The sequence below is a fragment of the Urocitellus parryii genome, chromosome 15, assembly GCF_045843805.1.
Source record: "Urocitellus parryii isolate mUroPar1 chromosome 15, mUroPar1.hap1, whole genome shotgun sequence".
Classification (NCBI taxonomy): domain Eukaryota; kingdom Metazoa; phylum Chordata; class Mammalia; order Rodentia; family Sciuridae; genus Urocitellus; species Urocitellus parryii.
In genome coordinates this window covers 14,859,282-15,127,938 of record NC_135545.1, presented here as the reverse complement: position 1 = coordinate 15,127,938, position 268,657 = coordinate 14,859,282, and the positions used below count along the sequence as shown (strand labels likewise).

General features: G+C 46.8%; 4 protein-coding genes, 1 long non-coding RNA gene, 3 other non-coding genes and 2 pseudogenes across 9 annotated transcripts; 4 read left to right on the top strand and 6 right to left on the bottom strand.

Moving 5' to 3' along the window:
* Window positions 1-2,582: 2,582 nt before the first annotated feature.
* LOC144250529 (U6 spliceosomal RNA) lies at window positions 2,583-2,689 on the bottom strand. The gene has a single exon (XR_013342503.1). It is a non-coding gene; the product is annotated as a U6 spliceosomal RNA (small nuclear RNA).
* A 39,805-nt stretch (window positions 2,690-42,494) lies between these two features.
* Window positions 42,495-46,233, top strand: LOC144250519 (uncharacterized). Its single transcript, XR_013342500.1, has 3 exons — window positions 42,495-42,684; window positions 44,135-44,372; window positions 45,787-46,233. It is a non-coding gene; the product is annotated as an uncharacterized LOC144250519 (long non-coding RNA).
* A 2,829-nt stretch (window positions 46,234-49,062) lies between these two features.
* Window positions 49,063-165,781, bottom strand: LOC113197936 (sulfotransferase 2A6-like; annotated as a pseudogene).
* LOC144250429 (NACHT, LRR and PYD domains-containing protein 4-like) lies at window positions 70,880-85,618 on the bottom strand. The gene is made up of 9 exons (XM_077793255.1): window positions 85,339-85,618; window positions 81,968-83,531; window positions 80,591-80,752; window positions 80,032-80,199; window positions 77,271-77,438; window positions 76,420-76,590; window positions 73,400-73,570; window positions 72,110-72,280; window positions 70,880-70,985 (listed from the first exon to the last, which is right to left on the bottom strand). The coding sequence occupies exons 1-9, from the start codon at window positions 85,616-85,618 to the stop codon at window positions 70,880-70,882; spliced, it is 2,961 nt and encodes a 986-aa protein (XP_077649381.1).
* Window positions 134,265-145,066, bottom strand: LOC144250428 (NACHT, LRR and PYD domains-containing protein 4-like). Its single transcript, XM_077793254.1, has 11 exons — window positions 144,787-145,066; window positions 142,982-143,105; window positions 142,815-142,922; window positions 141,969-142,770; window positions 141,546-141,835; window positions 140,900-141,122; window positions 140,693-140,814; window positions 137,792-137,962; window positions 136,570-136,740; window positions 135,437-135,538; window positions 134,265-134,349 (listed from the first exon to the last, which is right to left on the bottom strand). Exons 1-11 carry the CDS (start codon window positions 145,064-145,066, stop codon window positions 134,265-134,267), a joined length of 2,478 nt encoding a protein of 825 aa, XP_077649380.1.
* A 19,874-nt stretch (window positions 165,782-185,655) lies between the features above and the next one.
* LOC113199247 (uncharacterized) lies at window positions 185,656-225,402 on the top strand. 2 transcript variants are annotated; one of them, XM_077792851.1, is made up of 6 exons: window positions 185,656-185,694; window positions 188,608-188,682; window positions 200,507-200,593; window positions 201,866-201,998; window positions 203,539-203,634; window positions 221,535-225,402. In XM_077792851.1, exons 3-6 carry the CDS (start codon window positions 200,585-200,587, stop codon window positions 223,241-223,243), a joined length of 1,947 nt encoding a protein of 648 aa, XP_077648977.1. In that variant the 5' UTR covers window positions 185,656-185,694; window positions 188,608-188,682; window positions 200,507-200,584; the 3' UTR covers window positions 223,244-225,402. The 2 variants fall into 2 exon arrangements, with proteins under 2 accessions (XP_077648977.1, XP_077648978.1); XM_077792852.1 differs by lacking the exons at window positions 185,656-185,694; window positions 188,608-188,682; window positions 200,507-200,593; window positions 201,866-201,998; window positions 203,539-203,634 and having other exon boundaries at window positions 221,636-221,795; window positions 222,352-225,402.
* LOC113199246 (protein phosphatase inhibitor 2-like) lies at window positions 210,523-211,185 on the top strand (annotated as a pseudogene).
* Window positions 214,238-214,310, bottom strand: Trnaa-ugc (transfer RNA alanine (anticodon UGC)). The gene has a single exon. It is a non-coding gene; the product is annotated as a tRNA-Ala (tRNA).
* On the bottom strand, window positions 215,094-215,200 carry LOC113199281 (U6 spliceosomal RNA). The gene has a single exon (XR_003302946.2). It is a non-coding gene; the product is annotated as a U6 spliceosomal RNA (small nuclear RNA).
* A 15,315-nt stretch (window positions 225,403-240,717) lies between the features above and the next one.
* LOC144250315 (uncharacterized) lies at window positions 240,718-255,230 on the top strand. The gene is made up of 5 exons (XM_077792853.1): window positions 240,718-241,010; window positions 244,821-244,935; window positions 246,660-246,768; window positions 249,005-249,100; window positions 253,035-255,230. Exons 2-5 carry the CDS (start codon window positions 244,927-244,929, stop codon window positions 254,471-254,473), a joined length of 1,653 nt encoding a protein of 550 aa, XP_077648979.1. The 5' UTR covers window positions 240,718-241,010; window positions 244,821-244,926; the 3' UTR covers window positions 254,474-255,230.
* The last annotated feature ends 13,427 nt before the right edge of the window (window positions 255,231-268,657 follow it).

Sequence of the window (268,657 nt, the reverse complement as noted above, 5' to 3'; positions counted from 1 at the left end):
ATGGTTATTTTATTTCTGACTAGGATTTACTGACATTAAATAACTCCGATATAATTCTGGATCATCCTACATTATTATCTTTTAACTTAGCAACTAGGAAAGTGTTCAGTGAGAGATTTATGATGACAATGAAAAGTCAATAAAATCATAAGTTGAAAGAAACCAAGAATTGAAAAGTGTTGTCAGAACCTAATATATATAAATCTAAATAGCTACAAAGTATTAATTCTACCAAAACAGGAAGTTGGAACACGATATAGCCATTAAAAACTATTTTAGAGGAATAAGATTGATCAAATTATGTTATATGCATGTATACATATGGCATAATGAATTCTATTATTATGTATAATACATTAATAAAAAAATTTAGAACTTCTTATGGTAACATTTACCGTAAAGACAGAAGATTGATGGCATTTCTTAGTTTTAGTCATACCTTGTATCTTCATGACAACCTCTGCCTTCAGTTCAAGTGTTTAGTATATTTACACTTACTGTAATTTTTTTTTGGTGGGAGGCAGTTGCTGAGAATTGAACCCAAGGGCACTCTGACACTGAACTACACCCCCACCATTTTTATTTTTATTTTGAAATGGGATTTTGCTAAGTTGCTAAGCCTAGCCTTGAACTTTCGATCCTCTAGCCTTGACTTTCTGAGTATTTGAGATTATGGGTGCTTATCCCCCCCCCATTTTGTCTTTTTTTTTTTTTTAACATCTGTTCATTGTTCCTCTGGTTCTTCCTTTGTTTCTTTTGAATTAAATATTTAAAATTTCACTTTAACTTGCTTTTTGGCTATACTTTTTGCATATTTTTAGTGATCTTTGTGTATTAAAATATATATTAAGGGGCTAGGGATGTGGCTTAAGTGGTAGCGTGATCGCCTGGCATGCGTGCAGCCCGGGTTTGATCCTCAGCACCACATACAAATAAAGATCTTGTGTCCGCCGAAAACTAAAAAATAAATATTAAAAAAAATTCTCTCTCTCTCTCTTTTTAAAAAAATATATATTAACTATTCACAGTCCACTTAGAATTAATATTGCACATAAAATATAAGAACCTTGCAACTTTGTGAGTCCATTTACATTTGTCAATTATAACTATATATATTTAAAACTATAACACGTTTATGGACATGTAATATGTTGCACATATTTAAATTAAGTGTAACTTTGATGGTACATTTTGAAATGTTGTGTGCCCATGAAGCCATCACCACAATCAAGATGAACAAATCCATTATTCCTAAAAGACTTTGTTTTTTTTTCTATTATTAGTTGTTCAAAACATCACAAAGCTCTTGACATATCATATTTCATACATTTGACTCAAGCAGATTATGAACTCCCATTTTTACCCCATATACAGATTGCAGAATCACATCGGTTACACATCCACTTTTTTATATACTGCCATACTAGTGTCTGTTGTATTCTGCTGCCTTTCCTATCCTCTACTATCCCCCCTCCCCTCCCCTCCCCTCTCCTCCCATCTTCTCTCTCTACCCCATCTACTGTAATTGATTTCTGTCTCTTGTTTTTTTCCCCTTTCCCCTCACTTTCTCTTATATGTAATTTTGTATAACAATGAGGGTCTCCTTCCTTTACCATGCAATATCCCTTCTCTCTCTCTTTCCCTCCCCCCTCTCCACCCTGTTTAATGGTGATCTTCTTCTCATGCTCTTCCTCCCTATTCTGTTCTTAGTTGCTCTCCTTATATCAAAGATGACATTTGGCATTTGTTTTTTAGGGATTGGCTAGCTTCACTTAGCATATCTGCTCTAATGCCATCCATTTCCCTGCAAATTCCATGATTTTGTCATTTTTTAGTGCTGTATAATACTCCATTGTGTATAAATGCCACATTTTTTTGTCTATTCATCTATTGAAGGGCATCTGGGTTGGTTCCACAATCTAGCTATTGTGAATTGTGCTGCTATGAACATCAATGTGGCAGTATCCCTGTAGTATGCTCTTTTAAGGTCTTCAGGGAATAGTCCGAGAAGGGCAATAGCTGGGTCAAATGGTGGTTCCATTCCCAGCTTTCCCAGGAATCTCCATACTGCTTTCCAAATTGACCACACCAATTTGCAGTCCCACCAGCAATGTACAAGTGTACATTGTCAATTTTTATAAGCAGTTATAGTATAAGTGGAAAGTAATTGAATTTTGTAATATTTGGATTATACTGATGAACTTCTAGATCATTGTTGATCAAATGTTCTACTCAGACTTTGGATTGTATTGATGATTTGGTTTCTTTATTTCATGCCATTTTACTAAATGAATATAAAATTAATAACCCTGATTAAGAAATCCTTTATGTGTGTTAAAGTTCATTAGAAAATAGAGGTAAGTATGGAGCTGGGGTTGTGGTTCAGTGGTGGAGCACTTGCCCAGTATGTGTGAGGCACTAGGTTCGATCCTCAGCACCACATAAAAATAAATAAAATAAAAGTATTGTGTCCAACTACAACTAAAAAATATTTTTTTAAAAAAGAAAGAAAATAATTTTAAAAAAGAAAAAAAGAAGTAAAATATTTTTATGATGGTTTATTTTTATGATGGCTTATGTATAAAAATACGGAATGCTTCATGAATTTGTGTGTCACCCTTGCTCAGGGGCCATGCTAATCTTTTATGTATCATTCCAATTTTAGTATATGTGTTGCCAAAGTGAGCACAAGTAAAATATTTTTTAAAAATTAAAATCTCAAATCCCTACAACTTGTAATGCCTTAGTACATAGAAACATAGATATTCTTGTTTTTCTTTTGACCAAAGTTTCACTGTTTTCTCAACTATTTTATAATCTGTCTTTGTCACTGATTTTTCTATTTCTCTTTCTAATGTATTTTAATTTTACTGCATCTTCAAAACCCAAACTGTCCTTGCATTACCCCTTTTGGCCCAGTTTAGTTTGTTCAAATCAGCATCCCAATGCAAGATTGTTTATTTCACCTGGTTACTGCAGTGACAAAATTCTCCTTAATCTAACACATTCCCTTTATGACACAGACATTTTGAAGTGACAAAACCACTTATATTTTGACATTTGTTATCTTCTGAATGTATCTGGGTATTGTTGTATGGAATAATTTATGTTTTTCTCTATTCTTTACATTCATGTAAACTGGGAAGTATTTTTATTCTTAGGGGAATTTACATTAAAGTATTTGTTGCTGAGGTACATAATTGGTAATGCATATTCTGTCAAAAGACAAATCAGTGGTACAATCCAGTATATGTTATTAGGATAACAATTGGGTTCCTCCATTGATGTTATCTTTTTCCTGTGATTACTGAAGTCTCCCTGATTTTGTTGGGTGTAACAGTAGAATTCAGTTCTGTCGCAGCTATTCTCACTCTTTATACTTATCTTTTTTTTTTTCTACTTTGTGTTTTTTGGTACCAGGGATTGAACTCAGGCACTTAACCACTGAGCTACATTCCCAGCTCATTCTTTCTTTCTTTTTTTAATATTTATTTATTTTTTGTTGTAGTAGGACACAATACCTTTATTTTACTCATTTATTTTTATGTGGTACTGAGGATTGAACCCAGGGCCTCGCACAGGCTAGGTGAGCGCTCTACTGCAAGACCCTGCGCTCTTAGCAAGACCCTGTCTCAGAATGAAAAATTCAAAGAGCTGGGGATGTGGCCCAGTGGCAAAGTGTCCCTGGGTTCAGTCCTCAGCACACACATAGAAAAGAAGTCTTGGGGTATAAGGGGGGGTCCGGCGGAACGTTGGAGGGAGAGACCACACAAGAGACTTTACTCCATGCAATTGGCAAAAGGGGATTTATTGGGGATCCATTCCAGCGCGCTGGGACTCTGTGCCCACTCAAGAAGGGAGCGCAGCTCAGAGCCCCGAGCTGAGGTTCAAGCAGAGCTTAAGTACACTTTTTGGGGAGGGCGGGAGGCTTTGCATACATCAGAACAAATCATCATGAGGCGCGGGGAAATTGAACAACAACTCTGAGACGTGATTGGCACATTCATTGGTGGGAACAGATTGGGCGGGGGTTGATTGGTCATTCGTAAGCGGGTTACACATTCAAACTGATTGGTCCAGGCCCTGTGAGGAACTGCACAGGGCCCTAGGCTAAATGGCCAGTAGGGTGTTGTCTTAACTGTCTCAGGAATCTGGGTGTAACAGAGGAACTTAATAATACCTAATCTTTTACATTCAAGCTTTCCAGCTTAGAAACTTTACCCTTTCAGGGGGAAGAAAGAATCTGGACAACTTGCACTACCTCAGACATCCTGTGATGCTAGAGTCATCAAGACAGTGTGATTCTGTGTACGGATTTTAAAAAATCTGGTCTGGTCTGAGAAGGCGCTTCAGAAACTTTATGCTCAATTGAATTTTTTTTCTCTTTTTACTTGAGATTTAACCCAGGCACTTAACCACTAAGCCTCATCCCCAGTCCTTTTCTTATTTTAAGAGAGGCTTTCACTAAGATGCTAAGGCTGGCCTCAAATTTTTGATCCTCCTGCTTCAGCCTCCCAAGTCACTGGGATGACAATATGGGCCACCCGACCCAGCTTGGCACCTTCTTTTTTTCTGCTTTTGCCAGGACAGGTACCTGTTTTATCCTCCACTGGATTCCCAGTGCCTGGGACAGCCCAGACACATGGTAAAGGCTCAGCCAACGTGAATGGAAGGTATGCAGGCAGCAGGCAGAGACACAGGTCTGGGGGCTCAGAAGTTTCGAGACCTGGTTTTGCCACACATCCCTTATGTGACCCTGGGAACCGACATGCCACAGTCTTGGCTGGGCACAGAATCACGAGCCACTCACAGCTTTGTAGATTCAAACAGCAATTCTTTATTCCCGAACTCACACCGGCCTCTACAAACACGTTCTGGGGAAATCCCCGTTCTGCCCGCCGCACAATTCACGTCCCAAATATACTTTCTCAATTCCAGGAGAACTCAACGGAACTCAGGCAGCAGGAATGCCCTACTCCCAGCAGGAATAACCTTAAGCCTCGAACTTCCCTAAACCCAGATTGTCTTAAACCGGGAACTCCTTAAACCCAAATTATCTTAACCAGATACTTCCTCAAACCTGCAGGATACACCTTAAACCTGGATCCACCCTGGTCCTTGAGCGGGGTCACCTTTCTCAAAGACACATGCAATGACACAGCAAATTTAACATGGGGTACGCTGGCAAGGAAATTTCAATGTGTCATTCCTACTTGGCAATGGCCCTCAGCACCGACAGACCTCTCAACCCCTCTCCTCACTTGAGAAATGGGCCTCTGCGCCTGGGAGATTGTGGAGGTTGTTCTAAAAGCCCTGTTGCTTGGAGGTCTGGACAGCCCAGGCCCAGGGGCAGTGGCCAGCTCAGCTCTGTGTCTGCCACTGGCCTGCTCAGTGGGGCTCCTTTGTAAGAGGGGATGACACGGGGACCCACATGGTGGGAAGCTTCCACTGGACTCTTGCTCCCTGAGATCTTGTTCCGGAGGCCCTCAGTGCAGTGTCTGAGCCGCCGGGAGTCCGCACAGCACCTTAGGGTCTGAGTTGCCTGGCCCTGGGTGGGCTGTTCCCCAGGAGGCTCCACTCCCCAGCAGTAGAATGGCCTCGTCTTCAGGGACGGAGGTTGTGGCTCAGTGGTAGAGAGCTGGGTTCCATCCTCAGCACCGCAGAAAAGTAAACACACAAAATGAAGATATTGCATCCATCTATAACTAGAATATATTTTTAAAATAAACAAAATAAAGGTATTGTGTCCATCTGCAACTAAAAAAAAATTTTTTTAAAAATGACATCATCTTCAAACCCACATAAATACAGTCATCTCCTACCCCCTACCCGGCAAAGGCACCAAAAACATCTATTGGAGAAAAGATAGGCTCTTCAACACATGGTGCTGGGAGAGTTGGAAATCCATATGCAGCAAAATGAAATTAAACCCCCATCTCTCACCTCGCACAAAACTCTACTCAAAGTGGATCAAGGACCTAGGAATTAAACCAGAGACCCTGCAACTAATACAAGAAAAAGTAGGCCCTAATCTACATCATATTGGATTAGGCCCCGACTTCCTTAACAAGACCCCTAAAGCACAAGAAATGAAAATAAGACTCAATAAATGGGATGGATTCAAATTGAGAAGCTTCTTCTCAGCAAAAGAAACAATCAATGAGGTGAACAGAGAGCCTACGGAATGGGAAAAATTTTTACCACATGCAAATCAGAGCACTAATCTCTAGGATATATATATATATATATATATATATATATATCTCAAAAAACTTAACACCAAAAATTAAATAACCTGGGCTGGGGCTGTAGCTCAGTGGCAGAGTGCTTTCCTACCTTGCCTACTTTGCACTAGGTTCAAATCTCAGCATCACATAAAAATTAACAAATAAAATAAAGGCATTCTAACCATATACAACTACAAAAAAATTAAAAAACAAATAGCCCAATCAATAACAGACACTTCTCAGAAGAGGATATACAATCAATCAACAAGTACGTGAAAAAGTGCTCAACATCTCTAGCAATAGAAAAATGCAAATCAAAACTACTGTAAGATTTCATCTCACTCCAGTCAGAATGACAGTTATTAAGAATCCAGACAACACTAAATTTTGGTGAAGATATGGGGAAAAGGCACACTCATACATTGCTGGTGGGACTGCAAATTGGTGCAACCAATCTGGAGAGTGGTGTGGAGATTCCTTAAAAAACCTGGAATGGGGCTGGGGATGTGGCTCAAGTGGTAACGCGCTTGCCTGGCATGCGCGCGACCCGGGTTCGATCCTCAGCACCACATACAGACAAAGATGCTGTGTCCGCCAAATACTGAAAAATAAATATTAAAGTTCTCTCTCTCTCCCTCTTTCTCACTCTCTCACTCTTTCTTTAAAAAAAAAAAAAAAAAAAAACCTGGAATGGAACCACCATTTGACCCAGCTATCCCACTCCTGGGTTCATACCCAAAGGACTTAAAAACAGCATACTACAGGGACACAGCCACATCAATGTTTACAGCAGCACAATCCACAATAGCTAAACTGTGGAAGCAACCTAGATGCCCTTCACTAGATGAAAAGATAAAGAAGCTGTGGTACTTATACACAATGGAATATTACTCAGCATTAAAAGAGAATAAAATCATGGCATCTCCAGGTAAGTGCATGGAGTTGGAGAATATCATACCAACTAAAGTAAGCTAATCCCCAAAAACCAAAGGCCAAATGTTCTCTCTGATAAGTGGATGCTGATTTGTAATAGGGGTGGGGGGAGCATGGGAGGAATGGAGGAAATTTGGATAGAGCAAAGGGGAGGGAGAGAGCCGCGGGAAGGGGGTAGGAAAGATGGTGGAATGAGATGGACATCCTGACCCCAAGTACACATATGAAGACACGAATGGTGTGGCTCTACATTGTGTACAACCAGTCAAGTGAGAATTGGGATCTATGTGTGTACTGTGAACTGAACTGCATTCTCCTGTCAGGTATAACAAATTAGAACTAATTAATTGATTAATTTTAAAAATTAAAAAAAAGAATGGGTTCATCTTCAGATGCAGCTCATTCCCCAGATGGAAGAGCAGAGAAGGAGGGCGGGAGAGCAGCTGCTCAAGTGGGAACTGAGGCCATGGAGCACGGAGCACCAGGAGCTCAGGGAACCAGTCCCAGACCTCACAGGTTGGTGTCCTGGGCAGGGACTCAGATGCCCCTTGCTCCACCCTTGGGAAACGTGAAACATCGTTGCCTTGACTTTTAACCAGGTTGCAGAAAACCTAAGAAGGCATTTCAAAAGTGATTATAGCTGGCCGCTGTGGTGCACACCTGTCAACCCAGCAGATCAGGAGGCTGAGGCAGGAGATCACAGGTTCAAAGACAGCCTCAGCAACTTAGCGAGGCCCTAAGCAACTCAGTGAGAACCTGTCTCTAAATAAAATATAACAAAGGGCTGGGGAACGGGCTTAGTGGTTAAGCTCCTTGGGGTTCAGTCCACAGCGCCAAAAAAATAGCCAAAGTGACAATTGCAAGCAGTCTATCAACTGTTTTCCTCACCAGGAAAACTAAAATGTCACCTTGAGGTGCTGGAGGTGTAGCTCCACGGTAGGTCACGTTTTTAGCAAGCTTGATCCTCAGCACCAAAAAGTAAAAATTCAAGAAAGCTCACAATATGTCCATGTTCTCCCTGGATGGCTAAAAGAAAGACTGACAGTGCCATGTGTTGACAGGGACGTGCGCAATAGAACTCTCACACACTGCCGGGCAGTGCACAGGACTCGATTCCTTCGCTCTAGATTCCACAGAAACTGGGTTAGCAGTATTTTCAAAGGCTGGATGCCTACTACACCACCCGTGCTTCCATTCCTCAGGACACACTCACAGAAACACACCCCAACCACGAAGATGAGAACAGAAGCTGGGACTAGGGCTCAGCAGTACAGCGCTCGTGTAGCACGTGCGAATCCCTGGGTTTGATCCTCAGCACCACATCTGAATATAATATATATATTCTTTCTTTTTTAAAAAAGATGAGAACAATACTGTTCTTTTCCTTGGGATTGAACCCTGTGGCATTCATTCTATCATTGAATTACATACCCACCCTTTTTATTTTGAGGCAGTGTCTCACTAAATTGCTGAGGCTAACCTTGAACTCACAATTCTCCTGCCTCAGCCTCTCTGGTCGCTGGGATTACAGACGTGAGCCACCATGCCTACCTACATGGCGTATTTTTGTTTAATATTGTATTTTTCCATTATAGGTGGACACAATGTCTTGATTTTACTTTATGTGGTGCTGAGGATCGAACCCAGTGCCTCACGCATGCTAAGCGAATGCTCTACCTCTGAGCCACAACCTAAGCCCCATGGCGTATTGTTTAATGAAAATAAACGTGTTTTCCAGATGAAGTGGGTTGGTGAGGGGCCTGGCATTGCTCATAGTCTTGCCCACCCCTTCCATGTGGCGCTGGCTCTGTTCATGACCTCTCACACAGCTTCTGGAAAATTCCACTGTGACGTGGGATGGAATGAAGCCAAAGGGGAATATATTGTTTTAGCATTATCATTCTTTTTTTGTCCTTTTTTGCACTGGAGATTGAACCCAGCGTTGCTTAACCACCAAGCCACATCCCCAGCCTTTTTTATTTTGAGATAAGCGGGTCTCTCTGAACTGCTTAGGGCCTTTCTAAGTTGCTGAGGCTAGTCTCAAACTTGCGATCCTCATGCCTCAGCCTCCAAATCACTGAGATTACAGGTGTGGGCCACCAGGCCTGGCACGTTTCAGCATTATTATGAAACTAGTCTTGGCCTTACAAGACCCCTGTGAAAGTCTCAGTGGTTCCCAGGGGACTCTGAGGATGGAGTTTAAGAACTTGGGACTGGGGTTGTGGCTCAGCAGTGAAGCAGTCACCTAGCATGTGTGAGGCCCTGGGTTACAACCTCAGCAGCACATAAAAATAAATAAAAGGTATTGTGTCCAACTACAACTAAAAAAAAAAAAAATAAATATATATAAAGGAACAGCTGTTTTGCTGGGTGCAGTGATGCACACATGTAATCCTAGTGGCTTGGGAGGATGAGGCAGGAGGATCAAGTTCAAAGGCAGCCTCAGCAACAGGGAGGCCCTACACAACTGAGGGAGACCCTGTCTCTAAACAAAACACAAACTAGGGCTGGGGATGGGGCTCAGTGGTCAGGTGCCCCTGAGTTCAATCCCTGGGACTTCCCTCCCCCCCCCCCAAAAAAAGGCTGTTTTTAAAATGTAGAAGGAAAAAAAGAAGAGGGGTTTTTGCCACGTGAGGAAGAATCCTAACAACCAGCAAAAGACGGCAGATGTATTAGTTTTGAAGTGCATACAGGGGGAAGAGAGGAGGAAAACATGGTCCAATTCCATCCACACCAAGTAAAAGCACCCCCATTCCAGGCCTATGGTGTGGAAGCCCGGACAGTGGGGTGGGGGCAGCCAGTGCCTCGCGGTCCTCCCTGGGTGCTGGAGACTGGGAATGTGGCTCTGTGGACGGACAGTCGTCAGGAGGTATTTTCTGCATACATATACAGGAAGGGAAGGCAGAATCTGAGACATGGACATGAGGAAGTGGGGACAGAGCGTGACATGCCCTTGGCCCAGTTCTAGGGACATTAACTGTGTTGTGACAGACCCTAGTGAAGTCACATGCAGGGTTCCCATAAGAAGGAGTTCTTGAGGACACAAAGGTGGGAAGGGTAACCAACCAGTTTTGGGGGGCTGTCCTGGTTTTAGCACTCAAGTCCCGGGTCCCAGGGAAACCAGAAAGTTGAACACATTAATTGGGGACAGAGCATGGACCAAACTTGGTAGCATGTCAATGGAACCTTTGTGGGTAAGAGGTGCCCTGACCCAGGGGTGAGCGGCAGAGGTGAAGGCCATCAACTCCTGTCTAGGAGGAGGACGAGAGACCCCGCCACTCAGGAAGCCTGGTTTGCTTCTCCAGCTGCCTGAGCTGCCGTGTGCAGTGGCACAGGCCTGTAACCCCAGGGGCCCAGGAGCCTGAGGCCCAAGGGTCGCGAGTTCAAAGCCAGCCTCTGCAACTTAGTGGGTCCGAAGCAACTTAAGGAGACCCTGTTAGGAGCCACAGCAAAAATATTGATACAGGCACCTTTGGGTTTAGTGACTGCCAGCCAGCAATTCACATTCATATGGTAATTGGACTCATGCTGTTTACCTGGGCCCGTTTCAGGACTCAGGTTACTCATGTCACTCTTGTAATGGGAGAGTTCCCATTGGTTGGGAAAGGATGGTAGGAGGGTGTTCCGGGGGAAGTGGAGGCCCCCCCGGCTCAGGTAGAACACACGTGGTGGACCCACTTGTTAGGGGACGCACACGGCCTCTCACTAAATAAAACTTTGTCTCAGTTTGACTGGCTTGTGTTTTTGTGCCCAACCGGGTTGCAAGATTGCAAGCCGGCGTGCACTGACAGCCCAGCAGGGAATCGCTCAGCAGGGGTGCGGCAGGCAGTGCTCGGCGGCAGCAGCGGAGCTCAGCTAGCCCGCTCGACCTGCGGCCAGCGAGCAGCCTGCGGCAAGACCCTGTCTCAAAATAAAAATTAAAAGGCTGGGGTGGCTCAGGGGTAGAGCAACACAGAAACCTTCCCTCAATCGCTGCTTTCTATGACCAGAGTCCAAATAAAATTTCCTCTAAAACAAGGGGACTCCACAGCCCTCCCCATTGTTTGTTTCTTTGTGCTTAAACACGAAGCCGCATCCCCTGCCCTTTCTGTTGGTTGGTTGGTTGGTTTTTGAGACAGGGCCTCACCAGGTGGCTTACAGCCCTGCTCACTTGCTGAGCCTGGCTGAGAACCCCCCTGTTCAGCCTCCCAGAGCCACTGAGGTCTAGGCGGGCCACCAGGACCGCCCCTCCTCCCCAGGTCCTAAAATGCAGCCAATGAGAAACTAAAGAGCCTTAGTGGACATCAGTTATATCTACCTCTGTTTACCTGTGATCCCAGCTACTCAGGACGCTGAGGCAGGAGGATCGAAAGTTTGAAGCCAGCCTCAGCAACGGAGCAAGATCCCTCTCAAAAATAAATTAAAAAATACAACAAAATAAAAAGAACCAGGGCTGTGGCAGGAGCCCCTGGATTCAGTCTCCAACACCCACATCCAGGGGCAGGGGCACAGCTGGGTGGTTAGTGGTTGCCCAGCATGTGTCCACCCTGTGTTCAACCCCCAGCCCAGAAAGAGAAAGAAATTAAACTGAGGAACTAATTTTTAAAAAATATTTTAAGGGCTGGGGATGTGGCTCTGCTGTAGAGCACTCAGCTCCCACCTGTGAGACCCTGGGTTCGCTCCTCAGCACCTCATAAAAGTAAATAAATAAATCGGCAAAATAAAGAGATCGTGTCCGTGTATAACTATAAATAAATAAATATTTAAAAATGTACTTAAAATGTGGTTTTAGTTCTGTGTTAATTTTCGAGACTGAGGGGTTGAGACACATCCCCAGCCCTTTTCATTTTTTATTTTGAAATATTTTGAAACAGGGTCTCGCTAAATTGCTTAGGGCTTCCCTAAATTGTTGAGGTTGACCTTGAATTTGCAATCCTCCTGCCACAGCCTCCTTGTTGTGCTCGAATTCGGGACCCCCAAAAGACCACCAGAGACGAAGATCCATGTAAGCAGCAAAGAGGTGTTTATTGCTAGCTAGCTCGGTCCTCCACGCGCACACACAGCAACTGGTGACGCTGAGAGGCCCGGGCCCAGGGTTTGCAGCAGTTTTATACATTTTTTGGAGAAGGCAGGGACTTCACATACATCATAGCATCTCTTAGCAAATCATCACACTCCGCGGGAAAATCAAATAACAACTCTAAAACATGATTAGCACATTCACTGGCGGGAACAAGTTGGGTAAGGGTGATTGGTCAGTACAAAAGGGGTATTCATTTGAACTGATTGGCTTAAGCCAAGAGGGGTGTTCGTGCTGAATTACTTGGTTTCTCTGATTGGCTTAAGCCAAGAGGGGTGTTCGTGCTGAACTACAGGGTTTCTCAACACCATAAACTACTGGGAGGGTCATCTGGCATCCCAGGTATTTCCCTGTCTCATGCTGATTGGTGGCTGCTAGGGGATTGCTATGGGTCCCCACCTAGCCTGACTGAGTCAGGGACATCTGGCACAGCAGATCTCTCCTGTTATTTGTAGATAAACAACTTAGCAGGGTGGCCTAGTGCCTAGGAGCTCCTGTGCCTAGGAGCACTCTGTGGGTCTTTCCAAGGACAAAGGTCATGTCCCTTCCTTGTGAAGCCAGATTTAAAGTTAGGTAGTCAGTGTAGTTAGGTAAATCGGGTCTAATACTGAGTGAAATCTAAAATGGAGGCCATGCTGGGAATGACTCAGGGAAAACAGGACAACTCATGGAATGTTAATGAAGTCCCAAAAAGGCCCTAGGCCAAAGTCCACCTGGAAGAAGTATTAATGAATAGCCCCCAGCAGATTTGGAGATAGCCCATCACCAAGAAGTGATAATGAAGTCCTTCCTGCTCAGACTACTTCTTTGGCCCACCTGTGTCCACCCCTCGGTCCTTCCAACCTACATTCCATCACTGAAAGAACTATAAAAAGGGGAGACAACTGCACTTCCACGGATTCCACCTTCTGGGTCCCCTTCTTCCTCCGGGAGAAGTCTTTTCTTCTGTCCTTTAATAAATTTCTAATCTCTACTCTGGCCTTGCCTCGGCGTGCTTCTTTGGTGTTATTCTTCAGCATCGGGGAGCAAGAACTCGTCACCGGTCAACAGCGGTAACACTTGGACAGGCTTTGCTCTGAGATAGAGGCTGGTTTTTCATCCTGAGTCACTGGGATTATAGGCAGGTGGCACTACACCAGCCACTAGTTGTTTTGGTGGGTGGGGAAGGGTACAGAGGATTGAACCCCAGGTGCACTTACCCACTGGACCACATCCCCAGCCCTTTGAATATTTTATTTGGAGTCAGTCTCGCTACATTGCTGAGACTGGCTCTGAACTTGTGATCCTCCTGCCTCAGCCTCTTGAGCTGCTGGGATTACAAGTGTGTGCCACCGCCCCCTGCCCGCCATGAATTTTGTGTTACTTTGGACAACCCAAAGCTGCAAGATTCTTCCTGCCACAGGCACATGCCAGGGTTCTGCATAGATTCCCAGTAGTAAACCCCTTCCAGAACGTTCCGGGGAACGCCCGGATCATCTCCTCCAAGGGCTCAGGTCAGACACCCTCCTGATAAACTTTTCCCCACTTCCAAAAATTAATTGACGTGCTGGCACCTTCCTAGCCTTTAAATGCTCCCAAGCCCTGGAACAGTGTTGCTTCCCTGCCACTTCCCTGTCCCCGCTGCCTCCCGCAGGCTCGCTTCCTCTGCCGTCCCCTAGTGGTCGCGGTTCTCCCCAGAGCCAGTTCTCTGACCCTGTCATGGTCCCATTTAGCCAGGCCAGCCGGGGCAGGGCAAAAGGCCATCTGATTGGCAGGGAGGGAGAGGGGAGGGGAGGGGAGGGGAGGGGGAGTGGGAGGGGAAGAGACCAGCTGCAGATGGGGGGGGCGGCTCCCTGGTGCAAGGAAACCTCCTACTGGTCACTGACCCTGAGGGTGGGTGTGCACAGAGAAGTCTGCACAACCTGGCTCCCACCTCCAGGTTGACCTTGTCCCCTGTTCCCCGCCCCCAGGCTCAGCAGTGGGCCTCTCCCCCAAGACTGGATGCACTGGAAGCCCTGGGATCTCCCAGATTCCAGGAACCTCAAGCTTCCAGAACTTATGGTTAAGACGCCTCAGGGCGAGAGAACAGGCTTCATCAGTCCCTCCAAATACTCAAATAGGCAGGAAAACCGGGCGCCATGGAGCAGGCTCATAATCCCAGCAGCTTGGGAGGCTGAGGCAGGAGGATTGCAAATTCAGAGCCAGCCTCAACAATTTAGGGGGACCCTAAGCAACTTAGTGAGACCCTGTCTCCAAATAAAATATTGAAAATAGGGCTGGGGATGTGGCTCAGACTTAAAGGTGGAAAGCTGTTCAGAGAACCATCACTGGGTGGGACTTCTGTTCTGAGCAGACCTTGTAGGTCACCTCTGAGCCCCAGGGGGGCCCAGATTAGATCAGAGGCTAAAACCTTTGTGCAGCCCAGCCCCAGCGGCTGGCAGGACAGATGATTTTACCCTCTTGTGCAGTGATTGTGTGATTTTTTTTTTTGAGAGAGAGAGAGAGAGAGAGAATTTTTTAATATTTATTTTTTAGTTTTCGGTGGACACAACATCTTTGTTTTGTATGTGGTGCTGAGGATCGAACCCCGGTCACACGCATGCCAGGCTAGCATGCTACCGCTTGAGCCACATCTCCAGCCCTGTGTGATTCTTTGAGCACTGCTCACCTTCCTCCTTGACCTTAAGTTCTATGAGGAAGGCGCTGCTGTTTACTCTCTGGTTGGACGTCCCTGAGCCTCTGCTCCTGGGGAAATGCATGGTCAATCATCAACAGAGTGAGCCTGTGACCCTAGCAGCTGGGGAGGCTGAGGCAGGAGGATGGCAAACTGGAAGCCAGCCTCAGCCATTTAGCCAGGCCTTCACTCAGAATTAAAAAGGACTGGGAATATAGCACCCTGGTAGGGGTTCCCTGGGTTCAAGACACTGTACCAAAAAAAACAAAAGTAAATCAACACATTGCCTGGGTCTCTAAGTTCCTGGGTAAAGAGCCCTCTGTCCTACATCCCTGGGTTCTGTCCTTGGTGCTCACAGCAAGCAGCAGTAGCACAGAGCCAGGAAGGAAGAACCCAGACTCCCTCCTCCCAGCACCTCACAGTTTCACACTTGCAAATAGTAGGTGCCACTGTTAAGTGGCATTCAGGACCCCCAAAAGACCACCAGAGACCAAGATCATTGTAAGCAGCAAAGAGGTGTTTATTGCGAGCTGGCTCCGTCCTCCATGCACACACAGCAACTGGTGATTTGAACTGATTGGTTTAAACCACAAGGTGAGTAGTGCTGAACTACTACTGAACTACTCCCAACATGTTATCAACCACCATAAACTACTGGGAGGGTCATCTGGCATCCCAGGTATTTCCCTGTTTCATTCTGATTGGGGGTTGCTATGGGTCCCCACCTAGCCTGACTAACTCAGGGACACCTGGTGCCACAGATCTCTCCTCTTATTTGTAGATAAACAACTCAGTAGGGTGCGTATGTACCCAGGAGTGCTCTGTGGGTCTTTCCAAGGACAAAGGTCATGTTCCTTCCTTGGACAGGCTTTGCTCTGAGGTAGAGGCTGGTTTTTCAACAACAGGGAGTGAGTGGGGTCCTCCTCAGCAGAGGCAGACATCTACTTAGGAAAGCAAGGAACACACGTTCAGGGGAGAATGTGGGCCATCAAGAGAGAGAGAGAGACACACACACAGCCAGGTACAGTGGCACACGCCTGTAATTCCAGAAGCTTGGGAGGCTGAGGCAAGAGGATCGCAAGTTCGAGGCCACCTCTGCAATTTAGCAAGATCCTGTCTCGAAAGAAAAAGGTCTGGTTCCTCAGGATCCTTGGGCTGATATGGTCTCTACTGTCTCAGCAGAGATCCTTGGGAGTCCCTTAAATTGCAGGTCATTTAAAATGGCTTATGTCTCTTTACTTGATCTATTTATTGGTGGGCTCGTGGACAGTGCCCAAGGTAATTTTCATAAGTGGGTGATTTTACAATAACTCTAAGGGTTACAGAGTTCCCAGAAATTGGCCAGTGATGTTAGACCAGGACGCAAGAAAAGACCACTGACTCCAATTAAAATCAAATTAAAGCAAGCTTATTATTTTGACCGGCCGGGCTGCCTTTCCCTCCCAAAACGGGGGGAACAAAACAGCCCCGAGGCTTCTTTGTGGCCCAGTTTTGTAGCCCAATAAGTTACACAAAGGGGGGGGGGTCACAGATAACAACATTCTGAAGAGCATAACACAAGTTTACATTTTTGCTGGCCCCGGCATCAGAATTTATGGAGATCTTAGAGACTCAGAGAGGGTCGTTATCTGGCCAGGGAGGGCCAGAATTTATGAGGCGTCACTAAGGTTTAGGAAAGGGTTGTTATATGGTCAGGGAAAACCGGACCTGGGTGAGTTCAGGGCACGGGCAGACATTCCAATCAGCTTTACAACATCAACTAATGGCCAGGCCATACAGACATCCTGATATTTTTACAGAAAACAGAAATGAATCCTTCATAACTTGTGACAAGCTGGCTTCTAATCTAATGAGATAACTAGGCTAGGTATATCAGTGACAGGCCTAAGGCAGGCAGCACCTCAGATTAAAATGACATTTCCTTGTCCTTCCCGTCTACCTATTTTTCCCACTTATCTCCAAAGCAAAACCAAAAGCAATCGTATCACTCCTATGCTCACAAAAGCATCTTTTCTTCTATTGGGGATTGAACCCAGGGGCACTAAATAACTGGACACATCTGTTAGGGTCCGGCGGAGCATCGGAGGGAGAGACCACACAAGAGACTTACTCCATACAATTGGCAAAAGGGGATTTATTGGGGATCCATTCCAGCGCGCTGGGGCCCCCGTGCCCACTCAAGAAGGAAGAGCAGCCCGGAGCCCCAAGCTGAGGTCAAGCAGAGCTTAAGTACACTTTCTGGAGAGGGCGGTGGGCTTTGCATACATCAGAACAAATCATCATGAGGCGCGGGAAAATTGAACAACAACTCTGAGACATGATTGGCACATTCATTGGCGGGAACAGGTCGGGCGGGGGTGATTGGTCATTCCTAAGTGGGTTACACATTCAAACTGATTGGTTCGGGCCCTGTGACGAACTGCACAGGGCCCTAGGCTAAATGGCCAGTAGGGCATTGTTTTAACTATCTCAGGAATCTGGGTGTAACAGAGGAAATTAATAATACCTAATCTTTTACATTCAAGCTTTCCAGCTTAGAAACTTTACCCTTTCACATCCCCAGTGCCCCCTCCTTTTTTAAAATTTGATTTAGAGACAGGGTCTCATGGAGTTGCTTAGGACCTCACTAAGTTGCTGAGGCTGGTTTCAAACCTGCGATCCTCCTGCTCCAGCCTCCCAAACCTCTGGGATTTCAGGTGTGCACCACCACACTGGGTTCATAGCAGCATTATGCATAAGACCAAAGGGTAGGGAAACCCCTGTGTTCACCCAGAGATGAATGGGGGTTCTGGTGTGGCTCAGTGGTCCTGAGCGCTTTCCTGGCAGGTCCAGGGCCCTGGGCTCTGTCCCCAGCGCCATCAAAAAAGTGCTGGGGAAGGGTGTGGAACAGACTTGACCTGGGCTGCCCTGCCCAGTGGCAGGCCTGTAATCCCAGCTCTGGAGGCTGAGGCAGGAGGATTTTGGAGTTCAAAGGCAGCCTCAGCAAAAGCGAGGCACTAAGCAACTCAGTGAGACCCCGTCTCTAAATAAAACACAAATTAGGGCTGGGGATGGGCTCAGTGGGCGAGTGCCCCTGGGTTCAATCCCCAGGACCAAAAAGAGAGAGAAAAAAGGCTTCACCTGAACTGCTGGGGAGAAGGTGCAGGAGTGATCACTTATGCACACAGAACCTTGGTGATGTCAACCAAGATGAAAATCAGCCAAGTCTAAAAGAATGGAAATTGCATTCCCTGGGGGCTAATTGGGATTGCAGTCTGGGAAACACGGAAGCTGCCTGGATGGCCCAGAGGCATTTTTACCCCACTGCACCTGGCTTGTCTTTGAGGTCAGGCTGCCTGGGCCAGGAGTCCCTCTTCAGGTGTGCAGACTGAAGCCAGGCCTATCTGTGCCTGGCCAGTGACCCCAGGTGACCTCCAACCTCATTAAAATAAAATGCAGATATTCCTCCCCCTTATTGCTTTCCCTCCCCCTTTGGCTACATCCTGCCCCCCTTCCCAGGGTGAGGGCTGATGACATGTTCATCTCCCACTCTCTTTTTTTTTTTTTTTTAAGAGAGAGTGAGAGAGGAGAGAGAGAGAGAGAATTTTTAATATTTATTTTGTAGTTCTCGGCGGACACAACATCTTTGTTGGGCCGCACGCATGCCAGGCGAGCGCGCTACCGCTTGAGCCACATCCCCAGCCCTCCCACTCTCAGACTAGAAAGAAACACCCTTTCACTGATCAATCAGTGCGGGATCTTGCCCTTGGCTCTGAAAGAAAACCCAGCACACCCCGCCCCCCAGTCACCCAACACTGTCTCCAAAGGGTCCTGGGGATCCTGCAGAGAGCTAGGCCCCGAGGGGTTCTTGGCAGGGAAGGTAGGACAGAATCTCAGCACACACCAGGCAAAGGCAGAGAGTGAGGTTTATCTGGGAAGTTCAGGTTCATCCAAGGGAGGATGGGGGCAATCTCAAAAGGGTCGCCTTTGGATAAAACAAGGAATGGGCTCTCAGGGGAGAAGGTGGGCCACCTCCAGGGAGAGGGGGCAGCCTGGGTGTGGGTGTTCATATTTGCAGAGGCCAGTGCCAGGGGCTGGACTGAGGTGGAGGTGGGGTGGGGCTGCACAATTTTATACTGGTTTCCCTGAGTTTCACCTGCCCTCAGGTTCCAGGGGGAGGAAAGGGCTGGTCACTCAGGAGCTATAATGGCTCCTGGATGCTTCCTGCATTTCAATGTCTTTGGGGTGTTTCCTTTAAGATGCATCAGCTCTCTGGGTATCCCAAATCCCTATCTCCTTGGGCTCAAAATCAGAGACTGAAGCTGTTTGACAGCAATGCAGGAGACTCTGGGGTTCAAGTTGCAGGCCAAGCTCAGCAATTTAGCAAGGCCCTAAGCAATTTAGAGAGACCCTGTCTCAAAGTAAAAAATAGGAAGGGGTGAGGATGTGGCTCAGTGGTAAAGCACCCCTGCGTTCAGGGCCCTGTAGCAAAAGAAAAAGAGAAAAAGGGTTAGTTTCTTCCTTCTGGCAACATTTCTGCCAACGTGGTTCTTACCTGTTTTGCTCCAGCAGATTCCAGCCAGAGGACCTCCCTCCATCCACTGGCATCTGGAAATGGGGCCAGGAGGAAGGATTTGAAGGAATGCCTCCCCCAGCAGCTATTGCAAATGGTCTCTGACTCTCTGTGTTGCCGAGGGCCAGTCCTTGTCCCATGTCAATCCAATAACGAGGACCCTTTGGAGAAAAAGGAAAAGAAGGTTTATTGCTTTGGGAGCAAAGAAACACAGGGGACACTCCTGTCCCAGAGGCTGGGATTCTGCCCATCCACAGGGACAGGGGGCTTTTTAAGAGGTGACTCAAAGGCTCCATTCCAGGGGCTCCCTGTTGGAGCTGGGATTCACCTGTCAATGTGAGAGAGAGGCATTTCTGAGACCTTTCCCCAAAGTCTGCATTACTGGGTTCCTGTGGTGGGTGTGTGCTCAGAGAGAGATAAATGAGCCTCAAATGGAGAAGAAAGGTGATCCTCTTTCCCTGAGATTAGGGAGGGGAGAGATTAGGGAGGGGTGAGATTAGGGAGGAGCAGGGAGAGAGGAAGAGACAGAAACAGTCCATTTCAAAAAAACAGTTGCCAGGGCAGAGCAGCCAGGGCTGTATTGAAAGCATGAGGTGGAGCACTGGAGTACACAGGTGTCACCTCTTTTCTAAGAGTGTTTACCAAATGGGAGCAGTGTTCGGCTTCACAAGGTGTCTGAGACAGAAAAAAAAAAATGCTGGCTCCAATTTAGACACAGCCTTAGTTAGCGTCCACAGCCTGAAAATCATTTTACTATCCCCTTATTTATAGACATGAATTAATTTAATTGTCTCGATAGATATTTCTAACAAATGCTATGATGAATGTCAAAATGCATTCATTCCTGTTCACAGGAGGAAAGCATTCTTCCCTGACAAATTTCTGACAATAAAACTATTCAGTTAGAGGGGATGATGCACGTTTTATCCTCCCACAAATGCCAGCAAGTCAATCTCCAAAAATATGAACAGTACAAAAGCCAGGTGACAGTGCACACCTGTCATCCCAGCAGCTCAGGAGGCTGAGGCAAGAGGACTGCAGCTTGAGGCCAGGCTCAGCAACTTTGAGACCCCATATGGAAACGAAAATATAAGAGGGGCTAGGAAATCTTTAAAAATACAAAAGCCATGCACAGTGGTGCACGCCTGTCATCCCAGCAACTCAGGGGGCCCAGGCAGGAGTATCACAAGTTCAAAGCCAGCCTCAGCAATTTAGGGAGGCCCTAAGAAACTCAGTGAGACCCTGTCTCTAAATAAAAAATAAAAACATCTGGGGATGTGGTTCAGTGGTCAAGCAACCTGCATTCAATCCCTGGTACCAAAAATAAAATAAAACAAAAACCAAACAGGTTGGTCTTGTTTTTCTTGATTTGATGGGTTTGGTTTACACTTGGTTTGGGATTCTGCATGTGCGCCAAGTGTGTGTGTGTGTGTGTGTGTGTGTGTGTGTGTGTGTGTGTTTGGGTGCCTTGCTGGGGACAGAATCCAGGATTTCCCAGATGTTAACAAGTGCTCATGAGCTACATCCCCAGTTCATATTGTATTATTTCATTTTTTTTAGGAGACAGTTTTGCTAAATTGCCCTTGGTGACCTTGAACTCCTGACCCTCCCGCCTCTGACTCAAGTAGCTGGTGCTCTGTACCACTGCAGAGGCCAGAGGAGCCATCTATTTTTGGGAGGGGTGATACTGAGGATTGAACCCCGGGGTGCTCAACCTCTGGGCAACATCCCCAGCCCTTTTGTGTTTCTTATTTGGAGACCGGGTTTCCCTGAGTTGCAAAGGGTCTTGCAGAGCTGCTGAGGCTGGCTTTGAGCTCACAGTCCTCCAGCCTCAGCCTCCTGACTTCCAGAGATTACAGGCATGCCGCTGCACCTGGCCACAGTGTCCATCTTTGAGGGCCAGGACTTTGTTTTCATGGTCACCACTTTGTTCCCAGCAGGTACCTGAAGTGTGGAAAGGGGTGAGGCGAGGAGCAGTGGCAGTCTCTGTGCTGGGACTGAAGTGGGGACTCCAGCAGCTAGGCAGACACTCCACCTGGGTGGTGTCTCCAGCCTTGGGTGGGGCTTATGGCCGGCAGGACACTGAGCAGCAGTATTAGGTAAGGAGACAGACCTGTCCTAAGAATCTGTAAACGTTTCATGTCATTTTGAACTTGGCTGAGTTATTTTGAGGTCCCTGGTCTGTGACCCCCGTCAACAGTCCCCTTCATCCGAGGCCAGGAGGGACAAGGCCCGCCAGCATGGTGATGAACCCAGCCTAATTCCCTCCTAGATTGGGAGCCACCTCGTCACAAAAGTTAATTTCTCTTTTACTATAAATCACTGCGATTTCTAAACTTGCTTGGAATGCCTGCCCGTGCCTCCAACTCACCATGCCTGGCTTCCCCTGACCAGATAACACCCCCTCTGAAACCTCAGCTGTGCCTCATAAATTCTGACATTGGATCCCAATTCACTCCCTAAGTGCTGAACCCTGAGACCATTAACCTACTGCCTGCCTTTGGGTTATGCTTGTCAGAATCCTGTTCTCTGTAAGTTCTCAAGACACCCCCTTTGCGACTTGTAGTGCTGTAAAGCTGTGCTCCTAGACAGCTGGGGGGCTGTTCTCTCACCACAGGTTTCTGGAGAGATAGTCCTGGATGGTTGGAATCACAAGCTTGCTTTAATTTATTTTAAATTGGAGTTGGGGGGTCTTTCCGTGGTGGTTTAAGGATGGCTGGATCAAACCCAGGGGTCTCTTCAGAACCCTGAAGCCCGCTTACTCCACCCCCAGGAGACCTCGGCAGCCCTCCCTGGGTGCACCCCTGAGCCTCCAGCCCCAGGGCAGAGCAGCCCAAGCCAAGGTCTCAGACTAGGCCTGCAGCCTGCAACTTGGAGAGTGGAGTGTGTCCTTGGGGGACCTGGGAGTGGGCTCAGGTAGGTGGGGTGGTGGACCAATTCCTTGGCCCTAAAGAGATGGGGCTCTGGCCTGGGCGGGACGGAGGACACCCCTGGAAGTGGCTGGTGAGGGGCTGAGGCTGTGTGGGTGGGTCCTGTGGTTCCTGCACAGCAAGCCTCAGCCAGGAAACCCCTCCCAGGGCGGGGCCAGGGGGCGGGGGAGGTGGGGCTGGGCCAGCCTGCAGGTGGGCTATTTAAGCCCGGGGTCTTGAGGGTTTGGTCCCACTCCTCTGAACAGAGCCTTCGCAGCCATGGGAGACACGGAATTAGAGGTCGCTGTCCTGGAAGAGATGGAAAGAGAGATCGCTATCTGGGATGAGATAGAAGAAGAGGTTGCTGCCGAGTATCTGTTGGAAGTATGGACTGATGAGATGAATGACTTGAAACCAGTGGAGCGCTTGGATACCATCGAAAAATTTCGCGATTGGCTGGGTGAGCTTGTTGGAGGGCCGTGAGGGGCCTGTGCTGGGAGGGCTGTCTCTGAAGGGGGGTCCAAGGGTGAGTTCCTGGAGTAGGGGGCTCTGTTTGGGACGAGCGGTTTTCTTGGCAAAAAGAACTCCAACACGCACCATTCACAGCCCAGGCTTCCTAAATGAAGGCTCATTATGGGAGGAACCTGCAGGGAGTTTGAGACAGACTCTAATTACCTTCAGACCAGCTTCACCTAGCTCCAGCCTCCAGCTACCTATTAGAGGAGGGAGGTTTATTGAAGAGAGAGAGAGAGAGAGAGGGGGGGGGGGGAGGGGGAGAGAGGGAGAGAGAGGGAGAAGAGAGGGAGAGGGAGAGATCACCCAGGGATCAAAACTCTGAAGAAAACTCCCATCCAATGAAGATTAAGGGGGCAGTGTCCCAAGGTCAGGGGCGAAGATTGGGTCTTTGGGGTACAAGTCCTGAGAAGGGTGGGGAAAGCTCTGGACACAAGATGTGCCTAAGCGCCTCCCTCCCACCAGGGAGGTGACTCAAATCACGCGCCAGGATGGCCTCCCACAAGAAGGAAGAATGGGGCCAGTCTCAAGCGGGAGACGCCCTTTGGGGGTTCCCAGCTCTTTTTACAGGAAACTTGGTAGCAGGGTTTGGTGACTATAATCCCTGGCAAGAGCCTCCTGGTTTCTGAGGCTGAGGGCAGTTTACCAAGGCTCTGTGACCTGGCTGGGGAGGGGGTGGTCTGGGGCTGAGTGCTGTCAGGCCATGAGTCAAAGCCCAGAGTGCATTTCCCTTTGGTCTCAGTGGTCTCAGACCACTTTTTGCGGAGGCTGGCTCTGAACTCCATCCTCTTGCCTCAGCCTTCAGAGCCCCTGGGACTACAGGCGAGGGCCCCACACCCGGCTCAGATGTGGACTCTGAGGGGAAGATGTGCATTGGTGCCTGAGCAGAGCTTGGGGCCCAGTGGCCCCTGAAAGTGCCTTCAGCCCTGGGATCGGGAGTGCAGAGGCTGGGGAGGGCAGAGCAGGCGGGAGGCCAGGCTCAGTGCTCCTGGGTGAGGGCCCTTCTTGGCCTGTCCCCCTGGGCCGAGGGTCCTGAGAGCACAGCAGCCTTTTCCAGGCCCATCTCAAAGCTGGCGAGGGCCAGGGCTGGGCTGGAAGGCGGAAGCCAGGTCTGACCCTGGGGCTGGTCCAGGTGTCACTTCCTGTGCCGCCCAGCTTGCCAGCTGAGTCCCTGTGGCCCAGGGGAGGGCAGTGTCAATGGGGGGTGGCTGGGGATGGCCTGTGGGGCTTCTCTGATTTTCTTCTTTCTCTCAGGGCCAGAGCAATTGGTTGGGACTGCGCTGATCTTCAAAAGGCAGCAGGTGTGGGAGCTGGAGAAGCACTACTCGATGGACCCCTTTCCATCCCACAGTACCCTGGTGGCCCTGGCCTCCCGCCTCGGCGCAGAGGAGCAACAAGTACAGGTGGGACTCGGGCTCCACACCCCTACCTTGCCCTGGCAGGGGAGGGCCTGCCCTGTGGCTGGGCCACATCCCTCCCTCCCTCTGCAGAAGCCTGGGGCACACAGGGGCTCAAGCTACCCTGGGTCCTCCTGGGCTCTGGCTGGACCCCAAGCTCAGCTTCTGCCTTCTGTGCTGCACAACTTTGATCAGCCCAGACGGCTGCCTGGTGCCCTTCCAGGACCCAGACCCCAGCACCCTCTAAACCCGAGGAGCCCCTGGCAGAGTCCCCCCATCCCTGGGCTCTGGATCCTCTCCCTCTGGGTTTTTCCCCCTGGCCTTTCACCTCCAGAGCCCGAGGGACTTCTCTGTTTTGGTTCTCTTTTTGCAGAGCTGGGGACAGATCCAAGGGCCTTGGCTCCCGGTGTCAGACCAGCTCCCCACTACCATGCTGGCACCCCGCCCCTTATTGGATGACCCAGGGTGGCCTTGAGCCCACCATCCTGTTTCAGCCGCCCAAATGTCAGGATTAGAGGCACAGGCCCTGGGCCCAGCGCCCCCACCCACATGCACCTTCCCACCTGGGGCCCAGGCAGGTGTGAGAGTCCCTCTACATCTTTCCCTGTCTCCTTGTCTCCCCAGGATTGGTTTCTGATTAAGCAGTATTTTAGAAGCCGGCCCCCCGAGTTCTCAGACAAGTGCTTTGTACACTCAGAAATGGAGAGCCATCAGTCCCCCTTGTTTTGCATGTTCTGTTCATGTCCATCTCCCAACGGTGACCAGCAGAGTGTCCAGAGTGTCCCGGAAGAAGCCCTTCCCAAGCACCCCTGGTCCCTGTTGGTATATGGCAAGTAAGCCACCTTGAAGAGCCTTGCACATGACCTTCCAGACGTCCTTCAAGAGGAAGACAAATGAGATCCAAGAGATTTCTGAGCGGGTGGGGGTTCTGCACCTGCCCCATCCCACAGGTCCTCCCTCTGGCCACTCTCCATCTCTCGTCACCCCTACCTGTTTGAGTCACCGGGAGTGTGTCTGGGTCTCTGGGAGTGGAATGGGTGTTCCTGGGTGCACCTCCTTCCCTTCACGCTTCCCCGCACCCTGCAGGAGGTGAGGCTCTGACCACCTGCTGGCTTGTGTCCTAACCACGTTGTCCCTCATGAAGAAAGTCCCATAATAAAGGTTTTTCCCATTCGTGTGTGTTTGCATTTGTAGGATCTGGCTTTTGCAGTTACCTGTTGGAACCCTCTTGAGTGCTTTCTACCAGTGAGTTAGTTCTCTAGGGATTTACTGGAAATCTCTAGAGGCTGACAGGACTGAGAAGCCTGGTTTTTCAAGTGGCCGTGGACATTGTCCTGCGGACATTGTGGCAGTCAGCAGTGGGGCTTTGGGAGATGCTCGGCTTCCTCCTTTGGAAGTGCCCCAGTCTTTGTTTTGGGGTGGGGATTGAAGCCAGGGTGTTCTGTCACTAAGCTGCCTCCCCAGCCCTTATGTTTTTGACACAGAGTGTCCCCAGGTTAAATAGAACCTCACTAAGTTGTTGAGGCTGGCCTCAAAAGGTGTTCCCGCCTCAGCCTCCAGAATCTCTGCCTGGCTGCTGTAGGGACTTTCCCTCCTGATGCGATGGTTTATGGAGAAGCTCATTCAGGATAAGTCAAAGGCCCACTCACGCGTGGGTCAGTGTCTAGTTATTGGGCCCGTGGTCTCTCTCATTGCATCAATGTGCTCCCTTTCTGTCTTCACCTCTCCCTTCCCCTTCTGTCCCCATGTGGCCACCCTGGTCCTCAAGTGTCCCCACAGCTGGTTCAATGACCCAGTTCTGGTCCCATTTAGCAAATGCTCCTATCTTCTTAGGCCAGGCCAGCCTCAGCACAACACAGGAGAATTAGTGGGGATCTGGAGGGATGTGACAGGCTGGGGCTGGAAGTGGGGGCAGGGACGTGGTGCCAGGACCCTGAGGGGAATGCACAAAATACCGAGACCTCCCCCCCAGGAGCCTTGAGGGACAGAGGGGAGAACAGGTTCTCAAAACCCGGGTGGGCTTTCCCCTCCAGCCTGTCACCTCCCATGTGACAGTGGGTGTCCCCTGTGCTCTGATGTCTGCAAAAAAAGGTCCTTTGAGGTCCACAGCCTTTAATCCCTTTGCCTGTGGGAGCCTTAGTGTGAGCGCCCTCCACTGTGGACCGGTGGCCCAGCTGGAGAGCCAGCCCCCAGCCCCACCAGCCAGAGTCCTGCAGAGCCCACGTGCTTCCTGGACCCTTTGGAGAAGGACACAGCCCGACAGCCATGAGATTTTAGGTAACAACTGCTCCTTCTCCATGCCTGTGGGGAGCAGGAGAGAAGAGAATAAGACAGGCAGAAATGAAGCAGAAGAGGCGGAGAAGGGAATTAAGACACAGGGACACCAGAGTGTAATAGGAAACAGCACAGAAAAAGAGCCAAGCCAGGCAAAGAGAGGAGAGGGAGGCCGCACACGGGGTGACCAGATCTCAATTATGTGGCCACATGAGGCGAGGAAGGCAACAGGGAAGGGAACGGAGGGCACTGGGTTAGGACAAGAGCCGCATAGACAACTGCACCCTCGGCCGGGCCCACGCCCAGAGCACTGAAGGAAGCCCTGTGGCTCCTGGAACCTGAACACCTTCCACACCCACGAAGCCATTTCCGGCTGCAATCTGGTGCACAGGCCTCCTGGGAGCTCAAAATGTCAAGCGAGCTGTGCTTCTAACAGGCCATGGCATTCCCAAGAGAGGGCGGTGGGCTTAGCATACATCAGAACAAATCATCATGAGGCGCGGGAAAATTGAACAACAACCCTGAGTCAGGATTAGTGCATACATTGGCGGGAACAGATTGGACAGGGGTGATTGGTGCTCCTAAGTGGGGTACACATTCAAACTGATTGGTTTAGGTCCTGCAATGCCTACGTGCCAAGCAACTCGGAACCCTTAGCTATTAAACAACCAGAAAGTCAGTGGAAATATTTACTGGGCAGTTCCAGCATTGTCCTAACAGCTACAGGGATTACAGGTTTTGGGGGTAGCAGAGGAACTCTAACAATACCTAGTCTTTTACTTTTTAACCCAGGCCTTGCCATTTAGAGACCTTACAATGCCCGGTCTTTTACACTTTAACTCAGACTTTTGCAGCTTAGAATCAGCTTAGAAATTTTACCTTTACATTCCCCACTCCTTTTTCTGACTACTTTTAATCTTAAAAGTACCGAATCATGATTATTGGGGAGTTTTATCTTTCATCTCTGTCGGTGGAGCATATTGCTGCCTGATTACCCTGAGTTGTCCTGCGTTTCCTGGAATCAATTTCAGCATGGCCTCCCTCCATTTTAGATGTCACTCGGTATTAGATCCCGATTTATCTAACTACACTGACTACCTAACTTTAAGCCTGGCTTCATTCCCCCCTCTAATTTGGGAACTCCTTACTGCTGTGAGGAAGGGGGACGAAGAGAATCTTTCTGGCTTCTTCAGGCTGAAAAGGGACGGCGTGGGGCAAGCAGTTTGGAGTCCCCCTTAAAAATCGGGTCTATCAAGGGGTCCATGCTAAAAGTCCAATTGAGAAGTAATAGGCTGGAGGACCATTTGAGTGATAGGTGGTCTATAAGAGAAACAAGAACTCATTAGTACTGGAACCATATTGATGCAGCAATGAATGCCACAGCACAGGAATATGCCAATGAGTATAATGGCCAAGACAAAGATTAACAATGTTTTTCCATCAGGCAGTACCAGGAACTAGGAGCTAAGATATTGTTTCCACGACAAAGTTGCTGAGGACATGGCTTCCATCTGAGCATGTAAATCTTTAAGGATATTTGTCATATTGCCAGAAATGTCAGGGATGTAAACACAACAACTAACATTTAGGGTTACAGATGTCCTTTTCCTTAAGATATAGTCTAATAATTTAATGCCATCTGATCCTGCAAAATCCTTTTACTAGTATGACCTTTGTGTCTAATAGAGAAATCTTTAATTCTGCTACTTAGGGCTGGATAACTATATTAGCAAACATCAAGCCTACCTGCGTTGGTTAGGAATATCTGTGGGCCTCAAACTAAAACTACTCTAGCAGTCCCTTTGACAGTTATCAGACATTTTTATCTAAGAATTTCTTTTGTAGCCTCCAGTCTACTTGTTTATGGAAGTTGCATTTAACTATTATTATCATTTAAGATGTCCAGGAACAGCTGTGCTTTGGCTTTGACTGTCTTTGCTAAGTGTTTAAGATGAAGCAAGTCAAACTGACTTTTGTTTCTACCTATTGTTAACAGTCAGCTGAGTCTCCTGGGAGTTCTCGGGAACTTCACAGCAGCTTCTCAGTTCTGCTAGTGCCATTTGTGCTGAGGGCCATTACCAAGTAGGTATTGACGCATCGTAATCCTTGCCAGTGTACCCCATGTTAAATGGACTTGCCTTGGAAATTTGCTGCGACCTTGCTTGTGTGTTTGAGAAAGATGACCCTGCTCAAGGTGATCGAGGGTGGATCCAGGTTTGAGGAAGTATCCTGCAGGTTTGAGGAAGTATCCCGGTCCTTGGTCTTAGGGTGTTCCCGGTTTAAGGCGTTTCCCTGTTTAAGAATATGGGTTTTAGGGAAGTTGAGGTTGAAGATTATTGCTGCTGGGATTAGGGTGTTCCTGTTGCTTGTTCCCGTTGAGTTCTCGTGAGATAAAAATGGGATTTGGAAAAAGCCTCGTGGAGTAGGATTTGGGATCCGACATATTGGAGACTGCCCCTGAACGTGTGTGGAGGCTGGTGTGAGATCGGGAATAAAGAATTGCTGTTTGAACCTACAAAGCTGTGTGGTGGCTCGTGATTCTGTGCCAAGCCGAGACATTGGCACTTGGCATTCGGCACATTTGCGCTAGGATGGGTCCAGGCCTTGCTTGACCATATGGCTTCCCTCAGAAGCATCAGGGATGTCTCCCTTCTCTGATGACCCTCCTCTTCACAGCAGATGCACTGATTGGCCTTCTGCCCTCCACTGGTCTCATTAATCTCCCTGCTCGGGAAGTTATGTGGCCTAGAGTTGCAGAGCCCTTTGAAAAAGTTCCCTATTCCCTGATTCAGACTGACTCAGAGGGCAAGAGCCAAGTTTTTAATTTTAAAACTTAATCTTAAACATCTAGCAAATAAGTCAACAGCCTTATATTAAGGGTACTGGGCTGTAGTACCTATCTCTCTATCCTGTAGGTGATAACTCCTTGTAACACATTATCTTAAATTAACCCAGGTCGTGAGCTCTTAAAGCAGTACCTCTTTAAAACATCAACAGGCAATCCTTAGTCCATCTAAAAGCAAACTACAAAACAAAACTAACTAGGGTAAAAACATATTTAGTTCATGTAATAGCTACCTTGAATTCTGGCAGAGTTCTACATTATAATCCCCTGTTTGAGATCCTGGCAATCGTGACAAAAACCAACTTTTGGACACATCCTTAAATGCACTGAAATCTGGTCTATTTTTTTATAGTCTCTCCCACTTGTAGTGAGATGGGACATAGAGCCTTATCTCAAGTAAGGCGGGGTTCTTCATAAATCTTAAGTACTATTGATCTTTGTTTTTTTTTTAGACATCATTTTACAAAGTTTACATAAACTGTTGCTCAAGTTTACATGGACATTAGCTAACACAATATAATATCACATCTAAAACATGAATTAAGGGAAGGCTGAAAGCTTTTAAGCTCTTGTAGGAGAGTAGCAAGGTACTTCTGTGTTTTACAATAAAGCCTTTACCCAGATTAGGTTCAAAGCCAGTCTTAGAAACAGCCAGGCGCCAAGCAACTCAGTGAGACCCTGTGCCTAAATGGAATACAAAATAGGGCTGGGGACGTGGCTCCTGGTTGTTGGGCGCCCCTGAGAGTTTAATCCCAAACCAAAACAAACAAACAAAAAATGTTTCTCTCCTTTTGGCCTCATCTTCCCAATTGTTAAAAACTTAGAGAGCTGTATCTAAAAGTCACTGCTGAGGAGACTCAAGGCCCTTTTCTAACTCTCTGAGTCTCTTGTAGATGTCAGGGGCAGACCCACTGATAAAGTCAAATGGAGAAAGAGACTGCCGAAGGACTGTTCACGTCCAAATTTGTATATTTGGTGACAACCTGAGTTAAGTGGGGCCAAAAATAAAGTGAGATTTTTATCAGGTCCCTGGGTGATTTCCTTTCTCTCTTTCCAATTAACTTGGGGGTGAGAATTTTTTGTCATTCCTTCAAGGTCTAATGACACCACCCCCCCAACCCCCCACCCCATCTTGGAGGCTGATAAGTCCAATCAGGTCCGACTGCTGGGATGCTGGGATAGCATCATCTGCTGCTGGATGGATACCAGGGGTTTGGGCCACTTAGGAGGTCGGCATGATCTCTGGCGGTCTGCCAAATGCAGGCACGGTCACCATGGGTCAGGGTGGATGTTAACATACAGTATTTACCTGCCCAAGTCAGGGCAGGCCTGAGTCAGATGGGCAAACTCTTTCCAGGTGTGTTCTCTATATGGGACATGTCTGTCATGGAGAAGGGAACATGGACCAGGACCATACCTTCAGCCCTGCCACCTCCCAGAGAGGGAACCTGTGTTTCCTTGGGAGATTTTTAGACCCTGTACGGGTAGGGGATGGCAGGGAAGAGGGTGAACTTGTGTGCGGGAGGTGGATCTGATGGGGGGGGGATGGGGGGTCAGCTGTGGGAGCAGTGGGGCTGGGGGCGGGGAATTTGGGGGGCAGATGAACCCCCCAGGATCTGTAAGGAGGGGGTTCATCTGCTATTTCTGGGACTGTAAATGAGAAAGAAAACTGTGAGTCCCTAAAGAATTAATTGCAAAGTGGGACAAGGTTTGTATCATGAGGCCTTTGAGGAATATAGTGAGGCCTAGGACCTCACACCATCTGCCAAAACCAAGGTTTTAAAATTTTCATAGAATTTCTCGATCAAAGGCTCCATATTGGGGCCATTTGTGCAGATTATCTAGTATATGTCGTGGCCCAACTTGAGTGCTGAGCTAGATGAAGTGTTTGAGTTTCAGGACAGTTTGGGAGTAAAGGGTCTGAAAATTACGAATGAGACAACCCAAAGGGGGGTCCCGTGGAACTGACTGCGGACTCCCATGTTGGGAGGCGTGACTGGGGTCTGATCCCATTGAAACCCAAGGGTCTCCTGGATTCTTTCTGACACCGAGTTGGACACGGTCCCACCAGGAAATGGGGGAATGTCTTCACCCTAACTTCACTGGTGGGGGGGACGCCGGAGTTCTGGTGGGCCCAAAGGCGGGGTCTCGAGCCTGGTACCAATCTGTGGAGACCAGACAGATGGACGGATGGAGTCTTACCTCTCTGGAGAATCTAAAGTCCCATGTTGGATTGCAGGGACAAAATGGCAAAGGGGTCTCTGATCGGGAGGTCTGCAGGGCATGGGGAAGGGGCGAGTGGGGGGAGGTGGCCAGGGTTATGGGGAGGGGGTCAGAAAGAGGAAGCCTGCAGCACCAGTGAAGGGTTCCCTACAAATCCCTGCGCCTTCCATCCGCTGAGCATAGGCCGCCAAACCAGCCCGGGGTCGTGGTGGGTTACGGGTCAGGGACCAGCAGCCAAAGTGGACTCAGAGGGTATGGAGGGTCCCTTTCTGTCGGGTGGGGCATGCACAGTCAGTTTAGGGATACAGCCATAGCTGCCCGAGGAGCCGTGGCTGGGGGCGGTCCCCCGACCTCAGAGATACTGAGAAGTGCCAGACAAATCAACGGTCACGGCCCAGGCCTCATCCGCTGCTGAGCTGAACTGTGGGGAAAGCGAACAGGCTTTAGGGTGTGGGAAGGGCACATTGTACTCCTCCCTGCTTTTCCCAGTTGGTGGAGGAACCCAAAGTGTAAGCCCACAGGGACGCCCCCAGACCTCAACATTCAGGGAAGCCCTCTCCTCCTGTGCAGACTGGAGGTTGCTGAGGGCCATTGCCAAGTAGGAATGACGCATCGAAATTTCCTTGCCAGCGTACCCCATGTTAAATGGAAATTTGCTGTGACATTGCATGTGTCTTTGAGAAAGGTGACCCTGCTCAAGGACCAGGGTGGATCCAGGTTTAAGGTGTATCCTGCAGGTTTTAGGAAGTATCCCGGTTTAGGATAATTTGGGTTTAAGACAATCTGGGTTTAGAGGGCGGTTCCAGGTTTAAGGTTATTCCTGCTGGGAATAGGGCGAATCCTGCTGCCTGAGTTCCCCTTGAGTTCTCATGGAATTCAGAAAGTATTTGGGACATGAATTGTGCTGCGGCAGAACTTGGGTTTCCCCAGAACGTGTTTGTACAGGGCCGGTGTGAGTTCGGGAATAAAGAGTTGCTGTTTGAATATACAAGGTGTGTGGTGGCTCGTGATCTTGTGCCCAGCCAAGACTGCGGCAGGAGGTGAAAATGGCTGTCGGTTACAGAGAGAATGTCAGGTTTTGAGGGTGGTTTGATCATGGGAATCTGCGGACGTGCCACTGAAAGAGTCAGGGGCCAGTTGTGTAGGTTCAGACTTGCCCTCGCTCGGGAGGGCAGGTGTAAAAAGGTAGGAACTCATGGGTACTTGGGGAGAAGGGAGCCCAGATCCTGAGGGATGAGTCCTTGAGTTTTGCTCATTTTTCTTCTTTCTCTAGGATTCCTTGTCTCCATATTTACTGTGCTTTCATTTAGGAGTACTTTTGCACATTGGGGCAGGGACTCCTGCGAGGACGCTGCCGTGTCGGGGGCCATCTGCTGCTTCTTCTGTTCCACGTTCACTCTCCTCTCCTTTGGGGCTCTCATAACAAGGGTTAGGCCCTGTCATCCTCCCTGTCTGGTCCTCTCTGCTTTTTGTCACCTTGGGTGACTTCTCATGACCCGTCTTCCAGAGCACGACTCACCTGCCTCAGCTGAGGGTCACACTGCCTGGGTTTCCTGGGGCTGCCAGAACACAGTGCCACCAACTAAGTGGCTCAGACCAGGGAGGTTGGTGTCTCAGTCCCGGGGGCCCGGCTTCCAGAGTGGAGATGTGGGCAGGGTTCCTTCCTTCGGAGGCCTGTGCAGGAGGTCCCGCTGTCTCCACTAACTTCTGCTCCTTGACCTGCTTGGGCTTCTCAGTGGCATTCTGGGTCTGAATGTGCCCCTTGGGGAAAAGACGCCCACCTGTGTGGCTTAGGGGCCCACCACACTGCAGAACGACCTCACCTGAAGTCGGTTCCTCCACCGTGGCCCTGTTTCCAACCCAGTTCACCCTCTGTGGTTCTGAGGGTAAGGGCGCCCACCTCTGACGTCTGCAGGGGGTCACAGCCAGCCCTGAGGACACGCCTGCTGTAGTCTACATGCTATTGCAGGGTGTCAGGGAAAGAGTCTGGAGACTTGGTGGGGGGGGGGGGGAGGTAGAAGCCTGTATGTGTCTGGGAGGGCATTTAAAATGTGACTGTGGCAATCTGAGCTGAATCTGAACCCCCCGTAAAGAGGGCCCCCTCCCGGAGCAGGAGGCCCTGCACCAGGAATGCAGTCTTTTGCAAGAGGTCCACCTCTGATCCTGACGCTCACTCCACATCAGGAAAAGTCCAGCCCGAGGCTCTCCCACAGCCTGGGAGGGCAGGCCCGTGCCTGCTGCGACTGCCACCGTCTTTGTGTGGCAGCTGGTTGTGACAGAAGGCTGTCTGTCTGCCCGGGGAAGCTTCTCTAATGCTAACCCTGGGGGCACTGCAGGGCTCCCTCCGGGCACCACCAGAGCTGGGTCACAGGCAATGCGTGTGGACAGGAAGGCCAGCGCAGGCTGGTGTCCGAGTCACCACTGCTTTCAGGCCCACGTCAGTGAGGAGAGGACAGGACGCAGTTGGGGGGTCCCCAGCCCTCACCCAGGACCAGCTCGAGGCTGAGCAAGGCCCTTTCCTTGTGAGTAACTCGGGGCCACCCTGACGTTGCCCTCAGGCTGTCTGATTCCTGGTCCTTCCTGGTCCCCGTCTCTGAGCATCTTCCTCTCCGGCCTGGACGAGATGGCAGAGTCCTTCATTTCTGCTTTCCGCCTCATGGGTACTTGGATGAACTCAAGAAGAACGAGTTCATGAAGTTTAAGGAGCTGCTCCAGCAGGAGACTGTGCAATGCGGCCTCCAGCCGATACCCTGGGTGCTCTTGTGGAAGGCCAATCCCCGTGAACTGGCGAGCTTGATGGAGGAATGCTATGGGGAACAGCCAGCATGGGATGTGGCCCTCTGTATCTTCCCCAAGACCCACAGGAAGGACCTCTGTGACAAGGCCTCGAGGGAGAGCGCAGGTGAGTGGTGGGCTCCTTGGGAGAGTGCAGGGGGCTCGCGCAGGGTCTCCAGGGGGAGCCATGGAGGGGAGAGCTGCCCAGGCTTGGGGAGCAGCCTCATCCCCACCTCAGGCGCAGAGAGGGCTGGTGGGCGTGGTCACCGGAACCCCACCCACAGCTGGAACTGTCCTGGGCCCAGCTCCCCCCAGCAGAGGGCTGTGTCTGGATGCAGACTGCAGCAGTTGACAGCTGCTGCACCCTGCACCTGGATTCGAGGTTACCAGGTCAGGTGGGTCAGGTGTGGTCGGGGCCTTTTGGAAAGGCCCTGAGATGCGGGTACCCCCCAGGTTTGAGTTGATGCCCTGGGGGTGACTCCATTCATCAGGTAGAGGTGCAAGCAGAACATCTGTGACCCCTGGGCTGCACAGCCCTGGAGGGCCAAGGTGGTGTTGTGCATGGTCCTTTGCCTGGTCGTTCGGGGGTCTCTGGAGTCTGCTGCGAGGTGCCCGGATGGGGCTCTTCACGCTGGTCCTGCACGGGTGTCCCCGAGGTCCTGGCCTCTTGGCCAGCTGCCTTCCTCAGCTCCGGCTTTCCGGCTCTGCCTGTTTAATAGTGGTTTCCGCCACAGGTGGTCTCCCCGCCTCCCCCAGGACCCCCATTGCGCCCTCAGGATAAGGCTCTGTGCTTCTGTGACCTTGGTCCTTCAGGGAGCGACCTTGGTCCTTCCCTGACCTTGGTCCTTCCCTGACCTTGGTCCTTCAGGGAGCGACCTTGGTCTTGGCTGCTTTCCTCTGTGGAGTCCTTTGGATCTCTCTCTTCCTAACCTGAGAGCTGGCCCAGCCATCCCTGCTAAATTCCTTGGCCTTCATTTGTGCACTTCCCGCGTTCCTACAGCCCTCTGTGCCCTTTCAACCTCACCTGTCTACCACCTAGTGGCAGGGTCCCCTCTGATGTCACTCAGCACCCCAGCCTTCCTGTGTCACCAGAGCCTGTGGAAAATGCAGAGCAGGACCCAGCCTGGGCTCAGCCTGAAGGGATTCTAGAAGGCTCAGTCCTTTTTTAAATTTTTTGTAAGATCAATGAGAATTTACATATTTACATTGCTATTTGCTTGTCCTGGTACAGGAAGTCCTGAAAGGAGGCAATGGAACTGGAAGGAGGCAGGTGGGCACCAGCAAGGATTTTTTTTTTTTTTAATATTTATTTTTTAGTTCTCGGCGGACACAACATCTTTGTTTGTATGTGGTGCTGAGGATCCAACCCGGGCCGCAAGCATGCCAGGCGAGCACACTACTGCTTGAGCCACATCCCCAGCCCCGAAGACTCAGCCCTTTTGTTGTTTGGCTTTTGATTGGGCACCACAGCCCAGAGGTAGGGCCTGTCCCCACACAGACCTCCTGCTTCCGCATGGGGAGGCCCCTCCCTGGTTTGATGTGCATTCCACTCTCTTCACTTGGAAGCCAGCAGGGCTTTGAGTTCCTTGCTCTCCTGGCAGAGATGAATAGGTGTGGTGTGGTGTGTGTGTGTGTGTGTGTGTGTGTGTGTGTGTGTGTGTAGCTGGCCTGGCAGGCCTTTGACCCTTGGGGCTGTCTGGTTGGTGGTTTAGGCTGTGGCCACAGCCTGCAGGCCCTGAGGACATTGTTTCCCATAGGAGAGATTCGGGTTGAAGCCTTCAGGTTGTGCGGGGGTGAAACTCTGATGTGCTGTGTTTTTCTCTTGCTCTTGCTGACCAGCAAATGCCTATCGAGCTCACATACAGAAGAAGTTCATCAGCATGTGGTCCAGGGGCGCCTTCACTGAGATCCCTGGCTGCTTTGACCAGAGATTGACCCGTGAAGACCATGAAAGTCTGGAAGAGTATTTCACTCCAAGGGTACCCAGGAGGCGTCACACAGTCGTCCTCCTTGGAATACCAAGAATATGGAAAAACGAGGTTCCTGATGAAGCTGATGCTGGCCTGGTCAGACAGTACTCTCTATCGGGACAAATTCTCTTTCATTTTCTACTTATGCTGCCGAGAACTGAAGCAGCTGACGGCGACCAGCCTGGCCGGGCTCATCTCCAGAGAAAGGCCCGATGACTCTGTCCCCTTGGCGGACATCGTGGCCCAACCAGAGAGGATCCTGTTCATCATCCACAGCTTAGAGGAGCTGCAGTGCACCCTGACAGAGCCAGAGTCAGAGCTGTGCGAGACTGGAGGGAGGAGCGTTCAGTGAAGATGGTCCTGAGCAGCCTGCAGAGGAGGAAGATTCTCCCAGAGTCGGCCCTGCTCCTGGCTGCCATACCCGGGCGCCCAGAAGGTCTGGAGAACAAACTGGACCACCCAAACATGCAAGAGCTCAAGTGCTTCCAGGACAGCCATGTGAAGCAGTACTTCTGCTGCTCCTTTGAAGACAGGGGCCAAGCCATGACAGCCTTGAGCTTGGTGCAAAACAATGAGCATCTCTTCACCATGTGCCACGTCCCCCTCCTCTGCTGGTTGGTGTGCACCTCTCTGAAACAGGAGGTGGAGCGTGGGAGCGACCTGGCAGCCACCTGCTGCAGGTCCACCTCTGTGTTCCTCTCTTTCATGTTTCTAGCGTTCACACCCAAGGGCGCTATTCTGCCCAGCCAGCAGGGCCAAGGCCTGCTGAAGGCGCTGTGTTCCCTGGCCGCGGAGGGCATGTGGACAGACACGTGGGTGTTTGGCGAAGAGGAGCTTGGGAGGAACGGGATAGCGGACACTGACACCCCCACCTTGCTGGACCTCAGGCTCTTCCGGAAGCACAGCGAGTCGGGGAGCTCCTACTCCTTCATCCACATGCACATGCAGGAGTTCTGTGCGGCCATGTTCTACCTGCTGGGCAGGCCCCGCGACCACCCCAGCCGGGCCATGAGGCCCATAGAGGCACTGCTGCTCACGTACTTCAGGAAAGACGGAGCAAGCTGGGTGTTCGTGGGCTGCTTCCTGTTTGGCCACGTACATGAAAGTGAGCAGCAGAGGCTGGATGCCCTTCTTGGGATGCAGAAGTCGCGGGAGTTGGCGCCCCAGCTCCTGGGATGTCTGAGGATCCTGGTGGAGATCGAGGATCCTGGTGGAGATTGAGGATCCTGAAGAGCAGGTGGAGTTCCTGCTGCTCTTCTATGCCCTGTTCGAGGTGCAGAGTGACGCCTTTGCCAGCCACGTGATGAGCAGCCTCCACGAGGCCCACTTCCCCCTTCGGGAGAGGCCAGACTTGGCGGTTGCTGCCTACTGCCTAAAATACTGCTCCAGCTTGAGGGAGCTCACTGTCTCAGTCCCAGAAATCTTTCCGGAAGAGGGGGGACCAGTCCCCATGTGAGTCCCTGCCGTCACTTTCTTTCCACCCTTTTTCAGAGTCTGTGTGTGTGCTCACAGGGTGTTGGTGACGGGGCGTTTCACGTGGATTGGGGTCACTGCCTGCCTTTTCTGTCCAGAAAGCTTCAGACTAGCCCTAAACTCAACTTTACATGTATTTTTTTTTTTTTATTAAATTCAAAAATAGTTAGTTGTTGGGGCTGGGCTGGTGAGGTACTAGGTGTGATCCTTAGCAACACATAAAAAAAATAAAATAAAATAAAACAATGGTATTATCCATCTAGAACCCAAAGAAAGAATACATGTGGACACATTCCCCTAATTGTACTTATCTCATTTTGACTTGGTGCTGAGCATCCAGCCCTGAGCCTCCCAGGTGCAGGGCAGCGCTCCACCGCTGAGCCCCAGCCCGTGGGTCCCTTCTCCCTAGTCTTTCCAAGGTGCTCGTGGATGGGGCACGTGTGCTCTCAGTGCACGGCAGCTCTCCTGGGGAGCCCGTGGCCTCGTCCTCGAGCCTGGCCTTTCCTAGCTACACGGGTCTCCTCACCAAAGCAGCAACAAGGACTGTACCGAGGAAGGAGGCCGACCTCCCTGGGGCGTGTTCCCTTCCCTTCCCTTCCAGGCCCTCGGCAGGCTTCACCTTTGGGTCACTCCCTGGGACCAGGCTCCAGATCCCTTTTCTCCCTTCTGCAGACTAGTGCTGTTGTGTTCTGAAACTCCTGGTTGACTGGGTCAGCCACCAGGTGGATCCTCAAACTGTGGTGCTGCAGGGAGGAAACAGGACATACAGGTCACATCAGCCCACCAAGATGGCAGGGTCGGGATGGGGCCAGGGCCAAGTTGGAGGCCAGGAGATCTGGCTGGAGGCTGGCTCTGGCCTCCTGCCTCCTCTTTCCTCTAAGCAGCCTCCACTGGTAACAAGGGAGGTCTCCCACCCCAGGACCTAGGTGGCCTGGGTGGGCTATGGCCTTGCTGTGGGGCTGTCCTGAGCTGGAGGATGCTCAGAGGCGTCCCTGGCCCTGCCCTGGTGTCAGGAGCCCCGGCCCTTGGGCAGTACAGGCCTGAAAGGCTACAGCGTGGCCAAGGTCCTGGGCGAGAAGTGACCCCAGGAGGAGAGCTGACCTCGTTCTCCCCCTCTTGGGGGTCCAAGCAGCTGACACTGTGCTCAGAGGCTGTGACTGCCTTGAGGTGACCTTGTGGAGAACCTCTCATCTCTCCTGTTACAGGTTGAGCCGTACTCTCCTCTGGTGGCTCCAGATCTGCTCTGTGCTCACCGCCAATGAGCACGTCCAGAAACTCCGGGTGGTGGACAGCATCTTCGGCAGGTGGACGCTACTGATCCTGTGTTGTCAGCTGCGACAGTCCACGTGCCCCATGCAGAGGCTCGAGTGAGTTCAAGATGGGCCTGGGGCATGGAGACTGCTGACCTCCCTGCCAGCCTGAGGTAGAGGTTGGACCCCAGGGAGGTGTCTCAGCCCAGCGCCCTGCTGCCCGGGAAGCTCTCCCTTGGTGGTCGGCCTGTGCGTGCATTGTGGGTCCCAGAGGCACCCTGGGCTCTGCTTCCTCTAGAAGAAACGAAGACCCCATGGCTTCCTCTAGTTCTGCCAACCACACCGTCTCCAAACATGGCCTTTGGGGGTAAACCCACCCAGGCCATTGGGTCGTGGAAGTGGCTGATGGGTCATTTATGGCGCAGGAGTGACCACAGGCAGGCGTTCACGCTGCGCTGCCGGAGATGGGTGGATCAGAATCATCCAGAGTCACCTTTGCTTTTGCAGGACAAGTAAAGTTTCCTTTTCCTGTGAGACCGGGATTTTCTTTGAGGTGTTCACCAGTAACCCAAACCTGCAACACCTGAGCATGACCTGCATCCAGCTCACCCAAGATGATGTCTCGCTCCTCTGCAGTGCCTTGAGCAACCCGGTGTGCAACCTTCAGGAGCTGCTGTGAGTGCTGCCCGCCAGCCTCGGGGTGGACTCCAGAGAGGACTGGGCTGCTTTCACGTGGGCATCTCTGTCCTATTTCCTGTCCCTTGGGTACAGAGGTCTGGTCTCCAGAAATAGAGACCAGGATAGGGAAGTTTCTAAATATATACAGGCACTTTGCAAAACCTCAGTTCAGCTTTGGCAGAGTCTGGTGCAGAATGTAACCCAGGAGAAATGCTTCCGGTGTTGGTGGCTCAGTTTGGGGAGAGAGGGACACTGGAACATTTAGGGCAGGACCCCCTAAGGCCTGAAAAGTGGAAATTTCCCTCAATGGACAAGAAACCTTTGGTTGCATTCTCCTATCCCATGGGATTGGTCTACAACCCCAGGTAACCTTTTGGACAAATCTCCAATATTGTTGGTGGAAAGAGTCTAACTCAGGAGTGGACCACATGATTTCATTCTGAGGTTTCAAGTTGGGAAGACTGTGGTGTTAGAGGCCTGGTAGTGCTCACCTCTGGTGATGGTCAGAGGCAGGAGAGGCTGGATAGTGACCAGGGGGGCCTGGAGGCCGGTCATGTCACCTGGAATTCCTGGGGAGGGTTTCTTGGCCAGCCCCTGGCCTCTCTCCTGGAAACAGTGTGCTCTCTGTTCTGCTTCAAGCATTTTTAATCAGATAAGGACTCATCCTCTTTGCTCTCTGGTGCCCACAACTTCAGGTCCTATTTTTTTTTTTTTTTTTGGTCTGGGGAAGGAGCCCAGGGGCACTTAACCTCAGAGCCACGCCCCCAGGTGTTAGGGCCTCAATAAGCTGCTGAGGGTGGCTCTGAATTCGAGGTCCTCCGACCTCAGCCTCCCTAGCCGCTGTGATTCTGGCATTGGGGGGGGCCCTCACCGTGCCCAGTGATGTTCACACACTTCCGACAGCTCTTTCTCTGCTCTTTTTCTGGGCAACTCCTCTTGAGAGCATGAAGACCCAGATCCCTTTGCCGATCGAGCTTGGTCGGGGTACAATACGCACCCCCAAACCCCGTGCTTTGAAGAGTGAATCTAGAGGTCTTAGCAGAGGCTCAGGGGTGTGCAGCCGTGACAACCTTCTGATTCTGGAAGGTCTGCGGGACCTGGGAGGAGACCCTACCCACGAGTCCATGCCCGTCCTCTGGTGTCCATCCCCGGGACCCACGGACGTGCTTCAGGGTTGATGGATCTTCATGTTCTGCACGTCTTGTTTCCGTCGACTCACGGCCTGGGATCCTTCAGGAACAGCTTGAGTCCCTGAGCGCAAGGTTGCCACGCTGCCCTCCCGTGTTGCCCCGTCAGTGCCTCAGTCCTTTCCTGGCTGAGACCGAGTCCCCTGCCGGGACCTGCTGCCTAGTTTCTGGTCTGCCCTGGACAGTGGTGAGATTGCTCTCGCCTTTGGCTGTCCTGCTGTTGCCATGGCCAGCCCTGGGGGCGTGACGCCCTCCCATGCTGTCCTGCTTTCTCCTGGGCGTCTGTGTGTCTCCTTAGAGGGACGTCCACCCTCACCTGAGCATTCGCTTTTGGAGCGAGTGGTCTCTGTTGCGCAGTCCAGAGGGTTCCTCTGCGTTGTGGGTGCAGGCTTCGAGATGTGAGAGCCGTCTGGTTGGCACACAGGCCCGCTCTGTACGGTCTCGGGGACCACCTCTTGTTTCTGTGCTCTCCTGTGTGTTTTGTGTAGCCCGGGAGAGACCATCACCTAACCCAAGGTCTCAGATCATTTTCTGAACTTTTTCATTGTTAGGAAGTTTGGTCTAATGGGTTCTCCTTGTTGATGGGCTTTTCATTTTAGGTGGCGCTGAGATTCAAACCCAGAACCTCACACATGATAGGCAAAGGCTCTACCCCTGAGCTGCAACCCCAGCCCTATCATTTAGACTCTGAGGTTTCAATCTGTGATCCATTTTGAATTCATTTGGAGGTAGGGTATGATGTGGGCCAAATCCTATTGTTTTCACTTCTTGAAAATATCTTCAAGCCACAGGCATCTTTAGACCCAGGAGCTGCTGCAGAATCACCCTGGGGAAATGTCAGGGCTGCGGTCAGAGGCTTGGCGGTCACACCTGCATTGACGTGCACCTGTGTAGGCTGTGAATATGTCTATTCTGTCATCCAGGGGCTTAGTGCATGTGTGTGCCCACGCGCAGGGACAGCCCCTGAGATGGGAGTCACAAATACAGGCAGAGACCCCAGCTCAGGCTCAACTTTTCCATGGGATGCTATCTAGGAGACGTCACCTATGCTGGGGAGGAGGGTCGCACTCTCCCTGAGCAACGCCAACCCCACCCTAGTGGGGCAGTAGTTGGAAAGGGGACGTGCTGGGGACAGCATCCTGAGTCCTCCAGGAAGACTGCCTGGTGTGGTGGGAGGCACAGGCTGGGGAGCAGGAGGGGCCTCGCAGGACACGGATCCTGTGTGGGGCTGCCCTGGGGTCGGGGAAGTGACTTGGTGGGTCAGCACAGAGTGACTGAGTCTGGGCCGAGCTGTGCAGACGGGGGCTGGGGGTGATGACAGGATTCCCCAGGAGGCTCCGTGAAGGACAGGCCCTGGCAGGACTAGCACCAGGGGCCAGTCCAGGCAGGGAAGCCTAGAGCATGTGGTGTCCCCTCCCTGCAGGCTTCAGGACTCGGGCCTCTCCGCTCCGGATTGCAAGGCCTTGGCCTTGATGCTGGCGAAAAACAGGAAGCTGACGCTGCTGGACCTCAGTGATAACAAGCTGGCTGAGGGTGTGCCCACATCGTGCGCAGCCTTGCGCCACCCAGACTGCACCCTGCAGACGCTGGTGTAAGTGGACTGGGGTGGGCAAGGGGCACGCAGGATCCCTGGTCGCTGCACTCTGTCCACCAGCTGAGACCGCAGCAGGGCTTCAGGGCACCAGCTGAGGATCCTCGGCTTCAACAAAGAAAAAGCACACATGGATCCTAAAAAGAAGAAAGAAATCATCTTTGGGTGAAACAAGGTCTTTATATTCATATTTCAATGATAAAAGTATTTTCCTAAGTAAAAAAGATTTTTATATTGTTATCTAAACAGATGATGTAAACAGAATGATTAAAAAAGAGATTATATATACTAAACTGAGTATAATTAATTTAAGGGTATTTCAGGCTATTTTCCTAATTTAACTATTCTAATGTGAGCTAAGATTTTGTCCATATTTTAACATGATCAGCATCTATTAAAATGTAAGTTTATTTCTTTAAAGAAAGATCCTTATTGCCTAATAATTCTTACTGTTTAAGACAAAGATTAATTTTGGTAAATAAATTCACATTGTTGATTAAACATTAAGTATATTGAACTTCTAACTTAAATCTCGATTTTAACAATTGTCCTTAGAGACTAAAATTGATTGATTCTAAGACACTGAGATACTAATTTTTACATATTTTGTTAGATAATTATAAAAACCCCCAACATTTTATTAAGACTAAGTTTCTCTAGATTAAAATTATATATTAATTTTAAACAATAAAGGTTACAAACTTTAAAAAATTCATTGATATTATATAAGTTCTCTGACTAGATCTATTGTCCATAAAAAATATAGTAAGATTTATACACTGCTCCCTACACAAAAAATAACCTTAATCATATTTTTAAAGGCAATTAAGAGATACCTATTTAAAGGATAATATTCTAAAATATAGAGATTTTGAGACCTTCTCTCAAAAAGATTGAGGATTCTTTCTAAATTGTTAGGATGGATCGACTAGTCTATATTAAAAATTTTTAATAATCAATAAATGGTAAATCTATTCTTAGTCATTTAAATACTTGTACTATTATCTGTAACTTAAACTAATAATACTATGACTTATGCCAAGCCTTTACTCAATTTTATTGAATAAGATAAAGGGGGAACAGGATCCCGGAGAGACACTAGATTTTACAAAATACTTTAAAAGTTTTTTCTTAAATTGTAATATTGAGAGTCTTAATGTTACTGAACATGATTCAGTAAATTTAATCAGATATCAAAGGAGAGTTTCAACCAGTCATCATGATAATGACTGAGAAACCTGGCACAGGAAGGTCAATTTCCAGCTACAGAGTTTGTAGCCATGCAGCTTCACGAGCTTGTCAGGTAAATAAAAACTATGAAAAGACTTATATGGACCCATTTCCCAGGTCCACTTTTAATGTGTCTTGCAGTGTGGACTGGAAAGTCCACCCATGAAACTAGATTAATTGTCCTGACTGTAATGGTCAGTTATACCTGTATGTTGATTCTATGGTAAAGAGACTGTCTGGAAATATCTTTTGAGAAAAAGACAGCATTGAAAAAACGGATTGTTCCGCATCCGTATGGATGGTGGTTATGGACCAGATGTGAGTAACACCAATCATGGGTCTGTATGAGGGATCTCTCTTCATCTGTCTCTCTCAGCTTTGTCTCTATATTACAGTTTGTCTGTCTATGGCCTGTCTCCTTCCTTCCTGAACGCATCCCCACCAGCCCAGTGCTGTGAGCTGGGCCCTCCATGGAGAAGAAACCTGAGTTGGCTGATCCCAGGGTAAATGCTGGCGTGGAGGCCACGGGGGCATTATCTATCAAGGAAACAGAGAGCCCTCTTGGGGACGATGCCATGCACACTCCACATCACCCTGTTTGGCCCCGGAGGATGGCTGGTTAGCCAGTGACAGGTAAGATTCCTCAAGGGAGGGACAACCTAAGACAGGCACAGTGGCAGAGGGGCCATTAGGAGAAAATTTGGGGGCCAACAGAGGTGAGGCAAAGAACCTCACCCCGCCACTGGTGCAAAGGCCTAATTCTTCTCCCTTTCTGAGAGAGGTCTCCTGCCCCATGGCTGCTTTGCTCCCCACACCCAGCTCAGATCAGAACCCTAGTGACAGAGACTAGTCAACAGTGACTGCCTGCTCACCACAGCAGGAGACAAATGCAGCTACAGGAATGGGCCATGTCTGGATGCTTTTCTCTTTCTTGGTTCTCATTTTTTTTCTATGCTTTTCCTTTCTTTTCTCATCAGGGTTCTCCTTTGACAATAAATTTAATAAAAGAGGAGAAAATGTTAGAATAGCCTTCAATTGCAACTAACAGCTAGGAGCATATAGAGTTTCCTCACAGTATGGTTACACTAGGCAGAAGATGATTGACTTATGGATATTATCTTGCTAATGTAGACTGACAGGCACGCCCCACTCAAACCCTGTAACAGTTGTGTACATTCCAAAAAGAAACTGAGCTGCTGAACATTGACTTGAGGTTTGTCACCAGTCAGTTGTCACCAGCTCCCGTGACTGAGGTAGCCAAATAGCCAAGCAACAAATTGACCACACAGAAACTTATGCTAGACAGCAGATAAAAAACCCAAGCCAGCCAATTATGCTGGACTTTAGTGACTAAGACTACATTTACCTTTATGGATAATTGTTGGAAAGATTATTAAGATAGATTTTTCCAAGGGTATTTGTATTACTGACAGACCTAATTAACTCCTTAAATAAGAGAGTAAAGAGAAAAAAATGATAAATATCCCGTAGCCTATAAAAATACAACTTATTGCCTCATTAATTATTGCCAGCTAATATTTCAAAACTATAATATGCTGAAGTTAATATTCAGGCTTTGAAACAGGTATATGTCTATTAACCAGACCTAGACAAACTGCTGGTCTCATAATCCCTAAAGTAACTACTTTAAATATTATTTCTTGCTTATTCAATTTCGGCCTTTGTGGCTATGTGTTAAAACTTACAATGTATGGATTTTCTTAATGTTTGACTTAAATTACATCCAACTTCCTTCATGGTCAGATAAGTGCTGATGGAAGGATGAGAACTAAGTAATGATGTTCTAGAAGACAATGTAATGAATAATGTGAGTGAGCCCTTTGCTCTATGGTTTATGGAGAGGCCTAAATGCCATGGCAATGAAAATGTCTGTTACTGTGGCCAAACGCAATGCCTCCCAATAAAATTGGGAAAAGATTAAAAATCTTCTGATGAGTGTTTGGCAAGGTAATAATAATCCAGATTATTCTGTTGACTGTCATGAAGATAATGTTTTCTACTAATTCTTTTTGTGTTTCAATAACAGATTGTGATGACCTTGGACCAAGAGCCAAGTGACTGAAAGAAAATTTCCCACATTCATTTTTTTTTTATATTAAGAAAGGGGGAATATGTGGGAGGCCAACCTTATGGGTGACTGAGTTACACTCCCCAGCTGGGTGCTGAGGCGCTCAGTCACAGAAATGGGTGTGTCTTGCTACAGCCCCATGGGTGAAGCTATGCTCACCTGTTCCTTTGTAATATAAACCGTTGCCCTGTTTAGGAGAGAATCTTCCATGGAAGTGCCTTGTGTGTGTCCCCTCCTCTTACTGTGCCCTTGGGTGTGGCCCACCCAGGTGTCAGTCAACCTGCTGACAGTGGACATCATGAAGATAGACTCAGCCCCTGAAACCTGACCCCTTGCCTCATTTGAATAGCTTCCCTCAATAAAAGAGGTCAGTGCGTGCTCTTGCTCTCTCTGTTTCTGCGGACCCTTAAGGTCAGAGGAGCCGTCACAGCAACCCCAAAGAAAAAGATATTTGTGTCTCTTGTGTGGTTATTTCGTGCAGCCCAGTTAGCCCAGTTTAACTAGAGTGACCCCTGAGCCTTTTAGTCGCAAGAACAGAAACCTGGCACCCTTTCACCACTGAGTGAACCTCCTCCTCCTCCAACTGACCAAATGAGGGTGAGGGCGTAACACCGCCACCCTCTTTATCATGGCCACAATGTGACTGATGGTGTTCCAAGAAAGAGAAGGGGCATCTGCAGATGTGGAGAGCCACCCAGAGAGCTGCCCAGTAGGCCCAGATGTGGACCCACCACAGGACAAATGCCTCAGGAAGGCTTCTCCGAGCTCATGGCACACCGTGCGTGACACCACAATGACCCCTCAGCGTTTCGTGCAAGCCCAGCCAAAACAAGGTCCCCCACAAATTCCCCAACTCTCCTGGCCCACGTGAATGACCTGATGACTGACAGGGAGAGCCGGGGGTTGATCCCAGGGCTTGCAGGTCCCCATTCCACACATGCGCTCTGAAGTATTGAAAACGCCGTGCACATCGGAGTCCACACCTTTCTCAGCCCTTCTTCCTCTGGACTCAGCCTCACCAGCCTCTCGGCCTCACCAGCGTCCAGGCCACACATGCAGACAGCCAGCAGCACCCAGCCCAACCCATGCCTCGTGGCCTCCGATGGCCCGCAGGGGACATGCACCTGGGCGAGCCTCACCTCCGAGTTTATACTCTGTCTTTCTGCGCCTCCTCCTCTGGGCACTCTCACCCCTACCCTGCCACATTTTCTTCCTTGTCCTGAATCTCAGGGTGCTTAAAATCAGGAACCACCCATGTGAGGCTATTCTAGAGCTGCATCCTGAAGGCTGGTCCCTGGAGCAGCACTGTCACCCTGGGTGGGGAGGGATGCTAAAAATGCAGAGCCTCAGCCCCTCCTGGCACCTGCTGAACCTGGGTAGAGCAGCCTGGGTTCAGCAAGCCCTCCAGGGGGTCTGTTGTTGGCTTAAGTTGGAAACCACTGTTTTAGAGGGTGCTACAACGTCCACGTTCTTTCCTATCATTTTCTCCCTCGATGATTTCTACTTTTTAAAAATGAGAGCCTACACCTGTAATCCCAGCGGCTCAGGAGGCTGAGGCAGGAGGATCACGAGTTCAAAGCCAGTCTCAGCAACTCAGTGAGACCCTGTCTCTAAAGAAAATCCAAAATAGGGCTGGGGATGTGCCTCAGTGGTCGAGTGCCCCTGAGTTCAGTCCCCGGTACCCCACCCCCCAAATGTTGTGTTGGGTGTTATAATTGTACACAGCAGGGGGTCCATCCTAACATGTTTGGACCTGCATACATGGGATCCAGCACCCCCCTTCCCTTCCCTTCCCTTCCCCATTCCCTCCTCCCTGGGTCCCTCCTCAATCTCTCTCCTTTGCTCTACTCCTTTCCCTTCCATTCCCAAGATATTCCTTTTTTAAAATTCCTGTTTTGTTCTCTTTAGCTTTTGCATATAAAGGAAAACCCCACCCTTGACTCCTGGCCTGGCTGTTTCTCTGGGTGCTGTCCTTCTGTTCCTTCTGTTCACCAGCACATGCCATTCTTTCTCTCTTCTTAGGGCTGAGTAAAACTCCACTGTTCTGGTGTAGATAGGAGGTGACCCCCAGAGGCTGGTGTGTGAGGCAGTGCGAGAGTGTCCAGCCTTTGCGTGACCAGACGTCATCCTCTGATGGGATTTCCTCTTCCTCTTCTTGCCCTCTGCCATGATGTCTGCCTCCCCTCTGGCCCAGAGGAACAGAACCAGCCATCTATGGACCGAGACTTCTGAAACTGCGAACCTGAAATAAACCCCCCCCCCATATTTTTGTCAGGATCGCGTTTTCTTTCCCACTCATCTGCTGACAGACTCCCGGGCTGTTCCCAACTCGGCTGTTGGGCGTGGAACACTGTAGCGTGTTGGACAAATGCCAAGGAGTGGGCTCCCTGGTCGGTTCCATTCCTAGTGCTTTGAGGAATCTCCTTAGCACCAGGTACTCTGCGGGGTGCCAGCCCTTATTTCTCAACATTGGGATCCTGGATGTAGTCAATGTTCAGCCTTAACTCCTGACAGACCCCTAGATGAGACGACTTGCTCACACCCTCACAACACACCTACGGGACAAGCATGACCCCTCAGACCCCAAGCCTTCAGTGTGGACACCTAAGACACGAGAATGACCTTGTAAGGGAAAAGCCATCACCATTTAACAGCAGAAAACACATTTGACAGCATTGTAAGATTTCTAGTTTTCCCATAGCCTTCTGGACATTTGTAATATCACAAAAATTTTTTCAAAACCCGAGTGTGCCAGGAGGTGAATAGGGAACCTGGTACCTTTGAACAAGCAGGTGGTTAAAGAAGCAAAGAACTGTGAAGGCAAAACGAAAGAGAATGCACAAAGAAAAAGAAATGGAGGTGACCTTGGCAGCCAGGGCCATTTTCAAGGGGAAACGCGGCAGCCACAAGGAGGGTGTGGGTCTATAGGGTTTCAGCAGAGTCAGGTCTTTGGGGGGAGGTAGCTACACTTGGTGGGCTTTGGGTGGGCAGGGGGATGTGGGCTGAGTCACAGCAGGAGGGAGTCCTTGAGCAACCAGAGGAAGGATGATAGATAAGGGACATTGTGACGGTTCAGAGTCCCCAGTTTCCTTTTTCCCTAGAGGGGCTATAAGTTTCCACCTCTTTAATTTGATAACTCGAGCCATAGGATTTATGCCATGAACCCCCATGAGGTACAGGTGCAGGGACAGGAGATCAAGCAGGGAACCAGGTGAGATCCGGAAGTTTCAGACATTATTCCCAGGGGAACAGCCCCCCAGGAAAACCTTTCATCTTCTCCTCGTACAGCTTATCAAAGGCTTTGGCTTGGGCCACTGTGAAGTGATGATTCCAGTCCCCACAGGAGCCTGGCAAACACGAAGCTGAGACTCAGATGAGAGCTACCCACAGGTCGGACCCCGGCACATCTCCTTGATGTGTCTTGCCATCACCTGGGAAGGACACTGGGCTAACAGCAGAGTGTCCAGGGCTCACCGGGGAGCCGCCACACCATCACACCCTTTCATACTCTACCCACCTGGAAATGATTTCCTGCCTGCCCTCTCGTCTCTCCTGGCCCAGCCCATACACTCTGCACCCTTAATGATGGCGGCCACATCTTCTGATACGTCTGGAACCTATCTGCTTCTCACTACTGCCATTTCCACCACCTGTGGCCAAGCCAATGGCATTTCTGACCTGGATGACCGCAGTAGATTGTGAGAGGTCCCTGGGCTCTGACTGCTCGCCTTTACAAGTTCTCCCCAGCACGGCAGCCACTGGGATCTCTCCCCAGATCCAGGGATCCAGCCCCTTCCTGCTCCGTCTCTCCCAACCTGGGTGTGACTCTAGGTGAGGGATCCCTTGTTGTTCCCTTCGCCGTCCCTTGTGACTCTCCACTTGCCTTTCACCTGGTTCTCTGGATCAGCCTCAAACGTGACAGGCTTCCCCCCACCTCAGCCGCATGTCTCCTCCCTCCTCCCTTGGGCTCTCTGATAGACCCAACCTGATTTTCTCTCAAAATTGGGAGCCATCTCGCCACAAAGCCATGAAAAGCTAATTTCGGCTTTACTGTAAGTTACTGCAAATTCTGAACCTGCTTGGAATGCCTGCCCGTGCCTTGAACTCACCCCTGCCTGGCTCTCTGACCAGAGAGCAGCCCTCTCTGAAACTTTAGTGACTCCTCACAAATCTTGGCCTTCCCTGGCCAGACAACGACCCTCTCTGAGGCTCTAATGGTCCTCATAAATTCTGATGTTGGGGCCAGCAAAAAAAAAAAAAAAAAATGTGAACAACCATTCGTGTGATGCTGTCGAGTTCTGTTATCTGTAACCCCCGTTTGTGTAACTCTCTGGGCTATGAAGCTGGGCTGCAGGAAAGCCGCAGCTGCTGTCTTGTTCCCGCGGTTTTGGGTGGGAGAGGCAGCCCGGCCGGTCAAGATAATAAGCTTGCTTTAATTTGATTTTAATTGGAGTCAGTGGTCTTTTCTGGCGTCCTGGTCTAACATTTTGGAGTTCCCCTGTGAGATGACCCTGCCCGGCCAGACCACAAGAGCAGACTGCTGGAAATCCTGAAGCCGGCCTCCACTCCAGGGCTCCGGGCTGGAGAGCCACTCTAGGGGGTGCGCACCTTGAGATGTTTCAAGGCCTCGGAGTGGGCCTTCGTCCCTGGAGCACTGCAGTGAACTGCCGCACTAAACTCTCAGCAAGCACCTGGGGGAGGAGGCCTCCATAGGTAAGTGGCGCCTTTATAACATCTGGTATCCGGTTAAGGGAGACCTCTTCTGAGGACAGAGAGGTGGCCTGGCGAGGCTCACATATACTCCTGTCCGGACAGTAACGAGAAATCGTTCTGTCTTCTGTTCTGTTCTGTAGAAAATTCCTCTGGAAGGGTAGAGAGGTGCTGACGGGCACGCACGCGCTCCTACCCCGGAGCTTTAGCAAGACTTGCATTGCTCCTCTGTTTATCTGTTTCGGCTCCGGGTTTCTGATTTCTTGTGTTTTGTTCTGTGTTCTATATGTTTTCTGTTTGTTTGTTTGTTTGTATTTGTGCCTTTTGTTGTGTGACTTCTGTGGTAGAAACTTAAGGATATTGGACATGAAAATGGGTAATAAAGCAAGTCAGCCTGACACCACTTTGGACTGCGATGAACTTTACCCCCCTTTGTTAAGCAGGAGGAGAGAAGCCCCTAGCTGGCTGCTTGAAGCACCTCCAGTGCAGAGGGCAGTGCCTGCTGGGGACCTAAGAACTGAGTATCTCCCAGGTTAACAAGTGAGACTCCTTTAAAACCCCTTGTCCCTCCAGATCAAGAGAGTCATAACCTTTGGGCAGAGTCCCCTGTGTTTCTCCTTTGTTAGCAAAGCAATAAACCTCCCTTTTTCTTTTTCTCAAAACCCTGTCCTCATTGTTAAATTGGCATTAATTTTTCTTCACGTTCAGGAACCAAACTTTCAGTTACAAATTTTGATACCCCACCTCACCCCCCGGAACTTTTTGAGAGCTGACTACTGAAATGTTAGGAGATGGAGCACGCCTGGGGTGGAACCGAACCAGAGGAATTAATCCTGTAAGTAAAAGGAGGGACTGAGGGACTCCCAGCAGCTGCAGATGCCCTGTTGCTTTGGGGAATTCTCTCCTTCCTTCCCTGTACTGTAAGGATTATGCCACCTCTGTCTTCTTAAAAAGAGAAAAAGAAAAAGGGGACACTGAATGCAGTAAAGTCGCCACCGAGACCCTTGATTTACATTTCAGGTTGCCCCTCTGTGAAAACATCTGGTCCCCTTGTGGGGACATCTATGGTGCCACTGGTGTAGGAGATTTTTCTCTTATCTGCCCTGTTTTAAACGTTTCTGTCTGTCAGCCATAGTCTGGAGCTCCTTTCTGTCTGTCCTATGTCTTTGTTTCTGGCCCCTTAAGACATGTGCAATAGTGTGTTGATATTATAAATTGTTTCTTGGGAATGATCTTGGCTGAATGTGTGTCTAAAAGATGATGTTTTATTGCAACAATCTGGTATCTGAATGGGTTTTTGAAGCATTGCACAATCTTGCAGTTAAAAGTTGGGTTTAGGGAATTGTTTAATTTATTATTTCAGATGATTATGCCAGAGAACTTAAATACTTAGGATGGAAAACTAAAGAACTCTACTTCCAAGTTGGCAAGTAACTTCCCAATCATTCAGTTTTTTTCCACCAATTTTGACTTGGGTAGCCTGGGAAAATGTCACTGTGGGTACCAGTGCATTAATTTGGACAAGGATAGTAAATCATAGTATGGTATCTGTTGACAAAACAAGTTGTAAAGATATAAAATTTTGTGAATTGTATCTTAAACTTGTATCACAATTTTCAACATCTGAACCTGAAATTTATGACTTATGGTTAAAATGCCTTAGGCCTGAGGAGTCTGCTCAGAATAGCAGTTTTTCCCTGCTCCTTCAGACCTCAGCCAGGACTTATGTTGAAATGCAAATGAAAGAAGCCTGCAAGCTCAGTAGGAGACTGATCTGAGGCCTAAAAGAAAAAAAAAAAAAAAAAAGTAAATTGTATGGCATTTACTAATTACTAGCCAGTCATTTTTTCTAGGACTCTTGTTTTTTTTCTTAGATTCTAAATTTTTTTTTGAGCTCATGATTTTGATCCTGCAGACCTAGGTTCATGTTTTTTGATCAGTTCTATCTTTGACCAACTGTGGAGTTTTTGAAAGATTGCAATGGAGATTTCCCCTGTGAAAAGCTACATGGCCTTTTCTATTGTTATGTTCAATTTGATTTTAATTGGAGTCAGTGATCTTTTCTTGAGTCCTGTTCTAACACTCTCCCAGCAGAGACTCACATCTGGTCATCTCATCTGTCGCCTCATTCAAGTCTGGACTCCAATGCAACCTTCCAAGTGAGGTTTCTCATCACCAGTTTAGAGACGTTCGCCTCCATACTTATTTACTCACAGCAGTGACCAAGATGGACCTGCTCTGCGTGTGGCTCCTGTGTGCATAGTGTATGGATTTCTAACCTATCAGGAAATCAACATTCTTAAAAAATTGTCTAAGGCTTCGTGTTTCAAAGAGTGACAGACATAGTGTATATACTTAATAAATAATGACTGAAGGGATTTATGGAAAAACAAGAAGTTTTTCAATATGGCCATTTTACAGGTGAGAAAAGAAAGTCCTGGGTGGGCTGCCCAGCGAGAAAGCGATACACGCAGAAATGACGTCCCCCATGTTGATGGGGGAGTCATGAGCACAGCATTATTTTACGTATCCCATAAGTTAATTTTGAAATGGTAGGGCAACATGTTAGTTAAATTACTGTGACCTTTAGACTGCATACTAGTCTATTAATTGATATAGATTATATAAATACAAATAGCATAACTCAACTTGAATAAATATAAGTAATAGAGCAGATTGTCCGGTATGTAACTGGTATCCTGTAGATGTTCCTCTCCTGTTCATGATTATCTTCATGGTTAGAATAGTTTCTCTTTTTTTAGTGGTCAATGGACTTTATTGTATTTATTCATATGTGGTGCTGAGAATGGAACCCAGTGCCCCGCACGTGCTAGGCAAGCGCTCTACCACGAGCCCCAGCTCCAGCCTTAGGAGAGTTTTTGTGGATTTTCTCTGCTCATGTGTTGCCCAGAACATGACTGGCTACTGATGATCCAGAAAGAGGTCCTCCTTCCTAGAATTTTGGTAAATTTAGTATGTATGGCTTCCCACCCTGAAGCATCAGACCCCGAGGACTTCACCACAAGGTGATGGCTGGGCGTGACTCCACCCTGGCTTGTACCTGTGAACGCTTTTCCACGCTAGACCTTGGGAGGAAACAGGGTGAAGGAAAGTTCCAGACCACAGGTGCTGCACACAGCCGGCGCTTATCTCAGTGCTGCAAACAGAACCTTCCAGGAAAGCTCTGATCCAGGAGGGAAGTTGGACATCAGCGGGGGGAGCCCCTGCGCGTGGTGGTGAGGCTCCTGCTTGCTGGACGCAGGGCGCCTGCTGATCCTGGAGCAGGATGAGGAGTGGGCTGCTGGGGTCGGCTGCTCGGGGTCTGCTCACTGGTGGTTGGACGACTCTGCGGGTTACTTTTCCTTTGTCTCACTGTGCTGGTCAGTCAGAGGAGAACCCCGTATTTCTCTTCCTGTGCCCGACGTGTCTGACTCCTGCTAATTGGAAATCCTGCGTATCCTGCAGGCATCCATTTCTGTTTTTCCTCAATCCTCAGCTGTCAGAAGTCTTACTCCAAATTCTTGGGCGAGGGCTGCCATACCCACACCACCGACGGGGTGGCCGGCAGCCATACCTACACCACCGACGGGGAGGCCGGCAGGGTGGGGTGCTCCTCAAGGAGTGGAGGCTGGAAGTCTGGACGAAGGTTCTGGAAGCTTCCTTCTGAGGGTTTCTGGGAGGATCCGTTCCAGGCCTTTCTTCTTGGTGGGGAGATGGTCGTCTTCTTCCTGGGTCTTCAGATTGACCTCCTTCCATGTCTCTGTCCAAATGTCCTCTTCTGAACGCACGAGTCACAGTGGACCGTGGCCCAGTGTAATGGCCTCGTTTTGACCCAGACACCTGGGAAAGGCCCTGTCTCCAGAGGCAACCGCGTTCTGAGGCCCTGGGGGCCGGGGCCACCGCTGACTGTGATGTGACAATGGTGTGATGTTTTCAGGAAAGCCCACCGAGCTCAGGGTCTCCATCGTGTTTACTCTTCTGTGTTAACGACTTGATGATTTTGATATTCTGGCCAAGGGACGTTTGGATGTTATAATGCGGTGGGTAAAGTGTCTCTACCCATGTTGGTGACTGCACTTTAAACTAAATTAACAAGTCGACATATGTTTTTATTGATGTCTTTCTGTTGATTTAGCAAAAAATTATTGTAAAGTGCCTATTCTGTGATGTGTAATAACCAGAGACAGGAATGTGCAGAAATACCCAATAATACAATGGTTCCAGGGTCGATAGTAATAACTAGAGATAATAATAACCACGATTGCCTGGGGAAAATGCGACAGCTGAGGTGTGGAAGTGTCCACCCGAGCCAGAGGGTGGTGACCTTGGCCACTGGGAGGCACCCTGGGTGGAGCCAGGAGGATGTGGATCTGGTGGGAGGGACTGGGCCATGGGGCAGGCCCTGAGGGCCACATGGGTTTCTGCGGCTCCAGTCTCCTTCTCGGTCCACCCAGACCACCAGGAGCGGAGCAGCCCCCAGCCCCAAACAAACCCTTGCTCCTGGAACGTCATCTCAGGTCCTTGGTGGCCCATGCCAAGCTGACTAATGGGACAATGACGGCTCCTGTCTACCAGGGTATCAGCACCAGGGGAGGTTCTCCGGGGCTGGGCTTGGGATTGTGGTAGGTGTGGGAGGTCCGGGAGGGCAGCAGCTCTCTCTGCTGTCACAGTGGCCCGCCCAGGCAGGACCATCTCCAATGCTGCCTGCCCCTCCCAGGCCCTCTCAGCTTCCCCCAAGCGCCTGGGCACCAGGAGTCAGGGTTGGTGGTGCAGTCCCCTCTCGTGAGTGCGCATGGCCTCCAGTCCTCTGGCATTCCCAGATCAGAGCCCTTCCTTTTACCTTTTCTTGTGACTGTGAGACCGGTGTTCATGTGCTCCTCAGGAAGGACAGCAAAGTTGGACATCTTTTTTCGTTTCATGACTTGGAAGGAGCTGTTCTTGAGGACGGAGTCCAGTTCTTCTGGATTTAACTGATTTCCCAGGAACTGACAGATCCTGTCTATGGTGCTTCTTAGGTTCTAAGAGGAATAAACCCCGTGTGAGGATGTGAAAGAGCGAGACAAAAGCGAGAAGGAGAGGAGGGGCGGTAGAATGAGGAGACAGAGAAGCAGGAAGAAAGAGAGGACTATGATCCGGAAGTGAGCAAGGACCAGGTGGAGTGGGTCAGCCTGAGGTCCCAGAGATTCTGGAGGCTGAGGCTGGAGGATCACAGGTTAGAGGCCAGGCACACCTTGAAAAAATCCTATGCAACTCAGTGAGATCCTGTCTCAAAATAAAATATAAAAAAGGGCTAGGGATGTGGCTCAGGGTTTAAGTGCCCCTGGGTTCAATCCTCAGTACCCCACAACCCTACCAAAAAGAAATCCTTCAAAAAACAGAAGTGAGGGCTGGGGTTGTGGCTCAGAGGTAGAGCGCTCGCCTAACATGCATGAGGCACTGGGTTCCATCCTCAGCACCAAATGAAAGTAAAATAAAGACATTGTGTCCACCTGTAACTAAAAATAATAAATATTATAAAAGAGAAACACACGTGAGAAAGGATTGAGTTAGATATAAGAAAAAAAAAAAGGAAAGAGGCCAAGAACAGCGGGCATGAGGGACGTGTACGAGGTGAGGTGAGGAGAGGACAGACGTGGGTTTCCTTTTTTTAAAAATTTTTTTATTTTGACACCTCCAAGACAGGGCCTGGGGTTTCTTCTCTATTTTTAGCAGTTTTATTGGAACACAGCTTTGTATATTTATGTGTTCATCGTGCTACTGGGGACAGAACCCAGGGGTGCTTTAGCAGTCGGCTGCATCCCATTTATATTTTCATTTATTTTTTTCAGTTTTGAGACAGTGTCTTGCCAAGTTGCTGAGGCTGGCCTTGAACTTGTGATCCTCCTGCCTTGGCCTCCTGAGTCACTGGGATCACAGGTGTGCACAATGACACCTGGCTTGAGGAAACGGATTTTTATAATAAGAAATGATTTGCATGGGATGGAAGACCTTCTTCTCAGGACTACCGTGCTTTTATTATCATTTTTACTCCATGGGTCCCAGTTACCATCTAGCAAGAAGGTGCGTAGCTGTGGCAGTGACTCACAAGTTCTCTCTGAGTTGGGGGAGAAGTGCAGGGGGGCGGGGGCTTGCTCTGGAGCTGTGGCAGAGGCCTCTGAGCTCGGCCAAGGCTTCCTGGCCCAGAAGGCCCTGCAGCAGGCCCTGTGGCAGGCAGGGGTGTCTCAGGCCCAGGGGAACACCTGTGTCTCTGCCTCCTCCCTCTTTTGTCTGTTTCCACTAAAGGTCAAGTTCTTTTCCAATGGTCCAGTCGCTATTAGGGTTGTATTTTTTCATACTTTCTTTAAAAATTCCAAAAAATCAGAAAATTTTGAAATTTCGAATTCACATTAATCCCATTCATAATTAATTGACTCCCACAGAGCAACTGCACGAATCTACGATGTCCCTACGACGTGCCACGACCAGACCCAGGGCACTGGCATGTCTACGCCTCAGACTAGGTCACCAGTCCGTGCTGGGTGCCTTCAACTTCCTATTAGCTGTTTGGAAAGGCCTGAGCCCTCGTTGCCCCCATGTTGTCCCCTGGGCTGCGGAACAGCAGGCTCTGATTCTGCTCTCCAAGGAGCCCCAGTCCCTCCTTTCCAGTTTTGAGCACCCCGTGGTACCATTGGCACGTCTAGTTCTGGGCATGTCCAATGCTTATTAACACTGAGCTCCGTCTCTGTCCTGTCTCAGGCAGCAGAGATGACGGACAGTTGGACAGCTGGACACACCTCAGGGAGGAAACCGTTCCTACCCGCCCCTCTCAACACTAGGTCCTCAGCAGCATTGTACGTCATGCTCCCAGGAAAACCTGAACCCCATGGGGTGCAGGCCAGGCACAGGAGGGCCCTGTGGATGGTGCAAGAGGAAGTGAACTGGAAGACGTGGGGAGGGAGCACGGAGCTTGGGGAGGTTCAAGCAGGGAGCTTGGGGAGGTTCAAGCAGAGCAGGGCGATGGAGGCCCAGGGCTCATCTCAGTCTTTGTGACCCCTGAGAGGCTCTGCATTGACAGGGAACTTGGAGGGGAGAAACTGAGGACCAGGGATGTCAGGGGGAGCGAAGATGTTGGGGCGCAGGCAGGCACTGGCTATAATGGGGTTCACCTTCTGCAGATCCTCATAACTCAGCAGCAGGACGTTCTCCCTGTTTCTCACGGAAATCCAGCCACGAATGTGCTCGAACCATGATCCCTAGGGAACTGCGGGGCGGGTATGGGGGTGCAGGTCACACACTCCAGGAGAGCAGAGAAGCTACACTCCTCCCCACCCCCCCAGCCCCTGCCAGGCTGGTTAGGATACAGCTGACAGATGACACGCCTATGTACTTACAGCGCCCAGGGGTTCCTCTTCTCACCATGGTCACCACTCCCTCTACGTCTACCTTCCTCAGTGGCTCTGACAAAGATTAGCCTCAGGGAGGTCTCTAACAGTGGGATTAGCTCTCAGGTCTCCACTGCCCTACACACACACACACACACACACACATGCACACACATGCATGCACACAGGCACACACACATGCACACACACGCATGAACACACATGCATTGACACACAGGCACACATGGACACCCGCGCATGAACACACATGCACGCACACACACATGCACGCACATGCACGCACACACCGGCACACACGAACACACGCATAAACCCACATGCATGCACACACACGGGCACCCACGCACATGCACACACACATGCATGCACGCACGCACGTGTGCGCACACACAGGCACACACTCACATGCATGCACACACAGGCACACACACATGCACACATATGTATGAACACACATGCATGCACACATTCACATGCACACACGGACATGCACACACACACGCACATGCACACACATGCCAGCACACACATATGCATGCACACAGTGAAATGTTGGGATTCAGATGCTTGGCCTAGTCTTCACCTTGCACGCCCATCGTTGGTCATCGCTGGTGGCCAGACAGCCTCGTGGCTTGTGCCACGGGAAGGACCATGCACAAGAGACAAAGCCATCTCTCCTCCAGGACCAGACAGAGCTTGGGAGGGTAGCTCTCTCCAGGAGCATCCTGATTCCTCCTGAGGGCAGGGCCTCTCCAATTGTCACCTCTGACAGATTCCTGCCCCTCCCAATGTTGTCACCCTGGTGCTAAGCTCATGACACATGGCCACTGGGGGACATTTCAGCCATATCCAAACCATAGTGTTCTGCCCTGGGCCCCAAGGCATGCCTGTCCACCCCACAGGCCTGAAGTCCCAACTGTCCAGCACGCTCAAGAGTTCAACTTCAAGGCTTCATCTTAGACTCAGGCCAATGTCTTCCAGGTGTGAACTCCATTTCCCTGCTTCTGGGGTCCCTGGCTTGCTTCCTGTGGCTCCTGTGGTGACAGAGGTCACAGAATGACAGGAGCAGACCCCTGGGGCCTCTCTCAGCAGTGGAGGTGGGGTCTAGAATTTGGTGGCAACAGAAAAGAAGATTTTTCAGGGCCACAGAGCATCTCTCCCTTCTTCTGGTGGCACCCAGGAGGAAGGAACAGTGTCATCCTGCCCCAGAGGCCACCAAATTGGAAATCGAGTGGGTAAATCTGCATAAATATGGGGTAGACGCTTGAGTGGTTTTACTATATTTACTTTGAGCTCCCGGTTGGTGCTATGTTCTGAAAATGGATTGATGCCCCAAACTCAGACAGGAGTCTAATCCTGGAAGTTGAACTCAGGGTATTAAGAGGGACAAGGGCAGCTGGCCATGTACAAAGGTGTGGCCCTGGGAAGTGATCTGTTTAGGTCACTAGAGTCATGGGTCGTGATGGATCCCTGTGGCTTTTCAACCCCCCCTTCTTCATTTGTGTGGTACTGGGGACTGAACCCCGGGTCACTCTACCACTAAGCTTCACCCCAGTCCTTTTTATTGAGACAGGGTCTGGCTAAGTTGCTGAGGCTGGCCTCTAACTGGGGATCCTCCTGCCTCGTCCTCCCAGGTAGCTGGGATTACAGACATGCACCACAGTGCCCAGCCTCTTATGGCTTTGTAAGGAGGGGAAGAGAGAGCACACAGAGATCCAGGAGCACTCTCCTCAGGATGAGAGGCAGCCAGGGGCCCCTCACCAGTGCCTGTGCCATGCTCTTTGGATATTGTACTTCTGGAACTGGGAGCCCACATAAACCCTTTTCGTTTTAAAGTAGTCTGCCTTGGGGATTTTGATACAGTCCTGAAAAGCTGACTGATACAACTGGATAAACAAGAAAGAGGCCTGTGCAGGAGTTCAAGGGAGAGGGGGCAAGGGTGGGGTTGCAGGTGATGGCGTCATCACCCACCACCACGGATTCCATTTTGTAAGATTCCTGGGGGCCTCTGAAGCACAATCCAGGCTTTTCTAGACACCAGTGGCAGGATCAAATACAGCACTATTGTGAGGGGCTTTCTGCTCAGCCCTGAGGTCCACCATGTGGCTTCACTGCCCCCTTCTGAAGGGGAGGCTGGCGAGGCAGAAAGGAGGCCTGAAGCCTTCAGCGGGGGGCCGCGCTGCTCAGACAGCACTCCATGCTGAGGACGGGGGATGGAGGTGTAAGGAGAAGGTCAAGTGTGCAGTGTGTGGCAGGTGACTGCAGTGTGGCATGCAGGTGAAGCCCAGCGGGGAGGCCACCAGGATCCAGGTGAGGAGCAGCAGGGTGGCTGTGGAAGGGATGGCTAGTGGATACTGCTATTTAACAAGGGCGACGAGACACCTGCCACGGGACAAGAGCCGTCCCAACACCTGGGGACAACCATGAGCTCTGGAGGTGCTGGCCTTGTAGTGTGAGGCTCAGGGATAAGGGACTAAATAGGCGCCTGTTGGTGACAAGGACCAAGGAAGGGAGCAAATAGATATGAGTGGAGCTGGGGGTGGATGTTGCCTTAATAGGAAGGAAGGATCCCCGACTGGGGACACCACAGGGCTCCATCGAGGTTCTGGGACTTGGTTACGAGTTAGATAAGGGAAGGTGGCCAGAGGTGTGAGGCACGGGTGGCCAAGAGACGACACTGTGTGGTCAGGGTGGGGCTGGGCCTCACAGGACGCCGGTTCTGCTGCCTGATCAGGAAGAATGGGAGGCGGTGAGTTCAGGGTGTGGGGAAGATGTGCTCAGGGATGGACACAGGGGCTTCGGTGCCTGTGGAGTTCCTGGTGGACACACAGCCTTAGGTGCCTGTGGCGCCCCCTGGTGGACACACAGCCTTAGGTGCCTGTGGCGCCCCCTGGTGGACACACGGTCTTAGGTGCCTGTGGCGCTCCCTGGTGGCCACATGGGCTTCGGTGCCTGTGGCGCCCCCTAGGGAGCTGTCTTTGGGCTGCGGAAGCTTGCGAGGCCCTCACAGTGGAATGTGGGCTTTTCCCACAGCGTGGAGAGAAACTGCAAAACTGAAAGCACCAAACCTCTGCTCCCAGAGAGCACAGGGCTCCCAAAGCCACTCAGACTTTTTTTCTTAGTACCAGGGATTGAACCTGGGGTGCCTAATCACTGGGCCACACCCCCAGCCCCGTTTTTAATATTTTAAAATTCTGAGACAGCGTCTCACTAAGTTAGCCTCACGGAGTTGCTTAGGGCCTGAGTTGGTGAGGCTGGCCTTGAACTTGCAATCCTCCTGCCTCAGCCTCCTGAGCCACTGCCATCACAGGTGTGTGCTACTTCTCCCGGATTACTCAGAAAAATGTGAAGCAGAAAGGAAAAGAGGAGAAAGGGAGCTTTGAAAAGAAAGTCTTTCCCAAAAAAGACGTTTGGTGGAAGGTCAGGATTTTGTTTTTCAGAAAGAAAAGGACAAGCTGACTTTCAGAAAGTCCCAAATCAGGGAGAGCTGAGAGAAGAGCGTGAGCAGGGGGTCAGTGCCGGGAACTCAGGGAGGAGGACAGCCAGGCGGTTCCCCACCGGCAGCGGGAGGGCTGTGCTGTGCTGGCGTGCGGCAGAGCAGGAGCCTGGGCAGGTCTGGTCTCGGGGGTGATGGGCGGTGCATCCACAGGAGGCGAGATACAGGGCCGCGGGTTGGGGCCAAGTGAGGTCTGAATGGGGACCCTGTGCACCCCAGCTTCTGTGCGTGGAGGACACTCACCATTTCCTTGGATGAACTGTTCAAAGAACTGTTCCAGTGAGTCTGGATTCTTAGCAAAGTTTGTCCTGCACCAGAAAAAATAGCCAGACACAAGAGCAACTCTAGGATTTCTGATGATATGAATCACCTTAAATGGAATCACGGGAGAATGAAAAGTTAATACCGTCATTTCCACCTTTTTTGATCTTTACCTTTATTTATTTATTTGGGTACCAGGGATTGAACTCAGGGGTGCTTAACCACGGAGCCACATCCCCAGCATCCCCCTGTTGGGTTTTTATTTAGAGACTGAGTTGCTTAGTGTCTCACTAAGTTGCTGAGGCAGGCTTTGAACTGGCGATCCTCCTACCTCAGCCTCCTGAGCTGCTGGGGTTACAGGTGTGCGCTAACACACACAGATTTTACCTTTAAACTTTAGCTTTAATTTGCATTAGATGTCTCCTAAATATGAATGAAACATTTTCGTGTGTGTCTGGAAATTTAACACAGCGGTGTGCTGAGTGAAGCTACCTGCCATTTTATTTTCATTTTGAGACAGGGTCTCCCTAGATTGCAGAGGCCGCCTTAAACCTGCAGTCTTCCTGCCTCCGTCCTGGGTTGCTGGGCTCACCAGTGTGTGCTCCCGTGCCTGGCTGATGGGATGGTCTCGTGACCACAGTCATTAAAGGGACATGCAGGTTAAGGTTCCTAGGAAATATCACGGTGGCCGGATGGACAAAGGCAAGAGGAAACCATGGTACATTCCTTCTCACCATGAGAAGTCTGTGTGCTTTAAGGATCACCAACGGGGTGATGGATAAGGCATGGCATATTTATAGACACATACAATATACAGTCGTTCCCCACCCACGACACACATTCCATTGGGCGAATGAATCCAGATACCTAGGTGCTCACAGCCTGAGTCCATGTGCAGGAATAAAGAGCAACCAGAACTAGTCCACACCTGGGCGCGGTGTGCAGTCCCGCAGTCCCTGTGGCTTGGGGGCTTTAGGTAGGAAGATCACAAGTTTGAAGCCAGTCCCACGAATTTAGCGTGGCCCGAAGCAACTTAGCAAGACCCTGTCTCCAAATAAAAAATAAAAAGGGCTGTGGGTGTGGCTCAGTGGTTAAGTGCCCTTGGGTTCAATCTCTGGCAGAAAAACACACCAAAACAAAACTAATTTACAGCTATAAATAAGCATGGTATTTGCCTTTGTGGGTGGGCACTGACGGAGATGGGCACGAGGGTGCCGGGTTTCTGTTCTCGTGACTAAAAGGCTCAGGGGTCACTCCAGTCAAACTGGGCTGACTGGGCTGCACAAAATAACGACACAAGAGACACAAATAACTTTTTCTTTGGGATCGATGTGATGGCTCCTCTGACCTTAAGGGTCCACAGAAAGAGAGAGAGAGAGAGAGAGAGAGAGAGAGAGAGAGAGAGAGCATGTGCTAACCCCTTTTATTGAGGAGAAGCTATTCAAATGAGGCAAGGGGTCAGGTTTCAGGGGGCTGAGTATCTTCATGATGTCCACTGTCAGCAGGTTGACTGACACCTGGGTAGGCCACACCCAAGGGCACAGTAAGAGAAGGGGACACACACAAGGCACTTCCATGGAAGATTCTGTCCTAATCAGGGCAAGGGGTTATACTACAAAGGAACAGGTGAGCGTAGCTTCACCCATGGGGCTGTAGCAAGACACACCCATGCAGGAGACAACAACCACATTTCTGTGACTGAGTGTTTCAGCACCCAGCCGGGGAGTGTAACTCAGTCACGTGAAGGTTGGCCTCCCACATATTCCCCCTTTCTTATTATTAAAAAAAAATAAAAAGAATACAACTGGGAAATTTTATCTTACAGTCACTTGACTCTTGGTCTAAGGTCATCACGATCTGCTATTGAAACACAAAAAGAATTAGTAGAAAACATATCATCTTCACAACACAATCAACACAATAATCTGGATTATTATTACTTTGTCAAACACTCAGAAGATTTTCAATCTTTTCCCAACTTTATTGGGACGCATTATTTTTGGCCATAATAGCAGACATTTTCATTGCCATGACATTTATTTATTTGTCTCTCCATAAACCATAGAGCAAAGGGCTCACTCCCATTATTTATTACATTGTCTTCTAGAACATCATTACTTAGTTCTCATCCTTCCATCAGCACTTACTGAACATGAAGGATCTTGGAAGTAATTTCAGTCAAACATTAAGTCAATCCATACACTGTAAGTTTTAAGACATAGCCACAAAGGCTGCAATTGAGTCAGCAAGGAATAATATTTAAAGTAGTTACTTCATGGAGGGGATCTACAGCTCAGGGCCATGAAATGAGCAAAGAATGTGAGTAGGTCCAAAAAACTGCTCTGCCCTCTTTTTGTGGGGGAGGAGTTGGGGGGGTACTAGGGATTGAACCCCGGGGTGCTATACCTCTGAGCCACATTCCCAGCCCCGCTTTATATTTTGTTTAGAGACAGAGTCTTGCTGAATTGCTGGGGGACTCGCCAAGTCTCTAAGCCTGGCTTTGAACTCGAGGTCCTCCTGCCTCAGCCTCCCAAGCTGGTGGGATCACAGGCCTGGGCCACAGTGTCCAGCTGGTCCGGGACTTTCGATGCACACGAACACCACTGACAACGTGGAACCCAAGGACCACAGTGATGTGCTGTGCTTGACGTGTCCAGCTGCTCTGTCCTGCCTGACTGTCCCCATGTCCCTATGGAGGCAGGAAGAGGGCCCGCCACTGGTGCAAGAGCAAACAAGCGCCATCTGCTCGGGACGCTGGGGACACCACCCTGCTTAAGCCCTGGCATCATTAGACACGGCCCTGCTCAAAGCAGAGGGACCCTACAGGGCCCGGGGCCCTCAGTGCAGGTGGGCTGCCTCCAGCATGCACCCTGCCCTCAGCACAAGGCTCAGTGCGGCTGGCACCCACCCAGGTGCAGAGGACCAGGGCAGAGACACCTGATGGGTACTGAGGGACACCTGCCGAGGGCAGCCTTCCACACTGTCCCCTCAGTGAATACTGAGGGCACCCCAGGCTTAGAAATCACCACAGTGGAGGCCACCTCACCCAATGACCAGCACCACCTCACCATCGCCCACAATGGGAGACTGATGTCAGAGACCATCGAGGGTCAGGCCCTGGGTGGCGCACAGCAGGCCAGCGGGAGCCAGCGAGTGGGTGCCTTCCTAGGGGGACGCAGCAAAGGCTGACGGGGTGCGATGGAGGAGAAATGCGTCTTCATCAGTTAAAAAGGTCACATCATAACTGCAGCCCCAAATTCCCGAGTTTCCCCTCCCTCTCCGTCCATGGGAGGACCACCCGGAAGCCTGGGCGCTGGAAAACAAAATGCTCTCAACTGCTGGGTGGAGCGGCTGGGCCAGGAAGGAGGGCAGCCTAGAGCCTGGACTGCAGCTCCCCTGAGCACTTCCACGTTCACGTGGGGAACTGGCCCCTGCCCACTGCGGCCATGCCCCAGCTGCAGGGCTGGGGAGACCCCCACCTAACCCAGCAGAGGGCATCAGTGCCCAGGTCATCCTCAGGGAGAGGAGCGCTTCCCAGGGAGGGAAGCACCCAGAGCGGGCACTTCCTCTTCCCTAAGGCCTTTCTGAGGGGACCCGGGGCATCCCGAGTGGCTTTAGATAAGCACATCAACATGGAGTGTTCTTGCTCAGGGCAGAGCCAGAGCCCAGCCTGGGAGAGGAGCAGGAGCTCAGGAAGAGGCTTTCATGCACACCTGGTCAAGAGGCTCCACCCTTCCAGGACATGGGCTGGGTGCCCCTCAACCCAGAGAGGAGGGGGTGGGGCCAGGGCTCAGGACCCTCCGAGACAGCAGACCCCTTCCCCTGGAGCCTGCAGGCAGGAAGGACTGGGAGCAGGGAGGACGTCACTCCAGCCCCCGCAGGTGCCCAGGACTGAGGGACAGAACAAGACCAGCTGGGCTGCTGCAGGCCTCCAGAGCTCAGCTGTCCTCCGCCCACGTTCCCTTACCCACCTTGTCCTGAAGGACAGGGACCAGCAGAGGAGACATGGCCTGGGGGCCCAGCAGCATTGCAGCCCTCACCCCAGGGATGCCCTTACCCTCCTGCAGCTTAAGCCCCAGCAAGATCTGGCCTTTCCACCTCCCTGGCTCACGGTCACCTGGCATTAGCAGGTCAGTGCCCTGCCCTGACCTCACCTTAGGCCTCAAGCCAGGGAAGGGACTCGCCCAAGTATCCTAAGGACGTGTACCTTTCCCCACAGGGACGTGCCATCCTGCATCCCCAGCAGCCCCATCTGACAGCTGTGTTTGCTCGAAGCCCCACCAACAGAGTAAAAGGGCAGACATCTTCTCCCTTTTATATAATAAGAAATGGGACCTGTGACTCTCTAATCAGCATTTCAAGGTCCCCAGGTCTTGGAAGGTTAAGGGACATGGCATTCCTTTGCATGCTAATTTCTCTAGTCCATTTCAGTTTTTCCTCAGCATTGACGAGCTCCTCATGAATCAGAGAAATAGCGTTCCCAGCTTGTCATGTGTCCTTTGCTTTGCCTAAGGTATTTTTTAAAAATACAGATGGTTTAAAAAACCTTTATAATTTTCCTTTCCTCTGTTGCTTTTGAAGTTTAATCTTGAGTAGGGACGTCCTCTCCAGGGCCTGGTTGTAGAGACACTAAGGCGTTTCCTCCTGGGGCTTCTGGGGTTCCAACTCCTTTCTGCATTCGTGCCTCTGACCGCGTGGAGATGGTCCTGAGGGTGCCGTGGGAACCAGACCTGGGCTATGACACTTATTGACAGTCCCTCCACCCGCCTGAGACGCCCTGTTTTCAGATGGGCATGGGACTGATCCTGCGCATGGCTCCTAGGCCGCCTGTCTGCCTGTCTGTGCCTCTGTCAGGCCTCTGCCCTCAGGAGGAGGCTTTAGGGCCCCAGTGTCTGCAGGGTTTCCACCTCCTTCCTCTTCCTTCCAGCATGTTCCTGGAGATGCCTGTGGAGTGGTCAAGTGGCATTCTGGGGCGCGATTCTCAGCTCCAGGGATCCTGATGGACAGAAGCCGCCCGCCTTGGTGGGAGCCTTCCACGCAGGAGCATGGCTCTCTCTCCTTAATGGGTCAATTCTCCTTCTAGGAACTTCCTAGCTTTTCTCACCTAAGGATTCCTTATTGTTATGCTTAAAAGGAGGCACTTCCTTTTCTTCCCTTCTCCTTCTTCCTGTGCTAAGGCATCTTTTCTGTAGTTGCTTCTCATTTCCATTTGCATTTTGACCTCTGTGCATTGTCAGGGGCTCTCTGGCTGGCCGCTGTGTGTGCCCACTCTCTTATTGTCAGGGGTGGTTTTCTAGGGAGACTTCTGGCTTTCCAGCTCTGCAGTCAGATCATCTGCGACTGGTTTCCCTGTCCCTTTCCAGTCCTCACACCTTTCTCTGGTGGCTCTCTGACTGCCAACTGAAAGCCGTTCCTTAAACGTGAAGTCCTGGTGCCTGTGGCTGACGCACTCTGGGCCTGCGCTGTGTCTGAGCAGGTGCGGCTGGAGCTGCCCTGGCTGGTTCCTGAAGTCTCCTGTCTGCGATGGGCGCTTCCCTGGGGTTCTCCTGCAGAAGCCGTCACTCTAAGTGGCCGCCACGATTTCAGGCCTGCGTTCTGCCCAGCCTCCTGCGTGGGCTGTGAGAGCCCTCTGGCAGTTGGAGAGGTGGTCAGGGTTTCCTGGATACCCTCTGCCTGCCTGGTCCCGCCAGAGTCTGCACCAGGATCAGGAGTTTGCTGCCCGCCCCTCCTGGTCTCTGCAGGAGCTACAGCCTTCTGGGCCACGACTGCCCAGAGCCTAGCCTTCCAGGGCTCTTGCACTGCGGTGCTGGGGACCCCTGGGGGCCTCCACCTTGCTGGGCTCCATGGGAGACTGTCCTCAAGTCCACAGACACCCTTTCCTGGTCCCTGCTTCTGAGTCACCTCAAGCGCTCTGTGTGACGTGCTCTGCACCAAGGAGAGTTGATCCTGGCTGTCCAGCTGTGTGCACTGTGGACGTGAGAGCCTGCCTACCTGCCCACAGGTAACTAGAAGCCCACAGGGGAGGGTGGTGTGGCAGCTGCTGGGCTGCACAGGTGGGAGCACTGAGTGTCCTGGGGGCAGGGGGACAGCCACCTTCTTCCCTCTCACCCTGGCAGACAGTTTCCTTCCTAGGGCCCATTAGTGCCTCACTTTCTGCCCAGACTGATGTCAGGCGCTTGGCCCTGCATGTGCCTCTGCAAGTGTCAGCTGTGGGCCTTCCATTGATGCCTTCCCTCCACACTGAGCTGATTGGTGTCCTCGGTGGGAGCTGAGGGTCTCACTTCCTTCCTGTCCCCAGCAGCATTTCTTGCAGACGCTGCCCCTGCCCCACTCTGTTCCTGACGTGTTGGAAACCTGGTTGTGCAGGTGCCCTGCACCTCGGGGGCCCTCTTCTGTTCCCTGGTCCTCGGGTCTGTTCCCTGCAGCACCAGCACTTGGCCAACCACTGCTCTGTGCTGCTCTGAAGCCAGTTGCTGCTGGCTGTCTGGGCTTTCTTCTTTCTGCTCAGGATGGCTTTGCCTGTCCTCTTAGGGTGACATGTGAATGTGGGGATTGTTTTCTTCCTATCAAGGAGGACACTGGAAATTGTAGGATGGCTTTCTTTGGGATGAATGAAATATGTTCTGTTATTCCAATTTTATTCCCTTTTAGAGTTTTGTGGGGCAGAGTTCTGGCTAGAGACCCGGGGGTGGAATTCCAGGAGTAACAAGAGCTGTGCTGGGGAGGGCAAGCCCAGGACGGCACCCGCCAGGACCACAGCTCCTGGGCTTCGCCTGTCACCAGGGCCCTCCAAGCTCATCTTCTCACAGCCAGGGACATTCTCCTCACCCCTGAGCCTTTGCAGGAACTAAGTCACGTGCAAGGCCTGCTGTGTGGTGGGCACCTGTGGACACAGCTCCCCAGGTGGTCACGGTCTCCCTCACTCCATCCTCTTGGGACTCGCTGCTGGGAGGGTGGACAGTTGAAGCTCAGGAGCTCCGTGGTCAGCACTGTCTTCCCGCTTTCCCCCTGACCTCCAGCTGGGGAAGGGCCTGTTGGGACAGAGGAGTCACTGTGCCCCAGGGTAGAACAGGCACTCCAGGAACAGTTAAGGGAGCTGGGAGAACAGGTTCCTGTCACCTGTCACTCTGGGGTGGGGAGTCCTGGGTGTTCTCCACTTAAGTGGGAGATTCTACTTTCCCAATCATTCTTTCATGATTTTCAGCCCCCCTCCCCGCTTTATTGTGGTAAAATATGCACAACATCCCTTTTTGCTGTTGAGACAGGGTCCTGCCAACCTGCTGAGACTGGCCTTGAACTCTCCAGCCTCTTGCCTCAGCTTCCCGAGTCCCTGGGAGGACAGGTGTGCAGCATTTTGAAGTGCACATCTGTGCTCACAGGATACACTAACAGTGAAGGGGGCTTGCAGCATAGTGTCCCCAGCGTGGTCGCGGTAAGGCATGAAAAGCTCAGTGCGGTCACTGCTGGACGCAGCTGAGCACAGGACAGGTGCTGGAGGCTGTGCACCCATCTCATGACAGGGCTGCCTGAGGCTCAGGGACAGGGAGGAACAGGCTCGGTTTGCCTCTACTTGCAGTGTGAGGTGGAAGGACTGTGTGGAAATGTGTTTTCAGAAAGCTTTTGTCAGGAGAGAGAGGAAAAGAGCCCAAGAACTGTCAGGAAGGCGGTCAGTGTGGCCAGCACCTTCCCAAGTCACCTGGAGAGGCGGCCATGTGTAACCCGCGCTCCTGCTTGTCATTCACCAGTGACATATTCCATCTCAGGGTTTTCCCAAGTGCTTTGAGATAGGATAGTTTATTGGGTTTTGAAAATGTCCTGGGAGACAGGGTAGAAGATTTAACGAGAGGCCACAGAACAAATTAAAAACCTCACACTATAGGACACACAGGAAGGAGGTCAGTGCCTCAGGGAGGGGACACCTCTGTGCCAGCCCCCCTCCCCATCCCCTGCAGTTGTCCCCAGGAGGGGGCGGGAATCAGGGTGGCAGGGATGGACGTGCAGCCTAGTTCCCTATGGGTGCACTTGTCTCACTTCGAGGAGACAAGGTAGAAAGTTAGCCTTTTCATTGATACTTTATCCCAGTGGTCCTCTGTCGAAGTCTCGTCTATTCTGCAGAACAGAAAAGAGCCCTGTGTCACTCACACTGAAAATCTCACCTTTGTCCCTTATTTCCTCAAGGCAGAGTGCAGAGATCCTGGCGATGCTCCAAGGGACAGACGCCCCGTGATGAGCAGAGGTGGCTGGTGAGTGTTCAACACCTGGACTCCACCCTCCCAAACCCCAGTTGTCGCTTGGCCAATTTCTGTGATGTCAACTCACCAACTGGACCACATCCGATCTCAAGCTGCCAGTTAGACGCCACTGACCAGAGTTGCTGTTGGAAGCCCCAGTACACATACACGCACGCACACCAACACATACACGCAGGCACACACATGCACACACAGACCCGGGGTTTGGGGGCGAGAAACCAGTGGATTTGGAGTTATGCTTTAAAGAGACAAAATGGTAATAATTTCTGTGGCCTGGGTGTCCCACCACATCTTGTTCCATTTTCAGAGCCACCCTGACAGACACCACATCCCCACGACTAGTGAGAAAGATGCTGAACCTCGTCAGCTCTGAGCCAGTGACCAGACGCGGTGCAGGCAGGACCCGAGGCCCAGTGATTCTCTGGGCCCCATCTGCACCCTACGACACACTGACTCGGATATGACAGGCTCGGGGCCCCTGTGTCCTGCTTCTTCTGTGGATACATGTGTCTCCTGTTTGAGAGGCCTCCGTATGCCACTCCCTGTCGTGAACCCCGTCCCCATGTACTATCCCCTCAATGCGCATCTTGGCAAGACGCTTCAGGGAGTGGGAAGAGAGCAGTGCTGGCCATTCAGTTCCAACGTACTTGGGTCACTGGACGCACATCCTGAATCCCGCCTCATGCCATTACTGCTACTTGGCAGAGAGAAGATGGTAATTGGAGAGGACAAGAGCCTTGCCCAGGCCTCAAGCTGGACACATGGCCCAGAACTGAGACGCAGACCCCCAAGGCTCAGGACACACAGCCAAGTCGGTCCACCCATCGACATCGGCCCCCCGCACTCGACACTCTGAATGGCTCGCCAGCGTCCGGAGGGAGAGCCACGGGCCCAGCACCCAAGGGTCCCCCCACAGCGCGAGGACACACTGCACACTAGGCACCACGTCCTCACAGGAGGAGCACTGCGCACTGGGACGGGGGGCTACAGAGTTTTAAGTCAACAGGCTCCTTTCTAGAAGCCGGGGGCCGATAGCTGCCTGGGATTGCTTTGGTCCTGAGGGTGGAGAAGAGTGATGTGTCAATGGTGTATCCCATTACACTGTTTCCTAATGTGTTTACTAGTAAATTATATAGTGCAATGGGAATGATGTATTCATAACTGTCAATGTCACAAATCAATATGAATTACATACTTATATAATCTAGGTCTATATTAACATAACTTACAAATATAATTTGTTTCCAAATATGAAGTTCTGTTTGTAAATACAGATCCTTCTCAGGTCATGGTGGGATGGCATTCTGATTAGCCAGTGTGTAGGGTTTGGATGTGAGGTGACCCCCAGAAGCTCACGGCGACACAATGCAAGGACTAGAGGAGAAATGATTGGCTTGTGGGAGCCTCAACCCACTCAGTGAATTCACCCCCATGGGATTACCATGGGATGAACAGAGTGGTGCCTGGAGGCCGGAGGGTGAGGCTGGAGGAGGTGGCCTTCGGGGTCCTGCCTTTGGGGTAGATGTTTGTGTCTGGAGAGGGGAGTCTCTGCCTCCTGATCACCCTGACGTGCGGGGCTTCCCTCAGCCACTCTCCTCCACCGTGATGCCCTGCCTCACCTCGAGCCCCAAGAAAGGGAGCAGGCCTTCTAGGGACTGAGACCTCTGCAACCGTGAGCCCTAAAATGGACTTTTCCTCCTCTACAAATTGTTCTGTCAGGTGTTCTAATCACAGCAGCAAAAAGGCTACGACAATACTGCAGGCTAAAGACGTTGTCAGACACACACACACTTCACAGCCTGACCTACTGAACCCCACAGCTCCACCTAGCTCACCTATGGCCGGGCAATCACCCAGCACCCAGCTTCCTGGGTAATAACGGACAGTACACCTCACATACTGCTGAACGCTGCACTGAGAGGGAGAACCGTTTGCACGGGTGCCTTTTTGCACCACTGTAAAGCCAAAGAATTGTAGGTCACCCCCAAACGCATGAATGTATGTTCTATCTACAAATGTAATGTGTGCGATTGTGTTACACAAGTGTCAAGTGTAATGGGTTTTAAACTCACCCTTGTGTTCCTGCGACACCGGGGCAGGAGCTTCACTTGTATGTGGCAGCAGTGAGGCTGTACCCAGCAGCTGCACAGGAGAGCCCACACAGACCATAAGCAGCTCACCTGAGCCTCTGCAGGACTTTCCTGGTCTGTAAAAAGACTCTGGTCAACTCTCGAATGGTTTTGTGGCCCAGGGGGTTGCTCCTGAGGTCCAGTGTATGCAGGCTCTTAGTGGAGATGATGATCCTAGCCAGGTCGTTAAAGCTCCCTCTGGTCAATTGGCAGGAATCCAGACTGCAACAGAGAGGATGTGAGGAGCGGCCCTGGGTGGTTCCAGCCAGACCGCCCAGGCTCACTCCACACCCCTGGGCATCCCCCTTCCTCTGTGATAGAGTCCTTTCTCCAGCCCTTGGACAGGAATCAGGGCTGTGAACCTCACTCTGAACAGTAACCTGGTACCGCGGAAGCAAGGTTCTGCAGTTCTGGGCCTCCCATCAGATGCCTGCTAGGTTTCTCTTCCTTTTGCACTGGTTGTCCAACCCAAGGTCGCTCTACCACTGCCCCACATCCTCTGCCCTTTCTACTTGGAGAGAAGTTCTCCAGAGTTGCTGAGGCTGGCCTTGAACTTGTGATCCTCCTGCCTCAGGCTCCCTAGCCACTGGGAGGACAGGGGGGACCCAACACACCAGCCTGGTACACTTCCTGATCTCGTGGAACCCCCAAGGCGCTGCTCAGGGCTGCACTGTGTCCCCTCAGAGGGCCCGTGTTGCAACCCCAGCCCAGGTGTGATGGCACTGGAGACAGTCTTTGTGGAGGCACTGAGGGTGGACCCCAACGGGCTCCAACTGGTGTCCCTGCAGGAACAGGAAGTCCAGGCGCCCACAGGCCCAGAGGGAAGACTGAGGACAGGGAGGAGGGGGCACCGGGAGCCAAGGAGCAGCCTGGAGCCGTCCTCCCTGCAGGCCCTGAGAAGGAACCAGCCCTGGGCACCTTGAGCTGGGACTTCCGGCCTCCAGAGGCCTCCAGAACCCAGCGACGTGCGCTCAGGGCATCTCCATCTCTTGGTCTGTGCACGTTGCTAGGGCAGCCTGATGAGCACATGCAGATGCTGTGTCAGAAGCCGGACTAAGCATTAAATGAGACGTGGGCGGTCTCACTGTAATCCACAGCTGCCAGCCAGCCTGCCCCCACACCAGGGTGAGACCAGCCATTCCCAGCCAGGAGCAGCCAGCAGTGAGCGCTCAGGCAGCCTTGGGCAGTGGGGTGGATGGATGTGCACATCAGCCAGCTGCTGCCCTCACAGTCTCCTCCTGCCCATCAGCCTGTCCTTCTGCCACTGTGAGGATGCACCCGCGACTTCCCAGCACCCACCCGAGGCTTCCCAGCACCCACCTGAGGCTTCCCAGCACCCACCTGAGTTCCTTCAAGCCGCAGCGGGAATGTAGCAGAGCTTCTTTCAGCAGCCTCACGCCAACATCTCCTATGCTGTTGCCCCCGACATCCAGGCTTCTCAGGTTCGGGTTGCTGACGAGGACGATAGCCAGGGCTGGACAGATCCTCATAGTGATCTGGCACCTCCGCAAACTGCACGGCAACAGACAATGCAGAGACCTGTTATCCCCAGGCTCCTCCCGAGGCCTGGAGGAGGCCCAAATGGCTCAATATAGAGTAGGCGCAGGGAGAGAAGAACCAGAACTAAGAACCATTACAACCATGTCCCGGAAGTTGAGTGTGTGACAGTCTTCCATGGTTCGATTTCATTATCAACCTCTTCTTCACCGGGTCGAGGAAGTTCCTAAATATTCATGATTTTGCAAGAGTTATACTAAAGGGATAGGTCTCAAGGCCGACTTTCTGCCTTTTAGGCAGATTTTTACTTTTAACCACTTCGTATAGAGAGTTGCCCGCACTGACCTTTTTCTAAGCATCTCCTTTGGGAGGCGGGGAAGGGCCCAGGGCCCTGCAGCTGCCCAGCCTAAGCTCTGTCTGCCAGCCCCGCCCTCCCCCTGACCTTTCTGATGCGGGACAAATCGGGGTGTATTCCCTCAACACACTTTTGGAATTGGCTTGCTGCAGGGCTCCTTAGTGCCTCTGCATTTCACGGAGGGCACTACACAGCACTTGTCCTTTCCCACTGTCCTGCTGTCGCTGCTATCAAGACTACCGTCCTCCAGTGTCTGTGTGGGGCTCTCTTCTCTTTACCGTTTGCAAGACTCTGAGAAAACTGCTCTTCCATGAGGGTTTAGTGAGACTCGCTGGTGCAGGTTTCTTTCTAAGCCATACTGGGCGGCTGATCTCATTGTGTGCATGGTTTGGAAGCGTTCATGGTTTTCTCTTTGAGTTTTCTTCAAGTCATCCTCTTCTAGAAGCTGACCGAGTCTGGGAACAATCTGTCGGGTTCCTGGTGCTAAGGTGCCCACAACACCCCGACAGGTCACCGCCCCCACCCCTGGCAGGTGTAGGATCTCTTCCCCTTGGTGGAGAAATGCAGTGCTCCCTGCAGCCACAGGAATCCCTGAGCACTGGACGGCGGCTCATCTGTCCTGAGATGCGCCAGAGTGTAAGCCAGGTAATGAGTCTCAGGACAGAAATATACAGAGCCTCACTAATTCTTGTGTTGATTACATATTGGAGCCATAACACTTGATACATGGTTAAGTAAGCTGTATTATTAATTGGTTTGGGACCTGACACTGAACCCTCAAGCAGTTAAGCACTCAGCCACTTCCCCAGCCCTTCTTATTTCGAGATGGGATCTCACCCAGTTGCTTAAGGCCTCGCTCAGTTGCTGAGGCTGGCTTTCAACTCATGATCCTCATGCCTCAGCCTCCTGAGCAGCTTGGATGACGAGAGTGTGTCACCACGTAATCCAGCTAGTAAACTGATTAAACTTCCCTGCTCAATTTCACCTTTGTGTACTGCAATTGCAACATTTCAAACAGCTTGTAATGCCGGCACCACACTCTACGGGAGAATGTTGATACAAGTGGCCCTCTGCAGAGAGCAGGAAAGAACTTGCACTCTTCTGGCCCTTTCGGCTGTCGGTGCCATCTGCTTCTTTACTTCTCTCCTTGTGCCCTGCATCTCTGGTGGTTTGGCATTTGAGACAATGTTGAGCTGGCCACACTGGCTCACGCTGGTAATCCTAGTGGTTTGGGAGACCAAGGCAGGAAGATCCCAAGTTTGAGGCCAGCCTCGGCTATTTGGCAAAACCCTCGTCAATTTAGAAAGTCCTGTTCATAAGTCAAGAACAAGTTTTAGAAAAGGACTAGGGGTGTATTTCTGTGGTTGACCACCCCTGGGTTCAGTCCCCGCTACCTCTTGGACAAGTGTGCCCCATCTTTGGCCACTCGTTTTCTTCCATTAGTTCTAACCCACTGTGCAAAGCACCTATGAGGTGAACAAGACCCGAATCTCTAGGTGTTCCAGTATCTGCTGCTTCCATGGGGTCCCTGTTCCTAGAGTTGAAAGGTGTTCTTTTGTTGAAGCATAACACGCAACGGTTTGACCCACGAGTCTGAGGTTGGGGGACCTCTCTCTTGTCTTCTTGCCACTGTTCCTTATCTCCTTGGAGCTTAGGTTCTTTTCAGTGGGTTGAATTTATTGACCTTGGAAGATCCAGTTGGAGTATGTCAAGGTCACGGCTCATGTCCTCCATCATCTGCCCCCACAGAGGATTTTTCCATGGATTTTTACGGGGGTCTGGCCGACACTAGTTTGGTGTTCTTGTTTTTTTAATCCAGTCTGAAGGATTTGGGGAGAACCTCACATGACCTATACTTAGACTACAGCTTGGGTTTATTCCTCTTCCATTTTTAAATATTGTGCTGACATTAGTGGGCTTCTTTCAGAGACTGACTGGCAGCGTAACCCACAACCGCAGGAAGGAGATTGCTTCTCCTGCTCTTCTACGATGGCATCCAACGTCCCTGCAGCCTGGACCACGAGGTTCATGCTCAGATTTCCTAAGGGATCAGGTGAAACCTCCCCCCTACCTCCCTGGAGCCTGGAATTCTCAGGGAGGCACCTGATCAGGACGCACTGACCTCCCGCTTCCCGGGATTCTGTCAGGAAGCTCCCTGGCTTTATCAGCCTGAATCCCCACACGGATGGTGGGTCCCCCTGGACACCTTTCCCCTGGAGGGTGGGCTCTGTTTTCCCTCCTGATGACACAGGTTCACCTTGGGCATACATGCCAGGCATCTAGGCTGACGCTCTGCCCACCACAGGGCCCTTCCCTGGGTCACCATGCCTATGCCCCTGAAGGACCTGCCCCAACATATGCATCTGTGGTTCACAGGAGCATCTCTACCCGAACCTCAGCCTGACAGCCTTCAGCCTCCCTGGGAAAGGCACAGACACTGTCCTTCCTGAGCAGGTGCCTCCCCAGCCAGGGGCAGGGCCTGGCCACCAGGCCACCCTCCAAGGCCTACCACAGTGTCTGCAGGTGGCAGGAGGGCTGTCGCAGGGCCTCAAAGAGCTGTACCACTCCCTCGTCCATCAGGGGGTTTCTGCTGAGGTCCAGATGGCTCAGGTTTGCGTTTCTCAAGAGAACCTCAGAGAGGTGTGGGCAGAAGTGCTCACAGATCTGGCAGCCGGCCATCCTGGGGGGGAAGCAGGGGACAGCAGGTCACGTGAGGGCCGAGGTCCCAAGGACGCCTCAACTGCACGCTCAAGGTGGTCTTTCTGTGGTTCTGTGTACGAACTCATGGGACCCAATGTCCCCTTTGACTGCTCCCTACCCACGTGAGACAGGCAGGAGGAACCGAACCCACACAGAGCCTCATGAGAAAACCAGGGGTGAGAGGCACAGCTCAGATGCCAGAATCTGTCAGTTCTAGTTCTGACTCTGCATCTCACCCCGTCCTGGGACAAGCCTTCTGCCCCCTGAGGCTGTTGCCCAGAGCACGGGTGACGAGCAGGGTGATGTGCATGGGTCATCTCAGGTACCAGGTCCTCAGCTTGTTGGGTTCTCGAGAATCCTAACAGGTTCTAATGGCTTCTTACAAGGAACGCTCTGCCACGTTGGGAGAGCCAGGGGGTACAGGAAAGAGCAGAGCAGAGGTGGCAGCGGGGTCCCCACAGGGGCTGCTTCTGCTCCCGTTCACAGAGGGGCAGCCCGCAGCCGGGAGGCCCAGTGACTGCAGGAGAGCAGCAGACCCAGGGCTGGACCTCGAGCCGTGATCCTCAGCTGGTGCCCTGAAGCCCTGCTGCGGTCTCAGGTGGTGGACACAGCGCAGTGACCCGGGATGCTGCGTGCCCCTTTCCCACCCCAGTCACTTACACCAGCGTCTGCAGGGTGCAGTCTGGGTGGCGCAAGGCTGCGCACAGTGTGGGCACACCATCAGCCAGTCCATTATTGCTCAGGTCCAGGAGTTTCAGCTTCTTGTTTGTCATCAAAATCAAGGCTAAGGCCTCGCAATCCTTAGCGGAGAGGCCCGAGTCCTTCAGCCTGCAGGGAGGGGGACATTACGTACTCTGGGCTTCCCTGCCTGGACTGGCCCCTGGTGCTAGTCCTGCCAGGGCCTGTCCTTCACGGAGCCTCCTGGGGAATCCTGTCATCACCCCCAGCCCCCGTCTGCACAGCTCGGCCCAGACTCAGTCACTCTGTGCTTACCCACCAAGTCACTTCCCCGACCCCAGGGCAGCCCCACACAGGATCCGTGTCCTGCGAGGCCCCTCCTGCTCCCCAGCCTGTGCCTCCCACCACACCAGGCAGTCTTCCTGGAGGACTCAGGATGCTGTCCCCAGCACGTCCCCTTTCCAACTACTGCCCCACCAGGGTGGGGTTGGCGTTGCTCAGGGAGAGTGCGACCCTCCTCCCCAGCATAGGTGACGTCTCCTAGATAGCATCCCATGGAAAAGTTGAGCCTGAGCTGGGGTCTCTGCCTGTAGTTGTGACTCCCATCTCAGGGGCTGTACCAGCGCGTGGGCACACACATGCACTAAGCCCCTGGATGACAGAATGGACATATTCACAGCCTACACAGGTGCACGTCAATGCAGGTATGACCACCAAGCCTCTGACCACAGCCCTGACATTTCCCCAGGGTGATTCTGCAGCAGCTCCTGGGTCTAAAGATGCCTGTGGCTTGAAGATATTTTCAAGAAGTGAAAACAATAGGATTTGGCCCACATCATACCCTACCTCCAAATGAATTCAAAATGGATCACAGATTGAAACCTCAGAGTCTAAATGATAGGGCTGGGGTTGCAGCTCAGGGGTAGAGCCTTTGCCTATCATGTGTGGGGTTCTGGGTTTGAATCTCCGCGCCACCTAAAAGTAAAAGCCCTTCAACAACGAGAACCCATTAGACCAAACTTCCTAACAATGAAAAAGTTCAGAAAATGATCTGAGACCTTGGGTTAGGTGATGGTCTCTCCCAGGCTACACAAAACACACAGGAGAGCACAGAAACAAGAGGTGGTCCCCGAGACCGTACAGAGCGGGGCTGTGTGCCAACCAGACGGCTCGCACATCGCGAAGCCTGCACCCACAACGCAGAGGAACCCTCTGGACTGCGCAACAGAGACCACTCGCTCCAAAAGCATAAGCTCAGGTGAGGGTGGACGTCTCTCCAAGGAGACACACAGATGGCCAGGACAAAGCAAGACAGCAAGGGAGATCTTCACGCCCCCAGGGCAGGCCATGGCAACAGCAGGACAGCCAAAGACGAGAGCAACCTTGCCACTGGCCAGGGGAGACCAGAAACTAGGCTGCAGGTCCCGGCAGGGGACTCGAACTCAGCCAGGAAAGGACTGAGGCACTGACGGGGCAACACGGGAGGGCAGCATGGCAACCTTGCGCTCAGGGACTCAAGCTGTTCCTGAAGGATCCCAGGCCGTGAGTCGACGGAAACAAGACGTGCAGAACATGAAGATCCATCAACCCTGAAGCACGTCAGAGGGTCCCGGGGCATGGACTCGTGGGTAGGGTCTCCTCCTAGGTACCGCAAACCTTCCAGAATCAGAAGGTTGTAATGGCTGCACACCCCTGAGCCTCTGCTAAGACCACTAGATTCACTCTTCAAAGCATGGGGTTTGGGGGTGCATATTATACTTTGACCAAGCTGTTATCTGGTAACAGATCTGGGTCTTCATGCTCAAAAGAGGAGTGCCCAGGGAAACAGCAGAGAAAGAGCTGTCAGAAGTATGTGAACATCACTGGGCACGGTGATGCCCACTCACCCCCCCCCCCAGAATCCCAGAGGCTAGGGAGGCTGAGGCAGGAGGACCTCGAATAAGCCAGCCTCAGCTGCTTATTGAGACCCTAACATCTGGGGGCATGGCTCTGAGGTTAAGTGCCCCTGGGCTCATTCCCCATACCAAAAAAAAAAAAAAAGGATCTGAAGTTGTGGGCACCAGAGAGCAAAGAACATGAGTCCTTATTTGATTAACAATGCTTGAAGCAGAACAGAGAGCACACTGTTTCCAGGAGAGAGGCCAGGTGCTGGCCAAGAAACCCTCCCCAGGAAGTCCAGGTGACATGACCGGCCTCCAGGCCCGCCTGGTCACTATCCAGCTCCTCCTGCCTCCGCCCATCACCAGAGGTGAGCACTACCAGGCCTCTAACACCACAGTCTTCCCATCTTGAAACCTCAGAATGAAATCATGTGGTCCACTCCTGAGTTAGACTCTTTCCACCAACAATATTGGAGATTAGTCCAAAATGTTACCTGGGGTTGTAGACCAATCACATGGGATAGGAGAATGCAACCAAAGGTTTCTTGTCCATTGAGGGAAATTTCCACTTTTCAGGCCTTAGGGGGTCCTGCCCTAAATGTTCCAGTGTCCCTCTCTCCCCAAACTGAGCCACCAACACCGGAAGCACTTCTCCTGGGTTACATTCTGCACCAGACTCTGCCAAAGCTGAACTGAGGTTTTGCAAAGTGCCTGTATATATTTAGAAACTTCCCTATCCTGGTCTCGATTTCTGGAGACCAGACCTCTGTACCCAAGGGACAGGAAATAGGACAGAGATGCCCACGTGAAAGCAGCCCAGTCCTCTCTGGAATCCACGCCCGAGGCTGGCGGGCAGCACTCACAGCAGCTCCTGAAGGTTGCACACCGGGTTGCTCAAGGCACTGCAGAGGAGCGAGACATCATCTTGGGTGAGCTGGATGCAGGTCATGCTCAGGTGTTGCAGGTTTGGGTTACTGGTGAACACCTCAAAGAAAATCCCGGTCTCACAGGAAAAGGAAACTTTACTTGTCCTGCAAAAGCAAAGGTGACTCTGGATGATTCTGATCCACCCATCTCCGGCAGCGCAGCGTGAACGCCTGCCTGTGGTCACTCCTGCGCCATAAATGACCCATCAGCCACTTCCACGACCCAATGGCCTGGGTGGGTTTACCCCCAAAGGCCATGTTTGGAGACGGTGTGGTTGGCAGAACTAGAGGAAGCCATGGGGTCTTCGTTTCTTCTAGAGGAAGCAGAGCCCAGGGTGCCTCTGGGACCCACAATGCACGCACAGGCCGACCACCAAGGGAGAGCTTCCCGGGCAGCAGGGCGCTGGGCTGAGACACCTCCCTGGGGTCCAGCCTCTACCTCAGGCTGGCAGGGAGGCTCAGCAGTCTCCACGCCCCAGGCCCATCTTGAACTCACTCGAGGCTCTGCACGCGGCATGTGGGCTGGCTCAGCTGAAAACACAGGGATACCAGCGCCCACTTGCCGAGGATGCTGTCTTCCACCCGGAGTTTCTGGAGGTTCACATTGGCAGTGAGCACACAGCAGAACTGCTGCCACCGGAGGAGAGTATGAATCGACCTGTAACAGGAGAGACGAAAGGTTCTCCACAAGGTCACATCAAGGCAGTCACAGCCTCTGAGCACAGTGTCACCTGCTTGGACTCCCAAGAAGAGGAGAGCTGACCTCGTTCTCCCCCTGTGGTCACTTCTCGGCCAGGACCCTTGGCCACGCTGCAGCCTTTTGGGCCTGTACTGCCCAAGGGACATGCTTCTGACACCAGTGGGCAGGGCCAGGGATGCCTCTGAGCATCCTCCAGATCAGGACAGCCCCACAGCAAGGCCATAGCCCACCCAGGCCACCTAGGTCCTGGGGTTGGAGACCTCCCTTGTTACCAGTGGAGGCTGTCTACAGGAAAGATGAGGCAGGAGGCCAGAGCCAGCCTCCAGCCAGATCTCCTGGCCTCCAACTTGGCCCTTGCCCCATCCTGACCACACCAGCTGGGTGGGCTGACGTGACCTGTGTGTCCTGTTTCCTCCCTGCAGCACCACAGTAGGAGGATCCACCAGGTGGCTGTCCGAGTCAACCAAGAGTTTCAGAATACAACAGCACTAGTCTGAAGCGGGGAGGAAATGGATCTGGAGCATTGTCCCAGGGAGTGACCCAAGGGTGAACCCCGCCGAGGGCCTGGAAGGGAAGGGAACGCGCCCCAGGGACCGTCACCTTCCTCCCTCAGTACAGTCATTATTGCTGCTTTGGTGAGGAGATCCATGCAGCTAGGAAAGGCCAGGCTCAGGGACGAGGCCACGGGCTCCCTACGAGAGCTGCACTGCACTGAATGAGCACACGCACCCCATCCATGAGCACCATGGAAGACTAGGGAGAAGGGACCCAGGGGCTGGGGCTCAGCGGTGGAGCACTGCCCTGCACCTGGGAGGCTCAGGGCTCGATGCTCAGCACCAAGTCAAAATGAGATTAAGAAACCCACTGTGAACATCTACAAGTAAAAATATTTTTTAAATATTTTCAATTGTACTTGGACACAAAAATAAATCTTTTAATTTATGTATCTATGAGGTGCTAGGTGAGCACTCTACCGCTGAACCACAACGCCAGCCCCAAGTAAAAATATTTTTAATTAAAAACATACAGTAAAATATAAGACGAGTCAAGACTACTGGACAGAAAAGGCAGGCAGTGAACCCAATCCACGTGAAATGCCCCGTCACCAACACCCTGTGTGCACACGGAAAGATTCTGAAAAAGGGTGGAAAGAAAGTGTCTGCAGGGACTCACATGGGGTCTGGTCCCCTCTCTTCCAGAAAGGTATCTGGGACTGACAGAGTCACCTCTCTCAACCAGGAGCCGTATTGTAGGCAGTAGGCAACAACCGCCAAGTCTGGCCTCTCCCGAACGGGGAAGTGGGCCTCGCGGAGGCTGCTCATCACGTGGCTGGCAAAGGCGTCACTCTGCATCTCGAAGAGGGCATAGAAGAGTAGCAGGAACTCCACCTTGTTCTTAGGATCTTTGCACTCCACCAGGTTCTTCAGACATCCCAGGAGCTGGGGCATCAACTCCCGCGACCTCTGCATCCCAAGAAGGGCATCCAGCCTCTGCTGCTCACTTTCGTGTACGAGGCCAAACAGGAAGCAGCCCACGAACACCCAGCTTGCTCTGTCTTTCCTGAAGTACGTGAGCAGCAGTGCCTCTATGGGCCTCACGGCCCGGCTGGGGTGGTCGCGGGGGCTGTCCAGCAGGTAGAACATGGCCGCACAGAACTCCTGCATGCACGCGTGGATGAAGGAGTAGGAGCTCCCCGACTTGCTGTGCTTCCGGAAGAGCCTGAGGTCCAGCAAGGTGGGGGTGTCAGTGTCCGCTATCCCGTTCCTCCTGAGGTCCTCTTCGCCAAACACCCACGTGTCGGTCCACATGCCCTCCGCGGCCAGGGAACACAGCGCCTTCAGCAGGCCTTGGCCCTGCTGGCTGGGACGAGTAGCGCCCCTGGGTGTGAACGCTTGAAACATGAAAGACAGGAACACAGAGGTGGACCTGCAGCAGGTGGCTGCCAGGTCCCTCCCGCACTGCATCTCCTGCTTCATAGATGTGCACACCATCCAGCAGAGGAGGGGGACGTGGCACATGGTGAAGAGATGCTCATTGTTTTTCACCAAGCTCAAGGCTGCCATGGCTCGGGCCCCATCTCCAAAGGAGCAGCAGAAAAACTGCTTCACATGGCTGTCCTGGAAGCACGTGAGCTCTTGGATGTTTGGGCGGTCCAGTTTGTTCTCCAGACCTTCTGGGCGCCCGGGTATGGCAGCCAGGAGCAGGGCCGACTCTGGGAGAATCTTCCTCCTCAGCAGGCTGCTCAGCACCGTCTTCACTGAACGCTGCTCCCTCCAGTCACGGCACAGCTCCGACTCGGGCTCTGTCAGGGTGCACTGCAGCTCCTCTAAGCTGTCGATGATGAACAGGATCCTCTCTGGTTGGGCCACGATGTCCGCCAAGGGGACAGAGTCATCGGGCATTTCTCTGGAGATGAGCCCGGCCAGGCTGGTTGCCGTCAGCTGCTTCAGTTCTCGGCAGCATAAATAGAAAATGAAAGAGAATTTGTCCCGATAGAGGGTACCATCTGACCAGGCCAGCATCAGCTTCATCAGGAACCTCGTTTTCCCTATTCTTGGTATTCCAAGGAGGACGACCGTGTGAGGCCTCCTGGGTACCCTTGGAGTGAAATACTCTTCCAGACTTTCATGGTCTTCACGGGTCAATGTCTGCTCAAAGCAGCCAGGGATCTCAGAGAAGGAGTCCCTGGACCACATGCTGACCAACTTGTTCTGTACATGAGCTCCATAGGCACTTTCTGGTCAGAAAGGGCAAGAGAAAAAACACAGCACATCAGAGTTTAACCTGCACACAACCTGAAGGCTTGAACCCGAATCTCCCATATGGGAAGCAATGTCCTCAGGGCCTGCAGGCTGTGGCCACAGCCTAAACCACCAACCAGACAGCCCCCTGGGTCAAAGGCCTGCCAGGCCAGCTACACACACACACACACACACACACACACACACACACACACCACACCACACCTGTTCATCTCTGTCAGGAGAGCAAGGAACTCAAAGCCCTGCTGGCTTCCAAGTGAAGAGAGTGGAATGCACATCAAACCAGGGAGGGGCCTCCCCATGCGGAGGCAGGAGCTCTGTGTGGGGACAGGACCCTGCCTGTGGGCTGTGGGCTGCCCAACAAGGGTTAGCACGGGAGGAAGGCTTGGCCTGCCCGCTGTGTCTAAGAGACTGGCACAGCCTTCGTCTCCCTGGAGGGAGCCCGGTGCACTAGATGTGACAAGGCCCCTAGGATTCACCCCAACTCCATCCTGGTGAGCCTTCTTGTGCCTTGGAGGGCAGAAGACTAGAAGTATCCAATCAAAAGCCAAACAACAAAAGGGCTCAGCCTTCTAGAATCCCTTCAGGCTGAGCTGAGGCTGGGTCCTGCTCTGCAGCTGCCACAGGCTCTGGTGACATGGGAAGGTCGGGGTGCTGAGTGACATCAGAGGGGACCCTGTCACTCAGGTGGTAGACAGGTGAGGTTGAAAGGGCACAGAGGGCCCTCAGGAATGCGGGAAGTGCACAAATGAATGCCAAGGAATTTAGCAGGGATGGCTGGGCCAGCTCTCAGGTTAGGAAGTGGGAAATCCAAATAACCCCGCAGAGGAAAGCAGCCAAGGACTAAGGACTGGGAAGGACCAAGGTTGCTCCCTGAAGGACCAAGGTCGGGGAAGGACCAAATTCTGGGAAGGACCAAGGTCACTTGTGGAAGGACCAAGGTCGCTCGCTAAAGGACCAAGGTCTTCGCTGAAGGACCAAGGTCGCAGAAGGAGAGAGCCCTATCCTGAGGGCACAGTGGGGGTCCTGGGGGAGGCGGGGAGACCACCCGGGACGGAAACCACTATTAAACAGGCAGAGCCGGAAAGCCGGAGCTGAGGAAGGCGGCTGGCCAGAGAGGCCAGGACCTCGGGGACACCCGTGCAGGACCAGCGTGAAGAGCACCATTGGGGCACCTCGCAGCAACTCTAGAAAGACCCCACCCGCCCTAGCAGCACCTCCTGCCTGGGACACCGGGCAGCGCAAACAGGCAGAGACTCCAGACAGACCAGGCGCAGGACCAGGCGCAGCACCACCGTGAGTCTCCGGGGCCGCGCAGCCCAGGGGTCACAGCTGCCCTGCCTGCTGAAATGATGCATCCCCAGGGCATCCAGTGAAGTCCGCTGGGCACCCGTATCTCAGGGCCCTTCCAAAGCGCCCCGAGGGTACCATCTGACCAGGCCAGCGTCAGCTTCATCAGGAGCCTCATTTTCCCCATTCTTGGTATTCCAAGGAGGACGATGGAGGTAACCTCGGCTCCAGGTGCCAGAGGCAGCGGCTGTCAACTGCTACAGTCTGCGCCCAGTCACAGCCCTCTCCATGGGCCCCGGGGAGCTCGGGCCCAGGACAGTTCCCAGCCGTGGGTGGGGTTCTGGTGACCATGCCCACCTGCCCTCACTGCCCGTGAGGGCCAAGCTGGGGATGAGGTCACTCCCCCAGCCTGGGCAGCTCTCCCCACCGCGACTCCCCCTGGAGCCCCTGTGCCCCAGCCCCCTGCGCTCTCCCAAGGAGCCCACCACTCACCTGCGCGCTCTCTCGTGGCCTTATCATAGAGGTCCTTCCTGTGGATCTTGGGGAAGATACAGAGGGCCAAGTCCCACGCTAGCACTTCCCCATAGTGCATGGTCATCAAGCTCGCCAGTTCATGGGGAATGGCCTTCCACACCTGCACCCAGGGAATGGGCTGGAGGCCACGTTGCACAGTCTCCTGCTGGAGCAGCTCCTTAAACTTCATGAACTCGTTCTTCTCGAGTGCATCCAAGTACCACATGAGGCGGAAGTCAGAAAAGAAGGATGCTGCCATCTCGTCCAGGCCGAGAGGAAGATGCTCAGAGACGGGGACCAGGAAGGACAATCAGACAACCTGAGGGAAACGTCAGGGTGGCCCCGAGTTACTCACAAGGAAAGGGCCTTGCACAGCTCGTGCTGGTCCTAGGTGAGGGCTGGGGATTCCTCCAACCGGCGTCCTGTCCTCTCCTCACTGGCGTGGGCCTGAAAGCAGTGGTGACTCAGACACCAACCTGCACTGGCCTCCGTGTCCACATGCATTGCCTGCAACCCAGCTCAGGCGGTGCCCGGAGGGAGCCCTACAGAGCCCCCAGTGTTAGCATTAGGGAAGCTTCCCGGGGCAGACAGACAGCCTTCTGGCACAACCAGCTGCCACAAAGGCGGTGGCATCACAGCAGGCATGGGCTTGCCCTTCCAGGCTGTGGGGGATGACCGGAGGATCTCCATGGGGGAGGATGCGTGGAATAGTCCAGGAGATGCAAGCACAGCAACCCCCTTCACCTGCACCTTCAACACAGAAGCCGGCACAGACTCCCACAAAGGATGGTAATGGTCTCCTCAGTGACAAATGGAGGAGCCCTGCCCTCAAACACCCACCGCTGGCTTTTGTCAAGAGCTCCATGGAGAAGAGCAGTGCTCAGCAGAGGATGCTATACAGCTGGAGGCCCGGGGTCAGAGATAAGCCTGGAGGGACCCCGGACCTCACCCAGAAACCAGCAAGTCTGTGAGAAGGGGCACGAGACCAGAACAGATGCTGGGGAGAAGCTAGGCGGTGGCATGTTACACAGACACATACAGGCTTCTAGCCCCCCCACCACCACCAAGTCTCCAGACTCTTCCCCTGATCCCATGCAATAGCATATAGACTACAGTAGGTGTGTCCTCAGGCCTGGCTATGACCCCCTACAGAAGTCAGAGGTGGGCTTGTTACCCTCAGAACCACAGAGGGTGAACTGGTTTGGAAACAGGGCCATGGTAGACATAAAGACTTAAGATGAGGTCATTCTGCAGTGTGGTGGGCCCCTAAGCCACATAGGTTGGCGTCTTTTCCCCAAGGGGCACATTCAGACCCAGACGAGGGGAGAAGGCCACTGAGAAGCCCAAGAAGGTCAAGGGAGCAGAAGTTAGTGGAGGCAAAGGGATCTCCCACACACGCCTCAGAAGGAAGGAACCCTGCCAATATCTCCACTCTGGAAGCCGGGCCCCCAGGACTGAGACACCAACCTCCATTGTCTGAGCCACTTAGTTGGTGGCACTGTGTTCTGAGTGCATCTGCCACTAACAATGGGTTTATTGGGATGCAACTTCCTTGTATGCTGAGGAGCATGTGGAGTTGGAAAGATGCCTCCTGGGACCTCCATTAACTGATGGGACACCAGCATCTGCTCCTCAAGAAGCTCAACAGCATCAACACATCCACACTGAGACACATTATAGGGAAACAAAGACATTAAAGACCAAGTGAAAACCCTGGAAGCTTTCCACAGTGGTGGTCAGGAGGAGGATGACCTCTCCCCCATCAGTGGTGCAGTTAGGCTGACAGAGGATTGACCAGCTGCTGTAAAAAGCAGCCATCATGAAAAGTGCTGGAAGTTGCTGATTCAAGTCTAACCAGAGCTGTTACCGGCGCTGTCACCCTCAGAACCACAGAGGGTGAACTGGTTTGGAAACAGGGCCATGGTGGACGTACCGACTTAAGGTGAGGTCATTCTGCAGTGTGGTGGGCCCCTAAGCCACACAGGTTGGTGTCTTTACTACAAGGTGCACATTCAGACACAGAAGGTGATGCAAAGACACAGCGAGGATGCCATTAGAAGCCCAAGAAGGTGAAGATGTCAGTGGAGACAAGTGTGAGGATGACAATCAGAAACCTGCAGATACATGAGGATCTTTTCAACAGCAGATTCACACCCTCATGAATTCTAGACGCTGTCAGAGAGAGAGAAGATGGCCCTTTAGGAAAACTCAGAGGCCTGAGGGAATGAGCAAAATTCCTTTTGGAGTGTGGTGAGGTATGGAACGGAATTGAAATTCATCACCGTGCCAGTGTGAAAACCTGAAGAGGAGAAATGAAATCAAAATCCATCAATGGGGTGGATTGAAACTATAAAGCTTCTTCTCAGTGAAAGAATGAGGTGAGAGAAAGCCTACATTTGAGAGCAAATTTTTGCCACATGCACAACAGATAGAGCACTGATCTCCAGGATACATAAAGAACTCAGAAATCTTAATACCCCAAACCCAATCAATGAATGGGCTAAGGAGCTGAACAGATGCTCCTGAGAAGAAGTATACATTTGATCAACAAATACATGAAAAAATATTCATCTCTAGTAATTAGAGAAATGCAAATCAAAACTACTCTAAGATTTCATCTCATTCCAGTCAGAATGGCAGCTATCAAGAATACAAACAACAATAAATCAATAAGTGTTGGTGGTGATGTGGGGGAAGAGGTACACTCATACATTGCTGATGGGACTGCAAATTGGTGCAGCCAATCTGGAAAGCGGTATGGAGACTCCTTAGAAAACTTGGAATGGAACCACCATTTGACCCAGCTATCCCACTCCTCTGTCTATACCCCCCCCCAAAGGACTTAAAATCAGCATAGAATAGTAACACACCCACAATGCTCATAGTACCACAGTTCACAAAAGCTAAACTATGGAACCCACCTAGATGCCCTTCAGTAGATGAATGAATAAAGAAAGTGTGGTATATAGACACAGTAGAATATTACTCAGCATTAAAAAGAATAACACGATGACATTTGCAGTTAAGTGGATGGAGTTGGAGAGTATATGCTAAGCTTAGTAAGTCAATCCCCAAAAAATGAAAGCCAAATGTTTTCTCTGATAAGTGGATGCTGATCATTGATGGGGGTGGGGCACGGGAAGAACGGAGGAACTGTGATTGGGAAAAGGGGAGGGAAGGGAGGTGACATGGGGCAGGAAAGGTGGTGGAATGAGATGGACATCATCACCCAGGTACATGTAGTGGGACACATGTGGTGGGACGCTACGTTGTGTACAACAAGAGAAATGAAAAGTCCTGCTGCAGTTGTGTACAATGAATTAAAATGCATTCTGCTGTCATATATGCCTAATTAGAATGAAGGAAGGAAGGAAGGAAGGAAGGAAGGAAGGAAGGAAGGAAGGAAGGAAGGGAAAGAAGAGAGAAAAACCTGAAGAGGAGTACCAGAATATCAAGGGCCCAGCGTTCCTGTCTGGGAAGATGATCAAAGTAAACATCTGTCAGCAATTTCCAATAAACCCAAAACAGATGCTAGAATTCAGATATAACCAGAGAGGGTTTATCTGCCAAAGCAAATAGAAGGAATAACTAAAATCCAGAAAACAGCCATCGAGGATGGAAACAGGGACATGGAACAGATGGAATAAATAGGAAACCAAAAAAATGGCAGGTGGAATCTCTTAGTGGTCAATGCACAAAACAATGGTCTGCTTGGTCCAGGGAGACCGGGCTCTGAGCAGACAGAAACACACATGCTTCAGGAGGCATCAGACAGCGACACCCCAGAGATGAAGAGGAAGCATGGAGATTCTGCCCCGAGCCACCCCTCACCCTCCGAGCTCCAGACAAGGAGCCCCCCATGAACACCAGCATGGATGCAGAGGCCAGGAGACCCCCGGGGCACAGGAGGGAAACCGTGCCTTTCCTGAGGACAGTCACGTGGCCCAGGCATGCCTGCTCTCAGGGCTGGCGGGAGGCCTAGGAGGTGCACAGGTATCCCAGGTCACTTCATGGACTGCACCAGGAACCAGCCTCACAAAGGAAACGGGGAGCCTGCAGACACGGCAGACCTTCCTCTGGGCACCGCTGCTTGAGCAGCTGCAGAACACATCAAGACAGAGGGCTCGTCCATCCGCCATGAACTGACCCCAGGAGCAGGTTTCAACACCTGGCCACAAGGATGCTGTGGCTAATTCACGTCTGGAGTCAACTGTGGAATGAGGAGAAGGTGCCAGAGGCAAGGACTATGCTCTAAGGGTGTGGCCAAAGAAAATGGGGTACACAGTCCTGAACTGAAGTGACCTTCACTCTCATGCATCCGCGGAACAGCCTGAGCCAGGTCAGGAAGCCACAGCGGCCTGCGGCAGGAGCTTGAAGTTCCAGGAGCAGATCATAGAGGCACAGAACAAAGGCACATCAGGACAGAGTGCTCCCCAGGGACATTAAAAAAGAGCTGGGCATGGTGGCCACGCCTGTCGTCCCCATGACCTGGGGGCTCAGGCAGCACGATTTCAAGTTGGAGGCCAGCCTCAGCCACATGGCAAGACATGGTCTCAAAATTTAAATAATATTAAAAAAACGGACTGGGACGTGGCTTAGTGAGCAAGAGCCCCTACACCCAAACCCCAGTCTTAAGAAACACAGATACAAGACGCGAAGTCGGTCAACTCCGTGAAGACAAAAAGGTGAGAAGCCCTAAGAGGTGGGATGAGAAAAAAGGCAGGTGCAACCCCCCAGGAAAGAAAGTGATCACCACACACCTGGATGGCGTCACAGCAGATGGCGGCCACCTCAGTCCAGCTGATGACTGTCAATGAATTCATAGAAATAACAAACTTCATCTTCTGTATCTGTGTGTCATGTTTTGAAAGCTATTTGTTTTAACATGTAAAAGAAATTCTACCCTCCAACAAGACTCTGGCTCAAACACCTTCCAGTCCACAGTTAAAGTTCCTTTATTCTTCCAGAAACACACATGCTCTCTCCGCCCCTTTTAAACACACGCACACAGCACTCCCTTCAACTGAGGTGGAATACTGAAAACTAAAAAGTGCACTTGAGAATTCAATCAAGTGTTAATTCTCTTGTGAAAACAATTTTTAATTTTTTTTTTAATTTAGTCAACCTAAGCATAAACTGTTTATGTAGGTGGGAGTGTATGAGTGAATTTCCTGATGTTGCTAGGCTGAGGTGATGGGTTGAACACTGATGACCAGACCATAGCACTGAAGCCAGATTTAAAATTAGGTAGTCAGTGTAGTTAGGTAAATCGGGTCTAATATCGAGTGACATCTAAAATGGAGGCCATGCTGACAATGATTCCAGGAAATGCAGGACAACTCATGGAATGTTAATGAAGTCCCAGAAAGGCCCTAGGCCAAAGTCCACCCCCAAAGAAATGATAATGGGACCCAGGAACAGCCCCCAACAGATTTGGAGATAGCCCATCCCAGAGAAGTGATAAGCCCATCCCAAAAAGTGATAATTAAGTCCTTCCTGCCCGTTTGCCCCACCTGTGTCCTAACCCTTCCCCCTTGCATTCCATCACCAAACCTATAAAAAGGTGAGACAACCGCACTTCCACGGATTCCACCTCTTGGGTCCCCTTCTTCCTCCGGGAGAAGTCTTTTCTGGTGTCCCTTAATAAACTTCTAATTTCTACTCTGACCTTGCCTCGGCGTGCTCTCTGATGTTATTCTTCAACATTGGGGAAGCAAGGACTCCTCACCGGCCAACAGCGGTAACATATTGGAGGTCCCAGACTGAGATTCTACACCTACACCGAGGTAAGCCCTCTCCACGCACCCCATGTCTGTTTGAGGTGCATCTCTCTCTCTCTCTCTTTCTGGAGGGTGAGGTGGGCACCCGACGGCTACTTAAATGCAATTAGTGCAGCCGCCAATCTTCAAGTCTCGGGTGAGAGGTTTCCCAGCCTAGGCAGCTCTCAATCACCTGCTCAATACAGAGCAGGCATGTTGGGTTCTGTCAAAGCCGCTTCCAACTTTTCTGTCTGAGCCCGGAGAACAAAATTGGCATGAGTACACAGTATCCCGAATCCTGATCTGCCTCGGATGCGTGGAGGTGGAGGAAGGAGTTTGGAACAACTGCAGAATTCCGGTCTGGGCTACACTCAGACATATTCCTAAGGTTCCTTTCTCTTGAGCCCCCTCCCGACAGCCCTCAGGGGTATCTAGGGTGATCAGTAGATGAATGGCACTGAGGGAAAGCCCCAATCACTTTTGCCTCCGTGTATGGGCTACACAACACTCCCAACCCCGCATCCATTCCTCCTGGATGCTCCCCTCCTTTCGCAGGTCAGAAATGTTAGCAATTCAGGTTGTAGGACTAAAAGAAAGGCATGGGTTAATTAGTAAAATCTGCCCAGGTTCCCTAGGGTGCATAGGTAACTTTCACTAGTCTGTTTTACCACCCCAATGTTTAAAATGAGCTGTGTTCTTTAAGCTGCTAGAGAGGCATTTTTAGAATCAACTCCTCCGGTAATCTCTGATAGAAAGCCCTACCTTACAACCAGTAGATATCCCTTAACCCTTAGGCAATTCCTTTAGTCTACAGAGCAAAGACAAAAAAGAGTGCATGATTCTCTTTTGCAATGGGTTTTTAGTGGCTGGGAGGATAAGCAGTAATGCCCTTAAGTCTGAATCCTCCCAGGGTCTCTGGCACAGGGCAAACTGAGACCCTAGCACTTTGCTAAAGGGGACCAGAAACCCCTTGGCAAAGCAAGGTGAGAGACGGGTTTTCTGGACCCTTTAGGAAGCTCAAGCTTAGGAAGACGTCCCTAATGAGAACGGTTTTCTCCGGCACAGCGCGGGCGCCTGAGTCCTGTTTTCTTCTCACTCAGATGGGAGCTTCTCTCTCTCCAGTACACCAGGTGCACCACTAGCCTGCGTATTGAAAAATTGGGATAGATTTGACCCTTAGACACTCAAGAAAAAGCGCCTAATTTTCTTGGCCTGGCCTCAATACAAACTCTCTGATGGAGAAACCTGGCCACCAGAGGGAAATATCAATTTTAATACAATTTTACAGTTTGATAAAATTTACAAAAAAGGGAAATGGTGTGAGTTGCCATATGTTCAGATTTTCTTTGCTCTAAGGGAAAATCCTAAATTATGAAAACAGTGTAAAGTAGACTTACCTATGATGTCTGCCATGAAGGGAAAAAATCTTGGGGACTCACTGAGGAAAAGAATTGGGAGGATGGTGAAGGCGATCCCCCACTCACTGTCTTGACAGGGTCACAGTGAGAAAAAAGTGTTGGCAAGCTGCTCTCCCACTGTCTTGACAGGGTCACAGTGAGGATGAATGCTGGCAAAGCCACGCTGGTTGGTGGGAAACCGAAACCATGAGACCCTTTTTTATGTAATTGGGACTTTGCATTTTCATGCTTATGTTTCTGACAGGAGGCACGAGTATGTTAAGTGCCAAACAAATTAAATTTCAGATGGCTAGAACATAACAGGTAGTTCATGCCTTGGAGGCTGTTCTACTACCCCTCAGCATATCAAGGACAAAGTAGAAGGCTGTTCTTCTATCTCAGTACATTGTGGACAAACCTGATAAGGGACAACAATCATCCTTTGAAAGGTCATGAGAATTTTAGGCACCACATCGATTATATCAACTAGAACCCAAGCCCATATTTCCGGCCTCTTAGAAAACCTAATCAGTATGCTTATTTCACAAAGTTCACCACATGCAGTTTCATTTTTGATTAAGGAAAGTTATATTATACACTTAGGAAAGTTAAAACATATAAAGATATATTCTTCTCTTTTTATAAACCCTTTCTCACTTTACATAGGGATATATGATGAGCATAGTTAATATTCGTGGAACATGGATTGATTTTTAGAACTTACTTTCTATTGAGAAAGATTATAAAGACATGAGAACTAGTGCACCTTGACTGACAAACAAACTCTTTGAGAAAGCAGCTCAACCAGTTTTATGAGAATAAATTTAGGAGTTAATTAAAATAGCTTTATAAGACACAGTTTTAGAATAATGTTAGAAATATTATTTTATTTAGATTCTTAAGTTTTTAGTTGTAAAGGTTTCTGATATGTTTTAAGAATGATTCATAAACTTTAGGATATTTTAAATATAAGATTTAAAGGGACTTTTAGATGGGAATTTTAGATTAGAAATAAAGTACAAGTGTACTTTAGGTTAATGATTGGTTAGGAGACTTAGAGTCTGGTTACGTAGTTTGGCATTAGTTAATAAGAAAATAACATCTTGGGAAAAATAGTAAATCTTGGGAAAATCTGAAAAATGTAAATTATTTTACTAATGATTCTGAACTTTTAATAATTACATAACTGAAGGTCATATCCTGGAAAAATGTAAATTAATGTTACATTGTTTGTACCCCCAATCATGGTTAAGGAAATGTCATGTCTTGGCAAAGTTTTCAATTATATAATCAATGACGTATTCTGAGTCTATAATGTTGAGAAAAATTGTAATAAAAGATGACCCAGAGAAAGCTGCATGAGCTCTCTCTCTGGAGATTGCTCCAACGGAACGACTCCGGTCTCATCTTTTCGCCAACGCCACTCATCCTTCAGGACTCCCTGGACCCTGCTAGGGCAGGACCCCGGCAGGAGGACCCACAAAATCTCCATTTGCTGGCCTCTCTGCATCTGCCCCAACAGGCAAACCAATTATAGAAACAAGGATACAAGACACAAAGTCGGTGAACTCCGTGAAGACAAAAAGGTGAGAAGCCCTATGAGGTGGGATGAGAACAAAGGCAGGTGCAACCCCCCAGGAAAGAAAGTGATCACCACACACCTGGACGGCGTCACAGCAGATGGCGGCCACCTCAAGTCAGTCCAGCTGACGACTGTGGTAAAACAATGAATTCGTACAAATAACAGGACCCTCACCTCCGTCTGCACTTCAGAACCCACCCCACTTTTCCTCCTGGGTCTCAGCCTCCACAATGACTCGTCTTCTCACCAGCTAGAGCCAGGTGAACACAGGGTGGCCTGGCTGGGGACCCAAGCTCAGAACAATAGGAAGTCGGCAGAGTTTCCTAAAAGCAGGTTGAACACGACACTGCAGAGGGCCTCGTGGGCCAAAGCCCAAGACCCGGGCCAGGAGTGAAGACGCTGGTGGGTGAAGGGAAAGGCAGGACAAAGGGTGAGAAAGCAGACACCCCCAAGTGTGGAGGAAAGAGTGGACGAGGCCTGAGACTCACCATGCAGGGCTTTCTATTGGTCCTCAACGCCTGGCAGCTGCAACTGGAAGAAGAAGGCTCTGGGGCCCTTTGATTGGCGGGCGAGCTTCTCCCTTCCCATTGGCCCAGGGTTCATAGTGGGGAAGAGACCCAGGGGATGCAGATTTGCCCACCTTGGAATTGGTCTAACCTGGCCCCTGGCAGCCTAAGGAGCATCAGCTCTTCCACAGCAAGGTTCTGATTGAAGCTAGTCCCCAGCCTCCCACAGGGCTGATTAGGAAGCCAGCATGGCTCTGGGTGCCTGACCCCTCCTTCCTCTGAGGGTTTGGTCCTATTTCTGCCGTCCATCTCTAGCATGTCCTAGGGCCAAGGAACATTGGCGACTCTTGATACACTCTTGATACACCTGTTTTCGCACAGAGTGTCTAATTGTGTGAGTTGGTTCTTTCTCTTACCAGGTTTTTGAGATTTGCAGAGAGTCATTTGCTTCAGCTGCACTTCACTTAGTTTAATGCCTGCCCGTGTTTAGTGTGACTGTCACAACTTGATGACCCTGAGTGGTGAGGACTGGGCCATGTCTTGCTTTCAGCCAGTCTGAACAAGAAAGGCTCTTGACCATCCTTGCACACCCCTGCTCACAAAACTGTTGTGTTCCCTGAGTGGACGGCTGGGTCATAGAGCAATGGCTGGTCCTGAGCTCAGTTCTTGGGTCCAGAGTACAGACTGTTTTTAAAGACAGAAATCAAGACACAGCTTTGTAACTGGGGGCCCTGGCCCAGTGAAGGAGGGTTTAAATGGTCGTTTGAGGGCAGGAGGATATTAGTCTCTGTCTAACTGCTTGGCATCTTTTATCTCTATCCAGGCCCTTCCAGAAGGGCACTGATTGAACCCACTTGGGGTCCCACGTGAGTGAATCAGGCAGAGAATTTCAATCAACCATTGGGTTCCTGGATAAAGAGGGAAAAGGCTCCAGGGGAAGGGGTCTGCTGTCTCAGAGGGTCCTGAGCCCTGGCCCCACCCCCTCCTCTCTGGGTTGGGGGGCACCCAGCCCATGTCCTGGAAGGGTGGAGCCTCTTGACCAGGTGTGCATGAAAGCCTCTTCCTGAGCTCCTGCTCCTCTCCCAGGCTGGGCTCTGGCTCTGCCCTGAGCAAGAACACTCCATGTTGATGTGCTTATCTAAAGCCACTCGGGATGCCCCGGGTCCCCTCAGAAAGGCCTTAGGGAAGAGGAAGTGCCCGCTCTGGGTGCTTCCCTCCCTGGGAAGCGCTCCTCTCCCTGAGGATGACCTGGGCACTGATGCCCTCTGCTGGGTTAGGTGGGGGTCTCCCCAGCCCTGCAGCTGGGGCATGGCCGCAGTGGGCAGGGGCCAGTTCCCCACGTGAACGTGGAAGTGCTCAGGGGAGCTGCAGTCCAGGCTCTAGGCTGCCCTCCTTCCTGGCCCAGCCGCTCCACCCAGCAGTTGAGAGCATTTTGTTTTCCAGCGCCCAGGCTTCCGGGTGGTCCTCCCATGGACGGAGAGGGAGGGGAAACTCGGGAATTTGGGGCTGCAGTTATGATGTGACCTTTTTAACTGATGAAGACGCATTTCTCCTCCATCGCACCCTGTCAGCCTTTGCTGTGTCCCCCTAGGAAGGCACCCACTCGCTGGCTCCCGCTGGCCTGCTGTGCGCCACCCAGGGCCTGACCCTCGATGGTCTCTGACATCAGTCTCCCATTGTGGGCGATGGTGAGGTGGTGCTGGTCATTGGGTGAGGTGGCCTCCACTGTGGTGATTTCTAAGCCTGGGCCGCCCTCAGTATTCACTGAGGGGACAGTGTGGAAGGCTGCCCTCGGCAGGTGTCCCTCAGTACCCATCAGGTGTCTCTGCCCTGGTCCTCTGCACCTGGGTGGGTGCCAGCCGCACTGAGCCTTGTGCTGAGGGCAGGGTGCGTGCTGGAGGCAGCCCACCTGCACTGAGGGCCCCGGGCCCTGTAGGGTCCCTCTGCTTTGAGCAGGGCCGTGTCTAATGATGCCAGGGCTTAAGCAGGGTGGTGTCCCCAGCGTCCCGAGCAGATGGCGCTTGTTTGCTCTTGCACCAGTGGCGGGCCCTCTTCCTGCCTCCATAGGGACATGGGGACAGTCAGGCAGGACAGAGCAGCTGGACACGTCAAGCACAGCACATCACTGTGGTCCTTGGGTTCCACGTTGTCAGTGGTGTTCGTGTGCATCGAAAGTCCCGGACCAGCTGGACACTGTGGCCCAGGCCTGTGATCCCACCAGCTTGGGAGGCTGAGGCAGGAGGACCTCGAGTTCAAAGCCAGGCTTAGAGACTTGGCGAGTCCCCCAGCAATTCAGCAAGACTCTGTCTCTAAACAAAATATAAAGCGGGGCTGGGAATGTGGCTCAGAGGTATAGCACCCCGGGGTTCAATCCCTAGTACCCCCCCAACTCCTCCCCCACAAAAAGAGGGCAGAGCAGTTTTTTGGACCTACTCACATTCTTTGCTCATTTCATGGCCCTGAGCTGTAGATCCCCTCCATGAAGTAACTACTTTAAATATTATTCCTTGCTGACTCAATTGCAGCCTTTGTGGGTATGTCTTAAAACTTACAGTGTATGGATTTACTTAATGTTTGACTGAAATTACTTCCAAGATCCTTCATGTTCAGTAAGTGCTGATGGAAGGATGAGAACTAAGTAATGATGTTCTAGAAGACAATGTAATAAATAATGGGAGTGAGCCCTTTGCTCTATGGTTTATGGAGAGACAAATAAATAAATGTCATGGCAATGAAAATGTCTGCTATTATGGCCAAAAATAATGCGTCCCAATAAAGTTGGGAAAAGATTGAAAATCTTCTGAGTGTTTGACAAAGTAATAATAATCCAGATTATTGTGTTGATTGTGTTGTGAAGATGATATGTTTTCTACTAATTCTTTTTGTGTTTCAATAGCAGATCGTGATGACCTTAGACCAAGAGTCAAGTGACTGTAAGATAAAATTTCCCAGTTGTATTCTTTTTATTTTTTTTTAATAATAAGAAAGGGGGAATATGTGGGAGGCCAACCTTCACGTGACTGAGTTACACTCCCCGGCTGGGTGCTGAAACACTCAGTCACAGAAATGTGGTTGTTGTCTCCTGCATGGGTGTGTCTTGCTACAGCCCCATGGGTGAAGCTACGCTCACCTGTTCCTTTGTAGTATAACCCCTTGCCCTGATTAGGACAGAATCTTCCATGGAAGTGCCTTGTGTGTGTCCCCTTCTCTTACTGTGCCCTTGGGTGTGGCCTACCCAGGTGTCAGTCAACCTGCTGACAGTGGACATCATGAAGATACTCAGCCCCCTGAAACCTGACCCCTTGCCTCATTTGAAAAGCTTCTCCTCAATAAAAGGGGTTAGCACATGCTCTCTCTCTCTCTCTCTCTCTCTCTCTCTTTCTGTGGACCCTTAAGGTCAGAGGAGCCATCACATCGATCCCAAAGAAAAAGTTATTTGTGTCTCTTGTGTCGTTATTTTGAGCAGCCCAGTCAGCCCAGTTTGACTGGAGTGACCCCTGAGCCTTTTAGTCACGAGAACAGAAACCCGGCACCCTCGTGCCCATCTCCGTCAGTGCCCACCCACAAAGGCAAATACCATGCTTATTTATAGCTGTAAATTAGTTTTGTTTTGGTGTGTTTTTCTGCCAGAGATTGAACCCAAGGGCACTTAACCACTGAGCCACACCCACAGCCCTTTTTATTTTTTATTTGGAGACAGGGTCTTGCTAAGTTGCTTCGGGCCACGCTACATTGGTGGGACTGGCTTCAAACTTGTGATCTTCCTACCTAAAGCCCCCAAGCCACAGGGACTGCGGGATGCACACCGCGCCCAGGTGTGGACTAGTTCTGGTTGTTCTTTATTCCCGCACATGGACTCAGGCTGTGAGCACCTAGGTATCTGGATTCATTCGCCCAATGGAATGTGTGTCGTGGGTGGGGAACGACTGTATATTGTATGTGTCTATAAATATGCCATGACTTATCCATCACCCCGTTGGTGATCCTTAAAGCACACAGACTTCTCATGGTGAGAAGGAACGTACCATGGTTTCCTCTTGCCTTTGTCCATCCGGCCACCGTGATATTTCCTAGGAACCTTAGCCTGCATGTCCCTTTAATGACTGTGGTCACTGAGACCATCCAATCAGCCAGGCACGGGAGCACACACTGGTGAGCCCAGCAACCCAGGACGGAGGCAGGAAGACTGCAGGTTTAAGGCGGCCTCTGCAATCTAGGGAGACCCTGTCTCAAAATAAAAATAAAATGGCAGGTAGCTTCACTCAGCACACCGCTGTGTTAAATTTCCAGACACACACGAAAATGTTTCATTCATATTTAGGAGACATCTAATGCAAATTAAAGCTAAAGTTTAAAGGTAAAATCTGTGTGTGTTAGCGCACACCTGTAACCCCAGCAGCTCAGGAGGCTGAGGTAGGAGGATCGCCAGTTCAAAGCCTGCCTCAGCAACTTAGTGAGACACTAAGCAACTCAGTCTCTAAATAAAAACCAAACAGGGGGATGCTGGGGATGTGGCTCCGTGGTTAAGCACCCCTGAGTTCAATCCCTGGTACCCAAATAAATAAATAAAGGTAAAGATCAAAAAAGGTGGAAATGACGGTATTAGCTGTTCATTCTCCCGTGATTCCATTTAAGGTGATTCATATCATCAGAAATCCTAGAGTTGTTCTTGTGTCTGGCTATTTTTTCTGGTGCAGGACAAACTTTGCTAAGAATCCAGACTCACTGGAACAGTTCTTTGAACAGTTCATCCAAGGAAATGGTGAGTGTCCTCCACGCACAGAAGCTGGGGTGCACAGGGTCCCCATTCAGACCTCACTTGGCCCCAACCCTCGGCCCTGTATCTCGCCTCCTGTGGATGCACGGCCCATCACCCCCGAGACCAGACCTGCCCAGGTTCCTGCTCTGCCACCCGCCAGCACAGCACAGCCCTCCCGCTGCCGGTGGGGAACCGCCTGGCTGTCCTCCTCCCTGAGTTCCCGGCACTGACCCCCTGCTCACGCTCTTCTCTCAGCTCTCCCTGATTTGGGACTTTCTGAAAGTCAGCTTGTCCTTTTCTTTCTGAAAAACAAAATCCTGACCTTCCACCAAACGTCTTTTTTGGGAAAGACTTTCTTTTCAAAGCTCCCTTTCTCCTCTTTTCCTTTCTGCTTCACATTTTTCTGAGTAATCCGGGAGAAGTAGCACACACCTGTGATGGCAGTGGCTCAGGAGGCTGAGGCAGGAGGATTGCAAGTTCAAGGCCAGCCTCACCAACTCAGGCCCTAAGCAACTCCGTGAGGCTAACTTAGTGAGACGCTGTCTCAGAATTTTAAAATATTAAAAACGGGGCTGGGGGTGTGGCCCAGTGATTAGGCACCCCAGGTTCAATCCCTGGTACTAAGAAAAAAAGTCTGAGTGGCTTTGGGAGCCCTGTGCTCTCTGGGAGCAGAGGTTTGGTGCTTTCAGTTTTGCAGTTTCTCTCCACGCTGTGGGAAAAGCCCACATTCCACTGTGAGGGCCTCGCAAGCTTCCGCAGCCCAAAGACAGCTCCCTAGGGGGCGCCACAGGCACCGAAGCCCATGTGGCCACCAGGGAGCGCCACAGGCACCTAAGACCGTGTGTCCACCAGGGGGCGCCACAGGCACCTAAGGCTGTGTGTCCACCAGGGGGCGCCACAGGCACCTAAGGCTGTGTGTCCACCAGGAACTCCACAGGCACCGAAGCCCCTGTGTCCATCCCTGAGCACATCTTCCCCACACCCTGAACTCACCGCCTCCCATTCTTCCTGATCAGGCAGCAGAACCGGCGTCCTGTGAGGCCCAGCCCCACCCTGACCACACAGTGTCGTCTCTTGGCCACCCGTGCCTCACACCTCTGGCCACCTTCCCTTATCTAACTCGTAACCAAGTCCCAGAACCTCGATGGAGCCCTGTGGTGTCCCCAGTCGGGGATCCTTCCTTCCTATTAAGGCAACATCCACCCCCAGCTCCACTCATATCTATTTGCTCCCTTCCTTGGTCCTTGTCACCAACAGGCGCCTATTTAGTCCCTTATCCCTGAGCCTCACACTACAAGGCCAGCACCTCCAGAGCTCATGGTTGTCCCCAGGTGTTGGGACGGCTCTTGTCCCGTGGCAGGTGTCTCGTCGCCCTTGTTAAATAGCAGTATCCACTAGCCATCCCTTCCACAGCCACCCTGCTGCTCCTCACCTGGATCCTGGTGGCCTCCCCGCTGGGCTTCACCTGCATGCCACACTGCAGTCACCTGCCACACACTGCACACTTGACCTTCTCCTTACACCTCCATCCCCCGTCCTCAGCATGGAGTGCTGTCTGAGCAGCGCGGCCCCCCGCTGAAGGCTTCAGGCCTCCTTTCTGCCTCGCCAGCCTCCCCTTCAGAAGGGGGCAGTGAAGCCACATGGTGGACCTCAGGGCTGAGCAGAAAGCCCCTCACAATAGTGCTGTATTTGATCCTGCCACTGGTGTCTAGAAAAGCCTGGATTGTGCTTCAGAGGCCCCCAGGAATCTTACAAAATGGAATCCGTGGTGGTGGGTGATGACGCCATCACCTGCAACCCCACCCTTGCCCCCTCTCCCTTGAACTCCTGCACAGGCCTCTTTCTTGTTTATCCAGTTGTATCAGTCAGCTTTTCAGGACTGTATCAAAATCCCCAAGGCAGACTACTTTAAAACGAAAAGGGTTTATGTGGGCTCCCAGTTCCAGAAGTACAATATCCAAAGAGCATGGCACAGGCACTGGTGAGGGGCCCCTGGCTGCCTCTCATCCTGAGGAGAGTGCTCCTGGATCTCTGTGTGCTCTCTCTTCCCCTCCTTACAAAGCCATAAGAGGCTGGGCACTGTGGTGCATGTCTGTAATCCCAGCTACCTGGGAGGACGAGGCAGGAGGATCCCCAGTTAGAGGCCAGCCTCAGCAACTTAGCCAGACCCTGTCTCAATAAAAAGGACTGGGGTGAAGCTTAGTGGTAGAGTGACCCGGGGTTCAGTCCCCAGTACCACACAAATGAAGAAGGGGGGGTTGAAAAGCCACAGGGATCCATCACGACCCATGACTCTAGTGACCTAAACAGATCACTTCCCAGGGCCACACCTTTGTACATGGCCAGCTGCCCTTGTCCCTCTTAATACCCTGAGTTCAACTTCCAGGATTAGACTCCTGTCTGAGTTTGGGGCATCAATCCATTTTCAGAACATAGCACCAACCGGGAGCTCAAAGTAAATATAGTAAAACCACTCAAGCGTCTACCCCATATTTATGCAGATTTACCCACTCGATTTCCAATTTGGTGGCCTCTGGGGCAGGATGACACTGTTCCTTCCTCCTGGGTGCCACCAGAAGAAGGGAGAGATGCTCTGTGGCCCTGAAAAATCTTCTTTTCTGTTGCCACCAAATTCTAGACCCCACCTCCACTGCTGAGAGAGGCCCCAGGGGTCTGCTCCTGTCATTCTGTGACCTCTGTCACCACAGGAGCCACAGGAAGCAAGCCAGGGACCCCAGAAGCAGGGAAATGGAGTTCACACCTGGAAGACATTGGCCTGAGTCTAAGATGAAGCCTTGAAGTTGAACTCTTGAGCGTGCTGGACAGTTGGGACTTCAGGCCTGTGGGGTGGACAGGCATGCCTTGGGGCCCAGGGCAGAACACTATGGTTTGGATATGGCTGAAATGTCCCCCAGTGGCCATGTGTCATGAGCTTAGCACCAGGGTGACAACATTGGGAGGGGCAGGAATCTGTCAGAGGTGACAATTGGAGAGGCCCTGCCCTCAGGAGGAATCAGGATGCTCCTGGAGAGAGCTACCCTCCCAAGCTCTGTCTGGTCCTGGAGGAGAGATGGCTTTGTCTCTTGTGCATGGTCCTTCCCGTGGCACAAGCCACGAGGCTGTCTGGCCACCAGCGATGACCAACGATGGGCGTGCAAGGTGAAGACTAGGCCAAGCATCTGAATCCCAACATTTCACTGTGTGCATGCATATGTGTGTGCTGGCATGTGTGTGCATGTGCGTGTGTGTGTGCATGTCCGTGTGTGCATGTGAATGTGTGCATGCATGTGTGTTCATACATATGTGTGCATGTGTGTGTGCCTGTGTGTGCATGCATGTGAGTGTGTGCCTGTGTGTGCGCACACGTGCGTGCGTGCATGCATGTGTGTGTGCATGTGCGTGGGTGCCCGTGTGTGTGCATGCATGTGGGTTTATGCGTGTGTTCGTGTGTGCCGGTGTGTGCGTGCATGTGCGTGCATGTGTGTGTGCGTGCATGTGTGTTCATGCGCGGGTGTCCATGTGTGCCTGTGTGTTAATGCATGTGTGTTCATGCGTGTGTGTGCATGTGTGTGTGCCTGTGTGTGCATGCATGTGTGTGCATGTGCATGTGTGCATTGTGGTCCTGTGTGCGTGTGTGCATGCATGTGTGTGCATGCGTGTGTGTTCATGCATGTGTGTGCATGTGTGTGTGTGTGTGTGTGTGTAGGGCAGTGGAGACCCGAGAGCTAATCCCACTGTTAGAGACCTCCCTGAGGCTAATCTTTGTCAGAGCCACTGAGGAAGGTAGACGTAGAGGGAGTGGTGACCATGGTGAGAAGAGGAACCCTGGAGGCTGTAAGTACATAGGCGTGTCATCTGTCAGCTGTATCCTAACCAGCCTGGCAGGGGCTGGGGGGGTGGGGAGGAGTGTAGCTTCTCTGCTCTCCTGGAGGGTGTGACCTGCACCCACATACCCGCCCCGCAGTGCCCTAGGGGAGCACATTCGTGGCTGGATTTCTGTGAGACACAGGGAGAACGTCCTGCTGCTGAGTTATGAGGATCTGCAGAAGGTGAGCCCCATTATAGCCAGTGCCTGCCTGCGCCCCAACATCTTCGCTCCCCCTGACATCCCTGGTCCTCAGTTTCTCCCCTCCAAGTTCCCTGTCAATGCAGAGCCTCTCAGGGGTCACAAAGACTGAGATGAGCCCTGGGCCTCCATCGCCCTGCTCTGCTTGAACCTCCCCAAGCTCCGTGTTCCCTCCCCACGTCTTCCAGTTCACTTCCTCTTGCACCATCCACAGGGCCCTCCTGTGCCTGGCCTGCACCCCATGGGGTTCAGGTTTTCCTGGGAGCATGACGTACAATGCTGCTGAGGACCTAGTGTTGAGAGGGGCGGGTAGGAACGGTTTCCTCCCTGAGGTGTGTCCAGCTGTCCAACTGTCCGTCATCTCTGCTGCCTGAGACAGGACAGAGACGGAGCTCAGTGTTAATAAGCATTGGACATGCCCAGAACTAGACGTGCCAATGGTACCACGGGGTGCTCAAAACTGGAAAGGAGGGACTGGGGCTCCTTGGAGAGCAGAATCAGAGCCTGCTGTTCCGCAGCCCAGGGGACAACATGGGGGCAACGAGGGCTCAGGCCTTTCCAAACAGCTAATAGGAAGTTGAAGGCACCCAGCACGGACTGGTGACCTAGTCTGAGGCGTAGACATGCCAGTGCCCTGGGTCTGGTCGTGGCACGTCGTAGGGACATCGTAGATACGTGCAGTTGCTCTGTGGGAGTCAATTAATTATGAATGGGATTAATGTGAATTCGAAATTTCAAAATTTTCTGATTTTTTGGAATTTTTAAAGAAAGTATGAAAAAATACAACCCTAATAGCGACTGGACCATTGGAAAAGAACTTGACCTTTAGTGGAAACAGACAAAAGAGGGAGGAGGCAGAGACACAGGTGTTCCCCTGGGCCTGAGACACCCCTGCCTGCCACAGGGCCTGCTGCAGGGCCTTCTGGGCCAGGAAGCCTTGGCCGAGCTCAGAGGCCTCTGCCACAGCTCCAGAGCAAGCCCCCGCCCCCCTGCACTTCTCCCCCAACTCAGAGAGAACTTGTGAGTCACTGCCACAGCTACGCACCTTCTTGCTAGATGGTAACTGGGACCCATGGAGTAAAAATGATAATAAAAGCACGGTAGTCCTGAGAAGAAGGTCTTCCATCCCATGCAAATCATTTCTTATTATAAAAATCCGTTTCCTCAAGCCAGGTGTCATTGTGCACACCTGTGATCCCAGTGACTCAGGAGGCCAAGGCAGGAGGATCACAAGTTCAAGGCCAGCCTCAGCAACTTGGCAAGACACTGTCTCAAAACTGAAAAAAATAAATGAAAATATAAATGGGATGCAGCCGACTGCTAAAGCACCCCTGGGTTCTGTCCCCAGTAGCACGATGAACACATAAATATACAAAGCTGTGTTCCAATAAAACTGCTAAAAATAGAGAAGAAACCCCAGGCCCTGTCTTGGAGGTGTCAAAATAAAAAAAAAATTTAAAAAAAGGAAACCCACGTCTGTCCTCTCCTCACCTCACCTCGTACACGTCCCTCATGCCCGCTGTTCTTGGCCTCTTTCCTTTTTTTTTTTCTTATATCTAACTCAATCCTTTCTCACGTGTGTTTCTCTTTTATAATATTTATTATTTTTAGTTACAGGTGGACACAATGTCTTTATTTTACTTTCATTTGGTGCTGAGGATGGAACCCAGTGCCTCATGCATGTTAGGCGAGCGCTCTACCTCTGAGCCACAACCCCAGCCCTCACTTCTGTTTTTTGAAGGATTTCTTTTTGGTAGGGTTGTGGGGTACTGAGGATTGAACCCAGGGGCACTTAAACCCTGAGCCACATCCCTAGCCCTTTTTTATATTTTATTTTGAGACAGGATCTCACTGAGTTGCATAGGATTTTTTCAAGGTGTGCCTGGCCTCTAACCTGTGATCCTCCAGCCTCAGCCTCCAGAATCTCTGGGACCTCAGGCTGACCCACTCCACCTGGTCCTTGCTCACTTCCGGATCATAGTCCTCTCTTTCTTCCTGCTTCTCTGTCTCCTCATTCTACCGCCCCTCCTCTCCTTCTCGCTTTTGTCTCGCTCTTTCACATCCTCACACGGGGTTTATTCCTCTTAGAACCTAAGAAGCACCATAGACAGGATCTGTCAGTTCCTGGGAAATCAGTTAAATCCAGAAGAACTGGACTCCGTCCTCAAGAACAGCTCCTTCCAAGTCATGAAACAAAAAAAGATGTCCAACTTTGCTGTCCTTCCTGAGGAGCACATGAACACCGGTCTCACAGTCACAAGAAAAGGTAAAAGGAAGGGCTCTGATCTGGGAATGCCAGAGGACTGGAGGCCGTGCGCACTCACGAGAGGGGACTGCACCACCAACCCTGACTCCTGGTGCCCAGGCGCTTGGGGGAAGCTGAGAGGGCCTGGGAGGGGCAGGCAGCATTGGAGATGGTCCTGCCTGGGCGGGCCACTGTGACAGCAGAGAGAGCTGCTGCCCTCCCGGACCTCCCACACCTACCACAATCCCAAGCCCAGCCCCGGAGAACCTCCCCTGGTGCTGATACCCTGGTAGACAGGAGCCGTCATTGTCCCATTAGTCAGCTTGGCATGGGCCACCAAGGACCTGAGATGACGTTCCAGGAGCAAGGGTTTGTTTGGGGCTGGGGGCTGCTCCGCTCCTGGTGGTCTGGGTGGACCGAGAAGGAGACTGGAGCCGCAGAAACCCATGTGGCCCTCAGGGCCTGCCCCATGGCCCAGTCCCTCCCACCAGATCCACATCCTCCTGGCTCCACCCAGGGTGCCTCCCAGTGGCCAAGGTCACCACCCTCTGGCTCGGGTGGACACTTCCACACCTCAGCTGTCGCATTTTCCCCAGGCAATCGTGGTTATTATTATCTCTAGTTATTACTATCGACCCTGGAACCATTGTATTATTGGGTATTTCTGCACATTCCTGTCTCTGGTTATTACACATCACAGAATAGGCACTTTACAATAATTTTTTGCTAAATCAACAGAAAGACATCAATAAAAACATATGTCGACTTGTTAATTTAGTTTAAAGTGCAGTCACCAACATGGGTAGAGACACTTTACCCACCGCATTATAACATCCAAACGTCCCTTGGCCAGAATATCAAAATCATCAAGTCGTTAACACAGAAGAGTAAACACGATGGAGACCCTGAGCTCGGTGGGCTTTCCTGAAAACATCACACCATTGTCACATCACAGTCAGCGGTGGCCCCGGCCCCCAGGGCCTCAGAACGCGGTTGCCTCTGGAGACAGGGCCTTTCCCAGGTGTCTGGGTCAAAACGAGGCCATTACACTGGGCCACGGTCCACTGTGACTCGTGCGTTCAGAAGAGGACATTTGGACAGAGACATGGAAGGAGGTCAATCTGAAGACCCAGGAAGAAGACGACCATCTCCCCACCAAGAAGAAAGGCCTGGAACGGATCCTCCCAGAAACCCTCAGAAGGAAGCTTCCAGAACCTTCGTCCAGACTTCCAGCCTCCACTCCTTGAGGAGCACCCCACCCTGCCGGCCTCCCCGTCGGTGGTGTAGGTATGGCTGCCGGCCACCCCGTCGGTGGTGTGGGTATGGCAGCCCTCGCCCAAGAATTTGGAGTAAGACTTCTGACAGCTGAGGATTGAGGAAAAACAGAAATGGATGCCTGCAGGATACGCAGGATTTCCAATTAGCATTGGTCAGACACGTCGGGCACAGGAAGAGAAATACGGGGTTCTCCTCTGACTGACCAGCACAGTGAGACAAAGGAAAAGTAACCCGCAGCGTCGTCCAACCACCAGTGAGCAGACCCCGAGCAGCTGACCCCAGCAGCCCACTCCTCATCCTGCTCCAGGATCAGCAGGCGCCCTGCGTCCAGCAAGCAGGAGCCTCACCACCACGCGCAGGGGCTCCCCCCGCTGATGTCCAACTTCCCTCCTGGATCAGAGCTTTCCTGGAAGGTTCTGTTTGCAGCACTGAGATAAGCGCCGGCTGTGTGCAGCACGTGTGGTCTGGAACTTTCCTTCACCCTGTTTCCTCCCAAGGTCTAGCGTGGAAAAGCGTTCACAGGTAAGAGCCAGGGTGGAGTCACGCCCAGCCATCACCTTGTGGTGAAGTCCTCGGGGTCTGATGCTTCAGGGTGGGAAGCCATACATACTAAATTTACCAAAATTCTAGGAAGGAGGACCCCTTTCTGGATCATCAGTAGCCACTCATGTTCTGGGCAACACATGAGCAGAGAAAATCCACAAAAACTCTCCTAAGGCTGGAGCTGGGGCTCGTGGTAGAGCGCTTGCCTAGCACGTGCGGGGCACTGGGTTCCATTCTCAGCACCGCATATGAATAAATAAAATAAAGTCCATTGACCACTAAAAAAAGAGAAACTATTCTAACCATGAAGACAATCATGAACAGGAGAGGAACATCTACAGGATACCAGTTACATACCGGACAATCTGCTCTATTACTTATATTTATTCAAGTTGAGTTATGCTATTTGTATTTATATAATCTATATCAATTAATAGACTAGTATGCAGTCTAAAGGTCACAGTAATTTAACTAACATGTTGCCCTACCATTTCAAAATTAACTTATGGGATACGTAAAATAATGCTGTGCTCATGACTCCCCCATCAACATGGGGGACGTCATTTCTGCGTGTATCGCTTTCTCGCTGGGCAGCCCACCCAGGACTTTCTTTTCTCACCTGTAAAATGGCCATATTGAAAAACTTCTTGTTTTTCCATAAATCCCTTCAGTCATTATTTATTAAGTATATACACTATGCCTGTCACTCTTTGAAACACGAAGCCTTAGACAATTTTTTAAGAATGTTGATTTCCTGATAGGTTAGAAATCCATACACTATGCACACAGGAGCCACAGGAAGAGCAGGTCCATCTTGGTCACTGCTGTGAGTAAATAAGTATGGAGACGAACGTCTCTAAACTGGTGATGAGAAACCTCACTTGGAAGGTTGCGTTGGAGTCCAGACTTGAATGAGGCGACAGATGAGATGACCAGATGTGAGTCTCTGCTGGGAGAGTGTTAGAACAGGACTCAAGAAAAGATCACTGACTCCAATTAAAATCAAATTAAACATAACAATAGAAAAGGCCTTGTAGCTTTCCACAGGGGAAATCTCCATTGCAATCTTTCAAAAACTCCACAGTTGGTCAAAGATAGAACTGATCAAAAAACATGAACCTAGGTCTGCAGGATCAAAATCATGAGCTCAAAAAAAAATTTAGAATCTAAGAAAAAAAACAAGAGTCCTAGAAAAAATGACTGGCTAGTAATTAGTAAATGCCATACAATTTACTTTTTTTTTTTTTTTTTTCTTTTAGGCCTCAGATCAGTCTCCTACTGAGCTTGCAGGCTTCTTTTATTTGCATTTCAACATAAGTCCTGGCTGAGGTCTGAAGGAGCAGGGAAAAACTGCTATTCTGAGCAGACTCCTCAGGCCTAAGGCATTTTAAACATAAGTCATAAATTTCAGGTTCAGATGTTGAAAATTGTGATACAAGTTTAAGATACAATTCACAAAATCTTATATCTTTACAACTTGTTTTGTCAACAGATACCATACTATGATTTACTATCCTTGTCCAAATTAATGCACTGGTACCCACAGTGACATTTTCCCAGGCTACCCAAGTCAAAATTGGTGGAAAAAAACTGAATGATTGGGAAGTTACTTGCCAACTTGGAAGTAGAGTTCTTTAGTTTTCCATCCTAAGTATTTAAGTTCTCTGGCATAATCATCTGAAATAATAAATTAAACAATTCCCTAAACCCAACTTTTAACTGCAAGATTGTGCAATGCTTCAAAAACCCATTCAGATACCAGATTGTTGCAATAAAACATCATCTTTTAGACACACATTCAGCCAAGATCATTCCCAAGAAACAATTTATAATATCAACACACTATTGCACATGTCTTAAGGGGCCAGAAACAAAGACATAGGACAGACAGAAAGGAGCTCCAGACTATGGCTGACAGACAGAAACGTTTAAAACAGGGCAGATAAGAGAAAAATCTCCTACACCAGTGGCACCATAGATGTCCCCACAAGGGGACCAGATGTTTTCACAGAGGGGCAACCTGAAATGTAAATCAAGGGTCTCCGTGGCGACTTTACTGCATTCAGTGTCCCCTTTTTCTTTTTCTCTTTTTAAGAAGACAGAGGTGGCATAATCCTTACAGTGCAGGGAAGGAAGGAGAGAATTCCCCAAAGCAACAGGGCATCTGCAGCTGCTGGGAGTCCCTCAGTCCCTCCTTTTACTTACAGGATTAATTCCTCTGGTTCGGTTCCACCCCAGGCGTGCTCCATCTCCTAACATTTCAGTAGTCAGCTCTCAAAAAGTTCCGGGGGGTGAGGTGGGGTATCAAAATTTGTAACTGAAAGTTTGGTTCCTGAACGTGAAGAAAAATTAATGCCAATTTAACAATGAGGACAGGGTTTTGAGAAAAAGAAAAAGGGAGGTTTATTGCTTTGCTAACAAAGGAGAAACACAGGGGACTCTGCCCAAAGGTTATGACTCTCTTGATCTGGAGGGACAAGGGGTTTTAAAGGAGTCTCACTTGTTAACCTGGGAGATACTCAGTTCTTAGGTCCCCAGCAGGCACTGCCCTCTGCACTGGAGGTGCTTCAAGCAGCCAGCTAGGGGCTTCTCTCCTCCTGCTTAACAAAGGGGGGTAAAGTTCATCGCAGTCCAAAGTGGTGTCAGGCTGACTTGCTTTATTACCCATTTTCATGTCCAATATCCTTAAGTTTCTACCACAGAAGTCACACAACAAAAGGCACAAATACAAACAAACAAACAAACAGAAAACATATAGAACACAGAACAAAACACAAGAAAACAGAAACCCGGCGCCGAAACAGAAAAACAGAGGAGCAATGCAACGTCTTGCTAAAGCTCCGGGGTAGGAGCGCGTGCGTGCCCGTCGGCACCTCTCTACCCTTCCAGAGGAATTCCCTACAGAACAGAACAGAAGACAGAACGATTTCTCGTTACTGTCCGGACAGGAGTATATGTGAGCCTCGCCAGGCCACCTCTCTGTCCTCAGAAGAGGTCTCCCTTAACTGGATACCAGATGTTATAAAGGCGCCACTTACCTATGGAGGCCTCCTCCCCCAGGTGCTTGCTGAGAGTTTTAGTGCGGCAGTTCACTGCAGTGCTCCAGGGACGAAGGCTCACTCCAAGGCCTTGAAACATCTCAAGGTGCGCACCCCCTAGAGTGGCTCTCCAGCCCGGAGCCCTGGAGTGGAGGCCGGCTTCAGAATTTCCAGCAGTCTGCTCTTGTGGTCTGGTCGGGCAGGGTCATCTCGCTGGGGAACTCCAAAATGTTAGACCAGGACGCCAGAAAAGACCACTGACTCCAATTAAAATCAAATTAAAGCAAGCTTATTATCTTGACCGGCCGGGCTGCATCTCCCACCCAAAACCGCGGAAACAAGACAGCAGCAGCAGCTTTCCTGCAGCCCAGCTTTATAGCCCAGAAAGTTACACAAAAGGGGGTTACAGATAACAGAACTCTGACAGCATCACACTAATGGTAGTTTACATTTTTTTTTTTTTTTTTTTTTTTGCTGGCCCCAACATCAGAATTTATGAGGACCATTAGAGCCTCAGAGAGGGTCGTTGTCTGGCCAGGGAAGGCCAAGATTTATGAGGTGTCACTAAAGTTTCAGAGAGGGCTGCTCTCTGGTCAGAGAGCCAGGCATGGGTGAGTTCAAGGCACGGGCAGGCATTCCAAGCAGGTTCAGAATTTGCAGTAACTTATAGTAAAGCCGAAATTAGCTTTTCATGGCTTTGTGGCGAGATGGCTCCCAATTTTGAGAGAAAATCAGGTTGGGTCTATCAGAGAGCCCAAGGGAGGAGGGAGGAGACATGCGGCTGAGGTGGGGGGAAGCCTGTCACGTTTGAGGCTGATCCAGAGAACCAGGTGAAAGGCAAGTGGAGAGTCACAAGGGACGGCGAAGGGAACAACAAGGGATCCCTCACCTAGAGTCACACCCAGGTTGGGAGAGACGGAGCAGGAAGGGGCTGGATCCCTGGATCTGGGGAGAGATCCCAGGGGCTGCCGTGCTGGGGAGAACTTGTAAAGGCGAGCAGTCAGAGCCCAGGGACCTCTCACAATCTACTGCGGTCATCCAGGTCAGAAATGCCATTGGCTTGGCCACAGGTGGTGGAAATGGCAGTAGTGAGAAGCAGATAGGTTCCAGACGTATCAGAAGATGTGGCCGCCATCATTAAGGGTGCAGAGTGTATGGGCTGGGCCAGGAGAGACGAGAGGGCAGGCAGGAAATCATTTCCAGGTGGGTAGAGTATGAAAGGGTGTGATGGTGAGGCGGCTCCCCGGTGAGCCCTGGACGCTCTGCTGTTAGCCCAGTGTCCTTCCCAGGTGATGGCAAGACACATCAAGGAGATGTGCCGGGGTCCGACCTGTGGGTAGCTCTCATCTGAGTCTCAGCTTCGTGTTTGCCAGGCTCCTGTGGGGACTGGAATCATCACTTCACAGTGGCCCAAGCCAAAGCCTTTGATAAGCTGTACGAGGAGAAGATGAAAGGTTTTCCTGGGGGGCTGTTCCCCTGGGAATAATGTCTGAAACTTCCGGATCTCACCTGGTTCCCTGCTTGATCTCCTGTCCCTGCACCTGTACCTCATGGGGGTTCATGGCACAAATCCTATGGCTCGAGTTATCAAATTAAAGAGGTGGAAACTTATAGCCCCTCTAGGGAAAAAGGAAACTGGGGACTCTGAACCGTCACAATGTCCCTTATCTATCATCCTTCCTCTGGTTGCTCAAGGACTCCCTCCTGCTGTGACTCAGCCCACATCCCCCTGCCCACCCAAAGCCCACCAAGTGTAGCTACCTCCCCCCAAAGACCTGACTCTGCTGAAACCCTATAGACCCACACCCTCGTTGTGGCTGCCGCTTTCCCCTTGAAAATGGCCCTGGCTGCCAAGGTCACCTCCATTTCTTTTTCTTTGTGCATTCTCTTTCGTTTTGCTTTCACAGATCTTTGCTTCTTTAACCACCTGCTTGTTCAAAGGTACCAGGTTCCCTATTCACCTCCTGGCACACTCGGGTTTTGAAAAAATCTTTGTGATATTACAAATGTCCAGAAGGCTATGGGAAAACTAGAAATCTTACAATGCTGTCAAATGTGTTTTCTGCTGTTAAATGGTGATGGCTTTTCCCTTACAAGGTCATTCTCGTGTCTTAGGTGTCCACACTGAAGGCTTGGGGTCTGAGGGGTCATGCTTGTCCCGTAGGTGTGTTGTGAGGGTGTGAGCAAGTCGTCTCATCTAGGGGTCTGTCAGGAGTTAAGGCTGAACATTGACTACATCCAGGATCCCAATGTTGAGAAATAAGGGCTGGCACCCCGCAGAGTACCTGGTGCTAAGGAGATTCCTCAAAGCACTAGGAATGGAACCGACCAGGGAGCCCACTCCCTGGCATTTGTCCAACGCGCTACAGTGTTCCACGCCCAACAGCCGAGTTGGGAACAGCCCGGGAGTCTGTCAGCAGATGAGTGGGAAAGAAAACGCGATCCTGACAAAAATATGGGGGGGGGGGGAGTTTATTTGAGGTTCGCAGTTTCAGAAGTCTCGGTCCATAGATGGCTGGTTCTGTTCCTCTGGGCCAGAGGGGAGGCAGACATCATGGCAGAGGGCAAGAAGAGGAAGAGGAAATCCCATCAGAGGATGACGTCTGGTCACGCAAAGGCTGGACACTCTCGAACTGCCTCACACACCAGCCTCTGGGGGTCACCTCCTATCTACACCAGAACAGTGGAGTTTTACTCAGCCCTAAGAAGAGAGAAAGAATGGCATGTGCTGGTGAACAGAAGGAACAGAAGGACAGCACCCAGAGAAACAGCCAGGCCAGGAGTCAAGGGTGGGGTTTTCCTTTATATGCAAAAGCTAAAGAGAACAAAACAGGAATTTTAAAAAAGGAATATCTTGGGAATGGAAGGGAAAGGAGTAGAGCAAAGGAGAGAGATTGAGGAGGGACCCAGGGAGGAGGGAATGGGGAAGGGAAGGGAAGGGGGGTACTGGATCCCATGTATGCAGGTCCAAACATGTTAGGATGGACCCCCTGCTGTGTACAATTATAACACCCAACACAACATTTGGGGGGTGGAGTACCGGGGACTGAACTCAGGGGCACTCGACCACTGAGGCACATCCCCAGCCCTATTTTGGATTTTCTTTAGAGACAGGGTCTCACTGAGTTGCTGAGACTGGCTTTGAACTCGTGATCCTCCTGCCTCAGCCTCCTGAGCCGCTGGGATTACAGGTGTAGGCTCTCATTTTTAAAAAGTAGAAATCATCGAGGGAGAAAAGATAGGAAAGAACGTGGACGTAGTAGCACCCTCTAAAACAGTGGTTTCCAACTTAAGCCAACAGCAGACCCCCTGGAGGGCTTGCTGAACCCAGGCTGCTCCACCCAGGTTCAGCAGGTGCCAGGAGGGGCTGAGGCTCTGCATTTTTAGCATCCCTCCCCACCCAGGGTGACAGTGCTGCTCCAGGGATCAGCTTTCAGGATGCAGCTCTAGAATAGCCTCACATGGGTGGTTCCTGATTTTAAGCACCCTGAGATTCAGGACAAGGAAGAAAATGTGGCAGGGTAGGGGTGAGAGTGACCAGAGGAGGAGGCGCAGAAAGACAGAGTATAAACTCGGAGGTGAGGCTCGCCCAGGTGCATGTCCCCTGCGGGCCATCAGAGGCCACGAGGCATGGGGTGGGCTGGGTGCTGCTGGCTGTCTGCATGTGTGGCCTGGACGCTGGTGAGGCCGAGAGGCTGGTGAGGCTGAGTCCAGAGGAAGAAGGGCTGAGAAAGGTGTGGACTCCGATGTGCACGGCGTTTTCAATACTTCAGAGCGCATGTGTGGAATGGGGACCTGCAAGCCCTGGGATCAACCCCTGGCTCTCCCTGTCAGTCACCAGGTCATTCACGTGGGCCAGGAGAGTTGGGGAATTTGTGGGGGACCTTGTTTTGGCTGGGCTTGCACGAAACGCTGAGGGGTCATTGTGGTGTCACGCACGGTGTGCCATGAGCTCGGAGTAGCCTTCCTGAGGCATTTGTCCTGTGGTGGGTCCACATCTGGGCGTACTGGGCAGCTCTCTGGGTGGCTCTCCACATCTGCAGATGCCCCTTCTCTTTCTTGGAACACCATCAGTCACATTGTGGCCATGATAAAGAGGGTGGCGGTGTTACGCCCTCACCCTCATTTGGTCAGTTGGAGGAGGAGGAGGTTCACTCAGTGGTGAAAGGGTGCCAGGTTTCTGTTCTCGCAACTAAAAGGCTCAGGGGTCACTCTAGTTAAACTGGGCTAACTGGGCTGCACGAAATAACCACACAAGAGACACAAATACCTTTTTCTTTGGGGTTGCTGTGACGGCTCCTCTGACCTTAAGGGTCCGCAGAAACAGAGAGAGCAAGGCACGCACTGACCTCTTTTATTGAGGGAAGCTATTCAAATGAGGCAAGGGGTCAGGTTTCAGGGGCTGAGTCTATCTTCATGATGTCCACTGTCAGCACGTTGACTGACACCTGGGTAGACCACACCCAAGGGCACAGTAAGAGGAGGGGACACACACAAGGCACTTCCATGGAAGATTCTCTCCTGAACAGGGCAAGGGGTTATGTCACAAAGGAACAGGTGAGCATAGCTTCACCATGGGGCTGTAGCAAGACACACCCATTTCTGTGACTGAGCGCCTCAGCACCCAGCTGGGGAGTGTAACTCAGTCACCCATAAGGTTGGCCTCCCACAAAAGGGTGATGTTTGACGAGAGAATTGGTACCATCAAGACATGTAAAGCATCGGCAGGGGATGACAAAGGGTTTTGGTCATGTGAAATATGAGCACCCTTGCCAGGTGCAGTGGCCCACGCCTATAATCTCAGCAGCTCAGGAGGCTGAGGCAGGAGGACCCCAAATTCAAAGCCAGCCTCAGCAACTCAGTGAGACCTTGGCTCAAAATTTAAAAAAAAAATAGTTGTAGATAAGACTCTCACCTCTGTGTTCAATCCCAGCACCAAAAATAAAAGTAAAAAAAAAAAATTTAAAAAGAAGACCCCTTGACTTTAGCTTAAAATGACTGTCATGCACAGTGGCACCAGGAGCAGAAGGAGCCTAGTGGCTGCACACTATGGGTCCACCCTCTGCCCGGGAACGGTCCCAGGGGTCATGAGGACATCTGAACCCAGACACAAGATTTTGTTCCCTAAGTCTCCATTTCTGTATCTAGGAAATGAAGACCCAGTTATTGTGCCAATATGTGGCGCACCTCAGCAGGAGGCCTGGAACATGAGAAAACGTTCCCTCGTGGACACACGGAGCAGGGTGGGTCTGGACCCCGGCCCTAGTTGGCAGGAGCCTGGCTTGGATGACCCATCCTGACCTCGGGCAGATGACTAAACGAGGTCAGCGATCAAAGGAAAAGCAAGGTCATCGCACAGGGATGGCAGTTCTGCAGGTGGATGCCAAACCCTGCCACAGAGCAAGTACAGCAATAAAGGGTGTCGGAGAACTTACTGGTTCCCAGTACATGAAAACATCAAGTCCCCAGGTGAGGTGGCACACAGTGGCACACGCCTGTCATCCCCGCAGCTCAGGAGGCTGAGGCAGGAGGATCACGAGTTCAAAGCCAGCCTCAGCAACAAGAGGCACTAAGAAACACAATGAGACCCTATCTCTAAATAAAATACAAAATAGGGGTGGGGACGTGGCTCAGTGGTCCACTGCCCCTGAGTTCAGTCTCCAGTACCAAAAAAAAAAAAAAAAGAAAAAGAAAAGTTAAGTAGACTACTATACTGTGATCTACTAAGTGTGCAATAGAATTGTGTCTAAAATGTACAAACCTTAATTATAATGTGTCTTATTGATGAAAAGAAATGTTAACATTCACCTGGGCTGTTGGGAACCCGGCACTCACAGCCTTGCTCAACCCAGGCCCCCACAAACCCCCAATTTGTAAAAAGTAGAAAATCTGACCTCAATAAAGCAAAATCCACGAAAACAAATGACGCCTATAAATATAAATACAGAGGGTTTCAGTGGGTGCTCAGTTTGCACTGGACGCCATGCCACGTACTTCACACACAGCATCTCACAATGACTGAACAGAGAATTTTAACTGAACAACACCTGGGAGGGGGTGTCCGTTCTCACCTGCCACCAGAGATGGGGTCCCCATTGCCAGTGCAATAGTGATCCAGCTCCCGGGACTAAACATCACGGGATGGGTTCTCAGAAAACAGAGGTCTTATCTCTCCCTAATTATGCCTCCCCCTTTACTTCACCTCTCGGAGCCTACTGTCTCATCTACAAAATGGACATATTATAGGAAAGCATTCATGACCAATTCATTTCTGGTTATAGTGGTTATAAAGATTGGTGCAAATATGTAGAAGAACAAAACCAGATCCTGGGGCTGGGGATGTGGCTCAAGTGGTAGCGCGCTCGCCTGGCATGCGTGCGGCCCGGGTTCGATCCTCAGCAGCACCACATACCAACAAAGATGTTGTGTCCGCCGAGAACTAAAAAATAAATATTAAAAAAAAAATTCTCTCTATCTCTCTCCTCTCTCACTCTCTCTTTAAAAAAAAAAAAAAAAACAGATCCCTACCTCTCGCCTGGCACAAAAGTCGAATCTAAGACTTAAGAATCAGACCAGAAACTCGGCAACTGCTAGAAGAAAACACATAGCTCAACACTCCATCATATTGGTGCAGACATTGAGTGTTTGAACAAGACCCCTAAAGCTCAAGAAATAAAACCAAGAATCAATAAGTGGGAAGGCATCAAATTAAAAACTGTGCACAGCAAAAGAAATGATTTAGAGTGTGAAGAGAGAATCTACGGAAGGGGAGAAGATCTTTGCCAGATACTTCTCCAACAGGGGATTAATATCCATAACATGTAAAAAACTCAAAAACTTAACACATACACACACAAATAACCCAATCAATAAGAGAGCAAAATAACTAAACAGATATTTCTCAAAATAAGAAATATGAAGAGCCGGGGCTATAGCTCAGTGGCAGAGCACTTGCCTAGCATGGGTGAGACACTGGGTTCAATTCTCAGCACCACATGTAGATAAATAAAATAAAGGATCATTGACAGAAATATATATATTTATGTAAAAGAAATACCAACAGCCAACAAACAGGAAAAAAATAATTCTACCTCTCTGGCAATCAGGACAGGCACATCAAAACTACATCGAGAGGTGATTCTATCAAAATGAACCCGTGTTATGTACAACTAAACTGTACCAATAAAAATTAAATAAAGATGGCCATGGTCACTGGACTCACCTCAGAGAGGGGCAGAAAGACAAGTCAATGAGATTCGACAAGCCGACACAGAGCCCACACCACGGGGCATGTCTACGTTTTTCTCACTTTGACTTCCTCTCCCCCTCGCTCCCCTACTTTTCCAACCTTGCCAGGAAGAGAGGCCCAGAGTGGAGGCCCAGAGTGGAGGCTTGAAAGTTAACATTGTACTTACCTTAATATGCTCAGGAGCCTGTATCCCCAGGACTGGCACCTGAACTCAAAGCTATGAGCTAAAGAATTCTAAGGCAAGCACAGAGTTCTCCCTTTTAACAGGGGTCACCATCAACAGGGCAGTCTTCAATCAGCTCCTTCCCACTGAGAAATTCCCAGGAGTGCTGTCACCTCTGTCCAGGGGTCAGTTCAAAGCAATCACTCACTCACCACTCCCAACAGAAAAGAACTTAATAGTGAAGGCTTTATTGTTACTTCCAGGTCGCAAGATGAGCAGAGTCAGATCAAAGAGGAGGCACCCTCAGTGGCTCAGGCAGAAGGGACCTTTAGAGCCACATGCCTCTCAGGGAGACTTCCTATGGTCACAAGGAGGCAACAACACCTCACCTTCCCAGTCCCAGGGGTCAGCCAGCTAGGGCTTGGTCCTGGCTCCTTCCAGGGGTAGGTGGTAGGATCTCAGGGAAAAGTCACAGAGGTAGCATATATTTCTTTTTATTACTGTAGATTAAGCTAAAAGGAAAATATCAATTCAACTAGGATTGAGAACCATGGTTTATGGAAATGTACATTGGAACACCTTTGGGAAAAAGGCACACACATCTTATGACCCAAAATTTCTAGTCCAGAGTGAAGAATTCTCCACCAAGACATACACAGAAAGGCACACTTAATTCTACATAGAAAGGCACACTTAAAGGCACACTACAGATTTATAAACTCACACCAGAGATTTTCCAAATGCACATAAATATATATATATATATATATATATATATATATATATATATGTGTGTGTGTGTGTGTGTGTGTAAAGAATAAGATAATTTTGATGAATTCATTCAATGAAATACTACACAGGAGCATGAATCCCAGGAGCCTTCTGAGTAAAGGAAGCCAGACACAAAATACAGCCCAGGTGTCCAACCACAGAGAAATGGATAAAGAAGATGGGTTTATTACAAAATAAATTTTATTCAGCAAAAAAGTTGAAATTATGTCATTGTAGGGGAATGGATGGAACTGAGACCATTGCCTTAAGTGAAATAAGCCAAATACAGAAGGTAAAGGATCATACATTCTTTTCATATGTGGAAGCTAGAGACGAAAAGAAAAAAAGAAAAGTGGGAGGGGTGGGGATCTCATAAAAATCAGAGGGAGACCAGCAGAGGAAAGGAACAGGTTGTGAGAGGAGGGCGGGGAGAGGGAGCATTGGAAGTAAAATTGGCCAATATATATTGTTCTATTGTGAGCCTGCATGACCCTGTAACCACAAAATCCATCATTATGCACATCTATAATGTGCCAATTCTTTACATGTGAGGGGAAATGTGGCTGTAAAGCTGGGCTCAGAGTATATGCCTTGTAATTCCCAGCAACTCAGAAGGCTAAAGCAGGAGGATTGCAAGTTCAAGGCCAGCCTCAGCAAATTCATTAGACCCTGGGCCATTTAGTAAGATGCTGTCTCAAAAAATAAAACTCTGGACCTGAGGTTGTGGCTCAGTGATAGAGCATTTGCCTCACACATATGAGGCACTGTGTTCAATTCTCATCACCACACATATAAATAAATAAAATAAAGGTCCATCAACAAATATATATATATATATATATCTCAGTTGGGCACAGAGGTGCATACCTATAATCCCGATGGCTGATGGCTCAGGAGGCTGAGGTAGGAGGATCACAAGTTCAAAGCCAGCTTCAGCAACAAGAGGCACTAAGCAACTCAGTGACACCCTGTCTCTAAATAAAATACAAAACAGGGTTGGGGATGTGGCTCAGTGGTTTAGTGCCTCTGAGTTCAATCCCCAGTATCCAAAAAATAAAATAAAATAAAACTCTGCTTCTGGTTGCCATGTCCCAAGTCACTTCCCCCCAACACACTCATCTACCATGATGTCCTGCCTCACCTGGGGCTCAGAACCATGGAGTCAGTGGACCCTGCCCTAATCTCTGAAACCCAACGCAGAGTCTTTAGAGAAAAGATTTGGAACGAACAACTTTGTGTCAGACGTTGGAAACTCCAGAGCCAGACGAGGTGTTTACTCACCAGGGGTTCAAGGAGTGCAGGTCTGTCTCTGCTGCATCAATGGAACAGTTGGAGAGGCCTGCATCTTGTCACCACACCACTGCCATCAACAGCAATGATGAAGCCATCGGGAGCAGTAGGCGGCCACAAGAGGAGCTGAAGAGGCTCATGCAGTTTGACATCCCCAGCTTTGTGAAGGAGAACTACTTCTTTGGAGAGTGCCTGAAAGACCCTAGCCCAGTTAGCCCAGTTACCTAAGGCCAAGATATGAAATCAAGATACCGGGCTTGTCATAAACAGGCTCAGGCGCCGGATGTGCTTTCCATATAACCGGTTGAGAGAGGACAGAGCACCCACATCCTGAGGCATGAATGAATAAACAGGAACAGATAAGCAGGAACAGAAAGAATAGAATGCAGACCTGTGGTTTTTGGAATGCAGACCTGTACCCCCTAGGTGGCCTATATGCTAGATTTAAACAAACCAATAAGAAACCTGTTGCTTCCGGTGCGCGCGAAACCTGTCCCAAACCCTATAAAAATCTCTGTATCCCCAAGCCCGGTGTGCCAGCTCACCAAAGCTCCGGCTGAGGTTCTGCTGGGCACCCGCAGGCGCCTGTGTCCCAATAAACCTAAACCTCTTGCTTTTGCAGCCAGTGTTTCGTGTGATTCTCCTTGGACAGGGAAACGGGGGGTCTTTCTTAAACGGGGTGTCTTTCATGCCAAGGTCTCGGCTTGGCACTGAATCACGAGCCACCACACAGCTTTGTAGGTTCAAACAGCAATTCTTTATTCTCGAACTCACACCGGCCGTCTACAAACATGTTCTGGGGAAATCCAAGTTCTCCCGCACAATTCACGTCCCAAAACTTTCTCTCCACGAGAACTCAGGGAACTCAGGCAGCAGGAATGCCCTGTTCCCAGCAGGAATAACCTTCAACCTGCAACTTCCCTAAACCCGGATTATCTTAAACCGGGAACGCCCTAAACTTGTTTTAAACTGGGAATGCGTTGAACCCAAATTGTCTTAAACCCGGATACTTCCTAAAACCTGCAGGATACACCCTAATCCTGGATCCACCCTGGTCCTTGAGCAGGGTCACCTTTCTCAAAGACACATGCAATGTCCAAGGCAAGTCCATTTAACATGGGGTACGCTGGCAAGGAAATTTCGATGCGTCATTCCTACTTGCCAATGGCCCTCAGCAGGAGAGGATGACCTTCTAATGGGGAGGGGGTTGTTAGTTTTGTTTTGTTTTCTTTTGCTGGTTTGTGTTTTTTAATACAGGGATTGAACCTCAGGATGATTAACCACTGAGCCACACCCACAGTCCTTTCTTTTCTTTCTTTTTTTTTTTTTTAATTTTAAGTCAGGTCCTCAGTAAGTCACTGAGGCTAGCCTCAAATTTGAGATCCTCCTGCCTCAGCCTCAAGTTACTGGGGAATTACAAGTTCATGCCCCCAAGTCCAGCTTGATCTTCTGATTTCTAAACCACCTGTTTTTCTAGAAAATAAGCCAGTTTCACAGACCTCCCAAAAAGACCCCGACTGAATATATGCTCTACATCTTCCTTTTTTAAAAAAGGAAAGAAAAAAAAAAGAAAGAAAACAGAATTTTTTCTTTTTCTTTTTATGGTGCTTCAGATCCAACCCAGGGCCTCATGCATGCAAGGCAAGTGCTCTACAACACAGCCACATCCCCAGCCCTAGAAATAAAGGACTGGGTAAGTAACTCTGTTGGTAAAGTGCACCTGGATTCAATTCCCAGTACAAAACAAACAAAAAGAAGAAAAATTGGGCTGGGTGTGGTGCACATCTATAACCCCAGCCACTTGGGAGGCTGAGGCAAGAGGATGGGGAGTTGGTTGCCAGGGTGGGCAACTTAGGGAGACTTTGTCTCAAAATAAAAATAAATTAAAAACTCTGGGGGTGCAGCTCAGTGGTAGAGTGCCAGCCTAACTTCACAGAGGCCTGGGCTCCACCCCAGTGCTGGGGAGGTGGCAGGGGGCAGAAAGAAAATTGGTTGTTTTCTCACTGCTGAAGTTTTGAGAGTTCTTTACATATTTTGGGAACAAGTCCTTTGTCAGCTATGATATAGGACACTTTATTTATTTATTTATTTACTTACTTACTTACTTACTTATTGGTACTGGGGCACTGAACCCAGCTTTGCCACAGAGTTACATCCTAGCCTTTTTTATTTTTCATTTTTCATTTTGAGACAGGGTCTGGCTAAGGTGCTTAGGGCCATGCTAAGTTGCTGAGGCTGGCCTAGAACTTGCCTTTCTCCTGTTTTATACATTGTGTCACACACGTGTATTTGAGTTTAGTTTAGTTATTGTATTAGAGTAACACGGTTGCACATAGCAGCTGGCTCTGCCATATTTTTCCTTAGTTATAACTGACATTTTCCTTTTGATTTTGGCTCAGCCTGGGAATCATTTCTGACATGCTCCTTTCAGATCCCTCTGCTTAAAAGTGTGTTTCCAGTCCACACACAGGACGTGTCCTCCCCTCATGGAGGTCTCCTTGAATCTGCTCCAACAATATCTCATTATTTTCAGTTTGTAAGCCTTATACCTCCTTGGTTAACTTTATTCCTAAACATCTTATTCTCTTTGATGCCCTTGTAAATGTAATAGTTTTCTTAAATTAATTTTCAAATCTCATTGCTAGTTTAAGAAAATGAAACCGACCCTTGTGTTTTACCTTGGATATTACAACTTTCACATCATCTGCAACAGTTTTTTTGTGTGTTGTGTTGTTTTGTGTGTGTGTGTGTGTGTGTGTAGATTGTCTAGAATTTTTTTTTTTTTTTAAAATACCATGATCCGTGAGTAGTAACAGTTTTTCCTGTTCTTTCATTGTGGATGCCTTTAATTTCTTTTTCTTACCTGATTGCTGTGGCTACACTTCCAGGACAAGGCCTATTAGTCATGGCAAATTCAGGAATCCTTGTCTTATTTCAGGGAGAAGTTTTTGGAGGGTCTCCCATTCCATACTGAGTCACTCTGTTTCCAACCACTGAAGTGGAAATCAGTCCCTGGGAAACTTTAGATGGCACCATTTGTAGAGAATCAGATGTAACTGCGTTACTATTACTGTTCTTGATGGAGTCTGCCTGCAAACGGGATATTCTGTCAAGGTTTAGATAAGGTAACAGCGGACATGCTTGCAAACGAGGTGTCTGCTGACCTTGGGAGGACTTGCCTGCAAACGGGATGTTCTGCCAAGTGGGCTAGGAGGGTGCTGAGAAAAATTTTTTATCTGTTCTAAACAAAGAGCAGAGCTCAGCATTCTCCAGGCAGAGAGTAGATTAGCCATGAGAAGCGGGTCACTTCTGATTAGAAAGTAAAACTTCTGTGTGCTATGTTTAATTAGCTGAAAGACCTGATTTATTGATGTTGGAAGGCTGCCTTCTTTGTTCACAATACTATAAAAAGATTGCTTGTGCACAATAAAGGACTTTTTTTTCTGCTGCTGCTTTGCTTGCTCTGCTTCTTCTTCTTCTTTGTTTTCCCATGCTGACCTGCAAGTGAATTACTGCAACACCATTGAAGGAGGCCACGCTAACCAAGGGCAGTAGAGGGAGGTTGTGCAGAGGCCAGGGGCTTTGGCCCCCTGGGTGATAAGGTCATTGCACAGGAGGCCGATGATCATCTTTGCACTTGCTCTGACACATCTCTGAGATCTCCTGAGACTTTGTGTAAGCTGTGCCTCTGCTGAGCTGGCACACCCCGGATTGCAAGTAGATTGATTGACCAAGAATGAGAATTGTTTTCTGTTTAGATGATTCAGATCACAGACCATGAATTATAGAAAGTTTTCCAAAAACATTTTTTTGCATGCCAGATCAGATGTTTGCCAAGGATCAGATAACTTTCATCCACTGTCAGTTTAATATATTTCACTTACACATAAATATACATATTTCCATAAAAATTTCTTTCTCAATAATTTGTCTTAATATTGTATTGTGACCCTAATTGCAATGACTTAAACAAACTGCAACTAATATTTAAATGATTTACATCAATTCTAGTCTAAAATATTTGAATTTTACCTCTGTTGGTACTAGAAATGTTACCTTCATATGACCTCACCAAATGATAGAAATAAACTATATAATGGCAGTCGGGCATGGTGGCTTATGCTGGTGATCCCAGTGACTTGGCAGGAGGATCACAGATGAAGGCCAGCCTCAGCCACTTAGCAAGACTCTGTCTAAAAACTAAAAAGGCTTCTGTATACAGCTCTCCTGTGTTCAATCCCCAGTAGTGCAAAAATACACACACACACACACACACACACACACACACACACACACACGCTACAGGCTGTAAACAAATTATATTTTTCTAAACAATGAATTTTGTTTTCTATAAATATGCTTTTCTATGAAAGACTACAGAAGCCAAATGCTGAGGCAGGAGGGTCCTTATAGGGCAGGCATCTGAGGTCACCCCAGGCAACAGAGCAGGATCTCCTCAAAACCAATATAGATTCTGTAACTGCACTTAACTCACACCAGGGTGCAGCACTGGGGCAGACGCTCTGCAGGCCCAGCTTAGTGAGGCACATCTGCCTGGTAGGGGTCCGGAACCGGATCAGGTCCAATCCAGCACAGGGCAGAACCTCAGCATCAGCAAGGGGTAACTAGTCGAATACAGAGCATAGCCCAGCAGAAAGGAAGACCACCTGAGGCCAGAGCACTCCAGTACCCCAGGACACCAGGGGACAGCGGTGAATCACAGCGGATTGCAAAGCCCGGATTGAAAATAGATTGATTGGCCAAGAATTGTTTTCTGTGTCACCAGGCATAACTGTTCTAGGGTCCCCCAGTGCCCCTATCTTTCAGTTCTCTGAGAAGCAGCAGTGCCTGGGCCACACTGTGACCAGCCAGCTGCGTGTTGTCTCCTCAGGCTTGAGCCTAGGCCAGGACAGACAGACAGACATTCCCTGGCACTCAAGCTGCTGTTTCTGTTCTTGCCCCAAGCACTGAAAGAAATTGGCCCAGCTCTGAGCCCAAGGAAACCGTCCGTGACTCCTCACTGAGCCCCGGCGCTGGACACGCGAGACTGAAGGTCCCTCACTGCTCCCAGGAGGGTGAGGCAGCCGGCTCGGAGCGCTGCACTCCACCTTTGCAATTGCTTTGGGGAACCTGCGGGCACCTGCGGGCACAGGTTCGGTTGAGGCAAAAAAATTGACTTTGTCAACGGGATTCACAAGAAATGGGAAGAGGCCAGAAGAAGTGGCCAGAAGATTCTGGGAGGATCTCCAGGTCTTGCGGGGGAGCATTAGTTGAGTGAAGCAGGTGTCAGACAGATGACCTCAGGATGCCCACAGACTCTAAAAAAAAAAGAAGAAGAGCCAGAAGAAGAAGGTGGGGGAGGAAAGAAGGAACGATGGGAGGGAGGGAAAAGAAAGAATGGGAATAAAAGGGGAGGAATTTCATCAAAATAGAGGCAAGACCAACACAGTGGGTGAAGGAAATAGAGGAGGAAGGACAGACAGAAAAGGGGGAAATAGTGGCCTGAGTCTGACAGAGTTTCACATGTAACATACACAAATATACCACAGTTAGTCCAGCACCCAGTGCATCCATAAGACTCTATTAAAAAAAAAAAAAAAAACTGTAACTAAATTGCAGAAAGATCAGAAGAGCAGAGGCAGGGACATTCCCTCAGATTTTCCTCCCATTAAAAATATTGAACTAAGCTGGGGATATAGTTCAGTTGGTAGAGTGCTTGTTTTGATGCACAAAGCCCTGGGTTCTAATCAGCAGCACAATAAAAAAAATTGAGTTAAGAATCATTTGGCATAAAATCAGTACTTTTAGTGGCGACGCAGTACAAGACATGCACAGAGCTTCTTGGTTTTTGCTTTCACTGACCCTAAGTCTTTTTTTTTTTTTTTCCTAAACGGGGGATTTAAGCCAGGGGCACTTCACCACTGAGCCACACCCCCAGCTTTTTTGTGTGTTTTATTTTGAGACAGGGTCTCGCTAAATTGCTTAGGACCTCTCTAAATTGCGGAGGCTGGCTTTGAAATTGCCATCCTCCTGCCTCAGCCTCCCGAGTTGCTGAGATTACTGATGTTTGCCACCACTCCCAGCAGTTTCTGAGGGTCATCTGTACCCACAAAAGAGGCACTGGAAGGCGATCCTAAGGAATTCCTGGATCATTTCCGTGGAGGGAACTCAACTCAGGACCAGTGGGGTCTTGGACTTTCATGACAGAGAAGAATTTCAGCAGCATCAGTAGAGGCACAGAACTTTATTTAGGAAAGCAAGGAGTACACTGGAGGGTCCATCTCAGAGTGAGAGATGTGTTTGGGATTCCCTGGCTCCGCTTTTTCTTTGGGGGTATACCCCCTCCAAAGACTGAGCCACATCCCCAGCCCTATTTTGTATTTTATTTAGAGACGGGGTCTCACTGAGTTGCTTAGTGGTCGCTGTTGCTGAGGCTGGGTTTGAACTCTCCTTCCTCCAGTCTCAGCCTTCCGAACTGCTGGGCTTAGAGGCATGCACCACTGCGCCCATGCCCTGGCTCCACTTTTAAAGGAAACTTGGTGGGTGTGGACATGGGACGGTAGCAGGATGACCTCAGTCTGGTTTTCCTCGGGATCCCTGGGATGACTCATCTCTATTATCTGATGAATAGGCAATGCTGGAAAGTTCCTTAAATTATAAATTTTAAAAAATATTCTGTGTATCTGTTTGCTTAATCAACTTATTAGTGGGCTAATTAACAGTGTGCAAGGTCATTTTCACAAGTGGATGCATCTGTGGTAACTCTTGAGATTTCCAGATTGACAGCTGGGCATGGGGCCACCCACCTGTAATCCAGCAACTCAGGAGGCTGAGGTAGGAGGACAGCAAGGTTGAGATCAGCCTCAGCAACTTAGCAGGATGCTGTCTCGAAAAATAAAAAGGGATGTGGATGTAGCTCAGTGGTAAAAAGCCCAGGAATAAAAACAAACAAACAAACAAACAAACAAACAAAAAACAACCCTACAGATTTCCCAAAAGGACAAGCCAGGGGAGACCATGCAAAACTTCAGATTAATATCACATTTCCTTACCCCCTCGTCTCCTTTCTTCCTGTGTCTTTGATTTCTTCTGTCCTCCCTCCTTTACATGCACACTGAGACGCACGTCTCTGAGTTTTTGCATTTACTGGTCCCTTCCTTCAGTTAACTCAGGGTTCCCTCCGCCTTCCTTCAGGTCTTTGCCCCAACTTCGCTTCTCCGTGGGCCCCTCTCCTCTGACCTTCTCCTTCCTCACTCTCCGTGATGGTTTCTGTGTCATTATCCCCCCCCCCCCCCCACACACACACGTGCACACATGCACACACAGCCCACACAGCCTAGTGTTGAACTCTTCTCTATGGCTGCAGTTGAGGGCTGGGCTGGGGCTCAGTGGTAGAGTGCTTGCCTAGCACGTGGGAGGCCCTGGGTTCGATCCTCAACACAACATAAAGACAAATACATAAAATAAAGGTATTGTGTTCATCTACAACTAAAAGAAAAAAAATTTTTAAAGGCTGCAGTTGAGACCCATTTTCACGAAAACCAGAACTTAAAAAAGAACCACCATTCCCCCGCATGTGCACACACGTTTGGAACAACCACGTCAGGCAGCAGCTCCTGTGAACCAGGAAAGAGACTAAGTCACTTGTTAGCGCCAAGAGAATTCTCATCTTCCTGCCCCACGATAAGGCTCATCTCTTCCAGCAAGTACCAGACACTGGGAATTCGGGTGCTGGGGATGTCAGAGGAGGGATCCGTTTCATTTCCTGTCCAGACAAACCTTTGGCTGGAGGCCGATTTGCGTCCTTAAAGGGAAAAGGCCTATTTCAGAGAGTTCATGTTTTCGAATAGAGCTCACAAACTCCTCTTTCACTAGGGGCAGAATTTTGCAAAGATGCCCTGATTCCCGGTCAGACCTCTTCAAGTTTACTGTGCCACACACACAGGGGTGCACTTAGAGGGCGGGAATCCGGTAGGACTTACTCTGGTGGCTATGATATCCAGGGGGCCAGGACACATATGTGCAGGCAAGACAGAGAATGTAGGGTATACAGGAGCTTGGCAGCACTCCGGGAAGCCTTGGGTGGGTGGTGAATGGAAGGATGGATGGATGGGTGGATGGATGGGTGGGTGGATGGGTGGAGGATGGGTGGGTGGATGGGTGGATGTATGGGTGAAATGGTGGATGAATGGATGGGTACATGAATGGATGGTTGGATGAATGGATGGGTGCATGAATGGATGGTTGGATGGTTGGATGGATGGGGGGATGGATGGATGGATATATAGATGGATGGATGTATAAATGGATGGGTGGTTGGGTGGGTCGGTGGATTGGTGGATGGGTAGATGAATGATCGGATTGATAGAAGAATGAATGGATGGATGGGTGGGTGGATGGATGCATGGGTGGATTTAGGGGTTAATTGGTGTGTAGATGAGTAGGCCCCGGCTTAACTAGGTGAGGCTCTCCTCCGATGGAAGATCTTTGAGATGGCACCCTGTCCCATGAATCGACCTCCTCTCCCTCTCTTTCACCCTCCTGAGCCCCTCCTGCTGTTCAGCTCTCAGTGCACACCAGTGGCCACTGCTACCTGGTGGCTGCATCTGTCTGGAGCTCTAGATGATGGACTGAGGTTCAGCGCTCTCCTGGCAGCCCCTCTGCCATTCCCTGGCACCTGGAAGAGGCACCTGAGCCAGAGGTCTCTGGAAGCTCCAGTGACCTGCTGCAAGGCATTGGCAGTCCCAAGGACAGACCCACTGCTTCATGACAGGCAGGGACCCAGAGCACTCTGTCCACCTGAGGCTGGGGCTGGCCTGGATTCTGGTCACTGCAGTGCCCTCCAGCCCCCTCAAGATCTGGATCCTCCCCCTCCTCTATCTGTGGGGCTGGAAATGGGACCCAGGCCAGGGCAGCGAGCCTGCTAAGTTGCCCAGACCAGCCTCAAATTCATGATCCTCCCGCCCCGCATTTTTTGGTTGTTGTTTTTTTGGTGCTGGGGATCGAACCCAGGGCCTTGTGCATGTGAGGGGAGCACTCTACCCACTGAGCTACAGCTCCACCCCTGCCTGCACGTTTTTTTAGAAAGAATTTTTTTCTCCAGTACTGGGGGTTGAGCCCAGGATGGTTCTCCCGCTGATCTGCACTCTTAGCCCTTTTCACTTGTTTGAGTTTGAGATAGGATCCTGCTCAGTTGCCCAGACCAGCCTCAAACTTGTGACCCTCCCACCTCAGCCTTCCAGGTCACTGTCACGACAGACATGCCCACTGCATCCAGCATGAAATGTTTTGTTTTGTTTTGTAAGGACCTCAGCCCAGCCCCATGGCACACACCTGTAACCCCAGATCCTCTGGACACTGAGGCAGGAGGATCACGAGTTCACAGCCAGCCTTGGCAACAGCGAGGTGCTCAGCAACTCAGTGAGCCCCTGTGTATACAAAATACAAAACAGAGCTGGGGCTGGGGCTCAGTGGCTGAGTACCCCTGAGTTCAGTCCCCAGAACCCGCTCCCAAAAGAGGAGAGAACTTCCTCTAATTGGCTATTTCATTTTCTCCATATAGAAAAGGCAGGAAGGGGTGTTCTTTTTTTTTTTTTTTTCCAAGTGACATTGGAGCCGACCTGTACCTGTTACAGTATGTGGCCATCCCAGATTCCATTCCTCTCATCACCTTGGAAACCAGGTAAGTTGGCCCAGAGATGGTGCTGGTTTTTCCTGGATGTCCTCCCCCGCCCACTTCTTAACCTCTTTGATGTTAAACACTCACACAACACTTCCGTGTTGTAAACATTTACATGCTTTACTTCATTTAATGCTAGAAACAAGGCACAGAGAAGTTGAGTGACTTACCCAAAGCCACACAAGAGTCGAAGAGTCCAGGATTAGATCCCAGGACCTCTACAGGGGCCTCCCGGCTGGTGACTGCCCTGTAGCACCTTTGACACACCTTCTCCATGCAAGGTGCATATTTTACCCCTTTAGCAGAGGAGAATTAGACAGAGCAGACCTGAAACCAGGACCCCATCTCAAAAGCTAGGAGTCAAGAATAGCTTCAGATTCTACCTCGTGGTGGTGGGTGGGTAGAAGGCTCAGTCCAGGCTGACTTCCTGGAGGAGTAGGTCTAGATGTGGTCCCACTGGGACAGACAGCAGAGAGACTAGGGAAGGCAGTGGAGAGGAGGGGGGGCATCTGGGGGAATCTTAGACAAGCCTCGGGTTGTGTGGGAAACCGAGTTGTAATTGGCTTCAGTAGTGGCTTCCCATATCTGAAAAGTCCAAGGGAGGGCTTCAGGCACAGTGGGGTCCAGAAGCTCAGGTGGTTTTGCTTGTTGAGAATCACGTCCCACCGTCTCCTGGCTGTTTCCTCCAGGTCCCAACAGCTTCTCTAGACTCACTGGGCTGGAAGGCGGAACCTGTGGGGAACCCCAGACCATTTTGGCTTTGGGACATGTGATACCCCGAGATTTCTTCCCTGGAGTTCACTGATGCCTGCCAGTCCCCAGGGGTTCTGGGTGAGGTGTCAGTCTGGCCATGGGGGAAGGGACAGGATGGGATGCTGTTGGGGCTGAGGCTTGAAAAATGACAAGGACCTGTACACACAGATTGTCCCACCAGCTTCTGGCCCCACCCCACCAGTCCCTTCCCCAGCTCCAGACCCCTGCCCACCCCCACTCCTCCACTCCCGGGGCTGAGTCCTGGTGGGGGCCAGAGGGGAGGGGGTTCCTTACCAGATGGAAACAGGAGCGAGGTCTCACCCCCACCAGGAACCCAGAGACCCCCTGAAGGGACCTGTTCTCTCCTGGGAACTCCAGAGCCTTCAGGTTCCTGGCGCGGGCGCCCCCTGGCGGCCACTTCCTCCAACAACTCCACCCTCTTTAACTTGGGAGACCCTGCGCTGGGTGGTCCCCCCACCGCCGCCCTTCTGGGTGGGGCCCGCTAGCGGTAATGCTCTCGCAGGACCGCAGGTGGCGCCACCAGCCCGCTCTCAGCAGGTCACTGGGGGCGTCTCCACCGTGGACCCTGGGCACTTCTTAAGGATGAGCCCCCTCCTGCCCGGCCCTCCTCTCTGCGGGGACTGCCCTACCCTCTCCACCGCCTCAAAAGCCACCACACCCACAACCTGACCTTCTCCCTGCCGGGTCCCCTGAGTTCATTGACATCACTGACAAGCCCAGTGGTGGCTTGGGCTTCATCTGGACAACAGGTTACACAGATTTCTCCGCCCAAACCCACGTAGCTGAGTTCCCCCCTCGGTTAACCTGTCGTGCGGTTTTGTTGGTGGTTGCATTTGTGCATTTTTTGTTGGTGGTTGGGTTTTGCCGTGCAAGGGATGAGCCCAGGGCCTTGTGCATGCTAGGCAAGCTCTGCCCCCCACTTCATCCCCGGTCTCCGGGCTCCTATTTAAAAGGAAAAAAAAAAAAAGGTTTGCTCCTCCCTGGCCTGGTGGCACGCCTGTCATCCCAGCATGGAGGCTGAAGCAGGAGGATCGCCAGCCTCAAACAGGGCTGGGGTGTGGCTCAGAGGTTAGGCGCCCCTGGGTTCAGTGGCCAGTCACATTTATTAAGAGGCAGGGGCGGGGCGGGGGGATGTTTTTTACAAAAAAAAAAAAAAAAAGGAAACTCTGGAAAAAATAAGGAGTAGAACCCTGGGACACCCCGCCCACAGGACTGGGCAGGGGCTTGTTGGATGAAGGCCAGTGTGGACGGTGGAAGGCTCCGCCCACTGGTTCCCACAAAGCCTACTGCAGGGCTTCGGGTCCCTGGGCTGCTGGGCGCAGGGGCCTCCCTGAGTGGTGGCGCCTGCCCAGGCCGGGGCTCTATTTCCTTCCATTCTCCGCACCCCGCTTTGCCTTACGCCTGGTGTTTCCTTACCACACTTCCCAAGGGTGAAATCAGCCTGTCAAAGGTCACAGCATTTGGGAGATGTCTCTGGCACAGATGACAAGTTTCCCCGACTTTATGCTTTCCCTAACACTCAGGGCTTAAGTGAGTGCGCCCAGCCCTGTCCTAAGCACTCTCCCGCACAGCCTGACTGCACCTTTGTCATAACCCAGCAAAATAGGCACTGCCGTGTCATGTCCATGCTGCAGGTGGAGGCACAGAGAGGTTGAGTAACCTGCACATGCCACACAGCTGGGATTCAAAGTCAGGATTCAGGTCTCAAGTGCAAGGTCCTCATATCTGATACTGCCGTCAGGTGGGCTCCATCCTAACAGCCCAGTCAGGCCCATCGCGCAGCGCGGTGTAAGATTTCTTCAGTCATTACCCTGGAGCCCTTCCAGGTAATATAAATATTTAATTTTTAGTTGTGGATGAACACAATGCTTTTATTTTATTTATTTTTATGTGTTGCTCAGGACCGAACCCAGGGCCTCGCACGTGTTAGGCAAGTGCTCTGCCACTGAGCCACACCCCCAGCCCCCTTCCAACATTTAAATATGACGGTCAGGCATATCCAGACTTGACAGTGCCTGAAGTTTTCCAAGACTCAAGACAGTTCTATTTAGGAGAGATGAAAGGAAAGTGACCACGACACTTGGAGCAACCAAGAGATCTTTATTGCAGCAGTGCAACAAAGAGAAATGAAAGAAGGAAAGAAGGAGAGAGAGAGAAAGAAGAGAAGAGATGAACAGGGAGAGAGCAAGAGCAAGAGAGAGACAGAGAGTGCACGCAAGAAAGAAAAGAGCAAGAGATAGAGCGAGAGAGGGGGGCCTGGCAGGAGGGAGTTTTTATAGCCCAAATCTAATGGGGCCTCTGGGTCTGCAAGCTGCCTTGTTGGCCCAAGGGGGATTGAGTGCTCAGCCTTGAGCGGGACTTGACACAAACAGGTGATAAAGGACCAGATAGAGGGGGGTTTGAGTGTGTGGGCTATCTTGCAGCCAACATCTGTTCAGCCTGCCCTGCAGACAACACAGTTCAGCCTGCTCTGCACCCAACAGAAGGTGGGATAGAACATTTCAATCCAATAGAAGAGAAGCCAAGGAAGTCTTCAGTCATCTCACTCCCCTCCCCAATCCAAAACAAAACAAAACAAACAAACAAAAAACCCCCAAAGCAGCAAATCAATAAAACCTTACGTCTCTCCAGAAAACAAACTGGTAAAAACACATTTAAACTTATGAGGAATATTTAGATAGCTGTCTCTTTGACTCCATGGAGAGGATCTACAGCTCAGGGCCGTGAAATGAGCAAAGAATGTAAGCAGGTCCAAAAAACTGGTCTGCCTTCTTTTTTTGGGGGGGTAGTAGGTGGGGGTACTAGAGGTTGAACCCAGGGGTGCTACACCTCTGAGCCCCAGCCCCAGACCCTCTTTATATTTTGTTTAGAGACAGAGTCTTGCTGAATTGCTGGGGGACTCGCCAAGTCTCTAAGCCTGGCTTTGAACTCGCGGTCCTCCTGCCTCAGCCTCCCAAGCTGGTGGGATCACAGGCCTGGGCCACAGTGTCCAGCTGGGTCCTGCCAACCTGCTGAGGCTGGCCTTGAACTCTCCAGCCTCTTGCCTCAGCTTCCCGAGTCCCTGGGAGGACAGGTGTGCACCACGGTGCCAGCTAAAATTTACCATTTTGAAGTGCACATCTGTGCTCACAGGATACACTAACAGTGAAGAGGGCTTGCAGCATAGTGTCCCCAGCGTGGTCTTGGTAAGGCATGGAAAGCTCAGTGCGGTCACTGCTGGACGCAGCTGAGCACAGGACAGGTGCTGGAGGCTGTGCACCCATCTCATGACAGGGCTGCCTGAGGCTCAGGGACAGGGAGGGACAGGCTCGGTTTGCCTCTACTTGCAGTGTGAGGTGGAAGGACTCTGTGGAAATGTGTTTTCAGAAAGCTTTTGTCAGGAGAGAGAGGAAAAGAGCCCCCGAGACCCCAAGAACTGTCAGGAAGGCGGTCAGTGTGGCCAGCACCTTCCCAAGTCACCTGGAGAGGCGGCCATGTGTAACCCGCGCTCCTGCTTGTCATTCACCAGTGACAAATTCCATCTCAGGGTTTTCCCAAGTGCTTTAAGATAAGATAGTTTATTGGGTTTTGAAAATGTCCTTGGAGACAGGGTAGAAGATTTAGTTAGAAGGGTTTCAGCTCTTCTCCAAGGCCACAGAACAAATTAAAGACAGTACCCTGCAGGACACAAGGGAAGGAGCTCAGTGCCTCAGGGAGGGGACACCTCTGTGCCAGGCCCCACTGTCCCCTGCACTTGTCCCCAGGAGGGGGCGGGAATCAGGGTGGCGGGGATGGGCTTGCAGCCTGTTCCCCTGGGTGCTCCGTCACTAATCCACGGAGATCTCGCAGGGAGGTGGGTTTTCCTGTCTCAAGTCGAACCAGGAACCTTCCTCTGGCGAAGCCCTGCTCATTCTGCAGAACAGAAAAGAGCCCTGTGTCAGTCACACTGAAAATCTCACCTTTGTCCCTTATTTCCTCAAGGCAGAGCGCAGAGATCCTGGCGATGCTCCAAGGGACAGACGCCCCGTGATGAGCAGAGGTGGCTGGTGAGTGTTCAACACCTGGACTCCACCCTCCCAAACCCCAGTTGTCGCTTGGCCAATTTCTGTGATGTCAACTCACCAACTGGACCACATCCGATCTCAAGCTGCCAGTTAGACGCCACTGACCAGAGTTGCTGTTGGAAGCCCCAGTACACGGACACGTGCGCACACCCCACACTTACACACAGGCACACACAGACCCGGGGTTTGGTGGCAAGAAGCCAATGGATTTGGAGTTATGCTTTAAAGAGAAAAAATGGTAATAATTTCTGTGGTCTGGGTGTCCCACCACATCTTGTTCCGTTTTCAGAGCCACCCCGAGGACTCCACATCCCCACGACTGGTGAGCAAGACGCTGAACCTCGTCAGCTCTGAGCCAGTGACCAGACACGGTGCAGGCAGGACCTGAGGCCCAGTGATTCTCTGGGCCCCATCTGCACCCTATGACACACTGACTCGGATATGACAGGCTCGGGGCCCCTGTGTCCTGCTTCTTCTGTGGATACATGTGTCTCCTGTTTGAGAGGCCTCCGTATGCCACTCCCTGGCGTGAACCCCGTCCCCATGTACTGTCCCCTCAATGCGCATCTTGGCAAGACGCTTCAGAGAGTGGGAAGAGAGCAGTGCTGGCCATTCAGTTCCAACGTACTTGGGTCACTGGACGCACATCCTCAATCCCGCCTCATGCCATTACTGCTACTTGGCAGAGAGAAGATGGTAATTGGAGAGGACAAGAGCCTTGCCCAGGCCTCAAGCTGGACACATGGCCCAGAACTGAGACGCAGACCCCCAAGGCTCAGGACACACAGCCAAGTCGGTCCACCCATCGACATCGGCCCCCCGCACTCGACACTCTGAATGGCTCGCCAGCGTCCGGAGGGAGAGCCACGGGCCCAGCATCCAATGGTCCCCCCACAGCGCGAGGACACACTGCACACTACGCACCACGTCCTCACAGGAGGAGCACTGCGCACTGGGGCGGGGGGCTACAGAGTTTTAAGTCAACAGGCTCCTTTCTAGAAGCCGGGGGCCGATAGCTGCCTGGGATTGCTTTGGTCCTGAGGGTGGAGAAGAGTGATGTGTCAATGGTGTATCCCATTACACTGTTTCCTAATGTGTTTAGTAGTAAATTATATAGTGCAATGGGAATGATGTATTCATAACTGTCAATGTCACAAATCAATATGAATTACATACTTACATAATCTAGGTCTATATTAACATAACTTACAAATATAATTTGTTTCCAAATATGAAGTTCTGTTGTAAATACAGCTCCTTCTCAGGTCATGGTGGGATGGCATTCTGATTAGCCAGTGTGTAGGGTTTGGATGTAAAGTGACCCCCAGAAGCTCACGGCGACACAATGCAAGGACTAGAGGAGAAATGATTGGCTTGTGGGAGCCTGAAGCTACTCAGTGAATTCACCCCCGTGGGGTTAACAGAGTGCTGACTGGAGGCCGGAGGGTGAGGCTGGAGGAGGTGGCCTTCGGGGTCCTGCCTTTGGGGTAGATGTTTGTGTCTGGAGAGGGGCGTCTCTGCCTCCTGGTCACCCTGACGTGCGGGGCTTCCCTCAGCCACTCTCCTCCACCATGATGCCCTGCCTCACCTCGAGCCCCAAGAAAGGGAGCAGGCCTTCTAGGGACTGAGACCTCTGCAACCGTGAGCCCCAAAATGGACTTTTCCTCCTCTGCGGTTGTTCTGTCAGGTGTTCTAATCACAGCAGCGAAAAGGCTACGACAATACTGCAGGCTGAAGACGTTGTCAGACACACACACACACACACACACACACACACACATACACCTCACAGCCTCACCCACTGAACCCCACAGCTCCACCTAGCTCACCTACGGCCGGGCAATCACCCAGCACCCAGCTTCCTGGGTAATAGCGGACAGGACGCCTCACATACTGCTGAACTCTGCACTGAGAGGGGGAACTGTGTGCATGGGTGCCTTTTTGCACCACTGTAAAGCCAAAGAATTGTAGGTCACCTCCTCCATCCGCATGAATGTAAAGTTCTAGTTATGATTTGGGTTGCAGTGCCTGGCCACATCGCAGGGCACGCACCGCAGTTGCAGCTCACCTGAGCTTGCGCAAGACACACTTAGGCCCCCTCACGGCCTCGCACAACAGCATCACACCACCATGGCTGAGGGCATTGCTAGTGACATCCAGTTCATGCAGAGTCTGACTGTGGGCAATGACAGAAGCCAGGTCCTCGCAGCAGGCTCTGGTCAATTTGCAGGAATCCAGCCTGCAACAGAGAGGATATGAGGAGTGGCCCTGGGTGGTTCCAGCCAGACTGCCCAGGCTCACTCCGCAGCCCCTGGGCATCCCCCTTCCTCTGTGATAGAGTCCTTTCTCCAGCCCTTGGACAGGGACCAGGGCTGAGAACCTCACTCTGAATAGTAACCTGGCACCCTGGAAGCAAGGTTCTGCAGTTCTGGGCCTCCCCTCGGATGCCTGCTAGGTTTCTCTTCCTTTTGCACTGGTTGTCCAACCCAAGGTCGCTCTACCACTGCCACACATCCCCCGCCCCTTCTACTTGGAGAGAACTTCTCCAGAGTTGCTGAGGCTGGCCTTGAACTTGTGATCCTCCTGCCTCAGGCTCCCTAGCCACTGGGAGGACAAGAGGGACCCAACACACCAGCCTGGTACACTTCCTGATCTCGTGGAACCCCCAAGGCATTGCTCAGGGCTGCACTGTGTCCCCTCAGAGGGCCCGTGTTGAAACCCCAGCCCAGGTGTGACAGCACTGGAGACAGTCTTTGTGGAGGCACTGAGGGTGGACCCCAACGGGCTCCAACTAGTGTCCCTGCAGGAACAGGAAGTCCAGGCGCCCACAGGCCCAGAGGGAAGACTGAGGACAGGGAGGAGGGGGCACCGGGAGCCTAGGAGCAGCCTGGAGCCATCCTCCCTGCAGGCCCTGAGAAGGAACCAGCCCTGGGCACCTTGAGCTGGGACTTCCGGCCTCCAGAGGCCTCCAGAACCCAGCGACATGCTCTGAGGGCATCTCCATCTCTTGGTCTGTGTACGTTGCTAGGGCAGCCTGATGAGCACATGCAGATGCTGTGTCAGAAGCCGGACTAAGCATTAAATGAGACGTGGGCTGCCTCAGGGTCGTCCCCAGCTGCCAGCCAGCCTGCCCGACCAGCCCAGGGCGAGACCAGCCATTCCCAGCCAGGGCAGTGGGGTGGATGGGTGTGCAGCAGCAGCCAGATGCGGCTGCCCTCACAGTCTCCTCCTGCCCCTCAGCCTGTCCTTCTGCAACCATGAGGATGCACCCGCGACTTCCCAGCACCCACCTGAGTTCCTTTAAGCTGCAGTCGGGGTGCAGCAGAGCTTTGCTCAGCAGCTTCACGCCAGCATCTCCTATGTTGTTGCCCCCAATCTTCAGGATTCTCAGGTTCAGGTTGCTGGCGAGGACGAAAGCCAGGTCCTGACAGCCCCTTGGAGTGATCTCGCACCTCTGCAAACTGCACGGCAACATACAACGCAGAGACCTATTACCCGGGTCAGCTTCCTGTTTTTCGCCAGCATCGAGGCCAAGGCCTTGCAATCCTTAGCGGAGAGGCCTGAGTCCTGAAGCCTGCAGGGAGGGGACACCACATGCTCTGGGCTTCCCTGCCTGGACTCGCCCCTGGTGCTAGTCCTGCCAGGGCCTGTCCTTCACGGAGCCTCCTGGGGAATCCTGTCATCACCCCCAGCCCCCGTCTGCACAGCTCGGCCCAGACTCAGTCACTCTGTGCTGACCCACCAAGTCACTTCCCCGACCCCAGGGCAGCCCCACACAGGATCCGTGTCCTGCGAGGCCCCTCCTGCTCCCCAGCCTGTGCCTCCCACCACACCAGGCAGTCTTCCTGGAGGACTCAGGATGCTGTCCCCAGCACGTCCCCTTTCCAACTACTGCCCCACTAGGGTGGGGTTGGCGTTGCTCGGGGAGAGTGCGACCCTCCTCCCCAGCATAGGTGACGTCTCCTAGATAGCATCCCATGGAAAAGTTGAGCCTGAGCTGGGGTCTCTGCCTGTAGTTGTGACTCCCATCTCAGGGGCTGTCCCTGCGCGTGGGCACACACATGCACTAAGCCCCTGGATGACAGAATGGACATATTCACAGCCTACACAGGTGCACGTCAATGCAGGTATGACCGCCAAGCCCTGACCACAGCCCTGACATCTCCCCAGGGTGATTCTGCAGCAGCTCCTGGGTCTAAAGATGCCTGTGGCTTGAAGATATTTTCAAGAAGTGAAAACAATAGGATTTGGCCCACATCATACCCTACCTCCAAATTAATTCAAAATGGATCACAGATTGAAACCTCAGAGTCTAAATGATAGGGCTGGGGTTGCAGCTCAGGGGTAGAGCCTTTGCCTATCATGTGTGAGGTTCTGGGTTTGAATCTCAGCGCCACCTAAAAGGAAAAGCCCATCAACAAGGAGAACCCATTAGACCAAACTTCCTAACAATGAAAAAGTTCAGAAAATGATCTGAGACCTTGGGTTAGGTGATGGTCTCTCCCAGGCTACACAAAACACACAGGAGAGCACAGAAACAAGAGGTGGTCCCCGAGACCGTACAGAGCGGGCCTGTGTGCCAACCAGACGGCTCGCACATCGCGAAGCCTGCATCCACAACGCAGAGGAACCCTCTGGACTGCGCAACAGAGACCACTCGCTCCAAAAGCGAATGCTCAGGTGAGGGTGGACGTCCCTCTAAGGAGACACACAGACGCCCAGGAGAAAGCAGGACAGCATGGGAGGGCGTCACGCCCCCAGGGCTGGCCATGGCAACAGCAGGACAGCCAAAGGCGAGAGCAACCTCACCACTGTCCAGGGCAGACCAGAAACTAGGCAGCAGGTCCCGGCAGGGGACTCGGTCTCAGCCAGGAAAGGACTGAGGCACTGACGGGGCAACACGGGAGGGCAGCGTGGCAACCTCGTGCTCAGGGACTCAAGCTGTTCCTGAAGGATCCCAGGCCGTGAGTCGAGGGAAACAAGACATGCAGAACATGAAGATCCATCAACCCTGAAGCGCATCCGTGGGTCCCGGGGATGGACACCAGAGGACGGGCATGGACTCGTGGGTAGGGTCTCCTCCCAGGTCCCGTAGACCTTCCAGAATCAGAAGGTTGTCATGGCTGCACACCCCTGAGCCTCTGCTAAGACCTCTAGATTCACTCTTCAAAGCACGGGGTTTGGGGGTGCGTATTGTACCCCGACCAAGCTCGATCGGCAAAGGGATCTGGGTCTTCATGCTCTCAAGAGGAGTTGCCCAGAAAAACAGCAGAGAAAGAGCTGTCGGAAGTGTGTGAACATCACTGGGAACGGTGAGGGCCCCCCTCAACACCAGAATCACAGCGGCTAGGGAGGCTGAGGCCGGAGGACCTCGAATTCAGAGCCACCCTCAGCAGCTTATTGAGGCCCTAACACCTGGGGGCGTGGCTCTGAGGTTAAGTGCCCCTGGGCTCCTTCCCCAGACCAAAAAAAAAAAAAAAAAAAAAGGACCTGAAGTTGTGGGCACCAGAGAGCAAAGAGGATGAGTCCTTATCTGATTAAAAATGCTTGAAGCAGAACAGAGAGCACACAGTTTCCAGGAGAGAGGCCAGGGGCTGGCCAAGAAACCCTCCCCAGGAAGTCCAGGTGACATGACCGGCCTTCAGGCCCCCCTGGTCACTATCCAGCCTCTCCTGCCTCTGACCATCACCAGAGGTGAGCACCACCAGGCCTCTAACACCACCGTCTTCCCATCTTGAAACCTCAGAATGAAACCCTGTGGTCCACTCCTGAGTTAGACTCTTTCCACCAACAATATCGGAGATTTGTCCAAAAGGTTACCTGGGGTTGTAGACCAATCCCATGGGATAGGAGAATGCAACCAAAGGTTTCTTGTCCATTGAGGGAAATTTCCACTTTTCAGGCCTTAGGGGGTCCTGCCCTAAATGTTCCAGTGTCCCTCTCTCCCCAAACTGAGCCACCAGCACCGGAAGCACTTCTCCTGGGTTACCTTGTGCAACAGACTCTGCCACAGCTGAACTGTGCTTTTGCGAAGCGCCCGTCTCGATTTAAAACTAACTTCCCTATCCTGGTCTCGATTTCTGGAGACCAGACCTCTGTACCCAAGGGACAGGAAATAGGACAGAGATGCCCACGTGAAAGCAGCCCAGTCCTCTCTGGAGTCCACCCCGAGGCTGGCGGGCAGCACTCACAGCAGCTCCTGAAGGTTGCACACCGGGTTGCTCAAGGCACTGCAGAGGAGCGAGACATCATCTTGGGTGAGCTGGATGCAGGTCATGCTCAGGTGTTGCAGGTTTGGGTTACTGGTGAACACCTCAAAGAAAATCCCGGTCTCACAGGAAAAGGAAACTTTACTTGTCCTGCCAAAGCAAAGGTGACTCTGGATGATTCTGATCCACCCATCTCCGGCAGCGCAGCGTGAACGCCTGCCTGTGGTCACCCCTGTGGGAACGCGCCCCAGGGAGGTCGGCCTCCTTCCTCAGTACAGTCCTTGTTGCTGCTTTGGTGAGGAGACCCGTGTAGCTAGGAAAGGCCAGGCTCGAGGACGAGGCCACGGGCTCCCCAGGAGAGCTGCCGTGCACTGAGAGCACACGTGCCCCATCCACGAGCACCTTGGAAAGACTAGGGAGAAGGGACCCAGGGGCTGGGGCTCAGCGGTGGAGCGCTGCACTGCACCTGGGAGGCTCAGGGCTGGATGCTCAGCACCAAGTCAAAATGAGATAAGTACAATTAAGGGAATGTGTCCACATGTATTCTTTTTTTGGGTTCTAGATGGATGATACCATTGTTTTATTTTATTTTAATTTTTTTGTGTTGCTAAGGATCACACCTAGTACCTCACCAGCCTAGCCCCAACAACTAAATATTTTTGAATTTAATAAAAAAAAAATACATGTAAAGTTGAGTTTAGGGCTAGTCTGGAGCTTTCTGGACAGAAAAGGCAGGCAGTGACCCCAATCCCCGTGAAACGCCCCGTCACCAACACCCTGTGAGCACACACAGATTCTGAAAAAGGGTGGAAAGAACGTGACGGCAGGGACTCACATGGGGTCTGGTCCCCCCTCTTCCGGAAAGATTTCTGGGACTGAGACAGTGAGCTCCCTCAAGCTGGAGCAGTATTTTAGGCAGTAGGCAGCAACCGCCAAGTCTGGCCTCTCCCGAAGGGGGAAGTGGGCCTCGTGGAGGCTGCTCATCAGGTGGCTGGCAAAGGCGTCACTCTGCACCTCGAACAGGGCATAGAAGAGCAGCAGGAACTCCACCTGGTCCTCAGGATCCTCGATCTCCACCAGGATCCTCAGACATCCCAGGAGCTGGGACGCCAACTCCCGGGACCTCTGCATCCCAAGAAGGGCATCCAGCCTCTGCTGCTCACTTTCGTGTAGGAGGCCAAACAGGAAGCAGCCCACGAACCCCCAGCTTGCTCCGTCTTTCCTGAAGTACGTGAGCAGCAGTGCCTCTGGGCCTCACAGCTCGGCTGGGGTGGTCGCGGGGGCTGTCCAGCAGGTAGAACATGGCCGCACAGAACTCCTGCATGTGCATGTGGATGAAGGAGTAGGAGCTCCCCGACTCGCTGTGCTTCCGGAAGAGCCTGAGGTCCAGCAAGGTGGGGATGTCAGTGTCCGCTATCCCGTTCCTCCTGAGCTCCTCTTCGCCAAACACCCACGTGTCGGTCCACATGCCCTCCGCGGCCAGGGAACACAGCGCCTTCAGCAGGCCTTGGCCCTGCTGGCTGGGCCGAATAGCGCCCTTGGGTGTGAACGCTAGAAACATGAAAAAGAGGAACACAGAGGTGGACCTGCAGCAGGTGGCTGCCAGGTCGCTCCCGCGCTCCACCTCCTGTTTCAGAGAGGTGCACACCATCCAGCAGAGGAGGGGGACGTGGCACATGGTGAAGAGATGCTCATTGTTTTGCACCAAGCTCAAGGCTGCCATGGCTTGGCCCCTGTCTTCAAAGGAGCAGCAGAAGTACTGCTTCACATGGCTGTCCTGGAAGCACTTGAGCTCTTGCATGTTTGGGTGGTCCAGTTTGTTCTCCAGACCTTCTGGGCACCCGGGTATGGCAGCCAGGAGCAGGGCCGACTCTGGGAGAATCTTCCTCCTCAGCACGCTGCTCAGGACTGTCTTCACTGATCCCTCCTCCCTCCAGTCACGGCACAGCTCTGACTCTGGCTCTGTCAGGGTGCACTGCAGCTCCTCTAAGCTGTGGATGATGAACAGGATCCTCTCTGCTTGGGCCACGATGTCCGCCAAGGGGACAGTGTCATCGGGCCTTTCTCTGGAGATGAGCCCGGCCAGCTGGTCGCCGTCAGCTACTTCAGTTCTCGGCAGCATAAGTAGAAAATGAAAGAGAATTTGTCCCGATAGAGGGTACCATCTGACCAGGCCAGCATCAGCTTCATCAGGAACCTCGTTTTCCCTATTCTTGGTATTCAAGGAGGACAACCGTGTGACACCTCCTGGGTACCCTTGGAGTGAAATACTCTTCCAGACTTTCATGGTCTTCACGGGTCAATGTCTGGTCAAAGCAGCCAGGGATCTCAGTGAAGGCGCCCCTGGACCACATGCTGATGAACTTCTTCTGTATGTGAGCTCGATAGGCATTTGCTGGTCAGCAAGGGCAAGAAAAAAACACAGCACATCAGAGTCTCACCCCCGCACAATCTGAAGGCTTCAACCCGAATCTCTCCTATGGGAAACAATGTCCTCAGGGCCTGCAGGCTGTGGCCAACCAGACAGCCCCAAGGGTCAAAGGCCTGACAGGCCAGCTCCAGACACACACACACACACACACACACACACACACCTGTTCATCTCTGCCAGGAGAGCAAGGAACTCAAAGCCCTGCTGGCTTCCAAGTGAAGAGAGTGGAATGCACGTCAAACCAGGGAGGGGCCTCCCCATGCGGAAGCAGGAGCTCTGTGTGGGGACAGGCCCCACCTCTGGGCTGTGGTGCCCAATCAAAAGCCAAACAACAAAAGGGCTGAGTCTTCGGGGCTGGGGATGTGGCTCAAGCAGTAGTGTGCTCGCCTGGCATGCGTGCGGCCCGGGTTGGATCCTCAGCACCACATACCAACAAAGATGTTGTGTCCGCCGAAAACTAAAAAATAAATATTAAAAAAAAAAAATCCCTGCTGGTGCCCACCTGCCTCCTTCCAGTTCCATTGCCTCCTTTCAGTACTTCCTGTACCAGGACAAGTAAATAGCAATGTAAATATGTAAATTCTCATTGATCTTAAAAAAAATTTAAAAAAGGACTGAGCCTTCTAGAATCCCTTCAGGCTGAGCCGAGGCTGGGTCCTGCTCTGCATTTTCCACAGGCTCTGGTGACACAGGAAGGCTGGGGTGCTGAGTGACATCAGAGGGGACCCTGCCACTAGGTGGTAGACAGGTGAGGTTGAAAGGGCACAGAGGGCTGCAGGAACTCGGGAAGTGCACAAATGAAGGCCAAGGAATTTAGCAGGGATGGCTGGGCCAGCTCTCAGGTTAGGAAGAGAGAGATCCAAAGGACTCCACAGAGGAAAGCAGCCAAGACCAAGGTCGCTCCCTGAAGGACCAAGGTCAGGGAAGGACCAAGGTCAGGGAAGGACCAAGATTGCTCCCTGAAGGACCAAGGTCACAGAAGCACAGAGCCTTATCCTGAGGGCGCAATGGGGGTCCTGGGGGAGGTGGGGAGACCACCTGTGGCGGAAACCACTATTAAACAGGCAGAGCTGGAAAGCCGGAGCTGAGGAAGGCAGCTGGCCAAGAGGCCAGGACCTCGGGGACACCCGTGCAGGACCAGCGTGAAGAGCCCCATCCGGGCACCTCGCAGCAGACTGCAGAGACCCCCGAACGACCAGGCAAAGGACCATGCACAACACCACCTTGGCCCTCCAGGGCTGTGCAGCCCAGGGGTCACAGATGTTCTGCTTGCACCTCTACCTGATGAATGGAGTCACCCCCAGGGCATCAACTCAAACCTGGGGGGTACCTGCATCTCAGGGCCTTTCCAAAAGGCCCCGACCACAGCTGACCCATCTGACCTGGTAACCTCGAATCCAGGTGCAGGGTGCAGCAGCTGTCAACTGCTGCAGTCTGCATCCAGTCACAGCCCTGTGCTGGGGGGAGCTGGGCCCAGGACAGTTCCAGCTGTGGGTGGGGTTCCGGTGACCACGCCCACCAGCCCTCTCTGCTCCTGAGGTGGGGATGAGGCTGCTCCCCAAGCCTGGGCAGCTCTCCCCTCCATGGCTCCCCCTGGAGACCCTGCGCCAGCCCCCTGCGCTCTCCCAAGGAGCCCACCACTCACCTGCGCTCTCCCTCGAGGCCTTGTCACAGAGGTCCTTCCTGTGGATCTTGGGGAAGATACAGAGGGCCACGTCCCATGCCGGCTGTTCCCCATAGCATTCCTCCATCAAGCTCGCCAGTTCACGGGGATTGGCCTTCCACCAAAGCACCCAGGGTATCGGCTGGAGGCCGTGTTGCACAGTCTCCTGCTGGAGCAGCTCCTTAAACTTCATGAACTCGTTCTTCTTGAGTTCATCCAAGTACCCCATGAGGCGGAAAGCAGAAATGAAGGACTCTGCCATCTCGTCCAGGCCGGAGAGGAAGATGCTCAGAGACGGGGACCAGGAAGGACCAGGAATCAGACAGCCTGAGGGCAACGTCAGGGTGGCCCCGAGTTACTCACAAGGAAAGGGCCTTGCTCAGCCTCGAGCTGGTCCTGGGTGAGGGCTGGGGACCCCCCAACTGCGTCCTGTCCTCTCCTCACTGACGTGGGCCTGAAAGCAGTGGTCACTCAGACACCAACCTGCGCTGGCCTTCCTGTCCACACGCATTGCCTGCAACCCAGCTCAGGCGGTGCCCGGAGGGAACCCTGCAGAGCCCCCAGGGTTAGCATTAGAGAAGCTTCCCCGGGCAGACAGACAGCCTTCTGTCACAACCAGCTGCCACACAAAGACGGTGGCAGTCGCAGCAGGCACGGGCCTGCCCTCCCAGGCTGTGGGAAAGCCTCCGGCTGGACTTTTCCTGATGTGGAGTGAGCGTCAGGATCAGAGGTGGACCTCTTGCAAAAGACTGCATTCCTGGTGCAGGGCCTCCTGCTCCGGGAGGGGGCCCTCTTTACGGGGGGGTTCAGATTGCCACAGTCACATTTTAAATGCCCTCCCAGACACATACAGGCTTCTACCACCACCCCCCACCAAGTCTCCAGACTCTTCCCCTGACCCCCTGCAATAGCATGTAGACTACAGCAGGTGTGTCCTCAGGGCTGGCTGTGACCCCCTGCAGACGTCAGAGGTGGGCGCTGTCACCCTCAGAACCACAGAGGGTGAACTGGGTTGGAAACAGGGCCACGGTGGAGGAACCGACTTCAGGTGAGGTCGTTCTGCAGTGTGGTGGGCCCCTAAGCCACACAGGTGGGCGTCTTTTCCCCAAGGGGCACATTCAGACCCAGAATGCCACTGAGAAGCCCAAGCAGGTCAAGGAGCAGAAGTTAGTGGAGACAGCGGGATCTCCTGCACAGGCCACCGAAGGAAGGAACCCTGCCCACATCTCCACTCTGGAAGCCGGGCCCCCGGGACTGAGACACCAACCTCCCTGGTCTGAGCCACTTATTGGTGGCACTGTGTTCTGGCAGCCCCAGGAAACCCAGGCAGTGTGACCCTCAGCTGAGGCAGGTGAGTCGTGCTCTGGAAGACGGGTCACGAGAAGTCACCCAAGGTGACAAAAAGCAGAGAGGACCAGACAGGGAGGATGACAGGGCCTAACCCTTGTTATGAGAGCCCCAAAGGAGAGGAGAGTGAACGTGGGACAGAAGAAGCAGCAGATGGCCCCCGACACGGCAGCGTCCTCGCAGGAGTCCCTGCCCCAATGTGCAAAAGTACTCCTAAATGAAAGCACAGTAAATATGGAGACAAGGAATCCTAGAGAAAGAAGAAAAATGAGCAAAACTTAAGGACTCATCCCTCAGGATCTGGGCTCCCTTCTCCCCAAGTACCCATGAGTTCCTATTTCTGTGCTGTTTCCTATTACACTCTGGTGTCCCTGTGTCTTAATTCCCTTCTCCGCCTCTTCTGCTTCATTTCTGCCTGTCTTATTCTCTTCTCTCCTGCTCCCCACAGGCATGGAGAAGGAGCAGTTGTTACCCAAAATCTCATGGCTGTCGGGCTCTGTCCTTCTCCAAAGGGTCCAGGAAGCACGTGGGCTCTGCAGGACTCTGGCGGGTGGGGCTTGGGGCTGGCTCTCCAGCAGGGCCACCTGTCCACAGTGGAGGGCGCTCACACTAAGGCTCCCACAGGCAAAGGGATTAAAGGCTGTGGACCTCAAAGGACCTTTTTTTGCAGATATCAGAGCACAGGGGACACGTACTGTCATATGGGAGGTGACATGCTGGAGGGGAAAGCCCACCCAGGTTTTGAGAACCTGTTCTCCCCTCTGTCCCTCACGCCCTCAAGGCTCCTCGTGGGGTCTCGGTATTTTGTGCATTCCCGTCAGGGTCCTGGCACCATGTCCACACCCCCACTTCCAGCCCCAGCCCGTCACGTCCCTCCAGATCCCCACTAATTCTCCTGTGTTGTGCTGAGGCTGGCCTGGCCTAAGAAGATCGGAGCATTTGCTAAATGGGACCAGAACTGGGTCATTGAACCAGCTGTGGGGACACTTGAGGACCAGGGTGGCCACATGGGGACAGAAGGGGAAGGGAGAGGTGAAGACAGAAAGGGAGCACATTGATGCAATGAGAGAGACCATGGGCCCAATAACTAGACACTGACCCATGCATGAGTGGGCCTTTGACTTATCCTGAATGAGCTTCTCCATAAACCACCCCATCAGGAGGGAAAGTCCCTACACCAGCCAGGCAGAGATTCTGGAGGCTGAGGAGGGAACACCTTTTGAGGCCAGCCTCAACAACTTAGTGAGGTTCTATTTAACCTGGGGACACTCTGTGTCAAAAACATAAGGGCTGGGGAGGCAGCTTAGTGACAGAACACCCTGGCTTCAATCCCCATCCCAAAAGAAAGACTAGGGCACTTCCAGAGGAGGAAGCCGAGCATCTCCCAAAGCCCCACTGCTGACTGCCACTGTGAGCCGTCCATGTGGTCTCGGAAACAGCCTGCGGACATTGCCCACGGCCACTTGAAAACCAGGCTTCTCAGTCCTGTCAGCCTCTAGAGATTTCCAGTAAATCCCTAGAGTACTCACTGGTAGAAAGCACTCAAGAGGGTTCCAACAGGTAACTGCAAAAGCCAGATCCTACAAATGAAAACAAACACGAATGCGAGAAACCTTTATTTTGGGACTTTCTTCATGAGGGACATCGTGGTTAGGACACAAGCCAGCAGGTGGTCACAGCCTTACCTCAGGCAGGGTGCGGGGAAGCGTGAAGGGAAGGAAGTGCACCCAGGAACACCCATTCCACTCCCAGAGACCCAGACACACTCCTGGTGACTCAAACAGGTAGGGGTAACAAGAGATGGAGAGTGGCCAGAGGGAGGACCTGTGGGATGGGGCAGGTGAAGAACCCCCATCCACTCAGAAATCTCTTGGATCTCATTTGTCTTCCTCTTGAAGGACGTCTGGAAGGTCATGTAGAGGTTCTTCAAGTGGCTTCTGGTTTGTCACTGTGTACCCCCAGGATGCGGGGCCTCTTGGGACGCTTTGCTGCAGGCTGACTCTCCCTGGGCGCTCACGGGCCTGGCACTGTACGCAGGAGCTTCTGGGGTTTCTTGGGCTGCAGGATCTGGCACCTTTGGTGGATGGACATGTGCAGAATGAGTCAGGCCAGTAGCGGGGTTGCCAGGTCATGCTTGTCCTGGTTGAGTGCACCAGGCAGGAGCCTGAGAGCCCGGAGGAGCGGCGGAATTTAATCCACTGCTGCATCTGAAGCCAATCCTGGGGAGACAAGGCAAAACGGAAAGATGTAGAGGGACTCTCACACCTGCCTGGGCCCCAGGTGGGAAGGTGCATGTGGGTGGGGGCGCTGGGCCCAGTGTATGTGCCTCTAATCCAGACATTTGGGCGGCTGAAACAGGATGGTGCGCTCAAGGCCACCCTGGGTCATCCAATAAAGGACGGGGTGCCAGCTTGGTAGTGGGGAGCTGGTCTGACACTGGGTGCCAAGGCCCTGGGTCCTGTCCCAGCTCTGCAAAAAGAGAACCAAAACAGAGAAGTCCCTCGGGCTCTGGAGGTGAAAGGCAAGGGGGAGAATCCCAGAGGGAGAGGACCCAGAGCCCAGGGATGGGGGGACTCTGCCAGGGGCTCCTCGGGTTTAGAGGGTGCTGGGGTCTGGGTCCTGGAAGGGCACCGGGCAGCCGTCTGGGCTGATCAAAGTTGTGCAGCACAAAAGGCAGAAGCTGAGCTTGGGGTCCAGCCAGAGCCCAGGAGGACCCAGGGTAGCTTGGGCCCCTGTGTGCCCCAGGCTTCTGCAGAGGGAGCGTGGGACGTGGCCCAGCCAGGGCAAGGTAGGGGTGTGGAGTCTCACCTCCACCTTTTGAGGGTATAGGTGGACGCTGGGGAGCTCCAGTTCATCCAGAAATAAAAAAGAGTGTCTAGGGAAGTGCACCTCCAGCTCCTCCCTCTGCTTCTTGCTGAGGATCAAAATAGACCAATCCCTGGACAATGGACCTGGGAGAAGGAGGAAAAATCAGACAAGCCCCACAGACCATCCCCAGCCACCCCCCATTGACACTGCCCTCCCCTGGGCCACAGGGACTCAGCTGGCAAGCTGGGTGGCAGCACAGTAGACAGGAAGTGACACCTGGACCAGCCCCAGGGTCAGACCTGGCTTCCACCTTCCAGCCCAGCCCTGCCCCTCGCCAGCTTTGAGATGGGCCTGGAAAAGGCTGCTGTGCTCTCAGGACCCTCGGCCCAGGGGGACAGGCCAGGAAGGGCCCTCACCCCAGAGCACTGAGCCTGGCCTCCCGCCTGCTCTGCCCTCCCCAGCCTCTGCACTCCCCATCCCAGGGCTGAAGGCACTTTCAGGGGCCACTGGGCCCCAAGCTCTGCTCAGGCACCAATGCACATCTTCCCCTCAGAGTCCACATCTGAGCCAAGGTGTGGGGCCCTCACCTGTAATCCCAGGGGCTCTGAACGCTGAGCCAAGAGGATCCGAGTTCAAAGCCAGCCACAGCAAAAAGTGGTCTGAGACCACTGAGACCAAAGGGAAATGCACTCTGGGCTTTGACTCATGGCCTGACAGCACTCAGCCCCAGTCCGCCCCCTCCCCAGCCAGGTCACAGAGCCTTGGTAAACTGCCCTCAGCCTCAGAAACCAGGAGGCTCCTGTCAGGGATTATACTCACCAAACCCTGCTACCAAGTTTCCTGTAAAAAAGCTGGGAACCCCCAAAGGGCGTCTCCCGCTTGAGACTGGCCCCATTCTTCCTTCTTGTGGGAGGCCATCCTGGCACGTGATTTGAGTCACCTCCCTGGTGGGAGGGAGGCGCTTAGGCACATCTTGAGTCCAGAGCTTTCCCCACCCTTCTCAGGACTTGTACCCCAAAGACCCAATCTTCGCCCCTGACCTTGAGACACTGCCCCCTTAATCTTCATTGGATGGGATTTTCCCCAGAGTTTTGTTCCCCAATAAAAGTCCACTCCCTGGAATATGTTCTCTCCCTTCAATAAACCTCCCTCCTCTAATAGGTAGCTGGAGGCTGGAGCTAGGTGAAACTGGTCTGAAGGTAATTAGAGTCTGTCTCAAACTCCCTGCAGGTTCCTCCCATAATGAGCCTTCATTTAGGAAGCCTGGGCTTTGAATGGCGCGTGTTGGGGTTCTTTTTGCCAAGAAAACCGCTCATCCCAAGCAGAGCCCCCCTACTCCAGGAACTCCCCCTTGGACCCCCCTTCAGAGACAGCCCTTCTCCGTGACATCCCTCCCAGCACAGGCCCCGCACGGCCCCCCAACCAGCTCACCCAGCATATGGCGAATTCTTTCGATCTCACACATGGCATCCATCTCTGTTTTCCTCTCATCCCATTCATCCATCCGTATTTCCAACTCATACGCGGCAGCAGTGTCTGCTTCTATCTTATCCCAGATAGCGATCTCTTTTCCATCTCTTCCAGGACAGCGACCTCTAATTCCGTTTCTCCCTTGGCTTGGAAGGCTCCCTTCAGAGGAGTGGGACCAAACCCTCAAGACCCTGGGCTTAAATAGCCCACCTGCAGGCTGGCCCAGCCCCACCTCCCCCGCCCCCTGGGCCCCGCCCTGGGAGGGGTTTCCTGGCTGGATTCCAACTTCCCCCCAGGAGCTGAGGCTTGCTGTGCCAGAACCACAGGACCCACCCACACAGCCTCAGCCCCTCACCAGCCATTTCCTGGGGTGTCCTCCTTCCCGCCAGGGCCAGAGCCCCATCTGTTTAGGGCCAGGGAATTGGCCCACCACCCGCCTACCTGAGCCCACTCCAGTCACTGCTGCTCCAGCCTGGGGAGCCCCAGCCTCCTCCCAGGTCCCCCAAGGACACACTCCACCCTCCAAGTTGCAGGCTGCAGGCCTAGGCTGTGACCTTGGCTTGGACTGGTCTGCCCTGGGGCTGGAGGCTCAGGGGTGCACCCAGGGAGGGCTGCCCAGGTCTCCTGGGGGGGGAGTAAGCAGGCTTCAGGGTTCTGAAGGGACCCCTGGGTTTGATCCAGCCATCGTTCAACCACCACGGAAAGACCCCCAACTCCAATTTAAAATAAATTAAAGCAAGCTTGTGATTCCAACCATGCGGGACTGTCTCTCCAGAAACCCGTGGGTTAGAGAACAGCCCCCCAGCTCTCTAGGAGCACAGCTTTACAGCACTACAAGTCGCAAAGGGGGTGTCTTGAGAACTTACAGAGAACAGGATTCTGACAAGCATAACCCAAAGGCAGGCAGTAGGTTCATGGTCTCAGGGTTCAGCACTTAGGGAGTGAACTGGGATCCAATGTCAGAATTTATGAGGCACAGCTGAGGTTTCAGAGGGGGTGTTATCTGGTCAGGGGAAGCCAGGCATGGTTAGTTCCAGGCACGGGCAGGCATTCCAAGCAAGTTTAGAGATCGCAGTAATTTATAGTAAAACAGAAATTCTCCATTTTAGGCTCATTTATCTCTCCCTGAGCACACACTCACCACAGGAACCAAGTAATGCAGACTTTGGGGAAAGGTCTCAGAAATGCCTCTCTCTCACATTGACAGGTGAATCCCAGCTCCAACAGGGAGCCCCTGGAATGGAGCCTTTGAGACACCTCTTAAAAAGCCCCCTGTTCCTGCGGATGGGCAGAATCCCAGCCTCTGGGACAGGAGTGTCCCCTGTGTTTCTTTGCTCCCAAAGCAATAAACCTTCTTTTCCCTTTTTCTCCAAACTGTCCTCGTTATTGGATTGACATGGGACAGGGACTGGCCCTCGGCAACACAGAGAGTCAGAGACCATTTGGAATAGCTGGTGGGGGAGGCATTCCTTCAAATCCTTCCTCCTGGCCCCATTTCCAGATGCCAGTGGATGGAGGGAGGTCCTCTGGCTGGAATCTGCTGGAGCAAAACAGGTAAGAACCAAATTGGCAGAAATGTTGCCAGAAGGAAGCAACTAACCGTTTTTCTCCTTTTCTTTTGCTACAGGGCCCTGAACCCAGGGGTGCTTTACCACTGAGCCGCATCCTCAGCCCTTCCTACTTTTTTTTTTTTTTGAGACAGGGTCTCTCTACTAAATTGCTTAGGGCCTTGCTATATTGCTGAGTTTGGCCTGCAACTTGAACCCCCCAGAGCCTCCTGCATTGCTGGATTACAGTGTGTGTCAAACAGCTTTGGTCACTGAGTTTTGAGCCCAAGGAGACAGGGATTTGGGATACCCAGAGAGCTGATGCATCTTAAAGGAAACACCCCAAAGACATTGAAATGCAGGAAGCATCCAGGAGCCACTATAGCTCCTGAGTGACTAGCCCTTTCCTCCCCTGGAGCCTGAGGGCAGGTGAAACTCAGGGAAACCAGTATAACTTCGTGCAGCTCCACCCCGCCTCCACCTCGGTCCAGCCCCTGGCACTGGCCTCTGCAAATATGAACACCCACACCCAGGCTGCCCCCTCTCCCTGGAGGTGGCCCGCCTTCTCCCCTGAGAGCCCATTCCTTGTTTTATCCAAAGGTGACCCTTTTGAGATTGCCCCCATCCTCCCTTGAATGAACCTGAACTTCCCAGATAAACCTCGCTCTCTGCCTTTGCCTGGTGTGTGCTGAGATTCTGTTCTACCTTCCCTGCCAAGAACCCCTCGGGGCCTGAGCTCTCTGCAGGATCCCCAGGACCCTTTGGAGACAGTGTTGGGTGACTGGGGGGGGCGGTTCTGGGTTCTCTTTCAGAGCCAAGGGCAAGATCCTGCACTGATTGATCAGTGAAAGGGTGTTTCTTTCTTGGCTAAGAAGAGAGTGGGAGATGAACAAGTCATCAGCCCTCACCCTGGGAAGGGGGGCAGGATGTAGCCAAAGGGGGAGGGAAAGCAATAAGGGGGAGGAATATCTGCATTTTATTTTAATGAGGTTGGAGGTCACCTGGGGTCACTGGCCAGGCACAGATAGGCCTGGCTTCAGTCTGCACACCTGAAGAGGGACTCCTGGCCCAGGCAGCCTACCTCAAAGACAAGCCAGGTGCAGGTGGGGTAAAAATGCCGCTGGGCCATCCCGGCAGCTTCCGTGTTTCCCAGACTGCAATCCCAATTAGCCCCCAGGGAATGCAATTTCCATTCTTTAGACTTGGCTGATTTTCATCTTGGTTGACATCACCAAGGTTCCTGCACCTTCTCCCCAGCAGTTCAGGTGACGCCTTTTTTTTCTCTCTCTTTTTGGTCCTGGGGATTGAACCCAGGGGCACTCGCCCACTGAGCCCATCCCCAGCCCTAGTTCGTGTTTTATTTAGAGACGGGGTCTCACTGAGTTACTTAGTGCCTCGTTTTTGCTGAGGCTGCCTTTGAACTCCAAAATCCTCCTGCCTCAGCCTCCAGAGCCGCTGGGATTACAGGTCTGAGCCACTGGGCAGGGCTGCCCAGGTCAAGTCTATTCCACACACACACACACACCCACCCCTGCACCTTTTTGTTGGGGCTGGGGATGGAGCCCAGGGCCCTGGACCTGCCAGGAAAGCGCTCTACCACTGAGCCACTCCAGAACCCCCATTCATCTCTGGGTGAACACAGGGGTTTCCCTACCCTTTGGTCTTATGCATAACGCTGCTATAAACCCAGTGTGGTGGCGCACACCTGAAATCCCCGAGGTTTGGGAGGCTGGAGCAGGAGGATTGCAGGTTTGAAACCAGCCTCAGCAACACAACATCTTTGTTTTGTATGTGGTGCTGAGGATCGAACCCTGGCCACATGCATGCCAGGCTAGCATGCTACCTCTTGAGCCACATCTCCAGCCCTGTGTGATTCTTTGAGCACTGCTCACCTTCCTCCTTGACCTTAAGTTCTATGAGGATGGTGCTGCTGTTTACTCTCTGGTTGGACGTCCCTGAGCCTCTGCTCCTGGGGAAATGCATGGTGAATCATCAACAGAGTGAGCCTGTGACCCTAGCAGCTGGGGAGGCTGAGGCAGGAGGATGGCAAACTGGAAGCGAGCCTCAGCCATTTAACCAAGCCTTGCCTCAGAATTAAAAAGGACTGGGAATATAGCACCCTGGTAGGGGTTCCCTGGGTTCAAGTCCCTATACCTAAAAAAGCAAAAGTAAATCAACACATTGCCTGGGTCTCTAAGATCCTGGGTGAAGAGCCCTCTGTCCTACATCCCTGGGTTCTGTCCTTGGTGCTCACAGCCAGCAGCAGTAGCACGGAGCCAGGAAGGAAAGACCCAGACTCCGTCCTCCCAGCACCTCACAGTTTCACACTTGCAAACAGTAGGCGCCACAGTTAAGTGGAATTCAGGACCCCCAAAAGACCACCAGACACTGAGATCATTGTAAGCAGCAAAGAGGTGTTTATTGCGAGCTGGCTCCGTTGGTGAAGGCGATCCCCCACAGGAGGCGAGATACAGGGCCGCGGGTTGTGGCCAAGTGAGGTCTGAATGGGGACCCTGTGCACCCCAGCTTCTGTGCGTGGAGGACACTCACCATTTCCTTGGAGGAACTGTTCAAAGAACTGTTCCAGTGAGTCTGGATTCTTAGCAAAGTTTGTCCTGCACCAGAAAAAATAGCCAGACACAAGAGCATCTCTGGGATTTCTGATGATATAAATCACCTTAAATGGAAACAGGAGAGAATGAACAGCTAATACCGTCATTTCCACCTTTTTTGATCTTTACCTTTATTTATTTATTTGGGTACCAGGGATTGAACTCAGGGGTGCTTAACCACGGAGCCACATCCCCAGAACCCCCCTGTTTGCTTTTTATTTAGAGACAGGGTCTCACTGAGTTGCTTAGTGTCTCACTACGTTGCTGAGGCGGGCTTTAAACTGGGGATCCTCCTACCTCACCCTCCTGAGCTGCTGGGATTACAGGTGTGCACTAACATGCCCAGATTTTACCTTTAATCTTGAGCTTTAATTTGCATTAGATGTCTCCTAAATATGAATGAAATATTTTCGTGTGTGTCTGGAAATTTAACACAGCAGTGTGCTGAGTGAAGCTACCTGCCATTTTTATTTTTATTTTGAGACAGGGTCTCCCTAGATTGCAGAGGCCCCCTTAAACCTGCAGTCTTCCTGCCTCCGTCCTGGGTTGCTGGGCTCACCAGTGTGTGCTCCCGTGCCTGGCTGATTGGATGGTCTCAGTGACCATAGTCATTAAAGGGGCATGCAGGCTAAGGTTCCTAGGAAATATCACGGTGGCAGGATGGACAAAGGCAAGAGGAAACCATGGTATGTTCCTTCTCACCATGAGAAGTCTGTGTGCTTTAAGGATCACCAACGGGGTGATGGATAAGTCATGGCATATTTATAGACACATACAATATACAGTCGTTCCCCACCCACGACACACATTCCATTGGGCGAATGAATCCAGATATCTAGGTGCTCACAGCCTGAGTCCATGTGCGGGAATAAAGAACAACCAGAACTAGTCCACACCTGGGCGCGGTGTGCATCCCGCAGTCCCTGTGGCTTGGGGGCTTTAGGTAGGAAGATCACAAGTTTGAAGCCAGTCCCACCAATGTAGCGTTGCCCGAAGCAACTTAGCAAGACCCTGTCTCCAAATAAAAAATAAAAAGGGCTGTGGATGTGGCTCAGTGGTTAAGTGCCCTTGGGTTCAATCTCTGGCAGAAAAACACACCAAAACAAAACTAATTTACAGCTGTAACTAAGCATGGTATTTGCCTTTGTGAGGGGGCACTGACTGAGTGGGCAGGAGGGAACTTTCTGGAATGGTAGAACTTTCTGGAACAATGCTCATCTGGAAGATGGTTACTTGTTGCAACAGTAGACTTTCTGGAAAGTAGAAGTGTTCTCATCCTATCAGGAAGAGAGTAACCCAGTTGTGTACGTATCATCCAGACAATTATTTTTGTAGATGGACATGATGCCTTTATTTTTATGTGGTGCTGAGGATGGAACCCAGAGCCTTACATGTTAGGCAAGTGCTCTACCACTGAGCCCCAGCCCCAGACCGGAGATAGTGTTTGAGATTCACACACACACACACACACACACACACACACACACACACACACACACACACCCCACACACACTCGGGCAGGATCACTTGGAGTTTGAATATCAGAATTTTGCTTTCTGTTTTGCACCAACTCTCCTGTGCATTATTCAAGGCCTCCGTTTCCCAGCCAGTGATTTATTTGCCAGACTCACATAGACACCTGCAGATAGTTGTAAGGGGACAAATTCATTGTTGCTGCACCCACATGACATTTCCAAGAGAGGAGATGACAATGAGGATGATTTTCATGCTGGGGATTTCCCTCAAGAGCACCGAGCCACATCCCCTTCCTTTTAATTTTTTTTTTTTTATTTTGAGATGAGTTCTCACTGAGTTGCTTAGGGCCTTGCTAGATCACTGAGAGTGGCCTTGAATTTGTGATCCTCCTGCCTCGGCCTCCCAAGCCGCTGAGATTACAGCTGAGAGTCACTGTGCCCAGCCAACAGAGGAGATTCTGAGGTGATGTTTCCAGATGTAGTTTAAGATAGAAATTTTTTAAAAAATCATACAGAAATGAATACCTTCCAGCAAACTGTTTCCAAAAAGAGCTCGCAGTGGGGGGGACCCTGGCTCTCCCTGGTCCTTCTGATCAGCTCTCAGCCCCAGGGAGGCTCACGTGGCTGGTGGACTCGGGCCCCTGCTCTGTGCAGCAGGTGGCCATCCTTAGAGAGAGTGGCCAGGCCTCCAGAGCCACCTGGGCTCCCGCAGCTGATATGACCCAGCTGACTTCACGATCAGGCAGGAGACTTACTGTTCCTCTTTTAGGGCAGCAAAAGCGGGCAATCTAGAATATAATGCAGCTGTAAATGTAAGTTCGTACTTAAAATGTCATTTTTGAAGATTCTGTTTTTGTCCTTTTACATCAAGCATTTTTTTTTTTTTTGTACCAGGGATTGAACCCAGAGGGACTTAACCCTGAACCACATCCCCAGCCCTTTTTTACATTAGATTTAGACACAGGGTCTGGCTGAGTTGCTTAGGCCCTCACTAAGTTGCTGAAGCTGGCTTTGAACTCTTGATCCCCCTGCCTCACCCTCCTGAGCTCTGGGGTCACAGACGTGAGCCACTGCACCTGGCTCCACCTTAACTCAGGCTCCAATAACCTGTGGGCCGCCCAGTCCTTGTCCTCAAGCATGGTTCTAGGTGTGGCAACGTGGGCCTCACCGGATGCCCGCGGGTCCCAGTCCCTCTCTTCTTCCCAATGAGAAGGCACCCCCAGCAGGATCTCTGGGGCTTTGGGGACAGGTTAAAGTCTAAGAGGCATTTGTTAAGCATTTCTACAGCATCAGGCACTGACCTTGCCCTTGGAAGTGAAGAAGGACTTGGGGAAGAGGTGGAAAGGAAGGTGGGAGGTGAAGCAGCGTGGACCCTCCGAGTCTCCGTCTAACTGCTCTGCGTCCCTTCTCTCTATCCAGGGCGAGCGCTTCCAGAAGGGCACTGATTGAACCCACTTGGGGTCCCCGCGTGAGTGAATCAGGCAGAGAATTTCAATCAACCATCGGGTTCCTGGATAAAGAGGGAAAAGTGACGTTCACTCCTTTCAGTGTGACCTTTGAAGTAAAAATTATGGTAAAATAGATGAGCTTTCTGTGATAACCATTTAACATTTTCTATTGATTTACTTACTTTTTGCAGTATTAGGAATTTCACCCAGAGACCCACTCCCAGCCCTCTTTATTTTTTTTACTTTGAGACAGGTTCTTGTTGGGTTTGGTGGTGCAGCCTGTAATCCCAGCAGCTCAGGAGGCTGAGGCAGAAGGATGGCAAGTTTAAGTCCAGCCTTAGCAAATCAGAGAATCCCTAAGCACTTTAGCAAGATCCTATCTCAAAATATCCTGGGGATGTAGCTCAGTGGTAAAGTTCCCCTGGATTCAATCCCCAGTATCTAAAAACAAAACAACAAACAAACAACCCCCCAATCAAAAAAAAAAAAAAGCAAACAAGAGAAAGACCCTCCTCCCCCCCCCCCCAAAAACAAAACAAAACAAAACAAAAAAACCCCTGGAGATAGATTCTCACTAAGTTGGCCCTGTTTTTCTGGATTTGTTGGGTTTGGTTTACACTTGGTTTGGGATTCTGTGTGTGCGCCACATGTGTGTGTTTGGGTGCCTTGCTGGGGACAGAATCCAGGATTTCCCAGAGGTTAACAAGTGCTCATGAGCCACATCCCCAGTCCCTTTGTATTATTTCATTTTTTTTAGGAGACAGTTTTGCTAAATTGCCCTTGGTGACCTTGAACTCCTGACCCTCCCGCCTCTGACTCAAGTAGCTGGTGCTCTGTACCACTGCAGAGGCCAGAGGAGCCATCTATTTTTGGGAGGGGTGATACTGAGGATTGAACCCCGGGGTGCTCAACCTCTGGGCCACATCCCCAGCCCTTTTGAGTATCTTATTTGGAGACCGGGTTTCCCTGAGTTGCAAAGGGTCTTGCAGAGCTGCTGAGGCTGGCTTTGAGCTCACAGTCCTCCAGCCTCAGCCTCCCGAGTTCCAGAGATTACAGGCATGCCACTGCACCTGGCCACAGTGTCCATCTTTGAGGGCCAGGACTTTGTTTTCATGGTCACCACTTTGTTCCCAGCAGGTACATGAAGTGTGGAAAGGGGTGAGGCGAGGAGCAGTGGCAGTCTCTGTGCTGGGACTGAAGTGGGGACTCCAGCAGCTAGGCAGACACTCTACCTGGGTGGTGTCTCCAGCCTTGGGTGGGGCTTATCCCAGGCAGGACACTGAGCAGCAGTATCAGGTAAGGAGACAGACCTGTCCTAAGAATCTGTAAACGTTTCATGTCATTTTGAACTTGGCTGAGTTATTTTGAGGTCCCTGGTCTGTGACCCCCGTCAACAGTCCCCTTCATCCGAGGCCAGGAGGGACAAGGCCTGCCAGCATGGTGATGAACCCAGCCTAATTCCCTCCTAGATTGGGAGTCACCTCGTCACAAAAGTTAATTTCTCTTTTACTATAAATCACTGCGGTCTCTAAACTTGCTTGGAATGGCTGCCCGTGCCTCCAACTCACCATGCCTGGCTTCCCCTGACCAGATAACAGCCCCTCTGAAACCTCAGCTGTGCCTCATAAATTCTGACATTGGATCCCAGTTCACTCCCTAAGTGCTGAACCCTGTAGACCATTAACCTACTGCCTGCCTTTGGGTTATGCTTGTCAAAATCCTGTTCTCTGTAAGTTCTCAAGACACCCCCTTTGCGACTTGTAGTGCTGTAAAGCTGTGCTCCTAGAGAGCTGGGGGGCTGTTCTCTCACCACAGGTTTCTGGAGAGACAGTCCCTCATGGTTGGAATTACAAGCTTGCTTTAATTTATTTTAAATTGGAGTTGGGGGGTCTTGTCTTTCCGTGGTGGTTGAACGATGGCTGGATCAAACCCAGGGGTCTCTTTAGAACCCTGAATCCCACTTACTCCCCCCCCAGGAGACCTGGGCAGCCCTCCCTGGGTGCACCCCTGAGCCTCCAGCCCCAGGGCAGAGCAGCCCAAGCCAAGGTCACAGCCTAGGCCTGCAGCCTGCAACTTGGAGAGTGGAGTGTGCCCTTGGGGGACCTGGGAGGAGGCTGGGGGCTCCCCAGGCTGGAGCAGCTGTGACTGGAGTGGGCTCAGGTAGGTGGGTGGTGGACCAATTCCCTGGCCCTAAACAGATGGGGCTCTTGCCCGGGCGGGAAGGAGGACACCCCGGGAAGTGGCTGGTGAGGGGCTGAGGCTGTGTGGGTGGGTCCTGTGGTTCTGGCACAGCAAGCCTCAGCTGGGGGGGGGGGGGTTGGAATCCAGCCAGGAAACTCCTCCCAGGGCGGGGCCCCGGGGGCGGGGGAGGTGGGGCGGGGCCCAGGGGGCAGGGGAAGTGGGGCTGGGCCAGCCTGCAGGTGGGCTATTTAAGCCAGGGGTCTTGAGGGTTTGGTCCCACTCCTCTGAACAGAGCCTCTGGGGCCATGGAGTTGTTGATTGCGCTGGATGACCTGGAAAGAGATGTCATGGCCGAGTATGAGTCGACAGGATGTCTCGGTGGCTTGGATCCCAGGCAGGAGCTGAAAAAACTTCATGAGCTACTGGGTGAGCTAGTTGGGGGCCGCGGGGGCCTGTGCTTGGAGGGATGTCACAGGAGAAGGGCTGTCTCTGAAGGGGGGTCCAAGGGGGAGTTCCTGGAGTAGGGGGCTCTGTTTGGGGCAAGCGTTTTTCATGGCAAAAAACCTGCAGCATGCGCCATTCAAAGCCCAGGCTTCCTAAATGAAGGCTCATTATGGGAGGAACCTGCAGGGAGTTTGAGACAGACTCTAATTACCTTCAGACCAGTTTCACCTAGCTCCAGCCTCCAGCTACCTATTAGAGGAGGGAGGTTTATTGAAGATGAGAGAGAGAGAGAGAGAGAGAGAGAGAGGAGAGGAGAGAGAGAGAGAGAGATCACCCAGGGAGTGGACTTTTATTGGGGAACAAAACTCTGAGGAAAATCCCATCCAATGAAGATTAAGGGGGGCAGTGTCCCAAGGTCAGGGGCGAAGATTGGGTCTTTGAGGTACAAATCCTGAGAAGGGTGGGGAAAGCTCTGGACACAAGATGTGCCTAAGCGCCTCCCTCCCAGCCAGGGAGGTGACTCAAATCACGCGCCAGGATGGGCTCCCACAAGTAAAGAAGGAAGAATGGGGCCAGTCTCAAGCGGGAGAGGTCCTTTGGGGGTTCCCAGCTCTCTTTACAGGAAACTTGGTAGCAGGGTTTGGTGACGGGTTTATAATCCCAGCAACTGTGGAGGTTGAGGCAGGAGGATGGGAAGGTTGAGGACAGCCTCAGCAATTTAGCCAGGCCCTAAGCAACTTAGGGGAGACCCAGTCTCAAATGGTTAAAAGGGCTGGGGATATGTCTCGGGCTCAAAAGCTCGCCTGGGTTCCATCCCCAGCAGTTAAGAAAAAAACTAAAGGAAAGTTGGGGAGGTGGGTGCAGAGACCTAGGACTGGTGTCCGTCCTCTGCTCTCAATTGGCTGGTGCTTCTGCTGGGGCTGGCTTCCTTACCTATGAATAGACAGCGACACAAAGTCCCCTAAATTATAGCGTCCTCAGATCTCATGTCTGTCTTGGCTGGATCTACTTATGGGAGGGAGGAATAATGGGTAGATCTGGAGGGGTCCAGGAATCTGGGATCGAGGCGTGTGTCAGTGAAAATGTCCCCCAGCCCTTCCTTTGTCTCCTTTGGCTTTGTCCCTTCTGTGGTCCTTCAGCGAGGGGGAGGTGTGCTCTGTGGCTGGGCTGTGGAGTGTCCACCCAGAGAAGAGCACAGCTTGTCCAGGGGGGCTTCTGCCCTGCAGAGCGGGGAGGCCTGAGCCCCACCTGGGAGCTTGGTCTTGGTGATGGCAGAAGCCGTGGGTGACCAGGGGACTCGCAGGCAAGACTTTAATCTGGGCGCCCAAGAAGGGGAGCCTGCGCTGACCCCAGAGGCAGGACGGCTCCCCAGCTCAGAGTCTGCTGTTGGGGAGGGCAGGGGCTGAGGGGAGGATGGCCTTGTTCAGGTGCGGTTTAAAGATGTGTTCTCCCTTGAGGTGGCCAGAGGGGAACGCTGAGGAGGGTCCTTTGAGTCCTGGCAAGAGCCTCCTGGTTTCTGAGGCTGAGGGCAGTTTACCAAGGCTCTGTGACCTGGCTGGGGAGGGGGCGGTCTGGGGCTGAGTGCTGTCAGGCCATGAGTTAAAGCCCAGAGTGCATTTCCCTTTGGTCTCAGTGGTCTCAGACCACTTTTTGCTGAGGCTGGCTCTGAACTCCATCCTCTTGCCTCAGCCTTCAGAGCCCCTGGGACTACAGGCGAGGGCCCCACACCGGGCTCAGATGTGGACTCTGAGGTGAAGAATTGCATTGGTGCCTGAGCAGAGCTTGGGACCCAGTGGCCCCTGAAAGTGCCTTCAGCCCTGGGATCGGGAGTGCAGAGACTTGGGAGGGCAGAGCAGGCGGGAGGCCAGGTCCAGTGCTCTTGGGTGAGGGCCCTTCCTGGCCTGTCCCCCTGGGCCGAGGGTCCTGAGAGCACAGCAGGCCTTTCCAGGCCCATCTCAAAGCTGGCAAGGGGCAGGGCTGGGCTGGAAGGTGGAAGCCAGGTCTGACCCTGGGGCTGGTCCAGGTGTCACTTCCTGTCCACTGTGCTGCCGCCCAGCTTACCAGCTGAGTCCCTGTGGCCCAGGTGGGGCAGTGTCAATGGGGGGTGGCTGGGGATGGTCTGTGGGGCTTCTCTGATTTTCTTCTTTCTCCCAGAGCCAGCCGTGTCCAAGTGGAGTAATTTGTTCTTCACAAAGGAGCAGATGACGATGCTGGAGGAGCACTTCCTGAAGGACCCCTTTCCAGACCGCTTGACCCTGCTGTTCCTGACCCTCCGCCTTGGCCTAAAAGAGAGTGACCTATGACACGTGCAGGTGGGACTCGGGCTCCACACCCCTACCTTGCCCTGGCAGGGGAGGGCCTGCCCTGTGGCTCGGCCATGTCCCACGCTCCCTCTGCAGAAGCCTGGGGCACACAGGGGCCCAAGCTACCCTGGGTCCTTCTGGGCTCTGGCTGGACCCCAAGCTCAGCTTCTGCCTTCTGTGGTGCACAACTTTGATCAGCCCAGACGGCTGCCCGGTGCCCTTCCAGGATCCAGACCCCAGCACCCTCTAAACCCGAGGAGCCCCTGGCAGAGTCCCCCCATCCCTGGGCTCTGGGTCCTCTCCCTCTGGGATTCTCCCCCTGGCCTTTGACCTCCAGAGCCCCAGGGCCCTGTCTGTTTTGGTTCTCATTTTGCAGAGCTGGGACAGAACCCTAGGTGTTCCAGTGTCTGCTGCTTCCACAGGGCCCCTGTTCCTCAGAGTTGAAAGGTGTTCTTTTGTTGAAGCAGAACATGCAATGGTTTGACCCCTGAGTCTGAGGTTGGGGGACCTCTCTCTCTCGTGTTCTTGCCACTGCTCCTTTTCTCCTTGGAGTTAGGTTCTTTTCAGTGGGTTGAATTTATTGAGCTTGGAAGATCCATTTGGAGTATGTCCAGGTCACAGCTCATGTCCTTCATCATCAGCCCCCACAGAGGATTGTTCCCCGTACGGGCCACCAAATGCCGCAGTCTGACTGGGCACAATTCAGGAGCCACTTATCAAAAGAAACAAACTTTATTTTTAAAACTACAAACACCAAACAAAACAGCTCTTCAGGAAAAACCCTCAGAGCCCAACTGCCACCACCGGCTTCCAGAAGCCTCTCCCCACACAAACCACCCCACCTCCCACCATCCTCCTGCTCTTGAGGCCGATTGGCTGGGTCGCGTGGGCGGAGCCAAAGAAGTCCCCCAATGAGCAGTTCCGTAGTCTGAAGGGCAGGGAAACAGCCCAATGAACATCACCGCAGAGGAGCCAATCAGCTAGATGTTGCTGGGGCCGCTGTGAGCCAATCATCAGCCGGCAGCTGGGAGTTTGCTGGCAGCTGGAAGTTTTCTGGGGCCCCTTTGGCTGTGGCTCTCAACAGTAATATAACCCCTTGCCCAGTTTAGGAGAGAATCTTCCATGGAAGTGCCTTGTGTGTGTCCCCTTCTCTTACTGTGCCCTTGGGTGTGGCCTACCCAAGTGTCAGTCAACCTGCTGACAGTGGACATCATGAAGATAGACTCAGCCCCTGAAACCTGACCTCTTGCCTTATTTGACTAGCTTCTCATCAATAAAAGGGGTCAGCGCGTGCTCTCTCTCTCTTTCTGCAGACCTTTAAGGTCAGAGAAGCCATCACAGCAACCCCAAAGAAAAAGGTATTTGTGTCTCTTGTGTGGTTATTTCGTGCAGCCCAGTTAGCCCAGTTTAATTAGACTGACCCCTGAGCCTTTTAGTCGCGAGAACAGAAACCCGACACACACACACACCTCTGTTCATCTCTGCCAGGGGAGCAAAGAACTAAAAGCCCTGTTGACTTCCAACTGAAGAGAGTGGAATGCACATCAAACCAGGGACTGTCCTACCCATGCAGAAGCAGGAGCTCTGTGTGGTGACAGGACCCTGCCTCTGGGCTGTGGTGCTGCCCAACAAGGGTTCGCACGGGAGGAAGGCTTGGCCTGACCACTGTGTCTAAGAGACTGGCACAGCCTTCGTCTCCCTGGAGGGAGCCTGGTGCATTAGATGTGACGGGGGGCCCCTAGGATTCACCCAAACTCCATCCTGGTGAGCCTTCTTGTCCTTTGGAGAGCAGAAGTCTAGAAGTATCCAATCAAAAGCCAAGCAACAAAAGGGCTCAGCCTTCTAGAATCCCTTCAGGCTGAGCTGAGGCTGGGTCCTGCTCTGCAGTAGCCACAGGCTCTGGTGACATGGGAAGGTTGGGGTGCTGAGTCACATCAGAAGGGACCCTGTCACTCAGGTGGTAGACAGGTGAGGTTGAAAGGGCACAGAGGGGGCTGGGGATGTGGCTCAAGCAGTAGCATGCTCGCCTGGCATGTGTGCAGCTGGGGTTCGATCCTCAGCACCACATACAAAAAAGATGGTGTGTCCGACGATAACTAAAAAATAATTCTCTCTCTCTCTCTCTCTCCCTCCCTCCCTCCCTCTCTTAAAAAAAAGGGGGGGGGCAAAGGGCACAAAGGGCCAAAGGAAGGAGGGAAGTGCACAAATGAATGCCAAGGAATTTAGCAGCGATGGTGGGCCAGCTCCCCGGTTAGGAAGTGGGAAATCCAAACAACTCCGCAGAGGAAAGCAGCCAAGGACCAAGGATGCAGAAGGACCAAGGTCTGGGAAGGACCAAGGTCGCTCGCTAAAGGACCAAGGTCGCAGAAGGAGAGAGCCATATCCTGAGAGCGCTCTGGGGGTCCTGAGGGAGGCAGGGGAGACCACCCGGGGCAGAAACCACTATTAAACAGGCAGAGCCAGAAAGCCGGAGCTGAGGGAGGTGGCTGGCCAGAGAGGCCAGGACAAGCGTGAAGAGCCCCATCCGGGCACTTGGCAGCGACTCTAGAAAGACCCCCACCCGCCCCAGCAGCACCTTCTGCCTGGGACCCAGGGCAGCGCAAAAAGGCAGAGACTCCAGACCGACCAGGTGCAGGACCAGGCGCAGCACCACCCTGAGCCTCCGGGGCTGCGCAGCCCAGGGGTCACAGCTGCCCTGCCTGCTGAAATGATGCATCCCCAGTGCATCCAGTGGGCACCCGCATCTCAGGGCCCTTCCAAAGTGCCCCGACCACAGCCGACCGGTAACCTGGGCTCCAGGTGCCAGCTGCTACGACTGTCAACTGCTACAGTCTGCGCCCACTCACAGCCCTCTCCATGGGCCCAGGGGAGCTCAGGCCCAGGACAGTTCCCAGCCTTGGGTGGGGTTCTGGTGACCACGCCCATCGGCCCTTACTGCCCCTGAGGTCCAAGCTGGGGATGAGGCTGCTCCCCCAACCTGGGCAGCTCTCCCCACCCCGTCTCCCCTTGGAGACCCTGCGCCCCAGCCCCTCTGCGCTCTCCCAAGGAGCCCACCACTCACCTGTGCTCTCCCTTGAGGCTTGGTCAAAGAGGTCCTTACTGTCAATCTTGGGGAAGATACAGAGGGCCAAGTCCCATGCTGGCAGTTCCCCATAGCATTCCTTCATCAAGCTGGCTAGTTCACGGGGATTGGCCTTCCACAAGAGCACCCAGTGTATCCGCTGGAGGCTGTGTTGCACAGTCTCCTGTTTGAGCAGCTCCTTAAACTTCATGAACTCGTTCTTCTTGAGTTCATCCAAGTACCCCATGAGGCGGAAGTCAGAAATGAAGGACTCTGCCATCTCGTCCAGGCCGGAGAGGAAGATGCTCAGAGACAGGGACCAGGAAGGACCAGGAATCAGAAAACCTGAGGGCAACGTCAGGGTGGCCCCGAGTTACTCACAAGGAAAGGACCTTGCTCAGCCTCGAGCTGGTCCTGGGTGAGGGCTGGGGACCCCCCAACTGCGTCCTGTCCTCTCCTCACTGGCGTGGGCCTGAAAGCAGTGGTCACTCAGACACCAACCTGCGCTGGCCTTTGTGTCCACATGCATTGCCTGCGACCCAGCTCAGGCGGTGCCCGGAGGGAGCCCTACAGAGCCCCCAGTGTTAGCATTAGGGAAGCTTCCCCGGGGCAGACAGACAGTCTTCTGGCACAACCAGCTGCCACACAAAGATGGTGGCAGTCGCAGCAGGCATGGGCTTGCCCTTCCAGGCTGTGGGGGATGACCGGAGGATCTCCATGAGGGAGGATGCATGGAATAGTCCAGGAGACGCAAGCACAGCAACCCCCTTCACCTGCACCTTCAACACAGAAGCCAGCACAGACTCCCACAAAGGACGGTAATGGTCTCCTCAGTGACTGATGGAGGAGCCCTGCCCTCAAACACACGCCACTGGCTTTTGTCAAGAGCTCCATGGAGAAGAGCAGTGCTCATCAGAGGATGCTGTACACCTGGAGGCCCGGGGTCAGAGATAAGCCTGGAGGGAGCCCGGACCTCACCCAGAAACCAGCAAGTCTGTGAGAAGGGGCACGAGACCAGAACAGGCGCTGGGGAGAAGCTAGGCGGTGGGACGTTAGGGGTTGGAGAGTCGCTTGACATCACTCCTCACCAAGAGGCTGAGCACCGAACCCTGAGGGAACAGCGTGGTCACCCACTAACGTGGCTCAACTCACAGCACCAGCCATGCCAAATGCTGGGGAGGATGCCAGGCCACAGGCCCCCTCCTGTGGTGGCCTGGGAAATGTACAGCCACCCGAGGAGACCTCTGGACCAGCCTCCTGGACTGTGAGAATAAACTCCAGCTGTGCGAGTCCCGCAGTCTAGGGAGCCTGTCAGTGCAGCCTGATCCCAGGGGTATGGAGCCCATTGCAGACAGCACCCAAGTCTGTGTTAGCGATCCCCCAGTGTTGGTGAGCCCGTGGGACATCTGTGTCTTAGTAATGGGAAATGTTAACCCGGGGGACGGGGGGGGCAAGTGACCCACAGAGACCACCCTGGTGGTAACAGGAGGGCACCTGGGGTGAGGGATAAACAGACTATAGGCTCTTACTCTTTCTGGGTCTACAATATTTCCAAAATGAAGTCTAGAAACCTAGGGAGAAACCATCGTGATTGATATGTGTGTGGGTGATAGATGTAGGTTTCAAGTAGCACACCATCCCAGGGACATCTGCAGACTCTTACACACAATGGAGCCCTCTTCAAGCACACACACAACATTCGCAGCAACCGACTATTCTCCGAGTCTTAAAGCATTAAAGGTTAGAAAACTAGGGGGAAGTACTAAGCCATACACAGAACGAAAACACTGTTACACAAAGGTGTCCTTCACGGGCTCTGAAGTCAGGGCTTCTTGGAAACCTGCTTTGAGTGACACCTCGAGTCACAGGCACAAGGATGAATCTTGGGGCCCCCAAGAAACAGGCCCAAAGCCAAGATTCTCCACGAGGCCCTCCAAGCAACATCAGCACCAGCTGGGGTCCTGTGAGGAGTGAAAGCCCTGGTTCCCCCCTGGACCTGCTAAGTTCCCAGGCGTGGATCCCAGCCCTGTGTTAGACCTGCAGTGGATTCTGAGGCAAGCCCCTGTTTGAAAGCCACCCACTTTGGACAAGAATCCTGCTGGCACTCTGTGCAGAGACCTTCTGCAAAAGGAGAGCCTCCAGCTGGACTTTTCCTGATGTGGAGAAAGCATCAGGATCAGAGGTGGACCTCTTGCAAAAGACTGCAATCCTGGTGCTGGGCCTCCTGCTCCGAGAGGGGGCCCTCTTTACATGGGGTTCAGATTCAGTTCAGATTGCCACAGTCACATTTTAAATGCTCTCCCAGACACATACAGGCTTCTACCACCCCCCCCCACCAAGTCTCCAGACTCTTTCCCTGACCCCCTGCAATAGCATGTAGACTACAGCAGGTGTGTCCTTAGGGTTGGCTGTGACCCCCTGCAGAAGTCAGAGGTGGGCGCTGTCACCCTCAGAACCACAGAGGGTAAACTGGATTGGAAACAGGGCCATGGTGGACGTACCGACTTAAGGTGAGGTCAGTCAGCAGTGTGGTGGGTCCCTAAGCCACACAGGTTGGCGTCTTTTCCCTAAGGGGCAAATTCAGACCCAGACGGGGTGGGGGGGTGAAGGCCACTGAGAAGCCCAAGAGGGTCAAGGGAGCAGAAGTTAGTGGAGACAAAGGGGTCTCCCGCACAGGCTTCAGAAGGAAGGAACCCTGCTGACATCTCCACTCTGGAAGCTGGGCCCCAGGACTAAGACACCAACCTCCCTTGTCTGAGCCACTTATTGGTGGCACTGTGTTCTGAGTGCATCTGCCACTCACAATGGGTTTATTGGGATGCAACTTCCTTGTATGCTGAGGAGCATGTGGAGTTGGAAAGATCCCTCCTGGGATCTCCATTAACTGATGGGACACCTCATCTCCTCCTCAAGAAGCTCAGGAGCATCAACACATCCACACTGAGACACATTCTAGGGAACCAAAGACATTAAAGACCAAGTGAAAACCCTGGAAGCTTTCCACAGTGGTGGTCAGGAGGAGGATGACCTCTCCCCCATCAGTGGTGCAGTTAGGCTGACAGAGGATTGACCAGCTTCTGTAGAAAGCAGCCATCATGGAAAGTGCTGGAAGTTGCTGATTCAAGTCTAACCAGAGCTGTTACCGGCGCTGTCACCCTCAGAACCACCGAAGGTAAACTACATTGGAAACAGGGCCATGGTGGACGTACCGACTTAAGGTGAGGTCATTCTGCAGTGTGGTGGGCCCCTAAGCCACACAGGCTGGCGTCTTTACTACAAGGTGCACATTCAGACACAGAAGGTGATGCAAAGACACAGCGAGGATGCCATTAGAAGCCCAAGAAGGTGAGGTGTCAGTGGAGACAAGTGTGAGGATGACAATCAGAAACCTGCAGATACATGAGGATCTTTTCAACAGCAGATTCACACCCTCATGAATTCTAGACGCTGTCAGAGAGAGAGAGAAGATGACCCTTTAGGAAAACTCAGAGGCCTGAGGGAATGAGCAAAATTCCTTTTGGAGTGTGGTGAGGTGTGGAACGGAATTGAAATTCATCACCGTGCCAGTGTGAAAACCTGAAGAGGAGAAATGAAATCAAAATCCATCAATGGGGTGGATTGAAACTATAAAGCTTCTTCTCAGTGAAAGAATGAGGTGAGAGAAAGCCTACATTTGGGAGCAAATTTCTGCCACATGCACAACAGATAGAGCACTGATCTCCAGGATACATAAAGAACTCAGAAATCTTCATACCCCAAACCCAATCAATGAATGGGCTAAGGAGCTGAACAGATGCTTCTGAGAAGAAGTATACATTTGATCAACAAATACATGAAAAAATATTCATCTCTAGTAATTAGAGAAATGCAAATCAAAACTACTCTAAGATTTCATCTCACTCCAGTCAGAATGGCAGCTATCAAGAATACAAACAACAGGGCTGGGGATGTGGCTCAAGCGGTAGCGCGCTCACCTGGCAGGCGAGCGGCCCGGGTTCGATCCTTAGCACCACATACCAACAAAGATGTTGTGTCCGCAGAAAACTAAAAAATAAAATATTAAAAAAAATTATATAAAAAAAAGAATACAAAAAACAATAAATCAATAAGTGTTGGTGGTGATGTGGGGGAAGAGGTACACTCATACATTGCTGATGGGACTGCAAATTGGTGCAGCCAATCTGGAAAGCGGTATGGAGACTCCTTAGAAAACATGGAATGGAACCACCATTTGACCCAGCTATCCCACTCCTCTGTCTATACCCCCCCCCAAAGGACTTAAAATCAGCATAGAATAGTAACACACCCACAATGCTCATAGTACCACAGTTCACAATAGCTAAACTAGGGAACCCACATAGATGCCCTTCAGTAGATGAATGAATAAAGAAAGTGTGGTATATAGACACAGTAGAATATTACTCAGCATTAAAAAGAATAACACGATGACATTTGCAGTTAAGTGGATGGAGTTGGAGAGTATATGCTAAGCTTAGTAAGTCAATCCCCCAAAAATGAAAGCCAAATGTTTTCTCTGATAAGTGGCTGCTGATCATTGATGGGGGTGGGGCATGGGAAGAACGGAGGAACTGTGATTGGGAAAAGGGGAGGGAAGGGAGGGGACATGGGGCAGGAAAGGTGGTGGAATGAGATGGACATCATCACCCAGGTACATGTAGTGGGACACATGTGGTGGGACGCTACGTTGTGTACAACCAGAGAAATGAAAAGTCCTGCTGCAGTTGTGTACAATGAATTAAAATGCATTCTGCTGTCATATATGCCTAATTAGAATAAAGGAAGGAAGGAAGGAAGGAAGGAAGGAAGGAAGGAAGGAAGGAAGGAAGGAAGGAAGGGAGGAAGGAAGGAAGAGAAAGAAGACAGAAAAGCCTGAAGAGGAGTACCAGAATATCAAGGGCCCAGCGTTCCTGTCTGGGAAGATGATCAAAGTAAACATCTGACAGCAATTTCCAATAAACCCAAAACAGATGCTAGAATTCAGATATAACCAGAGAGGGTTTATCTGCCAAAGCAAATAGAAGGAATAACTAAAATCCAGAAAACAGCCATCGAGGATGGAAACAGGGACATGGAACAGATGGAATAAATAGGAAACCAAAAAAATGGCAGGTGGAATCTCTTAGTGGTCAATGCACAAAACAATGGTCTGCTTGGTCCAGGGAGACCGGGCTCTGAGCAGACAGAAACACACATGCTTCAGGAGGCATCAGACAGCGACACCCCAGAGATGAAGAGGAAGCATGGAGATTCTGCCCCGAGCCACCCCTCACCCTCCGAGCTCCAGACAAGGAGCCCCCCATGAACACCAGCATGGATGCAGAGGCCAGGAGACCCCCGGGGCACAGGAGGGAAACCGTGCCTTTCCTGAGGACAGTCACGTGGCCCAGGCACGCCTGCTCTCAGGGCTGGCGGGAGGCCTAGGAGGTGCACAGGTATCCCAGGTCACTTCATGGACTGCACCAGGAACCAGCCTCACAAAGCAAACGGGGAGCCTGCAGACACGGCAGACCTTCCTCTGGGCACCGCTGCTTGAGTAGCTGCAGAACACATCAAGACAGAGGGCTCGTCCATCCGCCATGAACTGACCCCAGGAGCAGGTTTCAACACCTGGCCACAAGGATGCTGTGGCTAATTCACGTCTGGAGTCAACTGTGGAATGAGGAGAAGGTGCCAGAGGCAAGGACTATGCTCTAAGGGTGCGGCCAAAGAAAATGGGGTACACAGTCCTGAACTGAAGTGACCTTCACTCTCATGCATCCGCGGAACAGCCTGAGCCAGGTCTGGAAGCCACAGCGGCCTGCGGCAGGAGCTTGAAGTTCCAGGAGCAGATCATAGAGGCACAGAACAAAGGCACATCAGGACAGAGTGCTCCCCAGGGACATTAAAAATGAGCTGGGCACGGTGGCCACGCCTGTCGTCCCCATGACCTGGGGGCTCAGGCAGCACGATTTCAAGTTGGAGGCCAGCCTCAGCCACATGGCAAGACATGGTCTCAACATTTAAATAATATTAAAAAAACGGACTGGGACGTGGCTTAGTGAGCAAGTGCCCCTACACCCAACCCCCAGTCTTAAGAAACACAGATACAAGACGCGAAGTCTGTCAACTCCGTGAAGACAAAAAGGTGAGAAGCCCTAAGAGGTGGGATGAGAAAAAAGGCAGGTGCAACCCCTCAGGAAAGAAAGTGATCACCACACCTGGATGGCGTCACAGCAGATGGCCGCCACCTCAAGTCAGTCCAGCTGACGACTGTCCTAAAACAATGAATTCGTAGAAATAACAGGACCCTCACCTCCGTCTGCACTTCAGAACCCACCCAACTGTTCCTCCTGGGTCTCAGCCTCCACAGTGAGTCTTCTTCTCACCAGCTAGAGCCAGGTGAACACGGGGTGGCCTGGCTGGGGATGTAGCTCAGTGGTAAAGTCCCCTGGGTTCAATCCCCAGTATCTAAAACAACAACAACAAACAAACAACCCCGAAATCAAAAAAAAAAAAAGAAAAAAACAAACAAGAAAAAGACCCTCCCCTCCTCCCCCCCCCCCAAAAAAAAACACAAAAAAACACTGGAGATAGATTCTCACTAAGTTGGCCCTGTTTTTCTGGATTTGTTGAGTTTGGTTTACACTTGGTTTGGGATTCTGTGTGTGCGCCACATGTGTGTGTTTGGGTGCCTTGCTGGGGACAGAATCCAGGATTTCCCAGAGGTTAACAAGTGCTCATGAGCCACATCCCCAGTCCCTTTGTATTATTTCATTTTTATTAGGAGACAGTTTTGCTAAATTGCCCCTGGTGACCTTGAACTCCTGACCCTCCTGCCTCTGACTCAAGTAGCTGGTGCTCTGTACCACTGCAGAGGCCAGAGGAGCCATCTATTTTTGGGAGGGGTGATACTGAGGATTGAACCCCGGGGTGCTCAACCTCTGGGCCACATCCCCAGCCCTTTTGAGTATCTTATTTGGAGACCGGGTTTCCCTGAGTTGCAAAGGGTCTTGTAGAGCTGCTGAGGCTGGCTTTGAGCTCACAGTCCTCCAGCCTCAGCCTCCTGACTTCCAGAGATTACAGGCATGCCACTGCACCTGGCCACAGTGTCCATCTTTCAGGGGCAGGACTTTGTTTTCATGGTCACCACTTTGTTCCCAGCAGGTACATGAAGTGTGGAAAGGGGTGAGGCGAGGAGCAGTGGCAGTTTCTGTGCTGGGACAGAAGTGGGGACTCCAGCAGCTAGGCAGACACTCTACCTGGGTGGTGTCTCCAGCCTTGGGTGGGGCTTATGGCAGGCCAGACACTGAGCAGCAGTATTAGGTAAGGAGACAGACCTGTCCTAAGAATCTGTAAACGTTTCATGTCATTTTGAACTTGGCTGAGTTATTTTGAGGTCCCTGGTCTGTGACCCCCGTCAACAGTCCCCTTCATCCGAGGCCAGGAGGGACAAGGCCCGCCAGCATGGTGATGAACCCAGCCTAATTCCCTCCTAGATTGGGAGTCACCTTGTCACAAAAGTTAATTTCTCTTTTACTATAAATTACTGCGATCTCTAAACTTGCTTGGAATGGCTGCCCGTGCCTCAAATTCACCATACCTGGCTTCCCCTGACCAGATAACACCCCCTCTGAAACCTCAGCTGTGCCTCATAAATTCTGACATTGGATCCCAATTCACTCCCTAAGTGCTGAACCCTGAGACCATTAACCTACTGCCTGCCTTTGGGTTATGCTTGTCAGAATCCTGTTCTCTGTAAGTTCTCAAGACACCCCCTTTGCGACTTGTAGTGCTGTAAAGCTGTGCTCCTAGAGAGCTGGGGGGCTGTTCTCTCACCCACAGGTTTCTGGAGAGACAGTCCCGCATGGTTGGAATCAGAAGCTTGCTTTAATTTATTTTAAATTGGAGTTGGGGGTCTTGTCTTTCCGTGGTGGTTTAAGGATGGCTGGATCAAACCCAGGGGTCCCTTCAGAACCCTGAAGCCCACTTACTCCCCCCCCCCAGGAGACCTGGGTAGCCCTCCCTGGGTGCACCCCTGAGCCTCCAGCCCCAGGGCAGAGCAGCCCAAGCCAAGGTCACAGCCTAGGCCTGCAGCCTGCAACTTGGAGAATGCAGTGTGCCCTTGGGGGACCTGGGAGGAGGCTGGGGGCTCCCCAGGATGGAGCAGCTGTGACTGGAGTGGGCTCAGGTATGTGGGTGGTGGACCAATTCCCTGGCCCTAAACAGATGGGGCTCTGGCCCTGGCGGGAAGGAGGACACCCCTGGAAGTGGCTGGTGAGGGGCTGAGGCTGTGTGGGTGGGTCCTGTGGTTCTGGCACAGCAAGCCTCAGCTCCTGGGGGGGGGATTTGGAATCCAGCCAGGAAACCCCTCCCAGGGCGGGGCCCAGGGGGAGGGGGAGGTGGGGATGGGCCAGCCTGCAGGTGGGCTATTTAAGCCTGGGGTCTTGAGGGTTTGGTCCCACTCCTCTGAAGGGAGCCTTCCAAGCCATGGGAGAAACGGAATTAGAGGTCGCTGTCCTGGAAGAGATGGAAAGAGAGATCGCTATCTGGGATAAGATAGAAGCAGACACTGCTGCCGCGTATGAGTTGGAAATACGGATGGATGAATGGGATGAGAGGAAAACAGAGATGGATGCCATGTGTGAGATCGAAAGAATTCGCCATATGCAGGGTGAGCTGGTTGGGGGGCCGCGTGGGGCCTGTGCTGGGAGGGATGTCACAGGAGAAGGGCTGTCTCTGAAGGGGGGTCCAAGGGGGAGTTCCTGGAGTAGGGGGCTCTGCTTGGGACCAGCGGTTTTCTTGGCAAAAAGAACTCCAACACGCGCCATTCAAAGCCCAGGCTTCCTAAATGAAGGCTCATTATGGGAGGAACCTGCAGGGAGTTTGAGACAGACTCTAATTACCTTCAGACCAGCTTCACCTAGCTCCAGCCTCCAGCTACCTATTAGAGGAGGGAGGTTTATTGAAGACAGAGAACATATTCCAGGGAGTGGACTTTTATTGGGGAACAAAACTCTGGGGAAAATCCCATCCAATGAAGATTAAGGGGGGCGAGTGTCCCAAGGTCAGGGGCGAAGATTGGGTCTTTGGGGTACAAGTCCTGAGAAGGGTGGGGAAAGCTCTGGACTCAAGATGTGCCTAAGCGCCTCCCTCCCAGCCAGGGAGGTGACTCAAATCACGCGCCAGGATGGCCTCCCACAAGTAAAGAAGGAAGAATGGGGCCAGTCTGAAGCGGGAGACGCCCTTTGGGGGTTCCCAGCTTTTTTACAGGAAACTTGGTAGCAGGGTTTGGTGACTATAATCCCTGGCAAGAGCCTCCTGGTTTCTGAGGCTGAGGGCAGTTTACCAAGGCTCTGTGACCTGGCTGGGGAGGGGCGGTCTGGGGCTGAGTGCTGTCAGGCCATGAGTTAAAGCCCAGAGTGCATTTCCCTTTGGTCTCAGTGGTCTCAGACCACTTTTTGCTGTGGCTGGCTTTGAACTGGAATCCTCTTGCCTCAGCCTCTGGAGCCCCTGGGATTACAGGCATGGCCTGCTGTAATCACTTCCTGTCCAAGGTGCTGCCGCCCATCTTGCCAGCTGAGTCCCTGTGGCCCAGGGGAGGGCAGTGTCAATGGGGGGGTGGCTGGGGATGGTCTCTGGGCCTTCTCTGATTTTCCTCCTTCTCCCAGGTCCATTGTCCTGGGATTGGTCTATTTTGATCCTCAGCAAGAAGCAGAGGGAGGAGCTGGAGGGGCATTTCCCTAAACACCAGTTTCTATGGCTGAATGAACTGAAGCCCTCCAGCGTCCGCCTAGACCCTCAAATGGTGGAGGTGAGACTCCACACCCCTACCTTGCCCTGGCTGGGCCACGTCCCACGCTCCCTCTGCAGAAGCCTGGGGCACACAGGGGCCCAAGCTACCCTGGGTCCTCCTGGGCTCTGGCTGGACCCCAAGCTCAGCTTCTGCCTTTTGTGCTGCACAACTTTGATCAGCCCAGACGGCTGCCCGGTGCCCTTCCAGGACCCAGACCCCAGCACCCTCTAAACCCGAGGAGCCCCTGGCAGAGTCCCCCCATCCCTGGGCTCTGGGTCCTCTCCCTCTGGGATTCTCCCCCCTTGCCTTTCACCTCCAGAGCCCAAGGGACTTCTCTGTTTTGGTTCTCTTTTTGCAGAGCTGGGACAGGACCCAGGGCCTTGGCACCCAGTGTCAGACCAGCTCCCCACCACCAAGCTGGCACCCCGCCCTTTATTGGATGACCCAGGGTGGCCTTGAACGCACCATCCTGTTTCAGCCGCCCAAATGTCTGGATTAGAGGCACATGCCCTGGGCCCAGCGCCCCCACCCACATGCACCTTCCCACCTGGGGCCCAGGCAGGTGTGAGAGTCCCTCTACATCTTTCCGTTTTGCCTTGTGTCCCCAGGATTGGCTTCAGATGACGCAGCAGTGGATTAAATTCTGCCGCTCCTCCCAGCCCTCAGGCTCCTGCCTGGTGCACTCAACCAGGGCAAGCATGACCTGGCAACCCCGCTACTGGCCTGACTCATTTTGCACATGTCCATCCACCAAAGGTGCCAGATCCTGCAGCCCAAGAAACCCCAGAAGCTCCTGTGTACAGTGCCAGGCCCGTGAGCGCCCAGGAGAGTCAGCCTGCAGCAAAGCGTCCCAAGAGGCCCCGCATCCTGGGGGTACACGGTGAGAAACCAGAAGCCACTTGAAGAGCCTCTACATGACCTTCCAGAAGTCCTTGAAGAAGAAGACAAATGAGAGCCAAGAGATTTCTGAGTGGGTGGGGGTTGTGCCCCTGCCCCATCCCACAGGTCCTCCCTCTGGCCACTCTCCATCTCTCCTTTGAGTCACCGGGAGTGTGTCTGGGTCTCTGGGAGTGGAATGGGTGTTCCTGGGTGCACCTCCTTCCCTTCACTGCTTCCCCGCACCCTGCAGGAGGTGAGGCTCTGACCACCTGCTGGCTTGTGTCCTAACCACATTGTCCCTCATGAAGAAAGTCCCATAATAAAGGTTTCTCGCATTCGTGTGTGTTTGCATTTGTAGGATCTGGCTTTTGCAGTTACCTGTTGGAACCCTCTTGAGTGCTTTCTACCAGTGAGTTAGTTCTCTAGGGATTTACTGGAAATCTCTAGAGGCTGACAGGACTGAGAAGCCTGGTTTTCAAGTGGCCGTGGACAATGTCCGCAGGACAATGTCCACATGGTCGGCTCACAGTGGCAGTCAGCAGTGGGGCTTTGGGAGATGCTCGGCTTCCTCCTTTGGAAGTGCCCCAGTCTTTCTTTTGGGGTGGGGATTGAAGCCAGGGTGTTCTGTCACTAAGCTGCCTCCCCAGCCCTTATGTTTTTTACAGAGTGTCCCCAGGTTAAATAGAACCTCACTAAGTTGTTGAGGCTGGCCTCAAAAGGTGTTCCCGCCTCAGCCTCCAGAATCTCTGCCTGGCTGCTGTAGGGACTTTCCCTCCTGATGCGATGGTTTATGGAGAAGCTCATTCACCATAAGTCAAAGGCCCACTCACGCGTGGGTCAGTGTCTAGTTATTGGGCCCGTGGTCTCTCTCATTGCATCAATGTGCTCCCTTTCTGTCTTCACCTCTCCCTTCCCCTTCTGTCCCCATGTGGCCACCCTGGTCCTCAAGTGTCCCCACAGCTGGTTCAGTGACCCAGTTCTGGTCCCATTTAGCAAATGCTCCGATCTTATTAGGCCAGCCTCAGCACAACACAGGAGAATTAGTGGGGATCTGGAGGGACGTGACGGGCTGGGGCTGGAAGTGGGGCTGTGGACATGGTGCCAGGACCCTGAGGGGAATGCACAAAATACAGAGACCCCTTGAGGAGTCTTGAGGGCATGAGGGACAGAGGGGAGAACAGGTTCTCAAAACCAGGGTGCGCTTTCCCCTCCAGCATGTCACCTCCCATGTGACACTGGATGTCCCCTGTGCTCTGATATATGTAAAAAAAAGGTCCTTTGAGGTCCACAGCCTTTAATCCCTTTGCCTGTGGGAGCCTTAGTGTGAGGGCCCTCCACTGTGGACAGGTGGCCCAGCTGGAGAGCCAGCCCCCAGCCCCACCAGCCAGAGTCCTGCAGAGCCCACGTGCTTCCTGGACTCTTTGGAGAAGGACACAGCCAGACAGCCATGAGATTTTGGGTAACAACTGTTCCTTCTCCATGCCTGTGGGGAGCCTGTTATGTAGGGTCGCAGTGACAGGTGTGAGGCCCAGGACCTCTGGAGCCCCTGCCAGCCCCAGCTGCTCCTTCCCTGATTTCTTTCCCTCTGGGGTCCCTGGCCTCTCCCTCCTCCACCTGGGCTCCTCCCTAGCAGGTTTCCCTGGCCTTGACCTAGTCCAGCTCACCACCTGTCCCAATCCTCTTAGAAGCAGGCCAGGCCAGCATCTGCAGAATCTCCGCCAGGGCCAGGACACAGGGGCTGCAGCAGGTGCTTGTCAGGGTCTCTGGTCCCTCCTACCTCAAGCCCAGGGAGGTGGCCTCAAAAAGATCAAGAGCTGCAGGGCCTCCTCTCCCTGATTTATCCTCAAATTGGGTAGTGGTAAAGCTTCTAAGCTGCTTTTGTGTGTTCAAATAAAAACACACTTATGTGTGTGTGTGTGTGTGTGTGTGTGTGTGTGTGTGTGTGTTGCTGGGGATTGAACCCAGGGCCTTGTGCATGTGAGGGGAGCACTCTACCAACTGACCATGTCCCCAGCCCCTCACCTCTCTCTAAACTGCACTCAGCCCTCCAGGTGTACATCCTGAGGATGGGGTGGAAATGAGCACTTATTGATTTGCTCTTGTATATGAGAATTTCTCACCGTAGAAGTGCTCTTATTTGTTTGTTTATTTTTATTTAACAGGGCTGGGTATTGAAGCCAGGGAGCTCCACCACCAAGCTACATTCCAGCCCCTTTTATTTTTTATTTGAAGACACAATCTCACTAAGATACTGAGCTGGTGTGGAACTTGGCAGTCCCCTGCCTCGGCCTCCTGACAGCTAAGATGACAGGTGTGTCCCACTCCACCCTGGGAAGTACTCTGATCTTTAAAAGGGTCTTATTTTTTCTGGCTGGGCTGGTGGGGGCGCCTATAATCCCAGCAAGGTCAACCTCAGAAAGAAGTGAGAACCCCCCACCCCCGCGGAAAAAATTCAAAAAATTACAAACTCCTGAGGGGATGTGGGTCAAGAACCCCTTGATTCAATCCTCAGTGTCAGAAAAAGAAAGGTCTGTTGGGCTGGGGTGTGGCTCTTTTGTGGAGAAGAACTTGCCAGGAGCACACCCAAGTCCTGGGGTCAGTCCCCTTGGTTGGCTCCTCTCTCCCTCTCTCTGGCCAGTCGCAGCCCTTCCCTGGCCTCCATCTGGGTCTCACCTCCTAGGGTCTCTCCTCGTCCTCCTCCCTTCCCTGCTGCACCTCTAGCTCCCACCTTGTGCTGTCTCCGAGGCTGTCTCTGCACCACTGGGGAGCCAAGGCCCTGGCCTGTGCCCTGTGTCCTGTCCTTGTTAAACAAAGAATGTAAAAGTCTCGTGTTCTGGAAATCATCTGCTGGGGCCCCACAGTGGCGTGGCCAACACGTGGACAGCCCAGGCTGATGACCCCGAGCCGAGCCCAACCTCGAGGACAGTGCCCAGGCCACATTTCTGCCAACTTCCCCTGGAGCGGCTCACAGGCATTCTTCGTGAACTGTCTACAAAGGCTTCCCACTGCAGTACCCGTAAGCACACACCTGCACAAACTGTGCGCACCTGTCAGTCAGGTGTGGCATGCCTGTGAGCCCTGCTGCTTAGCAGGTTGAAGCAGGAGGATGGCAACTTTGGACCCACCTTGGAAACCTAGTGAGAACCTGTCTTAAAATAAAAGGACAGGGCAGGTGGCCTGCCTGCCTGCCTAGCATGTGGCAAGGTCTGGGTGTGATCCCCAGTCCTGCATAGAGAAAGGAAAAAAGTCTCATTTTCTTTTCTTTTTTTTTTTTTGGTCCTGGGCATTGAACCCAGGGTGCTTGACCACTGAGCCACATCCCCAGTCCTCTTTATTTTTGGAGAGAACATGTCGCTAAGTTTCCTAGAGCCTTGTTAAATTGCTGAGGCTGGCTTTGAACTTGCCATCCTCCTGCCTCAGGTTCCCCAGCCGCTGGGATTACAGGTGTGCACCACAGCACTGAATGTGTCTCTCTTGTTGCAGATACAGTGTCTACGCCCACTCCCTAACAGTTCTCCCTTGAAACAAATATTGACTTAAAAAAATGTAAGGAAAATCATGCTAATCAAGGATATCACTTCAATAACATATTTAATATCTCTGAAATACTATTCTGTGTTAATGCAACCCACATTAATAACCAAGCTTAGTGGGGGATCACGTTAAATTATTACAAACCCAACCTGACGTCGAACCTCCCCACCTAGTGAAGAGTTGTAAAATCTTGTGTAAGTGTAAATCAAAATCATTAAAAACATCTATTGAATTTTAATTTGACTTTTCTCATTTTAAAATGATGTCATCAGAGGGAAAGAGCTTGGTGTGACACTGTTTAGTGTAGCAGGAGCTGGTTTGGGCATTCTAAGCTCAATGGAGCTGGAGAGCTTGGCCCACAGACTGCACACTCCTAAGGAAGAAGCAACTCAAACGTTGACAACACTTAGACATGGGAGGCTGAGGCAGGAGGATCACAAGTTTGAGGCCAGCCTCAGCAACTGAGTGTGACTCTGCCTCAAAATATAAAGGAAGCCAAACTGAGTGGAGCACGCCTATAATCCCTGCAGCTTGGGAAGCGGAGGCAGGAGGATCCTGAGTTCAAAGCCAGTCTCAGCAATGGTGAGGTGCTAACAACTCAGTGAGACCCTGTCTCTTTTAAATAAAAAATAAAAAGGTCTGGAGATGTGGCTCAGTGGCTGAATGCCCCTGAGTTCAATCCTGGGTACTTAAATAAATGAATAAGTAAATAAAAAGGAAAAGAACTTTTAAAAATACTGAAAATAAAGTCAAAAGGGCTGGAGATGTGGCTCACCAGTTAAGCACCCCTGGGTTCAATCCCTAGTGCCAAAAATGAAATGATGAACCCCAGATTGCTGTCCACCATGGTCCCTCTGCACCCAAATGCCCTGAGGTCTGTTAAGCAATTCCTCACCTTGTTCAATAAATCGGCCCTGGTTAATCGGAATATAGATACTAATGTTGGTGCTGCTTAGCCGGACCGTCTGCTGTCTGGAAAATGTGCACTTTAATACCCAAAGAAGGTGTGCAGCCATTAGTACCACTTTCTTTTTCTCTTTGGGGGGTGGGGTATTGGGATTGGCTATCTGTGTCCTGCTGAGCTGCTTTTTGCCTGGTGTGTTGACCACCTGCTGTTTCTCTAGTGGCTAGGGGATGCTCCTAGCCTGACCAAACAAGGCCCAGGACCTGCACTTCAAACCGGGGTGTCAGTGTGTCACATCTCAGTAAAGTGTGGGAGGCCAACCTTATGGGTGACTGAGTTACACTCCCCAGCTGGGTGCTGAGGCTCTCAGTCACAGAAATGGGTGTGTCTTGCTACAGCCCCATGGGTGAAGCTATGCTCACCTGTTCCTTTGTAATATAGCCCTTTGCCCTGTTTAGGATAGAATCTTCCATGGAAGTGCCTTGTGTGTGTCCCCTCCTCTTACTGTGCCCTTGGGTGTGGCCTACCCAGGTGTCAGTCAACCTGCTGACAGTGGACATCATGAAGATAGACTCAGCCCCTGAAACCTGACCCCTTGCCTCATTTGAATAGCTTCTCCTCAATAAAAGGGGTCAGCGCGTGCTCTCGCTCTCTCTCTTTCTTTGGACCCTTCAGGTCAGAGGAGCCCTCACAGCGACCCCAAAGAAAAAGGTATTTGTGTCTCTTGTGTGGTTATTTCGTGCAGCCCAGTCAGCCCAGTTTAATTAGAGTGATCCCTGAGCCTTTTAGTCTAGAACAGAAACCTGGCAATTAGTGTGATGCTGTCGAGTTCTGTTATCTGTAACCCCCCGTTTGTGTAACTCTCTGGGCTATAAAGCTGGGCTGCAGGAAAGCTGCTGCTGCTGTGTTGTTCCCGCCGTTTTTGGAGGGAGAGGCAGCCCGGCCGGTCAGATAATAAGCTTGCTTTAATTTGATCTTAATTGGAGTCATGGTCTTTTCTTGCATCCTGGTCTAACACCTGGTACCTGAACCTAACTTGAACCAGTCTCAGACCATCAGCCTGTCGTTGCCTTTCCCAAGAGCTGTTTTGCAGACTTTCTAAAAGAGGAATTTGTAGGAAATAAAGCCAAAGATGGTGGAGATATGAGACAAAGAGAAAACTAAGCGAACAGAAATTCCTACCCCTGTAGAACTGACGTACTGGTAGGGGCATGGACAATGATACCAGTCATGTAATAATGGAGATAATCCCAGTGGCAGTACAGTGAAGGAATGGACGCTGTAGAGATGGTGACATGTAATGTGAGCTGAAATATTGTCCTGGGGAACACCTGAAGGACGAGTATTTCAGGATGAAAAATGAGATCCCTTGATCTCCATCTTAGAAGAGAGTCAACCTTAGTTCACGTTCAAGTGAAAGAAAAACCCAGGTGGAAGCTACCTGGGGCTGCAACTTATCAAAGGTCTCAGATTCTTACTTGAGACCTGATAGGGCTTCTAAGAAGTGTTATTTTTCCCCCTCACAGAATTCCCTTCCAAAGAATCACACAAGGGAATTCCTATTCCTGGTCACTTTTTCTCTGGTGTCTCCCTTTGTGATATGGGATCTCTTTCAGCTCTAAAATTCTACCCAAGGTCTTCGATGTAGCTCAATGGTAGAGTGTTTACCTAGTAGCCCTGGGATGGATCTCAAGCACCACAAAACTAAATAAAAAATAAATATTCTAGCCCAAGGCCAGAGCTGTGACTCAGGGTTAATCACTATTAGTGATTACTTTCACCCCGTGGGTCAATGATCTTAAGAACTTCTCCCTGCCTCACACCTGATCCCATATTAATCTATCTGCCAACCCTTACCTCACCCCAGAAATTTATTCCACATCCCGTGCCCTCTACTCCCACAGAGACAGGAATTTCGTATTATTGTCTATGAAGCGGTTTCTCTGGATTCATCTGCCTCATGCAGATCCAGAGAACGGACTTTGATCTCCATAATTTGAGTCCTACACCTCTGGAAACCATAAACTTGAACCAAAAGTTTCAGCTGACACCAGTTAAGTGCAATATATGGTCATATTTTATTCCTTTTAGCTTTGAAAAAATACAAATGGGCAGCTTATAAATTAAAGAAATTTATTTCTGACAGTTAAGAAGAATGAGAAGTCTAATATCAATGTTCCAACAGATTTAATGTCTGGTAAAGACCCATTTCCAGCCCATAAAGGGAAACTTCAGTGTTCTCAAATGCTGTAAGGGGAAAAATCTTTCATAAGGGCATTAACCCCATCTAATCACCTCCCAAAACATCACACTGGTGATGAGGTTTCCAACTATGAATTTTCTGGGGCACCCAGGTTCAGAGGGGCACGCTCAGCTGAAGAGAAGCATGGATATGAGTGGCAGTCCCAAGGTTATGGGAACCTTTCCGGGAACCTTGGATGTGGTCTCCTCTGAAACTCTGAAACGGTTCAGTTCAGGGCTGGCTCCGGTAGTTCCTTCCATTAGTCTTCCAGCGCTGGACTGTATTTCCCAGAGCCCTTCACAGCCTGCGAGCTCTGCTCAGGAACTCGACCACTCTCTGATCTGAGGACCAGATGTGGGAGCCTCCGGGTTCAGGAGTGTGGAGATCACAGTCCCTGCTCTGCAGGGTGGAGGCATGCGAGTGAGAGCAACTGAAGAGGGCGGTGGGAAGATGTGTGCATCCTCAGCCTTTGAATACACCCCAAACACCCTCCCCCCGCCCCCAGTAACCAAGCACGTTCCATCTTTGGGCTACAACCCAGTACTTTTTATTTTTGAGAACAGGGTCTAATTAAGTTGCTGAGGTTGGCCCTAAACTTGTGATCCTCTCTCTTGTCTCAGCCTCCCAAGTAGTTGACACTATGCCTGGCCTATAACTGCAAACTTTCTAAAATAATTTTCTTAAGGACCTGTCAACCTATCTTCACATTTTGGCTGAAGCAAACAGGACATTCTCATAGCAACTTCAGCTTTCTCAGGCAGGCACTTTATGGGGGCAGGAGGTGGAGGGTGGGATGAAGTCATCACAGACAACCTTAAACTACTAGAAAGCCATGCTAAAGTTTGGTGAAGTCTCCTAGTACAGGCATTTGGACAGTCCTTTCTGCCAAGTTTTTGCAATCCTCTTTCCATCATAATATGAAATAGTTAGCAAAATAATTTTTCTTGATAAGGAAAAATATGGCATCAGCTGATATGTTTCATAGCAAGAACCATTTTAAGTTATTTGTTGGGTGAAACTGTCCTGGCATTACAAAATGTTCAGCATCTGGCTCTTAGATAATAAATTTTGTTAGCACACAGTCATGTCTCTTTAAATTTTCACCCAGAAATTTTATTTATTTATTTTGTAATATTGGAGATTAAATACAGGAGCAGTTGACAAGTGAGCTACACCCCCAACCCTTTTAAACTTTGAGACCAGACCTGGCTAAGTTGTCCAGGCTGGCCTCAAATTTTTTTTTTTTTTTTAAAGAGAGAGTGAGAGAGAGAGAGAGAGAGAGAGAGAGAGAGAGAGAGAGAGAGAGAATTTTTTTTAATATTTATTTTTTAGTTCTCTGCGGACACAACATCTTTGTTGGTATGTGGTGCTGAGGATTGAACCTGGGTCGCACGCATGCCAGGCGAGCGCGCTACCGCTTGAGCCACATCCCCAGCCCTGGCCTCAAATTTTTGATCCTCCTTCCTCAGCCTCTCAGATTGCTGGGATTACAGAAGTGTACCACCATGCCCAGCCAGGTGGGAACTCATTGCTACCCTACCAATCTGCCAAGGGTTCTGGTTCTGGCCAAGTAGATGCAAGATGCTGGCCTCTCAGAAAGCTAATGTTATCACTATCCCTCTTCTTTCTCAGGGTCAAGTCTTTTCCCAGTCCTTCTTGGTATTCCCAACCCAGTTCAAAATGCGGAGGATACTAAATGGGTTTTCAAGCTCAGGGGTTGTAGGAGCGCTAGTGTGCCTGAAGACTCTATAAAGTTGCTCTGCCCATTCACTGCTCCTCACCTTGTGGATTCTGGTAGCCTGAGAACCTGTACCAGTGAGTGTAGTTGGGTATGGATGGATGAATCCAGAGACTATATCCTGGGAAAATACTTCCATGGGACAGTTTGGTCAAAGTCTGTAATGTATATATGTCAGCATCTCTATTTCCAGAAATGGTATTGCAAAACATTTTTCAGAATATTTTCATTTTCTGCTTTTTAATTTCTATTTCAAATTGTTTTTTCCTCCTGCTTTCAGGGGTTAGCCTAAAAAGCAAAATTAGATAATTTGCTGGTAAATCTACTAAAATTTGGTTAATTAGATTTAATAGGCAATAAAATGTATGAAAGGAGGGGGAAATAATGTAACATATTTATCACCTGTGACTTGGTGACATACATCTAAGTGTACACATTGCCAATTCTTAGCTCTGCCAGAGCAAGGAGTTTTCACCACCAAAAAGGGATAAGAATGTGAGGTGATGGATTTAATTAGTTTGATTTAATCACAATGTAAATATCAAAATATATTATATCTCATACGTAGATAATATGTAGAATTGTTATTTGGGTCAATTTTTTAATAGTTACTTTCTTTAAAAATACCTATAGCAAGGCTGGACATACATCATGGGACATAAGTACAGGGTCCACGCTCTCAGGAGCTAAAATCCAGTCCTGGGCGCTCGCCTTCGCGATCATACCAGTGACCCTTCCAGAGCCTGCTCTTCGCAATCAGGCCAGAAGCTTTGGGAAACTGGGTCCCCCCCAGAAGCTTTGGGAAACTGTGACCTCCTAGGACACATCGGACACGTGCTTTTCTCAAACGTCTGGGCCAGAGCAACACGTCTTTGTATCTGCGTATTGCTAGCATGGAGAAAACAAAAATCTCAGGGATCCGGCGCACGGTGGTCCTTACAACAGGCGTCGAATTCCGGGAGAATTTCGGGCGCGGGCCTACTTTTCCCACAAGCCACCGCGGCCAGAGCTAAGCGGACTTGAACTACATTTCCCAGCGGGCAATGGGCACGCTCAATCTATGGCTTGGCTTCCGTTTTAGCTTGGTTCTTGTGCTTCGCAAGGTGAGTTGAATTCATCCCAGGATATTTATAGGCCAAGAGTGCTCTGGGTCAGGAGCCTGGGAAACCGGATTAAATTGGAGTCCGGCCTGAATCAGCCGGAGTGGTAGAGGAAGCCCTTAAAGAGTGCAAGTCCGTAACGTGGTCGGCCTGTTGCCGGAGTCTCAGGCCCGCGGGTGCGTGACGGCAAAGCAGCAGGGTTGTCTGTGTGTCTTGATGCGGAATGCGTGAGCGCCTATCTGTGTACGTGAGAGAGACTGCCTGGGAGGGAGATGGGACGTGCCACTTAACGGTAAGTATGGCTGAGAGGCCCCGACAGGTGCGTGGCTGCGCTCGCGTCACAGGCACGTGAGGGGCACGTCCCTCCCGTGTGCGTCACTAGCTGAGTTCTACGTGTTACTGTGACCCGCCGGAAGTTCTCTTGCGCTTCCTCCGCCCCATCTCCTCAGAGCTATTTGGGTCTGACACAGAAATGCCTCAGCGAGGGACATTGGATACTGAAGCCTGAGCGAAGTTTTCCAGCAAGGAGGCTTTGACCTGCTCCTGGACTGGGGATGCCCGGGGCGTTCTTTCGTTGGGGTCTCTGAGGGTAGTTAGGGTGAGCAGGCAGGTGTGGACCTGGCGAGGAGTCACCTAAGTCATCTGTGCTCCTCAAAGGCCGGATAATCATGACTCCCTTGTCCCTCCCTGGCCCTGCCATTCCCCAAAAGGAGCCTGACGAGGTGTAAAGAATTGTTTCACTTCCAAAAATCAACCTTTAGACTAGTTTTTTTTTTCTTCTTAAAATTATTGGGTTTAGGGTATGCTTTCCTTATTCGGAAATATGTGGGAGGTATATTAATCTTGATCTATTCCGCCCCCCAGAGGATATTGGGTGCCATTGAGATAAATATCGCAGACATAAATATCGCAGACTTGGCATATCATTCAGTTCCTTCCATGTTTTCTTATTGTAAGCAGATCTAAAAATGACTTAGTCTCTTGGTAGCTCAGACCTGTAATCCTAGAGGCTCGGGAGGCTGAGAAGCAGGAGAATCACAAGTTTAAAGCCAGCCTCAGCCATTTAGCAAGGTCTTAAGCAACTTAGTGAGACCCTATCTCAAAATAAAAGAAAAAGAGGGAATGCTGGGGTTGTGGCTTAGTGGTAGAGCTGCTTGTCTAGCACATGTGTTGCACTAGGTTCGATCCTCAGCACCACATAAAAATAAATATATACACACACTCATATAAAGGGCTGGAGATGTGGTTCAGTGCTTAAGCGCCCCTGGATTCAATCCTTGATATCAAGAATGAATGAATGAATGAATGAATGAATAGAAATATAAAGGGTTGGGGATGTAGCTCAGTGGTTAAGCTCTTGGGTTCCATCCCCGCAACTGTCCCCCCAAACAAAACAAAAAGCTTTAGACTTTTGTGATCCAGAGTCAAGGACAACAATTTTCTTGTTGTGATTATGTGCAAAATTTGTGTTTAGGATTATTTTAATGATTAATGATAAACCCATGTGGTTAAATATTATGCAGCTAGTAAATTTTATACAGCATTAGATGTATGAAGGAAAATATGTAGTACATAATGTTAAGCAATAGTCAAATTTATAAGTAATAGTACTCAAAAATTAAAATTATATATCAATCCCATTTAATAAGGTGGTTTTGCAAGGATTGAATCCAAATCACATTTTTGGATTTGAATATTTTTTTTCCAAATAACATTTTAATTGTTTTATTAAAGTAGGGGAGTGATGTGGCTACATTTTATTACCCAATTATTTTGTCCTTCTGCTTTTCATACATTCTTTGATTCAATCTGAAAAAGCCTGTTTAAAAAATTTCTATACTACTTCCTTAAAATAAATTCCTAGAAGTAGAATTTGAATTAATATAATCAAACCTTTACTAATTGCCAGTCATACAGTCTTAGTATTGGGGGTGATAAAGAGACTAAAATGATGTAGTTGCCCTTCTTTTGCTTCTAGTAAGAAAGGTCACACCTGAATGGGAATAAATGCATTAAAGCAATTATAGAGATTCAGGTAAAATGTAGGTTGTTTTAAAAAATAAACAATCCTTGGAGAGGGCTTAAGGGTTTAGTGGCACTCTGTAGGGCTGGATATGTGGCTTAGTGGTTAAGCACCCCTGGGTTCAATCCTGGTATCAATCAATCAATCAATCAATGAACTTCTCACTTTCTTGGAGGAGCTTTCCCTTCACACACATTCACCTACATATATATTTTAAGTAAAGGCATGGACACTGCATGAGCAGACAAAAAAAAAGATAAGTACTTCAACTGTATGAGTGTATAACTTTCTAAAGCTTTTTAATCTGATATCTATCAGTTTTTCACATAGATGTTACAAATAGTATCATTTGTACATGTAGTTTTGTAACCTCATTTTCCCACTGACAGTATTCATAGAATATTTCCATGGTCCTTAATATTTTCCCTGCGTAACACTTCTTACATGAATATTTTATAATTTATTAAGCATTTCTTCCAGAAGTAGAATGTGGAACACTGCCTGAACAATTTTGTGTCCTTTCTATTCTGCAACCTTGTTCAACCTCACCTGAAGTCAAGGCCATAAAGTAAGATGTGGTTTGGATGGTATAGCTCCTTTTCAGCCCTGCAAAGTATGAATGGAAGGAGGAGGATCTGTTCAGGATAAGACTGAGCAGCCTAATCTCAGGCATAAAGCAGGTTCCCCCAAAGGAAGAACTCTAGAAAATTGCCTACTAGTTTTCCTGGGGATTAGGGAAGAATTTAGATTTAACTAAAACTCTTCTAATCCTTTCAAATTATGTGTTTATAGTGTGTAGTTGTATTCAAACTGGAATGAACAACAAAACATTTAATTTTCTAGGTAGTAACACTAACTGTGTCTATTTTCTTGGTGTCCTCTTTGGTTCACAGCTCTGGATGCTATTTATTTTCCCACAGAGGAACTTCAGGAGGACTTACTAGTTTCAATGTGAAACCATGGCATGTGTAAGTTGGTGTTTCCTTCTCCATGAAATATGTTATGTAAAATCTTTTCATTAATTATTTTGAAAAGTTCTACCTGTACCCATTTAATTATCAATTCACCTGTTCCTCCTTTATCAGTGAACAGTGGATCCAAATAACCTAGGTACCCTTTGTGGCCCACTCTTCTCTAACCAGTGTTTATATATTTGACTGGATTATTCATTATCTCTTATGTACCAAATCATATATTAAGATCAATGGTAGAATAGTGAAGAAGTCAAGTCCCAGAAAGTCCCTGTCCTTGGATGGATTGGAAAAGAGGATCCCATTTGGGTTTCTTATATGAAATGGTATGGTATTTGTATGTAACATATGTAAATCTTCTTATATACTTTAAACAATCTCTAGATTACTTAAAATACCTAATATAACATAAACATGAATAATTGTTATACTATATTAAGGAAGAACATTCTATGTTGAATACAGATGTGAGGTCTTTTTTAAAAAATTTTTGGGGTAGTTGTAGATGGACAGAATGCCTTTATTTTATTTGTTTATTATGTGGTGCTGAGTTCTGAACCCAGTGCCTCACACATGTGAGGCAAGCGCTCTGCCACTGAGCCCCAGCCCCAGCCCCAGATGCAAGGTTTTTTCCCCAAATATTTTTGATCTGCAGTTGATTAGCTACAGAGGGCTAACTGTATATGGCTGTATCACAATTTATTTATCCTTTCTCCTATAGACAATTGGGTTGTTCCCATTTGGTACTGTTATGAATAGAGCTGTTGGGAACATTCACATATAAGTTTTGGGGTGCTTATAAGTTTTGATTTCTCTTACACACCTGGGAATGAAATTGCTAGGTAGTATGACAAGTGTATGTTTGACTTTGTAATGAATTGCCATATTTCCAATATTTGCAATTATTTTAGCACATGGTAGCACAAGCCTGTAATACCAGTGACTCAGGAGGATGGCAAGTTCAAGGCCAGCCTCAGCAGCCTGAGCAAATTAGTGAGACCCTGTCTTGAAATAAAAAATAAAAAGGACTATGGATTTAACTCAGTCCTAAAGCTCCCCTGGATTCAACTCCCAGTACCAACAATAAATACAGAAATAAATAGAAAATTATTTTAATTATTTTACATTCTTTTTTTTTTTAATTATTTTACATTCTCACTAGTACCATTCACTTACTTGTTCCAGTGACTCTATATATTTGCCATTCTTCTTATTTTCAGTGTTTTGAATTTTAGCTGTTACCTCTGAATACTTCTTTGCTGGGTTATATAAATATGTATTGTTTTAGCTTAGTGGTAAAAATACCCCTGGGTTTAATCCCCAGAATAAAAAAAAAAAAAAAAAGACAAAACAAAGAAACAAAAAAAGTTTAAAAAACAGTCAGTTACAGAAATATCTAAGAAATGATTAGAAAAATATGCCCAGCCCTTTCTAATTATTTTATATTGAGATGGGGTCTTGCTAAGTGGCTTAGGGCCTTGCTAAACTGCTGAGGCTGGTCTTGAACTTGTGATCCTCCTGCCTCAGCCTCCCAAGTCACTGGGATTATAGGCAAGAGTAACGCTATGTTCAGCTATTGTTACTTTTTATTGTGGTAAGATACATATAAGTTACCACCTTAACCATTTTTAAGAATATAGTCCATTAGTATTAAACACATTCATAATGTCTGCAATCACTACCATATCAGTCATCCTTTAAAACTGAAACTCTGTACTTATTAGGCAATAACTCCACACACTCCTCTCCCTCCCATTGCTGGAAGCCACCATTCTATTTTCTGTTTCTGTGATGTTAACTATTCTAACTATCTTTTTTTAAAAAAAATTAATATTTATTTTTTAGTTGTACACAATACCTTTATTTTGTTTATTTATTTTTATGTGGGTTCAGGATCAAACCCAGGGCCTCGAGCATTCCAGGCGACCGCTCTACCGCTGAGCCACAACCCCAGCCCCCTAACTATCTTATTTAAGTAAAATCATATAGTATTTGTCATCTTGTAACTGGTTTATTTCACATAGCATAATACCCTTAAGGATCATCTACATAATGAGGCAGAATTACTGATATAATAAAGTAATAATTTAGAATAGACATAATAAATATACTTAGAATAAGGAAGGATATTATTGATTTGTATTAGGAATGAGAAATCATTAGGGCTGGGGATGTGATTCAGTGGTGAAACACCCCTGGGTTCAATCCCCAATACAAAAAAAGAAAAAAAAAGAAAAAAGAAAGAAATCATTAAACATTTAAGTTGATATATCTTAGGGATATAAAATATGTCATAACAGCAGGAAGCAAACAACCAAAGATGGCTTGGTGGTTGAAATATATAGTTGAGGGACTTTCACACAAGACACAGGAAAGAAGAAAAAGACTGAAATTAGAAAACAGAATTGCATAAAGATAGAGAGGGGGAAGTAGCACAAATATGTAGAAAATAGTAACCCCAGAATTAGGAGAAAAAAATAAAGATCAAGAAATATTCAAGAAAATGATGAAAATTTCCCTTGAATTAATTAAACACTTAAGTTTACATTAGGAAAGCATATATCAGTAACAGAGTATCTGTTGCATCCAGGTTATGAGTTCCTAGAACAAAATGAGCAGACTTGGAATGCCAAATAAATGTATCTAAATAGGGGCCCAGGTTGTGGCTCAGAGGTAGAGTGCGTGCCTGGTATTCATGAGGCACTGGTCCGATCCTCAGCACCACATAAAAATAAAATAAAGATATTGTGTCCACCTACAACTAAAAAAAATAAATGTTTAAGAAAAAAGAAAAGTGTATTTAAGTAAACCATATTAAAATACAAAGCATGAAAACACCACATCCTAGAAAAATTCTAAGAAGGAGATCCACTTACAAAGAAGAATCAGATCTATCTTGGATTCCTCAAATAACTATTACATGTGCAAAAACCAATGAATTAATATAGGTAAATATAAAAAACAACTAAGAGATCTTGAATCTTGTAGCTAGTCAAAATTATTTTGATATGAAGGCAAATTAAAACTACTTCAAATGTTTTTAAGTTTGCTTATAGAAATTGACTTTATAAATCATCTTAGAGGAGGAAATACTGAACAAACAGAAAATGAATCCAAGAAGATATTGCAAGAAATGTAGGAGTAAGAATATTGTTTACCAAAACAGCATGGTATTGGCACCAAAACAGACTGGTAGACCAATGTTACAGAATAGAGACACAGAAACTAACCCACAAAATTATAATTATCTTATATTAGACAAAGGTGCCAAAAACATGCACTGGAGAAAGGATAGCATTTTCAAAAAATGGTGCTGGGAAACTGGAAATCTATATGCAACAAAATGAAATTAAACCCGTATCTCTCACCATGCACAAAACTTAACTCAAAATGGATCAAGGACCTAGGAATTAAACAGAGACTCTGCATCTAATAGAAGAAAAATTTTAGGCCCTAATCTTCATCATGTGGGATTAGGCCCCAGCTTCCTTAATAAAACTCTTATAGCACAAGAATTAAAACCAAGAATCAATAAATGGGATGGACTCAAACTAAAAAGTTTTTTTCTCGGCAAAAGAAACAATCTGTGAGATGAACAGAGAGCCTGCATCCTGGGAGCAAATCTTTACCCCTCACACATCAGATAGAGCACTAACTTCTAGGGTATATAAAGAACTCAAAAAGCTAAGCACTAAAAAAATAATAATAACCCAATAAACAAATGGGCCAAGGACCTGAACAGGTACTTCTCAGAAGAGGATATACAGTCAATCAACAAATATATGAAAAAATGCTCATCATCTCTAGCAATCAGAGAAATGTAAATCAAAACTACTCTAAGATTTCATCTCCTGTCAGAATGGCAGCTATCGTGAAGACAAACAACAATGAGTGTTGGCGAGGATGTGGGGGAAAAGGCACACTCATATATGGTGGGACTGCAAATTAGTGTAGCCAATATGGAAAGCAGTATGGAGATTCCTTGGAAAATTGGGAATGGAACCACCATTTGACCCAGCTATCCCTCTCCTCAGACTATACCCAAAGAACTTAAAAACAGCATACTACAGGACACAGCCACATCGATGTGTATAGCAGCACAATTTACAATAGCTAAACTGTGGAGCCAACCTAGATGCCCTTCAGTGGATGAATGGAAAAAAAAAGTGTGGCATATATACATAGTGGAATTTTACTCAGCAATAAAAGCTAATAAAATTACGGCGTTTGCAGGTTAATGGATAGCATTGGAGAAGATAATGCTAAGTTAAGTTAGCCAATCCCAAAAAAACAAATGCCAAATATTTTCTCTGATATAAGGAGGCTGACTCTTAGTGGGGTAAGGAGGGGAAACATGGGACGAATAGATGAATTCTAGATAGGGAAGAGGGGAGGGAGGGAAAGGGAGGAGGCAGGATATTAGCAAGGATGGTAGATGGGGAAGAGAGGAGGAGGAGGCAGGATATTAGCAAGGATGGTAGAATGTGATGGACATCATTATCCAAAATACATGTATTGTATTTTGGGTGTCAACCTGCTTTACATACAAACACAGATATGAAAAATTGTGGTATATATGTGTGAAAGAATTATAATGCAAAAAAACCCCAACAAGTACGTGTATAAAGACATGAATTGGCGTGAAATACTTTATACAAATATATGAAAAACTGTGCTCTATATGTGTAACAAGAATTGTAATACATTCCGCTGTTGTGTATTTAAAAAACAAAATCAATTAAAAATATTGTTTATCATTTACAAAAAAGCACATAGAAAAGGTAAAACATATATTTTAGTATCACATAACTAATTCTTTAGATAACAGAGGATACTGAGAGCATACTAAACTATTTACTGAAAATATGTCAGAATATATAACATTTAAATTAACAGTAGAAAACTTGGTCCAGGAAATGGAAAGCTAAGAGCAACAGAAAGGAAATTCAATGAAATATGAAGTTAAATGATAGAAATAAGCTTAATATAAAATACTGAAATTTGTGGATAACACAATAGGTAGAAGGCATTGGATGTTATATAAAGTTTTGAAATTATGTTGTCTAACGGGACACAATCATTAATAAATGTTTTTTGGAAGTGGGAAAACATATACTTGAGACACAATGAACCAAAATGAGCTGGAGAAATAATTTTAATGTGGATCATAAATGAAGGTTTTTTTCCCATTATTATTTTCAGTGCTAGGAATTGAAACCAGATCTTTGCACATGCTGGCCAAACACTCTACCACTGAGCCACATCCCCAGACTTTTATTTATTTATTTTTTAATTTTTTTTTATTGGTTGTTCACAACATTACAAAGCTCTTGACATATCATATTTCATACATTAGATTGAAGAGGGTTATGAACTCCCAATTTTACCCCAAATGCAGATTGCAGAATCACGTCGGTTACACATTCACAATTTTACATAATGCCCTATTAGTAATTGTTGAATTCTGCTATCTTTCCTATCCCCTACTATCCCCACTCCCCTTCCCTCACATCTTCTCTCTCTACCCCATTTACTGTAATTCATTTCTCTCCTTGTTTATTTTCCCATTCCCCTCACAACTTCTTATATGTAATTTTGTATAGCAATGAGGGTCTCCCTTCATTTCCATGCAATTTCCCTTTTCTCTCCCTTTCCCTCCCATCTCATGACTCTGTTTAATGTTAATCTTTTCTTCCTGCTCTTCCTCCCTGCTCTGTTCATAGTTGTCACATCCCCAGACTTTTATTTCCTTTTTTTTAAAATAACTTTATTTTATTTATTTATTTTATGTGGTACTGAGGATCGAACCCAATGCCTCACATGTGCTAGACAAGCGCTCTACCACTGAGCCACAACCCCAGCCCCCTTTTATTTCCCTTTTAAAATCTTTTTTTTTAAAGAGCAATTTTAGATTTAAAGCAAAATTGAAAGGACAGAGTTCCTGCATGCCACATGTTCATATACACATACACACAAAGCCTCCCCCACTGTCAACATCTTGCACAGAGTGGTGTATTTGTTACAGCCAGTGACTTAACACTGACATTATTAATATCACCCCAAATCCATAGTTCACATCCAGTTTGACTCTTAGAGGTGTATATTCTATAGGTCTGGACAAATATACGGTGACATGTTTCCACCATTATGGTATCATATAAAGCTATTCCATGTCCCTAAAATTCCTCTGTGCTTTGCCTATTCATCTTCTTTTTCTCAAACCTCTGTTAACTACTGATCTTACTATCTTCATAGTTTTGATCTTTCTAGAATGTCATGTAGTTGAAATTATATAGTAAGCAGGCTTTTCAAATTGGCCGCTTTCATTTAGTAATATGCATGTAAGTTTATTCACTGTCCTTTAATGACTTGATAGCTCTTTTTAGGGCTGAATAATACTCCACTGTCTGGATGTACCAGTTTATCCATGCACTTACTGAAGGATATCTTGATTCTTTCCAAGTTCTGCAAATTATAAAGAAAGCCACTCTAAGTATTTGTGTGTAGGTTTTTGTGGGGATGTAAGTTTTCAATTCATGTGTACAAATGCCAAGGATCATGAATGATGGATAGTATAATAAGAGTATATTTAGTCTTGTATGAAACTTCCAAAGTGTCTTCCAAAGTGGCTTTACCATTTTACATTCCCAGTAGCAGTAAGTGAGAGTTCCAGTTGCTCTACATCCTTGCCACCATTTGGTATTGTCACTCTTCTGGATTGGGGCCATTCTAATAGGTATGCAGTGATATCTCGTTGTTGTTTTAATTTGCATTTCTCTAATGACATATATGATGTGATAGATTCTTTAACCTGACATGGGGGACAAATAGGAATAATAGAATCCAGTTCATTGTATTGATGCAAAGGTCAAATTTTAGAAAGCTAAGGTTTAAGATCATTGCCCCTGACATTTAAATGGAGTACATACAAACTCTGATAACATTTTTGAAAAGTACATCTTTATATTGCACATTCTTACCCCTGGGTAAAGTACAAAAGGATGGTCCAAGCTTGAAGTTTGAAAAATTTAATAGCGGGGCTGTGGCTGTGGCTCAGTGGTAGCGCACTTGCCTGGCATGTGTGAGGCACTGGGTTCAATTCTCAGCACCACATATAAATAAATAAAATAAAGATCTAGCAACAATTAAAAAAGAAAGAAAAAGAAAAATTAAATGGCAGTGTGAAAATCGTCCAAATTTTTTTTTCTGCCAAATTTTTTAATGTTATTTTTTATAACTTTATTTTTTTATGTGGTGCTGAGGATCAAACCCAGTTCCTCACACATGCTAGGCAAATGCTCTACCTCTGAGCCACAACCCCAGGCCCCCAATTTGGGCATATTAAATTAGTAGCATTCTTAGCCTATAATCTACACGCACTGTGAGAAAACAACCATATCTGAAAGGTACAAGGGCTTTGCCAGCCACCAAAATACAAAATGTCTCCATTGCCCTGGCTCCAACGTAAGAACGCTGCTGTGAGTGCAGGGTCACTCAGTACTGCCTCACTTACTGCAGGGTGCCCAAGTCCCAGGCCCTGGACACCCCTGCCAGGGTGAGGCCAGAAACGCCACTCTCAGCTCACTGCGCTTGCGCAGACGGGAAATCCCTGAGGCTTGGTGCTGATGTTGGACTCCCACTAGTTTATTAATTCTTGAAAAGCACATTTTTCAGAGGCGACTAAAGCTGAAGTAACCTCGATGTGGGCTTTTTCTGAGTCAGGCAGTGAGATGGTGAGCCACAGATGGTTGTGTCAGAGGAAGGACGACAGGTCATGGGTGTTCTTCAGACCTAAGTTGAAGCCAGACTTGAATCTGCAGCAAAAATGGAGTGCATGATCCTGGAGCTGTGTTCTTGAAGACATCCAGAGTGTAGACAGGACCCTCCTCTGTATGGGCTGAGGAGCACAGGAGAGGGATTACTGGGGGTGACCACGGCAGGAGTGAGCCTGCCGTGTGCGCGTGTCCTGAGTGCAGAATAGCCCAGGGCGGGGCTCCAGGACCTCCGAAGCGTTTGTGGTTCTGGCAGCGCTTTTATGACTAGGAAGGCTGGCCTTACCATATGTAAATGTGGGTTGTTGGGCTTAGTTGTCACTGAGTTGGTTACTTACCCAGTCCTCTGCCCTCTCAATTTACAGTCATTTATGGCTTAAGCAGAGAAACGGCACCAAGAGAGAAGTCACGCTTTTGAGCACTAGCATGGGCACAGGAAAGCACACATATCATCTTGGGATAGGAATTTTTAAAGCTGCGAGGTACCTCTAAAACCAGGCTTCTTGGATTAAGCATCCTGTTGGAAACCTTTCCTTTGGACCCTTTCGGTGAAATACTCCGTGTAATCGCACCATTCCCACAGCTCTGACCCCAGGTACCTCCTATGGACTCACATACAGATTTTTGTCACCCTAATATTTCTCCTCGTTCTTTATGTGAGATCATGACTTACTTTACCTCTGTCCTTGCCTCCTCCAAAAGGGAACCCCCAAAAGGAGGAAAGAATTGTTACATTACAAAAATACTAAAGGTAAAGCAATATTGTTGATGCCTAAAAATCAAGATTCAGGTGGGGCTGGGTTGTGGCCTAGCCATAGAGCACTTGCCTAGCATGTGTGAGGCACTGGTTGGATTCTCAGCATTGCATATGAATAAATGAATAAAATAAAAAGTCCATGGGGCTGAGGTAGAGCACTTGCCTAGGATGTGTGAGGCACTGGGTTCGATTTTCAGCACCACTTAAAAATAAATTAATAAAATAAAGTTATTATGTCCATCTACAACTAAAAATTTTTTTAAAAAAGGTCCATCAACAATTAAAAGCTATATAAAAAAAATTCAGGTGGATTCGTTTTCTTTTTGTTCTCCAAATTTCTGTTTGGATATGAATATGTTTGATTTTCTTTGCCTGAAGGAACAGCCTTAAGCCTTCCTTCTTCAGATACTGACAGAGGACACTGAGATAAGTCCTCCTTCACAGTGGCTATTTTTAGTTGTCAATTGACCTTTATTTTACTTATTTATATGTGGTGCTGAGAATCAAACCCAGTGCCTCACACATGCTAGATAAGTGCTTTACCATTGAGCTACAACCTCAGCCCAAGAAACCACTTCTTGAATATTACTAATTTTTAAGACATACTTGCCTCACTTAGTAATTCATCAGAAATGTCTTTTCTTCATTTGTTGGTGTAGACCAATATAATTTTTGATAATAGCGTAGTATGCCAGTATATACTACAAATTGTTGAAGAATACATTACTTGGCATTAGACATGTTTCCAGTTGTTTTATCTATCTATCTATCTATCTATCTGGTGCTGAGAATCGAACCCAGTGCCTCACACATGCCAGGCAAGTGCTTTACCACTGAGCCACAACCCTAGCCCATGTTTCCAGTTTTTTATTAAAAATTTCCTAAGTTTGGTGGTGTGGTGCACACTTATAACCTCAGTAATTTGGAGGCTGAGACAGGAGGATCACAATTTTAGGCCAGCCTCGGCAACTTAGCAAGACCCTCAGCAACATAGGAAGACCCTGTCTTATAATAAAAGATAAAAAGGACTGTGAATATAGCTCAGTGTATATAAGTATATATATGAATAAATAAATATATATATCTTCAATCCTAGTACACTCATACATTCATAGAAATGAAATTTTTCTAAACATATTATTGTGTGTACAATTTATGTATCTCTGTATTTTTATTTCCTTATGGTAAACTTCTACAAATGAAATGTAGTGTCACAAATCAGACATCTTATGCACCTGCAATATTTGTAATCTTGTAGTATTTGTAATTGGGGTGATTCAGTGACTAAAAATACTACTACTTTTAAAAGCTGACAATTCAACAAAGGACATAAACTATGAATAGGAGTAAGTATAATGCAGTATTCAGGTGCCATACTTTAGGAATTCATGGAAAGGTGGTATTGGTTGAATTCTGGTCATCATTGTAAGCTATTAACAAGTAGGACTGAGCCCATGGAATTTCTATGGAGTTAAGTGGAATTTATTATATAAGCTCTTAGCTTTTATTTATTTATTTATTTATTTTAAGCAATGTTAGATACAAAGAGGGGCTAATGGGATAAGCTGGCTAATGAGATAAGCAGTTGTCTGGAAGACATCATGGTTAACTAGCAAAATAAACACGCTTTTTAAATTCTAATTTGTTATATATGACAGAATGCATTACAATTCATATTGAATGTATTCTGTTTCTGGTTGTATACAGAGTAGAGTCACACCATTTGTGTCTTTATACATGTATTTAGAGTAATGATATCCGTCTCATTCCACCATCTTTTCTACCCCCATGCCCCCTCCCTTTCCCTCCCACCCCTTTGCCCTCTCTAGAGTTCATCTAATCCTCCCATGCTCCCTGCCCCCAACCCCATTATGAATCAGCCTCCTTATATCAGAGAAAACATTTGGCATTTGTTTTTTGGGGATTGGCTAACTTCGCTTAGAATTATATTCTCTAACTCCATCCCTTTAGCTGCAAATGCCCATGAGTTTATTCTTTTTTAATGTGGAATAATATTCCATAGAAACATGCTTTTTAAAAATTTTTCAACTTTTTTTTAGTTGTGTTGAACATAATACCTTTATTTTATTTATTTATTTTTATGGGGTGCTGAGGATTGAACCCAGGGCCTCACACGGGCTAGGTGAGTCCTCTAACACTGAGCCACAACTCCAGCCACTGAAACACACTTTTTCGCATGTACATTTGTGCATATGCACACATCTGTGTGCATGTGAATGTACCTACACATGTATGCTTTCAATTAGAGTGTGACAATATTATAATTATGAAATATACTTTAAAACAAAAAAATCAAGATTACAAATAAAAAAGTAATGGTAGCATAGAATTCTGTAACAAGACAGAACAAATTACTTTTTAAAAATGTTTTTCTAATTGTCAATGGACATTTTATTTATTTATATGTGGTGCTGAGAATCAAATCCAGTGCCTCACACATGCTAGGTAAGTGCTCTACCACTGAGCCACAATCCCAGCCCCCCAAATTACTTTTTGAATATATTACTGTCCTGTGACCTTGCTTGAAAGCTTGAAAGCAAGGTCACACGACAGTAATATACTCAAAAAGTAATTTATCATTACTGCCTTCTACTTCTTCTTCCTCTTCCTTTTCCTCAAGGTTGGGATTCAAACTCAGGGTCTCTTGCATGCTAGGCAAGTGCTCCATCACTGAACTACACTCCCTATCTATCTGTCTATCAAATCATATTGTGCATTCTACTTTTTTTATTTCTGTTGACAGTATATTTAAAATATTTTTCATATTCTTACATATATTTCCCTATTTGCATTAAATGACTATTTTATATTATTACATGTAGGTTCCATAATTAACTACACAGCTGGGTTGGACTCTATACAGAACCAGGCCCAAGCAATTTCTTCTGGGTTGTGTTGTCTTCCATATGTGATCAACTTCAGCTGATTCTGATGCCATAAGAAGTGTTAGTGTGGGTGATGTGGCCTCTTTCAGCCTTAGAGGATCTATTCATAGAAAGACTGAGGTCTAGATCAACCCCCAAGATGGGGATTTGTCCAAGAAACCTCCTGCTATCATGTCTGGATCTGGTTTCAGTGCAGAGGTGACTTACTTTGCAACCATCTTGTGGGCTTCCTGAGGTTTAGGGGACAGCTTAGATCCATCTTTTTGTTTTTTCCTAAATTATATGTACAGCTGTAGGATACTAATTTTGGAAGGAGCAATGGAAGAGCAGAAAGATCTTTCTGAACTATGTCATAATGTAACACTAAAACTTTCTTTTTCTTTCAGCTCTGGATGCTCTGGAGTTTCAATTCTTCTAGTAGTGGAACCCTGAGGAAAACTGATCAGGTCTTTCATTTTTAAAACATGACCTGTGTAAGTTGATTGTTTGTTTTCTTGCAATATTATTTTAGGTAAGATGGATTATTTTCATTAACCTAAATCTTCCTACTTAAGAAGATCTTCCTAGTTCATTTATCTGCTCTCCAGTTTCTCCTAATGCAATGATTTATGAAAGCAAATAACTCAGATTCCTCCCTACAAGTATTTGCTATCCAGTTTGTGTACCAGTTGTCCAATTTACTTATTTTTGTGTGCTTATTCTTCAATCAAATGTTGATAGAACAGTAAAAGAGTTAAGTCCCAGCAGGTAAATATAAGATTCCCTTATACGTCCCTAGTTTGGTGAATGTTGGCCCTATTTGAGTATAACAGGTAGACTTTGAAAAAATGCACGTATGTATTCTTATTTTAAAGGCAAATAAGAGGAAATTTGGTTATCACTTGGTCACAGTCTTATTATGTGATGAGATTTCAAGTCCTTTGAGGTTTTTAGAAAGGTTGGACATGTCACGACTTTTGTCAAGGAATTACTGAGTGACAAATATATTTATTTTGTGGTTGAATGTATTCTGTTGAATTTGGGTGACATTTATTTGATCATGAGTCATCCTATATCATTATATACTCAGACAGGGAAGTGTTGAGTGACAGATGGAGGATGGCAATGGGGGAGAACATTTTCCTATGGAGTAAACGTGGATTTCCTCTCCTGATTTCTAAAAGGACTTTGAAATTTTTTTCCACTTAAGTAGATAAACATAAAGGATGAATTAATTCTGAGATATCCATAATAAAATGGATTGTTACACAGTAAACCCAAAATTTATCAAAACAAAGAAAATTGCCATTATGTGCTCTGAAATAATGATGAACTTGAGACTTGGGGAAATATCTAAGTTTTTCTGTAAAACCTTTTTTGAATATAGAGATTTTTATATTAAATTTGAGAAGGACATACCTTTTTGGTTCTTTTTATTTACTGTTAAAGGTAAAATAATTTAGAAATTTACATTTATTGTTAATTTATGCATTAGGCCCCTAGCAAATTGTGATTATGTCTAATACTTTATTGAATACAGAAACTTGAATTTTATTTCATCCACTGCTCAGCAAACCTAAATTGTTGTGGTTACTCCTAATACAAAGAAAGATTTGCCTGCAGCAATAGAATTCTTCAAGAATGTGTAGATACTCTGCTTTAGTCTGCTACCAGACTCTTAACTATATCACAGCTTTCCTATAAGGTGCTCTTCTCTTCTGCTTTATGAAAACGTTTTTTAAGTTTCATAATGCATGGGTCTGTAGTTTCAGGAATTAGTAACATTCGGGGATGTGGCCATAGACTTCTCTCAGCAGGAGTGGGAATACCTGAACCCTCTTCAGAGGGACTTGTACAGGGATGTGATGTTGGAGAACTATGGGAACCTGGTCTTTCTAGGTAAGTTTATTTGCTTGAAGTAATTTAAAATGTGAACTATGATATGTTAACACAATGATTTTCAAATCTCCCTAAGTTCTGCCAGAATGACAATGACACTGCAATTAAGCACCATCATTTTCTCCATCCTTCAATGACATTCACATCTTCCTATGACATTTATAATAGCCTATTTTCTTTAATATACAAGGGGCCAGGATAAAATTCTGCATATTTATTTAAGTAATAACCATGATTTCCATGTTTATTCCAAAAATTTCTATAGATGTGCTCTTTCATCCTTTGGTCCGTCTGCAAGGACAACATTTGATGAAGATTTCCTGATTTTTCTTTATATGAAAAGAGCCTCTGACTTATACAGTAGTGGATAGCATGAATAGTATTCGTTAAAACTGAAGAATCCTAGCCAGGTATGGGTGTTGCACACCTGTAATCCCAGTGACTTGGGAGGCTGAGGCAGGAGGACTGCAATTTCAAGGCCTGCCTCAGCAATTGGCAAGTCCCTAAGAAACTTAGTGAGACCCTGTCTCCTGACCCTCTCAAAATTAACTCACAAAAAACTAAAGTCCACATTTCATTTCCTGTAACCAATTTTTATGATTTATTGTTGAAAGTTTCAGTCCATGAATTTTGCACTTAATTATTGAATGAAGATTTTGTAAGTCAATCTGGATGTTTCTTGTTTTTCTCTTACAGAAAATGAAATACTTATAATTAGTGTTTATTATGTCCCAAGCACTTTTCTGGGAAAAAATGAATAAAATGATTCAGTCATAAAACAGCTACAACCTGGCCAAAATCATAAGACTGATAAATTTAAGAGGAAGAATTTGTGCCCCAGACCTCTGACTCCAGAGACTTTTGCATTGTTGAACTTTCTCGTAAGAGACAAAAGCTGGCTGGGCACAAGCCTGTAACTGCAGCAGCTTGGGAGGTTGAGGCAGGGGGATTGCAAGATTGAGGCTAGCCTCAGCAACCTAGTGAGGCCCTATCTCAAAATAAAAAAAGAAAAGGTCTGGTTGTAGCTCAGTGGTAAAGTCCTCCTCAATTCAATCCCCAGTACCAAAAAAATAAAAAAGGAGAGAGAGAGAGAGAGAGAGAGAGGGAGAGAGGGAGGGAGGGAGGGAGGGAGGGAGGGAGATGAAAAAGAAACAGAACAGAGAGAGATGGAGAGGGAAGGAGAGAAAGAGAGAAAGACAGACAACTCCTGGCTGGGCACAGTGGTGCTTGCCACCTATATTCCGTTATTTATTTGGGAGGCTAAGGCAAGAGGATTTTCTGAGCCCATGAGCTCAAGGTCGGCCAGGAAAAAAACAACAGGACCCTGAAGACAAAAGAGACAGAGCCTGTGTGATTTTAAATTAAAATAAGATTTCACCATACCTGCCTCATTTCTTAAATCATTGCACCCCTCTTTTATTTGAAGTCTTTATCACTAACATTTAATCTTTAGTTCATTACAAATTTAACTAAAGCTCCAGGGTTTCTGTGACTTTGTTTTTATTTTTAATCCATGTGATGTTTCTTTTCTTGTAAGCAGGGCATTCCACTTCTAAGCCAGATGTGGTTGACTTATTGGAGCAAAGAAAAGAGCCCTGGATGTTTCTAAAGGAAGAAACACAAAGACAATACACAGGTATGGGAAAGGGGGAACAGTCAGGGCTGGTAACAACCTGTTTGGTTAGGGAGTCTACAACCTGGGTGTGTTGTAGACTCATGGAACATAGGTCTGTGTCCTGAGAGGAAATAAAGACCTTGGTGTGAGCCAGGGAAGGAACTTCAGCTTTTCCCCATTTATCAATCACCGTATTTTTCTTATCTTTCAAACCCATTTTCAGTGATGGGGCTCTTTTCCTGGGTTCAGTATTTTAACTATATTTTGGAGTCTACTTTTCAGTTCCCCTTTTGCATACACACAAACACATGTATCAATGCAGTGATAGTAAATAAAACTTAAAGGCCCTTGTTTCCAAGAAATTGACATTGCATTAGAGTGAATAGATATGGAAATAAACGGACAACACATCCTTTTCATATCTATCTCTCTCACATTTTTGTTCCTAACAATTTGTTGGAAGGAGAGCAGAGGCAGGGCCATTTAGATAAGGTGACTGACTGGGGATGATTTCTCTTAGGTGGTGGTATTTGAGAAGAGATATTATCTAGAGAAGAATATTCCAAGCTGAAGGAAGAGTTCAGAAGCCTCAGGGGTTTGTTGGGGCAAATCAGGAAAAGTAGATAGAGGGTAAGAGGGAGAGCTATGTGAATTAAAGCAGCATCAGATAGACCAAAATAGAGATCCTGAGAGTGACAAGAAATAAAGTCACACTGTTAGGAGAATCAGATCAGATGAGGAATTGTTGATTTTGAATTGTTAGTGATAAGAATGCTTAGAACCAATAATATAATTAGTTTTTCATTTTCATTTTAAGCCATTTTTTTAAAATATCAAATGAAGACAGAAAACAAATGTGTAGCTTAATGGGTTATAGATGTTAAACAACCATGTCACTATACTCAGGAGTTAAAACTTTTAAAAAACTTTTAAAAATACTCCACACACCTCTTTTTTTATTTTTATGTGGTGCTGAGGATCAAACCCAGTGCCTCATGCATGGTAGGCAAGTGCTCTGCCACTGAGTTATAGCCCCAGCCCAAGTTAAAACTTTTAGAAACTATTTTAATACAATCTCAGAGTTACAAAAAGGTGATGATAATAGCACACAAGATTCTCTACACCCTTCAAAGAATATACATATATGTGAATATGTGTTGTGTTTGTGTGTGTTTGTGTGCCAATGATTGAACCCAGGGACACTTAACCACTGAGCTATATTCCTAGTCTTTTTCATTTTTTATTTTGAAATGGTCTCAATATGTTGCTTAGGGCCTTGCTAAATTGCTGAGGCTCACTTTGAACTTGAGATCCTCCTGCCCCAGCCTCTGGATCACTGGGATGTGCCATGCCAGTCTGGAGATAAACTTTTGTAGTCAATTTTAGATGCTCCAAACATCTCCACCCAATCTCAGACTTCTCTCTCCTGCTAGGTGCAACCAGTATTGCTGTTTTTTTTCCACTTGTTTCTTTGAATGCTTAAAACCAATAATATAATTAGTCCTAGGGATGGAACCCAGGGCTTCGTTCATGCTTGGCAAGTACTTCCACTGAGCTATCCTCCTAGCCCCACTATTGTAATTTTAATAGTGATAAGCCTCTTCCTGTTTTTCTTCCTCCAGTTTTTATATGTCATTTAAGTCTTCTTTAATCTCTAAATTTCCTTTTCATCTTTCTCTCTCCCTCCCTCCCCCCCCCCTCTTTGTTCCTAACCATTTGTTTGCTCAAGAAAAAATATTCCAGCTGGGCGCATAGTACATGCCTATAATCCCAGTGGCTCTGAAGCTGAGGCAGAAGAATCCAAGGTTCAAAGCCAGCCTCAATCAGCAATTTAGTGAGGCTCTAAACAACTCAGTGAGACCCTGTCTCTAAATAAAATATAAAAAAGGTCTGGGGATGTGGCTTAGTGTATAAGCACCCCTGGGTTCAATCACTGGTAACAAAACAAAACAAAACAAAAAATGAAGCTTAATCAGATTTAGATTCAATTGTATTCTTCCCATTTGTACCACATCACAAAACAATGATAGTTCATTGCATTGACAATGCTAATATGATAGTTTAGGTAAATGGAACTTTGTGCCCCAGGTAGTGCTAAGAATGTGCCATTTTCTCTCTCTTTTTTTTTAACCAATAAATAATCTGCAGTGTGATACTGTGGGCACTGTATTTCCCCACAAGTATTCCCTAGTAATGACTGAAGCAGTTAAGATGGTAGTGACTTTTCTGTCATTTCATTCTACATTCACTGTCACTCTTTTTCTTATTTTTTTTTTTACTGTCATTCTTTTATGAAGAACTCTTGGTTTTTATTTTATTTTTAATTATTACAGACTTTCAAATTTTATTTATTATTTTAAAATTTTTTTTATTTTGAAATAATTTTAAATTTATGTAAGTATTACAGAGATGATATAGTTACTGTTTACCCTTCACTCAGCTTTCCCAATTATTAATAGCAATACATTTATCAAAACAAAGCATGTACTTGTATTCCTAGCTACTGTGGAGGCTGAGGGAGGAGGGTAGCTTGGACTCCATGCTCAGTGAGGCTTCCTCTGGGGGGGGGGGACATCTAAGCAATTAACATTTATACAATACTACTGGTACTAGTAAATGGTAGGCTTTATTCACATTTCATCAGTGTTTTTACTGATTTCTTTTTCTGATTTAGGACTTGATCCAAAATACTATTTAGTCACTATCATATTAGCATGTTTCTCTAGTCTTTTTCCAATCTATGCCAGTTCCATGGACTTCCTGTCTTTCATGTCCTTGGCACTTTCTGAGAGGATAGTTACTAGGAGGCAGAATATTTCTCAATTTGGTTTGGTCTAATAACTTTCTTATAAGTAAATTGTATTTTTGGTAATAATCCCGTAGAGAGAATGGTGTGTCCTTCTCAGTACATTATGTCAGTGGAGTGCCGATGTGTGTTATTACTGGTGCTCTTAAAACTGATCGTGGTAAATGGAGGTCTGTTGAGTTTCTTTGTAGCAAAATTATTATGTTTACCTTTAAAACTAATAAATATCTTGGGGGAGGTTCTCTGAAACAATATGAATATCCTATTTCATTTCCAACCCACTGACTTTCAGCAGCCATCAGAGTATTTTGCTTGCACCAGTTTTTACTTCAGTGTTTGCCTAATGGTAGTTTTTATATTTTCCTTTTTATAAGTTTATTAATTGGAATTCTTCTATGAGGAAGAACTCTTTCTTCTCTCTTTTCACTTATTTATTCCACTGTTTATATTGGTGTAGACTCATTGACGTGTATTTATTCCTGGGTTATAATCCAGTACTGTGACTATTTTTATTCAGCTCTGACCTTTGGGAGCTCTTTCAGGTAGGCTCCAGTGCTCTTTCAACTTGTACCAGCCTTTGGTGAGAAAGTCTTACTCTTTGGCACTATGGTTGTTATTCTAGGATCATATTTTTCTGCCCCAGCCCTAGAATCAATGACTTCTCCAAGGATCCCAGGTTCCTTTTATTGGAAACTGGTATTTAGAAATCCAGATCGAGACACTAGGTATGCTTATTGCTCCTGGGCTCTTTTAGCTACTAGGTTCTCTTCAGCTGACACAGCTGGGTAGTGTGTTACTATGTGTGGTGATGTGGCTAACTGTTTCTGAGTACTTTCCTGTTGTTTGAAAGCTGCAACACCAAAACAAGCTTTCTATGAAACTCAAGCTCCAAATCACATGTGTGAACGTCAGCCTTCATAGTTTGAAACACATTAAAGGCAGTTGTATTTCTTACCACCAAAAATGTTTTTTTTTTAGATTCATCATGTTCATATTGTATATATACGAAAGGAATGGCCCCACTGGCATAAAATCTAATCCTTTATCCAAATGCAATGAAAATAATTAAAAACTAGTCAAGGTTTTCCCGTGTTTAAATTAGGGCAAAAAGATAAGCAATACAATATTTTACCCTCCAATTTAAACTATAAGACTAACAAAAGTAAGGTGATTGGAAAATAAGGATAGTTTAAAAAAAATCTTTAAATACATGTTTATATTTTATTAATTTTTAATAAAAATTTCAGGTTACAATTGATAAATTAAAACATTGCAATGTCTATAATACATAATTATATACCTCTATAAAATATGTCCTGATCAGTTACTGATATATTTGGAAGCAACTGATTTTTGTCTGAAGATATCTTATTGTTACATCTTTGTTATTATGGTAATTGTTACAATTTTGAGTTGGACTTACTTGTTCTTAACTTTTTCTCCTTTTGGAATGTTTGAGGAAATATGCCAGAAAACCATTGGAGCTTTGAGTTTCCGTTTTCACTTTTCTTCTTTCCTTACATATATTTACATTTACTTTATAAGTTATTTTTCTACTTCTTTAACTGCTTCAAATATAATTGGATATAAACATACTACCATTAGGTTTAAAATCATTTCTATGTGAAAAGTTAGAAAGCATCTTCTTATATCCTGATTGGCTTTTTCCTTTTTCAGCTTTTTATTTTGAAAATTATTCAGCCAAGTGAGAATATTTTAAAATATACATAATTAATTATCCTTCACATAGACTTAACTTTGGTTATTAATAGTTTGCCTTACTTTTCTTTCTGTATATGCAACTATCTTCTTGGCCTACTTGATGGTAAGTAGCAGTTATCATTGAGTTTTATCTCTTCATTATGTCCATCTCTTAAGAATAAAGGCACATTCTTCTACATAACCACAATAATGTTATGATAGTAATTAAGTCTTACCTACTATAGAGTCCATATTTAAATTTTCACACTCTTTCTAAAATGCCACTTATAAAATTTGTTTAGGGGGCTGGGGTTGTGGCTCAGAGGAATAGCGCTTGCCTAACATGCGTGAGGTACTGGGTTCGGTCCTCAGCACCACATAAATATAAAATAAATATATTAAAAAAATTGTTTAGGGCCAGGCACAGTGGTGCACACCTCTAATACCAGAAGCTTGGGAGGATGAGGCAGGAGGATTGCAAGTTCAAAGCCAGCCTCAGCAATTTAGTGAGGCACTAAGCAACTCAGAGATCCTGTCTCTAATAAAATACAAAAGGGGATGGGGATGTTGCTCAGTGGTTCATTGCCCCTGGGTTCAATTCCCAGTACAAAAAACAAACAAACAAAAAAGCTTAGGATCCAATCTATGTTCATACATTGCATTTGGGTGTTAGGTTTTGTATCATACAACCATTTTTTTTCCCTGTGATTTTGACTTCTTTTAATGTGGTTAGTCCAGTTTTCTTGTGGAATATCTCCTTTCTAGGTTTGACTTTTCCCTTCGTGATTAGAATAAGGTTAAACATTTGTGCCATATATAGTTAAAGGGTGGATATAATTTTCTTTTAATAAACTTTTTATTTTTGAACAATTTTAGATTTATGGAAAGTCACACAGATAATAGAGATTTCTTTATAAGCTGTACCCAGTTCCATCATTGTTAGCATCTTATATCATTTAAGCACATTTGTTAAAACTAAGAAACTGAGGCTGGTACTAACTGAACTCTAGATTCTATTTGGATGTCATCACCTTTTCCACTGATGTCTTCTTTCTGATCATATATCCATTCTGGGCTTACCAAATTGCATATATTTATTTGGTTTTCCAATCTCCTCTGTTCTATGACAGTTTTTCCCCCAGACTTTCAATAGGTATTCTATAAAATATCCCTCAATTCAGGTGTGTTGTTTTTCTTATAATTAGACTGGAGATATAGGTTCTTAGAAAGATAGTAACAGAGGTGAAATGCTCTTCTGATCACACTATATCCAGGGTATATGACATCCATGTGACAACACTTGGATATCCTTTATCATTTGCCTAAGGTGTGTCTGCCAGATTTCTGACTTTTTTAAAAATAGTTTTTTAGTTGTAGATGGACACAATATTTTTATTTTATTTATTTTTATGTGATGCTGAGAATCAAACCCAGTGCCTCACACTTGCTAGGCAAGCGCTCTAGCACTGAGCCACAACTCACCCCAAGCTTCTCACTTTAATATTACTTTTTTCCTTTTCCATACTCTACTATTTATTTATTTTTAAAACTACTTTGTAGTGCCTGTTATTAAACCAGAGCTTCATGCATACTAGTTATGTGCTCTATCTTACAGCCACATCCCTAGCCCAATACTATAATACTATATTCTTTTTTTAAAATTTTTTTAGTTGGGCTGGGGATGTGGCTCAAGCGGTAGTGCGCTCGCCTGGCATGCGTGCTGCCCGGGTTCGATTCTCAGCACCACATACAAACAAAGATGTTGTGTCTGCCGATAAATAATAAATATTAAAATTCTCTCTCTCACTCTCTCTTTAAAAAAAATTTTTTTTCGTTATAAATGGACACAATATCTTTATTTTGTTTATTTATTTTTATGTGGTGCTGAGGATGGAACCCAGTGCCTCACAGGTATGAGGCAAGCACTTTACCACTGAATCTGAACTCCAAGCCCAATGCTATATTCTTTAGAGGCATTTTGTCAGGTGTGGTGATACATACCATAATCCCAACAACTTGGAAGGCTGAGGCAGGTGTATCACAAGTTCAAGGCTGGCCTGGGCAATTGAGCAAGATCCTGTCTGAAAATTTTAAAAAGTAAAATAAAAAGGACTGGGGATGTAATTCAGTGATAGTGTCTAATATCGGAGGAAAGAAAAAATTGAATGTAGAAACAACTCATTAATTCTGGCTCCTCCAGGGTCTAGGTGCACTAGAGTGGGAATTTTGGTAGTCGTCGTTGCTCCCATCTAGGGCAGCAGGCCCGACTCCATGGCCCATTGGTAAAGGGCCGGCTGGCGCCCTCTGCCTGGCAGCACTGTCTGTGGCATTGGGTCATTGTGTCGTGACAGTGACATTGGTGTGCCAGTGTTGTGACAGCATCAGCGGGTGCATCTGTTAAAATGGGCTCCCCCGATGTCTCTGCTAGCAACCGACCTTCTCTTCCTGGACCCCACGCCAGCTTCGAGCCTGAGCAGACACCGGAGAAGACGGCAATGGTGACCTCCACAGTCTGGACTGCCTTGACCTCGCAGTGGCCCATCAAGGGGATCCTGAAGAACAGTATGTCTGCTGCTCCCTCGGTGGTGGCCTCAGCCGAGCAGCCCCATCAGAGAGTAAAAGAGGACCTGAGTGAAAAATCCCAGAAGTGGATGAAATGAATATCCTGGGAACACATCACCCAGCAGACAAAGACTAGGGTTTAATGAAAACAGATGACCCAGGCACTGCTTCCCATAGCATGAGAGGTGACCCCGAAACCACTGACCAGGACTCCAGATGCCTTAGCTAAGAAATTTTCTGCTGCTGAAGCCTCGGAACTAAAGCATTGGATTGGGGAACCAGAAAGCAATGGAGAGGAGGATAGTGACCTCTCACCTGAAGGATGAGAAAAAAGTGACAATTCGAAAATGAAGAGGAAGCTTCACTACAATGAAGGTCGCAATATTAAATTAGCTACTCCACTAATTTCAAAAGATCTACATGACAATGAAGATGAAGAAATGTTAGAGACTGCAGATAGAGAAAGCATGAATGTTGAAGAATCATATCAGGAATTATTCTAAGTAACCAATGGTTTTTACTTTTGTAAGAACACTGGTTAATTTATATAATATCTTAGAGGTTAAACAACATCTTTGGGGGGAAGAGGAACTAATTTATTTTTATCACTTCTAGATGTGATACCTCTTATGAAAAGTTTGTTGGGTTTTTTTGTTTATTTTTATCAAAAGCTGATTGAAACAAGAAGATATATTGACTGATATATATTCAGACTGAAGGATATTTTAACAGATGTCTTCAACTTGATTTTTGTTTTGAGACGGATTATAAGTATTACTGTTGCATTTTGGGGCCTACTATCTTATCTTTGAAATTCCTGTTGTGTTTACAAGGAAAGGATTGAAAAATTTCTCCTCAGAACTAGCTTTTTTCCGACAAATAAATTATCAGGGCTGGGGTTGTGTCTCACGGCAGAGCACTCACCTAGCCCATGCAAGGCCCTGGGTTCGATCCTCACCATCACATAAAAATAAATAAAATAAAGGTATTGTGTCTAGCTACAACTAAAAAACAAAACAAAACAAAAAAAAACAAATTATCAGGTTAAATTTGCACTAATGTCTGCTCTAACTGCTTGTTTTGGTACACTGAGCAGACCAGATCAGTTTTTTTTTCAGTAAATATAATTATAGGGCCAGGATTGTTGCTCAGTGGTAAAGTGCTTGCCTAGCATGCGTGAGGCATTGGGTTCCATACCTGGCACCACATTAAAAAAATAAACAAAAGTATTGTGTCCATCTACAACTAAAAAATATTTAAGATAAATAAACAGATATAATTATAGCTATCAGTGTTCCGTTTACATACCTGTCTTAACCTCCTGCTTTTGTTTTCTGTTCCTTTCTACACACAGGCAGACGATTGTAAGTATTGTATTAAAGGATCACAGCGTTGCTGCAATAATGAAAGTCTCATTTTGGCCATTAGTTCTTATTCTTTTTTTAAAAAAATATTTTTTAGTTGTAGTTGAACACAATATCTCCATTTTATTTATTTATTTATTTATTTAATGTGGTGCTGAGGATTGAACCCAGGGCCTCGTACATGCTAGGGAAGAGCTCTATCACTGAGCCACAACCCCATCCCCTTATTAGTTCTTAAGATGATGAAAACATTTGAGTAGCAGCAATACTATAGGCAGGAAATAAAGTTCAACTGCTCAGTATCTACACCTCTCTTATTGACAGTGTGCTAATTAAATTGCTATTGTTAATTCATTTGAGTTAATTAGACCTTAGAAAACCATTGAGCTTTTTTACATGAGAGAATTATATGTAACCAATGATATGATTGTTTCTGAATGTACAAACAGAATTAAGCCTGAACATTTTTCATTTAAAAAAAGTTAAATAGTTCATGATTTAAGGGAGTATGATGATGTATACTATGACAAATGTACTTTATTCTTCTAACACAGTAGGAGTTATTCAGATTTTTTTTCCTGAAATGAAGTGCAGTTCTTCTGTGTCCTGGTTTAGTGTTGGTTTCATTTCTAGTCAATTATTTATCTTAATTTTTTGTTAGTACCATTATACAAACAGACTTTTAAAATAGTTTCTGTATATTATATATATGAAATTCTTTTATAGAACAGCTTATCTTTTACTTGCAGGTTTATGGAAATATGAATATGTCAAAATAAGTAAAAAGTGGGAGCTGGGGTTGTGGCTCAGTGGTGAAGTACTTGCCTAGCATGTGTGAGACACTGGGCTCAATTCTCAGCATAGCATATAAATAAATGAATAAAATAACATCAACAACTAAAATAAATAAATAAATAAATTTTTTTAAGTGGGAGAAGGGCTGCTGGGTGTGTAGCTCAGTGGCTGAGCACCTGCCTAGCATGTGTGAGGCACTGGTTTGATCCTGAGCACCACATAAAAACAAATAAAATAAAGGCATTCTCTCCGTCTACAACTAAAAAGTAAAAATTAAAAGAAGTGGGAGGATTCTTGGCTGTTTAAAAATATAAACTACATTTTATAGGGTACAATATCTAATATTACTTGGAGTTCTATAAGAAAAAAATATTTCTTCTCATTTGTTTTTATCAGTGTGAACTGGTATTTATTTTATATTTCAAGTTATAGTTAAATATTACATTATTTATTTTGCTGCCCATATTTTTCCAGCTTTGAATATTGGTAGTCCTTTGCAGTTGGTTCCTATGGCCATTTCAAACCCCCATTCTTTGAAATTTCAGGGGAACTTCTTTCCTAGTACTATTTCAGATTTATCTTATTTTCTTCCTTCCCTGATCCTTTTACTAGAAAATTGTATTTAGAAATCAAGATCTGAGTTCTGTTATGCTCATAGCTTCTATGACGTCCTAGAGACCTACCAAAGAAAACGTGTATGCATACTCAGTGATACATACTTACACGTAGGTTTTTCTCTCTGCCCATCTATTTGCATATTAAGCTAAATTTGAGTTCATATTGATGTCTTCAACTCATCCAGTACCACAGGATACATATCTATAACTTTTTTAAAACTTTTTTCTTTTAGTTGTATTTGGACACAATCTCTTTATTTTTATGTGGTGCTGAGGATCGAACCCTGTGCCCTCACACGTGCAAGGTGGGCACTGTACCACTGAGCTACAGCCCCAGCCCCCCCCCCCACCTTCTTTAATAATGAGAAAACTGGCTTCCCCCACCCACCATCCATTTATTTACTTGTTCAGCCCCAGTGTACATTTTAGAACTGTTAACCCATCTCAATGAGAAACAAATCAACTCTATTTTCTCTTTCTAATGTATTTTAATTTTACAATTTCTTTTGTCTATAGCCTTATAATATTCATTCAAAACATCATTTTCCGAGGTTCATAATTATTATCATATTACAGGACACTGTTTATTCAGTATATTTATCACAAGCATTCTTTAATTTCTAATTTTATTTTGTCTAGTCTTTATAATGTTGATTTTAGCATAATTTTTTTGTGGTCAGGCTATATACTCTTGTATGATTTTGATCCTCTGAAATACAATGAGACTTTATAGCCAAGTATATGGTCAATTTTTTTTCTTTTTTTTTTTTTTTTTTTTTTGGTGGTGCTGGGGATCGAACCCAGGGCCTTGTGCATGCAAGGCAAGCACTCTACCAACTGAGCTATATCCCCAGTCTATATGGTCAATTTTTTAAAAATATTTATTTTTTTAGTTTTAAGTGGACACAATATCTTTATTTCATTTTTATGTGGTGCTGAGAATCGAACCCAGTGCCTCACGCATGCTAGGCAAGCTCGCTACCATTTGAGCCACATCCCTAGCCCAATGGTCAATTTTTATAAGCAGTTATAGTATAAGTGGAAAGTAATTGAATTCTGTAATATTTGGATTATACTGATGAAGTTCTAGATCATTGTTGATCAGATGTTCTATTCAGACTTTGGATTGTATTGATGATTTGGTTTCTTTATTTCATGCCATTTTACTAGATGAATATGAATTTTTTTTAAAGAGAGAGTGAGAGAGAGAGAGAATTTTTTAGAATATTTATTTCTTAGTTTTCGGCGGACACAACATCTTTGTTTGTATGTGGTGCTGAGGATCGAACCTGGGCTGCATGCATGCCAGGCGAGTGCGCTACCGCTTGAGCCACATCTCCAGCCCATGATGAATATAAAATTAATAACCCTGATTAAGAAATCCTCTATGTGTGTTGAAGTTCATTAGAAAATAGAGGTAAGTATGGAGCTGGGGTTGTGGTTCAGTGGTGGAGCACTTGCCCAGCATGTGTGAGGCACTAGATTCGATCCTCAGCACCACATAAAAATAAAATAAAAGTATTGTGTCCAACTACAACTAAAAAATATTTTTTAAAAAAAGAAAAATATTTTTAAAAAAGAAAAAAAGAAGTAAAATATTTTTATGATGGTTTATTTTTATGATGGCTTATGTATAAAAATACGGAATGCTTCATGAATTTGTGTGTCACCCTTGCGCAGGGGCCATGCTAATCTTTTATGTATCATTCCAATTTTAGTATATGTGTTGCCGAAGTGAGCACAAGTAAAATATTTTTTAAAAATTAAAATCTCAAATCCCTACCACTTGTAATACCTTAGTATATAGACACATAGATATTCTTGTTTTTCTTTTGACCAAAGTTTCACTGTTTTCTCAACTATTTTATAATCTGTCTTTGTCGCTGATTTTTCTATTTTCTCTTTCTAATGTATTTTAATTTTACTGCATCCTCAAAAACCCAAACTGTCCTTGCATTACCCCTTTTGGCCCAATTTAGTTTGTTCTAATCAGCATCCCAATGCAAGATTGTTCATTTCACCTGGTTACTGCAGTGACAAAATTCTCCTTAATCTAACACATTCCCTTTATGACACAGACATTTTGAAGTGACAAAACCACTTATATTTTGACATTTGTTATCTTCTGAATGTATCTGGGTATTGTTGTATGGAATAATTTATGTTTTTCTCTACTCTTTACATTCATGTAAACTGGGAAGTATTTTTATTCTTAGGGGAATTCACATTAAAGTATTTGTTGCTGAGGTACATAATTGGTGATGCATACTCTGTCAAAAGACAAATCAGTGGTACAATCCAGTATATGTTATACTTTATTAGGATAACAATTGGGTTCCTCCATTGATGTTATCTTTTTCCTGTGAGGACTGAAGTCTCCCTGATTTTGTTGGGTGTAACAGTAGCATTCAGTTCTGTCGCAGCTATTCTCACTCTTTATACTTATCTTTTTTTTTTCTACTTTGTATTTTTTGGTACCAGGGATTGAACTCAGGCACTTAACCACTGAGCCACATTCCCAGCTCATTCTTTCTTTTTTAATATTTATTTATTTATTTTGACAGCTTTATTTTTGAGACAGGGTTTCACTGTGTTGCTTAGGGCCTCCTAGACTGGCTTTGAACTTGAGATCCTCCTGCCTCAGGCTCCTGAGTCACTGGGATTTTAGGTGTGGACTACCAAACCCAGCTTATACTTGTCTTAATAAGCTTGGGAATTGCCAGGTGGTTTTTTAAAAAGCCCTATTATGTCTGCAGATCTTTTTTATTGTGGTAGTAGGGATTGAATTCGAGGCCTTGTATGTGCTAGGCAAGTGTTCCACCACTGAGCTGCATCCCCAGCCCTCCATTTTTAAAGAAATATTTCCTTAGTTGTTGATAGACCTTTTATTTTTATTTATTTATACACAGTGCTAGGAATTGAACCCAGTGCCTCACACATGCCAGGAAGTGTGGTACCACTGAGCCCCAGCCCCAGCCCTGTAGTTTTTTTGTTGAAATGATCAACTGAAGCTATTTGGTTACCTTGAAACAAGTATGTTGGAGGGAAGGAAAATATATATGATTTTTCTATTATTGACTTGATGTATTGGACTTGATGTATTACATCAAGTATTTGATGTATTTGATGTATTGAAAATGTTTTCTGGGGCCGGGACTGTGGCTCAGTGGCAGAGCGCTTGCTTAGCATTCATGAGGCACTGGGTTCGATCTTCAGCACCACATAAAAATAAACAAATAAAATAAAGGCATACAAAAAAATTACCAAAAAAATTTTAATAATGTTTCCTGTTTTCCAAAAATAATTATGGGTTTATCCATTTTTCATTTGCTTAATGTGTTTAATGCCACATAATCAGTATACTCAGCTCAATATCCAGACACGTTTTTTTAAAAAGCCATAAATCTTTTAATTTTCCTTACTTTTTAGCCTAAGATTCCAAGATTTATCTTGTATCTTACTTGGTTCCATTCTTGAAATCAAACATTTCTTGAAGAATTTTCTGATATTAGTGGAGACTAGTCAGAGAAACAGATATTAGTGTTTATTAAGAAGATAATTCAAAGATACAAGGATATTATCCTATTTTAGTGGAGTATGTATAAAGATAAAGATTTTTATACTAGTGGGGAATATGGAAAGACAATCATCTAAAGGATCAGGGTGTTGATTATTGCTAGACTTTTTTTACCTTTTCCTATGGAAATTTGTTAAAGCTTTTTGTCTTTTATTTTTTTCCTTGCAGTACTGGACATTTAACCCAGGTGTGCTCTACAGAGCTACATCCACAGCCCTATCCTCCCAAGCAGCTGGGGTTACAGGTGTGCATCACTGCACTAGGCTGCTTTTTAACTTTTTATAGGGTCAGTTTTGATCAAATACTTTTCTAGAAAATTATTAATATCACCTGTATTTTCAAATTTACTTGCATACTAATATGTTTGTGAGCAATTTTATAAGTCTTCTTTTTGTGGGAGGAGAGTTAGAAATTGAACCCAAAGGGGCTGGGATTATGGCTCACAGTAGAGTGCTCGCCTAGCATGTGTGAAGCTATGGGTTCGATCCTCAGCCCCACATAAAAATAAAAAGTAACGATATTGTGTCGAATTATAACTAGAAAAAAATTTTTTAAAAAAGAATTGAACCCAAAGCTCAGCATATGCTAAGAATATACCATATCATGGAACTATTTGCCTTGCCCCATAACTCACTCTTTCTGTTTTTAGGCTTATTCTTTACACGTAGACATTATTGAGATGTCAGTGTTAATCAAAATTTTAAGTGTAATTTAAAAATTTTTTCCCTCTCTCCTTTTTCACTATGTTTAGATTGCAGTTGTTTTTCTTTTAAAGGTTATTTTTTTATTTGAATTGGTTTTATTCTTTTCCAGAATTCATTACATACTGATTTATCTCTATTCCTTCTACTTTTGTTTAGTTTACTTTGTTGGCTTTTCTAGATTTTTTTCATCAATTGTTTATTTAATTATGTTGAGGTAACAGCTTTTTCTCTAAGCATTGTAGTTGATTAATGTACTTTTTGAATTGTAGTGTTTTCTTTTTACCTGTCTGTATTTCTCTCATTTCACTATTTCAGTAGTATAACAAAGAATCTGACTTTTTTTTTGTAACTTTATTTATTTATTTTTATGTGTTTCTGAGGATTGAACCTAGTGCCTCTCACATGAGAGGCAAGCACTCCACCACTGATTACAGCCTCAGCCCCAAGAATCTGACTCTTTGATTTTTGAATGCTGATAACTTTCAAGACCTGTTCCTCTTTTTTTTTTTAACCCCTTTTTCTTTTTTATGGATCATCTGATTAAAAACCTAGGTGCTCTCTTCTTTGGTTCCAGGAGGCAGTTCCAAACCACGCAAGCCCCCTCCCACCTGTAGGAGCTCTCAGCTCAGCACCATACCCTAAGCATCAATAAAAACTCCATACCAGTCTCAATTATTTTTCAACTTCTTGGAAACTACCTTGCCCTCTCTAGAAAACCTCATTATGCATGTAGTAAACCTTTTCACATATTCTTGGTGTATGCATGTGGCATCTTCAGTCTTTTTTGTGAGCATCCATCCTGCTTCTGTGATGTCCATGTCCATTTATCCTGGGACCTAAAGAATGAGAAAAATCCAATCTACAAAGTGTCAAGGATTCTTGGAAGATTAAACCATCCATAGAAAGCATTAATAAGGAGGAAATTTGTACTGTTTTCTAAGTGACAAAAGAGGGAATGTGGTAGAATATAGGGAACAAACAGGTTGCTGTTTTGACACGTATCAGGAGTCCTGCTGACCTGCTTGGAAAGGGAGGGATTTGATTTTTTTTTCATTTAAGTTCTTTTTTAATTTTTTTTAAAAATTTAAGATTTGTTTTAATTAGTTATATATGACAGTAGAATGCATTTATGCACTTTATGTATCATACATAGATGAGATATAATTTCTCACATTTAGAAAATGTGTAGAATCACATTAGTCATGCAGTCACATATATACAAAAAGTAATAATCTCTGTTTCATTCTACTATTTTTCCTATCCCCACATCCCTTCCCCTTCCCTCCCTTCACTTCCCTCTACCGAATCTAAGGTAACACTCTTCTTCTCTAGTGTCCCCCACCTTATTGTGAATTAACATCTACATATTAGAGAAAACAATTGGCCTGTGGCTTTTTGGGATTGGCTTATTTCACTTAGCATGATATTCTCCAGCTCCATCCATTTATTGGCAAATGCCATAATTTCATTCTTCTTTAAAGCTGAGTAATATCCATTGAATATATACCACATTTTCTTTATCCATTCATCCATTCAAGGACACCTAGGTTGTTTCCATAGTTAAGCTATTGTGAATTGAGCTGCTATAACCATTGACATGGCTGCATTACTGTAGTATGTTAAGTCCTTTGGGTATACACCAAGGAGTGGGATAGCTGGGTCAAATGTTGGTTCCATTCCAGGTTTTATGAGGAATCTCCATACTGCTTTCCATAGTAGTTGTTTTAATTTGTAGTCCCACCAGCAATGTATGAGTGTACCTTTTTCTAAATAAAGATGCTGAAGTTTTTCTCTTCTCGCCAACATGTATTGTTGCCTCTATTCTTGATGATTGCCATTCTGACTGGAGATGAAATCTTAGTGTAGTTTTGATTTGCATTTCTCTAATTGCTAGAGATGTTGAACACTTTTTCATATATTTGTTGATCAATTGTATTTCTTCTGTGAAGTATCTGTTCCCTTCCTTAGCCCATTTATTGATTGAGTTATTTGGTTTTTTGTTAAGTCTTTTGAGTTCTTTATATATCCTAGAGATCAATGCTTTATCAGAGGTGCATGTGGTAAAGATTTTCTCCTAATCTGTAGGCTCTCTCCTCACATTATTGTTTCCTTGCTGAGAAGAAGCTTTTTAATTTGAATTCATCCCATTTATTGATCCTTGATTTTACTTCTTGTGCTTTTGGGGTCTTGTTAAGGAATTCATATTCTAGGCCGACATGTTAAAGATTTGGGCCTACTTTTTCTTCTATTAAGCTCGGGGTCTCTGTTCTAATGCTTAGGTCTTTAATCTACTTTGAGTTGATTTACTTCTTGTGCTTTGGGGTCTTGTTAAGGAATTCATATTCTAGGCCGACATGTTAAAGATTTGGGCCTACTTTTTCTTCTATTAAGCTCGGGGTCTCTGTTCTAATGCTTAGGTCTTTAATCTACTTTGAGTTGATTTTTGTGCATGGTGAGAAATAAAAGTTTAATTTCATTTTGCTACATATGAATTTCCAGTTTTTTTGAGAGAGAGAGAGAGAGAGAGAGAGAGAATTTTTTAATATTAATTTTCCACGGACACAATATCTTTATTTTATTTGTATATGGTACTGAGGATTGAACCCAGCGCCCCGTGCATGCCAGGCGAGTGCGTTATCGCTTGAGCCACATCCCCAGCCCCTGAATTTCCAGTTGTGCCAGCACCATTTGTTGAATAGGCTATCTTTTCTCCAGCAAATGTTTTTGGCACTTTTGTCTAGTATGAGATAACCACATTTATGTGTTGTCTCTGTGTCCTCTGTTCTGTACCATTGGTCTACAAGTCTATTTTGGTGTCAATACCATGCTGTTTTTGGTACTATAGCTGTATAGTATAGTTTAAGGTCTGGTATTGTGATGCCTGCTGCTTCACTTTTCTTGCTAAAGATTGCTTTGGCTATTCTTGGCTCTTATTTTTTCAAATATTTCTATGAAGAATGTCATTGGGATTTTAATAGGAATTGCATTAAATATGTATAATGCTTTTGGTAGTATGATCATTTTGATAGTATTAATTCTGCCTTTCTCCAGGAGATGGGAGATCTTTCCATCTTCTGAGGTTTTCTTCAGTGTTTCTATAGTTTTCATTGTAGAGGTCTTTCACCTCTTTTGTTACATTGATTTCCAGGTATTTTATTTTATTTGAGGCTATTATGTGAATTTTATTCTAAGAATAAAAGAAATCACTAAAGAAACTTAAAAGGATGGGGCTGGGGATGTGGCTCAAGCAGTAGCGCGCTCGCCTGGCATGCATGTGGCCTGGGTTCGATCCTCAGCACCACATACAAACAAAGATGTTGGGTCCTCCAATAACTAGAAAATAAATATTTTTAAAAAATTCTCTCTCTCTCTCTCTCTCTCTCTCTCTCTCTCTCTCTCTCTCAAAAAAAAAATTTAAAAACTTAAAAAGGATGAATTCTTAAATATTGAATCTAAATTAATGATAGATTCTAAATAAAGATGCTGAAGTTTTTCCTCTTCTGAATTATAATTCATTTGGTCTCTAATAGTGCCAAGATAGCAGATTTATAACAAGTCTGTTACAAATTCTGACCCACACCCTAACATTGCCTGTTTCCTTGATCAGTAACTTCATTATCTGATATTCAATCCCATACATCTCTGAATTCTTTTTGGCCTTCTTCACACTTCATTGATTGTGTTTTTAGATTTTTTGTGAGCCATTCACTTACTAGGAATGTTGCTTATTTCTTTTATACATGTTTTATGTCATCTGATACAGAAATAAAAATATTTTTTGTTTTCTTATTTCAGATTGGGGTTTACAATGCGAGATAATCAGCTATCTAGAAATGCCCACTTATGAGAAAGATGTATCTTCTACACAACATCAGAGCATATATAGCAGAGAGAAACTCTATGAATCTAAGAAATGCCAGAAAAAATTTAGGAGTAGCTACCAATTAATTCTACATCATAGGTTTCATGTTGTTGAGAGACCCTATGAATGCAAAGAGTGTGGGAAGAACTTCCGCAGCAGCTATCAACTTATTCTCCATCAAAGATTTCATACTGGTGAGAAACCTTATGAATGTACATACTGTGAGAAAAACTTTAAAAGTGGTTATCAACTTACTGTACATCAGAGATTTCATACTGGTGAGAAAACATACGACTGTAGGGAATGTGGGAAGGCTTTTATTTATTCCTCACACATTGCCCAACACGAGAGAATTCACACCGGTGGAAAGCCTTATGAGTGTCAGCAATGCGGGAAGGCCTTTAGTCAAGGTGGACACCTAAAAATTCATCAGAGAATTCATACTGGTGAAAAACCCTATAAATGTAAGGAATGTGGGAAGGCTTTTAGTAGGTGCTCAAACCTTGTTGAACATAGACAAATTCATACTAACAAGAAACCATATGTGTGTGAGACATGTGGAAAGGCCTTTAGAAGAAGTCATCAGCTTATTGTACATCAGAGTGTTCATACTGGCAAAAAGCCATATGAGTGTAAAGAATGTGGGAAGGGCTATACCACTGCCTCATACCTTGTACTACATCAGAGAATTCATAAAGGTGGGAAACCATATGAATGCATGGAGTGTAAAAAGACTTTTACCTTGTATAGGAATCTTACTCGACATCAGAATATTCACACTGGTGAGAAACTGTTTGAATGTGGGCAATGTGGAAAGGCCTATACTACTGGCTCAAAACTTTTTCAACATCAGAAAACTCATACTGGTGAGAAACCTTATGAATGTAAGGAGTGTGGGAAGGCCTTTAGCTTGTATGGATACCTTAATCAACATCAGAAAATTCATGTTGGTATGAAACGCTTTGAATGTAAGGAGTGTAAGAAAACCTTTACCTTATATAGAAATCTTACCCGGCATCAAAATATTCATTCTGGGAAGAAACTTTTTGTTTGTCAGGAGTGTGGGAGGGCCTACAGTACTCGCTCAAACCTTGTACAACATCAGAAAACCCACACTGATGAGAAGCCCTATGAGTGTAAGGAATGTGGAAAGACCTTCAGCTTGCATGGATATCTTAATCAACATCAGAAAATCCATACTGGTGTGAAACCCTATGAGTGTAAGATATGCAGGAAAACCTTTACTTTCTGTAGAAATCTTACTCTACATCAGAGTATTCATACTGAGGAGAAGCCTTTTGAATGTAAAGAATGTGGGAAGACCTTTAGACGTAGTTCACACCTTACTGCACATCAGAGTATTCATGCTGATAAAAAGCCCTATGAATGTAAAGAATGTGGAAAAGCCTTTAAAATGTGTGGGTACCTTACACAACATCAGAAAATTCACACTGGTAGAAAACCTTATGAATGTAAGAAGTGTGGTAAGGCCTTTAGTCGTTCTTCAAACCTTGTTCAACATGAGAGAATTCATACCGGTGAGAAACCCTATGTGTGCCAACAGTGTGGGAAGAGCTTTAGATACGGTTCAGCCCTTAAATCACATCAAGGAATTCATACAGGTGTGAAAGTCAAAGAATAGGCATGGACGAATCACTTTGGTGAGAAATGATTAAATATTAGTCTTATAGGTATGTATTTAGCAAATGAGACTTCTTAATACAGTTCTTGACACATTAGAAAGCTTTCAGTGTCAGTTCTGTTTTAATGAAATATCTGATTCTTGGCAAATTTAAAACAAAATAGAATTCCCAATTTCTTCATGTCTATATGCCTTCAACGTCCATGGCACGGAATTTTATACTAAAGGGAGCCTTCTCTACTGGACATTAATGGTTGTTACAAATTACCCCAAGTTTTAATGTCTTAACACAATAATAAATATTTCTCACAGGTTTTATGGGCCAGAAATTCAGGAGCATTGAGGTTTTCATGAGATTAATCATCTGAAGGCTTGACTGTGGGTCAGGCTCCTGTTCCCCAGGAGTCACACTGGTTACTTTCTTACATTCTATATGGTTTGGATATGGTTTGAACTAAGTGTCCCCCAAAGGCTCATGTGTTAGAAGCTTGGTCTCCAGTTTGCTAGTGCTACCTTTAAGAGAGGCAGGGCCCAGTGGGGGATCCTTATGTCAGTTGAAGGTGTCCTCTCAGAAGAGGCTGTGAAACTCCAGGGACTGTATAACCCTAGCTGCTCCTGGGCTTCTTGCTTGGCAGTGTGATCTCTTCTTCCTATGTGTACCACCATTCTAAGGACATTTGGCCATGACAGCCTCACAAGAGCTAAGCCAATGTCAGTGCAATGCCTTGAACCTCCAAAACTGTGAGGTAAATAAACCTCTTTTCTTTATAAAGCTAACTTGCCTCAGGTATTTCATTATAGTAATGAAAAACTGACTAATCCATTTGAACAGTGAGAGTGCTAGGAAAAAGCCATCCTCATCTTTGAGGAAATTCTGGACTGAGAATGATGCTGTAAAATGAATAAGAATTGGGGAGCTTCTTGAGCAAATTATGCAAATGTAAATTATTGTATACAGAGTGCCAAGTCCCGGTCATCATTGTTGGAAGGCATTCTTTTTAAATTCCTTAATTTTAAATGGACATAATACCTTTATTTATTTTTATGCAGTGCTGAGGATGGAACCCAGTGCCTCACACACGCTAGGCAAGTGCTCTACCACTGAGTCACAACTGCAGTCCCCTGGTCCACTTCTGTTTAGTTGTTCTTTAGCTTATCTCAATTATTTTTTAAAAATGTTTTTTAGTTGTAGTTGGACACATACCTTTATTTTATTTATTTATTTTTATGTGGTGTTGAGGATTGAACCCAGTGCCTCGCATGTGCTAGGCAAGCGCTCTACCTGTGAACCACAACCTCAGCCCCTAGCTTATCTCAATTCTTATACTTTCTTTTAAGCAACAAGAACCTAGGTGGCATCTTCAGCATGTCTCTTGGAAGCTTACTTGGCTAAATTACCCAAGTTCATGAGGTATTATTTTCTACTGTTAATGTTATCACATGCAACGAGTTTGCTAGGTTTTCTGCTACTACTGCATAACATGGTGTGCCACCATGCCTGGCTTGCAGACTTATTTTTAAATCATTACACCTTACTCAATCATTTATAAACTCTTAAAAATGAGTTGTTGTCTCTAGTAACAGTGTTCAGTTTTCCACAAGTCCTCACTTATTGCCTCTTCAGAACTCTCCAGGTTCCTAGTAAAAGTTATCTTTATCTTCAAGACACTTCTAGCTTTCAATAGTATCCCTGACAATGTACCAAAATCTGATAATATCATGCTAATATTCCAAAGCTCCCTAAAAATTAGTAGCCAAACTGCCAATAAGTATGTATTTTCCTCACAGTTTCTGTTGAGCCAGGAATTTGAGAGCAACTAAGCTGGGCAGTTTAGATCCTGTGTCTCCAGAGGTTGCAGTTATCTAAACACTTGACAGAGGCTGGAGAATGTGCTTTCAAAGATGGCTTAGTTATGTGACTGATAAGTTTTCAGGGGCAATTTGTTTCCTCTCCAATGGGGCCTCTCCTTATGCTTCCTTCTTCCTTTTTTTGGTACTGAGGATTGATCCCAAGAGCATGCTACCACTGAGTGACATCCCCAGTTCCCCCCCCCTTTTTTTTTGAGACAGGGTCTCACTAAATTGCTTAGGGCCTTGCTAAATTGTTGAGGCTGGCTTTGAACTTGTGATCCTCCTGCCTCAGTCTCTGAGCTGCTGGAATTATAGAAATGTCCCACTACACCTAGCTCTCCTTATGGTTCTTAAGTGTACCTGTGACATGACAGTTGGCTAAGCTCAGAAATGATCTTTTTAATATTCTTGGTTTGGAAGTCACCTCTGCCATATTCTGTTTGTAAGCAGCATGACAATAAATCTAACCTACACTCAAGAGGAATTCGGTTCTACATTTTTTAAATGGTATATATTAATTATACGGAATGGTGAGTTCCATTGTGATATATTGGTACATATACATAACATAATTTGACCAGTTTCATTCTTCAGTACCACTCCTTTACCTCCGTTCCTCCCTTCCCTCTCCCCTTATCCCTTTTTACCCACTGGTCTCTTTTCTTCAGTTTCACCTTTAAAAGAGAAGAAGGTCAAAATATTCACAGACATTTTTTGTGTTTGGGGAGTTTATGATACTGGGGAATGAACACAAGGGTGCTCTGCTACTGAGCTACATTCCTAGCCCTTTAAATTTTTATTTTGAGACAGAGTCTTGCTAAGTAGCTTAGGGCCTCACTAAGTTGCTGAGGCTGGCCTCCAACTTGGGATCCTCCTGCCTCAGCCTCTCAAGTCACTGGGATTACATGGGTGTGCCACCATGCCTGGCTTGCAGACATACTTTTAAATCATTACACCTTCCAATACTCATTTATAAACTCTTAAAACTTATGAATTAATTTGTTAATGTCACATAGGCAGTAATATCATATAATGCAAGCCTTATCAGTACTATTCTCACACCTTACCCCCATGTGTCATTGTCAAAGATAATTATCATCTACAGACATCACTTATAAAATGCTACTCAAGAACCTACATGATAGCCCTATTATGGGATGAAAGTGGTACACATACCTTGGAAGATTATGTGGCATATGGTCTTATACTCAGTAAATATGAGTTATTATCAGATTATATTGCTGATTAATTATTATGCAAGAGTCTAGTTGTGTAATTAGAACACATTCTCAAAGACTCTCATCCATTAAATTTTACAAAATTTTGGAAATAAAAGTATATGATTTAGTTTGTATAATGATTTGATTAATAGCCAACAATTTATATTCTGTGTTCACCATTTAAGGTAAAGTAGGGCTTAGTAATGGGATAGCGAGAAGTAAATTGTCTTCTTGGAGACCTTTCCTAAATTTGTGATTGTATTTTTATTTGATATATAGAAAATTTGAAAGAAATATTCAGCAACTCATGTTTACATTCATGCTATTTGCTGTATCTGTTTCTTTTAACTTTTTATATCTGATTATTGATTAATTGTTTCTGTAGCATTGAGAATAAGTTGCAAATACTATGACATTTCACCCTTAAATATATGCACTTTTCCTGATAATCACAATAGAAAAACATTCTTGAAAGCTATTCATCCATTGATGTTTTTATAGCTATTTATTTTCTAATCAGAATCCACTCTAGGTTAACTTACTGTATTTTAAAAAATTATTCTCTCTTTTCTAAGGTATTACACTCCACTTTTCATGCTTATGATTTTTTTTTAATCTCAAAGTATATCACTCATTCGTGATGTTACCTGTTGTTCTGTCCCTCATTTCCCCTATAATTAGAACTTAGGTCTAGAGAATTAATTAGGTTGAGATTAGGTTTAGGTTTTTAGACAGACTATGAATGATGGTGCATATTGCTGAAAGCACATGGAAAGTTTTTACATGATTATTAATTCTGCATTGTAAAATATTATTTAAGTGGCAACTCTCAATTTTTCATTGAATACAATCCCTTTAGTGCATTAGAAATCAGGAATAAATGAAAATTTATTCATTTATTTTTATTTTATTCATCTCTGTATCTATGACATATCTAAAATGACTGTTAGATACTACACAATAAACGCTGTAGAAAGAAATAGTTAATTTATGCAACTAGCAGAAAGAAAAACTATAATGATTAAGAAAAGGTTAATAAAACTAAATATAAAGACTAATGATTATGAAATAAAACTATAGTTTTGGGGTGGGGGTGTGTAGCTCAGGGCAAAATCCTGGGTTCAATCATGAGTACTGCATACACATACACAAACACACACACAAAACTATAGCTTTTTATTCAAATCCCACTACCTCCTCTTCCTGTGGAATATGAACTAAATAAGTAGATAAAATTGAAGAAATGAAGGACATTTTAAGTTAAAAGTTAACAAAAATATTTAGAAATATTTTATATTTTTAAATATTTTTTAGTTGTGTAGTTGGACCACAATGTCTTTATTTATTTATTTTTATATGGTGTTGGGGATCGAACCCAGGGCCTTGCCTATGCTAGGTGAGCACTCTACTGCTGAGCCACAACCCCAGCCCCCTTTAATATATTTTTGAGGAATTATATTTGTAAAATAATGTAGTTTATCAAACATAACCATGGATATTGTAGGAAATATGAATTTTAAAAAGACAATTGAGCTAGGCACAGCGGCGCACACCTGTGATCCTAGCTGCTGGGGAGCCTGAGACAGGAGGATTGTGAATTCAAAGCCAGCCTCAGCAATGGTGAGGCACTAAACAACTCTGTGAGACCCTGTCTCAAAATAAAACACAAAATAGGGCTGGGGAAGAGGCTCAGTGGTTGAGTACGCTGAGTTCAATTTCTGGCAATCCCCCTCCCCCCAAAAAAAAGACAATTGAAAATTATATGCATAGTCTGACCATTCCTCAGCTAAAACATCAGGAAGGATATAATTTCTAATAACACTTTTCATTCTTTGTTATATGTTGAATAGAATTTTTGTCATAAACTATTGATAGTTGCTCCTAAAAAAATCAAGTTTCATGAATTTCACTCATTAAGGTAAAAAGAAATTTTCTGGACATTATATCATCAAACTCCAAGGTTCTTTTAAAACAACTATGTAGTAAAAAGTTATTTTTTGGAAAAGTCAATTCAAAATTCTTCTGGTTCAATATATTTTTGATAAATTAAGAGAAAAATGCAATGATATTCTTTTTTTTTTCCTTCAAATTTTCTGAGCTTTATATACAGTTTTTTTAAATAGGATGAATTTTCATATGTACATGATAATGATACTATTGATTATTATTTTTTTAATATATTTTTGTTGTCAATGGACCTTTATTTTATTTATGTATATGTGGTGCTGAGAATCAAACCCAATACCTCACACGTGCTGGGCAAGCATTCTACCACTGAACTACAATCCCAGCCCGACACTATCGATTATTAAAAAAAAAAAAAAAAAACTTTTAACATTTTGAAATTCAGAATAACAGTTGATTGCTTCCTTAAATCACTTCTAACCTGACAGAAAAAGTAACTAGCTTTTCAAACTAAGGAACATCACATTCTGCACTGTCAGCCAAATGTCTATAATGATAGTTTTATCATACATTACTATCTACTCATCCATATTTCTTCTGTCTGCAATTCATTACTGAATATTAACCTTTCCCCCCTGCAATTGTGAATTTTGAAAATTAAGTGTAATCTAGCATATCTAAATATGACTTTGGAACTTGCATTCCTTATTACCTACTAAAATTTGGGATGTGAAACCATATATTGAAATGCTGCCAAAACTTAAAGGAGTAACCCTCAAAATTGAATTTCAGCACTGTCTTGTGGTAAGCTTTGGTGAGATAGCAGTCAGCTCGCATGATGATATGTGGTTAGCTACCTTCTCTGTACTCCAGTACTATTACTTTTCTACAAAACAAAAGGCCTTCCAGCTGAAGCTGTGTAAATATATCTAATGTGTTTAAACTCTTTCTATGGATCAGTATTCAGGTTATTGACAATTTTTCAAACTCTATCTTGAATATTGTGAGTTTCAAATAGAGATTATAAGCAACAGTGTCTAATTGCAGTCGTGGCTTATTATACCTGGATCTTATAAACTTAAATATACTTATTTTTTAACTAATCTATTAAATATCTTTTATTCAAACTTATTGGAGAGTCCAGTTTTCACTGACTTTCCTAGTTATTCCTTTTGTCCGTTTTTTTTCAACTTTCCTTTTCCTGATAATGGATTTTCAAAAGTACACTCATGATTTTCCTTACCATGTTAAGAGTATCCTCCCCTTGTCCCTTCATGTTATATTTGGATGTTACTATTTTCAATCTAATGAAAATCTGATAATCTATTTTTAATAGAATGTGGAATTTCCAAGCATTCATATCATCTATGAATAGAAATGAAATTTTCAAACAATTATTTTTTCTTTTATTAAGATAAATATGGGGGCTGGAGTTGTGCCTCAGTGGTAGAGCGCTCGCCTCAAACGTGTGAGACCCTGGGTTCGATCCTCAGCACCACATAAAAATAAATAAGTGAAATCAAGGTATTGTGTTCAACTACAACTAAAAAAAAAAAGATAAATATGGTTATGTCCAGTTTTGAGGTAATAGTCCACATTTCAGTCTTTTAACCAATATAATAGAAATTATTAGAACAATATTTTGCCAAAAACTCATATTTGCTTTTTTTTTTCTTTTGTATCCAATTTTATTCCGGGATTCAGACTTCTCCTTTAGTATGGTAATGTGGTCATTTATGCTGATTTCTTGTTTTAAGCTGTCTCTGGAATATAACGTGCTTTGCCATAGTATGCTGTTGTTTTGATAAACTGCTTGATTTTTCTTGTGAATATTTTGTTCAGAATTTTTAAACAAATATTCAAAATTGACATTAATATTGGCATTCACATATTACTATTAAAATTGAGAATACAATATTAATTTTTTGTTTTTGCCATTACTTATTTACTAAGTTACATAAAACTTGGTCTAAACCCATATGGTCCTGTTTTTTATTATTTAATGGAATTTCCCTCTTAAGAGTTTTGTTTGTTTTGTGGTACTGGTTTGGAACTCAGGGCCTTGGGTATGGAAGATAAATGCTCTTCCATATTACATCCCCATCTCCTTTCATAATATTAATTACTTTTCCAAATCCATCTGGCACTTTATGTTTTAATTTTTACTCTGCTTGGACCCTTCAGGTTAATTGAACTGTGTACCTGCCCCAGCACCATTTCTTTGAGCACTACACATCTCTATACTACCACTGGGTTCCATGTACAAGGAACATTCTTAAATCAGTTCTTCAGTGAAGATCAACTATCATGTATTCTTGGCAATACGATGCTGGGAACTCCGGCTTCTTCTACATGAATATAAAATGCCATTGACTGCTAGACAAATTTGGACAGTTACCAGCAGTCTTAACAATAGTGATAGATTCTTTAATGTGTTAAAGATTTTTAAAAACTTTTTATAGTTATATATGAACAGATGGTACTCCTTTATTTTATTTGTTTCATTTTTATATGGTGCTAAGGATCGAACCCAGTGCCTCACACATGCTGGGCAAGTGCTGTGCTACTGAGCTACAGCCCCAGCCCTGTGTTCAGGATTTTAATTGTCCACTAATAGATTTACTTTTGTTTTTGTCCCATGCTTTAAATTAAAATGTTAATTCTTTGTTGAAGAATTAACATTTCTTTAAACATTAAGCAATCAATATTACTCTAGATCTGCAGTTAGATACACTATCTAAATGTAGCATTAGCTACATTTGATTATTCTAAACTAATTAAAATTTAATAAAATTTAAAATCGAGTTCATTGGTGGTACTACAGTCAAGTGTTTAATAGTCCTGTGTACTGAACTTTAGGAATATACAACTTTTCTTTTATTTAGGAATATACAACTTTTCTGTTGGGTAGGAATATTCTAAATGACTACATTCTATTCAAACAATAAAGAGAGTATTTTGGATTTAATCAGCTAAATATTGCTAAGTTAAATATTGCTACTTAATACTAGGGTTGTGGCTCAGAGGTAGAGCGCCCGCCTACCATGCATGAGGCACTGGGTTCGATCCTCAGCACCACATAAAAATAAAGATATTGAAAAATAAAGATATTATTATAACTAAAAATAAATTTTTAAAAATATTGCTACTTAATCATCATTTGCAAATTAATTGAGTAGTTTAAGACATACATTAAAATCATAAGTGATAAATATTTAACAGAACTTTTTTTAACAGAACTTTTGAAAGCTTTCTAAATATTCTAAAGTAAAATAAAAAATAAAACTTTATTCTAAAGTAAATAACAAAAGTATGTAAAAATAATGTAATATTTTTAAAATGGTAAGCAAATTTGAAAAAATATCTTTTAAAAGTATAGATAAGCCACGTGTGGTAACACCCACCTATAATCCCAGCTCCTTGATAGACTGAGGCAGTTGGATTACAAGTTTGAGACCAGCATGGGCAATTTAGTGAAACCCTCAGCAACTTGTTGAGACCCTGTCTCAAAAAAAATAAAAAAGACTAAGGATATAATTCAGTGGTAAAAAATTATCTCAATTTGGGGCAAGAATGATAACTAGTCACAACCTAGGAGACTGCTTTCAAAAGCAGGGCTCCCTTTCTATTGTCAGGTCAATGTGGTGCTGTAACTGTCTCTTTATCTAACTTCAAGAGCCTCCTTGTGTGAAGCTGTCTTGGTCCATCAGAAGGTGTATGAAGTTATCACTTCCTTCTGGTCTCATGCATTTGTAGACTATGCAGCTTTTCATCAAACTACAAATATATACAAGATGAATCTAAAATTTGTCCTGAGTGTTTAAATCCATCACTGTAAAAGTAAATGAAAATCCACCTACCCTTTCTGTGGAAAATTATGTGCTATTGAGTAACTTTTAGCTCTTTAAAAACAAAAATGAATAAAATTTACAAGTGTCATTTGTATGAGGAAAGGCACCTGAAGAGATCTGAAAGCAATTCCTTGTAGTCTTCCATGAACCTGCACTTGTTTAGTGTGCTCTAGCACTTTCTGGTTTCCAAATGGGATCTAGAGCTACTGTTGGGTCACTCAGGCATACTAATGGATTCATTTAAATGGATCCCAGCTGCAGTCCATGAGCAATAACAGACTACCCCAAATACTTCTATTTACTCCGTGTTTAGCAGATGAGATTTGTGAAACACATTAAGTTATTAGTTACTGGGGACTTTTTAAGTCTTGTTTTTGACTAGTTGATGTGAAAGAGCATGTGACACAGCCAGTATGATAGAGTCCTAGGGTTTTCCTGTTTACAATAAATTGGCTGAATTAAAAAAAAAAAAATTCAGTGGTAAAGTACCCCTGGGTTCAATCCCCAGGAGACACACACACACACATATTATAGTTACATATATATATATATATATATATATATATATATATATATATATATATACACACATACAAATACATATGGGTTAATGTATTATTTTTAGCCTTTTTATGCTTACACTTACTTCTATTCTTAATTCTTTCCATTTCACCCCAGCTATTATAGTAAGTGGACACTTTTAGATATTCCTCTAGTTTCCATATTCTTTTTTGGGGTGGAAGGGCTATGAGGGATTGAACTCAGAGGCACTTGGCCACTGAGCCACATACCCAGCTCTATTTTTGTGTTTTATTTAGAGACAGTGTCTCGCTGAGTTGCTTAGTGCCTTGCTTTTGCTGGGGCTGGCTTTGAACTCGTGATCCTCCTGCCTTAGCCTCCCAAGCCACTGGTATTACAGGCTTGGGCCGCTGCACCCTGCAGTTTCCATGTTAACTGATACAAGGTGTAATCACAAAAGTTTTAGAATCTAGGTTTATCAACCACATTTTTTATTTTTTAAGGATTTTTTTTTTTTAAAGAGAGAGTGAGAGAGGAGAGAGAGAGAGAGAGAGAATTTTTTAATATTTATTATTTTTTAGTTCTCGGCGGACACAACATCTTTGTTGGTATGTGGTGCTGAGGATCGAACCCGGGCCGCACGCATGCCAGGCGAGCGCGCTACCGCTTGAGCCACATCCCCAGCCCCAAGGATTTTTTTTTAAAGAGAGAGGAGAGAGAGAATTTTTTTAATATTTATTTTTTAGTTTGTGGCGGACACAACATCTTTGTATGTGGTGCTGAGGATCGAACTTGGGCCGCACGCATGCCAGGCAAGCGTGCTACCGCTTGAGCCACATCCCCAGCCCATCAACCACATTTTTTAATATTAGGATCTTGGTCTTGATATTATGGCTTAGAACACTAAATGTTTTTCCTTTATGTATTTTTTATAAACATTACTGAGAAATATTAAGATACATTTTTAGATTGTTGCTTCCTCCTAGGATACAATATCAGGCTAGGATATACCATCCTATCTTAAACAATTCAATAAATGACACTTTTCAGACACTAGAAAGCAAGCAGTTTAAAACCCTCATCCCCATTGCAGAAATCAAGATGAGCACTATTATTTCTCCCAACATAATACATGGAAAGTTTCCAGTCCATATTCCAGGGGTAGTTAATGTAAGCAGAAACCAGTCCTCTTCCAGAATTGAGACATAATCACTGGAGTTTGGGGATGCCAAAGTATACAGAAGAGAGCACAGACAGGAAAGACCTGTAGAGCTGTCAGGGAATTACCTAGAATCTTTAGCTAAGAACTGAGCAGTTCATATGTATGTAGAACACACCCCAAAGCTACTGAAAGAAACACTTGTTGTGAGTATAGGGAATAATCCTCGTAGCTCCTATAGGTCCAGTAATAGTTGGTGTTATCAGAATAGGAAAAACCTCATAATTCATAAGATATGGATTACTCAGAAGGGTATTGCCTTATTAGGAAAAATTCACATAGAACTAAGGGTGTTCTGATCTTGCCTATCAAAGCTTACAGTGATCCTTAAGGGACTGGGGTGCAGCTCAGTAGTAGAGCATCTGCTTGGCATGCATAAGGCCCTGGGTTCAATCCCCACCAACACCCCAAAACAAATGCCCTTTGAAAGAATCAAACTGTTTCCAAATAACTGAATTATATATTTCAGAACAAAGCTCAAAAATATTTAAAAATATATTAGAATATATATTTTTCTATAGGGTAACATTTCAGTATTTAGCATCCAACCAAAGGCAAGAAGACACCGGGCACCATCCTCTAATCCCAGCAGCTTGAGAGGCAGGAGGGTCTGGAGTTCAAATCCAGCCTTAACAAGGCCCTAAGCAACTTAGTGAGACACTGTCTCATAAAAAGGGATAGGAAAGTGGCTCAATGGTTAAGCACTCCTGGGTTCAATCCCTGGTAGCAAAATAAGTGAGAAGACATGCAAAGAACCAGGAAAATATTGATACATAATGAGGAAAAAATTGACTCACATAATTAATAGGGTATCAAAAATTGTAATATTTTATATGATGATGGAGGGTTGATGAAGAGCTGGGGTTGTAGCTCAGTGGTAGAGTGCTTTCTTTGTGCTCATGAGGCACTGGGTTCGATCCTCAGCATCACATAAAAATAAATAAATAAAATAAAGATATTGTGTCTATCTACAACTAAAAAATGTTTTTTAAAAAAAGAAAGAAAATAGACTAAAATATAAGCATAAGAATAGCAACTCTTGGGAAAGGGAAGATCAAAATCCAGAGTTACTATAGTAGTATATCTAAAATATCCAGCTTTTTAAAAGAATTTAATCTTTATTTTTTATTTATATATTTATTTTTTAATGTGGTACTAAGGCTCAAATCCAGTGCCTCACCTGTGCTAGGCAAGCACTCAACCACTGAGCTACAACCTCAGCCCTAAAACATCTAGTTTGTAACAACAATGAAAAACATAAAAATTGCTAAGAAAAGGGAAAATGTGATCATGCTTGGGGAAAAGTCTATTGAAACTGTCCTTGAGGAGGCTAGGACATCGAACACAGCAAAACTTTAAATTGATTATTACATGTACGTTCAAAGATTGAAATGAAACCATATTTAGAAAATTAAAGGGAATTACGCTGGGCACAGTGGCACAGGCCTGTAATCCCAGCAGCTCAGGAGGCTGACACAGGAGGATCATGAGTTCAAAGCAAACCTCAGCAACAGTAAGGCGCTAAAAAATTCAGTGAGATCCTGTCTCTCAATAAAATTTTAAAAAATAATAATAGGGTTGGGGATGTAGATCAGTGGCTGCATGTCCCTGAGTTCAATCCCCAGTATCAAAAAAAAAAAAAAAAAAAAGAAAAGAAAATTAAACGGAATTATGATAACAATGATTCATCAAGTAGAGAATATCAATAGATTGAAATTAGTTTTTAGGGGCTGGGGATGTGGCTCAAGCGGTAGCGCACTCGCCTGGCATGCATGCGGCCCGGGTTCGATCCTCAGCACCACATACCAACAAAGATGTTGTGTCTGCCGAGAACTAAAAAATAAATATTAAAAAATTCTCTCCCCTCTCTCTCTCTCTCTCTCTCTCTCTCTCTCTCTCTCTCTCTCTCTCTCTCTCTCTCTCTCAAAAAAAAGAAAGAAATTAGTTTTTAAAAAGAACCAAGTAGAAATTTTAGATTTTTAAAAGTTTAATGTCTTGAATGAAAAGTTCTCAAGTTTACCAATAGAATGAACTGGCAGAAGGAAGAATCTCTGATCTCAGTGATAAATCAATACAAATTATCCAACAAATAGAAAACAAAGATAAGAAGAAGAAAAATAAACAGAATTAAGACCATGGAACCACAATCAAGCATAACAAGCATACATATAAGATGTTTGGAATCCACAGGTAAAAGAAGGGCCTTAAAGCAGAGGGTTGAAAGGGGTAGGAAATCTAAAGAAATGTCTCAGGGTTTCTAAATATGATGAAAAACAAATCTGTACATCCAAGAAGTTCAATGAAATTCAATAGGATGAATAAAAAGCCAAACAAGATTTTCAAGAGTAAAATCTTGAAATCAGCAAGAGAAAGATGTCTTAGGTTGGCAGCTGACTTTTCATCAGAAACAACAAAGGCCAGAAAGCAGTGAGATAACATTCAAAATAAATTTTTTTTCTCTGTGACTAAAAAGACAACTGCACAATTAATTGTAAAACTCCATTACTAGTCTTAAATAGTGATGTAATATATATGACAGTAATACAAGGGGGAAGGAATGGGGGTTCACTGAAGCACACTTCTGTATTTTATTGGAAGTTACTACGAAAACGAAGATTATTTAGGCTGGCATGGTGACTGTATATGCCTGTAATCCCAGTGACTGGAGTTTATGCAGGAAGTTCCCAAGTTTGAGGCCAGCCTCAGCAACTTAGTGAAGCCCTTAGCAAAATAAAAAATAAAAAGGACTGGGGTTGTTGTTGGTGATAAAGCACCCCTGGTTCAATTCCTAGAACAAAAAATCCAATCAAAAACAGATTGAGGGGGCTGGGGATGTGGCTCAAGCGGTAGCGCGCTCGCCTGGCATGCGTGCGGCCCGGGTTCGATCCTCAGCACCACATACCAACAAAGATGTTGTGTCCACCAAAAAACTAAGAAATAAATATTAAAAAAAAAAAACAGATTGAGGGGACTGGGGTTGTGGCTCAGTCGTAGAGCACTTGCCTAGCATGTGTGAGGCACTGGGTTCGATTCTCAGCACTGCATATAAATAAAAAAATAAATAAAGGTCCATCGGCAACTAAAAATATATTAAAAAACAACAACAACAGATTGAGGGGCTGGGGATATATCTCAGTAGTAGAGTGCTTGCCTAGCATGCATGAGGCCTTGGGTTCGATCTCCAACATCACCCCTGCTCCAAAAAAACAAAAAACAAAAAACAACCTTGAATGACTGCTGGATGCTGTAGTGTGCACCTGTAATCCCAACTACTCAGGAGGCTCAGGTAAATTCCAGGCCAGCTTGGGCAATTTTGAGACCCTGTCATAAAACTTCAAAATGGCTGGAGTATGGATCAATGATTGAGCATTTACCTAACATGTCCTAGGTTCAATCCCCAGTACCATATAAATAAATATCTAGATAGATAAATAGAAGAGATTGTCAGTTTTACAAAACAAAAAATACCCAAACACTTTTTTATAAGAGATATACTTTAGATCTAGATAGACAAGTAGGTTGGAAGGAAAACGGTTGAAGAATATACCATGCAGATATATAGATAACTGAAGTAACTCTACCAACATCAGGCAAAATAATCTTCAATTCAAAATGAAAGGGGAACATTTTCTAATGATGCAAGGATCAATTTATCAGTAATGTATAACAATTAGAAACTTGAATGTACTTAACAGCACAGCAACAAAATAAGTGGAACAAAAAATGACAAATGAAAAATAAAAATTGTCAACAATAACTGAGATGGGGCTGTGGCTCAGTTATAACGTGCTCATCTAACACATGTGAGGCACTGGGTTCGATCCTCAGCACCACATAAAAATAAATAAAAATCTTGTGTCCATCTACAATTGATAAATTTTGTAAATAAATAATTAAAAATAATAATTGGAGTCCTCAGTAGGCAATCATCAGTATGTGTATCATCAAGAGAAAGTCTTTACAGTAATTTAACAGGGAACAATTAATAAAAGTAGTTAGTACTATTAAAAGAATTAGAATAAGGAGGGATTAGCCAGCAAATAATAAAAAAATTTAAGATTAACAGATATAAGAAGTGTTCCTTAATAGGCACAGTGTTGCATGCCTGTAATCCCAGCAGCTTGGGAGGCTGAGGCAGGAGGATCCCAAGTTCAAAGCCAGCCTCAGCAATGGTGAGGTGCTTAGCAACTCAGTGAGACCCTGTCTCTAAATAAAATACAAAATAGGGCTGGGGATGTGGCTCAATGGCCGAGTGCCCCTGAGTTCAATCCCTGGTACAAAAAACAAGAAGTGTTCCTTGAGCCGCATGTTGAGATTGAGAACCCAATTTAGATACTCTACCTTATAAGGCTGAGATTCATTCTTTGTTAGAGGGACTGTTGCTGGTTAGTCACTGAAAAAAGTCAATATTATGCATGCTGATACTTGGCCATATTAATATCTACATAAAATTTTTAATCAGTCTGTTGATTTCTACATACCTGCTGGAAAAGAGATGTTATTCAGTCTGTAGCTCAACAGTCTACAGGTCAACTTGGAAAGTACTGGCATTTTAGGAATCATCTAATCCATATATGTTATATAATCAATAAAAATTGTCAAAGAAAAATGCTTTATTGAATCTGGCATAATAGTGATCTTTTGAGTTGTAAGTAAATAACTAAATATTGAGGAAATAGTGCTCTTCTAAGACTTTAAAATACACCTATATTAAATGTTTTTTTTCTTAAAAGGAATATACCTAGAATATTTATTGAACATTCAAGAGTGTGGTACCTTGCAGGCAGTATGATGTTGCATGCTATTTTATTGAAGAAAGAAACTGTGGCCACACACACTCCCATAATCACAGCCATTTGGGAGAGTTAAGATTAGAGGCAGGAGTATCACAAGTTCAAGGCCAGCAACTTAAAAAGAGACTTATATCAACAACTTATAGAGACTCTGTCTCAAAATAAAAATTAAAAAGGGCTGGAGATGTAGTTCTGTGGTAGAGTGCCCCTAGTTCAATCCCCAGTACAAAGAAAAACTTTTTATTTTGTCTATTCCCTGAAAAATCTTGATATTATTATCTCCCATAAATTACAGAACCTGGTTTAGGTTATCTTTTTCTTGATGAATTGAAAGAATTCTTTAGTCTTGATACAAATTCCTTATCCTATATGCAATTTACAAAATTTTCTTTTGTGTTATCTTCTTACTTTCTTGAAGTGAGGGCCCTTGAAATCTAAAGTTTTAAAATTTAATTATGTTCAATTTCTTCTTTTGCTCTTGTTGCTTCTGATTGTTGTGTCATTTTAAAAAATAAACTATTTCTTTCTTTTTAAAAAGCAGGTTTTTAATTTTTCAGTTGTAGATGTACATTGTACCTTCATTTTATTTATTTGTATGTGGTGCTTACGATCAAACCCACTGCCTCATGCATGCTAGGCAAGTGCTTTTACCATCAAGCTACAACATCAGCCCTTTTGCATCATATTTGAGACATAATTGCTAACTACAGAATCAGAAGAATTATGCCTGTATTCTTTCCAAAATTTTTATTGTTTTAACTCTTCGATCCATTTTGAGTTGATTTTGTACACGGTGAGAGGTAGGGATCCAAATTCATTCTTTTCCATATGGCTACCTAGTTGTTTTAGTCTGTTGAAAGCAATGTTGTTGTTGTTTTTTCCCTCCTTGAACTGCCTTGTTTAACATTAGTTAACTATATATATATAAAAGTTCATTCTTGGACTTAAATTAATCCATTAATCTATCTGATCTATGTGTGTATTTTTCTGTTATACTTCTGAGATTCACTCAGGAGATTCTGGAGAAACGATCTAAGAACTGATTTTTTTTACTATGTGTACTGGTTTTTAAAAAATATTTTAGATGTATATGGATATAATACCTTTTTTAATTTTTATGTGGTGCTGAAGGTTGACCCATTGCCTCACCGGTGCTAGGCAAGCGATCTACTACTGAGCCAGAACAACAGCCCCTCCTGTGTATATTGTTGATAGTGAATTTTTAGACTTTGTTCCTTTTCCTCTTGGGGTATATTCATTAATATTAAACCAGAGTGAAAGTAAATTAAGATTGTTACCTAACCATACATTTTATGTTATTGTTATAACTATTTCCCCAATTCATTTATCTGAAGGTTTTATTTTTACTTTGGCATAATTTGGATATTTATAGATTACTATCAAGATTTATAAAAAATTACCACCTCAAGTTTCTAAATTAAAAAAAAAAACTTGTTTATATTTAGAAAACCTATTCCAAAACCAAAATATTAAAATTATGTAGGTTTTTTCTTCAGATGATTTTTTAACCAAATTTATTAAATCATCTAATGTTGCCAGGGATGAAAAACGTTAATTATTTAAGAATGTAATGGAACTTCACTTTTATGCTCAAAACTCAAGCTAACACTTTATATGGCAAGCTAGATCTTTCCGGGGATATTAAAAGTTACTGTTCCATATATATTAAAACAAACTTGTCCACCGTGTATAACAAATTAGAATAAATTAAAAAAAAAAAAAAAACAAGCTTGTACTACCCCAGGGCCATAGGGTTCCAGCATTCCCCCTTCACTAACTGGCACCTGTCAAGCCAGGATCACCTTCGGGTTCACAGCACTGACTACAAGGTGGATCCTCACACATCAGGTTGAGCCCTGGGAACAGAACTGCAGAATTCCCTTCTGAGACTACCCCAATCCAGATCCACCCACACTTGCCTCCTCTGGACCACGAAAACCACTTATACGGTCCCCCGCCTCTCAGGGCAGAGCCTCCAGCACTTGGGCACCTGCGCGTGCGCACTCTAGATGCAGCAGGCCACTCCCAGAAGGCGCCGGGACTCGGCGGTGGGCGGGGCGCGCGGTCCTCAGTTTTTCTCGGCCGTGGACTCCATTTCCCACAGGCGGCTACGGGCCGAGACAGCCTAGTGTGGACATTTCTCACGAGATACGGATATAACTGCGACCTCTGGCTCCGTTTCTGATACCTTTCCTCGCGCGCTGTGACTTCGTCCCACCTGAGATATAAGTCGGAGTGGGTGTCTGCAAAAAAGACTGCTGACGCAGCCGCCCCAGGCCCTGCGTGACCCGCGGGAGCCTAGTTGCGGGAGACACTCAAGGCTCGGAGGCCCCGACCGCGCAGGGCGGGTCTGCCTGCCCACGAGGCGGTGGGTATGAGGCCCGGAAGGTGAGACGGTGCTGCTCTTGACAGGGCCGCGCGTGCCTCGGTGTCGGTGGGTGTCGAGACTGGCAGTGCGTGGTTGTCCTTTTGTGGCAGGGACACAGGGTGCGTGCCCATTACCTGAGCGTGCATTGCTGAGATTGGTGAGCTACCCTGTGACGTGAGGCTGCAGGTTCCCTGTCGCTTCCTGCATCCTCTTTTGACTGACTGCCACAGAGAAATGGTCCCAAGTGGGAAATCAGATATTGAATTCTACATAACTGCTTCCAGAAGAAGCTACAGACCTGCGGTTAGGATGGGAATTGTAAGTCAGGAATTGCCCCGAATCAGGCTCCTAGAACTAGATCGGAATAGAATTAGAAATGGGATTCCTACCTGGGAGAACTCTGCAGTCTTCTGCTTGACAACTGCGACTTTCCCTGAGCTCTCACTCAAGGAACTGCTGTGAACGCTGATATAGGTTAACCGTCTTCTAACTTCACCCAGGTCTTTGTATGAGGTCACCACAGACGTAACTAAGGAAGAAGTAACGTAATAAATACTGAGCCTTGTGGTTATTCTGGATCACTCCTCTTTAGGCTTCATTTATTTTCTTTCTTTTCTCTCTCTCTCTCTCTTCTCTCTTCTCTCTTCTCTCTCTCTTTCTTTTGTGGTTGGTACTGGCGATTGAATGCAGGAGCACTTAACCACTGAGCCACATCCCCAGCTCTTTTTTTTTTAATATTTATTTTTTTAGTTTTTGGTGGATACAGTATCTTTACTTCACATTTATGTGGGGCTGAGAATGGAACCCAGTGCCTCACGAATGCTAGGCGAGCGTGCTACCACTTGAGCCACATTCCCAGCTCTTTTTATTTTTATTTTTTATTTTGAGATGGAGCCTCGCTAAATTACTGAGGCTGGCTTTGAATTTGGGATCCTCTGTCTCAGCCTCTCGAGTCACTGGGATTACAGGCAAACCCCCACTGCCTCTAGGTCTCTTTTAGGTTTCTATAGTCAGAAGTAACGAAATAGGAAGTTAATTATCTTGTGCCCTTGTATTGTAATAGTTTGGCTCCAAATTTGCAGAACAGGCATTCTTAACCAGTTGTCTTTTGTCTCTATTTATAAGTATATAGGGAACCACAACCCTTGAATTTGTATAGATAATTGCTGTAAATTTGTATTTTTCAAGAGTGTACATAACCCAGAAGATTCAAGACTGATTTTTGATATAAAATCGAAGATTGTTACATCTTGGTTTTGCACAGATTTTGTCATTGAGATTGTGAGAATAGTTAAGAAAAGCACATAGACTCCATTGGATAGAATATTTTGCAAATAATAAAATTTTCTCTTTATAAAAATTAATCATTTAAGTAAGAAAGCACAATAAGCTAATGTTAAACAGTCTTCATAAATGCATGAGGGTACTCAAGGTAGCTGGACTTGGGGACACATGCCTATAATCCCATATACTCAGGCTGAGGCAAGAGAATTATTAAGTTGGAGGCCAGTTTGGACATGAGACCCTGTCTCAAAATAAAAAGTAGCTCATCAGTAAAGCTCTTGCTTAGCATAAGCAAAGCCCTGGATTCAATCCTCAGTACTAGGGGGAAAAAAGGACTCAATAAAATTTTAAATTATATATGCAGCTTAATTTTAAAAATAGAATTTTGGAAAAAATCTTTTAGAAGAATTGTACAAAATGTTATTTTAATTAACTCTTTAGAGAAGAATAGATGAGGGTGTAGCCACATTTCATTGAGCATCTTTTCTATACCCAAAACTTTTCTGCTTATTTGTCATACACATTTCTTTAGCTTACAAAGGCCATTCTCTCTCTCTACTAATTGAAGAATCTTTGTAATGAAATGTGTCTAATTATATCAGTGCTATGGAGCTAAAGGATATTCAAGAATAGTTAAGTGCCAGGTGTGGTGGCTCATGCCTGTAATCCCAGTGGCTCCAGAACCTAAGGCAGGAGGATCACCAGTTCAAAGCCAGCCTCAGCAACTTAGCAGGGTGCTAAGCAACTCAGTGAGACCCTGTTTCTAAATAAAATACAAAAAAGTACTGGGGATATGGCTCAGGCCTCTGAGTTCAACCCCCAGGACAAAAAAAAAAAAGTGTATTTGGTTCAATCACATTGATTTTTCATGACAGACCTAGTATTTACAGAGATTTTTAATGTCAAAAATTTAGCCTTTTCCAATAATGGTATCTTTTAAAGTATTTTTTTTAATATTTACTTTTTAGGTGTAGATGGACACCTTTATTTTTATGTAGTGCTGAGAATCGAACCTGGGTCCTGCCCATGCTAGGCGAGTGCTCTACCACTAAGCCACAATCCCAGCCCTCTAATAATGATATTTATAAATTTTAATACTTTGGAATATCTTTATGTTGTATTTAGATGACGGAAATAATATAGCTTTGCCAAAAAAAAAATCATTCCTTAAGGAATTAATGAAGAAGAAAGTAAGACTAGTCTTTTAACCTCCCTGCCTAGAGATAATAACTTTTAATATTTTGGTTTGTACATTTACAATTTTTATGTTTATATTTCCTTGTGGTTCTGTTTTGACATAAAAGACCTGATCAAATAAAGGAGGCAAAGAGTTCTCTTAATTTGCAAAAGAAATCTGAATCACTCATATACCTTTGTGTATGTTGAAAGAAGCAGCCAAGGATCTCCTTGCTTGAAAAGTCTAACTTTACAACTTTAGGTATTAGAAATGTTATGTTAAACTCAATTAACATAGACATTCTTTCAGAATTAATAATGTTTTAAAAATAACTTTCGGAAAAAATGTCACCAATATCTGCTGTCAGGCTGTCTTGCAAGTACATAAAATATTTTCTGAAGACTCTAATATTTATATTCACTTAAATCCCCATCTTGTATGGGAGCATAAGATTCTTTTTTTAAGATTTTTCATTTTACCAGATCATGTCCTACAGATTGATGATGCTGAATGAAGTCTGCTCTCCATTTTTTCTAAGTAGAACTCTCTAGCATACTTGAGAAGAAATGACAAAGTGAGTTTGGATATTGATATCTAAAAGGAAACTAAGAAAAGCCATTCAAGTCAAACAACTTAAATTTACAAAGAATATTCTTAAAGTCTCTTCATTTTGGGAGAACATCTTAAGTTTTTAAGAATACACTACATATTTCAAGTTGACCTCTAGTCATTTTTACAATTATTATGAAAAACTTTAAAACAAAAACATTGTTTATAAATGGCTATAAAACCTTCCTGACTTCTGTCTACTGATTTCAGTGGTCTGTTATTTTTTTCTCTATTGATTGATATTTTCATATATTTCACATCAATAGTTATTATGTTGGTCAGTATGATTTTTCTCTGGCAGTATATCTGGAATGTTTTCTACATCCTTAAACTTTTTCCCCCAACTTCACATTTTATGTCTACTTTGTATTCTATTAAGCTTTGCCAGACTTAAAATACAGAGCACTGCCTTTGTATTTCCAATATCTTAACCAACTTCAATTGCAAAGCCACAAAAGAGGTTGTGATTTGGATGATTAGGGCTGTTTTCAGTCTTGGAAGGTAGGAATAAAAGGAAGATGATCTGCTCAGATCAATACTCTGTTGTTTAACTTCAGATCTATACATCTGCCTCACCAGACTCATTCAGTGACCAGAAAACTTATGCTAACATATGCTAAGTTCAGTGCAGAAATGTCTCTGTTCTATGATACCCTTGTGATTTAGAACTCTAATCTGCCCAAGTTGTATGTGATAGGAAATAGTTTGGAACTTGGAATGGAAGTGCATAACAACAATTAAGAAACTTACATTTTGTTAGGAATACTAATGCAAAAGTGGACTCAAGATCTTCCTCTTCTCCCAGCTCTGGCTGTGCTTTCTGATAGAGTAAACCTGAGGACCGATCTACTCTTGCAGACTAAACCATGGCCCATGTAAGTTGATGTTTCTCTCCTTGTTGATTTATGTGTGTAGGTAGTTTTCCCAAAAGTTTCCAATCAGGAAAAATTTTCTTCAAATAATCTGCTTCTAGTTCTTGTTCTTCCACAGAACTGTCATGACAAATTACCCAGCATCCTCCCTGAACTTACCTGCTCATTCTAGTTAGGATATGTGACTTAGTAGTAGAGTGCTTGCTCACCATGTGGAGGCCCTGGATTCAATCCCCAATACTGCAGGAAAAAAGAAAAATTCAAAAATTCAAAATTAAAAATTAAACTTCAGCTTAGTAAGCCCCTCCACAACTTAGTGAGACCCTGTCTCAAAATTTAAAAAAATAAAATAAAAGGAGCTGGGGATGTGACTCAGAGGTTAAGCAGCTTTGGGTTCAATCCTCAGTACCAAAAAAATAAATAAAATTAAATAATAAACTTACAAGTGATCATATAATTACTGACCAAATTTTTCAACATATCTTAAGTGCCCATTTATTTATGAAGGGCAGTGATGGACTTAAGTCCTTTGAAGTAAAGATTTATACCTTCCATGTCAAAGTCTAGTTTGGTGAGATAGACAAATGAAAGTATTGACATACATGAAAAAACTGAAATTTTCACAGACTTGAGATTGCCAAATAGTGAAGATAGAAATTTGGCATTGAATAACCAGATGGTCTTGTGGGTTCAATCCCAGTACCAAAGGAAAAAAGAGTATTCTGGTATTCTGATATTAAATGGGACATATTAACTTGGGTATTATGTATATTCATTTTCCTTCCTCAGCATTTTTACACACAAAACACACACACACATTTAATTTTTTAGGTATTTAGATGGACACAACATCTTTTTTTAAAATTTATTTATATGTGGTGCTGGGAAACCCAGTGCCTCACAAATGCTAGGCAAGCACTCTACCACTTAGCCACAACCTATCCCCTAATATATTTTTTATCTATTACTAAATAATAAATTATCCTGAAACCTAATAGTTTAAAGTAGCAAACATTTATTTCAGTTTCTGTGGGTCAGTTAGACATGGCTAATTTTACCTTTCTGGCTCTGGATCCACCCCATTCATCATCCGATTTTTTTTTTTTTAAGTTGTAGGTAAACACAATACCTTTACTTTTATTTATTTATTTATTGGTCCTGGGGATTGAACTCAAGGGCACTAGACCACTGAGCCACATCCCCAGTCCTATTTTGTATTTTATTTAGAGACAAGGTCTCATTGAGTTGCTTAGTGCTTTGCCTTTGCTGAGGCTGGCTTTGAATTCCCCATCCTCCTGCCTCAGCCTCCACGATCCATTGGATTACAGGTGTGTGCCACTGTGCCCAGCCTATTTATTTTTATGCTGTGCCAAGGATTGAATCCAGTGACCCACACATGCTAGGCAAGTGTTTCACCACTGGGCCACAACCCTAGCCCCTCTGGATCTCTTAAAAAGATGATGAAAGTGTTATTGAAGAATGTAGTAAGATTAAGACTCAACTTTGGATAGATGTTTCAAAGCTCACTTAAGTGGTTGTTGATGGTTCCTTGGCAATTTTCTTCAAAACCATGTATACATTCTGCTTCAGTCCCCTCCATATTATAGATGTGTAGCCCAAAGGCTTGTATTATTGCTTTCTTCATGCAATGCAATCTTTATCTCTTCTGTACCATCTTCACAATGTTCCTTTAATGTCTGCAATAATACACAGGTTTGCCATTTCAGGGGTCAGTGACATTCAGGGATGTGGCCATGGACTTCTCTCAGCAGGAATGGGAATGTCTGAACCCTTTCCAGAAGACCTTGTACCGGGATGTGATGATGGAGAACTATGGTAACTTAGTCTCACTGGGTATGTTTTTGGCCTTGAATAATTTAGGATAACTTAGAATCTGCTCTCTATGTGTTTTTTAAATTCTGATTTTCAAGGCAAGTTTTTAAAAACACTGGTTACATTTCTTTTCCCTTTTCCCCAAAGAAGCAACTTGAACTTTGTTGGGTTAGAAGAGGCAATTCTATTATAAACATATTCATCTTCCCTGTCTTTCTTTCTTTCTTTTTATATTAGTTGAGCATGACAATACAATGATCTTGACATATTATACATTTGACTCATTCCCTGTCTTTCTTAAGTAGAACACCTTGTCTGGTTCTACTTAAGAGTCGACTCTCTTCGTTTATGAGAAGGAGCCACATTAGGATTTTGTGACATGTTATATAACAATTATTAAAGGATCCAGGTTCCCTATTTATGTTCAGAATATCTGTCTGATTCATTCACAGGGAGAATAGCTTGACAGAGGGTCCTAAATTGCTCTAATTACTAAAAGAACCTCTACAATTTGTTGAATTAAATAAGTAGAATTCATTTAAAAATGAAGCAACCACATTTCATTTATTTAGGCAAATTTTATCTGATTTGTAGTTAAAAATTGTAATCTATAAATATGTTTACAGAGGCAGTGCTCTAAGCACTTTATAATACAGATACCTATGTATACATTTGATCCTTATTAAGTTCAACCTTATTATTATTCCCATTTCCAAATGAAAATACTGCAACACATTTTGCATAAGTGACCAGACCAAGTTCACACACAGCTAGAAGGTGGAAAGACAGAAATTGTTAATAGGCTTCAGAATTTATATTTCTTTCCTTCCTTCCTTCCTTCCTTCCTCCCTCCCTCCCTCCCTCCCTCCCTCCCTCCCTCCCTTCCTTCCTTCCTTCCTTCCTTCCTTCCATTTTAGTGCTGGGGATTGAACATAGGGGCACTTTACCACTGAGCTACATCCTCAACTCTTTTCATATTTTATTTTGAGACCAGTTCTCATTAAGTTACTTAGGGCCTCACTAAATTGTTGCGACTGTCCTCAAACTTGCAATCTTAGCCTCCCAAGTCACTGGGATTACTGGCATGTGTTACAGCACCCAGTAGAGTCTGTATTTTCTTTTTTTCTCTAATATTTATTTTTTCATTGTAGTTGGACACAATACTTTTATTTATTTTATTTATTTTTTATGTGGTGCTGAGGGCCTCACATGTGCTAGGCAAGTGCTCTACCACTGAGCCACAACCCCAGCCCCACAGTATTTTCAACCATGGTATTATATATGCTATCAAGAAAAAGAGGATACAGCCAGGTACCGTGGCATATGCCTGTAATCACAGCAATTTAGGAGGCTGAGGCAGGAGGATCACAAGTTCAAATCCAGACCCAATAACTTAGTGAGGCCCTAAGCAACTCAGTGAGACCCTGTCTCTAATAAAATATAAAAAAGAGCTGGGGGTGTGGTTCGGTGGTTAAGCACCCCTGGGTTCAATCCCTGGTACCCTGCTACCCCCCCCAAAAAAAAAGAAAAAGAGGATACAAATGTGTATATTATGGTTTTTGTTTGTTTGTTTCCCAGTATTGGGGATTGGACTCAAGAGTATGTTACACTGAACTACATCCCAGCCCTTTTTGTTTTAATTTTGAGACAGTCTCACTAAGTTACTGAGGCTGGCCTCAAACCTTGTAATCTTTCTACCTTAGCCTCCCAAGTATCTGGGCTTACAGACATGTATCAGTGTACCCAGTTTAATGTTTTATTCTTTAATTTCCTTACGTTCTCTTCTTAAAAATCTCATTCAATATTTTTTGGGGGGGTGGGTACTGAAGATTAAATCCAGGGGTACTTTACCACTGAGCCACACCCCTAATTCTCAATAAGTTACTGAGACTGGCTTTGAACTTAGAATCCTCCTAAATCACTGGGATTACAGATGTGTACTACAATGCCTGGCTTCAACATTTTTTTGACCTTTAATTTACTTTAGTACAATTTTGGGTTTGTTTAGTTTTGTTGTGGTACTAGGTATTGAGCCCAGATGCACTCTATCACAGACATACATCCCCAACCCTTTTTCTTTATTTTAAGACATGGACTCACTAATTTCCTTAGTCTGGCTTCAAATTTCCTATCTCACCCTTCTGAGTTGCTGGGATTATAGGCATGTACCACCATGCCTGGCAATAATGTATTTTTTTTTGTATCATGTTGCATTGCACTTTTTTTTCTTTTTAAACAGGCCATTCCATTTCTAAGCCAGATGTTATCACATTATTGGAGCAAGGAAAAGAGCCCTGGATGATTGTAAAGAAAGAAACAAGAAAATGGCGTAAAGGTAAATAAATAAGAGTAAATCTGGCTATGGAAAGCCATCTACAAGCAGCAGCCCAAGTAGTCAAGGAAGAGTCACACTTGAAATGTTGGTTGGAAATATTCATTCATAGTAAAGAAAAAGATTCTGATGTAGAGAAGAGATAAATACTCTGCATGAGCTACAATGAGCTCCATCTTCACCTTATTTAACCACACAATTTTTTAGGCTCATATTTCCCTCCCCATTCATTAATTCTTTCTTAATGCCCTTTCACTTGTATTTTGGACCCAACTGATTTCCAAACCTGTATTCACTTAGATTTATATATGTGGCTTTATTGCCTAAAAGTGTATTCATTCCTGTATTTGGCAAAGAAATTAATGGAGTTAATATATTAGGGAAGACATATAATAGCACTATAAAAAATAGATAAGTAGTATCAAGTAGTAAATATACTATGAAGGAAACTAACCAAGAATAAGCAGCCAGGTGTGGTGGCACATGCTTGTAATCCCAGTGGCTCTGGGGGCTGAGGCAAGAGGATTGCAAGTTCAAATTCAGTCTCAGCAACTTATCAAGGCCCTAAATAAAGTAACTTAGCAGACCCTGTCTCTAAATAAAATATTAAAAAGGGCTAACGATGTGGCTCAGTGGTTAAGCACCCCTGGCTTCAATTCCTGGTACAAAAAAAAATTAATAGGATAAATTTAGGTAAGGTAAGATGATCAAGAACTAATGATAAGGACTTGGGTTGTGGCTTAGCGATAGAATCCAGACCTAGCAAATTTGAGGTGCAGGGTTTGAGCCTCAGCACCACATAAAAATAAATAAATAAAATAAAGGTATTGTGTCCAACTACAACTAAAATACACACACACACACACACACACACACTAAAAAAAAGAACTGTTGATCATCTCTGAGGAGATGAAATTTGAGCAAAGAGGTAAAGTGTAAGAGCTTAGGCCACAAATGCTTTCTATGAGACTTTGGTACTAAAACCAGACAAAGACACTACAAGAAACCTATAGACCAATATCACTTATGAATATTGATACAAAGGTCTTCAGCAAAAATACCAGTGAACTGAAGTCAACAGCACTTAATAAGATGATACTCCATGACCAAGTGGGTCTTAATTCTTGAACACAAGGATAGTGATTTATAACAGGATAAAAGGAAAAATTGTCTTAATTCTTAAGGTACAGGAAAATAATTTAACAAAATTTAGTACACTTTCCTGATTAAAAAACTCAACAAACTAGGAATCTACCTCAATGTAATAAAATCTAAAACAGTTTAAACATGTTTTTCCCCTCCAAAACTCGTATTGAAATATGGTTGTTATTGTGGCAGTACTGGGAGGTGAGACCTTTTAGAGTTAATTCTGTTAAGAGGGATTAATGCTTTTCTGAAGGAATGAATTAGATAACTGGAGAGCAGGTTGTTGTAAGGCTATCCTTTGTGTTTTGTTTCTTCTACACAGTCCAACTTGGTTTTTTTTACTTTTCTGCCATGTTATTATATAGCAGGAAGCCTTCACCACACATAGTTATCCAATTTTGGTCTTCCAGCCTCCAGAACCATGTGCCAAAATAAATTCCTATTCTTCAAGTATTGCCCAGTTTCCAGTATTTTATACCAACAGAAAATAGGCTAAGACAATGTCATATATGAAAAGCCCATAGTTTACATCATACTCCATGGTGAAAGACTGAAAACACTGCTTTTGCTGCATCCATAAATTTTGGTATGTTCTATTTTCATATTCATTTGCCTTCAAATAATTTCTAATTTCCCATGTGATTTTTTGACCAATTCTTGTCTGAAGCATTGGTTGTTTTGCCCTTCTGTTGTTTTTTTCTAGTTTTGTTCCATTGTCATTAGAAAAGATTCTTTTTAAAAAATTTTTAGTTGTGGATGGACATAATACCTTTATTTTTTAAAACTTGCTTTTATTTACTTAAATTTATTTTTTCAATTTTTTAATTTGTTCTGATTAGTTATACATGACAATAGAATGCATTTTGACACATCATACATAAATGGAGTTTAACTTCTCATTCTTCTGGTTGTACATGATATAGGCTTACACAACCAGTGTAATCCTAATTATCTTTATTTTTTTATTTGTATGTGGTGCTGAGGATCAAAGCCAGTGCCTCACAATGCAAGACAAGCTCTCTACCACTAAGCTACAACCCCAGACTTTTTTTTTTTTTAATTTTGAGATAGAGTCTCACTAAGATGCCAAGGCTGGCCTTGAACTTGGGATCCTCTTGCCTCAGCCTTCTGAGTAGCTGGGATTATAGGTATACACCACCATGTTCAGCTATGACCTCCACAGTTTCTAATGAGCAAACTCTGATGTTAGAATCATTGTTCCTCTGAATATAAGAAGACATTTTTTTTCTGCTTTCAAGACTTTTTTATCTGTATTTTTCAGTAGTTTATTTGTCTAGGCAGGTTTTCCTTTCACCTGTTGTAATTGGCATTCACTGGGCTTTTTTAAAAATACTTTTTTATTTGTCAGTGGATCTTTATTTTATTTATTTGTATGTGGTGCTGATAATTAAAGCCAGTGCCTCACACATACTAGGCAGATACTATTCCACTGAGTTACAACCCCAGCCTACTCTGGTTGTAAGCTTTTATCAAGTTTAGTGTGTTATCAGCATCATTTCCCCAGATATTTTACCTAATTCATTTTTAATATTATTTTTGTTGTAGATAGACACAATACTTTATTTTTAAAAATATTTTTAGATGTTGATGAACCTTTATTTTATTCATTTATTTATATGTGGTGGTGAGAATCGAACCCAGTGCCTCACACATGCTAGGCAAGCACTTTGCCACTGAGCCACACAACCCCAGCCCTACTTTGTTTATTTTTATGTGGTGCTGAGGATCAAACCCAGTGCCTCACACATGCTAGACATGCACTCTATCACTGAGCCATAATCGCAGCCCCAGTCTCTTTTTCCTTTTTATATTCTATTCATCTTTTCTTTATAATCACATCTTTGAAATTTGTTTGTTTGTCGTTTAGTGGTTTTAAATTTTTGTTGTTTTTTGTTTTGTTTTCAGAACTGAGGATGAACCCAGTGGTATACCCAGATCTTTAAAAATTTTGTTTTAAATTTTGAGTCAGTGTCTTGTAAGGTTTCCCAGGCTGCCCTCAAACTTTCAATCCTCCTGCCTCAGCCTCCCAAAGAGCTGAGATTACAGGCATATGCCATGGTGCCCAGCTAAGCTATTCCTTCTAGATTATTATCCTCCAAGGTAAATGTTTCAATTCCTTTTCATATATTTCCTATCACTCTTCCTCTAGATTCCTGTTTAGATCACTTTCTGTTTTTTTTTTTTTTTCTCTCTGAAGTACCCAGAAGCTCAGAATTCCTTAAGATTTTCATTAGGGTATAAACCTAGTATTTACCTGAAAATTCACTGACAGACTCATCTGGGAATTACCAGAACAATCAACCCTGATTAAAAGGGAAAGTGAGAGAATACCTGAGAAAAAATATGAAGGCATAAAATAGATGAAACACTTGTAGAATGAACAATAAGAAAATCTCAGCAAAGATAATAAAAACTTAGTGCTTCATTTGATATGGAAAACCACAAAAAGTTTACATGGCTGTGCATAGGAAGGAATCATAATATTATTTTTAAGGAGAAATATAATTGGTTAAAAATCAATAAATAGTTGCTTTTAATATATTTACATTGTATATGGGAATGATATAGAAGGAATACATTTAATCACTGTAATAAAATGTGATAAGTGAATGTTATGGAGACATTATCGTAATAACTGCAAGTTAAAGAGCTGATTTTAGAGTTCTTTCAAGTATTCATCTCTAATTGGTAGCATTTAAAAATCTTTAAGAATCTATAGAACATTTATTTTTTGGCATCCAGGAAGACAAAAGATTTTTATTTCTTTTAGATTTGGAGTCAAGATATGAAAAAGTCAGCTCTGAGAAAGTACACCTCTATAGAAAATATTCATCTCTTACTCTACATCAAAGAATTCACAATAGTGAGAAATCCAAGGAATGTGACAAATGTGGAAAGGCCTTCACTCGTCATACAGACCTTATAGTACATCAGAGAATTCATACTGGTGAGAAGCCCTATGAGTGTAAGGAATGTGGAAAGGCCTTCAATCGTGCATCTAACCTGTTACAACATCAGAAAATTCATACGGGTGAAAAACCCTATAAATGTGAGGAATGTGGGATGACCTTTAGTCGTAATATAGACCTTAAAGTTCATCAGAGAATACATACAGGTGAGAAACCCTATCAATGTGAAGAGTGTGGGAAGGCCTTTGGTCGTGCTTCCTACCTGACTCAACATGGAAAAATTCACACTGGTGAGAAATCCTATGTGTGTCATGAATGTGGAAAGGCCTTTAGTAAAGGTGGAAAACTTAAAATTCATCAGAGAATTCATACTGGTGAGAAGCCCTATGAATGTAAGGCATGTGGGAAGACCTTTAGTCAAGCTTCTCACCTTGTGCAACATGACAGAATTCATACTGGTGAAAAACCCTATGAATGTCTTGAATGTGGGATGACCTTTAGTCGCAGTATAGATCTTAGAGTACATCACAGAATTCACACTGGTGAGAAACCCTGTAAATGTAAAGAATGTGGGAAGGCCTTTAGTTGTGCCTCAAATCTTGTTCAACATGAGACAATTCATACAGGCAAGAAGCCCTATGAATGTGAAAAATGTGGGATGACATTTAGTCGTATCTATCAACTCATTCCACATCAGAGAATGCACACTGGTGTGAAACCCTATGAATGTAATGAATGTGGGAAGGCCTTCACTCGTGCCTCAGCACTAATTCAACATGAGAGAATGCATACTGGTGAGAAACCCTATAAATGTCAAGAATGTGGGAAGGCCTTTATTCATGGTGGTAGCCTTAGGACACATCAAAAAATTCATACCGGTGAAAAACCCTACATCTGTAAAGAATGTGGGAAGGCCTTTGGTCGTACCTCAGACCTTGTTAGACATGAGAGAATTCATACTGGTGAGAAACCATATAAATGTAAGGACTGTTGTAAGGCCTTTAGTCATATTGAAAGCCTTAGAATGCATCATAAACTTCATACTGGTGAGAAACCCTATGAATGTAAAGAGTGTGGGAAAGCCTTTAAGAGTGGCCATCAACTTACTGTACATCAGAGAATTCATAGTGGTGAGAAACCCTATGAATGTAAGGAATGTGGGAAGGCCTTTACTGTCTGTGGACGACTTACTCGACATCAGAGTATTCACAGTGATGAGAAGCCTTTTGAATGTAATAAATGTGGGAAATCCTTTAGACTTAGGTCAAGTCTTAAAGTACATCAAAGAATTCATAACTAGAAAAAAACTTTATGGATGAAAGTTTTATAGAAATGCACATATATGCAGTGGGCAGTGTGTAGTGTATCAGTGTATTCATAGCAAACAATTTGAAAAGAATGTGGCACAGGCCTGTAATCCCAGGAGCTTGGGAGGCTGAGGCAGGAGGATCATGAGTTCAAGGTCAGCCTCAGCAACTCAGTAAGATCCTGTCTCTAAATAAAAGGTAAAAAGGGCTGGGGATGTGGCTCATTGGTTAAGCACCCCTGGGTTCAATCCCCGGTACCAAAAGAAAAAAAAAAGAAAAGAAAAGAATGTGGGAATGCTTTTAAATATGGTTTTTCTAAGGCATTAAATGGTTTATGTGTGAAACCCTTCAGAATATAAATAATATTTCAAATTTTTAAGCAATGATCCAAATATTGTTCCTATTCAAAGAATTTCTAATTTATTTTTACGTAGTGTAAGAAAATCTTTGTTTCTCTGTACATAAATTGTTAGTATAGTCAGTCACCTTAGAGGAAAATTCAGAGAATGTAGAAATGTCTTTGTTTTTTATGCTTTATTTATAAAAGTCTTCCACCTGTATCAATTATTAACTCAAGAAAGCTCACATCACAGGAAGCACCTGTTGATCTAACAAAGGTAGAAAAACTTGTGGTTTCCATTCTATTATTTACAGCCTGTATGACATTGGTCACAACGTTTGTCCTTCTGGGAGTCCTGTGCAAAGTACAATAATAAATATATTATAGTGCCATTATTGGAAATGAGAAAAGTTGGAAAGCTTTTTCACATTGTCTCTGTTTAGTAAGTAATAGATACTATTTTATACTATTTATATTACTATGGATGAATTATTATGAGAATAAAGTCCATATACTGATAATAATTTTATAAAAGCTTCATGTAATTTCTTATACTTTGTTAGTTTAAAATAATCCTTTCTGGTTAAAATATAGTAGAATTTTTTAAAAGAGGATTTAAAACATGAGTTTTATTGGAGTTCTGCTAAAATATATTTCTTTATATAGTGTCTGTTTACTTTTGCATTACTCTAGCAAAGTTGGATAGTTACAAAGAATTCTATTATCCAGATTCTAAAATATTTTTTTAAGTTGCTAACTCCTGTTTCAGAGCAACTTCCCTATAATTTGTTATGACTTTGGATTTTTGAAGGGTATAGAATAATTTGTAGATTATTAAAATTGTTTTTCTTGGGAAGCATTTATCTGTTTTTGTGGTGTTGGGAATCAAACCCAGGACCTCACACATGCTTGGCAAGTACTCTACTACTAAGCTAAGCCCCCAGCCCATTTATCTTGTTTTTCTATCTCTATTAGTTCCAGTAAATCTGAGTTAAACAAAAGGATTCATGTAGTTGATGTGTATAAATTAAAAATATATAATGTTGAGTTTTCCCAGTATAGGTTCAGCATCTCAAATCCAGAAATGCAAAATTTGGGGCTTAGGTTGTAGCTCAGTGGAAAAGTGCTTGTCTGGCACATGTGAGGCACTGGGTTCAATCTTCAACACCACATATAAATAAATAAATAAATAAATAAATAAATAAATAAATAAATAAATAAATAAAGGTATTGTGTCCAACTAAAAAAAATTTTTTTAAATATCCAAAATTTTCCAGACCTAGTGGCACACACAGAACCTTGGGAAGCTGAGGCAAGATGATAACAAGTTTAAAGCCAGCCTCAACAACTTGGCAAGGCCCCAATTAACTTAATGAGACTCTGTCTCTAAATAAAAAATGGGCTGGGGATGTGGCTCAGTGGTTGAATGCCTCTGGGTTTAAAACTGGTGCCCCTTTTCTCCCCCCAAAAATACCCCAAATTTGAAATGCTTCAAAATTGGAAACTTTTTGAGCACCAACATAATGATACCAGTAGAAAATTTCATTCCTGATTTCATGTGACAGGTCAAAATATGTGCATTTAAAATAAAGTTATGATGGGGCTGGGATTGTGGCTCAGTGGTAGATCACTTGCCTAGCATGTGTTAGGCACTGGGTTTGCTTATCAGCACCACATATAAATAAACAAATAAATAGGGGCTGGGGTTGTGGCTCAGTGGTAGAGCACTCCCCTAGCATGTGCAAGGCCCTGGGTTTGATCCTCAGCACCACTTAAAAATAAATAAATAAAGGTATTGTGTCCAAATACAACTAAAAAATAAATACTTTAAAAAAAAACAAAGGTCCATCAACAACTAAAAAAATATATTGAAAAAATAAAATAAAGCCATGTATAACTTAAAGGCAGTGATACATTCTAAGATATGCACCATTAGGCAATTTAGATGTTGTGCAAACATCATAGTGTAGTTACACAAATTAAGGCAGCTATGATATCAGTAGGCAATACTGTCTTATAGGACCATTGTCATATTGTGTCTCATGACTATATTACACAAAATAATCTTTAGGCTATGTATATGGAAAAATGAATTTAGTGGTTAGACTTTGATCCCATCCTCAAGATGTCTCACTTATGCATATGCCAGTATTCTAAAATTTTTTAAAAATCCTAAATCTGAAACACTTCTAGTCTCAAACACTTAGAATAAAGGATACTCAACCTGTATTAATGATGCTAGATATTATCACTTGATTCTACTTGATTATAACAATCCACTTTATATTATTAATCATCATAGTGACATTTTGTCACCTCTCTGAAAATTATAAACTCATGTAAAATCCCTAAAATGATTAAAAATTAATATAGAAATGAGGGCCTATTCCAAAATGCCCGTATATCAGAACTTTGGAATGTTGATAGTCCTCTACTAATTGGAAATTCTTCTTTTAAAATTTTACAGGTGCCTGGCTAGCTCATTTGGTAGAGCATGAGACTCTAAAGTTTTGTTTATTTTCCATGAAACCAATGAATATGTCTAGAAGTTTAGGGATTTTGAAATAAAGTAGTAATGATTTTTAATATTTTTGCTAAAATATATTAATATCAAGTAGATATTGGCAAATCTGGCCCAGGAAAAAAATAATAATTATTATATCACGGCATCATTATTTAAGAAAGAGGACATGTTTATAAATAATAGGAGATAAAAATTTCATTATAAGGTATAAGTTTATTTCAGTATATTTAAAATTCTAAAGAGTAAATTATCTTCTTAGGAAAAAAATGTGGTTTATCAAAATTGACTTAAAATGATACTGGGGGGCTGGGTTTGTGGCTCAGTGGCATAGTGCTTGCCTAGAACATGTGAGGCACTGGGTTTGATCCTCAGCACCACATGAAAAAAAATAAATAAAGGTTAAAAAAAAGATGATATTGGGCATTTTTGAAATTTAGGTTTTTTTAAATCAAAGAGAAAAAATACTCTCCTTTATTTATTTTGTGAGGGGTGTACTGGGGCACTCAACCACCGAACTGCACCCCCCAGCCCTATTTTGTATTTTATTTAGAGCCAGGTCTCACTGAGTTGCTTAGCACCTTGCTTTTTCTGAGTCTGGCTTTGAACTTGCTATCCTCCTGCCTCAGCCTCCTGAGCCATTGGGATTACAGGCATGCACCATTGCACCAGGCAAACTCCCCTTTTAAAGTGCAGCTCTTATATTATGTACACCCTCAGGTAAGACCTAAAACAGGAAAATTATTTCTAACAAAATTATCCCAGCTAATTGTTACATGGATCACATATGTATAACATCTCTATGAAAATAATTCCTAGAAATCAAAAGCTAAATGGTGTTATGAATTTGAGCATAGATAATTTAAATGTATTATATATGAACTGAACCAGGATCTACCAGAAGAATATGAAATTGAAAAACATTTATGTAGATTATCCAGGACTTAAGTTTTTTGATTTAGTTATAAATCTTGATACATGATAAAATCATTGATCAAACTCAAATAAGAAGCCAGCAATCCAGGAGGATTACAAATTCAAGGCCAGCCTCAATTTAGCAAGGTCCTAAACAACTTAGTGAGACCCTGTCTCAAAATTTAAAAAAGCTAGGGATGTGGCTCAGTGATTAAGTGCCTGTGGTTCAATCCCTGGTCCAAAAAAGAAAGCAGCAGCAGCAGCCAGCAATCTATTCTGTGGTCCAACTACCTGTTGAAAGAAAAAATTATTGGAATACTGCTATATTCATTAACATATTGTCTGTGAGTACTTTCTTACTTCAATAACAGACTTGATTGTTTTAAACTAATAACATTTAGACCACAGGTCAGGAATTTTTTTCATTTCTTAAAGGACCAATAGTAAAGATCTAATTTCTAAAATTGCCAAAAAGTAGGGGCTGGGGATTATGGCTAAAGCGGTAGCGTGCTTGCCTGGCATGTGCGCAGTGCTGGGTTTGATTCTCAGCACCACATACAAATAAAGATGTTGTGTCCACCGAAAAACTAAAAAATAAATTATAAATAAATAAATAAAATAGCCAAAAAGTAAGTAATTTGGGCTTCTGAACCATGACTACATGGATGTTTAGGATTTGGATCCTAAACAATATTTTTTTTTAGATTTAAAAAAATCTTTATTCTTAATATTTAATCTGTGATATAATCTCTTGCATCTTTGACACACAGTGAAAGGAAGGGCTTTGGGGGCTATTTGGTGTCTGCCTGTCCACTGTCAAATCAACACGCATTAGAGTCTGGCACATGAATAGTATGCAGTGAATATATAGACATGCACACAAGTATATTTCAATTGAATATACATATGTATTTATACATTTCACACATATTGCTTGTGTTCAGATCATAGCTTTAGTGTGCAGTTTATTTCTAATGTCCAAATTTCAGGAACTGTTCTTCTCTCTACTTAAGATATTTTGGTGTTTCCCTTCCCTTATAGGTAGAAAAGTTGTTAGAGATAAAACGGCGCTGGGGTTGTGGCTCAGCGGTAGAGCACTTGCCTAGCACATGTGAGGCCCTGGGATCGATCCTCAGCACTACATAAAATAAATAAAATAAAGGTATTATATCCAACAACAACTGAAAAATAAATATTAAAAAAATAAATGTTCCTTGGAGAGTCATTTCTTGTGAGTCACCGTGAAAATCGGCATTTCTGTAAAATTAGAGGATGTGACGTTCAAGGGCAGCCTTGGGGAATGATGCTCAGAGGTTCCTGGTGCATCACCAGAGCCAGGTTGCACAGGTTTATTCCTTCTGTAAGCTGTTGCATTATACCTAGAAGGGCTTGATTCAGAGAATATACTATCTTTTCTCTGTTTCAGTACACTTTTGGAAGGAGGATAGTGAATAGTGCTATCCCACACTTACAGGAGTTCAGTTTTGCTTTCATTTTTCAAATCCTAATTTATATAATTATAGAAGTCTTTCTTAGAAGGACCTTGGAATCTTGGAGACCAACCACCATGGGATGTCCTAAACAAGATTTTTTAATTTAATTATTGGTTTGTGTGTGGTTGTGTGTATTACCCTCATTGACAATTTAAATTTCAATATAAGTTTTCAGTCTTAACAAGTATTTTTATTATTTCTATTCATGATTTTATTATACATTTTGGTTTTCTAAATAGTCAATCTGCAACATTTGTATTGATTATTTCTTTAATTTTATTGAAATAGGTTTAGCTATATTTTGCATTGGTAATGATACCAGGCTTTCAGTATTTTCCTCTTAGTGGAAATTACATCAACATTTCACATAGTCTTTACTAAGCATTTAACAATCAGCATTTCTCAGAATACTTGCTCTAATTAAACAAACAATAAACCAAATATTAAATATTTAACAAATTAAACTTCCTTTATTTACTGACCGATTGCAAACCTAACTCTCAGAATATCCATTGAAAATCAGAAACATTATAAATATTTAGTGCTGTTACCATCCTGTTCTGCCAAGTCTACTATGAGGAATAGCAATTCTGTTTCCCTACCAGAGAGGGCAGACTGTAATCAGAAGCAAGCATGAAAAAAATCCATGCCCAGTGGTATTAGAAATAATGGGCAGCTGGGGGTGTGGCTCAGTGGTAGAGTATTTACCTAGCATGTACAGTGCTCTGGGGTTCAATCCCTAGCATTGAAAAAATAAAAAGAGATCCCAATGGCAACCTGTCAGGGAATGCCAATAATAGCCTAAGGTCCATATTGGTTGAGGTAATCAACAAAGTAAATCTGACAGTTACAAGATCCAGGGAATCGGCAAAAGAGGGTCTTGTTAATGCCCATATTTCTATGTCTGGAAAGGAGAAAACTGAAGTCCCTAGTTAGCTACTCATTAACCATGAAACTTCCACAACACAAAAAACAAAAACAATGCAGTCTTTTTAACTCAAAATTTTAAAAGCATTCCTTAAGCCACGTAAATATAGCTTTTAAATGCAAATGGTAGAAGACTTGACCTATCAAAATAGTATAACCTCTGGCCAATAATTGACTTCAATAACAGAGTTGATTCGGGCAATCCCTGGGAAGCCAGGCTTAAAAATAATAAGAATTTTCAAAATGAGTCAAGAAATCCAAATCTCTGCAATGTGGGGAAAACAGACTCTTTGTCCAACTCAAACAAAAAGTAATAACTGCCATCCCCAAGGAAGAGAAAATCAGAATCCAGAATGGCTACAACATCTTATGGGAAAACTGTTGTTCTTAATGTGTACAAAAATTTAAAGACTAGCCAAAATGGGGGAAGATAGTCAACAGAAATTGGCTCTGAAAGGGCTAAAAGTTGCACTTAGTAAGAAAAGATTTGAAAACAGCTATTACAAATATATTCAAAAATCTAGAGGAAACCTGCTCAAACAATTAAAGAAGTGTATCATGATAATAAGAAATCATATAGGGAATTTCAATGAAGAGAAATTATGTAAAACTAGAAATTCTGGAGGTAAAAACTGAAACTGAATTAAAAATTTTACTAGAGGGGCGCAATAGCAGATTTGCACTGACAGAAAAATCAGCAAACAGGAAAATACTTAGTCAAATGAAGAATAGAGATAAAATGAAGAAAAGTTAAAAGAGCTTCAGAAATCTGTGGGATACTGTTATGGGATGAATTGTAATATTCCTTCAAAATTCCATAACCCCTAACACCTCAGAATATGATGGTATTTGGAGATAGTTATTAAAGAAATAATAGAATTAAAATCAGGTTGTTGGAGTGGGATATCCGATATAACTGATATCCTTATAAAAAGGACATTTGGATGCAGACAGTGGTATTTTTTAGTAAGATGTACATTATGATACAAAAGTAAATCATCTCCATTTACTGATGCAGAGGTCCTAAAACCCTTGGAATTTCTGGAACAATGTGTTTTTCTTATGTTAATGAGATGGCTAGTGGCTGGCAGTCCCTAGAGAGTCTTAGGAGGAGGCTGGCATCTAGAAGGATTAAGTATAATGAAAGGAGTGGGGCTGAAAGTCCCAACATCTGGGGAGAATTGAAGGTTGGTTGATGACCAGCAATTTGCTCGGCATGCCTATATGATGAAGTTCATTAAGATTCAAAAGGACTAGTTCACACAGTGTCTGGATGGTTGAATACATGCAGTGTCAGGAGGGTGGTGGTATGGATGCTGTGTCCCTTCTGTCATATCTTGCCCTTTGCATCTCTTCCATCTTAATTTTCATTGTAAACTCTGTAATACCATAAATAATAAATGAGTAAATGTAAGTAAAGTGTTTCTGTGAGTTCTGTGAGCTATTCTAGCAAATTAATTGAGCCTGAGGAGAGGGGCATAGGAACTCTGATTTAGAGCTGGTCAGTTAGGAGTGCAGGTCTGCTGAAGTTTGGATCTGGAATTGTCTCCTAAGGACCCACATGTTGAACACATTGTCTGGAATGCAGCTGTGTTCAGAGGTGGAACTTTGGGGAAGTGATTGGATCATAAGGACATTAACTTCATCTGTGGGTTAATCCATTGATGAGTTCATACCTGAATGGGATATTAGGAGGTAAGACCTACTTAGAAGAAGTATGTGCCCTGAGAGGATATATCTTGTCCCCAGCCCCTTCCTCATGCTGTCTGCTTCCCAACTGCTAGGAGATAAGCAGCTTTGTTCTGCCACTCATGGCCACCATGATGTACTATCTCACCACAAGCCCACAAACAATGGAGCCAACTGACAATTGTCTGAAACTGTAAGTCAAAATAAATATTTCCTTCTTTTGTTTTTCTCAGATATTTTGTCACAATGATGAAAAGCTGACTAACACTACCAAATTTTACTAATTACTACTGTAACCAAGACAGTGTAGTATTGTAAGGGGAGATAGCTATATCAATGGAACAGAATACAGAGTCCAAAAATTAGTATCAGTTTTTGACAGAACTAATTCAATGGGAAAGGAAAGTCTTATAACAAATGTTGCTGGAACAATTGGATATCTGGCTAGGTGCAGTGGTACATGTCTATAATCCCAGCAGCTCAGGAGGCTAAGGCAGAAGGATTGCAAGTTCAAAGCTTCAGCAACTTATCGAGGCCCTAAGCAATTTAGTGAGACCCTGTCTCTAAATAAATTTTTTTTAAAAAAGAGCTGGGGATGTGATTAAGCCCCTGAGTTCAATCCCTTGCTTTAAAAAGTGGATATCTGTATGAGAAGAGGTGAATCTTGGCCTCTACTCACAGGATACACAACAATTTGAGATGGATCATAGACCTAAATGTTAAACCCAGAACTATAAACCTAGAAGGAGACATAGATATGTTTATGACATTGGTTGGAGAAAGCAAGTCTATTGAACAAGAGACAAAAAGCACTGAAGCACTAACCATAGAAGAAAAAGTGATATGTGGAGATTTATCAAAATACAAAATATCTATTCATCAAAAAACATCAGTAGAAAATGAATAGACAAGACTGTTTGGTTTTTTTTTTTTTTTTTTTTTTTTTTGGTACCAGGGATTGAGCCCAAGGGCACTCGACCACTGAGCCACATCCCTGACCCTATTTTGTATTTTACGTAGAGCCAGGGTCTCACTGAGTTGCTTAGCACCTTGCTTTTGCTGAGGCTGGCTTTGAACTGGTGATCCTCCTGTCTCAACCTCCCAAGTCACTGGGATTACAGGCATGTGCCATCATGCCCAGTTTGACTATCTTTTGATCAAAATTTTAAAAAAATTGAAAGGAGAAGGATCAGAAACAACTTGAACATTTCACAAATTATGTACAAATGGCCAATAAGCACTTTAAAAAGTACTCCACATTATTCAGTAGCAGTAAGCCACAATGATATATATGCCTATGCCTACTGAAATATCTATGCCTGCTAGAATGGGTAAAAATTTTTTAAAAAATGGGGGCTGGGATTGTGGCTCAGTGGTAGAGCACTCGCCTAGCATGTGCGGGACCCTGTGTTCGATCCTCAGTACCACATAAGAGTAAATGAATGGAATAAAGGTATTGTGTCCAACTACAATTAAAAAATATTTAAAAATAAAATAAAAAAGTTTGCTGCCGGGTGTGGTGGTGCACACCTATAATCCTAGCGACTTGGGATGCTAAGGCAGGAGGATTGTGAGTTCAAGGCCAGCCTCAGCAATTTAAGGGCTTTGTCTCAAAAAATAAAAAGGGTTGGGGATATTTCTCAGTAGTTAAGCACCACTGGGTTCAATCCCTGGTATCAAAAGTTTGCTAGCAAGAAATGTTGACTTTATAGAGCAAGTTTAACTGTCATAGTTTTGACAAGCATAAAATGATGCAAACTCTTTGGGAAAAATATTTCTTATGAGCCAAAATTCCATTTTGAAGTATTCTCAAGAGAAATGAAAAAAAAAAAACACAGGAAGACTTGTACAAGAATATTCACAGCAACTTCATTCATAATCCTTCTGCTATGGTTTGGATGTACATCTCCCAAAAGTTCATGTGTGGAAGCTTGCCCTAGTGTGGCAATGGGAGATGATGTACCTTTCAGAAGTAGGGGTTAGTGGGAAGCCCTTGGTCATTGTAGGCACTGCACTCAGAGTGAAATGCTGGTCTCCTGGAATGAATTCACCTGAGCCCCACCCCTGCATCCTGTTTTGTGATGTGATTTATTCCTCCTTCAGGCACTATTGCCCTCCTCCTAGGCTTCCATGTATCTTACCTGAGATCTGGTTCTGCCTCACAGAGTTCCCTGGCTCCTCCAACCTCAGAATCCTTTTCTGCTGGTTTCTTTTATGCTTTCCCTGAGTTCTGGACATTTTCTCTGGAGTTTTTAGCTTCTTTGCCTTGTCAAATCCAGCTATTCCTCTTGGCCTTCAGGCACTCTCCTCTAAGTTCTCTTACTCCAGGGTTTCTTCCTCATACTCCCAGGCTTCTGATATCCTGGTCTCCCAGGCTTCTGATCTTCTGATCTCCCAAGCATTTTCTTGGAATATGACACCTCTCAGGTCTCTGTTCTGATGTAAAATTAATGGGCTTTCTTTCATATTAGTGCTAAATAAAAATAAAAGGTCAATTATGCCAGACACTCTCCTTCTGAGGAAAGTAAATAGTGGCCAAAGGGAAAAATACAATGCTGGGACAGACTTTTCTGGTTAGGTGATTAGATAGTGGCCCTTGCCCTCCAAAGGATATGTATTCCATTGAAAAAAATTGTTTCCCTTAGAACAAAGCATATCTGCATTATCTAGCCATTTTCCAGGGCATTCTAAACTTGGGAGAGGAAGACCCAGAATATTTTTCACAAATGAACAGTGTCATTTTATTCACCACACAGAGGCAGGTAAACGGAGCTGAATGAACATGAGTCCCCATCTAGCCCCACCTTGAAATGATGAACAAGTAAGGAGGCTCAAAATCTGTGACCCAAGCTCATTTTCCAGTAGGATCTCAAGGCCAAATCAGAGAGTAGGAGTAGATTCTGGGCAGCCTCTCTAAAAAAGGAAGGTGACTTGTGGCAGACTTTTCCAGGCAAGTTCTAGGAACCCATACTGGGCAAACCCATACCCAGGTTGGATAATATGCACCCTATTCTGTCCAGAGAGGAGTACCACATTCTGAAACCTGGAACCTACAGGAGCATGGGAACTACCACAAAACAGGTGGTAGCCGCTCCCCAGGCACTAGATCTGTAGCCTTCAGGGCCTCTTTGTAAATGATCTTTTGGGATTGAGGTTCCTCTCTCAGAAGCAGGTCTTGTAGTAGCCTCTGGATTCGGGGGGACTTAAGCTGGTACAGGTCCATGAGCTGGTGGAACTCTTTCATCCATGCAGTTGTATCACTGGCATATCGCTGCTGAAGCATCCGCAAAACATGGTACATGGCCACAAATGTCACCCATTGAGGCACCTCTTCTTCCTTTTTTTTTTTTTTTAAGAGATGAGCTGTGTCTTCTTCTCCAACTTGGGCAATTTGGGAAACCTGCCCTTACCCTTAAAATCCTATAAGTCCTTTTGAAACATTAGTGCCAGGGTTTGTTTTTCCACAGAGGCATGGGGATCTAGAAAAATGTCTGGTGGTAGGATAAAAGTGTTTGTCTCCATCTCTTCGAGAGCATCTGATGACTGCTGTATTCGTCTATTTCTGTAAGGCTCTCCCAGAAGATGCCAGTTTATAGTTTATAGCTTTTGGGACTTGAATTCTCTTAGTGGTTGATGGTAGCACTGGTACAGGGATAGTCAGTGCATTATTCTTTGCCTTATAAATTTTGGGGAGCTCAACCCTCCCCCTCAAGGCTAGAAAGTACTTCTGGAACATCAAGTCCAGGGGATTTTTATCCACAAGGGGACAGACAGCTGTGGGAACATCATTTATGGTTGGATGAAGGTGATTTTTCTCCTTGACAGCAGTGGGTAACTGTTGTGAATACTTCTCCCCATAGGACTCAAGCTAAGAGATGGCACCTCTTGGTGGCTGATGGTAACCCTGGTTCAGGGATAGAACATGGTTCCGGCCAGCTCTCTCTTTGTTTCCTTCCAATTGGAGGGATCACTTTTAAGTGCATTGGACACAAAAAATCCCTACAGGGTTGTGATATATCAGTGTGACTTAAGTCTAGGTTCTGCCTGAGGTGTTTAACAATGGCCTTAAGATTGAACAGATGTATCCATCTCAAGTATTCCTTCGAAGTCAAGTCTCTGAGGAGTTGCCTCAATTGATGGAAACTCCCTGGAAAGTTGTTCTCCTGTTTCCAGCCTTATTAAGGCATTGTTAATCCAGTCCTCATCTGAGATACTTGCTTCTGAGTCAGCTGGCCTTTGGTGGCTTTTACCTGGCTTTTCAGGTGAAGTGGCTGGGGATGGGGCTGCTGCTGGACTTGGAGCTGGAACCTGGCCCTCAGTTTTCCCCATCAGAGGATCCCGATCATGCAATAACCACTCCCCCTTCCACCCATCACCTTTGGGTCTGTTTTTCAGGTTTCTGTGGTTCCATAATATCAGGTAATTGGAACTCTGCCCTGTGGAGACCATCTGGGATCTGGGTCTCTAAGCCTGTTCCCACAGATTGTAAAAATATACCCCTAGCTTTGTCCAAGAGCATGTTCTCTTGTCTTCCCAGTGAACTTGTCCTGGGATGAATGCCAAGAACTTGAGTGTCTTGTCTGTCTTTCAGATCCAAATGATCCTCTGGCTCTTTTTTCCCCTGGAGTGATATTTTCAAGGGGCTCTAGTCCATAATTCTGGAATCTTTCTTTCCATCAAGCAAGGTCTCTTTCTTAAACAGCATTTTTCTTCTACCTATATCCTCCCTTTCTTTAGCAAGACCCTTCTCTTCCATCATTAGTTTTGATAAGCCCAGTTCTTCCTTTGAGTGCTCTGATTTCAACACTCTCTCCTTTTCTGAAAGCATCACCTCCATAAGTGAGCTCTCCTTTTCCTCCTCTTGGCTCAGCCTCTCCTCCTCCTCCTCCTCAGTCAGCCTCTCCTTTTCCTCCTCTTGGCTCAGCCTCTCCTCCTCCTCCTCCTCACTCAGCCTCTCCTCTTCCTCACTCAGGCTCTCCTCTTCACTCTCTTCACTTAAACTCTCTTCCTCACTCTGCCTTTCCTCCTCACTCAGGCTCTCTTCCTCCTCCTCTTCCTCCTCCTCCTCCTCCTCCTCACTCAAGCTCTCTTTCTTCTCTTCACTCAAGTACCCCTGACCCTATCAATAAGGTGCTCTGTCTCTCCTTCTTCTTTCTTCATACTCAGTCTCTTTTTCTCCTTAGTCAGACTCTTTCCCTTCTTCCTTTTGTGGGCCAAGCTCTCTTTCCAACCCTCCTTAGCCAAGTTGTCCTCCAATTTCTCTTCACTCAGGCTCATCTTTTTCTTCTTCTTAACCAAATGTCTCCTTTTCTCTTTCTTGGGAAGACTCTCCTTCTCCTCTTCTTCCTCCTCCTTCTCCTCCCTTATTCCCTTCTTAGTTAGACCTTTCTCTGTTTTCTTCTCAGTCCAGCTCTCTGATATGTCCTCAAAGAGCTTATCTCTGATATTCTGTAATAACCACTTCATCTGGTCTTTTCTAGTCCTCCCCAATGCACTTCAGAAGCTCTTCTACCTGCTATTTTTCTAATAGATTTTGCTCCTGGGTTTTATTTAGCATAGTTTCTACCTGGGTTTTATCAAAAAAGAATTCTTGTACCTTCTCTATTAGCTTTTGGTCCTCTTCCAAGTTCTCTTTATAAGGCAGTGTTATTTCTTTGGTAGCCATTCTATCATCTTCTAGTTTTCTCTCTTTCTGAGCCTGTTCCCTCTCTTCTTTTGTTATTTCCTCCTGATCCTTAAAAATTCCCCACCTGTGACCATCAGTTTCACTCCTTTTCATACAGATGATCTCTCTTCAATTATTTCTCTCTCCCCTAAAGGCATTGAGCCCATTTCTTTAATTACTTCCGCCAGGACCCTCAACAGTTGATTCTTTTTCATTGCTATATTTTCCCCCTAGAACTAACTTCTTTCTCTTTAAAACTAATCCCCCTTTCTATATCCACTTCCTTCCTTGACCATGTTCTTTCCTCTTTGGTTACTTTTCCTCCCTTGGCAGCATGCCTCTTCTTGATTATAATCTCACAGGCCAATGTCCATTGTTCCTGGGACAATTTATCTTCTTCTTTTGTAATTGCTTTGTCTTGGATTATTGCATGGGTTGCTTTCTCCTTTCTCTTAGTTATATCAATTCCTTCCCTTGCTATTGCCTTTTTTTTCCCTAGTAATATGCCTCTCTTCCTTGGCCCCTTTTGGGATCAGTCTCTTTTTCCATGTTCTTTTCTTTTTCTCTTTGGTATCCTCCTTTTCTTCCTGGAACCTTTTCTCCATTTCACAACCTGTCCCTCTTCTT

Coding starts and splice junctions, on each gene's coding strand:
- LOC144250429 (XM_077793255.1), bottom strand. CDS start 85,618: ATGGCAGCATCCTTCTTTTCTGACTTCCGCCTCATGTGGTACTTGGAT. Junction 76,591..77,270: donor TGCACCCTGCAGACGCTGGT/GTAAGTGACTGG, acceptor CTTCCCCCCCAG/GATGGCCGGCTGCCAGATCT. Junction 72,281..73,399: donor TGCGGCTTGAAGGAACTCAG/GTGGGTGCTGGG, acceptor TCTCTGTTGCAG/TCTGGATTCCTGCCAATTGA.
- LOC144250428 (XM_077793254.1), bottom strand. CDS start 145,066: ATGGCAGAGTCCTTCATTTCTGCTTTCCGCCTCATGGGGTACTTGGAT. Junction 142,771..142,814: donor TTATGCTGCCGAGAACTGAA/GTAGCTGACGGC, acceptor CTCCAGAGAAAG/GCCCGATGACACTGTCCCCT. Junction 136,741..137,791: donor TGCAGCTTAAAGGAACTCAG/GTGGGTGCTGGG, acceptor TCTCTGTTGCAG/GCTGGATTCCTGCAAATTGA.
- LOC113199247 (XM_077792851.1), top strand. Junction 201,999..203,538: donor TGGGAACCTGGTCTTTCTAG/GTAAGTTTATTT, acceptor TCTTGTAAGCAG/GGCATTCCACTTCTAAGCCA. Junction 203,635..221,534: donor AACACAAAGACAATACACAG/GTATGGGAAAGG, acceptor TTCTTATTTCAG/ATTGGGGTTTACAATGCGAG.
- LOC144250315 (XM_077792853.1), top strand. Junction 246,769..249,004: donor TGTGATGATGGAGAACTATG/GTAACTTAGTCT, acceptor CTTTTTAAACAG/GCCATTCCATTTCTAAGCCA. Junction 249,101..253,034: donor AACAAGAAAATGGCGTAAAG/GTAAATAAATAA, acceptor TATTTCTTTTAG/ATTTGGAGTCAAGATATGAA.